This window comes from Dicentrarchus labrax, unplaced genomic scaffold (genome assembly GCF_905237075.1).
Source record: "Dicentrarchus labrax unplaced genomic scaffold, dlabrax2021, whole genome shotgun sequence".
Lineage (NCBI taxonomy): Eukaryota > Metazoa > Chordata > Actinopteri > Moronidae > Dicentrarchus > Dicentrarchus labrax.
The window spans coordinates 5,735,402-5,979,194 of NW_026136704.1; the positions used below are offsets into that span (position 1 = coordinate 5,735,402).

General features: G+C 40.3%; 9 protein-coding genes across 24 annotated transcripts in view; 6 read left to right on the top strand and 3 right to left on the bottom strand.

Moving 5' to 3' along the window:
- ulk2 (unc-51 like autophagy activating kinase 2) overlaps nt 1-13,756 on the top strand; it is a 40,250-nt gene extending 26,494 nt beyond the window's left edge. Inside the window, exons 14-26 of the mRNA XM_051397076.1 lie at nt 45-102; nt 3,841-3,990; nt 5,929-6,074; nt 6,177-6,257; nt 6,976-7,241; nt 7,329-7,507; nt 8,382-8,491; nt 8,677-9,056; nt 9,160-9,338; nt 9,493-9,611; nt 9,832-9,989; nt 10,154-10,289; nt 10,726-13,756. Of these exons, the coding sequence (XP_051253036.1) occupies nt 45-102; nt 3,841-3,990; nt 5,929-6,074; nt 6,177-6,257; nt 6,976-7,241; nt 7,329-7,507; nt 8,382-8,491; nt 8,677-9,056; nt 9,160-9,338; nt 9,493-9,611; nt 9,832-9,989; nt 10,154-10,289; nt 10,726-10,790 (2,027 nt within the window). The 3' untranslated portion in view covers nt 10,791-13,756. The remainder of the gene's footprint in view (nt 1-44; nt 103-3,840; nt 3,991-5,928; nt 6,075-6,176; nt 6,258-6,975; nt 7,242-7,328; nt 7,508-8,381; nt 8,492-8,676; nt 9,057-9,159; nt 9,339-9,492; nt 9,612-9,831; nt 9,990-10,153; nt 10,290-10,725) is intronic.
- Nucleotides 13,757-14,866: 1,110 nt separating this feature from the next.
- Nucleotides 14,867-25,498, top strand: LOC127362230 (aldehyde dehydrogenase family 3 member A2). 2 transcript variants are annotated; one of them, XM_051397693.1, is made up of 11 exons: nt 14,868-15,149; nt 15,747-15,908; nt 18,594-18,825; nt 19,910-19,995; nt 20,087-20,295; nt 20,444-20,561; nt 20,787-20,928; nt 21,180-21,346; nt 21,469-21,568; nt 21,666-21,904; nt 24,826-25,498. In XM_051397693.1, the coding sequence occupies exons 2-11, from the start codon at nt 15,747-15,749 to the stop codon at nt 24,838-24,840; spliced, it is 1,470 nt and encodes a 489-aa protein (XP_051253653.1). In that variant the 5' UTR covers nt 14,868-15,149; the 3' UTR covers nt 24,841-25,498. The 2 variants fall into 2 exon arrangements, with proteins under 2 accessions (XP_051253652.1, XP_051253653.1); XM_051397692.1 differs by lacking the exon at nt 24,826-25,498 and having other exon boundaries at nt 14,867-15,149; nt 21,666-24,150.
- Nucleotides 25,499-25,839: 341 nt separating this feature from the next.
- Nucleotides 25,840-35,075, top strand: LOC127362231 (aldehyde dehydrogenase, dimeric NADP-preferring-like). Of its 4 annotated transcripts, none has more exons than XM_051397698.1 (11): nt 25,840-26,095; nt 27,567-27,760; nt 27,845-28,076; nt 29,653-29,738; nt 29,969-30,177; nt 32,229-32,346; nt 32,441-32,582; nt 33,006-33,172; nt 33,264-33,363; nt 34,391-34,679; nt 34,864-35,075. In XM_051397698.1, coding segments are annotated over exons 2-11 (1,500 nt in total). In that variant the 5' UTR covers nt 25,840-26,095; nt 27,567-27,604; the 3' UTR covers nt 34,865-35,075. The 4 variants fall into 4 exon arrangements, with proteins under 4 accessions (XP_051253658.1, XP_051253655.1, XP_051253654.1 ...); XM_051397695.1 differs by adding an exon at nt 26,132-26,215 and having other exon boundaries at nt 25,840-25,982; nt 34,391-35,075; XM_051397694.1 differs by having other exon boundaries at nt 34,391-35,075.
- Nucleotides 35,076-40,110: 5,035 nt separating this feature from the next.
- On the top strand, nt 40,111-40,835 carry LOC127362241 (zona pellucida sperm-binding protein 3-like). Its single transcript, XM_051397710.1, has 2 exons — nt 40,111-40,599; nt 40,681-40,835. The coding sequence occupies exons 1-2, from the start codon at nt 40,111-40,113 to the stop codon at nt 40,801-40,803; spliced, it is 612 nt and encodes a 203-aa protein (XP_051253670.1). The 3' UTR covers nt 40,804-40,835.
- Nucleotides 40,836-71,764: 30,929 nt separating this feature from the next.
- Nucleotides 71,765-122,313, top strand: tpst1 (tyrosylprotein sulfotransferase 1). 2 transcript variants are annotated; one of them, XM_051397622.1, is made up of 6 exons: nt 71,765-71,985; nt 86,373-87,408; nt 100,647-100,845; nt 118,457-118,507; nt 119,107-119,175; nt 121,834-122,313. In XM_051397622.1, the coding sequence occupies exons 2-5, from the start codon at nt 86,552-86,554 to the stop codon at nt 119,140-119,142; spliced, it is 1,143 nt and encodes a 380-aa protein (XP_051253582.1). In that variant the 5' UTR covers nt 71,765-71,985; nt 86,373-86,551; the 3' UTR covers nt 119,143-119,175; nt 121,834-122,313. The 2 variants fall into 2 exon arrangements, with proteins under 2 accessions (XP_051253582.1, XP_051253583.1); XM_051397623.1 differs by lacking the exon at nt 118,457-118,507 and having other exon boundaries at nt 71,766-71,985.
- A 2,794-nt stretch (nt 122,314-125,107) lies between these two features.
- Nucleotides 125,108-222,736, bottom strand: sgsm2 (small G protein signaling modulator 2). 4 transcript variants are annotated; one of them, XM_051397763.1, is made up of 24 exons: nt 222,433-222,732; nt 205,750-205,825; nt 163,154-163,322; nt 155,652-155,819; nt 154,220-154,287; nt 152,945-153,093; nt 152,665-152,799; nt 148,635-148,759; nt 148,390-148,457; nt 147,856-148,019; nt 145,956-146,088; nt 145,537-145,671; nt 138,858-139,032; nt 138,428-138,492; nt 137,100-137,245; nt 133,743-133,871; nt 133,451-133,633; nt 132,031-132,417; nt 131,826-131,950; nt 131,235-131,317; nt 130,604-130,713; nt 130,072-130,168; nt 129,457-129,624; nt 125,108-128,864 (listed from the first exon to the last, which is right to left on the bottom strand). In XM_051397763.1, exons 1-24 carry the CDS (start codon nt 222,490-222,492, stop codon nt 128,776-128,778), a joined length of 3,207 nt encoding a protein of 1,068 aa, XP_051253723.1. In that variant the 5' UTR covers nt 222,493-222,732; the 3' UTR covers nt 125,108-128,775. The 4 variants fall into 4 exon arrangements, 3 of the variants coding, with proteins under 3 accessions (XP_051253723.1, XP_051253722.1, XP_051253724.1); XM_051397762.1 differs by having other exon boundaries at nt 145,537-145,674; XM_051397764.1 differs by lacking the exon at nt 145,537-145,671 and having other exon boundaries at nt 222,433-222,731.
- Nucleotides 222,737-226,230: 3,494 nt separating this feature from the next.
- On the bottom strand, nt 226,231-234,860 carry tnfaip1 (tumor necrosis factor, alpha-induced protein 1 (endothelial)). Of its 2 annotated transcripts, none has more exons than XM_051397767.1 (7): nt 234,656-234,860; nt 233,097-233,452; nt 232,154-232,323; nt 229,264-229,347; nt 228,833-228,885; nt 228,452-228,647; nt 226,231-227,029 (listed from the first exon to the last, which is right to left on the bottom strand). In XM_051397767.1, exons 2-7 carry the CDS (start codon nt 233,341-233,343, stop codon nt 226,799-226,801), a joined length of 981 nt encoding a protein of 326 aa, XP_051253727.1. In that variant the 5' UTR covers nt 233,344-233,452; nt 234,656-234,860; the 3' UTR covers nt 226,231-226,798. The 2 variants fall into 2 exon arrangements, with proteins under 2 accessions (XP_051253727.1, XP_051253728.1); XM_051397768.1 differs by lacking the exon at nt 234,656-234,860 and adding an exon at nt 234,321-234,563.
- A 1,136-nt stretch (nt 234,861-235,996) lies between these two features.
- Nucleotides 235,997-238,940, top strand: ift20 (intraflagellar transport 20 homolog (Chlamydomonas)). The gene is made up of 5 exons (XM_051397776.1): nt 235,997-236,135; nt 236,985-237,122; nt 237,208-237,293; nt 237,473-237,576; nt 238,186-238,940. The coding sequence occupies exons 2-5, from the start codon at nt 236,996-236,998 to the stop codon at nt 238,265-238,267; spliced, it is 399 nt and encodes a 132-aa protein (XP_051253736.1). The 5' UTR covers nt 235,997-236,135; nt 236,985-236,995; the 3' UTR covers nt 238,268-238,940.
- A 922-nt stretch (nt 238,941-239,862) lies between these two features.
- Nucleotides 239,863-242,699, bottom strand: lyrm9 (LYR motif containing 9). 7 transcript variants are annotated; one of them, XM_051397780.1, is made up of 4 exons: nt 242,649-242,699; nt 241,789-241,937; nt 240,253-240,345; nt 239,863-240,169 (listed from the first exon to the last, which is right to left on the bottom strand). In XM_051397780.1, the coding sequence occupies exons 2-4, from the start codon at nt 241,912-241,914 to the stop codon at nt 240,152-240,154; spliced, it is 237 nt and encodes a 78-aa protein (XP_051253740.1). In that variant the 5' UTR covers nt 241,915-241,937; nt 242,649-242,699; the 3' UTR covers nt 239,863-240,151. The 7 variants fall into 7 exon arrangements, with proteins under 7 accessions (XP_051253740.1, XP_051253737.1, XP_051253738.1 ...); XM_051397777.1 differs by having other exon boundaries at nt 242,543-242,691; XM_051397778.1 differs by having other exon boundaries at nt 242,537-242,691.
- Between the last annotated feature and the right edge of the window lie 1,094 nt (nt 242,700-243,793).

Here is a 243,793-nt window from a genome sequence, read left to right on the forward strand (position 1 = left end):
TGCACCTTTATCATTCTTGTCTTTCTTTCTTTATTCCTCCTCAGATGACCAGCCAATGGGAGTTGGGCGCCGGCCCTCCAGCGAGTTCCTCATGTGTGGAGGGTGAGTACGATGTTATCGACCAGAGATATTAATCCAGAGATTAAAATAAAAAAGAATGAAAATGTGGTGTTATACTTTTCATATGATCATGTGAAATTAAAAGCCTCCACTGGACCTCAGGAAAGAGTTTTAACCCACCTAATAATTGTTTGTAGCAACACTACAGATGGGTTTGGAGATTAAAAAATACATTAGTTTTTGAAAACACCTGAGTCATCTCACATACTGTACTTGACAATCAGCATGACTCATTATGAACCTATGCTAAAAGCTATAAACAAAGACATTAAGTTCTAGGAACAAAAATGAAAACTCTACAGGAAATCTGGTTCAATCAGAAATAAATTATTGTATGCACAATAAATTAACAGACGTATAGGGAATTCTACAATCTGTGAAACATACTAATAAGATCTTGTTTGTTTAATCCGAACAAGTGCAAAAATGACTTTGTTTATTATGGCAGACTATTCCCCGTCTCAGAGCGGTGACTTCCTGAAGTCTTCTCCTCACCAAAAGTTGGTGTTGCCAGCTTTGATTGTTTATTTTGTTCTTATATAAAATTAAATTTTTTTCTTTGAATGCTGCAGATGCTGTATTAAATGTAACCCAGCATTGCTGTATCAGATACAGTTCATGGGGTATGAACTGGATGTCAGAGTAAAAAATAGACTGACTATTCAATTGAAGCATGACATGACGCTGTGAGTCAGATTCCATTTCACACACAGCCTTGAGTTCATGTGTTTGTGTCTAAGGTCATGTCTATTCTTCATGTGTTTTTGTGTCATTGAGGCTTCCTTTGTCTCACTATTTCTGTCTCTCTGACCACCCTCCTCTCAGCTTCACACCAGCTATCACACAAACTCACTGTCTGATTTGTCTTGAGTGAATTCGTCTGCCCACCTCCAGATCTGCACAATTAGTGACTTATGAATCAGAAGTTGAGCCAAACAACAAGGTGGTGATGTGCTAAATAAAGAACCTGACCCACCGAGGGCTGTGGGATAAGAATAGACTTGGCTGCAATAACTGACTGTGACTGTTATTACTGTGCCTCAGCTGTGTACTAAAAGATCAAAACACGCTCACATGTACTGCAGCTGCATTCTCTTAGCACTGCACCATTTACTGACCTCTTTATCTTCAGGTTTAACTCCTGTTAGTAGAATTTACCTCTACTATAATACTACTCACCATACACAGTTCAACCTCATGTCCAGCAGTTAGTTCAGAAACTTTAAATTGGCAGAACATGGCACGGCAGGCAAATGTCACTGTATTTAACCAGGCAAGGCCAATACCACTGTTATTGTTGTTGTTATTTGTTTGCCCTTTTGTGCCAGGGAAACAAAGAAATCTACAAATATAAGCATCTCTGTCTACTTGTAGCTCAGTCTATTTCTCTTCTCATCCAAGATTTGAGATGCAGAGTTGCAGAGGAAAACTGTGGTGATTATTTCTATTAATATCCACGTTGGAAATAACCAAAACAACATTCAACCAGTGAAAAATGTATGCAACACTACACTAATGCTTTAAACCCTGTTAATACTGTATTTTTAAATGCAACAATAGTCATCATACCTTCTGCACAATTCTAACTAGCTCTGTGTAATCCGTGTGGCCTGGACACCTTTGTTTCTAAATTGTAGATAATAAAAATAATGTATATAGGTCCTAATTTAACCCCTTCAGACCCGCCTTATGTTCCAAGGTTGTGAAAAATATAATAATGACTTTTTCCCATCCTTAATGCAACCAGAAATGAGAATCAATAAAAAAAATGTTTTTAATCAAAACCCTTTAATTGTTATTTTTCTTGTCCATTTCAATGGACATCGGGTCCAAACAATTCTTAAAATACCAACATCATATGACAACAACATACCTATTTTTTGTCTGTTAAATGTTGCAAAAAGTAAAAAAGAAGCCCCTGTCAAGTGACGTCCATTGTAATGGACACAGGGTCTGAAGGGGTTAAGTTAAGGGTAAAGTTTAAGTGTTGCATACATATATTTTTCTCTGTGAAAGGAGTCTTGCTGCTGTCTGTCAGTCACTCTGTTCTTGTTCCTTCTCCCCTCCCTTTAATAATTACCCACAGCCAGACGCTGCTTTACGCTTCTTCTACCTTCCTGCTTTCCTGTTTGCCTGTGTAAACGGCCTCAACCAAAACTGTCCTCTCCCCTCTCTGTTCCCTTTTCTGTGGCGCTCTCTCTGTTTTGTCTTTGTTGCTGTTCTGTCTCATCTTCCTCTAACCGACCATTCACTCTACCAGCTTTTTTACTCCCTCCCTCTGTCCTCTTAATGGCTTTCTCCATAGCGATAACTCTTTACTGCTTACATAAATTAGTTAACCATTGACACAGGAGAAACCAATTTTTTCTTCATTACAGGAGTTGTCCCTTGCAATTTAGTAACATCAGCCACACTCTCAACGAGCTCCTAAATCACAGCCCTGTTTATCCTCTGCACTCTGTGTGTTCTAAATTGATTGGAGTTGAGGAAAGAGATAGAGGGAGGACTTGGGGGGAGATGGAGAGAAGAGCAGGATGTCTGGAGAGATCATTGTAAAGAAAGCAGGGCAGCAAAGAGAGACAATATAAGGCAATGTGAGGAGACAAATGAGGAGAAACACAAGTGACAAATTATGAAAAAGAAAGGGGCTGGAATTGTTTGATCCCATCCCCCTCTCCGGGGCTGCTTGGTAAAAACCAGGTCAGTGGAGAGGCAACTGACTTGGAGAGTCAGTCTCTCCTCTCTCTCCTCTTTTCACTCTTGCCTCCTTTTAAAAAGCAGCTGTTCGCTGACCTACAAATTCTCATTCTCTTTAACAAGGGGACAACAACACATAGCTTTCCTCTCCATATTAAGCCTCGGTTGGGATCAATAAAGCTTTCAGCAACCTGGAGAAAAATAGAAAGCCTTCATCATGGGTCACTGTATCAAATGTCTTCTTGATGGTAAGTGTGTGGAGAACAGCACGTGCTCGCGTTTATATCTCAGAATTGCAGGAACCCAACAAAGCAGCTGCTCTCTGGTTCTTTGTCTGGACTAGTCTATTTCTCACGTGTCCCCCCTCTCTCCCTTCTAAACCCTCCCAGGCTTCACATTATTACATAATACTGGTTTCCAACTGGTACCGCTCTCGAACAGCCATTTCCTCATCTCCTCCTCTTTTTTTGCATTCTATATGTTGGCAAAGGCCCTCTGCAGGTGATTGGGTCATGACTTTATGTTCGAGAACATTTTGTCTCTTCTGGAATAACAAAAGAATGCAAATGAGCTGTGTCTCTTTGCACTTCCCCTCCTGTGTCTGCTGAACACAGAGGGCCTGCCTCACACGTGCCATTGGCCAGCCCAGCCTCCTGCCCTGCCCCCAGCAGACTGAGCTTAAAGCTGATTGGTTCTGTCTCTGTGTTTACATGGAAGCCTGGCCCCCTTTTTTTTCCCCCTCACCCACTGACTCCGCCCTCATGATCAGCCAGGCTAAACTTAAGTTTCTGAACCTGCCTCCACACCGAAGTAAACAAAGAACCCGAGGCTGTAGAAACAAAGTGCCTACATTTTAGAGTTTCACGCTTTATGTTCTCCTTATTACACAAGCAGTAGCCTTGTGGAGATTTCAGTTTTTATGGGTGTTGACACTCCTGAAGATGTCCTGTGGATATGGAAGCAGCAGCAGCAGCTTCCAGCGGACTTACTAACAGCCCTCGTCTCCCCGATCTTCCCCTACAGGCAGCCGCAGCCCACCTCGGGACAGACGCCCATGGTGTCCCCACGGGCTGAGACCACCCCGATCCCAGTTCCCACCCAGATCAGAAACTACCAGCGCATCAAGCAGAACCTCTCCAGCAGTCCGACCACCACGCTGTACAGCTCCCCCAGGTAAGAGCCACCTCTGCTGGGTCTGAGGGTGAAGGAAGTGCATTTGCTTGCTGGATGGTTCTGACTTAACTCTGCATAATTTATAGGTTTTTTTTTTTAAGTGATTAGTAATGAAACACCTGGAATGGACACCTGTTTGTCAATGTCAGCTTGTGATTCATGTTTTACTCACCTTTTTGGGAGTGAACCTTCAGGCAAGACATTGAAAATCCGGGCCGTTATTTCATCAGCCATAAAGTTTCACTGAAATTACATCAGCTAAGTGCCTGCTTGAGTTTGTGGCCTCCCAACCTGTTGCTGGGAGGGATTGTTGGCGGCATTATGTGAAGACAAAGCAGATTTGGAAGGCAGAGGAAGAAAGAAGGGTGGCACCTTGTTTCACAGGAAGGTTAGCTCTGTTGTTATATACAGTCTGAAAAAAAGGAGAACAGGGGAGGTACTCAGCTGTATTGTATTGCTAATGTGTTTATTATTTAAGAGGGTTACTGTGCTGGCTTCTGTGTTCATCTGGTGGTTGCTGGCTTTGTCATTTTTCATTAAATTCTTTCTGTGGTGACTGTAGCTCTAAAGATGAGGATTTGCTTAATGGTTCTCTAGTAGCAGCTTGTTCAAACGACCTCTGTGTACACCCATGGGAGTTTAGATTCTGGAGGACAGACAATGTCCCTCTCACCACCCTCTCACCCTAGCTGTGCTCCTTTGCTCAGCTGTCTCACTCTGCAGCCGTCCTGTCTCATCAGTCTGCTCAGGGAGGATTAGAGCTGTGACACTCTGTCCCTTTGACCTATCAGAAGCCCTTGTTAATGCGTTGGTATTGTTATTCTCACTTTTGGGAGCAAGGAATGTGACAGGTAGAACTTAATTTACTGTGTAATGTGTAATTTTGCTCCAATTTCACAAGATGACATCACCATAACGCTGGAAACCAGAAGAAGGACGTAATGTGATTTGTGTTGAGCTCTTAGTATGAGCTCTTAATATTACCTAGCATTTAGAGAGAGATTTGGCCTTTGTGCACCTGCAATATTTTTTACCTTCTAAATGTAACAGATAAGCGCAGTTTGCCTGCCACATGCAGGTGGGGACAACTTAAAGGTTCCCTGTGGAGTTTTTGACCATTAGTAGCACTATGGAGTAATGTTTTGATTAGTGGGTCCCCATTTTTAGATATGTTGCCAACATTCTTGCTGCTGGTTTCAGTTGTTTGACTGATTGAGGGGCAACACACTTAGAAACATAGCAATGTAGAAACAAAGGCAAGAAAGGAGAAAACTATTAGCTTCCGAACATGGATGTACATATTAAAAAAAAAATCTCCTTTGCAAGTATTTAAGGGGGAGGAGATGCATTTAGTGCGTTTGTTAGACCTCAGGGATAAACACTCCCTGTAAACCAATAAAAGTTATTTTTACATACAAACTCAACAGGTCATCTTTTAACAAAATCTGTACCTTCTGCTGTTGTATTCAGGACATTTGACTCTTCACATACCTCAGATAATGTAGTGTATCTCACGAGGTCCCACAAAATACTGCAACTCTGCAGTTGTTGCAAATATTTTGTGTGATAGCTTTGAAATGAGCAATCTGCACAGAAAATGCTCCCACACATGCTTCCGCTGCTGTGTTACTCAAAACTGTGCCGAGGTCTCGTACAGTACTTGCAGCGGTAATGGGTTGTCTCAGCAGCCAAACAAGTATTTACTAATTGGCAAAACTGGTTGAAATTAGCCAAAAGGGAGAAAAAATAAGTCATTTGGGAGAGGGAAGTGGAATAACTGAATCCTTGATGAAGCCAAGAATTTTATTTATTTATTTCTTAACTCTTTGGATTGGTTTAGTGTTAAATAAGGCATTTTTCTCATGGCCCTGAAAACTGAATGACTTATTATAGTATATGTATTTCATGTTTTTTCTGATCTGTGTTTGTGTCTTCTAGGTCTGGCACAGTGAGGCGCTCAAACACTAGTCCTATGGGGTTTCCCAAGGTGGGCTCAGGGTCCCCGAGCTCTGCAGACGTCCCTCAGACAGTAGGCAGGCGTCTCTCCACTGGCAGCTCCCGGCCCTACTCCCCCTCACCTCTTGGTAAGGACATGCCCCGACATGTCTCCAAGCACATCAGGCTCTTAATTACACCTCCAAGACATGAATTGGACTTGGTCACAAGTAACTTGTTTGTGTTTGTAGTGGGAACCATCCCTGAGCAGCTGGGTCACTGCTGCTGCCACCTGCAGAACCATGAGCCTCGCAGCCGCAGCTCCTCAGGAGGTCAGTTCAACTGCCCTTTACGTGGCCTGGTCACTGGGTTAACTTGCATCTTACTGTGCAAGCTTGTTCCTATGGGTTGTTGAAACAGCAACATGGTTATTGGTTAACATGAAAGAACAGCGAAGCATAAATTTGAATTTATCAAATGCACCCACAAATAACAATTACTAGGATGTACCATATGGATACAAAGAACCAAAGAATGGATTCCAATGTGCAAAAAAAAAAAAATTATACAACAATAACACCAATGTGTACAACCCCATTTAAAGTCGGCAGCATTTACTGCAGTTCAGAGTTGTTTTGATTCTCTCCTGTGTGTCATGACTTGATTATTGACATCAGTGTATGAGTCACCATGAGTCAAGGTCTTTTTAAAAGTATCTGACGCTGCTGTTATATTAACACTGCAGACATCTTACAACTTCTTCACTGTTTGTGTCAAGACGTTTGCTGTCATGGTGACAAAGAGGGAAGTTACAGTTCATGGTCTGAAATGAGGCCTCAGCCAGACAGAGAGCAGCACTTTGTCCCCTATTTGGAAAGTGACACAAACAAGCAGAATTTATGACCAATGGATAGTCTCTCTGGAAAGTCTCTCTGGAAAGTCTCAGGGCTGTTTTACTTTTGCTGGATGGGTAGAAATTGTCACGTGCAGCATCACTCCCTGCTGCAATTTTTTAAACTAATTTGAATCCATTCCCTCTACCCTGTCTAGGTTCTCCCGTCCCATCCTCTCAGCTCCTGGGGGCTCGGCTCCAGAGTGCCCCAACCCTTACCGAGGTCTACCAGACCAGGCAGAAACTCCACAAGCAGTTTTCAGACCCTGTTCAGCCCTCCTCCTCCTCCTGCAGCCACTCCCCTCAGCTTGGCCGACCAGCCAACCTCGGCTCCTCCCCCACCAAGCTCCTGGGCTCCTCCCCCCGCACGTCTGACTGGCTGCAGAAGTCTCCACTGCCCACCATCATCGGCTCCCCTACTAAGGTCAGTGCAGGTGTTAGTCGTGCAGATGGTCAATACCAAATCAACTAAAATATAATTTGTTAAAGTGTTTTATTTATTTCCATTCAGACCATTTCGGCACCGTTCAAAATCCCCAAAACGCAGGCGTCCTGTAACTTGATGGCGCTGGCAGACAGCCCTGTGCCCACCAAGACATTGGCAGATGCTCGGGATATCTGTGCCCACCACTGCAGTCCGTACCTGACCGGGCGCCCAGCTGCCCCCGAGGCCAGCAGGACGTTTGGCAGGTAGGACTCACTGAAAGACCCATGTACTCTTTCACAGAACTAGATCACTTTTCTTTTGGTTTCATCTCAGCTTGTTAGACTGATGAATTAATCTGTTCTGTTCTGGTCTAGTCGTTCTCTAAATAAGATGTGACATGGTGCTCTTCAGGTTTTTACATACAGAATGTATTGTACAGTTAATCAGTAGTACACTCATAGCTAGATAGCCCATCAACTGAATGAAATCTAATGTGACACGTTGGACTCAACGCAAATGTCATTTTATCATCTTTATTCATTTTGCTGGGTTTAAATAGAGCACTGGCTACATTTTGTTTCAGATCAAGGTTGTTATAGTAAACTGAAACTAGGTTTGGAAAAACATTTTAGTTAGCTGAAACAAACTGAAAAAAAACTCCAAAACCTACCCCGAACAATATTGTGTACTTACAAAACTAACTACATCAAAAATACAAAGGAAATGTCTGTTGGGTAAAATTTGCACGAGGAAGCATTGTTGCATATGTTTATTGAGAATGGGATGTCTACATGACTGGGACTAATAAAAACTCAATTAAACTTAACTGAAACTAAACTGAATTGAGAACAGAAATTAAAAATAAAATATTTTTTCAGATGCATTTCTGTGCACAGTTCTGGGTCCAACATTAAATACTTCTAAATTGACCCTTGATATCTAACTCCCTTCATGCATATTTACATGGTAGTTTTTGGAGGAAAGGGCACCAGCCTCATCAAACGGGAACATTGTCAGAATAATGTAAAAGGTGAACTGTCAAGGATCTGTGTGTTAACCCCCCCCTTCCCTTTCCCTCTACAATGTGACATCACATTGTCTGCTCTTTGACATTGCGTTATCTGTGGTTCCCTCCAGGTCTGTTAGTACGGGTCGTCTGTCTGAGCAGCCAATCAGAATCACTCTGGGTGGACAGGCCTATCAGGGCAGCACTGACAGCTTAAACACAGAGCGACCCATGGACACAGGTATGGGTACACTGCTGCAAACACAATAGACAGTGTTAATTACCACAGGTTGTCTTAGTTCACTCATTTAGTCAGACAGGTGCTGTTCCTGCATGCAGTGTACTTGCTATTTTTTATAGCTATGATGCTTCATTTAAACTTGTGTATGACAGAGAAATAATCAGTTACATTTCCTCTTCCCAAAGCCCCTGCAGGTCCATGTGGGCTGGCTCAGGGCGGGTCAGCGAGTCCCCGTACTGTCCTTTTCACCGTGGGCTCACCTCCTAACAGCAGCACTCCTCCTACCTGCAGCCATTTGGGCACACGACCACGCACCACCTCAGTGGGCTCCAACAGCTCAGCTGGCTCCCTGTGCTCCACCAGCGGTCGCGTCTATGTCGGATCTCCACCAGGCATGGCCATGGGCTGCTCTCCTCCAGGAGGTTTCGCTGGTGGGCAGATTGTCCCCGGGTCGGACGGGGCACCCAGCAGCCTGCGCTACGTCCCCTATGGGACCTCTCCTCCCAGCTTGGAGGGATTCATCACATTCGAAGCCCCTGAGCTGCCTGAGGAGACCCTCATGGAGGTGAGGGGGAGTTTGATGTCTATTTCTCATCTTTTAAGAGGTAAATTGGTCAATTCAGGAATAACTGGTGTTCTCTTTTAACCTTCCTTTGTGTTTCCTCCAGCGTGAGCACACAGACACCCTGATGCACCTACGGATGATGCTTTCATTTACCGACTGCGTCCTGGAGATGGCGGCGGTTCGGGCCGGAGGGACGGAGCTTGGCGTGTCGGCCGCCTCCCTCTACCCTCCCCAGGACAGCGTGGTTGTAGACCAGATCAGTCAACTCAGCAAAGAGTGGGGGTAAGTAATGACTCAGGTCTAGTCTGACTTTATAATAATGTCATGCAGTTAATAATAGCACATAGTCTGAGGAGGCCCTTTGTTTAGTGGAGTTGCTGCAGTGCTGAAGCTTTTCCATCTGTCTGATATACTGTGGTTGTGTTGCCCTCTACAGGCAGGTGGAGCAGTTGGTGCTCTACATGAAGGCAGCACAGCTCCTGGCTTCCTCCCTCCATCTGGCCAAGGCTCAGATTAAATCAGCCAAGCTCAATCCATCCACTGCCGTCAAACAGGGTAAGGACATTTCAGTCATCATCTCCCAGTAATGACCAGTGCATTAAACTGGAAACTGTAGGTGAGAAAATGAGCAATTCTGCCGTTCACCCTCTTTATCAGCAGGAGAAAGATGCTGGCGTTATGTAGTAGTATGTGTACTTAATAGGGAGAGAAATATGTCTGAAATACAAGCCTGCTTCTGCAAAAAATACTAATCCCTCTTCCCTTCTTCTCTCAGTGGTCAAGAATTTGAATGAGCGTTACAAAAGCTGCATCTCCCTCTGCCGGCGGCTGACTGACAAACTCAACCACTTCTTCTCTGACAAGCAGCGCTTTGTGGATGAGATCAACAGCGTCACCGCGGAGAAGCTCATCTACAATCACGCTGTGGAGATGGTGAGTCTCACATACACAGCACTGAAACACAAAACATCTTCTGGGTTTAAAGGGACAAAGGGAATTTAATCTGGCATAGATTCTCATCATTTCCACCAGGTTTTTCAAAGCAAAATCTATACTGGTCAGCCTGATGCAATGCTGTGTGTGTGTGTGTGTGTTAGGTTCAGTCAGCAGCTCTGGATGAGATGTTCAAGCAGACAGAGGACATAGCCTACCGCTACAGCAAGGCCGCCATGCTGCTGGACGGCCTGTCCAAGATCCTGCAGGACCCCACTGACATTGAGAATGTGGTTAAGTGTAAGTACTATCTCATGAGACACATGCACACTCTCAGTGTTACACAATGGGCCTCATGCATGTAATTTTATTGTATTATGATATCTGCTGTGTATTTTGTGATGTACATGTTAAAGCCCGCGGGGCAAGGGTTCAACATGAGCAACAGCTATAAAATCTGTTACATTGCATTGTCCCTATCAATAATTCAAATCATTCAATGGCGGGAACAAGTGATTTACAAAGACTGTCCAGTTAAGAGAGTTTGCTGAATCTGACTGGTAACACTCTGAGCAAACCTCAGACAAAAGTAAGACAGGTTTAGGATAAGAATATATGAAAATGTTTGTGCATGAGGCCCAGCAGAGCTGTGGTCTGTCTAAAACTATATTTTATCGAAGTGTTTGCTTTATCAACTTCTACTAATATATTGTTGTTTTGTGTATTTTTCCTGCAGACAAGGCCAGCGTGGACCGCAGGATCTCAGCCCTCTGCTACTGCACTGTCACACTGTACGAGTAGCAGCCCTTACACACACGCACACACACAGAGGGACCACGTCCTCAGACTGTTGACTACCATCCTCACAAAGCCGCTGTTCCCTCCTGTAGCAGTTCAAGCACTTTTCATTTGATAGGTTTCATCTGTATTTATCGTCGGTTAGTTTTACTGGCTGCATCACGGACTGAACTGTGACAAGCGACTGATGCACGAATTTACAACCAAAGATGACAACGGATCCAGAAACAAAAGGCTGAAACCGGATGTGGACATAATGCATGCACTTTCAAGTGCATCCTTTTTTTTCATACGCTATAATGGTGGAAACCCACCTGATCAATATATATATATATATATATATATATATATATAGAAAACTAATGTCCATCTTTCAGGATATCATTTGTTTTTTTACCAGAAGAAGAAGAGGATGGACAGGGCTATGAGATTGTGCGGGCTTCAAGAGACTCAAGCTCCCCATGACACAGTTCATCTTTTTAAAATCCTGCTTACTATGTGATATCAGTGGTTATTTACTCTGTGTTTTAAGTTGTTATTGTTCTTATTTATTGGTTCAGAAGAACACGGATGTTTGAGTCTCCTGCCTGTCTTGAAAACCTCAAGTATCGGAGTGGAAGGAAACAAGTAATTAGCAAAAGGCTTACCGCCGATCACTGTAACAGATGAGACTCAGAAACAACATGAACTTTTACAAGACACACAAACTCCTGTTACAGAAAGCAGACAGCCATGTGAACAAAGGAACCTGTAGATCTGTAATTGCTTTTGTTTTTATTTCTCATGTGTTGTTAGCTCAAGCACTTTATTGTGGATTGAGAGGAGGAGACGTATATCTGTACAAGTTCTGAAGGAAGAAATGTGAAGGCTGGGGAAGGGTTAACTAATCACCTCCCATCTTCGAAACTTTCCCGCTCTGTGTGCATGATCAATAAGTCTACAGACTGCATACGTTTCCCATAAGGCCGAGCAACCTGGGGAACTTGGGACAGCCAAGACAAACTGCTGACAGCTCAGCTAGATCTGTTCTCTTGTTAGCTGATTTAATTCATACGTTTAAAGGGCCACACCTCCACATTTTCCACCTGGAAACCTGAGATTGTAAACCAGATGACATCATAAGTGCTATAATCTCCTCGATAATTTATGATGATGATTTTTAATTTAATTGGTCTTTCGCATGTTCTGCAACTTTATGGAAGTGTAATGCTACATGGTGGAATATCCCTTTAATTCCAGATACAGTAGTTGTGTCTGGCATATGGACAAATGGGCTACAGTTAGAATGTAGCCATTTAAAGCAGATGCCATCAAACCGTCATTTATCGAGCTGTGAAGCTTTGATCGGCTTGTACTAACTTCATTTTGCACTTAGGAACAGAAGAATCGGACAGACATTTGTCCCATTGTTTTCCTTGTTGTTTAGTTTTACAGGAACGTAACAGCTGCGGTGACTTGTTGATTTTGCCGCTCAGAGTGAGGAGGGGTTTAGGTGGGTTTAGGTTGGTGTGTAGGCTTGGATATTCCGAAGAAAAGCAGAACTTGAGATCCTCTGCAGTGGTGGTGGGCCCTTCTCCGGCCTCCACTGCAGTGCTGAACAACCAATCAGGAGTCCTCTTTAAACCCTGATGGAGTTAATTGTGAATGGTCATATTACTTGACATGTTACCTTAATAATAAGTTTCATTTTACTAAAATACTACAGCTTTTTATGTTTGTCAGTATCTGTAGCTAATTTTTTTTAACAAAACTTGATGTTTGCAAACTTGTATATATTTGTATGTGGTGCATGTGATGATTCCTTTCCCCTCTTTTTTGGGAGGGGAGTGAGTGCGTGTGAGATCACAGTTTGAGTTTTTAGGGGGCGTTGATGATACCATCAGATGGCCCTGCCTGTCAGTCAAAGAGCACAATTCTTTATATGTACATAGATGAATTTGATACGTTTTATTCATGTCTGCCAAGGGTTTGATAAGGAAACCTATTTTGGCACAACAGGGGTGTGCCAAAGAATAAAATAAAACTCGTGGCAGCTCCAAAACTTTCCAGAAAACTCTTTCTACCAGGACTGTTCATTGTTGAGATCAAGACACACACATTTGTTCAGTGAGTCTTATAAAATTTTCTGAAATGAGTGTGATGTCTTCAGATTTCATTCTCATTTTCCAAAATTTTGTGATACTTGATTTTGTCACAATCTGCACTGCCTAGCATCTACTCAGTCCCTCTGCCTCCCTTCAAGTCTTCTGCTGTGCTCCCAATGGTGTATGTACTGTATGTATGTTTGAGTGTATATATACACACGTGCACTTGCCAGGTGTGCATTAAGGCCAGTAATATACAGGTTACGATGGAAAAGGAGGTGCCTTCTTCTTGTGAAAGCAGACGTAGGCCTACTCCTCTGTACAGGTGTGAATACATTCTTTCTCTGTGTAAAAATGTGTATAAATGCATTCACAGGCACCCAGCCGACTGTGGGCCTGTCTCTCTGATGTACTGTTCTTTTTCCTTGACATATCTGGGTGCCAGCTCCCCCTTGTCTTTGTCATGAGCACTCTGAACCACACAAAGCCTTTTACTGCACACAGAGTGAAGAGGGACAAATAAAGCTGATGGAAAGAAACCCACCTGAATCTTTGCTCTGTTCCATTTTATCCACAGACTGTAACTGAAGACTGACTGTTTTAGATAAAGCATGGGTACCAAGTCTGCATTTTACCCCATAGAACCTCTAGAATCTTGAATGTATGTACCCTGTTGTTTTTGCGCCTCTCCAGCTTGATCTGAATGCATTTTAAGGAACTCCTGCTGTCAGTCACCACCCTGAAAATGCAACACTTTCCAAGCACCGATTTTTCAAAGAGAAATGTTAATGTTATACTTGTGTCTCTCACCAAGGGGTGTCTCTCTTTGTTCTTTATGGAACACAAATATGGTCTTTGTTATTAAAAAGAGAAAAAAAGAAAGAATTCTTGCTGTGTCTTATTTTTACAAGCTTGGTTCTGTGTTGATTTCCCAGATGTTGAGACTTTGGACGAGTTCAATGGAGGTTAATGTTTTATTGTGCTACCTTAAACAGATTCATTGGAAGCCTTAGATCATCTGTTCCCAGCCTTTCCCCTTAAAGGAGCCTTTTTCTATCATTGAGTAAACTAACTGACATTTTATGGATATTTTATGTTATATTCAATGCACAACAATAACAGTAGAGAACAGCTGATTAACTGTATTTAAAGCAGATTATTTCCTGTGAATATTGCATCAGAGAGGAGTTTTCCTGATCATTTTTGGAACTTTTTATATATTTTGAATTTTTTGTAATTCCTAACAATCATACATACTTAATAGGCCTTTCGTTTCCTTCTCATTGTTCTATTAGCTCATTGGGTTGTTTTAACTGTACTTTCCTAATGCATGAGGAGACTGTTTATCAGAAGAGTGAAGGCTTTTTTTTCTTATTTGTTTTCTTATTATGTTTAAATCTTAAATAATAATATAACTTTAAAAATAAGATATACGCCTACTGTATTTATTTTTAAAAACATTTTCTTACATCCCTTTCAGGACCAGTGTGTAGGATTTCAACTCCCTCACCAATTACATGCCTTTTACATTCAGCAACCTTCTCTCCCAATCCCATTATCTGGAGCATCAGGGAACATGTGCTTTAATCTATCGTGAAATAAATTCTAACCATTCTACTGTGATAACTACATTTTTAGTATGGCACTCCCCAGTCTGGCTAACATATACGCTCCTTCATGTCTACTGTTACGTCGGTAATTTGACTTCCCCTTAATTTTCCAGTATGGGAAGGACTTCATTGTTGAATCTGAACCCTGATGAGTGACATCGACATACACTCATATGTATATGTGTGATATCTTACTGCTGGCTTTTCTCCTTTTTTGGTCGCTCCAAGCAGCTGTACCGTAACAGCGCGAAAAGACGCGAATCAAAATCCGACCTACCCCTTTCTATCTGTGACCTGTCAGATTCAGTGATTTCATTCTTAACCCGCCCTAACCACACCCCCCTCCTCGTGCCTAAACCTAACCAACAGAACCTGATGGGTGACATATTTCAGTGTCACACCGGTTGTAGGACTCAGCGCAGCTATCAGCAGCTATCTGCAGCTTGCTGTTGTTGTTATTGCTGTGGAGGGAGGAGCTCAGCTGGTTGTGTTTTGTAGCTGATTGGTTATTTTCTTTGATTGACACACCTACAGACCAATCGCTAACACCGTTCGGCTGGAGGCTAGCTAACCTCACGACGTTATAACTTTGTACGCTAACCAGTTAGCCACTAGCCTTAATAGTTGACAGTACAACTGGTTACAGCTGGAAGTGGTGACTCTGAAAGGTAAACGTTGCTATGTTTGTGCTATATGTGTTCGTACATTTGCTATAGCTCGCTATTTAACAACATTTCCCAATGCTATCACTGCCCGTTAGCAACCAAGCTAAGCCACTGGGCTGCCAGGGTGAATGTGTTCGTGAATACAGCTAACTTTTATACTGACTGTATTATTAACTTGCTGCTAACGTTAGTTGATTAGAACTGTCATGGTCTCCTTTACAGTACAGTTAGTGTGTGCTAAAATGTGTACGACAGCATAGTCACATTACATGCACAATAACTTTATCTAAAGTCCCAATTCGAATAATATGAACACCACATCTCCTCAGACAATGTTTGAAAGGTTTCCCTGTTTTATTGCTTCTCGGTAAAATGAATTTATCTGAACAACGTGTGGTTAATGTCACTCACAAATGAGTGTTATGCTCTTTCCTTCGCTTCTCATAGCGTTGACAGTGTTATTCATAGCTCATTCACTGACTGACCTGTGGTATGATTTACTTATGTAGCCATCTTAACTATAACTGACGTTACAGTGTCATTAATTAAACCAGAAAGGTACAGTTGGCCCTCATACTGTCTGTTCATGTCCTATTCAAGATGTCCCGAGAGCAGCTGGTTGTACAAAGGGCCAGGAAGTCCTTCCACACAGGGAAAACCAAACCGCTGGAGTACAGGGTCCACCAGCTGAAGAGCCTGCTCCGCTTCATCTCAGACAGACGCAGAGACATTGCAGATGCTGTCAAAAGGGACCTGGGCAAGGTGGGTTAGTCTGAGCTACAGGCTTTCAGTAGGTCCTAGGATCCAGGAAGAGGTTGGGATTGTGTGAGGGCTTGGAAACTGGATACATTCACCTGACAGGAATGTATAATAGCAGGTAGAACAGTCACTGCCCTAAATCATTTTCAGTCTGTCTGGATCAGCAATGGTTAGATTTAAGCTCATTAGAGAAACAGCTATTAACACCCCAGACAGGGAGAACTGTAACTGGATTAGAAAATAAATGGAAGTTTGTAACTAAGGAAACTGATCACAGAGAAACATGCTGTTATGCCGGTCTTTTGCGCGCGGTTTTATTTGTTTCCAAAGTTGATCATCTAGTTTGCTTCTCCTGTTCGAACAACACGTGCAGTTAAATACTGCCATGTAGCTCTTGGCCTTTTGAGGATAAATTACACTTTTTAAACAAACACAGACTCCTACAGCAGGGGTCTCAACTCAGATTGTCTTGGGGCCACTACTGGTATTGTCATCCCATAGGATCCTGTGGGCCAGATTATATGGTTACCAGATTTTTTACTGGTTTGCCTTTTTTCCATTTGCATTCATTATGGAAGATACATTACATATCAGAATCAACAAACTGAAATACTTGCATAACATCTCTACATCTATTCACTATAGTGATCCAATATGCATTGTAAATACAATACATATAAATGTATATGCACTAGTGACATAAAATTAAATATAATAAAGAATAATGTGAGTCACACAGAAGAGATTATATGATATATTAATATCATGGTGTGGACTGGAGGGCTGAAAATGGCCCATGTGTATATTTGGTCAATTTCCAGCTCAGCACAGCAACGTGGTAGAGCTGGACAAAATATATAATATATATATATATATATATATATATATATTAAAGAAAAAGTAGCATTTCAGTCCTATTTAGCCTTCTGAGGTCCTTTATCAGCCAGCACAATAAAACAGAAATTTCACCAAACTGCCTTAAGTTTTGGTCTTAAAAACATAAAAAAAAACATCCTCCGATACGTTCATCAGTCTACTATAAACTGTATATAGTTAGAATGTGAATTTATTTTGTAGAGCTATGTGAGGAGAACAAAAAGAACAACGTACACATTTGCGAATAGAGCTATTGATATTATGACGCCATGGTGTATGGGCAGTCGTTATTGGTTGTTATCATTACGGGTCAAGAAAACATAATGTGTAAATGCCCACTCCTATAATATTCCAGACTGATAGGCCATTACCTTCATAGTGTGTTGACACCTACTTCATCAGTATTCGTTGTGTAATGTATACATGTGTAAAATGATTGATGAGTACAGTCATGTACCTAAGCATACCTGATTTGAAACCATATGCACACTAAAATCTGATATTGTTATTTTTAAGAAAAAATACTATTTAAAATGCAGATTTATAGAGTGTAGAGCTGTGTGGAAACCCAGTTCAGACCAAAGATTTGCATTGAGACGAGTTGAAACTTGTAACTGCTTGCAAAACATTCTGTAGCCCTGCCAGTTTACACTAAAGCGACTAGACCAGACGATGTATTGTCTCCATAACAATTTATTATAGATAACTAAAACTAGGCATGAAACATTTTAGTGAATTGAAATAAAAATAAAAACTAGACTTTGAGCCCACATGAGGAGGCATTGTTTATTGAGCTTAGGATGTCTACATGACTGCGAGTCAATGTGTTTGTATTGTAATACCTATTCTGAACTTCTTAACTCTTGCCCCTGACAAATATGTCCCATATTATAATAAAAAACTAAAACTATTACAAACTAAACTTTTTAAACAATAGAAAATAAACTGAAACAAGCAAACTACCTGAAACTAAATTGAATTGAAAACAAAAGTTAAAGACAAAACAAAAAAACAAATTAAAAATGATAACTATAATAACTCTGGTCCATAGCAACTAATCTCTAACATCTAATTGCTAACTTGTCAGGCTCTTTTTGTAGCCGAACATAATTTGAAGCATCTTAAGATATGAATGAACCTCTCTTTCCTCCATCCAAAACTCTACCAGTTCACCAGCTGACTTTGTTACAAGGTGACCTGCCTTATGTCTAAAACCCGCCACTGGAGATTTGACAAGCTGAGTTGTTAGGCAACATCATCAGCCAGCTTGAGTAGAGCTGAGACAACAACGATTTTGTCTCATCGTGAATCTTTGGTCTAAAATGGTCATTAATCATTAAAATGAGTTGTTATTGATCAGAACATGGATCTTCAATCTTGGTGGTATTTTTCCTGCTTCCTCTTAAACATTTGTAGGATCATTCTAATGTTCCCTCATTTCTGAAAGAGAACACACTGATATTAACTAGAACCACTTATGTAGTTAATGTCTTTAGACAAGTGTTTGACATGGGTTAAATATAATTTGTCCTTAAAGATAAATAAGTGGCCATTACTACAATATTGACAACAAAGCATATCTGCCTGATTTTGTATCTCTGCCCATTTATCACATCAATCGTGACAGAGAAACTCTGTAGATGAATTAAATGATAAATGATTTGCTCTGTACTCTGGAGATCTTCTAATTTCTGGCCAGGGACTGCAGATGATGATTAGACTTTGATCTGCTGAACAGATCAATAAACATGAATTAACAAATGAATAAATCAGAGCATGGTCAATGGATTTTGTCCCTCCTTTGGCTTTTAGAGCGAACACGGGACCGAGCTGTTTGAGACACTGGGGCTGGAGGGAGAGATCAAGCTGGCTATAGAGAAGCTGTCAGAGTGGGCGGCTCCTCGGCCAGTGGAGAAGAACCTCCTCACCATAACAGATGAGGTTTATGTGCAGCCCGAGCCTCTGGGAGTTGTGCTCATCATAGGGGCCTGGAACTACCCCTGGGCCGTCACCCTCCAGCCGCTGGTTGGAGCTATCGCTGCCGGTACCACATATACTCATACACAACCTTATGTACTGGTGCTATTAAAGCAGCCCAACATCAAAGCAACACCAGAGAGTCAGAAACAATTATAAGCCCCTTTCAGACATGTCTGTGAAAGTGCCCTAGTCACCTGGATGGATAAATCACGACGGCAGTCTTCCTGTAAAGACCTGTAACCTTTCTCTTCCAATACAGCAGAAGACTAGACTGAATGCTGTCAGATTAAAGAGACAGTTCACCCCAAAATCCAGAATACATATGTTTCCTCCTACCTGTAGTGCTGTTTATTCAACCAGATTGTTTTGATGTAAGTTGATGCGTTTGAGACACGTCTGCCATCTCTCTTATATAATGGAACCAGATGGCACTCGGCTCATGGTGCTCAAAGCGCCAAAGAATCGAGAAATCATGACCCGGTCACTCAAGGTAATCCACAGACCTTGTTGGGGCCAGTTTCATGTAGTAATTATTTTCTTTTTACCGAACTACACCTGCGAACCGTAGCTGAATGTTAGCTATCTCAGTGGTGCTAGGTGTGCTAGGTGAGCTAGCTAACGTTCAGTCAAGGAAGATGCTGATAAAGGTCCAGTGTGTAACATTTAGGAGGATCTATTGTCAGAAATGGAATATGATATTCATAGGTATGTTTGCATTAATGTATAATCAGCTGAATATACGAATCGTTGTGGGGTTTTTTTGCCTTAGAATAAGACAATTTTATCTACAGAGATATTCTACGAAGTCTGCCATGTTGATTCGCCGCCATGTTGATTCGCCGCCATGTTTCTACAGCCCAGAACGGACAAAACAAACATTGGCCTTTCTTGTTTTTCCCAAGTTTTGCTCCCACCACTCCCTCACCTTCTCCTACACACTTCATAGGAATGCAGCATGCAGATAGTTGCAATCTGCAGTTTCGCCACTAGATGTCACTAAATCCTACATCTTAGCTAAATTAGATTTAGGTGGAAAAACAAACAAAATAATTACTGACCATTACAGATTGATAACAGTGTCAGGGATTTCACCCACATTGGCACATTTTTTGAGTGGTTAAGGATTGTGCCTCTCATTCAACTTTCAGGTAATGCAGCAGTAATAAAGCCATCGGAGGTCAGCTCTCACTCTGCCAAGGTCATGGAGGAACTTCTCCCTCAGTATCTAGACAAGGTGAGCCTCCCACTGTGTTCCATGTGCTACCTTCATCTACATTCAGTGTGGATGTACAGTGAGTTTTAATGACTGCGTCTACTCTCTGCAGGATCTGTACCCAGTGGTGACAGGTGGAGTGTCCGAGACCCAGGAGCTGCTGAAGCAAAGATTTGACCACATTTTCTACACAGGAAGCAGCGTAGTGGGTAAACTGGTGATGGAGGCTGCAGCTCGCCACCTCACCCCAGTGACCCTGGAACTGGGCGGGAAGAGCCCCTGCTACATCGACAAGAACTGTGACATCACTGTCGCGTGTCGGTCAGTCCGAACTGTAAAGTGTAGCAGAGTGTAACGTTCTGCCATTATGTGAACTCCACTGAAGCCTCAGATAACCACCAAAAACACAGCAGTTGTTATCAAATACAACACAGTATGCTGGAAAAATGATTGTTTTCTCCCAATACAGTCGCATCACATGGGGAAAGTTTGTCAACTGTGGTCAGACGTGCATCGCTCCAGACTATGTCCTGTGTGAACCCTCCGTCCAGAGCCGAGTAGTAGAAGAGATCAACAAGAGCATCAAGGTGGGTCTAAAGTGAAGATTTATTTTACTATGTCAGTTACTGCTTACGCACTAGAACAATAATGTATTCATGATATTATTTGGTGTATTTCCCATATTTGAACAATAGCAACCATAGCTTGATACATAGTAACTATTCTATACGTTCATTAGGAGAGAAATGTTTCTGAGTTTTCCCTCTAATGATGAGACCACAATCATTTCTCTTTTATTTCACACATTGCAGGAGTTTTACACAGATAATCCCAAAACCTTTGAGGACTACGGACGCATCATTAACCAGCGGCACTTTAAGAGGGTCATGTCTCTCATGGAGGGGAGCACAGTCGCTGTTGGTGGAGACAGTGATGAGTCCCAGTGCTACATAGGTACGTGGTGTGTTTGAGCAGTTGGTCGCTAAAAAGTATTTGTACATTATGTTCGTGTATGCAATTGTGTGACGAAGAAAGCAGTTACAGGCAATTACAATATAGTTGAATACAAATACTTTATTTCTTGCCAGAATCCTTACAACTGTCCAACCAAAATAAATTCTTATATCGTGTGTTCCACTGTATATAAATCAGGATCATCTTGGCCTATACTCTCAGAATGAGCCCCTTCTTCTGTCTACTTGCAGGCCCCACTGTGTTAAAGGATGTGACGGGGGAATCCAAAGTGATGAAGGAGGAGATCTTCGGGCCTCTGCTGCCCATCATCACAGTGAGCGGCGTAGAGGAGGCCATCCAGTTTATAAATGAGAGAGAAAAACCTCTGGTTGTGTACGTCTTCTCCAATGACAACAAGGTAAACAATGACCAGCAGACATGTTTGCTTCCCATTATTCAAGTGGCTTTGATTTTAAAATGCGGTGATGCTGATTAGATGTTCTGTTTGATTATCTCACCCTGTTCCTGTCTGGTAAACAGCTGATCAAAAGGGTGATAGCTGAGACGTCCAGTGGAGCTCTGCTGGCTAATGACTGTTTGGTACACTTCACTGTCAGTGCTCTGCCCTTCGGAGGAGTGGGTGAGTGTAACAGTTCAACCGAACTGCAGCTATTAAGCCTGGAAGAAGAACGTTGACACACATTTACAGCTGACTTATCCTCCCACCTCTTTCTCAGGTAACAGTGGTATGGGCTGCTACCACGGCCGGCACAGCTTTGACCAACTCAGCCACCTGCGCAGCTGTCTGATCAAGCAGCTGAAGATGGAGGGAATAAACAGCATGCGTTACCCCCCTCACACCGCCAAAAAGCTGGGATGGGCTCGATTCTTTTTGCTCAAGCATGTCAACGTATGCAGGCTACGGCGCATGGCACTGCTGGCCATGTTCACTGGCTTGGCAGCATTTGTGGTGCAGGTAAAGGGAGTAAAATATAGCAGTCCAGTCCAAATTGGAATAAAAAGTTTTGTTTTGGTGTCAGGAATGCTTTATTTTACAGGTATTTAGTTTCCTAGAAAGTTTCCTGGAAAGGACTATTCAATTTGGTACTAATAAAATGGAGATATTTATGTGAGTTTAGTTAGTTGTGTTCAGTATATTTGCTGTTTTCCAGAGGAATTTCCTTGGAAGAACCACTGCATTTATGCACTATGCTCTGTATTTGTTGAAATTCTATGCTTCTCTGCAGACTAATTTCACTTTCCTGCATGTTCAGATAAACTGCTGTGAAACGACTAAAAGATCTCTCTAGATTATTCTAGCATTTAAAGGTCCAGTGTGTAACATTTAGGAGGATCTATAGTCAGAAATGGAATATAATATTAAGCTATATGTCCACATTCCTCTGAGCTGATTAGAGGGTTATTGAGATCACCTGTTGCACAGGGTGTGGGGACTGAATCTGCAAGGATTGAGCTGGGTGCTGTCCCCTCTTGGCCAATCAGGGTGTGACAATGCCCATTCTTTATTGCATTCTGATCCCTCCTCAAGTTAGTACAGACCTCACTTTATCAGATAGTGTCAGCGAGAAGTGTATTTGAGCATTTTGAAACTGAATCCTAGCAGTCAGGAACTGGTTCTCAGGCTTCTTCCCATCAGCAGACATCTGTAGAATCAGTACCAAGGAGTGTACCAGTTGATGTTCTTCATAATTAGTCCCAAATTATGAATTTACGGATACAAACTAGTTCCTTTCCAGGAAATTATGAGCCATAAGTGTCACCATTATTAATTTGTAGAAAAGTTTGGTTAAGTGCCACCTCCATTATTAGTGTCAGTCAGATTACTTCACCTTTAATTCTGTTCCCATATGATTTTTGAACAAGCCTCTCACACAGCTGTCCAAGAAACAAGACAAAATCTGCCTTGAGACAAACAACAGCAACAGTACCATAAAGCCTTGTTGACAACATTGCCAGTGGCAGCTGATGTTGCTACTAGTAACACTACTGTTGCCTTCAATTGCCACCATGCAATTACCTTTATTAAAGCATAAATCTGGCATTATTCTGAATCTCAATCAATTAATAAATCCCATAAAAAGACCATGACCAGCAGTGTGTTTGTCAATCTCTCAATACCATGTCTGTCACTTTCAAGTATATTGTTTCATTTGTTTAAAAGACTCCGTAAGGATGCATTTGCTGGGGACTGTTTCCATCCATCAATAGGTTCTGGACAAGAGTGGAGCTCTATGGCACAGAGGAATACGATATATCAGGCTCTGATTCACACAATACTTGTTAGTATCATCAATTCATTGTTGGTTTTGGTCTTTTTATGGGATTGGTTGACAATAAGAGAATTATAGAATGTGACCAGATTTATCCTTTAAGCTGTTCTCATTCAAGGAGGATTATCTGCAGTGTTCTTGTGTGCTGGACCTGTTGCAACGTCAGTGTATTTCACTGCATTGCCACATTTAGTAGTAAGTCATTTAAGTTCCAATACCAAGTCTGGTTGTTTCTTAGTCAAGACCAGGATCAGTTGGGACCAGTGTACTGGTTTCAGAGCAGATGTTACTGCCACTGTTCTCACTGATGTGTAAACATGAACTGATGTGTCTTACAGTAAAATAATGAGAACAACATAATTCAGGTCAGTGGTGTTGACCTTAATGGCAAGATTGTTCTATATAATACTGTCTATTCAAGTATGTTGTATCTTTAAAATAAGGGTTTTCCAGTTATTATATTTTTGGGGAAATGGGAAATGGTTTGGATGTGTGTTCCTGTTTGGTGGGATTAAACCCTGTTGTCCACCCCTGCCGTAGACCACATAAGCCATTAAATGTCACGAATGACTTGTCTTACGGAACAGGTTGTTGATCTGTAAGCAGGGTGGGAACTACAGGGGAGCCAGGGGGAGCTGGGCTCCCATTAATGAGACACGAGCTCCCCTGAAAACATGATTTGTGAAATAGTGGGGGGTCTGACAATATGCTATTTTTGCCATGCCTGTCTTTTTTTCTATATCTTCATCATCATGAATTATGCGTACATTTAGGCTACTATTGATGATGATTTGTGCATGGGGGTGATTCTTTGCTAATTCACATTAATAAAGACACTGATATTCTGGCCATCACCATGCAAGCGTGGCAGCACGATATCATTAAAAATAAATATTAGAATATTTACAATAAACTTTCCTAGTCCTACACAGTCTGCATGCTGAATCTCCATTATTCATTTCTCTGTTTTATGGTCACTGTGCGTCACGGTCAGTCCACCCCCCTGCTAATTCTAGGTAATAATTGACACTTTGTTGTCCCATTGTCTCTCCCAAGGTTATTCAGCTATAAATTATTACTAAATAGAGCCTTTATTACTAATAATCAGTACTGGTGTGTCAAGAGGATGGCTGAAGGGCAAGATTCACCTGAACAGCAGGAAGCGTGTGTGTTTTACGCAACAGTTACGTCTTACATAACAACCGAAAAGTGTTTTTTGTCAGTGGAGTGTTTGTGCGCTGACTGTTTACAGCCTTTTAAATAATGACAAATACAGTTTCCCAAGATAACCAGATATGAGTACTCCTCCCCCCCACATACCCACAGTCCTACAGGCCTGTACCCTCATACAACAATGGCTTTGTCTCCGGCAGACAATGCGCAGTGTTGTGCAGGAAATCTAACCGCACAATGCCCCCTCATCTACCCTCCTTTTAATTACCCAGCATGCATCACTCCCCTCTGCTAAATGCCCCCTTTTGTTTTGGTCCACCCCACCACCTTTGTTGACATCCACACTCTGCGAACAGTTAAACTGTCTGTTACCTCTACTATTTCAAACAGTTTGGATCCCGTCTCTTCACACTGACTTTGTGTTTTGTTGCAGAGATTCCTGCGGTGAGGATGAGGAGCACAGACTGGTGGCCTGAGTTCAACCCTGCGCAGGTGCAGGTGGACTCCTGGCCTACAGCACTCCTCATTCACTGGTCCATTTCATTTCTCACTCATATAGGCATATTTGACTGATTTGTGATCTTTATAAATTTTCACAATAGACCCTTTTCACTGCAGCCATTTTGAGATGAAATAGTAGGGTAAACACAGGTGTTACCAGTGATACCAGTTTAGGTTGCGCTCCATTTATTGTGGCAGAGTCTTTCTGGTGAGCCAACATGCACAATAGCAGCACCCTGGCTTTGTTTGACCAAAATTGATAACGCCTGTGTTTACCCTACTGTTTCATGTCAAAATGGCTGCTGTGAAAAAGGTCTGCTACACTCTAAGCTGCTATTGTAGTATTTATGGTTTTACATTATTTATCTAGCAATATAATGTGTAGTATTTTAATTTAACCTGGTAAATTGAGATTCTAGTGATAGATTTTTAATTAACGGATCATTCCATCAGTGCTAATAAAGCAATAATAATAATAAATAATAAATGCAGTGATTCACTCACATACAGTATCAACACACACACACACAAATGACTAACATGGCATGTCTGCTTTGAATAGTGCCAGTTTTGTGGTTTGTGGCAATTAAACATCAACAATATGATCCATTGTTTTGCTGTTGACTTTTTGTTTTTCACTTTGTACAAAGCTGATTTATGATGTTGAACAAAATGAGTATGTTTACAGTCAGTGGCGTATTTATTATTAACAAGATCCCAAGGTTATTGTAATTTATGACATAGCTACTATAAGCTGTTATTAGGGTACATTGACCTCCATGATGACTGAGTAAAAAATTAGCTCAACTCAGGGCTGCAAAAGAAGGAACACTAGTGACAGGCTTGTGTACAAAGTAAGGTATGATTATTTCATTAAAAGTAGTGCATTGAATGAAAGTGTGTGTGTGTGTGTGTGTGTGTGTGTGTGTGTGTGTGGGGGGTGGGCGGGTGGGGGTTTCTGATGTTATCAAGGGTCTGTGTGTTTGAGGCGGTCAGATGGAGCTGGTGGTCACAGTGAGCAGCTTCTCGGTAAACTGATCCTGGAGCAGCCTGACTTGTGAGCAGTGTACAATGAGAGTCAGTCAGTCAGTGAGTGCGGCTGCAGCGACATCTGAACCGCTTTCAGATCAGATCAGTGGCGGATTATTGAAGTCAGATTTTTAATACAGTCCACTGGATGTGTATTTGAGCTGATCCTATAGGTAAGTCTTCATACTCTTTCTTTCTTTTTTTTTCAGAATGAAAACAAGTGATAATGTGATCACGTGATATTCGGTGTAGCCCTGTTTAGACAGGAGATGTAAAAACAAAGCAGCACTGCGGTGAGTTATTTATTATGCACGAAATTCACTTATCATGACTACGCAGACATTATAAAGTAAGAATTCAGAAGAATTCATTTTAAAGCTCAACACGGACATCCAGGACGGAAGAAGAGTTCTGACTGCAGATAATATCAAATACTAAAACCACCATTCAACCAGAAAGACTTACCAAGGTGATTAAACAAACACTAGGAAAGTCATTGTAGACAGCAAGAGCCTTAAATAGAAAATAATAGCTACATTTATAGCCTTTTCATAGACCTAATAGCTTTTGCTTTTTAATGACTTGACAAAATAAGAGCATTTTTGATAAGGAGCATGAATATTATAAATCCAATAGCCATATTCACATTCAATCAAAAGAAAAAGGTATTTTGATGTTAATAGTCTAGTCAAAGTCTAGCACTTACATGAGGTAGGACTAAGGAGAAAAAGAAAACATAAATCTAGATTAAATAGGAAAAAACATATTTTTCTTACTGTTTCATGTGACTTTTACCTCTTCTTTTTCATATTTTGCACATTACAGCATTATAGCAATTGAACAGCTGCTTTGTAGGAAATATTTAATGTTGTCTCATAGCTAGTAATTTGTGAACTGTCACTTGTGTTATCTTTTGGCATTGCTATTTATGAGCTTGAATAAGACATTGCATTTATGTTCTCCTGGACGTTTTTATAGATGACTTGCTGTGTGACATTTATAGTTTGTTAGATAAGCATATCATAAGACATATGTTTATACCAGGACATTTTGACAGTAAATAGTTAAGGAGCCCCCTCCAGGACATGCTTTAATATGCAAATAGTCTGCTTGGAACAATAATGTGTGTCTGGTATACAATCTGATAATTTCCACATTAAAATCTTTTAAAAGTAATCGCCTCCTTCTACCCCAAATTCCAGAATCTCTGAATATTCAAATGTTGTTCATTTCTTAAGTTTTGCTGCTGGACACAAGATGTCTCCTCCTTCACTGTAAAGTCCATTCTCAGTGGATGTGCACTGGTGGCTTCAAGTTTCTACATCACACTGTACAAGTTGTATACTGGACCAGGACTGACTTCCTAACTATTTATGATGTCACAAATCATGCTGGTAGGCCCCGCCCCTTACAATCTGATGTTCAATGAGCACAGAGAAACTTTCCACTTTCAGCAGATGAATGTGAAAACATCCTTCTAGAGTCAAACTCTGCACAGACAGCATTCAGACAGCACACTGTAGGGACAAAGAGAAAAACTGGCTTTAAATATGAGCAGAGCATGACTGCATGACGCTGGCTTGTCACTGTTGTTACTGCATATTCCTAACAGACAGGCCTGCTGCCTTCTGTGTGTGTCTCCAGTTCCAGAAGAAGCTCCTTGCTGTCCTCAAGCAGTCTGAATGGAGAGGCAGGCGCTGCAGCGGGCCAAGGAGGCCTTCCTGAGCGGCAGGACCCGGCCTGTGGAGTTCAGACTGCAGCAGCTCCATGCCCTGCAGAGGATGATCACTGAGAAAGAGACTGAGATCTCCACTGCTCTCAAACAGGACATCAACAGGGTGAGTGGAAACAGACACAGCACACTGCTGCATGTATCATATACTGTATGTCTGTGTATGTTGAGTATGTTGTGTTTCCCACAGAGCCAGTACGACACACCGCTCCTGGAGCTGATTGGCATTGAGAATGAGATCAAGCTGGCTATAGAGAAGCTGGCAGAGTGGGCGGCTCCACGGCCAGTGGAGAAGAACCTCCTCACCATATCAGATGAGGTTTATATCCAGCCAGAGCCCCTGGGAGTGGTGCTCATCATAGGGGCCTGGAACTACCCCTGGGCCGTCACCCTCCAGCCCCTGGTTGGAGCTATCGCTGCCGGTAGGGAACCTTTCTGTCTCCAGTCCCTCAGCACCTCCTTAGAACCCCTCCATTGCCTGTTTTCAGTCATTGCTGATTAGACCTCTGCTCAGGTTGGAGATGGGTGGAGCAGCTATACTGGGGATTAAGTGAAGTCACCAAAGTCCAGGCCCAAATAAAATGATAAAGGTGTAATTGTCACATGTTAACCCGTGCAATATAAAAAGGGACTGTACAGAAATGATTAGAGGGAGGTCAGGGAGGGACAGGGTTTTTTTGCTTGCTTCATAACTTTCTTCTGCATTATAACAAAAAGTGAAACAATTCAGTCTAGTTTACAATTCATGTTCAGCCTTTTGTTGGTTTTGTGTAAATTAGAAACATTTCACTTCTGTTTACACAAATTAAGCCCTCTTGAAATATTCATGCATAATTTTTATGCCTGATGCCTTTTTTGTTATAATAGTGGAAACCCAGCACTAGATTTTGTTATTTTGGGGGAGGGAAGTCAAAGGTAGGATCCAAATAAAATACACTTTCAAAAACCCCAGTCACTTTCCTATAGTGCCTAACAGGAGAGTGACAGATAAATCATCCAATCACAGTCTGCAAACACCCACACAGCCCTGAAAAGAGGTCTCAGACAGGAACAGCTAATCCAAAAAAAACAACTGTAAATTAAATTCCAAATTCTCAGACTCCCTCCAACAATGCTCAAACATGTATGCAAAGAAAGTAAAAACTAACATATAAGACATAAGATAGAGCAAAAGTTAAAATATAGAAATATAGTATAATATATGTCAAATAAAATCTTTCTTCTTCCTTTCTAAAAATATTGTTGTTTTTTGCAGTTTAGCCAGGGCAGTATTTCATTTACCTTCACCTAAACTTCACGTACATTGTTTAATATGTTATTTTATTCTCAAAGACACATTTTTATTCTTTACACTAAACTGTAGAAATAAACTGTGCAACAATTAGCCCAATCACACTGAAAATGAGTGAGTGAATAACCCTAACCCTCCACTCACTCAGTCAATGGTCGATTTGATTGACAGAAACCACCCAGCATGCACCTATGAACTCGCAGCCTCCCACCACTTTGTTATCCTGATCAGCTGCTTCAGATCTATGATGTGGGAAACTAGCAGAGCTCATCTTTTCAAAATATGGGGGTTATGTTCAGACACATATTGATATTACTTGTATTTTAATTCATTTTCTCATATCAGTATTTTGTGTTTTATGTCAACACATTTGAAGCAGTAAAACTTAAAATTTTGCCTAATATTGTTGATTTAGAGTTTTGATCCTTGAACTTAAGACAGCTTTTAGCTCTTTTCACTCTTTTCTGGGTAAATAATGTAATACCCAAAGATATGTCCCTCTAATAAAGATATTAGTTAATGGCTTTAAATATGCATGTTGGTCAACTTGTATTTTGCAGCCCAAGTCTGATAAAAACTGAGAGAGAAATATCCCAGAGTGAACTTGACAGCATCCCCCGCCCTGCATTCTCATCCTCCTACTTGTCTGCTCTCCGTCACTCAGTGATCTCACTCCATTCACAGAAACCTGTGTTCTCTCTCCGCAGGCAACGCAGCTGTGGTGAAGCCGTCCGAGCTCAGCGAGTACTCATCCCTCCTCCTCCGGGCTCTGCTGCCTCGCTATCTGGACAAGGTCTGAACACCAGCTGCTATTGTTGATGGCTGCAGTAATGTCAAAGCCTCGTGCCAGCACAGTACAATACATCACAGATATGTTATATGTGGGGACTCCCTCCATCAGCAGTGACTCATTCTTCCCAAGTTCTAACGTCATCTTGAATGAGTCAGGAACTTGTCAGACAGCTTGATATTTTTGATAAGTGCGTAGCTGACATTATTAAATCATTTTCTGTTTATTTCCAGGAGCTGTACCCAGTAGTGACAGGTGGAGTGTCAGAGACCCAGGAGCTTCTGAAGCTCAGATTTGATCATGTCTTCTACACGGGTGGCAGCACAGTGGGCAAACTGGTGATGGAAGCTGCAGCTCGCCATCTCACCCCAGTGACCCTGGAGCTGGGCGGGAAGAGCCCCTGCTACATCGACAAAGACTGTGACGTCAGAATCGCCTGCCGGTAACATGTCACTCATCAGAGTAGCCCATATCACCAGCAGTCACACACAGCTGAGTAAACTGTCACATGCCATCAGTGGTGTAGTGGTGCCAGGAGAAGTGGGTATACTTAATTTATGCTCTAGTGTTTTTTCTAAAGCGGTCATCCAGCAAAGGATAAACATCCTGTGTTATAAACAGTGACATTTGAGACTACTCTTGCATATTTAGCTCAAGCAAAATAGGCCAGTAATTGCTTATTAGCTGTGTACTTGATGGCTTTGGTGGCCTGTGTAGGTTGAGCACTTTAGCCAGAGAGGGGACACAGAGGCAATTTTGGTATCAATAGTTCTAAGCACCTAAAGGACCATGCTGATGTGTTTTTTTTGCATATTTCAGTCAAATACTATACTTGACTTTACATCACTCAATTAATTTCCTACCTTATTGGCTGTCTCCATTTCTTTCAGTATCGCATATCAAATAGTGATGTCGAACGTACAGTGCTTACTGCTCATGAAAGACATGAATCCCTGACTTTTCCCACTCATAAGCCACATGTCCACCGCATGGTACGGCTCACCTCTACTCTCCTACCTAGTACTTAGAACCTGGAACTTTTTTTGATACCACTACCATCAGCTAATACTAAAAGGTGACGTTAAACATTGCAGACCACTGACTGGCTGATTGGCAACCCGCAAAACCACACCGTAGTCATCTGACGAAGTGCAGACGTATCAAGAACACCTTCCTTCCGAGCCCTCGATATCCTCCTTTATAAGAGTGGCAGCTCCTTTTTATGTGTGTAATTACTATGTGGATAAGTGAAAGAGAGAGAGCGGTGCAGAGGTAAACAGATCAGTGAAGTTAAGCTGTGTTGATCTGACAGTCAGCCCTGCCTATGTCGATGGGGTACTATTCAATGTATCTGCAATGGAATAGATACCCAAAGCGAGTAGAGTAGAGACAAGTCAAGCTTTACCATGTAGTGGGAACACTGCTGTTATCATAGGGTACTGCTAACGCTGCCTGCTACGGTTGTGCAGTCGCTCAAAGGCATAGAAAGTGGGACAATCACTGAATGAGTGGGAAACACTGTCTTGAATGAGGATGTCAGTGTGTACCTTGAGTTGAGTCCAGCACTCAGTCCAGAGCCTGGCAGCTCCACTCACCCACACTGAATGAGACCGAATGAACCGCTCACTGGAACTGGCAGTGGGACGTCTGCTACTCGACCAGGAAGAGTCATAAATTGATGCAGTCAAATTACATTTGTGTAACATGGTGTGTTGCACAACTTACCTACATACAAGTGGGATGCTCAATCAATGCATTAAATACAATGAATATTTTATCTTTATTAATGTAAACTTGTACATGATGATTGGGAGCAGGGAGTGCTAGCTGTCGTAGAACAACTGACACCACATTTTGAAAAAGTATTAAAACTCAAAAAGTTTGATTCATTGACATGTATCAACTTGGAGGAACAAATTGGTCATCACTAGTGACAGAGACATGAAACCTGCTTAATAATTTGTCACAGTGAATAATAGTTGCATCAACTCCTACATCTAAAATTAGAAGAAATACCTTGATTAAAAAAACTAAACATGTTATATCACACAATCCTCTTCATCAAATTCATCTTTTTTATTGTATTTGCAATGATTTTTGGGGACCAAATAACAAGATGTCAGAGTCTCTTGGAATGCAACACCAAGAACAGCCCTACTGTATCTCAAGACATTTCAAGCCTCTCCAGGTTATTTATATCACACGGAAACAAATGGCTGCAAGGTAGAAAATAAACTGTAAAACGTTCATAGTGGTCTGGAAAAGGGTTGAAAACAATGTAAATGTAAGCACATTGGTGGTTTAAGAAGCTAAGAAGCGTGTTGTTCCCTCTTCCCCCCCCCTTCCTGTCACTCTTCAGCTGTCACTATTGATTGAAGGTAATAAAAGCTAGAAATTGGTATACTCTTTTGGTAGAGCTACACATACATACATGTACCTGAATGTGACTTCCTCAAAAGCTTTAAAACACTGAAATACCTGATCTGTGTGCAGTCGTATCACGTGGGGAAAGTTCGTCAACTGCGGCCAGACGTGCATCGCCCCAGACTACATCCTGTGCGAGCCCTGCATCCAGGGCCGAGTGGTGGAATGCATCCGACAAACTCTACTGGTACCGTCATTTAAACCCTAACCCTAGCTAACATCCTAATGTAAATGAGACAGCACAGTCTGGAGGTTCATCACAACCTTTTGATCCGTCCCAGGAATTTTATGGCGCCGATCCCAAATGCTCACCAGACTACAGCCGAATCATCAACCAGCGTCATTTCAACAGAGTCATGGGTCTGATGGAGGGGTACACTCCTGTGGTGGGTGGACAGAGTGACGCCTCGCAGCGCTATATTGGTAGGAATATAGAGTGGTAGAGAACAGAGGTGTGGACTGGAGTCAAAAATTTGATGACTTTAGACTCAACTTGACAAAATTGAAAAATACTTGCAACTTGAAAAGGACTTCACCAATGACTTGTGACTTCACTTGGACTTGAAAATACTTGATGAAGAATATTGAGAACTAATGTTATGTTACTCGGCTGAGATACCAAAGATCATTTTGTTTACATATGAAAACTAAACAGTGGTCATACATTTGGTGAAGAGCATATTATGACTTGTTGAGGACTCGAAACTCTTGACTTGGGACTTGTTAGTCTTGACTTGGGTGCAAAGACTTGAGACTTTGAGCTGACTCGGTCCCATCTCTGCGGAAACGTCGGAGCATTGTGTTGATTGTGCTGTTGTTTAATGAACGTTGATGTTGTACATGCAGCCCCAACAGTGCTGAAGGACGTGCCCCCTCACTCCAGGATGATGCAGGAGGAGATCTTCGGCCCCCTGCTGCCCATCGTGACCGTTAGTGACATGGACGATGCCATCCGCTTCATCAACGAGAGAGAGAAACCTCTGGCCCTCTACATCTTCTGCTCTGATAAAAAGGTGAAGGGAAACAACAGGAGATTTAAACCATGTTTTAATGCTTTAAAGAAACTCTTCTTTATATTCCTTCTCCCCCTTCTGTCTCTTTCAGGCAGTAAAAAGGATGATTGAGGAGACCTCGAGTGGAGGAGTGACGGTCAATGACGTTATGATGCACTACACACTCAGTTCGCTCCCGTTTGGTGGTGTTGGTAAGAACCATCACAGAGCTTTTAATACATTATTGTGTGTATGTTGACTTAGGTGGACTTCATCATGGGGGCATGGTCGGATTAACCTGTTAAAGGGCCCTCACGGTAAACTTTGTTGGGCCCCTGTTTCCCCTCTAGTACTTTTATCCTGATTAGGCCAAAGAGGTACACTCTGAACAAGGTGACATTAAAGGTCCATCCACCACTTTTTACACATCTTCACCCACACACACACACACACACACACACACACACACACACACACACACACACACACACACACACACACACACACACAATTTCACAATAGGACCTAGCAGAGATAAAGTCAGTTCTCAGGAAATTAATCAACAGCCCTTTAATATTTAAGTCATTTCTCAATTAAAAATGCAGACATTTGGTGGTTCCAGCTTAAAAATAGAATTGACTGATAATAGCAATTACTTGCAGCCCCATTGAATAAAAAAAATATACTAACATACTAATAAATGTGCAAAAGGGTGATAAATGATGACACTGTCAGACCCGTTTCCACTTTGTCTCCATCACTTGGTAATGCTGATACAGCCAACTGGCTGCAAAAAGCCCCAAAAATGGAAACAATATTGGTTGTGAACGAGACTGATGATATAACTTGATATAAACATTGAATAGATCCAGTGTGATTTCACCCTGTGGTTTGTGGAGAACCGTTTTGAAGCCTCAAGTTTGGCATTAAAGTCAAATCACCAGGCCAACAGTGCAGTTAGCTTTGATAAGGACTGTAGTACAGAGGACCAGATGAAACTTCTGCTGTCAAGTTGGGTCACAAATCCACAGTTGAGTCCTGAGCAGTTCTTTTAGATCTTTCTTCTCCCTTTGCAGTCTTCTGGTATGAAGCAACATACACTGCTTGGGCTGGTAGTGTGTGTGTGAAGTGCACTGACACCCACCTCATCTTCACACAGTAACCTCATATAGTAGAACTTTAAAATGCAGTTTTTAATTTCAATAGAGATGACTGTAGACTTGTTTGTGACCCCTCCAGGTCAGAGTGGTATGGGCCGCTACCACGGGAAACACACTTTTGACCAGCTGAGCCACCAGAGGGCGTGTCTGGTCCGCTCTCTGGGCATGGAGCGTGTCAACCTTGCCCGATACCCTCCACAGGACCGCCGCCGGGCTCGCAGGGCACGTATGGCTCTCAAGTCACCCCTCATCGACACGTCCAAGAGGACGTTCATCTGGGCCGTCGCTGCCACTGTCATTGGCTTCGGGCTGTTTGTCACCCTGCTGGTCATCCTGCTCATAGCTTCAGGCCTCAACTGCACCTGCTGGTACTGGAGAGGCTTTTATAATTAGAGACACTGCAGCTTCCCTTTGTACATCCTATCTAAAGAAGTGTCTGCTGTTAAGAACACACCTGAGCACACTTTGACTGTTTTATATTCAGATATTTTACAGAAAATATGATAACCATTTGATCTAACTTGTATTTGCTGTGTGTCTATTTTGTATCAGATGCCCCTCAGCGACGAGACAAACAAGGTTAAACACTGACCAAACACACACCGGATTGCTGTCCTGCATATTATTGAAGGTTAACATTCACTATCTGAGGAAATATCAGTGTAAATACAAATCTGATGATGAACTGAAAACCCAGTGTTCAACAGATACAACATGTGTGTATTTTGCTAGAGTTGTTCCAGAATAAAAGATTTGATATATTATCATCTTCCATTTTTATGTTTCGCCATTTATAATAATAATAATAATAATAATAATAATAATACTGTAAGAAGAAATATACAAAAAAATTCTTTCTTATTTTTGCTCTTCTCTTTGGTCAGAGAACATTTAACGAGTGGTCGAGAGCACTCTTACCAAGATAAGAACAAAACACAGTCTGCAGATTGTTTGTCCAACACAAAGAAACATATGTTTTAAATGCTGAAGTTAAGATATTTTTACCTATGCTACATATGCTAATAACATTAGCCACACACCTCCATGGTTAAGAACCTTTTGTGCATCTGGAGCTGACTTGCTGCATGAGGCCCAATTTTATAAGCTCATCAGATATTTTTATGTCAACATTTCTATGGTACACTGGTGCAAACGTTTAGCTGTGCAGGAGTGTACCTGTAGTAACATTACATTACATCTATGTAGCTGATTACTGTTGAGGTCTGTGTGGCCCTCAGAATGGGTTTCAGTCAGACATACAAACATCAGATAGATATCTGTTTCTGATATTATGGAAGGCCCCTTGGACTTAATGGAGGAAACAGCCTGTAAACAAATGTAAATGTACCAGTGTTGTAAACAGATTCTTTCTTAAAAAAGAACTAAAACGTGAAAAGAAAAAGATTGATTAGACTTAGACTTTAAGGATTTTCATTTCAAAGTCACAGTGGTGTTGCATTAGATCTTTAGTCTACAGCTATAGTTAATAAGAGTTATAGAAGGTAAACTGATGATCTAGGAGGAGAAATTACAACAACGTCCAGGTAGTAATAAAGACTCTGACATTGTGAAACCTTTAACCTCCTGATGCTAAATGGTACGATATGATACACTCACATACATAGTGCAAATGGTTCCCTACAGTTATATTATCACACTGTGTGGCCACCAGGTGGCAGCAGAGAGCTAGAGAACAGTGTTTAGGGACCGACTGAGGCAAGGAAGGAAGCCAACACAAGACATGTTTATTGGCTTTTCTATTAAGTTACAAAGAGAAATTTCAAAGAACATTCTCATCAACACTAAATTACACTGAAATTAAGAGAAGACTGTGTACAACTTGTTCTGTTACTGTAACAGATCTATATCTGTGATAGTAAAAAGTCAAATTATCAACCACTGACTCACTATACAAACTATAGCATCTGAAATAACAGTTATACCATATCATGACATGGATCTAGTTAGTCTCATTGTATTTTGTGTAAAGTGCCCTGTTGAGTCATTATATGAGCGCCCTATTAGCAACAGGCTCTCCCTGTTCCTCTGAGATGCTCTGCTAAGCTCTGAATTGACAGCTTTATTGCTTAATAGGTCTGTGGATATCCAGGCATTCAGCTTGTAAAGCAGCAACAGGAAACAGCTGCCATCTCAGCACCCTGCTTCAACTCTAACGGACTCACTGTAGTTGCACTGAGTTCCCGGAGGCCTAAATAACTGTTGCATAACCGTATCAGTATCAGAATGTTGACTCAGCCTGGACTTTCAGTCTGTCAGAGACATCAGTCCAGGACTTCTGCAGGAAAACAATGGACTGCTCAGTCAGTAAAGAGTTAAACTGTCTGGTAGCACAAAGTGACATCACTATGGGTTGATAGGTTTGATAATCACCAGCAAATAAGCTAGTGCCACATTTCAACTCCAAGACCTAAAAATGCTTATTCCTAAGCAAAAAAATGTCTCTCAAAGCATTTATTTCATTCCAGTAATTTGCATGGACACATTATTACCTCAGCGTCAGACATTTCTGACTGGATCTGCTCTAATCAACTAGCTGTGTGAACGGCACTTTATTTGTGTCAATTACAGGCCTCTGTAGCTCAAGGCAGATTGGCACTGGCAGTGCTGCTGCACTCCTACAGGCTGCTGAACATCAGGGAAATGTCATACTGTAGGTCAGTGAACATCCCTTTAATGTACACTCTTGGGTCGGAGCAACCTGTGCTTTCAGGACAGCCTCAGCAGGTCATGATGTAAGGAATGTACAGGAGAAACTATGGTGGCACGAAACTCACAAAAAATGCGAAAGGCCCCATCTACAGCCAGTTTTTGTTTGTCTGTTCTGGGCTACTATAGAAACATGGCGGCTCAACATTTCTGTTACTGGTGTCAAAACTGAGGTCTGTGGCCGCAGTTGACAGGAAGCGCAGTTGTCACCGTTTTACTGCTGTGTGTCATCTTCCTGTTGTCCAGATTAAGGTTGCTGTTATTTGAATACTTGTGTCTTTCCTGTTAGCTCATGTATGTGCCTGGCCATTCATCCTAATGGTTAGTCAGCAGAAACCGTGCCAACTGACTCTATGTGCTTCATGTATTTTGCTGTTGTTTGTATTAATAAGAGGTTGTGGTTGTTAAACGGGCCACTGAGTGTGAAAGAGTTTCAGGATGCTATAGGAGGTGCACAGGTATATAATCTGGCTTCATAATACAGATACAGTTTCACTTCCCGCCAAAACTAAAAAGCTAATTGCTAAAAAAGCTAATTGACGCTCTTTTGTGTTTGGTCTTTAGTGCTGAAATCAGATACTGAGTGTTTGAGGAGCGGGGCAGCTGATCTAAAAATGGACTGCTGCCATTAAAGTACAGTAAAACTCACTTTTATTAAAGTTCAGTTACGGGCCAATAAAAAAAAAAGCTTTAGATCTGCTATTTGGACACTTGGCCATTTATTATGTAGCCCTAGTGGTCCAGTTTAATTTTCAATTGATAGATGAACTTGGTTGATGGAGGACTTTTAGTTTGACATCTACAATAGCAGGTCTGACAGGTCTCCAGCTTTCTGACCTCCTGTTGTGACACGTTCCGTTTGCAGATGACTCATGCGCTGCAGGAGATATACTTCTGAAGACTGTACTGTAGTTTCAGGGCTTTGTTTCTGCTGGACTGTAAAGTTTACTTTTGCATATATTTGTCCTCATTTGCCCTCTATGCATAAAAACACAGCCTGCCAAAGACCCTTCAGCCCAGCAGCTGCCTGACTGAACTCTGCTGGCAGAGAGCCTCACACTACTTCTCAGTCACACTGCTGCTCTGGAAGGAAGGATATACGCCACTTACACACATATCTCATTCAAAGCATTTGGCTTTAAGGTACTACATGTGAGGTACAGTATTTATCATGTCTCCTGTCTCGTCTCCCTCCTGTTTTAGTGCTCACAGCTCATGAATAATACATCATTTTGATTAGGAAGTGTGAAGGTGAACATATGTTTGCATACATTAATGGATTTGGAAGTCAGAAGTTGATTAGAGGGAGATTTATTTTCCTTTTGTGCTTTGACTTTTTGGTCAAAGCAATGCACAATCACTCCTGAGCTCCATTATTGACTCTGAACATTCTTTAAATGTGTTTATTATACCAACAAATATGGTTGAAAGTGGAGAGGGGCCGATTTAGTTTGGCCACTGTCTGGAATGGCTTTTGCTGTCTACTTTCTTGTTCCCGTGGTGACCCTGATGCTCTCTGTTCATCAATAGGCTCAATGGCTCGTTCAGGGACAGGCATGGCAAACCCCCGGGGCAGCGGTGTTAAATGTAGGCTACACACTGTAAGGCAGCTGTTAGACAGATGTAATGTCAGAGTAAAGCTTGGTTCCCCCCATCCCGATGAAAAATTTAAAAAAAGCAGGTTTAGCATTTTAGCAGGTTAATATCCAGGTAGAAAGCAACGCAGAGCTGGGCAGACACACAATGATGGGCAGATTGATATATGAACATGTAGCACATGCTTTAAAGCTACAGGTAAGAAAAAAAGCCACAAAAACACAATAATAATTAGTGTGATCAGTAATGTTAAATGCTCATATGAAATAAATATGAGTAAATCATATAATTAATAATTAGTAAAACTGTCAAATGCTACATTTTATTTTATTAATTGATTATTATTTTGTCTTTCTTCTTTTCATAGTTGGAGTATATTATTATAAACAACAATTTCTATTTCAAAATCACTTTGTCATATGATTGGCTGAAAAGTGAGTGGGCAGGGATTGGTGACAACAAGTCTGTGATGCCATCAGATATAAAAGGGCATTTGAAATTTGTTTTGTAATGTCTCATTTATTCATAATATATTGATCATTTTGGAGTTCCATATGGACAGCACTCATTGCTTATGCTCTAACGACAAAGAAACTTTGGGTATAAAAGATACGATGTATGAAAATGTTCTAAAAAAGTATTGATTCTTTTCCACCTTTACATAATACATTTCACCCTCCAGTAAATCGCAGCATCCTGCAATCCATGAGTGACATGCATTTTTCATTACTTAGGTACTGTTGCTATGGTAACCACTCACACCCCCCGACCTTGAGATGTGGTGTTATTTCAGGCGTCCTACGCAAACGTGCCATTTGCAAAGATAAATGAAGGAAACAAGAGAGCAACCTGCCTTCCGCTCTGTACAGTGTGAACGGAGACACAGCAGCAGGATGGAGGACGTCCAAGGTCCACACTGACATCAGTGGACATCATTATAATGAGGCTTAATGTCTGTTAGCCAACTTACATTCACTTGTTATTGTATCATTCTTTCCAAATCTTTCACCTGTCCAAACCCCACATTTCTGTCTTTTTCTAATGAGTCACAGAAAGTCAAATAAAGTAATATTATTGAAATACATTATAACTTTATTTATTGGCCTTATTGTTTACTGGAGTAAAGCTGAATTTCCTGAAGGAAATAGCTAAGAGTTTTACCAAATAAATAAGGGTTTGCATGAATGAATGTCCACTAAACAGCTGGACATATTAATTACACTCAGTTTGCCCTCTAGATTCTTCCAAAGCACCTTTTGAAACAAATCTAACACTGTCTGCAATGTGTGGAGCACCTGTGGACTAACACTGGTGGATTGAGTCTCCTACAGTGCACAGACTCACCAATTAGTGTGGGATGTGCAGCTGTGAGATCCACACGTGTGGAAAGGGATCCAGCTAATCAGGTAGAGGGAGGAGTCACTTCCTTTGTCTGCCTCAGTGGTCATGCTGCACAGAAACTGTCTGTTTGCAACAATGAGGTCCAAGCAGCTCTTTGTTATCAGCTTTATGCTTGCATGCGTCAGGCTTAGTAATGCTGGACTTAGTAGGAGAGTGACAACCTACTTGGGGCAGAAGCCTTCAGAGGTGGAAGCCGAGCCAGTGGCGGGACCTGAAAGAGAGTACTTCAGAGGGTATGCTCAACAAGCTGGCAGGCTCCAGGCAGAGCAGCGCCAGCCAGTGGGCGGACCAATCCTCTGGAAGTATCCAGAAGATCCGGTGGACCTGGTGAAAAAGCCCCCTGTTGGGTTCAAGCTGCGGCAGCCGGTGATGACCAACCCAGTTGCTGTGAGGTGTGGGGAGAGTAGGATCCAGGTGGAAGTGAGCCAGGACCTGCTGGGGCTCGGCAAGCTGATAAAGCCGGAGGAAGTCACACTTGGTGGTTGTCCAGCCACTGAGATAGACAACTTGTCTCATGTGCTCATCTTCGAATGTGAGCTGCACCACTGTGGCAGCACACTTGTGGTATGGGGTTTTTATTTATAGAATGCATTGATGTTACTTTCAGTCAATCAGATTTTTAAACTGTAATTCTCTTCTCCTCAGATGACAGAGAAAGCCTTCATTTATACCTTCGCACTGGTCTACGACCCCAAAGTGTCCAGCAGGAGCCACATCATAAGGAGCCAGGGTGCTGTCATTGGAGTGCAGTGCCACTACCCAAAGTGAATGAAAGAATAATAAAGGGTTTAAAGTCTCAACACACTGGTTCTACCTTAACCTTCCAGAATCCTAAGTAGTTCACACTGTCGTGGAGAAAAACAAATCTGTCACATACGAGCAAAAAACGTATGCCTGACTGAAGACTCCACCTCCCTGAATCCCATATACCCAAAAGTATAAACATTTTTTACATTCTTTTATTTACTGTTGTGACAGAAACAATGGGAAGGTTTGCTTTGTGTAGATAACAACTGAAAATGATTCTTTCCAAGCAGTCATTAATGGTCCAGATGCATTTACTAGATAAAACACTGCTGGTGTTAAGGTTACTGACCCCGTTTTCAATGAAAACGATCTCTACCAGCATCTGAAACTTGGAGGAAGACCCCTGCAGCACACCTGACCAAACACAAGCTGTGTCCCAAATCCATACTACAATTCTACGCAGGTAGTATGTTAAAACTGCACAAGTGATAAAATGAAGTCTGGTTAAACCAGCTGCTAAATACAGCTATAGTTAGTGTGGTCTTGGAGGACAGTATTTTACCACAATGCAATGCAATGCACTTAAAGCAACCGGAGGAGCTGTTCACAGCTGGAAATAAATAAATTGTAGGTGGCGGTGAAATGGCTCCGATAGATCTTGGAAGACAAAACAAAGTATTAAATCACTGGAAAAACATTTTGCTGTATTTGTGAAGTCTTTCACAACGTGGCGGTCACTACAGTGGACAGCTATTCAAAAACAGTTTTCTGTATATGCATGGGTTTGATGGTATAGTTGACAAATTCAGTGTTTCCTTCTCATTTTTCCATTAGCTCTCGGGTTGTTTTAACTACGTACTTGCTGAGATATGAGGGGTATTGCACAAAAGTAGAATAAAGAAATCCAGGATAATTGAGGGAGCGCGGCTTGACCTAGCCTGCTCGGCGCATTCTGGCTTTATTGGTTGCACGTTTGCCGAGCCAGGATGAAAAGGCGCGGCCATGTTAAGCCAAGTGTAGATAGTCGGGATAAGTTTGTGTTCACGGCATACTGAAATAGACCTCGCAATCGCTCACAGAATCACGGATGGGAACATGGATAAGAGCCGCGCTTCATATTTCACGGCCGCTGAACAACAGCTCCTGATGGAGTTCTATGAAGAGGTGAAAGATATGAAAAAAAGGCAAAACCAATACCATAATTAAAGAAAGAGAGAAAGCCTGGCAGACAATAGCGGACCGGCTTAATGCTTAAGTAGTCCAAAACTGTACAATGAATAAACAGTGCTCCACTGGAACTGTCATCATTAGGCTACAATTAAAGGACTAAAGGAGTTACTTTAAGTCCACTAATCAACTGTTGTACACTTTGCTTTAAATGTGGCAAGTAGAGGTGGATGTTACTTAAATGTAGAGTATGATTAAGTGCAAACAATTCATAAAGAACAAACTTGTCTGGCCATAAAAAGACCTGGCAGCAAGTTACATTAAAAATGTTAAAAAAAGTTAAATACAAGAACATTTTGCAGGCTGGGAAGTGACTGTAAAGTAGATAACAGTGAACAAATGAGGTGAATAGATTAGGTGTCTGCTGATATGTTGAATGTCTGTATGATTTTAGCGGTTAAAAAAAAAAAAAAAGCCCATAGAACTGGCACAGGTGGCGGCCCACCAAGCCAGGATATGTGCAGCAAATGGTTCCTTTATTGAGGTTCTCTGCATCCCCAACAGAATAAAGGAAGCTCCCACTTGCAAAACATCTCAATGTACCACAGACCATCTGTGGTACAGCGAGAGCATGGCTTCCTGCCGTCTGGTGCTGTGTTTTTGGACCCAGCAGCCTACATAAATATCTCAGTCCATCACCTGAGAATCTGTATCTCTCAATGAGATAGTCATCTCCAACGGCCAATGGGTCTGACCTGTCCCAGAAGACTCTTTCATGACTAAATGCTCGTCTGAGGATTAGGGCTTCCTCATCCAGTACATCCTCCAAGAAAGGGCAAGCCATGATGAAGAGGGAACAGGTGAATGGGAGTTGGATAGATAGATAGATAGATAGATAGATAGATAGATAGATAGATAGATAGATAGATAGATAGATAGATAGATAGATAGATAGATAGATAGATAGATATTCCTTTATTTGTCCCACAATGGGGAGATTCCAATGTAACAGCAGCAAAGTGGATGGAGAGAAAACAGTATAAATAAACAGTAAGAGTAGGGAAATAATAAAAAACACTATGTACTAGATGTGTATATATACATATATATATGTATATATAGCTTACTATATTGCCCTTGTCACAGATTTCATTGAAAACAGCTTTGCAACTTCATCAGCTGTGTTTTGTAATCTCAATTACTGCAATAAAACCCATATTTATGAAACCTCTGACGGCATTTTGACAAGCAGTCTTCATTAGCATAGCAACACTTGTCCTGAGTAATAATACTAGCACTTGAATTAATATAAAAAGACTGTTGCAATCACAAACAGCCAACAGATTTAAATGAAATGAGAAATGACAATATATATGTAATATTTTAATGCAGGATAATTAAAATGATGCAACATACTTAGAAAGACCATGGACATGCTGTAAAACACATTAATTCCTCACAGGATTGACGGTGGAAATACAGGTGAATCACTAGGATTAATCTTAGCCTGGCTGTTAGCCTGGTCTGGAGCAGGCTAGCTGCAGAGAATAAATCACCATAGTAACTTGACCGGGATAAGTTTGACCTGCTTTCATGCAACCGACTTGAGGCTAAATTCAGCCAGGATAACCAACATATCCCGGCTTAATCCCTTATCTTGGTTTTGTGCAATACCCCTCTGGGCCTAATGGTTTTAGTTTACCTACACCCTTTAAAAACACAAAGGCCTCACAACCCCCCTTAAAGCTTTGGCAACCCCTAGTGGGGGTCCTGACCCCCAGGTTTGGATCCACTAACATATTAAACATATATATCTATATATTTAATGATTTCACATTGCATTGAAGAATAAAATATGTATGTAAGTATTAAAAATATATTTGAACATAATATAATTTCATTAACTGGTTTTTAAGATACAGTTGAGCATGTGCAGTCCACCTGAATGAACATGTTAAATTCATTTAAAGTACACCAACTCCTAAAACGTTCAGAATTATTAATGTAGTATGGATTTGGGACACAGCCTGTTGATTACAGCATAGCTAGCTAGGTAGCTTACATTGTAGTGCAGAGTGTAGGCTCTGTCACTATTCTGTTACCCCTACATGCACAAGTATAAATCCATCTTTTACTTTATTTTATGGACTTGTTTAGTCTCAGACAGTGGTGCTAGCTGTAGCATATATAGCCACACTGACTAGAGAACAGCACATCCTCTGCTTTGATAAAACCAGTGCAGAAAGCAGTTACTGTTCTTTTCCCAGCTTGTGTCAGATTAACTATAGTATTTTGCTCACTTTTAAGGTTTAAATATCCAACAAAAGGGGAGGACATGGTTCCTCCAACTGTTCTTGGTACTATGAAAAAGTTGTTGTGGTCTGAAAATTCTTCATGTCACAGCATATTTAGTTTTTATCTCTGGTACTAACTGAATCTGTCTGTTCTTTAGAGGAGCAGTAGCAAGCTGAAGGGACCTTGGGCCCCATTGTTTATGAGCAAGATCAAACTTTTTTTAAAAGGTCCAGTGTGTAGGATTTAGCGGTGACGCTGTAGCTTGCAAATATTTGAATACAGCTCATCCTTCCAAGGGTGTAAGAGAAACTAAGGTGGCCACGAAACTCATGAAAAACACGAAAGGCCTTGTCTAGGGCGAGTGTTTGGTTTATCTGTTTTGGGCTATTGTAGAAACATGGAGGTTTAACATGAATATTATATTCCATTTAAAAGGTCCTTCTAAATGTTACAAACTGGACCTTTAAAGTGTTTTTTTTTTAAAAGAAGAATAATAATAATAATACATTTTATTTGTAAAGCACTTTTCATAAAAGAATCTCAAAGTGCTACAGAAACCAAGAGCCCCCCCGATGATGGATCAATTGTGTAAGATATGCGGTTGAGCTGCTTTTCCAAGAAGCACTTCTCATAATTGATGATGCAAATTGTGGTCCATGGTTAGAAATCTGAAAATGGCTGCCTGGCCCACACTGGGGAGAAACTGTGCAGAAGGTGAGCAACAATTACATATAAAATTCTTGAGATTGTGAATTAGTGTGTTCAACAACACAAGACACTTCCTAACGATTTAGTTTGAGCTGTTTCCAATGTCACAACAATGTTAGACTGGGTCCTGCAGGGCTCCTACAAGACTTGCATGTTCATGCATGGGTTGCAACATGGTGTCTGTGACAAGTGAAACATGTCAAAATGTGTGAAAGAGGAAATGTTTCTTATTGCAATTCACAGCTTGCATGTTGTAAATCTGGTGAAACAATCCCCTGGCTGACAGAGACAGGACAGTCTCAGACTTGCTCTTAGTAAGTTAGAAAGCAACTCAAACCTAAAGACTAATTTTAAGCCTAAAAAGTTCAGTGCCCTACCCCTAGGATATCTTGTTTTTCGAGCTGTGTTTTAATGTGAAATCACTGTGGTGCAGCACCACAGTGCCCATGGCAGCGTGCCAGTCATTACAAACCCATGCCAAACATTGTTCAAACCCACTGCTGATATTTAATTCAAATGAAGACCAAATGTTCCGTAAGATCCCAAATATGTCAGACAGAAATGGAATGGTGCACCCATGAACACAAAATCTTGGGTTTGAATATTTTGCTCACTGTAAGCATCATATAACTTCAATTGGATAAAAGTGGATACTGTGGATTTTTTGTATATAACCTTTAAAGCGTTTGCAACCAACCCCAGTATGCTGAGTTTAAACAGTTTTCTTTTTCATATCCATCTCCCACTAATGTTAGTCCAGACATGATGACTATCTACTGTAGGTGTAGACAATCCCACAGTCAGTCCTGGCTTCAGGCTGGAGTGGAAATCCCTCTCCCTGCCTGCTGAGGACAGTAAATACTAAGATCCAGCAGGAATGAATGATAACAATAGTTCTGAGTGGGCCAAGCTGTGATTGCAGTTTATCCTGTATTTATCCTTCTCAATTCTTCCTGGAATATTCCCTGCCTACCGCCTGATGATGTTTTATCGTTCGTACCTTATCAAACGGTTTCAGGATTTATGGAAAATCTCATTCATCTGAAGCCCATGTTGTTGACAGAACTTGTCACGACAACACATTTGGACTCTGTTTGTGTTACATAGGAGTTTTTCCTGGAAACCCTACACTGTAAATCATCCAGCAGCTGTTTTGTGTCGTGCGAGTGCTGCTCAGAATATCACTTTTGCCTCAGTGATAATATTGGAAAGCTTTGCTGTAACTCATTCCAGTGACCTCACAATTGCATCTCTCATCAGCACTTCCCTCCCTGTGGTTCACCACGTGTGTCAGTTTTCCAGTTAAAATGAATATATTGATTTTAAACAGTAACAACACTCAGAGTTTGATACTAAATACTGATACTAAATAAACATGCATTTCAGAGTGTGTATAGCAACATCTGTTGAGTGCATGTGTGTGTGCTGTCTCTTTCATCTCCCCCATTGGGCTTCATCTCCCCTCCTCCTCACTGCTGAAGAGGCTTATTCACAGAAGCATATGTGGCTCTGGACCTGCTCTGATAAGTTCCGGTGTCTTATCCGTTTTTATATATGTGCAGATTTTACAGTATAGTCTCCCAGATATACACTGTGTATGTGGCTATTTAAAGGACCAGTGTGTAGGATTTAGTGGCATCTAGGGATAAAGTTGCAGAATGCAGCCAACTGAATACAGCTGGCCTTCTAAGCATGTAGGAGAAACTATAGTTGCCAGGAAGTTTGCGAAAGGCTCTATCTAGAGCTGGTATGTGGTTTGTTCTGGTTTGTCTATTGTAGAAACATTCTGGTTAAACTTGGTGGACTCCGTAGAACACATGGATGTATCAGTGTGTACCGTTTAGGAGGATCTATAGTCAGAAATGGAATATAGTATTCATAGGTATGTTTTCATGAGTGTATAATCACCTGAAAATAAGAATCCTTGTGTTTTTTTATATTAGAAAGAACTGTATTTAACAAATACATATTAATATACAAACTGTAATTCGTCTTTTGCTCATTTTGTGGCTACCATAGTTTCTCCTTTGTGTTTCAAAGGGATGGTGAGGGAGGGAGTTGCAATCTGCAACTACAGTAACCACCAACCTAAGATGCAGTATTGTGCATTAACAGTGACTCAGGATCAAGACCTGTTTTTCCTTTAATTTCCTGGACTATTTAGATTAAATATCAGAAAGACAAATCCTCTGGCTGTTGTTTGGAAGTTTATCTTGTTCAGTGAAACACTCATTAAACAGCTAATACTATGCAGCTGAAACATTTTTACACCGAAATACTCTTGTCTAGGGTCATGAGCTTGTCCCATCATGCACCGGGTGTCAGATAGACAGGTTCGATAGGTCAACATTGCTAACAAACACATAGGGACAACCTGACTTGCAGGAAGTATCCTTGAGTGAACATGCAAACGTGGACAGAAGCTCGACACAGAAAGGACTGGAAATCAAACCCACAACCTTCTCCTGGTGCTGGTAAGTGACAGGGATAATCACTGACACACAGAGTTGCCAGTGAAACAGTCTGCAGTAATCCTTATGGATTAGTGTTGTGAACAGGATGCTGCTATCTAAAACAAACATCTTGACTCTGATGTCACTGTGACTCCTGATGTAAATGTGACCTTAGCAGCAGCCTGCTGTTTCATCAAACAAGTCCTTGTGATGTGGTTAGCAACTGATTTATAGGAAGGTTATGGTATCATTATAGTAGCGGGCAATCGAATGACATATGGCCTTATTTGTTATTCAGAGTACTAGGTTGTATTGGGTAAGGTGTCTCACAGTGAAGCAGAATCACTTTCTACTGCCACTGTATTTCTTTAGCAAAGACATGAGACATAAAAGACAGTATACTGTGAGCTATATCGAGTGGTTTTGTCTCAGATTCCTTTAAATGGGACATGAGGAATGGCAGCATCAAAGTCAAGGTTTTGCAATGTTTTCTTACCAACCATCTGCCTGCCACACAATGTAAATCAATGTTTGTGGTGCTCAAAGCATCAAAAAGTCACATTTGAAAAACTCAACAGGAATAACTGGGACACTGCTCTAAGAAACAAGCATTATTGTTTTTTTCAAATGTCAGTTTTTTATGCTTCAAGGATCAAAACAAAACGTCATTCAACTCCATTTTACTGGGACAGCAATATAAATCTGAACAGTTGGTGTATTAAAATCTGGGGATATAAAATAAACTATACTGTCTGTATGGCTAGATACAGTTAAGAGTTACTTATGGTACTTTTTTTTTGGATATGAGGGGTTGCTTCCCAGCATTGGACACTAATCATATTGACCAACAAAACCTCCTACAACCGCGCAAACACTTCCAGGCAGCAATTTATTGGATGGACGTCCTCTGCTCCGAGATTTCAAACTGGACTAACATGGTGTCTGCTTTTACATTTTAAATCTTCATATAGAACCGGTGGAATCTAGGTGTTATATGTCCTGAAAATGACTCCCCTTTTAGGTGATAAACTACAAGGGTGCTTTTTATATAGGATTACCAGTCAATAAAACAATGTATCCTGAACTGCCAAACTGCAAAAGGCCACCCATATGATCCGTTTAGCATTGGGTACCAATTTGATAATTTGCTAACACTGTCTTTGTGTGCACATTTGTGGGTATTGTTGTAGGATTACGTATATTCCGATCATTTGTCAAGTCCCCATATTAAAAATGTGCTTCGTGTATAGGACGTGCGTTTCAGCCTGGAATATTGATTTGGTTTGGAGGTTCACCATTGTTTAGCATCTGTCAAGGCTGTAAGCCATTACAAGCTATGTAAACGAATGGTGCCTCTGTTAGTCATCTGTACTCATTAGTGCATCGATCTGCTGAGATTAAGGTTGCTGGGCAAACAACTTAACGTCCATGATTTCCTGGGGCAGGAATTTTCCATGATTCCATTTGCTCTGGTGTCAGATGGTATCAGTGTAAATATATCTGTCAATTTGTGTTTACTAAGAAATATTTACAATACTCAGGGGTAAGAAGAATTCCATTTTCTATAGCATCATAATAAGGGACAGGAAGAGGTAAAGCCACCCACACTCGAGCTTCATGTGTTTCTTATTTTCAGACTAAAACCTTTGTTGGTTCATATAAATTAGTTTCCCACATATTATAATCAAAAAATCAAGTGTCCGTATGTTATAATGTTGTTTTTGAGGTTTGAACAGCAGAAACATCCTCAAGGTCCATTTAGTTGCTGTTCTGGAGCTTTTGATCATATCTCACCATCTTCATCAGAGCATGCAGTTCGAACCTCAGTTACCGTACAAGCAAAAAAGGCACCAAATGGACCTTGTGGTGAGTTTACCTCCCCTTACATCTACCACTAAAAGACTAAGGCAACATGTTTTATATTAAAAGTAGGCAACTGCCTCAGAGACCGAGCACTCCTGGGGCCCCAAAAGCTCCAAGCTTAATGTACTGCACACTGGCTGTGGTAATATGCATCACTAAATCAAACTAACAGCTGACCTGATTAAGGCCTTAAAGTGAGTCCTGCTTGTGGCCTGGCTCTAGGGATGGCTAGTTTGGTTAGTCGATCTGTCCACCACTTTGCTCCAGACTGAGATATCTTGAGAACAATAAGAAAAACTGGCATGGAGTTTGGTACAAACATTCAATGGTTCCCAGAGGATCAATCCTGCTGATTTTGGTGACTTTATCTCTAGCGTCACCAGCAGGTTGACATCCCTTTTTGAAATATCTAAACAACTATTTGGTGGATTTCCCAATGACTTTTTTATCTACTGTCATCATCTAGATAATCATCAGCTTTGTTTATGACCTAATTAATATTCCCACCAGGCCCAGCTCTGCTCTACTCTTTAGTGCTAATTAGCAAATATTAGCAGGCTAATATGCTAAATGAATGCGGTGATTGTGTAAACATTTCCTGGCTTGCCTGGTCACACACAATCTTGTATTATAGACAAACAGTACAGTAAAATATGTTTGTGAAATGATTGGTGAGAAATAGGTAACACAATAACAGAATCTTGCTCTGTAAACTGCCTAGTTTGACAGTTTGATCGGAGTTTGGTGTGTTGAGCTGAACAGACTCACTGGGAATGACCTGTCAATCACAAGGTAGCCACACCCTAAAGCATACCCTGCTTTATGGTCTTTTTCATTTACTAAATGAACATCATGCTGTATGGAAGAAGACTGAAACTAGAGATTGAGACTATAAGCTCATTTAGAAACTGTTTACTGAGCTCATAAATCAAGTGAGAAGTTGGATCATTTCTCCATAACACTGAAATGTATCAGTTTTTATTGCAGCCAATGGAGCTGCCCCCTGCTGGCCATTACATAGTATATATAGTGGACAGAGCTTCCAGGTATGTGAAGCCAAGTCCAAAGTGTCTTAATGCATTCTGTCAATGGTGCAGCCTCACAGAGCTGCTAGCATGGCTGTAGACTCTTAGTCTTGGGCCCTGTCTAGAAGAGAATTCCTTTTCTCAAAATCTTATTTTAGACCTTGTGTTATTTCAGGTGTTAAACAACCAATATGTAATATTTCAGCACAGTACACATTGCGCACGTGGAAAAAACAGGGGCCCCGCAGATATTTTTTCACAGCAGCTTAATATATTCAAAATGTAAAAAGAAACCGTAATTACCATATTTTAGAATTTTGAGTGTATAATTTTTTGGTTTCATCTATGAGTTTATATTGAGGAAGGAAACTTTCCAAGAAATGGATCAGCACACAGTGGCTAAATAGTTACAGTGGAGAAACAGGTTAATTTGAATTCTTCATTAAAACAACAATCTCTATGGAATGACTGATGTTACACTGGCTGGTAACTGCCAGGAACAGCTTCTGTAGGTGATGACGATGAGGCAATACTTACTGCTACTTACATTGTCATGGCAACCAGCACAACAAGGTGAGAGTGACAGATTTACAAGCTCATAATTCTGTTATGCTTTCTATGCCGGGGAGTCAGTGGTTGGTTCGTGTGTGGGTTGGACTGTGTGGGATACATTTAAAAATATTACTGCTCTTAAATTTTTGGAGGATTGGCAGCTAAAATCAGGACATATGCAGAACATCTCAGGGATGAATCAGGACACTGTGTGTTCTGTTATAAACCGGAACGTCTGGTCACCCTGCAATACACTCCACACACAATCAGGTGCATGCCATATGTACTGTCCTGGAGTTGAGAACTTTATCACCTGGCTAATGTTCATTCATCTGCTTTTTATGGGTAACAAAACAACCACAGATGCGATGAAATACAATCCATATTTCTATATAATTCTATATCTGTTTTAGCCATAATTAGAGAGCTTACATTAATAACCTACCCGCATGTCAACTGTGAAAGAAAAACCATAAAAAGATTCATCAATATTTAAAAATGACTGGCTGAGCTATCCATAGATGGCAGGCTGTTGGAAAGCAATAACACCAACAAAAAGTGATTTACGACCCTTTATCACAAAATATTTCATGCGTTAACCCTCACCAGTGAGGTTCAATGCAGAGATCATGAGGGTTTTAAGGTGAATTTCTCTTTCAAAATTAATAATCTAAAACTGTTATTTTCACCAGGTACCACCTGAGAAAATATATGGCTCTACCACCATTATGACTAACGTTAAATTACAGTAGGCCGACTCAGCTACGATAGTTCAGTCAGGAGGCAGGTTTATTACTCATAGGAAGATTATTTATTGTTGACTTTTGTTGAGTCCTGAATGGAACTGGTTCAAGAACCTGAGCTTGTCACCCATGTGGTAAGGCTGGGTCCTTGCTGCAGTGGCTCAGGGTTCGAATCCGACCTGTGGCCCCTTTCTGTGTGTCATCCCCCCTCTCTTGTAACCTGTAACTCTTCAGCTGTCACTATCGATGTAACGGGTAACTGAAAACTCAAATCCACGCTAAAAACCTTCAGAAACCTGAAGTTTCAGAACCTGAATTGTACACTGATTGTTTTTACCCACTGATGTTGTGTATAACATCATATCATTTTAGAGATACTATATGTCAGGCCAACTAGCCTCAGTGGTTGTTCAGCGGGCAGAGTTGGGATGCGAGTTATAATTGGAGCAGGTTTACAGAGCAGAGTAGTGGAATACTACTTTGAATATTCCCCCACTTGTCTGAATGTACGTGGCAGTACAGGGGTTATTTTTGTACCTCGTTTGTTATCTGCTATCACTGCATACCCACAGGCAGTGACTCACACAGCAACATTACACACTTTATTCATTTCTTTGTATAACGTACTCTAGACGTTTGTGAGTCTGCAGAGGCTCGATTTCCGAGACCTCTGGCCCGCGCCGCGCTCTCACTGCTCTGAATCACGCTGTTGTCATATTTCGCCAGCTCTCTGTCTGTCTTTTCGCCTCACTTGTTTCCTGTCAGGCCACAGTTATGACAGTTAATAAAGCCTCTGCACCGTTTGTAATCCCTCGCTCTTTCTCTTTCTCAATGGGAGTTCAGTCGAAGTTCAGATGAGTGGAGAGCTAAAATGTCTCCCCACACTGCTCATCACATTCTTCCATTCCTATCTCCTGATACAACAGTTCCTATGGTTGACTACAATATCTTAGTAACTTATTGATGCAGATGGCTGTTGAAACTCCAGTGTGTCATGGTAGAAGCTGTGTTGACAGCTTTCTGAGTCCAACAGAGGTAAAGCATGTTCTCTGCACCAAAACACAAAATATTTATCACAAAGTTTAGTGAGGTGCAGTCCCGTGTTTGCACTTGTTTGCACATGAGTGTAATATTTCAACATGCTGCCTCTTGTGCACCAGCCTTGTGTGCTTTGCTGCGGGGCTGGGCAATGGAAAGATTCAGATTTGGCAGGGGCTGGCTCCGTGTCACTAAATATCTGACTCACTTTTGCCGCTTGTAGTATTTTGCTTCTCTTTTCAGCTTCCCCAAAGTTAATTTTATAGTTTTTATAGTTTAAGAGGAAGTTGAATGAGTGAGCACTCACAGTTGAGTCCTTTTTTTGTTGTTGCTGTTGGGAGGTTGAGGTTCATTGAGTATGACATGGTGACAACATTTGGCAGCATATTAGTGAGATACCAAAGATTCTCAAAAGTGGCCTTTATTGACCCCAATGGCAGATGTGTCTTGCCTCAATGTTTACCTGCTTTGATAAATTCAGCATAATGTAGGATACATTTCGACAGTACTACTTCCATCTTTACAACAACAGAGTCATGCCATACTCACCACTTTGTTGCATGGAAATTCTGTGTTCGTTCACTCATTGGTGTGTTCATTCACATCAGTGAAACAATATTTCATGAAGAGGTATTTCACAATAAAAGTCAGTGGGATCCAAAAACCTGAAAAGAGATAAGAAGTAATCAGTGAATATTATTATAAATAATAAACCCCTGTGCATCTCTCCCATCGAAGACGATCCGATTCGTATCTAGATACAAGGGCTACGATACAGTTGAGAGATGATGGATTTGAAATGATATTGTGCCATACAATGCAATCTGACATTCATTTTCCATTCTTAATTAAAATAAGCCAATTCAATAAAAGTGCCTGGCTAGACTTTTGTCCAGGTTTCCTTCCTTCTTATTGAATCGAACTGTCTTCCAAACTTTAGATTTTAGATCTGATGGTGCACTGTAAATTGTGTCGGCGTTGTCAGACATATTTATGTACCGACCTTATAAGCCAAGCTGTGCTAATGTTACTCTACGTGTCACATTGAGAGCTGTTACTGGGGGTTTGAATTAAACCCATAACCTTAAATGAGTTCTAACAGAATATGCAAAAAACCAAAGCTTTAACATGTGATGCAGTCACAGATGATTGATGACAAAGACAGAGCACCTACTAGCAGGACTATTACTTACTAATTATAATATCACACAAGTGTAATTTTGTCAGGATGCCAGAACATGAAAAATATATTAAAAAACAGCTCTGACCTTGTGACAAGAACATGCAGGGTGACTTACTATATAAAATATTCAGAAATCACTTTGGCTATCATTGAGTGTAAGGTCAGTACATGCCTCTGCAGAATATTAATCTACACTACCCAGTTAGTTGTCTACATTTACACAAAGAACAGCAATTAAGTCTAGACATACAATATCAAAGCACCATTGAGGAAAATCTCCTAGCAGCAGTAAATCACCTCTATCTGAGCTTTAACTTCCATCGGCCTGGCTATCAGTTACTGCAGCGTCAACCGAAGACGTGATTAGTGGTGGCCCTGTCAAACTTAATGAGCACGTCTGGACGACATATTCGACTTTGTGAGGCTATCTCCCCCACTCAGAAATTTGACTTGGAGGCAGAATCTCTGACACGGCACAATCAGGAGGTCCTTATTGGAGGAGTCTATCGTCTTGATTGAGCTCAAGTTTCGCCAATGAGGCACCAGCCAGGGCCAGAGCTCCCTTGGGCATTAGCAAAGTGGGAAGGAAATACAATAAAGTGTCAGGGCCAATTAAACTATAAATGCATTAGGTCCAGCTCACCCAGTTGCTAGCTTATTGGCAGCAAAAGGATGCTAGGAAAGTTGCTGCCACCCATTTTACATAATGTGAAAATGCTGAGAGTTTGCTGCCTGGGTCAACATGCAGAACATAAATTCTGGTGCAGCAGACTCCACCCTGGCCATTATGGCCATTAACCCACCTCTCTGTGGAAGGCCCAAGACATGGAAAAGATGAGTGATGTTTTAATGGAGTGCAGAACCGTCTCGATTTGCCAACATGCATCATCACTCCCACCAGCCATTAGCCATTACTGTAAGATTTAAAAATTTTAACACGTAAGTAATCATACAGGCACATCATAAATGAGGCAAAAGAAGTGAACATAAAAATGACTTGCTGGCTTCTATACTCTCAAATGACAATGGATCAATGATTGGCCTGTGTCTGTGCTGGCTGACTTTGTTAGCAGCCTGCTATAGTCACAGTTCAAGGATATGAAAGCAAACTTCCTGATATTGTGAACAGTTCCATAATGTTCCATTATACCGATACTTTCTGTACAAAACATGACTGATCACTGAGCAGAGGAACTGGACATCTGTATCTACAATGAGTAATCATTCATGTCAGAATGCACTCAACCTACAGCGAACAAACTTATTTTAGCTTTCTATTAGCCCTTCCATACATCTTCCATGAAAGGCTGAGAAAACATCTTAAATGCTGCTTCCTTGATGCAACTTCAAAACTGGTAATAACAGCAGGGACTAGGGCTAAGCTTATTTACAACAACCTTGTTTTTGTTTGAATGCATATGCAGTTGTTTCATGTCCCTTCGTGAGCGACACATTTTTGTGACTTTCCATAACAAACAATTCATGCAGTGAATGATTCATAATCCATCTGCCAACCCCTTTGTTCTCTATAAAGGCAGGGTGGAAAGCCACATTTGACCATTCAGAACAGCTCTACTAATCCCCTTTGCCTTAGATTAGTGGTTCCTAATTTTCTTGGTGACCCCTCATCATGAATTTTGTCTTCCAGTTGCGACCAGTTCAACCACAGTGTTTCGTTTTGTGACCACTAATTTTTATCTTGTTGACCCTTGCTGATCCTGACCCCCTTGAGCCAGTATTTGGGTTGTCCGATCTGGGCTAGAAACATGGCGGTTCAACAGTAGAAGAGGATCAGCTCCTAAAATCAGCTCATTCTAAGGTAACAAACACAAAACGATTCTTATTTTTAGGTGATTATACACTAATGAAAACATACATGTGAATGTTATAATCCTCCTCCTGGACCTTTACGTTTGTCAATCAGAACATTTCTATTTGAGAGAGTTTTGGGGGGTCTGGTATCCAGCATGCATCAATGACACCTGTCCAAGGCCAACTAACTCCGTGTTGTTGGTTCTTTGGTTTGTCTGTCTGCTGTTTGGTGCTGGGCGGGTAGTGTACAGTGGGTACAGAGCTTTTTTTTTTCTTGAAACAGCTGCCTCTTGCGGGTGGAAATGATGCTGAACAGAGCGATGAGAACCTACACATTTATGTTTTGCATTTGCATGTTGACAGCTGGACTGAAAAAGATCATAATGTCACAGATCATAAAATCACATTAGCAATATGTATTCTATACTACGTGACCTAAAGACACTTAAGCAGAACAATATTTTCCAACCACGTTACTTCTGACAGCTGAGTTTGACAAGTTGTTATGGTCATCTGTTGTCTTAAGCCTTATACACATTTATAGACATTTCAGCAGCTTTTATTTATTATTTTTTATTTATTTCAGCCTTGTATTCAAACCTGGTTACTGTCCATTATAGATCATACTTTAACATTGTTTGCTTTTGCTTGTTATTTCATCCTTCTCTGTCATAAGGCTTACATATTTAGCAGTGATGGCCATTCCTCGGATTATGAACATGTGCATCATTATGATATCCTTTGCTGGCACCGACTGGCCAGTTCAATTTTACTCAGATAATAAATCAAAAATCTCCATCAATCACATTCATTTCCTGCTTCCTGGAGTCCTTGCTGCTCAGCCAAGGGTAACTTTATAGGTCAAATAATTTCTTCCACAACACTAGAAGACGACGAGTACTATGATTACATACCAATGTGTTCCCTTAGAAATAGAAATTTTCCCAAACCTCATCCTTCCAAATCAACCTTTTAAATCATTTATCCTTCAAACTAAATGCCAAAATATGACATTTCTCAATACCTCTGATAACAACCATTGACAAACCCAGGATGTAGTTTGAAAGGTCTTGACCAAGGTAGAAATATATGCAACACCTCAAAAACAATATACAGCTTCTAAAGCCATTCTACACTGTGTTTAATTTGGAAGTAAAGTGCTGATTAAATTCAACTCAGTTTAGTCTACAAACAAGTAGACATATTCAGCTTTTTCAGACAACAACACCAAGAAGACCAAATGTAGATAACATCTTTTAGTTTTACTTTGTGGACTAACCTTACCTTGTGTCAGTGCAACTTTATGATTCATGGAAATTGAGAAATCTACCAATTTAAACATGTAAGAGGATGTATTGGCAGAAATGATATATTATAATCATAGTTATGTTTTCACCAGAATATAGGAATTGTTGTGTTTTTTGTTACCTTAGAATGAGCAACTTTTAGCTACAGACACAGGTTGACCTCAATGGACTTGGACTTCCATCCCTACTTCTACAGTAGCCCAGAACGGACAAACCAAACAAACCAGTGCTGCTTTTGGAGGTAAAATTAGTTTGGAAGACACCTTTTCAACCTTACACAATGGAAGGTAGATACTGGATTTTGGAGCCTATTATACTTGAAAGTTATATTATAAAATGTGTAAGTTCCAAATTCAATATGCAGCCCCACATATTGATTTTAGAAATTACACAATAAAATCTTTTAACTTCCAAATAGTATCCTGACTACCAAAACCTATACGTCAACTTCGTACTTCATTAGTTGCTCAGAAGTTATTTCTTTGTGTTGCACACTGGAAATGGAACCACTGTGTCCAACTTACTTATTTCTTATGGAAGTCATCCATAGCCTTGCGAGGCAGTTGGACTAATGAGATCACAAAATCACGCAAGAGCCAGGTTTTAAGCTATGTGCTTGTGTCTGAACGCATTGGTTCAGTCCAATCAGCATCCTTTACTGGCAGCTACAGCACAAGCTACAGGTGCGGTTTAATGCTAGGCATATGTGACAATGTGTATAAGAAGTGACTCTTTGCTTGAAAAACAACAATTGCGGCTGTTAGCGTAGATGCTGCTAGTATCAGTTCTATCAGATCTTGAGAGTATTAGAAAGGATGGCACACCTTCTCCAGAATTCCCAGATCCTTTTCTGTTACCAATCACCTGGAGCAGTCAGGTTAATACTTGCAGGTCTTTCACATTCTACATTTAGTATGCTGACCTCCAAGACCAACATATCAATAGCCAATCAACTGTACTGCAATCAGTACTTTTTAGTAATGTTAATACAGTTTGTGTTCATCTTCAGTACAGATATCCATTAGTTTTAATTTAACATGTAACCCCTTTAGCAAGGAAACATTTATTACAAGCAGATGTATCTGTTTCTTATTGCAAGACTCACATTGTCCAAAATGTTGACATACAGTATATCCATAAAAAATGAATGGAGGTTTTTATCCTTCTCACTAAATCAGCTGTTCCACTGTCTGACACTCCAGGCTTATTTTTGAACTTTTTCAGGTCTCATATCAATCCCATTGCCTTGATACTGGATCATTCTGCCAATCCCTGGATTATGTTCAGTGATGACAGATTTAAATGTTCAATGCCAACATTTTTTGGCAGGTATTGGGGAGTACTGTTGCATATGTGAAAAAAGTTGTACTAAGCCTGAGTTCTTCCAATTTTGAGTCTTTTCTAACTGTTCGTTGTTAGGCTTGATCATGGTGGGAACTGTTGGGTCTCTGTAATTAATGCTATAAAGAGTTCGGTCTAGACCTGCTCTATTTGAAAAGTGTCCTGAGATAACTTCTGTTATGAATTGGCGCTATACAAATAAAATTGAATTGAATTGAATTGAATTGAATTGAATTGAATAGTCCATCAGTGTGCAAAGTTAAATCGGAGTGCAATGTTAAATTGGTGGAATACGGGAATACTCTTTTAAGGTTAGGCAACTAAAACTTGGATGAGATAATAAGACTGTACTTATGGTTAAAAAAAGAAACACAGAAATAATTGTTGGTCTGAGACAGCATCCAAATTCTGGCCTGAAAGTCGGACATACTACACACCCACATGAAGGGCCTACTGCTTCTTGAACTGGTCGAGAATGTTGGCGGATGTGCTTCAAAATCATTAAATATGAACATACTGGACTATTTCATACACATAGCAATTTAATAACTTAAGTCTTCCTATTGCTGTATCCGCTGTACTGAGCAAAAAGTCTGTGCTTGTGGTATATTTTACTTGTTTTATAATTGATATGCTAACAGTGTTGCCTTTTTAGACTTGGTAGAGTTTGAAACCAGGCAGTTTTACACCCTGCCACAATACCCAAAGAACTGCTGTAAACTAGCTAAAGTTGCACAAGGACATGATCTACATCTGCCAAGGGTTGGGCAAACCCTAATGTTTGTTGAGCTGCCAACAGCTTCGAGAGTTTAAAAGCTTTCTGGAAGAGCACAGAGGCTTGATGTCCAAGATGGAGACGGAAGAGCTTCTGTGTGACGTAAGGTTAATGTGTGACAGACACATTAGAGGGAATTGTGCTCTTATCGCAGTCATTGCCAGTGAGAGGAGTATCACTAGGCTAATGAGAAGAAGCATTAGGGTGCTTTCTACAGTGATGGCCAGTACTGTTGAGAGGAGACTAGAAGCCCTTCTAACAGCATCAACTTAACAAGCAGTGCTAGAAAGACTCACTCTCTGGTGTTTTCTCGGGCATTCATTAAGAAGACATGCTGTTTAGTGCAGGATCAAATAGCACCTCAGCTGCTCTGTGTATGGACTTGCTTGAACTCCATAAAGTGATTGAAATTGACCTTGGTCTATGCACAGTGATTATGTGAGAGCGTCCATCAAAGATCTGGCAGAGCAGTTCAGACTGAGCTTTAGGGTTCAGGGACTACAACAAGGATGGCGCTGTTGTGATTGAATGTGTCAGCCCCAGCCAGTTATATAATATTGCTCATTAATAATGCATCACAAGGGGCTGCTTTACACCCACATCCCACCGTACAAATCAGCAGCATCCAAACAAGTGGACAATCAGGCCCTCTTGGCAGTGAGTGGTCAGAACTGGCAGCTCACTGACAATGAATGGTGATGAGACATTGACAAATAATTTAGAGACACTGGTTTATTTTAAGACCTTTTTTTTTTTTTTTAAGATCCCCTCCAGACATGTATTCAGACATATACAAATATACGAAAAATAATCCTGTAAGCACTGCCCTATCATACTGTCCTTTTTTGTTATCTTGATTTCAGATGTCCGACAGAGTCTGTTTTATTGCACACTTAACCTACCAAGTCACTAGCTTAGAGTTAGCTTGTAGCAGGAGCATTCCATGGTGAGGAGAAAAAAAGCAGGTGCAGCTGTAGCACAGGTATGTAGTTAGCTCATTAATCCCAAACAAACACACAAAACGCAAAAATTAGCAGTGCAAAACCCGCTGCCACCAGAGTAAGGCTGGTTACTCTTAGCGTTAACTATCAGCTTATACATATAAGTACACAGTATGTACATATAACTCTTATTCTATCTTATTCTGTTTTTGCTGTTGTACATATCTAACGCTTCTATTTTGTGTTTTTTAGTATGTGTTTTTCTGTTCTGTTTTCTTTTAATGTGTATTTTCTTATCTGTTGTGTTGTATCTGGAATTGCTGTAGCAAGTAAACCTACCCAGCGTGGGATCAATTAAGTTTATCTTATCTCTTATCTTAAACTCCATTGTTACTGAATTAAAACTACTTCGAGCCGTGGGTAAAGCAAGAGCACGGGACAGCTTCATTTCATACAATTATATTCATTTTATAAGGATTGCACGATAATTTTCATTAATATTAGTTGATATTAATAATTTATTTTGAATTCTTATGAAAAATGGTTGACTTTACTAGAAAAAATAAATCAAATTTAAAGACAACTGTTTTTGTTGAGTTAACAGCAGTGATCATCCATCTTTGCTCACTACATCTTAGACCTTCTTACCTTCAGGTGTGCAAAAACAACAGGTTATAAACTTTGAACTTGAAGAAATTGGTATCGACCATGAGAAGCAGTTAATTATGGAAGCCCATTTCTGCAAAAAAAAAAAAGTTCGAAGTCATTATGAGATAATCAAAATATTGACTTAGCATCACAAAATAATGACTTAGTATCTAAAGGTCATTATTTTGATATTTCTAATCTTTTATTTTTGTCACATTGGTGGAAATGGGTTAACATAGGTAATTATTGGTTATTGTATTGGCTGAAAAAACTCCAGTATATATGTACATATAGTTACAATTAATTCAATTCTTCTCCCAAAGTCTCAATACATTTACAATAAATCTCATCTTACAATACTATAGGAAGCTATTGTTGACTTATTGTATACTGCAGCTCTGTAATGTGTACATTATTTTGTTGTTGTGTTGTTCATTTTTAAAATCTGTTCTGTGCCTTTATATCTTTAATGCATCATGAATGTCCACAAAGTATTTAATGAGGTAAACTTGCTTTTTAGAAGTAAAAATAGCTTTAAAAAATAAGGTTATATTATTTTGTATTACAATAATATTGTTGCCCTTTCCTTTATTTGAAACACCCATTTATTTATAAACCTGAAAAACGTGTAGTCATTGTTTCTGATGATTGTGTCAACTGTATTACTTTGCTGTGTCATCAGAGATATATGGATTTAATAACTGGGATACTGTCGGCTTAGGGAATAACATTGAGTCATTATTCATCACTCATCCATGTCTTTTACCATGGTCTCACCCTCCTACTGCACCCAACCCTTCACCCCCCCTCCACCATCTGCCCAAACAACAGACAGACCCCTGACCGTCAGCTTACAGTGGGATAAAACCTGACCAGACTCACAAGCCTGGCACTTAACCCGCCAAGACAGCCTGCTAATTCACAGTCTGTGTGTGTGTGTGTGTGTGTGTGTGTGTGTGTGTGTGTGTGTGTGTAAGAACTGGTCCCACAGAGAGAAACACATTTTATACACAGGGCAATTAGAGGTTACAGTCTTAGCTCCAATGGAGATTTGTATTAATTCTGTTTCTGTTCTATCATTATTATTAAAGAGGATCATCAGACTGACAGTTTGTCTGGGAAACAGAAATAACTAATTACAGTAAAGGCTGCTCCTGCAACTGATAACTACTTACTGCATAGTTTGAATTTTACTGAAATAGATTTTTTACATCTTCACATCAGTTATATAACGTTAAAGTTTAAATCTTGATAATTATGACCTTATGAAAAATGTCCAGCTGTAGTGAAAACTGTGAAGCAGTGAAGTACGGAGTCCCGGATAGGCCAAATATAGTTTTACTACATTGAACACTCAAAATGCAATGGCATGTGAGATAATATAAGAGTCAGCACAAAGCTCTCTCCCCAAAGCATGAAGTGCGGTTAACTTCCTTCAAGCATAATGCGAGACACTTATACGCGGATGGAGTTAGCTACCAAGTGCACTAACTGTACACTGACAATTAGGGACTAAACTATACAATTGACCTCAACTTGGCATACATTTCTTGACCATAATAAAGCCTACATTGAACACATTGATTGGCTATCAACATGCAAGAAGGCTATGGTACGTCTAAATCATACTGATGCACAGAACAACAGCATTTCGAGTGCTCAGTGTGAGAAGACATGGTCTCTCTATGGCCACTCAACCTGAAAGTTCTAGGTGGATGGATAAAATGTTCCAATATATTACTCTCCCCACAATCACAAAATTCTGTTCATGTAGGACTTAAACAATATGTAAATAAGACCGCTTTAAAGGTGTTGTTAAGCATATTTTTGTTATCTGCAGACAGAGCCAAGCTAGCTGTTCCCTTGTCTTCATGTTAAGCTAGGGGAGTGGTTCCCAACATTTTTCCTTCAGGGACCCCTGTATTTAACAATCATACATACTTAATAGGGTTAGGGTTAAGGTTAGAGGGTTAGGGTTAGGGTTGTTCGATTAGAAAATGTCCTTTTTGTTTTTATTTGACCTTTTTTTTTTTTTTACCAGGAATATTCCCATTGAGATTCAAAATCTCTTTTACAAGGTAGTGCTCGCCAATACAATTGACTTCACTTTACATTTACTTTACATTCACTTTTCTTCACAGAAGTGAATCAAATGCTGAGATATAGGCCTACTGTGTATATTTTCTTAGCACGCCTCTAAAATCAAGAAGGCCTTGCGACACCTCATGAAGCCTTGGTGACCCCTAGTGGGGGTCCTGATACCCAGGCTGGGAACCACTATCATGTCCTGTGGTTCCTAGCTTTATATTTAATGGGCTCAATCTTCCCAACTGACTCTCAGAAAGGATGCTAATAAGCGTATTTCCTAACTGATGCTTTCAATAAATACAGCCGTTTGATGGGCACAAATTTTATCTAAGTGACAGTTCTTCTTCTTGAGTAATATTTATTGGTTTTCTTTCACATTGGAAATCAAACAGCTTGTAGTAGCCCAAATCAAATCCCACCTGTTAGTAAATTCAGTCTTTTTGTCTCTCAGCTGAATGAGAGTGGAAGTAGTGCAGATTGACTCTTTGTCTTCCTCACTCATCCCTCGGAAGGCAAATTTCCAAGGGCTTGGCGACACAGACTGCTTTCCTCTTTGAATTGAATTCATGCCACTTCACCTTGTTAGACTTTGAATAGTTAGGTATCTAGGCCAAGAGCTCCGTCTCCCCTTTTTGTTTTTTGGCTTCCTTTGCTGGCAGGGGTTGAAAAGCTGTTGACTAATCAGCACAGATGCAGTGCTGCTAATTGGGACAGAAAAGCCTCAGGGGCTCTGAGAGAAAAGCAGCACAACTTTAGACATGCAACTTTGGTCAAACAGCTCAGACTGTACACGGCCCCTCTCTCTGTGTTTCTTTCTTTACATTGTCTTCATTTGATTCATGTCAATTAATTCAATCTTTGCCTGCCAGCCACCAAAATCTATCACACAATTCATGATTCATGGCAATATGGCATCAGTTTGACATTACAGGAAGCAGATAAACTGGCACCTACTGATCCCAAATTAGTCAGAACTGTAATGACAAATCACAGTCACTTTTGCCTGTGGTCATCGCAACATGGTTGTTGTGTGGTTGAGTTGTGGATGGATAGATGTGGTATCTGCTGCATTTTTGTGGGAGTTCCTCAACTGTTCAGTTTCTGGACAAGCAAAAGAGGATGTACTTTGTCCCCAAGGATTACCTAACGGTACATGGCAGCCATAGAGGCCCGTTTCACAGCTATTTTCACATCTAATTCGATTAATAAAGTGTCCGAACCAGCGTTGGTCATTTTGGTCTGAGATGCTGGTGATTCTTCATGTTCATCATCATTATCACCATCAGTCACTACTATTAGTGTAGTTGTTGCCACTGTTATTGCTGTGCACCTTTGTCTCTGTCTCTGTCCTTCTGTCATTCTGTCGTGCTTTAGACAGGGTGAAATATACAGACCCAACATATGCACTGAAGAGTTGGGGGAAAATCCTGAGTAAATTAGTGGACAAACAATGCAGATGCTTCCTTATAGTACAGTCTTCACAGATCTTAACCCAACTTATCATCTATGGCTTGGTGAGGTCATGGTCCTTTAACTGCAGCTGAGACAATAAAAGATGAGCCAGGAAGTCCAATCTGAGTAACATATCTATGGTAAACTACCAGGAATATGCACTTGCACGTTTGATTGGCCAACATAGATGACATTCCACTGTGTTCCCACAACATTTGAGCCTGGTTAAACTTTGTGGCCAGATTCCTCTGAGTTGGCACCATGCTGCTTCAACGGAGTGGTTTCATTCAAATGAATGAGAAGGCTGCATATTTTCACACATGGTACAATAGGTCTGAACACAGCCAGTTCTCTCCACCACTATCATCAAAACACTGGAGGAGGGAATATCTTTTGATGGAATGCTGTTCAACCCTCCAGTAGAGTAGAATCTATGATAAGGAGTACTGAAGCTGTTCCTGAGGCTTGTGTTGGAACTACACCTTACTAAGACACTTGGTCTTGGTGTTGGTTGCTCCTTCAATTACTCACGGTTAAAAACAACATGTTTTACTTTTGCCTATTTTCAGTACATGGCAACAAACTTAAAAATGAGACCATGTTCTGCTAATCATTTACTTGCTAACTTGGTAGCAACATTAATATATAGCCAGATGTTACTGTTGAAGAAAGTCAGATCCCTGTCTGCAATAGGGTCCTGTTCAGCACATCACGGCTGCTATAGAAGGTCCTGACCGATCACAAAGAGATGCACCGCTGCATGGTCAGCCACTTCAAAAGCCCCAGAGCGGCAAAGAGCTTCTGGGGAAAAAACTGCTGGTGCACCTATGTGCGATCGTATATTATCACTGAAAAAAAGTGGACTCAAGCAGACCTATTTACTGGCATCGTAAACGGCATCAATACAGGAAGAAAGTGTTAAAGTAGTAAAGCCCACCTCTTGCTAGATCTGATTGGGCCAAGGAGCAGTGCGACTCCATGCCTCGTGCTGAAAAATGGAAAATATTTTAACTTTTATGTGCGTCTAAAAACCGCTAGAAAAACCTTTGGTGGAGAGAGAGTAGTGCACACCAGGATGCCAGGAGGGCACATGGAGACAGATGATACCACTGATACCAGAGGAACTACAGAATCAAAGACTCTGTGCATGTGGGAGCCTCTCCCACTGTTCAGTTTCATTCTTGTGTTTTTCTGCAGGATTTATAGTAATCCATACTGTAGACGCTCAGTGATGATATTTCCCTACAGTTTCTGACTTCATTAACCTCTAAATAAAAGGTCCAGTGTGTAACATTTAGGAGGATCGGTCAGAAATGGAATATAATATTTGGTATGTTTTCATTACAACACACAGTTGAAAAAAAGATTTGCTGAGTTTTGGTTACCTTAGGATGAGCTGTTTTTATCTCCAGAGGGAGTGGGTCCTGTTTGACGGAGTCCGCCATGTTGAACTACAGTGTTTCTACAGTAGCCCAGAATGGGCAAACCAAATGCTGGCTCTAGATAGGACTGTAGTTTCTCCTACACACTTGGAAGGAGAACTGTATTCAGTTGGTTGCAAATAGCAATTTCACTGCTAGATGCCACTGAACCCTACACACTGGTCCATTGATAGTGGTGGATGTAACTAAGTAAGTACATTTACTCAGGATTTGTACATATGTATAGTTTTGAGGCAGTTGTAGTTTCGCATTTCTAATTCATGCTACTTCGCTGGATTTCAGAGAAATATTGCACATTTTACTGCACTACATTTATTTGACAGCTTTAGTTGCTATTCATATTACAATTTTACATAAAAACACATAACTTCATAATAAAGATTGCTTTCCAACCTTTTTGACTTGTTACCTCTTCAAAGAAATCAGTGTGTAGTTGGGGCCTGTTGTCATGCTTTAAATGTCTGAGTTGTTGTCAGTTTCCCTCTTCTCCGATAGCTTCATTTAAACAACTCTTTTGAGGCCCAAATAAGTAAAACACTCCTATATCTCATAAAAAGGCAAAAAACAACAACAAAACAAAAAACAGGCAAAAACTAGAGTCCAAAAAATGGATTTTCCTTTTTTATTAAAGCCCCTCAAACTTACCTCTAATAGGGTCATTTTACATTGTGGAGTAAAGGAGTTAAATTCCTCTACCATCCCTGCACACTGGTGCCTTTATCAGGGAGTCTCATGCTTGTTGCTTGGCCTCAGACTTTTGTTATATTTTATTTCCCAAATGTTTTCTGTATCTGTCTAGTATATTATACTTCTGTGGTTCTATTCTACTAATACTAATTTGTTTTCTTAGTCTTCAGGACCTCAGTGTGAGTAAACTGACATGAGATTGAACTTAAATGATTCCTGCTTACATAAAAGACAGGAAGAGCTAACTGAGTCAAGTCACGTCAAGGTCTAGTGATAAGAGCAACCGCATCAAATGGGCAAAGAAGAACATTTTAGATCGTTTTTCATGACAGAGAGGAGAAGTGGTTAACATAGCAAAAATTATTTTGTGAGATACTTTGAAAAGAGATTAGCTCGCCATCTGAAGGAAATAAATAAAAACATGACTCATTAGATCCTAATCAGGTCCAGATGGAAAGAAAAAAGACTTTTATCTGATAGCTGATATCCTACTTTGGCACAAAAGAATCCTGAACCGAACAAGTACTTGCATGTCTGACTAGTTCCAGTCTCAGTATTGTTGTGTTGTTGCAACTGTGGTGCAACTGATTTAAAAATAAATTTGTATTTGGAGAGCTTTTATGTGCAGATTAAAGTGTGTGGCAATAGAATAGTTCACTCTGGCTGCAGTAAACTTCATTTAATCACAAAGTCACAAAGGAGAAAAAAAAGACACATTTGTCTTCCATTTAGAGAAGTGCAGTGTGTGTTGCATGCTCGAAGAGAAATCTGGACTGCAAACAGCACACTGACACAGATACACTCAGGGTGAGGCCAGTAAATTACTCTGTCAATCAGGGCTGCATTCTTTCTAGAAAACACAAAGTGATTCTCCTCTGTGTCTAAAGCTTTGACTTTGCAACTCATCGTGCCACATTACCTACTGTCTGCTATCCAAACCACCTGTCAGAAAAGTAGACTGAGGTGTCAGAGCCAAATAATCTCTGTGCATGTTACAAATTTCTATATATCAGTCAGCCGACTGTTGTGGTATTAGCAGCTATAAGGAGAAAGACAGATGTCTAACACTCAGCTGCCTAGAGGTGATAAGATCTATTTCAAATTGATCTCTATACATCAAGTGCAGAGAAATGTCAGGGTTATGTTTAACCCATTCACAGTATATATAACGGACAGAGCTTCCGGGTCTTAAACCTGCATATATATAATTATATATAAAATATATAACTCTCATTACATCACTCCACCATCTCTCTCCATGTTGCATGTCCACAAGTGCATGAAGTGTGTATTTCAGCCTGTGTGTGCGTGTATAAAAAGAGTGAAAAGAACAATTTCCCCTAGGATTAATAAAAGTTCATCTTCTTCTTCTTCTTCTCCTTACTTGATTGTGGGTAAAACAGTATCCACTGCAGGATAGGTACTAAACTGCATTTTATTCCCTCTTTGGGTAGTGGTGGCCATTTCCCCCACTTTTGATGAGTCTGAGCTAATAAAGCTAACGTTTAGTTCAGCTAACTTTTTATCTCGTTACACATGTAAAACTTTTACAGATGAAACCAATTTTCTAATCAGACTCTTTGTTTGATTGCAGAAAAAGGAGCACCGGACTGTTTCTTCTATATATTTAGATTTTTTTTTACCAGTAATCTAGCTCCCATTTTCTACATAGTTTAGGCCAAACTACGCGGCTAATGGTGTTCACTTTTCTGTTCTATAAGTAATTTTTACCTCATCACGTTGAACTTTGCACCTCCTCCCAGAGGAGATGGGCATTGTTGGACACCACACATTTCCTCTCATTTTCTCATGACTCCCATCCGTTCTCACACTCCAGCAGACCCTTGAGTAAAAGCCTACAGGGAGTGCATTGTGGCAGTAGCTATTTTTGCCATCATCTACCTCTATAGGCCTTCAGTGGATGATGAGCTATGCCACCTTGAATGAGGGAGGGGAATATCACATTCAGGAGAAGAAATCAGCGGTGGTGTAATGGTCTGCTGTGCTGCTCAGATCTCAAAGGACTGCAGTCAGCACTCATTTCCACACTGTGCATTGTTACCGCTCTGCTGCAAATGAGCCTTGTGGGAAATATGAGCATTGGCCAAACCATATCATCAGATCAAACCACTTGATGTTGTTGCAATCAACACTGTATGACACTTATTTAGTGGCCTAAAGGTGTCAACTGTCCATTAACTGTCCAGATATTTGGTCGGGATGGATCAATACATGTTTAAATATTTAAATAAATATCAAATATCCAGTCATCCGATATGCTGCTTGACCACAGCTGCAAGTTCCTTTTTTGTTTTATTGCACTGTTCTCTTGGTCAACAATGTTTTGCATTATTTTATATATAAAAGTGATTGTAAATCCAACAATTGGAGCATGGAAATTAAGATTTAGTGTCCCATAATGATCCAAATTCTACTGTGACAGATATAATGTGGAGTGCTAAACATTTTTGGGGAACTAAAACTTCTGCAAGTTTATTTCAAGTATCAGTATCAGCCTTCAAAACCCCCACATTGTTAAAACCTTAATATTTGCTCTCCGTTTTCTCTGTGCCTGCTCATATCAGTTTACATACACTTTTGAACTCTGATGGAGATGCTGAGTGCTGGTCTCTGCTGACCGTTCACTGTGACTGAAATCAGAGCATCCACAATAATGGTATCATTGATCACTGCCCATCTTTTTTCTGTCGCTGTCCTCGAAGCTTCCACTGCCACAAGAAATATTTCTGAAACACAAAAGCAATCCTTAGCTTGGTGAGAGGCTTGATCTGCCCTTATACCCTTTGAGGCCTGACATGCTTTTAGATCCTGCTGCCTCAGTCTTTCTCTGACCTTCAGGCATAGATAATGAGTTTGCTTGCTCAGGGGCTTCTGTCTCCTCTGTGGGGCACAGCAGCTGCTTCACGCACCAATATGAATTAAGAGAAACATCAACTCATGTAATGAACGGGCACAGCTCCTTCACGGAGCGCTGTTAATCTTCTATACAGTGTTTTTATGAGTCTGTTTTCCATTAAGGAGTATGAAAGACTTTTACTGTATATGTGCCAGTGTGGGAATTAAAGGTCATATGAGATTTAAAGCATTAATATAGCAGCAAACAACTATTGGCTAGATATAGGGAAGTCATGGTGTCCTTAGCATAGAATGATGTCTCCCTCTGCCTGTGTTGCTATCACATCCTCTCTGTGGTTTGTTTACAAAGCCGATCTGCTCCGCATGCAGCTGAGTAGAGTGACAGTTTTTCTCGTCTGCGTCTGTGAATTAAGGATTTATTTCAACCAAAGCAGAGCTGCTGAATGTTGGAACAGCTGAAAGATTGACTAAATAATGTTTTGGTGAGTTGTTTCTGACCATTCAGTGTAGTTATGATGTTACGATAATATGCAAGGTAAAATTACCTTTTTTGTTTTATGCAGTCTGGTGGGGAGCAAACACTACATAATAACACATAGAATAACAATCTGAGTGGCACATTCAGACTCAGTGGCAAAAACAGGCACTGTTAGTGGATGTACTATGATGGGCACATTTGTCCCCAAGGATTAACATTAGCTAACACTGTGGCCATTACTGCCCTTCTCATGAATATTTTCACATCTAACTCTGTGAACTCTTTTCAACCAGATCAGAGTTGGTGATTGTTGGAGCAGTGTAAAGACAGTTTTGGTGAGTTTCATTTTGTGTCATGTTCACTTTGAATGAAGTAATGATGTTACAATGATATGTGAGGTAAAATGACCTTTTCTGTCAACAAAGTCTGGTGGCGAGTAATGGCAATGAAATGATCTGCTGCACTCACTGTTGCTAAAGCTACCGGGCTAGTCGCACAAGAATAGCAGAGTAAGAGCAGCCATTTACAGTTACACCTGATTTTTTAATCAATAGTGACAGTTGAAGAGTGACAGAAAAGTGGAGAGAGAGAGAGAGAGAGAGGGGGGATGACATGCAGCAAAGGCCCACAGGTCAGAGTCCTGTGGCTGCTGCAGTCACGCCTGCGCTCAGCCTTGGTACATTGGCTGCCAGCTCAACCAGGTGAGCTACCCGGGCGCCCCTATAGTTCCACCTTTACCTACAACAGTTTGCACTGCTAAACAAAACAAGTCTGGTTAAGCAACAGGTCAAACCAGAGTCAACATCGGTGTGGATTTCCAGGGAGACATCTGGTTTATTTTGTTCTGAGGGGGAAGTTATTTTCCTGAAGTATGTGAAACTATGTATGAATGAGACATGAGGTAGCTGGATATGATTAGCGAAGACAACAATGCACTGTCCTCCTCTCACGTACTGTGTGTTCGTGTGTTGGGGGACTGGCTTTTGAGGTAGACCTGAAGGGAAGGGGTAGAATTCTTCTTTTAAAATCTAGCCATCTCTTGCTAGTTTCTCCAATGTACCTACCCTAGCTTTAATCGATAATTGATAGTGTTTGACTCTGATTTTGTCTCTGCTGATATTTTCTGACGCGTTATTATCTGTATTTGGAAGTGGCAGAGCTATGCTGGATTGCATAGACAGTGCGAGGAATAAGGGCCCAGCATGTTTCATATGACCATGATTGGAACTGTTTTATTAATTTACATAGTATGGCAATGATTCCCAAAACCCTAACAAAAGTCTCTCCTAGTCTCTACCTACCATGTACAACTACAGAACTGCAGCAACATAACACTACTTGTCGACAAATTCAGAGTTTTGTTAAACTACTGAAGCTCACAAAGTTCGCATGAGTTTTGTGGCTATGGTAGCTATTTAAGTGGGGAAAAGCACCTGAGGCTAACCTCAGACTTGCAAAACTCAAATCATTCTATTTTGATCACTTTCAACACTGTTTTGAGAACACAAAAGTCAAACAAAAATAAAAACATTGTTTGCATCCAGATTTCACCAAAAGTTAGCATTAGATAATGCCTCATTTGCATATTTACACATAACATTTCAGAAAACTTGTAATGCAAAAAATAATTTGTAAAGTATCATGGTGATATCTATTATTCTACCATACTACCCTATTCACCTGTAGTGTCTTGCAAAATGTATAGAATTTTACAAAACACATCTTTAAAGGCTGTTTCCTTAAAGACATTTTTATTTTCTCACACTCCACTTCAGTAGCTCTTACATACACCAAACCTTCCAGTTTTATGCCTATCTATCTATATCTGAGTAAGTTTCATGGTGATATCTATTAGTTAAAAACTTTCATCCTATTCACCTGTAGTGTCTTATCTTAAAGTATTTTAAAATGAATAAATACACAAGTGATTCATTAAGTTAAATTGCCCATTGCCTTCTTGCTGAACCTGAAATTGGTCATGATGAGTGGTCTGTGCTTTTAAATCTACTGTCGTTCCGCCCTCTGTCGTATTGGCCAATCAGCAGCTCTGGCACACAACCCCTCTATGCATTACAGACCAATCACAGCTCGCCTTTCATCGCCAGTGGAGGAGTCCAGTTGTAGCAGTCTGGTTGGGTCTCACCGCCTCCAGTCTACTACCAGCGCAACAAGCCTGTCCACCGTGCGACTGACGCGGTCTATGTACACAGAAAATGCCCGGAAAGTGACTCCAGAGGCCGGCAGGACTGTCCGGACATTGGCACTGGATTCTGTGAAGGTTTTCCGACGGACAAACCCGAGACTCCTGCGCCGTCTCGGCAGCATTAGGTAGGTTTTTTGGCGCTGTGGTGTTGTTGTAATGTCCCTCTGCTCTCCTTCCCTCTAGCCCAGGAGCTGCGACAATTAAACACACATTTTTGGCAGGGGTTTTTTTTAATAACCCCAATACGTCGTTTCTTCACCTTAACATAGCTGCTCTTCCTTTTTAAATGGGGGTTACATAATAGCTAGTGTTTGGCATGTTACCGATCAAGACTGGAGAAATGACCTCAGCTGATATAATCACGTACAAATGAAGCCCATGTCAAACAAATGCATTTAGCCGAGGATGTATGTTGACAGATAGCACCGTTACGTGCCGCCCTCAGGGGGGAACGCCGCGCTGAACTGTACGTCTAATGTGCCGTGATTATCGACAAACGTAGTTAGGTTACACACCTTGAAGATCACCGAAGACATTTTATGAATCTTAAGAGGCAACTCTTCCACTCGGCGTACGGCTGGGCCACCGGGCAGCACGTATTTCAATTGGATTCAACTTGAAACATGTCCTTGGTGCTATTCGTACTGCCCTTTCATATCCAAAACGGAAAGGAGCACTTTGAACGGAATCTAAAGTTCAGCTTTGATGTACATTTGTAGCATCAGTGGTTTACATATATATGCCGAATTAACCAGAAGACCATAACATTGAAGGAAGCATAAATTGACTTTGTATAAGCTATACTTCTTTGCTGATGAACGAGACATCATTTAATTGCAGTATTTTTTAATAGGGTTTGGTTTGAGCTTACATATAACAATAATAGGTAATGGTATGTGCTGGGGTTATGTTAAGTGTTTTGGCCTGTGAGTGCAGCAAGGGTCGTAAAACAAATATCCTGTCTCACTTAATCACGTTGGTTAAGCTCATGCAAAGTAGCCTGCACCATAGATTAGGATGAGAATGTATTGCTGACATGTTACACTTCCTCACATAGAGAAAACAGTTATTTTCTCTTCCAGAATCTTTCAGACACCTCACAACTCATGCACTTCATCCTGCTGTGGACCACACAGACCTGAATATTCACATGGAGCTTTTCCACCATTTTCAGACATTACATTAACATTACATAGTAAAATGATCTTGCACATAACAGATATTCTTTATACTTAACACTGTGATTTTGCACAGTCCTACACAAACGGAACAGCTTTTCATATTAATATTCTGTCGTTTGTTTTTATAATCATGTTATTGCCAGTTTTTTATTTGACTTGCAGATCTTTGCTTTCATCTTTATTTATAGTTTTCTCCAACTATGTTTATTGTAATGCGCCAATATACCAAGGCAAATTCCTTGTATGGTAAAGCCTACTTGGCAGTAAACCAGATCTGATTCTGAGACAGCAGCGTTGTTGTTTACCACAGCTATGTCCCATGCTGCTGAGTGAAATGATCACCACTGATAGCTTCATATTCCCCTCCATTGCTAATTGAAAATATAGGAAATGCTTGGCTCCTGTGTCAGAGAAAATATTTACTTGATTTAAAGATTTGTTTATAGAAGTGTTTGAAAGCTGCAAAAACAGTTTCCAGTGACCAGCGAGGGGCATAGACTACCAGTGTCTTGGTAGCCAGGAGCACATCTGCTGTGTGCAGGTGGTCCTGGGGGGGTGGGGGTGGGGGGGTAAAAAGACTGAAGTCCAGTTGAATTCATAGTATTTGTCAGAGCTGGCTGCTCTCAGTGGGTCGCTTCCACAGCTGCAGAGCTGGATCCGTTGGACTCCGGCTCACTTATACTCTCATTTCCTTGTCTGAAAAGAACACCCACTGCTGCATCACAATTATTACATTCAGTCAAGCAGCTGTCTGACCGCCGAGGCCAGCCAGGGTTTCAACTGCAGAGCGGTGCCCATATTTATGAAGTTCCTCCAAGGAGCGCTTGCTGCTCAAGGACTTACTGATGTGGGGGCCCACATTCATCAAACCTCCTAGAATAGTAGCACTGATGGCCGGAGACGTCAGCAGATCTCCTGCACAGCTTGTTCTCGCCCTGAAACACTTGATTGACGGATCACAGTTTGACTGATTGTGAGTGAGGACAGAGCCTTCAGTTGTGCTTATGTAGCTGTTTCTGTGGCTACAAAATGTACTTTTTTGGGTGGTTCTTTACTGCCTTTCATAGTGTTTGCCATTTTTGTGAGTTTAAGCTACCAAGCACCCGGGAAGTAGGATTAAAATCACATTGATGGAGAACAAGACATAGCAACATATGTTCAGGAACAGCTCTGGGCCACCAGGTTTGGTGACCACCCACACATTGGTCAGGTTTCCCTGGTGACTCGCTGTAGATCAGTGGGAAATGAATTAATCTATTATTGTGCCTTGTAGTGTAGATGTGGTCTAACGGCATGCAAAGAAATACTAAAGTTTGGGACGGACAGACTAGGCAGACTAGGCCAGATTTAGATTCAAATAACCAAATGTATTGATGCAACAAGCTGTCTGTGAGCCTGCCAATAGCTTTCCATTACTTTAAAACTGACATAAAAGGTTAATAGATATCAGTTTTGTAATCATTTAATTTCCTGTTGATGTACCAACTGATCTTTAGCAGTTTCACCACTAATGTTCAGCATGCTAATTTCCTGTGGAAGGTGGAAGCGTTGCCAACACAAATGGAAACACTGAAACCTAAAAGATGTCATGTCTGAGTGAGAGTCTGGCCTCTAACACTCAGATATGGTGATGAAATAATTAATTATTTATTGATTGACAAATTGTGACTGTAAGTTTGCATAACGTGCATTGCAAAAATACAATCTTATTTACTTTAATTTGTTAATTGGTCTTTATATTTTAAAGCAGCTACAATGACCTTTCATTTTGTTTTGAATCTGGCACTCCCTGTGGACAAAGGTGGTAGTGTTTCTACTGCCTTCTTTCATCGACATAAAGTAGAATCTGACCGAATCCGACACGGTGAGTTTCACACGAATTGTTTTGGTTGTTTAAGTAGGTCATATAGAGGCATCAGTATTAAATATAGACTGTTTCATAACCAGTTAAAACTCCTTGTAGTAAGTTTTAAGATTATTATTGTATGCAGAAAAATTAGTTTGTAGTTGCAAAGCTCGAAGCTGGATATTGTTCATAAAAACATCTCATATTATCCACAGTGTTAAAAGAGCATACCATTGTAAGCTACATTTCTACAAATCCATCTGCTGACCACTATCCAAAGCCGACAGTAGAGTCACATATGTGTTGTCCTGCCCTCCAAAGTTCCAAAGATGCAATAGTTGCTTGATGTAGGAAATATTTCAGCGTAAATACAGTGGCACACCTGCCTTTGTTTCTCTATATTTTTGTTTAATGGTAATACAGTGCCAATGTTGTAAAACCAGCCACTTTCATGTCCCAGAAAGTTGATAGTAGTAGCAGAGTATAATGACAGCATGTACTGCCTCCTTGGACAACTACAAAACATTTAAATATAATCAGCAGTAAAGTATGTGGGATTTGCTGTAAATACCGTAGCCTAAAAACTAGGGATGCACGATACATATCTGGGCTCATAAATGATATTCGATAATGGGACATTTATATTATTCTGTATTATTCCAATAATTAAATTATAGCTGATAAATTATAGGTTAATTAAATAATAAATATTGAATTGAATTCTTATCCAAATGTTGGAGGGGCTTTAATGTTTTATGAAAGATGAAAGTATTTTGATGCAGTTTACTCGAGAAAATAAAAAACATTTGAAGAGTCAGAATTGTTCTTTGTTCTTGTTGTGTTAACAATAGTGATGTTTGTCAGTTAGACCAGACACAGAGAACATTAAATCATCCATCTCAGCTTCTCTTACCCTCAGGCATGCATAGACTACAGGTTATGACCTAAAATACAAAAATGTGAAATGATCTTTATTGGTATGAAAAAAATCATATTGTGCATCCCTGCTAAAAACATGCAAACCATTAGTATTGTCCTGGAAGAACCCAAATAAAAACGGTCTCCAGAGCAACACTCCTACACTAACAGTCTCACGGTCTTACAAATTGTATTCATACTAGTTGAACCCCCCCCTCCCACCACAACGCACATACACTCGCTCTCTGGTCACTGGCAGATTTACTCCCCCCTGTTTCACTGCCAGTCACTTTACTGATTAGTGATGTGTCATTCACTGTTTATAACCCCTGCATCGTGGTAGTGAGTATGCATCTGCCGGGTTGTCAGCTGCACCGCCAAGGTGAAGTTGATTTACGCGTGTGTTGCATTGCTTTAACGTGGGATATTGAAATTGATTATGCTAGATGCACTGACGGAGCCTCGAAGATATTCCGATGCATGCAGGCATCACTCTTGTGGTTTGAGCTGAGACAATTTCCGGCGTGAAACTGCATGTGCACTCTAGTGAGACATGGGCTGAGATTGGGAGTTTATTGAATGTGAGTGGTCGGGGAGTGACGATTCATTGTGGAGGAAGCTGGACAGTTACAACCTTGTACTGTCAGGAAGAAATCAAGCAGCAACGTTTCAGTGTACTCAGCCTTTACTCGGATCTGCCATCAGCAGTGATCTAAAACTAGATGACAAATAAAGAAACCAACAAAGGGTTTTAGTAAGGTGTTGTTCCATTCTTGTCAGAGCGAGTGTGTTAGTGGGTTTATTATGAAAGCATTCCCAGGTGTGTAGTACAATAGTTACTGAAAGGTGGTGGGCTGTGTTTGTTGCAACAGAAAATAATTATTAGTCTCTGTTTAACGCAAATGTTACTGTCTCTTCTTGTACTGTTCATAGCTGAGTTGGTCCAGACTGTGGTCAGATAGTGAGCTAGCTAGCAGCTACAAATCAGGTCAAAAGCAGTAATGTGAACTAGAGGTAATGCATTTTGGAGGTGTGGAGCTGGAAGCTGCACGTATCAGATGGTTGATCGCGTTTTGTCTTGTGATGCTGTACTAGGTTTGAGGTCATTTGGAAACAGTGCCGTGTTTACATAGTTTGTCTTCCACAGACCACTGACAAGTTTATTTTTACAGTGTAAAATGTCCTGCTCAGGGTGTATCATAGTTACAATTCAAAAAAGAATAATAACCTAAGGGATATGTACCAAGAAGTTTGTTTATGTTAAAGAAGCTGCTGTCTGCTGATATATTTATCATATATTGATATCAGCATCTGCCTCAAAAATGCAGTTTTGGTCAGGCTATGCTTCCCCATACATAGTTAGTCATGCTGGCAGATTGAAAAGTTTGTCTGGATGGTGCATTCATGTGTAAAATCATCAGCTAGTTTGTGAATTCTTTGCTGTTTTGATGCTTAATGCTGCCACAGGGTCTTCTACTACAAATACACCCACAGCTGGTGGGAAACCTGAATAACCAGATCAAGGTAATAGCTGGATTAAAGCATTCCCATGATTCACAGTAAACTGATTTTTCTCAAGGCTGGACCATGCTCCTCCATCTACACGTGAACAAACGTGCACAGCTGTCGTTCGGAGGTGTTCATGTGTCTGTTCTCTTTTATACCTGCCTGCATTTTGAGTCTAACATTAACATGTTGGGTTCCATTGTTCAGACCTGTCTCCTGACCGGAAGTTAGATCAGATTGTTTTGTGCAGTACCCCACAATGCCTTATTGAGTTTTTGGAGGTGTGTGCGTCAGTTGCTCTATGAGCCTCTGTTAGCTACGGTTACCCACAACACCCTTCTCTGTGTAGATCCAGAGAGACGTTCATGCGCGCTTTCAAGTCCCACCCTAATCTGAGCTAGATTCTTTTTATTTTTATTCATTTATTTTGTATCGATTGACTTTTAATTGATGTGTCTGAAAAGCTCTTGCCTGATATTGTGATATTCTGTTCATATTCGAAGGAGGAGACACACAATGAGCCAATGAAGATTCCAACCTGAAGTCTTCAGGTCCACTCGCTGCCAGTTGTTCTCATAACAATTTTTACTTTTTTCTTTTTTTTTATATTTGCAACTGACACTGGTGACCAATGCAGCACTTACATACTGGTGAATAAACAACTGGATGGAACCAATTTTCCAACCAATTTTCCTTCATAACCTTCATACCTTTTTTGCCAGTATGGATGTCCAGGTTTCTATTTTCTTCATTCAGTAAATTTGTGTGGAGTCAAGTTTAAAAGACTAATGTCAGCAGCCTGTTTCTGCTGCTCCTGTCGTGTTCACGGACAGTTCAGTATCAGTCATGTGAGTGAATGAAATGGATCATATTTTGTGTTTTCATTTGGATCCTTTGCAGCTTGCTACATAATAAGGGATTTCCTTGTCAGAGCAGCCTTTATTGTCCTCGGTTGGTTCTGAACAAGGTAATCCAATGCTCTTAGCAAATCACAATAAAGCAACCACTCCCTGTGTTATTCACTTATTATCACTTCATTTATTTGATTTTGTGTGTGTGTGTGTGTGTGTGTGTGTGTGTGTGTGTGTGTGTGTGTGTGTGTGTGTGTGTGTCATGAATGTGGTTAAAGATTTAGGTTGACTGTGAATTTAATACAATTCAAAAGAAGACGTAACAATATAATAATGTTTTCCTGTCGCTACAGGCCCAGTGTTTAAACAAACATTAGAGGAGATGACTGTTGCCAGGGGGCTGGGTTTTTCCTGTCTGAAGAAATGTCAGATTGTCTCAGCTTTAATTGCACACCATCCACTCTGAGCACACAGACCAGGTCCCTGCAGGTCATAAACTGTGTGACAGGTGCGTAAGCAAATGAAATCCCCCGGGAACCCAAGGTTGACTCAAGGTTTGTACGAATAACGTGGTTTGCCCCATCCCTTGTTTATTTGCCCTGTAATCCTTGCAGATAATGCCTGGATGCAGAGGAACAGTAGCTGTGTATTAAGAAACAGAAAGTAACATCACTGGATTAGTTTGCACATGCCGCTTCATCACTTTACTCCAACTGGAATCAGTCTCTCTGGCCTGGAGAGAGACATCTCTTCTCTCATACAGCGTTCTAGCTAGAGGTTTATTGGGTTTGTTCATCGCATGTGATTTATGACAGAGCCTAAGGGGCAGAGGTTGTGGACAGGGTAATGGCCACAGTCCTGCTGATTGATCCTGCAGGAATGTGCCAGATCACAGATCTGATTGGAAACTTAATAAAGGCTGGATCATTTGTCAGTAAGAGGATGACAGTTGGAAACCGGGGCTGCACAAGCATGGCCACTTTAATGACCTCTGCCTCTCTATAACAGTGTCATTTAGCTTCATATTATTAGTCCAAATTATATTCAAATGTGGTGAGATTCTGTATGATGTGAGTTTCTGAAAGAGTAGCAGCAAACAACGTTTGCCATGTAAAGATATAGTTGAGTCATAGTATCCTGATCGGAGTCTGACATTGCACTCTTTTTCTTATGTTGCTATCACAGCCTCTCTGTGGTTTGTTTACATAGCCTGTTTGCTGTGCGTGCAGCGGAGTAGAGCGACTGAAACTTCCTGTTTTTCTCATCTAAGTCGGTGAATTAAGGATTTATTCTGACCAAACCAGAGTTGGTGATTGTTGGGATAGTGGAAAGACTAACATGGAATATTCGGGTGTGCTTTATTTCCATTGTGAAGGAAGTTATCGTAATAGTACGATGATTTGTCTATGGAGTCTGGTGGAGAGCATTAGCAGCTGTTTCTGGTTAAACAAAAGGTCTATCTTTGTAGGGATCCTTTCCATACTTTCAGGCACTTAGAATAACAATCTGAGCCTGTCAGTGCCAAAAACAAGCACTGTTAGTGGACGTATTTTGACAGCACATTTGTCCCCAAGGATTACCTATGGTTACGCCATAGAAGCCCATTTTGCAGCTATTCTCTCATCTAACTCAGTGAATTAATGGTTTATTTTGACCAAACCAGAGTTGGTGCTTGTTGGACAGTCTGTGGAAAGACTAACAAAGACAGCTGTTAGACAAAGTTTTATTTTAATTAATTAATGCCATAGTGCGACATCTAGTGGCAAGTGAATTTTGTGTCTATAACCTTTTAATGCCTGTGCAGATGTTTTTGAAAGGACGCTACTTATACTTTTAAAAATAGTCAGTGTTCCTTCCTCTCTCATGGGTTTCATTTTGAACCAGGACAACTGGACTGAACACTTTTTTCCAGTTGACAGTGTGGTCATGAACAAGAACACAGTGTCAGACCCATCCAGTATCATCTCATGCGGCGCTGCAGCAGTGGTTTCAGACCTGCAGTTCCAGTTAAGTGTGAGCCACCTCTAGGCAAGGAAAGGAACAGCATCAGCGAGTGCAGATGTAGATGCTGATGTGCGCCATCACAGACAAAGAAAAGCTTGATATTCTTTTATGAAGCTGCTCTTGCCTGCTAAACATCAAATTGTGAGTAAGTTAAAAGTTAACATGAGATGTTTTTTAAAAAAATGAGTCAATGCAGGAAAAGTGATAGCCAGCTGACAAAGAGTTGTCGTCTTTGTACACATCTCCTACTTTTGACATGGAAGCCTGGTTGAAACAAAATGATTTTACAGTACCGTGTTGAACAGAAGCTGAACTGTAAACGTTACATTTACATCGATAATCAATTAGTCTTTTAAGTCATTTTTCAAACCAAAATCCCTAACATTTGTGCTTTACAAATTCTCAGATGTGAGGATTTTCTGCTTTCTTGTGAATTGAATATCTTCATTGCATCATTACAAGCCTTCCTTATCACGTAAATGACTACACTATAAGACATAATGTGGAGCCTTTATCCCAGCTCTACCTGAGCTGTATTTTCCACCAGCCTTGACACAGATCAAAAATATTATCTTTAAAATTGTCCTTCCACAGCTTGTGCCCTTTCATCCTGCCTTTCTGATGTCATGTATCATCAAATAGAGGGGAATGGAAATGAATTCTCTGTGTGCTGCAGATGGCTGCGTTTGGTCACAGTGCTTGTTTTAAATATTGAAGGACTGTTAATGAGAGCTTTTCGTATGCACATTGGACAAATTGAATGATTGTTTTATTGCACAGGATTAGTATTGGAATGCAAAACTGAATTAGAGCTGAAACAATTAGATCAATCAATGGTACGATCGACATAATAATTATCGTAAACTATTTTGTTGTGAAAATAGTGAAAAACGAGAATCATTCTCTGGTTGCAGCTTCTCCAGTGTGGGGATTTGCTGCTTTTCGCTGTGTCTGTCATTGTGAACTGAAATCTTTGGACTGTTGGTCAGTTACTTGATTAATCCAAGAAATAATGGGCAGGTAATCAAAATAATCCTTAATTGCTGCCCGAATGTAGAATTTTGTTATATCTATTAGATATGCACAATGCAGTTTTCAGTTCTGATCCCAAAACGATACTCTACGTTTCCTGAATATATCTGCTGATACCAATACTGATACTGCTTACTTAAATTGGTGGTATTGTACAATGCAGCACAGCTTCCACCCCCTCGGAATATTGGCTTTACACACTCTTGCTTTTCTGTGTTTGGAGACTACAATATCTTCAAACTAAGGATGTGTTGAGTCAGCTGTTACTAGCTCACTCAGTCGCAGACTCATGTTATCTTATAGCAGGTTCATAGTTCAGCACAGCTCTGCCTGTACCTCTAACTAAAAGACCACTGGGTATCTTTGTAGAACGGTTAAATTAATAATACATGATTCATTTGTGCTACTACATTTTGACTATGGGCTTGAAATATGAGCATTACATCATTCATAAAACCATCAGGCTAGGGTTAGGTTTAATATTTGAATTGGGTCAATATCTGTGCCTGATGTTGGTCCCAAATACTTCTTATTTAAGACTTTGAGTCTTGCTTATTAGAGAAAATGGGAAGAAAAAAAGTTCTACAGTGGGACGAGTGACTTCAATGAGCTTGGTTATGTTGTAAAATGAGGTTGGAAGTGGCCCATGAGAGGTGACAACACTGTGAGGTTCAGCTCCTCACAGTGTTCTACAGATTGCTCAGGCCAGCTGATTTTCCCCCCACCTATGACAGACAGAGTGATCATTCATCCACTAATCACTGCAACATTTAATCGAAGAAACCTTTTAACCTGGCTGGCATTCTTATCAAGCAATTAATTTCAGAGCAGAAACAGTTGAGAAGTGAGAGGAACATTCGTAAATCTGGTTTCCTGCTGTTATTTTCATTTCCTCTCCTTCATTCCTCCTCTCTCACCCTGAGGTGCAAAGTCACCCTCGTTATTAAGTGTCTGTGTGGTTTGGTTTCACCGTTGCTCCGTGGAGAGCAGCCTCAGCCTCCAATACTTCCCCTAACAGATCAATGGGAAAAATATCCTGTGAGGAGGATACAATATCAGTAACAGGAGAGAAGAGCCTCAATTAATTTAACACAAACACATTTCAGCCCCGGTGCAACCTGTAACACGACACTGCTCTGAATCTCAACCGCAGTTTGTTATCAGTCGGGCATTTATGATGCTTCACCTCTGATGGGACCAGCTTAGAGCAGCCTCACATTGATAAGTTAGTTAACAGTTTAGCAAAACATGTCTAAATTATGTTTCAGTATTGCTGGGTATCAAATATCGATTCTTCTTTGTGGATTAAAATGATTTATCATGTGTCCAAAACTGTGAAGTTGTGGAAGTTGGAATTTGATCACTACTAGTTTTGGCCAAATTAATATTATGCTTAGTTAAGGTGTAGTCAATTGGCCGGAGACCGCAGCAGTGAGACCAGCCAGGCATGCAGTGTCTTATAAACGCTTTTATCATGAACCCTGCATCATTATAGAAGGAGGAATAAAACTGGGGTTAAATGTGTCATTACTAGGCCTACATGTAAATTATAGACAATAGCCAGGCATACATTTCAGTTTTGGTGTCACACCAAAAAGAAGAGTGCTGTATAGTTTGCTCTACCTTGACTGGCCTGTGACTCATCGGTTTCTCGTTCTCACCTTTCATCTTTCTTTCTCACCATCTTTCACTTACCTGCTTTGCTTCCTTCCACTTCCTGCAATACTCTCCTGCAAAAGGTCTGTTCACTGTTATAGATTATTGTAGTCTATAGTGCTGGTTATTGTTAAAAAATTGTTGATACCAGTACTTTGACTTTGATACCGGTTCCTGAACAATACGTTTTTTAGATACCAATTAATTTTAAGAAATTCTTTTTTATATACATGGTACAATTATTCACTGATGAGCAGATAAAGGTAGCGGCACTGGCTAGCTAACAAGCAGTACAAAGTTAATTTAGTTGTCTGTGCAGTTTCATAGCAATCCCTGTCTCTGTGGATAAACATAGGGTTTTTTCTTTACACCTATACGTGTGAAGGCAGCCAGCTGCATGCTTATTGGCACCCTGAGGGTGATGAGTTTTACTCTCTTGGTATCAAAATTTGGTATGGAATGACATTCTCAGTACTCTGTAGCCTAACACACTTTGGCTCAGTGCCCAGCCCTAATAGTTCAGTTATTGAGTATTAGGGCAGTGTATTGTAGTGATGTGTCGGTCACGTATGAGCCGGTTTAAGGCTCTTTTAAGTGAATTTCATGTCACAATTATCTTGGCCAAAATTATTGCAATACACAATATTATCACGATAAGGGGGCAGTATATGACAGGGGTTTAAAAGCAAAACTCAATACAGTGTTTGAGACAATTAATACAATCTTACAAAACAAAAATATTGCGATATTCAAGTGTATAGATATTTTCTTACAACCCTGTTTAGTATACTGTGTCATTTTTTGGTTGTGTGTCTGTCTGTATCTTTCTGTGCAGCTGCGGTTTGGTAAGGTCTTCCTAGAAAACATGATGTTAAATCTCAGTGAGACATACCTAGAGTGCACTCAACCTCCCAGACTGATATCAGCCAACTGCAAAAGTGAATCAGAAGGCAGACTTTCCCTTATAGGCCAGTTGCAGCAGCCTTGGGGAAACAGCAGGCCCCTCTTGTACTACCACTAATAAACTAAAGGTGTTGGCAGCCTGGCACGCTTTGTGACTTCCCCCTCCCTGTAACACTGAATCACCAAGGAGAAGACACAGAGATGCGAGATTGTGTGGGTGGGCTGAAAGAAAAGACAAAAAGCCGACGACAGGAAAACAAAGAAATGTAGAAACATTGTCAGATGCTGCACTGTAAGAACCTTTTTATACAGTATTTACACATTTTCTACATTCAGCAGTCACAGGGCAGAGGGAACACTTGAAGCATTTATCTGCAGCTTAGTCTTGCATGAGCTCCCTCTCACAGGGAGGCTAATGCAAGGAATTAGCTGTAATGTTTTGTTGTGAAATGCTCTTCACTTTGTATAACTACGAGTTAACAGCCAAGGACGTTTGCTTAAAAGCAACAACAACCACTTGGCTCATTAGGCAGGAGTAACCCACTGAGAAGAAGTTGGCAACATGGTGTCAGAGGGGAAACAGATGGTAGAGTGATGCATCCGCCATTCCCTGATCTGTCTCAAACAGGCTAAACAGACAGTCAAATACAGTACTCCAGAATATATGGACTTATTTCAGTTAGTCGTCATCTTGTCGAGCACACACTGACTCAGTGATACTCAGTACATTACTTATCTTTTTGCATAAATTCGTTTCAAAGTAGCATCAGCTAACTATGATAGCCTATCATTGTGGTACTTGCTTACAATGTTTAAACAATACATACATGCTGTATATTTTGTTAGATTACAACATTTAAAAACCAGATAATGAGATAAACAGCATCATTTACGAAATGTTGATTGAATGTGTCTGACATATTGAATTAACAGGTGTAGCACACTTTTACTCCTTATATCTCACAAGCAATTTGCGTTTGTGTTGGGGAGCCATGCAATGAGCTAGAGCCAGTGAGAGCAATCTCTCTCCAGCACCAGACAGGAAGCAGCAAACCAGTTTGGTAATGGCTGAAAGAACACGCACATAATAGACAAATTAACAGTGAGTCTGTTTTTCAATTTGGCGCGTATCTGATCCACTAACCAGCACTTCATAGTTATATACATTTTTGAAACTGTCCGCTTCTCTTCGCCATGGTCTTCTCCCACTGAAAGAGTACAGCTACAACAGAGGTTGAACGAGTTGATCAGACACAATGAGGAGACTGTTGAGATATGACGCACTTTAGTGTTTCTCGAGTTATTTCAATTCAAGTCAATTTTATTTGTATAGCACCAATTCATAACAAAAGTTATCTCAGGACACTTTTCAAATAAAGCAGACCGCGCTCCTTATAAAAGTTGATTTTACGCACACGTTAGGAATTGTTAAAATGTAAAATTTCTTAAAGGGAGTTTGGCACAGGGAGCTTTTAGTCTAATTCCAGCTGTGAATATGTATAATTTTTACATTAATTTTAAACACTAGGTAACAGACATTATGATATATTTTGAAAGTTAGCCTTCTAAATTTCAATTTATCATACCCATGTGTTTAAGATTTGTGTTTTAGCCAGTGTGTGGTTTTGTCAGGGCTGGGCACAGATGGAAATTGTTGATTTCCGCCTTTGTCAGCAGTTGACGTTGCCTGCCAAACATGTACTCGGAAAAGGATTTCTAAACATAGGGGTATGTGAAAACCTTGGGATATCCATGTATCTTCAGACTTTACATAGTCGTGGACATTAAGGGCCACTCAGCAGTTATGTATTTACTGGGAAGGAACAAAGTCGATAATTAAAACATGAGTTAGAACAAAGAAGATGACAGTGTCTTGCGTCATTCTGTTGTGCTCTCCCCAGACTGAGATGCAGCCAAGTCTCTCAGATACCAAAGGGGGAGTCAGCTGCACTGGGTTCATTGCTTTCACGTTGTTGCGCGACAGGTCGGCAACGGCGAGTATACCGAGTGCTTAAGTGAGGCACTGCTGTGCACTGGCCTGCCGATGCGATCTATAGAAAAGTTTGTGTGTGTACCTATGTCAAACTTAGAGCCTAAGGCTAAGTGTCACAGATAATGCACTACCAAAGAGTCAAAGTGATGTAAGATGTAAGGAGCAATCCTTGGTTAAATACATAGATTTTCTGTTCGACATTCTCCATGTCTTGTCAGCAGAGAGTCATTTATCTTTCAATTCTCTCTACTTACCCTCCATAAAATGTCTGTGGGACAGAGTTAATTTAGTTTTTCTGGTGGCAACTGCATTGTCATAATTGTGTTTGAAGCATTTCTGTGTCAACTTTGTGCTTTAAGCCTCAAGTAAAATTGCACAGTAATATCGGCCTGAGATCAAAAGGCCTGTCAAATAAAGGGAATGTGGTGATCACTCTTACTGACAATTTCCTAGATGCTTTTTATATGTATGCAATGAATACAGTGGAGTGTCCTGATGCCTGACATCTGTCACATGATTATTTTAAAATCTTTTTTTTGATTAGGTTTTGTTACTTGATGAATGTTGCCCTGGTGTATTATCAGAACTAACTGTGCCTTTTGTGTTTTGTGCCACAATCCAGGCCTCATGGAGCTGGGGACTCGACGCCTGCTGTGCACTAGGGAGCTTGATCCATGCCCGGTTCCCAGCAAACAACCATAAAGGGTGGGAACCTTAATTACCCTTCAGTTCCTTTTTCCCATCCCTCCCCTTAAATTGCCCCTGTGGTGATATTGTCTTCTCCCGTCTGTGGCCTACAATATGATTGGCAAGCTGAAACAGAACTTGCTGGTGGCCTGCCTGGTCATCAGCTCGGTCACAGTCTTCTACCTGGGCCGCCATGCCATGGAGTGCCACCATCGCATAGAGGAGCGCAGCCAGCCAGGCGGGATCATGCCTCTGTCAGCCCTGGGAGGCAGCATGCGGACCACCTTGCGGACAGGCCAGAATCTCAGCACTCCTTTTGTTTACAACAAAGACATGCCACTCATCTTCATTGGTGGAGTGCCCCGCAGTGGGACCACGCTAATGCGAGCCATGCTGGACGCCCACCCCGAGGTGCGCTGTGGCGAAGAAACCCGTGTCATCCCGCGAATCCTGGCCATGAAGCAGATGTGGAGCCGCTCAGGCCGGGAGAAGATGCGCTTGGACGAGGCTGGTGTGACTGATGAGGTGCTGGACGCCGCCATGCAGGCCTTCCTGCTGGAAATCATCGTCAAACACGGAGAGCCCGCCAACTTTCTCTGCAACAAGGACCCTTTTGCACTGAAGTCGCTATCCTACCTGGCCAAGATCTTTCCCCGTGCCAAGTTTATACTCATGATTCGTGATGGCCGGGCTTCAGTCCACTCCATGATCTCACGGAAGGTGACCATTGCCGGCTTTGACCTGGGCAGCTACCGGGACTGCCTGACCAAGTGGAATCGGGCCATAGAGACCATGTACACTCAGTGCCTGGAAGCAGCGGACAAATGCCTACCCGTGCACTATGAACAGTTGGTTCTTCATCCTGAGAAATGGATGAGGACACTTCTGAAATTCCTTGACATTCCTTGGAATGATGCCGTCCTCCACCATGAGGAGCTCATTGGGAAAGCTGGAGGAGTGTCTCTCTCCAAGTAAGTAAGGCTGACAGCTCCTACAAATATTTCCTTATTCCTTTCCGTAGCCCAGACGCTAAGCCCTGATATCTTGTTCTGTACTCTTACTTTGAAAGGTACAAGTTGCAGTAAGGTTGCCAATGGACCATCACCATGTCTTGATGATAGTTTGAATCCTATAGGGAAAAATAGGTTGTAGATTAAAGCTAGTGAGTCATTAGTGGTCCTGATTAATTAGATGGAATCTGTACACTAACTTGGTCAAGTTTGGGCGAACTTTATGCACTGTAATTGTAGTAATTGTTGCCACAGAGTAAAGCATAATTCTAGCTATTGTCACCGTGTCTTTGATCTCTCTTGTTTGTAGCTCTGGGAGAGACTTGCCCATGTTGTTACATCCAGACAGAAGTCTTTAATTTCAGAATAATTAGAATATAGGCCGTGGCATTGCCGTTCAAGAATATATTTTATCTTTAAGACATTCCCTCAAACTGAAATAGCTCCATTGTCTTCTAGTTGTTTCTTGTTTTTTCTATTAAGGTTGAGTGCATTGCCTTGTAAAATGGGGGTCAATGGCCTCCTCTGTGTGTTTACTTCCAGAACTCTAAAATGGTCACTACCAGTAAGGACACAGTAAATCACCATCCATCAGTGTCATGCTGTGACTCATTTTCAGTTCTTTTTTTGTCAGAGGTTCCTTCCATTTTGGACACTTAACCCATTTGGAATGCAGTGTCAGGAAGCTGTCTACTATCTTTGTGATAGCAAATGTATCTGTGTTGATCCTGATAATGAGCAGCAATTTCTGCACAAGCTTCATATGTAGGTCACTACATGTTTCCTCTACAGCTGTAGGTTCAAGAACTAGCTCATTTCTAATGTAACAGGGGTTAAATAAATCTGTGCCAGCCACACAAGCTCCACATTGTGGATGGGGCCTGCCATACATCACATTTCCCAGTGCAGTAGAAATGGGCTTGGACATTACTATGTCTACTTAGCCTTTCACTACTTAATTAGAAAATATGTACTGGCTATTAACCTGGCGAAAAATGACATGTAGGAAGCAGTATGTCAAGTCGTAGGTATCATTTTCTATTTACTAACTTCATGCAGGCCATGAAAATAAGCATGTGCCTCTGGCCTTGAAATGTATCCTTCGTATGTTTTCACAAAGCCTCCAGACTTTCCATCATTACATCTATTTGAAAATTCAACATCCTGCTGCTGTGCACAGGGAGGAACCTACTCATTAGTGACTTAAAACACACGAGATTATGTCTACACTACTGTACTGTAAGAAGGTTTCCTAATGGCCCTGCCCGGTGTCAGAGATGTTTTGGTTTCAGTGATTTGGGAGGTTGGACTCTGGAAGTCATTGAGGAAACACTGAAGGGGTGCAACCTCATTCCTCGCCTCTGTCTGCCGACCCCCCCGGGCTACCACCCTCTTCCTGCCACGTAGCACCAGAACACACACTATATCCTCTGGAGACATTTAGGCCACGTTTTGTTATTGTCTGCATATGAGAACACTCATGGTTTTTATTCAAAAAGCTATGCATTCATTGAGCAATTTTCCCTCTAAATGCCTTTTGCCTTTACTGCACTTTTAAATGAAAGCATTCTACTTCCTCTGTAGTAAAACGTCAAGCTAGATTTCTGTCCTCCAGTTGGACATTTCTAATTGACTACATATTTCGATTATCTTTTCCTTCTGTTTCCCTTCTTGCGTTCCATGACTTTGTGTTGTGTGTTTGACTTTGAGGAGAAAACAAAAGGGCAGCAGCGATGACAATGTCGTGCAGGGGTCAGCAATTATTTCAGTTATTTTTTTCAGCAGTGTTCAACAGGAGGGCCAGTGTTTTACAGGCATGGTGTAAAACTTATGTAATATATATATATATATATATTTATTTATTAAGTGAGGGTTAATAGCAGCTTATGTTTGTATTTATTTTGCTGAAAGAGACTCACATACACAAAGGTATGTTCTGTTGTACAGTACAAGACAAGAGATGTAAATGACCACACACAACACAGTGTCCTGTTTCAGTAATGTTTGAATGCAACAGAAAATGACTGATGAGGTGTTTTTTCTGTTTTATATCATTGTAAACTGACTATCTTGAGGTTTTGGGCTGTTGGTTAGACAAAACGGTACATTCAATATGTCAACAAGGACTGTTTTCTGACACATTTTAGACCAAACAATTCATCGATTAGTTGAAGAAATTGTCTGCAGAGAAATCGATAATAACAGTAATCATTAGCTGCAGCCCTAAATGCATGTACTACCCTACGCAGTGTCTCACCCATGTTTAGAGTGTATTTTTACCTTTCCTTTTCACTACAGTGATTGTGTTTTGGGCTCTGAGAGCTGCCAAAACATGGCTGACCTACACTCAGCACTGTGCCTGAACACATCCTGTGTAGACACAGATGGAGCACTGAAACTGCTGCTGCTTCCAATACCTGAATTATCCAATAATATTGAGTGAATTACGTCAGTATCAGCACCTGATACTGATATTGGATCTCTTCTGTCCCAACTCTAATGTATACACAAACTTGGTTTTGGTCAGGGTAAACCTGTGGAATTAAACTGTTACCTGTTTCTTTCATATAAAGTGATTTTATATTTTTTATTTGTGTTATTAATCGTCATAAGTTTATTTTACTTTGTTTTAGCACTATGCACTGTTCAAACAGCACACTTCCGAACGAGGCACTGTAGCCTTGTTTTGCATGCCTCTCTTAATGGGATGTTAGTAGAGCATTAACTTGATCCTTGTATTTATAGTTTTATATAAATATAGTTTATCTTCAGTAGATTTATGAAAATAGAAGATCAACTTTCATCAGGGGGTGATATATTTTTGTTGGAGTGTGGGATTTGGCCCATGGGACAAAGGCATCAAACAAACAAGTCATTTGACAAAAGCTAACATCCATACACAGCTACAATGATAAATAATTCAAGCCTATAGAGGAATGCTATTTTTTCTGGCCTCTCTTCAGTGATGTCAAACATTGGAGACTCTCCCAAGGACTCTTCAGCAGTGCTGATATTTGCTGACACATGAGCTTGAACCTACTTGTTGTGCTTGAAGTACCACCCCCTTGTTAACCATAAAGTCCATACTACATTAAGAAGAAATCATGTGATAAACCTGTTCATAATACCAACATCTAGACAATATGACTTAAGCACATTTGATCATTTGAACTGTTGAAGTGATTTAAAATGTTGTACCCAATAAGGATACAACTACCAAAATGCTTATCTCTTTAGAATTTTCTTTGACTTTATATGTTGCCCTATGACCTGGAAACAATTGCCATGTTCTACTTTTGTGGTTGTAGATGAGGTCATGGGAAAAGAAGGGAGCCAAAGAATGAGTAAGACAAGGCAGCTGTAGCCAGATCCACTTTCACCACAAATCTAGTAAAACCGTGGAGTTACAGAGATGTCTATCCAACTGAGTGTGCTCGGCTCCTTTCACTTTATGACTTCATCCCTTTTCATCACTGTATTTGAGATCAGTTAAGTCTTTGAGTCCGTTTCTTTCTTGTTGCAGCCCAACTTACACCAAATGTTTCAACAGTCAGACTAAAGAAACATTCTGTTCCACATTTATAACATCATAACCTGATAGACAACCAATATATAGTGTCGACTTTTGGGTGAAGCCTAGATAAACCTGCAGACACTGTACTTGAGTCTTTGTGTTTGGTGATTACTTGTTGTTTGATGTTGCTAGTGACGGCTATATCTATTTTTTGTTTAATATCTGATCAGATTACAGAGCTTATCTAAGCACAATACACAGTGTTGTTAACTAACCAGTAGAGACAGTCATCCTTCTTTGTTTGGTAAGAGGTGCATGTAAATCATTAGCAGTGACTGGTCCATTGTGCTAAAGATTTAAATAATAGGTCAAGGTGTACAAAAGCTGTAGTCTGGCACATTGAATTTTTCCAGCCAGTCTTTGGAATGCACTGTTGTGTACTGCAGTTCTTAACAATTCTTAAAAATAAAAACCAATCTAACTCTGCAACTAAAAGGCTTTTTCATTTGTATCAACTTCAATAGAGATTTCCCAAACTGATCCTAAGTATCAGTATCGGAGGCTGATCCAGGCAGATTTTAATGGATCGGTATCGTATTTACTGTACTGTTTTATTCACGCCATGCTCTACAGTGTGAGCATTTCGGTGTGCAAAATATTATATATTGAATATTTTTATGTGCACCGGTGCAAGGGATTCAATTCTGACCTCCTGGTAAAATACATGGATTTACTAAGCTCAGACTCTAACTCTTTATCATTAGCAAAGAGAAATGTACGAAAAGTTGTTTTTGCCAGGTCTAACCCTCGGCATTGCAAGTTAAAATGAGAAACGTCGCCTATATAAATTAATGTTGCCAATTTAAGTTTTATTCATGCGTCAATAATAACATTTTATCAATGTAATAGTTAATAGAACAGAATTTAATAGAACTTAATAGAACTAGGACATCCTGCAATTGGATCTGGTTTCTCATGAAAAGTAAGGTGTGCCAACTTTGAGCTACAGCTCGTATGTTCTTACAAGTGTAATAGCCTACATTTATTTTATTATTGTAAAATTTTAAATAAGAATTTCAGATCAGATTTTAGAGGGAAGATGAATCCTGTAAACCAAGCTGAAAAACTCAAAGGCACATCTTAAGATGCTGTCAGGCGTGTTGTGGTTCAAGTCGAGATAACCATGGAGACCCTCGAGTGCTTTCTGAGCCATGCTGCTACAACAGTGGACCACTACAATTCAGTGGTAAGGACTCTTGAGTTTCAGAGAAAGACCACAATGTCCTTGTCTCTGATAACACTCTTTCATCATCAGTTGTGTCCAGACATGGGGAAATAATCTTCAGAGGTCATGTTTGAATAAAGCAGGGATTGTGTGTTTAACCTCTTTCCTAGCGCAACTATAGAATGCTGTGCTTCTTGAAACAGAAAAACAAACGTGAGGCCAAAATGTACTAGGGAGTGGGAGTGATAAAGCTCTTTGGGATCCAGATGCAGATCTGTGGTCATTTAGTGCACACGTCACCCCTCCACAAATTGATTCCTATCAAATATTAATGAATGCAGACCTTAACCAGAGCCCTCTGAGTTGAGCTTAAGATAGACATGGAGACACTGCCTTGTCCTGCATGTCTTCATCAAACTCCACTGTTAACAAGCACAACCAGGGACAAAGTCCAGGACCCTTTCAGATACAACACTGATTTCTAGGCAGAATCACAGTCGGACTGACCTCGCATAGTTCCTCCATACCACTGAATTTCAATCAAAATACCCTCTTTGGCACATTATTTAAAGCCACGGCTCCATACTATGGGCCTGTTACTTACATTTCCAATTGGCTTTCACCTCATTTTTCCTGACATTGTCTTCCAGAGACTGACATCCGTGTCACTTCTGCACCATTTTCGCTTAACACAAAGTGTCACATTGATCAGAGAAATAACGCCAGTGTAAGAGCTGTGTTTTGTGTGGACTTAGAAGTGTGTACAGCTGTGTCAATCTTATCAACACATCATACGATTTTTTTTTTTATTTGGTCACAGGAAGAATACTTCGTCATTCTTAAGCCTGAAATGTTCACCAACCAATGAAAAGAATTGTGAAAAAAGGCCCATAGCTGGAGCCCACTGTGGCGTATTCAGATTGTGTGTTGAGTCCAAAACTTCAACTTACAGCGATATAAAACACAGAAAAGCAGCAAATACCAATATTTAAGGAGCTGGAATCAGCAACTGTTTCACAATTTTGAAACTGCTTATCAAAATAGTCTGCAATTTATTTTCCGTTGAAACAACTAATGGAATTTTGGACAAATCTCTTCAGCTCTGCATTAAACACTATTTGATTTGCTGAAAAAATGTATTAAGATTTTAAGGTCTGGAACCGGACTACTATACTGCATTGCGTTTATACCAGGACAGAAAAAGAATTACTATTAAGTATAGTTGGGCGATATATGGATATTTTCCAACTGGCCAGCGTCACTCCACCAACCAGCGAGTGCCGATATATTCAACTTTGCTATTGAGAACCCTTTGGTGCCAGCATTGCATTTCACAAATCATTGTTACTCCCAAATTGCAGATACATTTTAGTGTTTTACTGTCCTCTCACTTGCTCATCCATTGGTTAAACATGTGAAAGTTAACATGAGATTAACATGTTTCAAAATTGGTGAAACGGGCCACTGAATAGAACATTTTTCTGTGTGAGAGAGGTTATTTTCTTGAAGACTTATGATTCCATGATGAGAATTCTTGACAAGCTTGTTTAAGTTAGAACTTAATGCATGAATGTATCTGTGCTTTATGTGTATAATAAGTCTTTCAGGGTTTACTCTGAATGCGTTCTACAGTAGTTTTTATTCAGCATACAGTCTGCTATTACAGGCTTTGGCTTAACATCATACCTTTCCTGTAAATGGGTCCTGATACAATTTGATGTTAGAGGAGGCCAGCCACAAGTAGCCTTCAGGGCAGCACAACTACCTTTTAACATCATAAACATTTTGCCCCACCTCCTCTCAAGTACTTTACCCACAGTGCATTAAAGTCAACCCCCATGACACCTGGCAGAAAATGCCTCTTGCCCTCTACAACCACGAGCACTCTTCGCTCTCCACAATCCCGCAGCGTTGGGTCTCTATCTACATGAAAATCTCAATCAGTGGGCAACCAGGCCCCAGAGCGGGACCTTGTCTTAGCATTAACATCAATTACTAGGCCTTGATTTAGTGGAGGCCCTGCCTAGCTGAGCTGCTTGCTCCATTACTTATCCCAGAACAGGGAGCCATTCCATCCCTCCTCCCTAACTCTCCATCCTATTTGTGATCTTGATGTCTCTATCCGATTCTCTCTTATCAGCCATTGGTGATACAGAACACCACCTTGGGTAAAGGAGGCCCAGCAATGAATAATTGACAAGCTGGAGGCCATTAAGAGCATCAGCCTGAAGGGAAGTGGTCATGTGACGGGCGGAAAGGTTTTTTGTCACATCACATTTAAAGCAGAGAAGAGGAGTGCTTGTGCGTCACTGGATGAGCAGTGTGGGTGCAAATGATTTTAGATTGATGACAGCAAACAAACAGATGGGATATTTATACCCGTGGATTGTTTGCCTAATTTTATTGTACTGAGTATCTGTGTCTGGCCTTCAGTCCTAGTACTGCTCCAAACACACCCTGTTTTGCACCCCTTCAGTGACATTGATGTCAAACACTATTATGGCTCAACAATTAATCACAAATATTGTGATTTCAATAAGTGCAAATTTCCAATGGCAAAAACTGCAATTTCAGTTATAACTTAGGTTATCCATATGTTAACAAGCTGTAACCACTGTGAACACTGAGCAACTGATGGTGTTGTGAGTTGGACATACAGTAAATTAAAGTACTGGTTAATGTTAATATTCTCTATGTATGCCAGTGTCTGTACTATTATACTTAGCCAAAGATAGTGTCTTTGATAAAGAACCGCCACTACAGTGTATTTGCCAGCCAGTTGAGCCCCATTGTGAACCTGGAAATGTTGAGTGCCCCAAAATGTTCTGTTAGAAATGTAAAATATGCCGCAATGCAGGAAAGAAGAAGACCGCTAGCAAATAAATACGGATGTAAACAATTCTGGATTTAAAATACTAAGAAAATCATCTTTGCAAAGGAAACACATAGCTAGTGGTAATTCCAGAACCAGACGTTCCCAACATTTTTGTCTTGTGACCTTATAAAATGAAGCATAGTCTATTGTCTACTACTATCCTGTACAGTATAGCATCGCAAAAGTCTCGAAACACGGAATAAATAACTCCCAACTTCACGTTAACCGTTGCATACAAATGGACCTGCTCCAAACTCGCTGTCTGGCTCTCCTTTCGCTTCCTGAACCCACCGTATTTTCCTCCCCAGAGTCATAATAGTTCTATTCGGAGCTGCTGTAAATCAGCTGGCCTCTGTTGGTCCGTTCCAGTTCTGTCGCACATTCCTGCCCCGCACCATGGCAGAATTCCCCCCTGGTTCCTCCAGCTCCTATGCTAGTAACTCCCCTGTCCTTGGAGCTCCCAGGCCGGGTACAGTCAATTAATAGGGCCGCTAACTAGCTAGTGGCAGCAGCTAGTACAGTTAGCATCTGCAACAGTGCACCGGTAACACGGTAGCTCCCTATGTGTTTCAAGATAAAAGTCCATCTTGCAACAATCTCCTCATACTTTTGTTCCAGTGACAAGGTGTAGATCCTGAACGGAGTTTGACATTTTTTTCTGTGACTTATCCGACTAATGCTAAAGTTGACTAGTTGCGGGGGGGGTCATTTTATAACAAAAAATAAGCAGGTCACAGATGATGCAACTCCTAAAACAGTTTACAGCTGTTTTCAGAAAGCTCAGAGGTTTTTGTATGATATAGATTTTATTTATGGCTAAATTAAATGTGTGTATGTGTGTTGCTGTGTAGAGGGGATTCTCTGTTCTTTTGTCAATAAGATTGCCTATGTCTAACACGATGGTCAAGCTGAGCCACGTTCGCTACACTCAGTCTTTGTCTTTATCAGTTTATGTTCCACGTCAACACTTAGCAGCCTCTTGGGTCTTGATGGAGTTACCTAAAGTGATTCCCTGCCCATTTGTTGCAGAGTGGATCTTTGGATCATGGCCCGTCTCTCAGAAACCATCTCCACCATCCTCCTGAGATGACAAAACCAGCTCACTCTATTAATCATGCAGGAGACTATACTCGTACAGTGTAAAGATTCAATTGCAAAGTAAATGGATTATAAGGAAAGTGAATTGCCATATTGAGGTATAGAGTCAGACAGGAAACATAGGGACGGAGAAGCTGGACTGCAGACAGTAAATAGACAGAAAAAAATAGATAGAAATTTGGTTTCAGTACACCATAGGACTTTTATTTCAGCAAGAATGAAATGTTCTTCGTACAATTTTAAAATTCCAACTCTTTGTGAATGTCACGTTTTAATGAATAGTAAAAATTGAAAGCACACAGTTTTCCTCTGTCGCCTGTGCACAGTCTGGCTGAAAAGTAGGAGATGCTGTTAATTTATTTGTGTAAAAGAATTTTGGAAAACTAACTACTATTGCACAGACTAATGGTAAATGGTAAATGGACCTGTACTTGTATAGCGCCTTTCTAGTCTTCCGACCACTCAAAGCCCTTTTACACTACGTGCCACATTCACCCTTTCACACACATTCACACAGATGATGCCAAAGTCTATCAAACAGAAACTAACATTCATACACATTCACTCACCGATGCATGGCATCGGGAGTAATTTGGGTTTCAGTATCTTGCTCAAGGATACTTCGACATGTGGCACCAGGAGCCGGGGATCAAACCCACAACCTTCCGATTAAGGAACGACCCGCTCTGCCTCTGATGCAGTGGTTCTCAAACTTTTTCGGTCATTCCCCACTTTGGCCAAGGGGGAATTTTCAAGCCCCACCTGCTCCCATCACCCCAACACAATGCTAATGAAATATGCAACAAGCTTAAAATGTTCCAATTTATTGAAGTAACAAGTAGTATCAGTATAGTAACAAGTTGTATCTAAATACAAACTAACTATCTACATCAAATAACAAAAATAAAGAAAATAAAAGTGCAGCTGTGTCAAAATTTGTATCAAGTTCAAAAATAGATTATAATACATACATACATTTTTTTTTAAATTTAGACTGCATGTAGGCTAGTAATGATTACTTTGTGTCATGTCAAGAAAGGCATTGATAAAGCAGACATCCCAACCTGCAAAAAGAACTCCTGTTACACTTGGTGTCCCCGGGGGTGATCGGTCTAATAAGCGGCAACACACAGCTATAAGGACGGTTTCCTCTCACACGCGCTGCATTTATAGTCACACACACACACACACACACACACACACACACACGCGAGCAGTCACTCTCTAGTCTAGTGCGCGGTCTTGCTCCAGATTCCGGGAGATTGGATCTCATTTGCGGGCATCAAGGAGCCGCTGTCAATATGCGGGAGACTCCCGGAACTTCCGGGACAGTTGGGATGTCTGGATAAAGATATAAAGGCATAAAAAGGAAAATTTCCTCCCGTTTGGTGTGCCCCACCTGTCACGTCTCTATTCCCCACCAGTGGGGCGCACCCAACACTTTGAGAACCGCGGCTCTAATGCCACTAATCCACAGAGAAGATTAGGATTACCTTTCAGGAATGTAAATGTGTCACTTTTTTGTCACTTGGATAGTAGAAAAAGTGTGTAAAATGTGCATTTCCCCAGCTGACTTAACATTGATTATACAGGTTAGGAATCCCTTTTACCAATGTTCCAGTTCACTGTTCCACTTTCACTGGTTTCATATGGTTGCATTCACTTTCTGTGTGCCTGAATACATTTCTGTCTAGGATAGTTCAAGAATTCATGTAGTCTTAATCTTTAACATGCACTGTAAACTGTGACCTTAAAAATAAATCACTACCTTTCTACATTATGTCCAGTCCATATTTGCCATGGGTGAACTCCACCCATGAGTCCCCAAGTCACAATTTATCATCCATTACAGCTGTTAGTGAACAATTAGTGAATTGACAAATAAATGGCACAAACATACTATTTCAGCTACTGTGCTGTGATAGGATTATTTCACTGTTTTCTGGCATTTTAGCAACAAAGCTGATGTTTGTCCTCCAGATCCAAGTCAGTTACAGAGGTTTACTGCACTAATAGAATCTACTTATAGGATTCTGTAAGTGTATGCTTTGGTTTAACATGTTTCTTGTGCTGTAAACTAAATTATATGACTGTACTGTAATAAAATGCATCAATGCTGGTGTTAGTTAGCCTACTATTTCTCTAGATAGCCTCGTCAAACTACGGTGGTGCAAAATAGTGACTTCTCACAAAATAAACCATAGCCTACTCATTTGACTTATTTAAGGGCACGAACATAATCGTGTTATCTTTCACATACTAACCTGTCGGTCTTTAAACTCCTTGTACAACTCGGCATGCTTGTTGGCCAAGTGTTTCTCCAGGTTCGAGGTGTTTGCTCCCTTTGTTTGCATTTGTTTGTTTCACTGACGACAAACCGGTCTTGACTCATCGGTAGCTTTGCCCTCGCTGTCAGCAAGGTAGGCAAAGTACTTCCATATTTCACTCCTCGCGTCATCTTTTTCTACCAGTCGTGGACCGGCGGCCACGGTATCACTTGTGCTCGCACATGCAGCCATCTCGCTATAATGTTTGTCACATGACCGCTGCAGCTTCTTTGCTGCGTGCGTGAGGAGAAAAAACACAGACGTCCATAGGGAGGCACTGGAAGCATGCGTTGCACACACCAATATGAAATACGTCTCTTACAAATCTGGAATGCAACTGGTGCACCGTGCAACACTAGTACCTTGTAAGTCCAATGCTGAGATAGTCAACCGTATAAAAAACAGTGTTACGCCATCTATTCAGAGGACTGCCCACCTCCCCCAGCCTCCTGGCATCATTCACAGGAGTTTTTGCTAACCCTAAGTACTTTTCTATTTTGGGGCAATAGTTCGGACTTTAAATGCACAAACCAGACAGTCTGAGCCGTTATCTTAGCTACAACACATCTGCTAGCTTAGCTACAACACGGGTACCGCACAGAAACTTTTACAAATGTCTGTGAATGTTCTTCTTGTGACTATGAAAGCTCTCCGTGATTCCAGTGTAGACACGGAACGTCTCATAGCAGCTTGCTCATAGCTCGCTGTTTCTATTATACTGCTGTGGTCAGTCTGTCAATCACTCCAGTCAGTGTTGAGGGCACTAATGACAGTAAATATAAGGGACAGAGCTTCCAGGTCTGTGAAGTAAAGACAATGCAGAAGTGTCTTAAAACCTGCATTATTTGTGAAGGCCAGTAGGGGGAGCTCCACTGGCTGCAATTTAAAAGAAATAATACCAACCATTAGATACTATCTTATGGAAAAATGAGCTGACTTCTCAGGTGATTTATTAGCTCAGTAAACAGTTTCCTACTGAGTTTATAGTCTCAATCTCTAGTTTCAGTCTTTTTCCACACAGCATGCTGTCCATTTAGTAAATGATGGTCCCATTTAAAGTAAAATAGACGATGGCTCTGTCTAACTGTCGCCGCGTATGCTTTTGGTCGATTGAAAAGTAATTCTCAGTGAGTCTGTCCAGTGCACCGCACAAAACTCAGAGCAAGCTAGGCATTGCTGATCAAATACTGTTACTGCGTTGACTATTTCTCAGATAAACTCCTTTCGGAAATATATTTTAGTGTACTGTTTATCTGGAATACAGGAAAATATGTGACCAGGTGAACCGCCATTGTTTCCTGCTACGGATGAGTCGAAACTGCACTGAGAGAGCAGCTCAACTTGCAGTACGCCACCTTCACTGGCTCCATCTAACAATCATGACGAAGGCCAAAATGCCAGTCTTGAGGCTTCAAAACACTACTCACAAACCAATGTGTGACGTTGCAATAGCTTCACATTTGGTGCATACTTACACTTCAAAGAGTGCAGTCATAATCATAAACATCTACTGCTGGTCAGTGGTGGTAAACTTTCCTCATTGCAGAAAATAAAAGCTGTAGTCCAGCAGCTCCAAAATGTTGAATGTGTAATTGCCGGTGATTAATAATTTAAGTCTGATTTTCTTTTTTTAAATGGGGTGGATGTTTTCCAGAAAACAGCATATGGAACATTGTAGATGATGTTTGTTACAAGTCACTTTGACTGTAGCTTTGTCTGAAAACTTAAAGACCTTGCACAGTTCTCAACATTATTTTCACTTTATACATTGTTTATGAGATAAACCTGATAAACTGAGCTCAAGGAAACTATGTTTAGCCCATATTTTGAGTTAGAGCTGAGCACAGATGGTAAATCATATGAAATGTGATGCATGTTAACGAGGGAATGCACTGAGACAGTGAGAGGCCATTTATTCTAAATGTTTAACAGGGACCTGCTGAGGGACAGAGGCCAGGAAGCCATCTTTAATAGTCTCTCATGATCCAATTACAGCCAATTAGGTGTTTACAGTGAACAGAGCTGAGAGATGGACTGGTCTGTTGTGAACTGGGCCATTTGGGGACAAGCTGCGCTAGCAGTGCTAACTACACTGATGAAACATGACTAACTTTCTATTCCAGATCACAGCTTAAACCAACTTGTTTCTTCTGCTGTTAGGGTGGAGAGGTCCACAGACCAGGTCATCAAGCCTGTCAATGTGGAGGCCTTGTCCAAATGGGTGGGGAAGATCCCAGCTGACGTGGTGAGGGACATGGCTGTCGTCGCCCCCATGCTGTCCAGACTGGGCTACGACCCCCACGCCAACCCCCCCAACTATGGCCGGCCTGACCCCAAAGTCCTGGACAACACCAGAAGGGTGAGTACTGTCAAGGACATGATCATAGCTATTTTCTACGCTCATGATTTTGTTCTTAATCAGCCTTAAAGAGACTATTTAGAGTTTTTAACGACTAGAACCTTCAATAATTTATCCTGATGGAAGTATAGTTTTGCAAGAGAATATTTTCAAGGGATACTTCAATATACTGGGAAATACGCTTATTTGCTTTTTTAGTGAGAGCTGGGTGCGAAGATTGATACCACTAGAGCGACCTAGATCTTCCCATCTAACTCTCTGCAAGAAAGTGAACAACCGCATTTGCTAAAGTGCCAAACTATTCCTTTAAAGAGTCCATACTGCTGCTGTTTTGATTTTCCAAAGTACAGTATTATTCAGTCAGTATTAAAACTGTTCCCTCCATTATCTGCATGCTGCCCTGAAATAGACGGAAACTAGCATCTCTGTGGAATCATCAACACTGTAATTACAGGAGTGTTGAGCAGAATGCAACGTTTTCCTGACTTTTGCATAATAAAGTCCTGCAGGAACAATGTCTAATCAAAGACCCCTTAACCTCCATCAATTTCACATGTCAAAGTCTATGTACAGTATTTGTCATGAGTACTACTCAGTCTGTGAGTTGTATAATGTGCGTAACCCTGATGATGTCATTGTGATGTTATTAGGGTTATCTCAGCTTGGGCTGGGGAATTTATAACAAAGCTTGTTATAAACTGGGGTTGCAGAGTTTAAAAGACTTCAATCATGCCAATAAGTTGCATAATGCGAAATGTAGGCTCTAGTATTTTTGGAACTTGACTCAAATTGAGGATTAAAAGTCAGGATATCTCGGCCTGTGATGCATAAATTTTTACAATTCAGAGCTCAGCTATAAGGATTTCCCGCTTGCTCAGTGCAGGTAAATCTAGTAACCGAACTCTCTGTGAAGGTGAGTAAAGTCAAAGTTTATTAGCTTAAGTGCAAGCAAGCATTTCAGTTATCCTGGAATCAAGAGCTTAGTTGGGTGGCGTTAGAGGATGTGGGTGAAACTCTATTCTCCAACTATGTATTACGCAGTTTGTCACAAGTTTGAGAGCAAGGCGGATAAAACTGGGTCATTTTTCAGTGGCATGTCAAGTCTCCAGAAAACATTGCTGGAGTGCCATAACAAGAGCTGACAGCATCTCGCTCGCATGGCAACTAAAATAGTCTTTGTTATTTGATAACCACTAATAAATGTAAAAATTGATTGACTGGACAACTTAAAAAAACATTAAAGCTGAACCCTGACATTCTTCTTTTAATCTACTTCTGAGTCCCCCAACTTCAGAAAGTATATTATACTAAATACTTTATCCCCAGAGTGCCCCTTTTAAATCTAATCACAGACAGAAAGTCTGTTTTGTGTACATTGTATTTCATAAGGCCTTGAATATGGGATGTCGTAGATTGCAACAGCAGGAGACATTACAGTTAGCATTTCTTATTGTCAAACACGTTTTTTTCTGTGAAGTGACTTTCATTTCCCCATACACATACATGTGGTTTCCAGTCTCTTTGCTTAAAGACAATTTGACATGTGGGCAGGAGAAAGATTCAGAGATGAAACCACCGCCGTTACAATTAATTGATGAACCGCTCTTAACATTACATAAACTTTGTGCGTGTGTGTGAGCACAGTCTCTGCTTCGGCAGTGATGTCCTTGCCAAACGTCAAACCCTTCTCATATCTTGGGAAGGCATCTGCTATTTTTGGAGCAGAATATGTTTTATTAAATCCTTTTCCTCAAGCTGAGCTATCAGGTGACATGCTCTGCAGCTCCTCTCTTTGGGTTGCATAGCGTATGTCTGAGCTAGGGGACACAATTTCTCTGTTTTATTTTTATCTCTCAAAGTCTGCGGAGGCGTGGTCTCAAGGTCCTCCTGGTGCTTAGATGCCCAATTTCTCAATGTGTTAAATAGCGCAATAAAAGAGGTACTAACATCAATAAGTCATGATAGCACTAATTTTGAGACATTGGTAAATTACTCAGACCACTGAGAAGAAAATGAGTTTACATTGCACACCATCCCTAGAGACCTTAGCTGAGGATCTAAGAAAGGAGCGGCTGTAGTTTCCATTAGGTTGAAACTCCCTCCTGTGATGATTTCTTTGGTGGTAAATGTTTAGCTGTCCACTGCTGGTAGAAATGGTACAGTATTATAGTCAACGTCGATATGAAAACAGGGTTGGAAAATGGTGAACTGTATCTCAGTTCAGTGGTGATACAGACTCAAGAATGTCTGTCCATTGACTGTTAGAAGTTTGACCTCTCCTCCGTTGGACTGCTGTCCAAACATTTCTGGCTGATTTGTTGCTCCCAAGCACAAAGCCTGGAACTCTTTAGGTATCTGGGTATTTTCCTAAAACATCTTGTCCGCTCAGCCACAGGGCCTATTATTGTCCGCACCAAATACCTATTCATGGTATTTATATTTCCAAGAAAACCTGAGAAAAACCAGTAGTGGTATCTAAACCAGCAAGTTTAGCAAGAAGTTCTGCTGTTGTGTGTGTATGTAACATTAATTGCTTCATGGTTGCTCTACACAGTTGAAATCTCCCTACATTATGTTGCCAATGGTTTGGGCTCAGCATTTAATTCCAATGAAAGATTCAGTGTGTAACATTTAGGAGGATCTATTGTCAGAAATGGAATGTAATATTCATAGCCATGTTTTCATTAGTGTATAATCACATGAATATCAGAATCTGTTAGTGTTAGAAAGAGCTGTTTAACTACAGACGCCGCGGTTCGCCTTCCATGGAGTCCCCCATGTTGAACTACCAGCTTCTACAGTAGCCCAGACGAGACAAACCAAACGGTGACTGGATAGGGGCGATTTTGCTTTTTGCACATTTCGTGGCCACTGTAGTTTCTCCTTCTCGCTTGTAAGGGAAGGGTGAAGCAACAGAATTGCAATCTGCTACTACACCGCTAGATGCCACTAAATCCTACACACTGGTCCTTTTGAGGAAAATCTTATTTCTACAGTAATATTTTAGACAATATTTTTAGACATTCTTGTTTCAACATTACTATATGTGCAAAACAAACAGTTTAGCCTTACTGATACTGGATTTCTGAGGCTGATATTGACCTTCGAAGGTTAGAAAAGACTAAGAGTCTACAGTCATGCTAGGCTTTGCAAAAGCGGTATTAGGCACATTGGTGCTTTGAGCTAAAGGTCAGCATGCTAACATGCTTACAATGATAATGCTTACAATCTGATGCATATTTCACATTTACCATGTTCACCAGGAACCTGGTTCACATAGGGCCTTTAGCATTTTACAACCACTGTAGTTTTTCATACATGCTTGGAAAGGGAGGATACACCACTACACCACTGGAGTCCACTAAATCCAACACACTCCATTTTGCTATTAACATTCTCTGCTATTAACTCACATGCAGTCTCACACACACACACACACACACACACACACACACACACACACACACACACACACACACACACACACACACACACACACACACACACACACACACACACACACACACACACGACAATATGAAAGTACTGTTACACTAATGAGCGGGTCTGTGTCTTGTTAAATCTAGCATTACTCTGTCTCAACTGAATTGCATCAGTGTCACGGCGTAAGTCACAGTCTTATCAGCAGAGCTGGTTTCGTGTGTGTTTAGTGGTGTGTGTTTCTGTGTTGCAGACAGGAGGTCCTCTCTTAGCCTGCAATTTATCACGCAGCAGTGATGTTTCAGCAAAGCATCAACACTATTTCCTGCCATTTCCCAGTCCAGCAGGAAGTGTCTCCCCGGTCACAAAAAGCAGGGACTTGTGCTGTACATCAGCACAACAACACAACACCCAAGGGGGCAAGAATATGCAAACTCAGTGAAACAGAAATATCCAATGCAGACTGTCAACTGTGAGGGTACGGGGTATAGCAGAATACAGCTTACTGTGTAAAGGAGCACCTGCCATACAAGAATAACTTATAGAAATCTGTCTAATTTGAACAATATGAGTTTGACTGTGTGATGCTTCTGCACTAGATGTTGCTCAATGGGTTGTGTGGTTTGATTTTCTCTTTGTGGAAAAGTTGAGTGCCATTCCAATAGTGCTTGGTGGGTTTGTCTGTAACCCAGTTTGGAGTGTTAGCCAATATACGCTTCTGAAGCATTTGGATTGCTTTTCCATTTATTTGAGGGGAGGCACAAAAGGGGGATGAGGACGCAAAGAAAGAATGATTTTTGTGCAATTTGTCATGTTGTCAAGACTGTTATGACTCAAACGGAAAACATTTGCGGTGTAAGAGGTGAAGGGAGAGAGCACCTGTTTGTTTATTTCCTTTGGGTATCGTTAGAAAAATTGGTCTGACCACAATCAGAGATGGAAACTGCAGACAAGGTCGCAGGGTTGCAAAACACCTCTTCTATGCTCTCTATAATATTTAAAGTAGAACTTGTTCTTATAATGGCTGATGTAGCTGAGTTTACTGTTCATACTGACTTAATAAGATGTTGCCCTTTTAATTCAAAGCTACCAGTCCCATCATAACTTCCTTTGACAAGGACTGAATTATAGCATATTAATTATCATACTCAATATATTGCACCCTCCTTAAATAATATTGTTGCATCCCGTTTGAAATGTATTGTAGGCGTTGCAATATTTTGTTATCCATCATGATAGGATTTTTGGATGCAGTGTGTGTCTTCATGCCTCTTTCAGGTTATGTGTTTTCAGAATACCTTGCATCGACTTTGGAAAAATGGGTGTGAGCATGATCCTTTTAGTCCATGAGCCAGGGCCCCAAATTTTGGCCATCGGTATCATCTGGGGGGACAAAGTCTCGTAGTGATTTTTGGCAAGGTATACAGCCCTAGTACTAGAAAAATCATGATAGCAGTGCAGGGGTGGTAGCGAAAACACTTTTTTCAGCTCATGAAGTTACTAACCCCCTAAGATAAATACCGTTTTTGAATTCTGGTGTATATCTGGTTTAGGCTCATGGTAGGGATATTGTCAATATTCTATAATATGGTGCTTGGTATCGTTGGAAAGGGGACCTTTTAGGCTTTCATTTAAGCCCAGTACTGAATCTGTCTGACAAACACAGAGGTCACATGACTTCTTTAAACCAGAAATAATACACATTTTCTCACAATTTCCACCTAAACTGTATGCTTTCTTTTATCTCTGGGGCATGAAAGAACACCAGGGACACAAAACTCAACAACTTCAATACTCAAGGCACTAGAATAGAGCGAATAGAATGGACAAATAGGAAGGAGCCCTATTAGTTGTAAAAGTCAATAAAGAAACAGGTTGTAAAGTCAATATATTTATATATTTGTATGTTGATGTCCATTATTTTATTATCTAATCATCATCATTCTCCATGTTGTCCTCGTCTTAATCTCAACTTTCTACACAGGTCGCCTGGTTTTCACACTTTGTCAGTTTACACATGTCTGTGCACCTGAGGCCATTTGCAAGACACATACATCGAGTGAACATTTTTTTGTGCAGTTGCAGGCGAGTAGATCCAGGAGAGCTTCAGGTGCTGGCCGGCCTTCCATCCAGTGCAGCACCAACTGTTCACCTTCCTCCTCTGTCTCCATCTTCCATCCTCTGCCAACAGGGCTTGGTACTTGTGGGGCCTTTTCTAAACATCTTCTCCAAATACCAGCCTGATAGTTAGCTCGCAGTGTGTGTTGCCTCCAGTGTTGGGCAAGTTACTTTTAAAAAGTAATTAATTACAGTTACTAGTTACAAAGTGTGAAAACCAGGCGACCTGTGTAGAAAGTTGAGATTAAGACGAGGACGACATGGAGAATGATGATGATTAGAGAATAAAATAATGGATATCAACATACAAACCAGTCCTTGATTAAATATATTGACTTTACAACCTGTTTCTTTATTGACTTTTATAACTAGTAGGGCTCCATCCTATTTGTCCATTCTATTCGCTCTATTCTATTTTGAAGACTTGTGCTGGCTGCACAAGTCTAATTTAAGGCTCTCACAAATAAATAGTATGGGTATATTATACATTTTCTGAATCATCAGAGTGCCTTGAGTATTGAAGTTGTTGAGTTTTGTGTCCCTGGTGTTCTTTCATGCCCCAGAGATAAAAGAAAGCATACAGTTTAGGCGGAAATTGTGAGAAAATGTGTATTATTTCTGGTTTAAAGAAGTCATGTGACCTCTGTGTTTGTCAGACAGATTCAGTACTGGGCTTAAAGGAAAGCCTAAAAGGTCCCCTTTCCAACGATACCAAGCACCATATTATAGAATATTGACAATATCCCTACCATGAGCCTAAACCAGATATACACCAGATTTCAAAAACGGAATTTATCTTAGGGGGTTAGTAACTTCATGAGCTGAAAAAAGTGATTTCACTACCACCCCTGCACTGCTATCGTGATTTTTCTAGTACTAGGGCTGTATACCTTGCCAAAAAACAATGATAGCATTTGTCCCCCCGATGATACCGATCAACCCCCCTGGCTCATGGACTATTTAGGTAAAATCTGGATTGTTGAATGTTGAATTGTAAACATTGTGCTAATGAGGTACACACATAAAAACCTCCACTAGATTGCACCAGCTATGTCTAAGTTCTCTCCAAAATTGGGGTGTAAAGTCGACACTAGAGGCTCAGCAACTACTAGTTAGTGTGTAACTAAATCAGTTACTAAAATCTGTTGATAATTTGGGGGCATACTCTAACAAGTTTGGACATAAAGTCATAACTAAGGCAAGTGGCCAATCAATGATGAAAGAAAGAGTTCCATAGGCATGGTTAACATACACATTAGCTTTCTGGCTGGTGTGAGCAACCTGAGCATCGTAGCTTAGATCTCTTACTGAAAAAAATATGGCGTACAAATATTTACAAAATATTGTGTGGCAGAAAAACTGTTGTTTTTACCAACATTTTATGATTTAGACAACTCTTAGAGCATGTGTAAGTATTTATTTTTTACTTGGAATTGTGTTGTAATGTAACGGTGTGATGCAGCCACTTACAGCAACTTACACACAGCTGGTGCAACGGGCTGCTGTTTGCCATTGCCATTTGCATTTTTTGCTTTTAGAGCTAAAATTTTTTTCGATCCAAAACTTAAGTGTATTTTCAAAACAGCTTGAGCGGTGACAGACTTCTAGAAGTATCAGAGAAACGGGCTAGGCTTTTTTAGACTGCTTAGACTGAATAGTCTAACATTTTAGGAACATTTGTTGACTTGTTTACCTTCAAATTTAGAATCACATGAGGATATTGGTTTGATCTGTGTGCATAGGTCATGGGCATGTTTAGCCCATAAATCTGACTTACATTAACATGCTAGCATGCTTGTCACAGTTATATGCAAGAGTCACCTGGGTTGTGTTTACAGAAGAGTAATGACCAGGCCAGATGCATAAACAATGCCATTTCCCAAAAATAAAGCACTATTCAAAAACAGAACATGCTGTGAGATGTCACGCATACTTCAGGCCATGCACAGACTCAGTTTTCCAGAGCTAAAATATCTGCTCTGCTGTGACACATTTGGTGAAATTGCACTACTATGCCATTCTTTTCATGGATGGGTCTGTAGACTGCAAACAGGTGAACAGTGAGTGTAAATCAATCATTGTGTCCCCGAGTTCTGAACAGAACCGTGTGAAAACAACTTTGAAAAGAATTACACATATTTGTCTTTGTGTGCACACACAGATTTAGTTGTGGATCTGCGTAGAGCTTTATCCATCTGGCCCCTATGACTTTTGAGATACTGCTTGCAGTCATTGCCGACATCTGTTGTTGATCACTTGTGTTAAAGTCAACTTTTCCTAAAACCACAATGTCTCATTGTAAGATGAGTACAAAGAAACAAATTTCTCTAAATGTTGGACTGTGGCTTTAAAGCTGAGTCGCCGTACTCTACGTAACAAATTTTCTATCAAGGCTGCCAGATATCAAGTCCTCATGCTGTTCAATCCGTGTTATCACCATGTTGTGCATGTTAATGCTTCTCAAATGTGCCTGTGGTCCTGTTGACATGTTTTGAAAGCAGTAAATATCCATGTCTCTGTGTGCTCCGTCTTCCTCCGCCCCCGCTCCCTGAAATGGTTAACACTCCTCACAACAGACGTACGTGTTTCGATGACAACATGTGTGTGTTGAAGCTCATTCGCTCAGATTTATACTGTGTACATCTGCAGGTTATTAGTGCGATTCCACTGCATCAAGCCCAGCTGCAGGGTTTATTGTTTGCTTGGCCTCCCCCTCATCTCCCTCCCGGGCTGGAGTTCCTGCATGCAGAGGAGGATCTCCTACCAGCCAGTTCCAAGTGAACAAAAAGTTTCTCACACTGCGCCGTGGTCAGTTTGCTTATACGTGTTAGAATGCTAAAGGACAACATGCTCGGAATTTGTAATCGTGTTTAACGCCGTAAAACGTTGTTTTAGTGAGCTTCATGTGGTCAGTTACCTCTAGGCCTAGTTTTCCCAAAATGTGTCTGTAACATCAAGTATTGAACTTAAGAGTATCAAGTTGGCACATAATTCTTTGTTCAGATATTTCCGGATTTTATTTCTGTTTTGGCCATTTGGGGGCAGCAGAACCAGCTGAAAACACAACATGAACATAAATATATAATAATATAAAAAATTGTTATGGTGAATGTGTTGTTTACACATCGAGCAGACGTGTATCAGCGTTAGCATTTAATAACTGTCTAATAACAAGAAACAACATTAAAGTTGGTCTAAATAACTCTACCACAGGATAGTGGTAAACATAGTGGGACAGTCATAAAGAAGAATCATAAAGTTAGTAATGACATTAACCACTAGTAAGATTGTAGCAGCAGCATACCCTAGAGTGTATTGAATTGAGTAAAGATATGTTTTATTGTTTAATAATGATATATGTCTTCTTTTTAAAGGTTACATAGTCTCACAAACTCTTTTCAAACAAGTTTGGCTTGTTTTTTTAAATTAACAAAAAAAAGTGGGTTTTTTTTTATTCCTCAAAGGTAGCTATCTATTAAAAGTATTGTTTTGCTATCTGTACCAAATAGAGATTAGAGAGATTTCAAGTCTGTGTGCATGGCATACATAGGTTATTCACTGTGCTGAATGTGGACAAACAGGTACGGATATGGCTGTTTTCCTCTGTTAGTGTCGCTGGATGAATTTCTAGGAAAATGTTACATAACAGATAAAGTCGTAAAAAGAGATGGCGATGTTTTCACTCCATCACTGTAAACTCTGTTCTCTTTTCACTTTTTGTTACTATTTGTTAACCAAGGTCATTCCAGTTCATTTTTTCCTTTGACAGTGGTTCCCAACCTTTTTTCTTAAGGGACCCCTTTTTCTACCATTTAGTAAACTGACAACCCCTGACTAAGAGATATATTTTATGGATATTTCATATTAGATTTAACACTATACAGTTTTCTTTCACGCCTTAAAATCAAGAAGGCCTTACAATCCCCATGAACCTTTGGCGCCTAGGTTGAGAACCAGTGTTCTAAGAAGCATTAGCTGAGAAAAAAAGGTTTAATTTGAATTCTGTTTCTCTAAATTACTCAAGGAAATTGACTACCGAGGAGCTGATCTTACTAAATTCCAGGCCACCCTCCATTAGTATGGTAGCAACCCCCCAAAATTGTGTGTTGTATTGCTTAAGACATCTGGCAAACAGCCCTGAACTAAACCACTGAATGACGAAGCCACATGTGGAAATGCTCTCTCTGCTGTCTTGAATTTTCACCCAGCCCAATCCAAATATTTACCCTCTGTCTCATCTCTTCTTCAGCTCCGACTTCACCACACAGTATGCAGCCTGGATCTCGCTGCTCATCAGAGAAATAGTTTGGAAGCAGCCATTGAACACAATGTTTGTTTGTATTGTGGAGACTGAGCGATGCAGATGATTGAGAAAGCTTGACCTGTTGAGAGCAGCCTTATCTCTGTTTCGCCTTGTTGTTTTTACTGTGACTGAGGACCTGTCTTAAAGGTAATCCTTCCGAGCAGCGTCTGCCCTGTGGTCAAAGCAGCAAACACAGTCGATGCATATCTCCTTAAAACCTCTGTGTTTCTATTGATTTTACCCTGAAAGCTTCCAGGGCTTCATTTTTAGACATGACAAATGTTGAGAGGAGGCCTAGAGCTTGTAGTTTGTGTGTGTTAGTTATCAGTAGCCTTCATTATGTGGCTACATCACAATAGTAGTGAACTAAAATGAACTATCTGTAGTCAAAGAGTAGAGTTCTTGTACCTACCAGAGGAGTCCCAACTAAGCATTGGGTTTCACATAGTTTTGGGCCATTTTGTTGTTTAAACTGTGGTAAATATCTAATTGTAATTTTTCTGACCAGTATTGTGATTGTGGTATCTCAGGACTGCATTTGTGGTCTACACAGTGTTAAAGAAGATATAATTTTACCAAGCATCATCACAAACACGTTTACATTATTACCATCAGATAAAAGTCTTTTGTTGCTGTGGTCTTTCTAGGGTTCCTTTTTTCATTATCATTCATTTGTCATTTAAATGGTCTCTGAAGTAAGATGGCCTAGTGCTCTAAAAAAAAAATTACCAATTTAACCCATATTTAATAAGATTTTACATTAGTGAAAAAAATAACTATAATATAAATAATAAAAATATAAAAAAACATATTTGAAGAATATTTGATACATAATATTTATCAGTTGACATTCCATTTATGAACAGTTACAAAGTTGGAGTGGCCTGCCTCTTTTAGTATAGGCTCAGTTCACTTGGAGCCTCAGCAGAAGGGTAACAAAAAACAAAAAACAGGATGGAATGGAGTGGTTCTGTTGGTACCATCCTCAACTCTTTGCCAATGAAAACATAAAAATAAAGATTCTAATGTACTGCTTGGTGGAAAGGCAGCCAAAGATGCAGGTACCCTGCCTCAATTTTAGAACTGTCTCATAGAATTTGAGCTAAGAAAATGATAAAAGAACACATGGCATGTTTCCTCAATTGGACCCAAGCGTCCTTATCTATCCTGCACTGAGCACCTGGACTCCTGCTGGTTGTCCAGACTTCACCTCTGACTGCTGGGCAGTGGCGGTTGTTCCAGCTCGCTGTAAATGAAGCTCGTCAGTCCAGGCCCTCAAAGCCGCAATCAATAGCTTTTAAGTGGCTTTGCAGTTTTGCTTATCCCTGGTGAGAAATAGATATTGGATCAATAAGTTCTCAGTTTCTTCACAGTAACAATAATAAGATGAGTTAGTGGAGAGATGAGAAAAGAATGTCTGTAGAGGTCCTCGTATAGCGCTTTGTGCTTTGGGTCTGTGGCTGGACCTTTTCCTTCATACTGATGCGAGGACAGTTAATGATGTGCAGCCTAATCATATCTTATTGATTCGGGACCATTGTCAGTGCTTGACCATCGTGTCGCTCTTTGGCTTTTAGACCTCAGCAGAGACTCGTATTCATGAAACCACTGGCTGGACCAGCATGGAAGGAAGAAAGTGGCTAAAAGATTTATTAATGAGGACCTCACATGAAGTGTTTATTGATCGATGCATCTTACTCATTTAACTCCGATCAAGAATTCAGCAGGGTTTGTGTTTGCCAGATCTACTCCGTGTAAGAGTGGAGAATCCGTTCTGATAATGTTCAAATATCTTATTTAAGACTTTTTGGGATTCAAATCAGGCACATATGGCTGCGGTCAAATAGTTCTTCTGTAGTTTATAGAGGAGGCTCAAGACCTCAGTATGCTGTTGTCCAACAGTGTCGGAAACCTGCTGGGACCAGGGGATCTGGGTACAACAATTGTTGTAACTTTCAGATTGGGCAAGTGTGTTGAGGTTTTAAAGCAAAGCAGGGTTTGAACTTCACTATTAACCTTCCTTTTTCCATTCTTCACACAGCTACTCGTCACCATTTGTGTGTACAACAGAGTGCAACACCATGAACAAGGACAGGCTGTTCTAAAGGTTGCTCTGTCATCCCCATTTGTACAAGTCATTGTGTAGAGACTACAAAGACACAAAAGACACAGATTTCTTGCAAAGAGATTGGGGAAGCAGTGAGATGTTGACAATTGGATGATGTATTTTAAGAACACCCAACTCTTGAGCAAATGGTACGGTGCTGTGTACCGATGGCTGCCTTTAGTCACCAGAAACCCCTCTATTGTCAGTCCAGTTATAAATACCTGATTAAAGCTAGGTACAATGCTAGTGCCGATAGCTTGGTACAAACAGCAACAACCCTTTGATACCTTACTTTGAGGAGTAGAAGCATGTTTTTCTATCCAACCTTTGTTGTCATGTAGCAGCAGAAGCAGCTCTCTCAAAAGAGGCTTCTCTTTGTTAAAAGTTAAAAGCCAATCTGATAGTTGCTGTCCTTAACCCAGTTTGGAGTTTAGCCAGTATACTTTAGTAAAGAATTTGGATTGCTTTCCCATTAGTTTGTCTCTCTCAAATGTTAACTGTAGTCTGAAAGAAAGCAGCCGTACAAGAACCTAAATGAGAATTTTATTTTAAATCAAACTATAAGATCAAAGAAATAAGTAAGCAAGATTTTCAGTCTGACTAGACATTCAGTACTCTGCAGTTTTCTCTACTTGTTACCTGCAGTTACATTTCTGTCCAAAAAGTATTGAGATCTACTATTCTTGACCAGATTTAAGGTCAGCACTCTGAGTTTACATGGTTTGACTGTGTGTGTGATTGAGTGTATTTCGGCCCCTTGGCAATAATTGTCCAGAAGGAGAATAAGAAATCTGAGGTTTTCCTCTCTCAGAAAAAATCTTCACACACTGACGTATGAAAATGGTACAATATGACTGTGTATCATGAGTTTTGTTCTTTCAGCTAACTGTAGCCTTGGTAGTAGTACCCCCGACCTACACAAAGAGCAGTGCATGCACACACACTCAGTCTCCTGAGGAGTGTCAGTGTGCAGTTCAGATTTTGTCTGAGGTAACAATATCTACAGAAAGTTTCCACCCAGAGAAGGGTAAAAGTAGCTGAAACATTCTCCCCTGCTGATCTAGGCTCGACACTGGCAGCTTTTCAAACACACTGGGCTGTTACCAGATTTAACCCCCTGGAACTGGGGCTTAGTCACAGGGAACTCCAGCCATAATACTGAGGCGGAACCACTGCAGGGTTTAGTTTGGTGCTACCACACTGGACCAACCTGCTGCTTGTACCAGCAGGCACCTTGGCTGACCCGACTGTGCCGGTCCCTCCCTGACGGGCCCTGCTGTGGCAGGCTTTCAGGGTTTCTGCTAACCCACACTGTTGTCCTGTGAATGTTTGAACCTTATACTTCAGTGCTTAGTGTTAGGGGTCTGTGGTTGTGGCAGACATTTTATTCCAGGGTTTCTGGAAAAACTGTGATACAGTTGGGAGTTTAAGGTAATTTAAGAGAGAAATGGAATGAAAATTAAAAACCCAAACTCATTAAGTTCCTGAATGGATACCAAATGAGCAGTGGTCGACTGATATGGGTTGTTCAGTGGCCGATGGAAATATTTAGGGAGCAGGGCTGCTGATGGCTGATATATAATGCTGATATCTAAACAAAGAAAAGTCATGTATAATTACATTATTGCATGCACATTACAATGTAATATATATGGTTATCTTAGCCGGTAGGCAAATGTTTACAGCAGGATGAGAGTTATAGTACAGGGCTCCAAACCAACTTTTTCACTGCCTTTCCCAAAACTCGTTCATCGTTCCCCAGCAGCCACACTGCCGAGGCTGCCTGCAGACACTGTTTTTTTAATGTTTTTTTTTTATCTCAAAAGCTAATAAACTGATGATGATGATTCCTATATTAAGGTGATTACACACTAATGAAAACATACCTATGAATATTATATTCCATTTCTGACAACAGATCCTCCTAAATGTTACACACTGGACTTTATTCAGGCCTTCCAGGATTCTGCAGGCTTTTTTTGGGGATTGTTGCAGCCTAAAATGCCTGGTTTCATGGCAGAAAAAAATTGCAATCCATGCTTTTAGGCATTTTTAAAAAAATGAAATTGCAAACAAAGTGAGCCTGTGAGAATAAAATGAGTAGTTTGGTGAGGTATTGCTCAATGTTTTGCTCAAAGGACTGCTATATTAGAATTGTGTCCTTGATTAAACATGCAGTTAAACCAGAAGTGCTGACTTCCTATAGTTGTGAATAGCAACCAACTCTTTTGGAGGAAAGAGTCTAATGAAGAGCAGTGTGCTGCTCTAAAAGAGGTCAGTTTGACATCTTTAACTCTGGGAAGAGACAGGAACACAGCAAAGTATGAATTCTGTCAGTCAGCTGATTGGGGACTGAGCCCTGTATTGGCGGGCAGAGGTCTCTTTTGTTACTGCTGAGCACTGTTGTATGTGTTTTATCTGACTCAGTAGAGAGACTGTAAACCTCCCACCATATGAGTCTTCCTCCTTTCATGAGCATTTTAGCAGATCCTTCAGAGGTAATAGACCTTGAGGTCAGCGTCTGCTGGACAAGAGCAGGCTGGCTTCATGTTACTGCAGTGATCCCATCACACAGACATGAAGTCTGGCCTTTCCCAGAGGCAGCCCTTCATCTCTGTCTGTCTTCCCTCTGAAGGACGGATTGATCTGTAGCATGCAAAGAAGACAGCTCAGTCTCCTCTTTACATTTCCCAATAATACACCACATGGATTTATTACCCTGAGTGTGTGACCCAGTGCACAGGCACAGGGCATTCTGCTCCACTGCTCCTTTTTCGTGCTCTCCCTTGTCTTTCTGAGCAGGAGGTTTGGACAGGCTCGGAGCAGTCTGGACCAGAGCCTCTGTACACTGAGGAAAGCTGCAAAATGGCACCCAGGAGGAAATCAGAAACATGCGCTCGCCTTGCTGTCTCTGGTGTTGGAAATAATTTAAGATTACGTTCAGTTTCTGGCCCTGTCGACTTCAGGCAAACACGCAAGCATGCATGAAGGCACGCAGGGGGATTAAGGAATGAGTTTTGTGTTTTGGGGGAGGTTTAATCCCTCGAGCCCAGGAGAGGGGCACAGGACTTTTGACCCACTCCTCCCTCAGTGTGGAGGTCTCTTCATTGATTATCTGATTGCAGTAACTCAGCACTGTCTATTGGCTCTATGATGGAAACGCACAGTCCACAGAAGAAGGATGAAAATAAAACATCTAAAACTGGATTTTGCAACTTTTTAGAAATTAAAATGATAAGTACATACAAACCCTGTATTTCAGGTGATCTTTGCCCCTTGTGTTCTGCCTAAATCCGCCTGCGGTTGACTTTGTTGTTGGTGATGTTTTGGGTGCAGTTGAGGTTGGTGGTGACAAAGGGGAAGTTAGAACATCAGCAGAAGTGCAAAATGAGTTAGAAACCACATAAGAACACAGAGCACACAGTACTTAACCTGCTATTAACTCAGGTTTCCTCTGCCTCAAGCTAGATAACATTTCAAGGTAGACTTTATTATGAGTGTTGAGGGAGAAGAGAGAAATAACATCCAGGTTGTACTTAAAGCATCTATAGACTTGTTAAACATATTTGTCCATCACCCCCGTTACTCTTGATCAAATAATAGTGTATAGGTGTTGTGTGTCCTTCACCCCAGTGAACCAGAGCACACAATACCAGGATGAAGAACAGAGAGCAGTCAGATTTCAAATTCACATTTACTCCTGCCAATGGTGTGGCACTATTCCACTGATCTGCAGATGGGCCTAACACACCAAGATATGGCCAAAAAAGACAAGGAGGAAGACTGTAAGATGGTAAACAAGGATGTAAACAATGCAAGATAAATTTATGAGCATGGAGTTTTTATAGTTTTGTTTTTTCATTTCATTTAATTTTTGTTCAGTTCAGGTTAGTTAGAGTTAGTTTCCAGAGTGGGTTTGCTCATTTCAATGTATGTTTTGTTTAAAAAGGTTAAGTTTTTAGTAGTTTCAGTATTTAGTTTTTTGGAAGTATTTGTCAGTGGTAAGAGTTAAAAAGTTCAGAATAGATATTAAAATACAAAGACACTGACATAGACAGACATTCCATTCTCAAGAAACATGCACCAGTGCTTCCTTGTGCCTGTTATGCCTGATAAGTTGACCAAATGAACTAAAACTAAATACATGTCTTGTATATCCTTTTTTCCCCAAAGTCTTTCTTCCATTAACTAAAATGTGTTAACACACCTAATTTTTAGTTAAGTTTTAGATAACTATAATAACCTTAGAAGGAAATATCTAAATGCCTAGCACAGTCAGTTGAGCTCCAGGATACACACAGGGTGTTTTTGTGGGTAACAGTGAATGTAAACACAACTGTTGTTTCCAGGAAGCACTCCACAGGGCACCTTTAAATAAAGTCTGCAGGGTGGGGACCTATGGAAGGTGTTCATATAGGGCCCTTTGCTGATCTCACAGTTGGCCCTCACAGACTTAGCAGGGGTGCCACAATGTGTCAGTCCTGACCATTGCTTTTTCTGAGGTAGCCTGTAACCCCACTACATACCATAGGTAACCAGTGACATGCTCTCTGGCCTCGGAAGTAGCGTCAGGTTACTACTGTAGGACCTAAGCTAGTTAGCAAGGTGCTAACGACTGCAGCTTAAACGCAATCTATTTATTATGATTTAAAAAAAACACAGACGCCAACCTCTAAACCTCTCCTCTATGGCTCTTCAGATCCGTAGATCGCACTTGTCCTGTAACAAGTCCACTATTGTCAGAGCCTGTTGTACCAGTTTTTAATGGAATTCAAACAATTCAGCATGTGAGAAAAGAGTACTTATGGTTAACACATTACTATATATATATCTATATACACTTCACAGTATATATATATGTTATGGAAGATCACCCAGTGATATCTGATAGAACTATGAACAGTTAACAGCGTCTCTCTCTGCTGCCCCCTGGTGGACTGCAGTAACACCATACTGCTGCAGTCTCTGTTTCATGTCTTTATCTGTTCCATTCCTCTGACATTCAGCTTCTCTCAGTCTCACACTGTTGTTAGTCATAGCCCAAGCTTCCCTCCACATTCCTGTGGTTGACAGAGCGACCTGCTGCTACACTGTTGTTTCCATTCCACATGAAGGAGGTGACTCTTCCTGTGTAGATATCGTATGTGTCTGTGGATATGAGACACGTGTTAGTAATAATCCTGAAAGATCCAGGAGTCGTCCATTCATGTGTTGACTGTGGCTGAGGCCAGCAAGGGAGGCAGAGCCAGACTTTCTTTTCCTGGAAAGAAACACACACCCCACCCTGTTCTGTGTGTCTTTTCATCTCTGTGTCCCCCCCCCGTGTGGGGGAAACTATACGACACCAGGAGCAGAGCACGAAATTCCTTGGCATGCGTCCAGCAGCCTTCACCTTTTTAGGACGGAAATGTTCACCTTGCATGACACAATGTCACAACAGATGAACAGTGAGGTGGAGATCATCTGTCAGCAGTGATAATCATGCTTTAGTACATGCAGAATGATGCTCTAATCTCATTTAAGTGATATAATAAGTCATTTTCATAAAGGTGAACTGATGCTCACTATGGTAATCCAGCTGATGAATTCATGCAGATTCAATGAATTTGTGGAGCTCTAAACCAGGTCCTTTGTTTTTCCAGGTCTTTAAAGGTGAATTTCAGCTACCAGATTTCCTAAAAGAACAATCACAGGTACAGTAACATTTCTGCCTGTCGTTGAGCTTTTTTCTTTTTATTTCCAAATTCAGCCTTTTTTTTTAGTGTCTGATTTGAGTTCAACCATCTGCAGCTCTGTGGAAGATCTCGTTACAGATTTCCATCTGCTCACAGTTACTCATCTCTTGTTTTTGACTTGAGTTTCTCGCCATGTAATGCAGCCTTTTGTTGATTTCTGGTCTCAGCTTCATGACTGTCTTCATCTTTTTGGTCTTCAGTTGGTATTCTGTTAGTCTCTTTGTCTTGTGTTAGTCTCTCGGTGTAGAAGCCTGATGTTTGCTGAAGAGCTCTTCTGCCCTCTTCTGGTAGTTTGACAGATCTACACCTAGTTTCTACATGTTTTAGAAACATTTTAGATGAGCGTTTCTGCTTTTGATTTCCTAATAATGCACTTTATCAACACAATCAGCCTCTGTTCGTGAGTAAGGGGCAAAGAAGATGAATATGTTAAAGTCAGCTGACTGTGTCCATCTTCATGGTGGTTCAGGTTGCACATTGTGGTTCTTCCTGTCATCCTGAGAGCAGATAGTGTAACTGCTGCCTGTCTGTTGTCTGCCTTTTGTTCCTCCACACAGATTCAGAAGTCTGCAGAGAGGCCTAACCCCAGTTAGGAGCAGAGGACGTGCCATCACCACAACACACAGGTAGAGCTGCACACAACAGCTATAAAACACACAATGAACTTAGGAACTGTCATAGTTATAAATTAAATGCAGTCAAGACTGATTAATAAATGATTAATTCATGATTAATGACATTTTCTTTTTACTTTTGATACTTTAAGTATGTTTTGCTGATAATACTTTAACTTAAACACTTTGAAAACAAGACCTTTTACGGTGTGTGTTTTTTTTCTACCCTGAAGGGTCTAAATACTGAACAATGATTTTTATCTGTATGTAGAGTCCATGTACGCTGTATATATTGGCCCCCAAAACCCTTAACAACTCATTTGGTGGTTTGCCTTTTCAGTCAGTGTATGGTGTCATATAAATGACAGTTAAAGGTCAGTTAAGATGTATGGTATTGCATGGATTGATGAGTGGCTCAGTTATATTACAGTAAATGTGCATGAAATACATGATCTGATATTTCCCTAAAAACACAACTGAAACAATTTTGTCTAGGTATGCACGCACGATATTGATTGATTTTCAGCTGATACAACAACCGATAATTACCCTCTTCTCATGGCCGATGAGATAACATTTTTCTGTTAATCTCATAATCTGTAGAGACTGTGCACACATGGTGGTAAGAAAGGTCAAGCTTTCGTGAACAAAGAAGATGACTTCATATTCCATAGCTCTAATTTAACCAAATGTAATCAACATCACTGTTGTTTACAGCAACAAACAAACATTTGTGACCAATTGATTAAAAAACTTCACAAACTTTTTTGGAGACTATCAAATGTTTTTTGTATAAGAACTAAATAAATCAATTATTATAATGAACCTATAATGTATCTGCTGTAATTGAATTATCTGAATTAAACATAATGATAGCCGTTTCCCATTATCAGCCATCTCTTTTTAAAATCACAGTAGGTGGTTGCAAATGGTGAAAAAACATGCCATACAGTGATAGTAGTATTCAAGGTATTATCCACAGAATATACTCTCACTATTAAAAGTGAAGGTACTCAATATATACATTGTATCAATATACGGGTAGTTTCAGATGCTGTCAGTGTTCTGTATGTCTAAGTTAAGACATCAGGAAAAATAAAGGACCAGTGTGTACGAGAAACTATGGTGGCTGTGAAACTTGTGAAAGGCCCCTATCCACATTCAGTATTTGGTTTGTCCATTCAGGGCTACTGTAGAGACATCTTATATTCCATTTCTGCCAGTAGGTCCTCTTAAATCTATTTTAACATTTTAAACATAAAATGATCAAATGTTTTGTGTGAAAGTAACTGTAGCTGTCAGACAAATGTAGTGGAATAAGCATCAAAGGAGCATATACATGTTCAAAAGTAGTTCTGTAGTTCTTTTTTAATGAGTTTCAAAGTAATTATACTGTCACTGGTGCAGCATCCACAAAAAAACAATGCACCATTTATTATCAACAAGGCTCTGAATACCTCTACCCTAGAAAAAAACCTGACCACTGCAGATATTAATAATGACTGTTAAACATACACCAAACAACAATTTTATAAAGCCTTCAATTTAGTTCTTGAAGAGTTGTGATCAATATGTGTACTGAGAACATTTTACAGTGTGAAAATCAACTCGTCCCTCTAGTGGACAAACCATGTAACAGAGACACTGTTTACACGAGCTCAGACACACTGTGTCTGTGGCTTTTCTGTGATCAACTCATCAGTCAGGTTCTGATGAGGAGGATGACATATGGCACGAGAAACCCAGCCAGTTTAGTGGCTCATGTACATGTTTGTTGGTCATATTCTACCTGTAAATGGTAAATGGACCTGTACTTGTATAGCGCCTTTCTGGTCTTCCGACCACTCAAAGCGCTTTTACACTACGTTCACACACCTTCACCATTCACTCAGTGATGGCAAATCCATCCTGGCATAATGAAGTGATGTACTACACACTGGTACATTTGTCATTTGAATAGAATATGGAAAAATGACTTAAAAGGTCCAGTGTTCAACAATTAGGAGAAACATGGCAGGCAGGAAAGTGACCCACAGCGTGTGTAATTCTAAAAGGTTTATTCTAAGGTAATGCAAACATACCTGAATATTAGAACAATATAATAATTAACATAATACTCCATTTCTGCCAATAGCTCCTAAATGTTACACACTGGAAGCACTTGGTTCGTCATATAACCACGTTCACAGTTTTTGTGACTGCTGTAGTTTCTACTAAATAGTTCACAGCCCATTCTCATTCCTAGGTTATCACATACAGACGCGAGTGGTGTTCAATTAGTTACAATTTGAAGCTTCATCACAACAGTCGAAACTTTAAAGATTCAGTTAGCTTTTATTAAAAAAAAAGAAAAAGCAAATCCTCACATTTCAGCTGAGGCCAGAGATTGTTAAAGGAATAGTTCACCATTTTGGGAAATACCCTTATTCCTTCTTATTGCAAGTTAGATGAGAAGATCCAAGGACTATCACTCTAACTCTCAGCAAGAAAGTGAATTTCCCAAAGTGTCAAACTAGTCCTTCAACTGTCACAGTGGGCATTAACAAATCCAACAAATAATGTTTTCAGCTCATAGAGAGATATCTCTGAGTCATCAAATGAAAAGATGAGTGAAAGGTTTTGTCAGAGTCAAAGCGGGAACACTAATCAGCTCTGCTCTGATTGGAACAGGACCCGGAGCAGGGGAACAGAAAATCATGGACATCGTCTCACCCATCTCACTATCTGTGTTGGGCCTTGGCACCTTTCAAAGGTCACATGACCACAGCAGGACAGTCTCCTCACCAGAGGCAGCCACTCCTCGTCTGCGGAGAACTCTTGGCCTTCGATGTTGTACTGTACAAAAAAAAAAAGATACTAATAACTTCTCACACCCACAGAATGTCTGCTGATTGTTATTTTTCGTGTCACATCACGCTCATCAATTTTTAGAAAATGATTTCTGGCTATTTAGTAAAAATCTCTGTGATTCTGTTGTAAGAAACTGCAGTGAACTGAAATCGCAACAAGTATTTATGAATGGAAAATTAGCTTTTGGAAGATGCAATACCTATTTTAATGTTACATTTTTTTCATGCCTTTGTATTGTGCAATGTCATGGGTACTGATCAGTTTGAAGTATCAACCGTGATAAACAATGCTTTTTTAAAACCTGTTGTCAGTCTGCTTCTTTTCTCTTTTAAGAAGAATTGATGTCACCACTCAACTCAGTTTCCCTTCTCTATATCTGGTTGTACTAACTCAACATTAAAATGAACTTTAAAATGTTTCAATAGCAGGATGTTCTGGTAGGCCACGGGTTTGAGTCTGACCTGTGGCCCTTTGCGGATCCTGTCAAATAAAGGGAGAAAAGGCTCAAAATATGTGTTCTAAAAAATGTCCATAAACACTTATATATACATTATTATTATATATATTGTGTCACACTAGAGCACCAGCATCTCAGACCAAAATGAAACTCCCAAAAATTCTTTGTCAAAAATACAAAAATAATTGTTGTGACACATTCAGAATCAATACTGCTATTTCCATGTTTATATATATATATATATATATATAGTTGGGGGCAGCCCTAGTGTACTGAACACGTGACCTGCAGTTCAGATTGTTTGTACCATATTAACACAAAATTATCTCCAAAATAAGATAATAATTAGGGACACATGATAATTATTGGGACAGATAAAACATCAGGATGCTTGAATTACAGCTGGTAAAATATTGGTTGATATTAATTTATTCTGAATTCTTATTCATATGAATTGATAAGTTGTTTTTTGTTTTTTTTACCAGAAAAATATAAATGAACATTTGAAACGTCAGAAATAAATCTAACTGACATCACTATTGTTTACAACAACAGTAGATGTTTACGGTTGAGCTCATTTTAACTACTTTATATTCTGTTGGGTAGTTTAATCTACAGCAATGCGTACTAATGCATATGGTGATCATATGTTTGTACTATTTGAGAATTTACTCTGTGTTAATTAATTAATCACATCAATCCGCTAGTTAACTACTGAGAGACGCACAGATAACTACAAAATCCTCTGTTACTCTTTAATTCTGAACTAATTTTCATGAAAATTGGTTTGTTATAAGTGTAAGAATTTGAACTTGGTACTGGTTACTAAATTCAGTTACTAATCAGCTCATGTCAAAAAATTTACCTTCGAATAGCCAAAACTTCCAACATAAAGCGTAAACTAGAGAATACAATTTCTGAAGATAATTTTTTAGAGATTGCAGCTCACCCACTAACTTTTACCTGTTTAAATACCTTTAAAAGTGGCAATACAACCAATGAAATGCAGTTTTGCATTAGCCAAAAAGTTATTACAGCTCCTACCTTGTCACTAAAAGTTTTCTTTGCCAAAATGACTTCATTTCACTGGTGAGTTATATTTTAGGGATTAAAGCTCATCCAGTCTTTTGTATCAGTTGAAATACTTTTAAAAAGGGGTGATACAACTCATAAAATGCACTTTTGCACTGCCTGAAAAAAAGGTGTTGTGCCAGGGTAGTTGCCCCCAGTAAGAGGTGTGTCCCTGTGAGTGAAGGTGAACCTGCATTAAAATGCTTTGATGATATCAATATGTGTATTGTTGAATTCATCGTTTTAATGTTATTGTTCTAACTATAGGGTTTTGGGAAGTACCACATGGCTCATGTATCTAAACAAACTCTTTTATTCTTCTGTACGTGTTAGTTAATGCATTTAAATACCAATGTACTGATAAAACCAAGGCAATCACATCTTTGTTCCATTGGGACGGACATGCAGCCTGCCAAAATATGTATCCCCCTCCATAATGCTCAGTCTATGCACTACCATCAAGATATATTTCACAAACTGTATCCCCTTTCTAAAAGAGACAAGGTCTTACATTTGACAAAAGGTTCAAAATACAAATATATATGCAGGAGGTTTATTTTCAGATTTTTTTTTAAGTCAGTCATCAGTTCACAGTTTTGGACTTGTGGGGGAAACCCAAAAGGCATTCATATTTTTGCCTATGTCATGTGCCTCTATTGGATGTGGAAAGATGTGTTCTGGAGGTAGGCACTGAACAGTTTCACTAAACGCTGGTGTTGACTGCGTATGTAACCTGGATTTGGTTAGAGTCCTCCTACTTCTTCTTCTTTAGTGTCGCTGGGGGGGTTCTCCTTGGAGAATTCAGCCTCATCCAGTGGTTGCATGGTAGGTTCTTTTGAGATAGACCTTTTATTAATGATTACTTCCGAACCGCAAAGTGCAGAGGCTTCCCACGGGACAGCAGAGTTGAATTCAAACGTCCATGAGAGATTTCAGTCTGAGCAAAGCAGTAATAATAGGAAGTTTAGCAGATTATTTCCTGTGAATATTGAACATTTGAACTACAATTCTGTCTGTATTTTTTTTTATTTTTAACACTACATACTTAATAGGTTTCTCTTTTAGACAAATTCAGTGTGTTCTTTACATCTATTAGCTCTGGTTGTTGATTTCTAATGCAGGAAGAGGCTGTTTATCAGAGAGTGGAGGCTCGTGTTCAGCAGAGGTAAAATGAATGGTTCAAAAACACTGACTCCAAATGGGAACTATTTGGAAGAGAATTGTGGACCAGGAGGACCCCCTTTGCCCCCAGCCTAGCTCTGGCTCCTGAACCGGTTTTGTCAAGAGTCAACAGTCAGCAATAAATAATCTTATTAGGAATAGAGCTGCCTCCTGTGTGAACTGTCTGTAGCTGAACAGGGTCAGCCTACTCTGCTGTATTTTAACGTCGGTCATAATGGTGGTACCTGGAGGCCTAATATTTTCTGAGGGCGGTACGCAGTGTACAAATGTTTGAGCAAAAACTTTTTAGAGGAACAATTATAAACAGAGAAGGAACCCACAGAACTTATAAGTCAAGAACATCTTCTCTGTAGCATTAACAGATAAAATAAGAGATTAGGCCACTAATGAACAACCTCTTATTTAATAATACATTACATTCAAGGCAAATGATACATCCTTACCAATACATATTCAGCAATGCAATCATTGGCTCTCTAAATAAATAGAAATTTGAAATCTTGAAGTCAGTGCACAACATTGAGAAAGAACACTTAACAGTCAACGTGTAACATAGTCTGCACACATTCTGCATTTCTGCACAGTATACACCTTCGACTAGTGCTGCTAAAACCAACATAAAAAATAGATCTCAAAATAAGTTATATATATGTTCTGACTGTCTTCATAGAAATATTGGGCTTTCAGTTCGTATTTACAGCAATATAGACTTTGATGGATTTTCTCAAACGACAGAAATTGCACAGTAGTTAAAGAATCCAAGATCACCATTTTCAAAAATATTTTACACACATAATAAACAGTCAGTCTTCAAGATGCAGTATGACATTGCACATTGTCGTCATGCCACAGAGGGGGCTGTTTCAAGGCTTTGGTACACAACGTCCTGATTGGAAGAAAAAGCTCTGCTATGGGCCCTGGATTCCCCTGGCAACCCTCCCTGGGGGAGGGGGAGAGGCCGTAGCGAGGTACATCCACACCACTGCCCGTTCCTGGCATCAAACTAGTGAAATCAGAGAGCCGGATGACTACAGTACACTTCAGGATTGGGGAAGACTCTTGGCACTTGAATCACAGGTGCAGGTCCGAGCTGGATGACCAATCATATGCAGCCGCGTTGGACATTATAAGGAGGATGGAGATAAAAGGTCACACTGATGAGGGGGATTGGAAACAGTATCAAAAAATGTCCCCGATTCTCTTCAGATACAAACATGAATGTATTCTGTGCTGTTACTGTGAAGCCTCAACCAACCTAATACTGACTCACTGAACACTAGAGAAAGTTTGGCATTAAAAGCAGCTTCTTCTCAGGTATTTCTTTTTTAAAACCCTGGGACCACATGTGTTATTCAGACCAACCCAGTCCGAGCAAGTTTTATTTCTAGAGGTTGGACTTCAGGCAGGAGGAGAATCGGGTTCAACGTGGACATATGCAACCACTTTTCCTGACAGTGCTGCTGAATGCAACAGTCAGTGAGCGTGTTTGACTCCAGTTCCAAAGGAAAACATGGATTCATTTAAAGGATGAAGCTGGAAATATTCTTTAATACTCTTATTGTCAACCAATCCCGTGCTCAGACCCTAACCAGCAATCAATGTATCTACTAACAAGTATTGTGTTGGCATCCAAATCCTGTTTTATGTTATGCCTGTGTGCCATAGAGCTCCACTGTCATCTAAAAGCTGATAAAAACACTCTTGCACGTACTGAAACAACGTACTGTTGCTCAGACAAAACAAGACTTTGCAAGAGCTGGAGCTTCGGGATACTGTGAGGTGTTTTCTGACATTGTTTAAGACTAAATATTAAAGGTCCAGTGTGTAGATTTAGTGGCATCAAGCGGAGCAGTTGCAGATTGCCACTCCCTCGTTTCACCCTCCCTTTTCCAAGTGCAAATGACAAACTATGGTGGCTACAAAAAACACAAAAGTCCCTATCTAGAGCCTGTGTTTGGTTTGTCTGTTTTTAAAATCAAACATAATTTAAAGCAGTGAAAAGCTTCAACTTGTTAACTCCTCCTGTAAATAAAGCACCAAATGTGCATTAATCCATCTCTGAAAATAGTCCCCAACTAATGCACCATTTACTCTTGTTTGCATTAAGTTTGTTAAAAACAACAGCACCCATCTGTTCCAGTGAATTACTGAGCCTTTTTGTAAAAATGAAACTCATTTTTATAGATTTACGTCTTCAGTAAGAATCAGTGAGTGAGGTTGAGTGCCAAAGACAGGTTAGGGAAGTGGTTTTGGTCTTTTCATGGAAATTGTTGACAATAACAAAAATATACAATATTTCCAGCTTTATTCTTAAAAGGAATACTGGTATATATAATCAATCTGTTACTTTATTTTCATTCTCTTGATTTCTTGATCATGTTTCATTTTCTTCTGCCCCCTTTCTCTCAGCCCGTCATGTCTACTTCTTCTAACCAGCCACGAATCTATAATACTCCATTTATTCATCTTTTCAAGTCTTCTTCTATCACTGTGTGTGTTTCTCAGCTTAATGTCCTTTGAAACTTCAGCCAACCCTGCAGAAAGTAACTCAAGCAGGGCCGTAGCCAGGGTTTAGAAATACTGAGGTCATGAGTCCAAATTCCCATCCAGGGCAACTCAACCCATCTAACATATTTCTGACTATTGAAATTGTGGATTTTTATCTCCCAATATAATGGTCTAAAATGTACAGAAGCCCATTTCTGCCAATGTGACAGGAAAAAAAGATTATGTAAGTCATTCTAAATATATACCTATATATAATAAACTTTTTCATAATATTGACAAAGTTTGTCGTTATAATGATTTAGAGAATCCTTTTTCCCTGTCGCGTTGGAAGAAATGGGCTTCCATTAAAATGTGTTGGATAATACTAAATCCCCTTTATTTTTGGCTTTAAAATCACAATTTATTATAAATAATATCAGAATCAGATTAAAAACCACAACATGTGTAATTTGTGTGTAATCATTGAATATCAATTCCTCCTTTGGTTATTAAGCGCCCCAGTTCCCTGAAATATTACCACAGACATGACCTCAGTGGAGATACGGCCCTGAACTAAACTCAGTACTACAAAACAGCGACGCCCACGTTTTATATTAAAGTATGGAGGAAGGCCTGTGTGCTTTTGTCTTAACTGTTGTGCTCTGCTGCTGTGTTTCCTCTGTCTTGGAACAAGGATTAAACATGCTTTAAACACTGACTTGAATGCTCAGGAAAGTTGGCTGCAATTCAACAGTTTGGCCTCTTGTGGTGCCTCCGGCCCCCACCGACTCTGGTGAGGCCTTCACAGGCACCATGAAGGAAACCCTCACAAAAAAGTGCAACTAAGTACCTTGGGCTGTTACTGATAAAGGCAACATTTGTGTGATAATGAACACTTGGACAAAAAGAAAAAAGGGAGGGGTAAAAACACACATGCTTGTTGTAGAAAACACTCATGAAAAGGTAGTTGGCACAGTCCATTTGGTCACTAATGAAAACTTCTTCGTGGCTAAGTCTTCTGCTCCTCTGACAATGTTGTATGTAAATCCTGCACTCTAGTGTTCTCCGCCGGCATTGCATGGAGGAACACATCTGATCAACCTTCCTGACAGGCACCCAACATGTTCTGGTTCAGTCAGGAAAAGGGTGACACACTGGAGTATTGACAGAGCCAATGTTGTTTCGGAATGTGTGTGTGTATGTGTGTGTGTGAGTGTTGTCATGCACGCACACAAGCTTTGTAGGAGTGGGGAGACTCAAGAATGCGTTCACAGTGTGATCAAACTCACAAGCATGCAGACAAATCCACATGTCTGAACAGACACCATGGGCATTCCATGTGAAGGTAAATGTAAACAGGTTGAGGCCGAGCTCCAGAGCCAGGCCGCCTCAGCAGCACTCCTGCCCCTACTCCCAGGGCCTTCATCTGGGCAGGGAGGAGACCTGGACTCCCTGGACCTGCTCGGGATAGGTGGAGGCCTGGAAATACTCTGTCTCTCTGAGGGATGAGAGGAAGAGTTGAGTGTCCTGTAGGGTCAGACACTCCTCCTCCTCTTCCTCTATAGTCACTTGTTGTCCATAAGAGACTGGACTTTGTGCACCAGCTCACGCGCTATCTTCAGGATATGCTGGACATCATGGCGCTCAGCCATCTCTGTGGATCAGACACACAGTTAGAGACACAGCTACAGAAACATTACATTACGTATTACACATGACCTGCATGAACAGCTACTTCCTCATTAATAATGACGATATGTAGCATAGACTTGGTTGTGGAGTATGCTCTTCTCTTTTGTGGGGTCCCACAGGGATCTATTCTGGGTCCCCTTTTATTTATTTTTTGGTTTTTTTTTATTTGGTTAAATACAGCTAAAAAAACAAAACTTGTAAGCTTGTAAGCAAATGGTTTCTAATGTTTTTAGTATGACGTACACTCAGAACTGAGCTCAAGTACCCCGTCACACCAACCCTCATGTTCCTATCAGGATTGGTCTCTTTTTTGAGTAGCTTTGGTCAGGTTTGTATTGTTACAACTACAATCCATTACTTTCAGCTAACTCTTTCAACCATCTCCTTCTTGAAAATACACTTGAATTTTGCTACACTAAACAAACACAGTTTTGTTAAATCATAACACACGTCATTACACAATGGTTACATCTCAAAATGTCTGCTGTCCACTGATGGCAACCGTAACAAGATAGCGAGAAATAAGAAATCCATAAAATGTGGATGTCTCTTACCATTGAAGAACTTGATAATGTCAGTGAAGTCCATGTTGTTGTCGATGATGATCTCACGGTAAACTGTTACCAGGGCCAAGGCCAGAAAGAGGCCAAAGTGCTTTGAGGAGATCCTGGGAGCCACCCAGATCACCTCCCAAACCGCAAACACGTCCTCGTACAGGAGCTCTGCACGCACACACACACACACACACACACACACATAGACAATACGCATTTTTTTAGTCAGTCTCCAACAAAATGGTATTTTTATAAAAATTACCCACTGCAGCTTTAAGAGACCTGTCACAATGGTGTTGAATCTGTGAGCACTTATACAGCATGTACTGTTAGGACACCATGTTGCTATCACTTCCTAAAATGTAATGAGCTTCACAAGAACTGTGTAGCACGCCAGAGGTTTACATCACCCCCGCCAGTTTTGCCCCCCACCGTGCTGATGCCTCAGCTTACCACAAACAGCTGCCAGCTTCCCATCAGCAAAGACTGCTGATGGGAAGCACTGCTAACTGTGTGAGTGTGATCTGAAGTCTTTCAGGCCCCCCAGTAATCAAAATTACTTGATGCAGCTTTGAAGCAGACAAATCAGTGAGGTTAGTGAGAATGTGTGTTCACCTCTCTTGAAGTCCAGCAGGAACCAGCGGTAACAGAAGTAAAAGTGAGTGTAATCCCCATTCTGCTGCATCAGTTCAAACAGCTCTGAGTCCAGGATCTGACATCAAAGTGAGAGAAGAGAGAACATCAGTGTGTTTTTTTTAGAAGTGACAGTCTCTATCTCTCTTACTGACACTCACACAGACACACACAGACACACACATGGCTGTGGCTCAGAGGCAGGAGGGTCGTCCACTAATTGGGAGGTTGTTGGTTTGATCCCCGGCTCCTCTTGCCACATGTCAAAGTACCCTTGAGCAATACTGAACCCTGAATTGCTCCCGATGCTGTGTCATCGGTGTGTGAATTTGTATGAGTGAGTTAGTTTCTGTTTGATAGACTTTGCCATCACCGAGTGAATGTGTGTGAAAGGGTGAATGTGGCATGTAGTGTAAAAGCGCTTTGAGTGGTTGGAAGACTAGAAATGCGCTATACAAGTACAGGTCCATTTACCATTTACACACACACACTCACAGTAAGAGTTATCCATCACCTGGATCAGTGACCTCATGTTGGCAAAGTGTGTGTCCATGGCTCCGCCATTAGGGAAGTTTTGACTCATCCTCTTCATTAGCTGAGTGAAACAGCTGTATGCCAGGCACTCTGACACACACACACACACACACACACAGGAGGAAGAACAGGGTCATGTAGTGAGCACAGCACTAAAACTGTCCCTCGCACAAACACCCATCACATTAACAAACTGAATATTTTTTTCAGCAACAAATAACAACCCAGTTTAATTTCAAACATGGATGAACTTGTAAAGTGAGTGTCTATTTGCTGTACATGCAGGGTTGGCTGACACAACCTTATAAACAGTTTAATGTCACAGTAATATGAATTATGAAGGAAATCTACCTCACCAGCCCACTGTAACTGCTGTGTATGTAGCTCAAACAGTCCTCCTTGTGTTTGATTACTGTATAACTAAACTTCACGTTTGTCCATAGAACCGCACATTGCTGCTATTACATTTTTAATGCATAAGGGAAGTTTATTTATTATTCATTTTAAAAGAGGTGTATTAGTCTCAGTTCTGTAATAGCTACTGGGTTTATGTTTCATCTGTGCTATCTACAATAATTATATATAGTTGTATAATGATTCTTTCTTCTCACCATCATCCAGGATGACCATGAGCGGAGCGAGGAGGTCACACATGCCCTGAACATAGCCCATCTCTAAATGCTCCCACACGTAGCTGCAGGCAAGAAGGAGACAAACAAGATAAACAAATCCCATTCAACTCTACAGATTTAATGTACATGTTAGACTGTGGGTGGGAGGCTTCCAGTGGTGGAATAGCACACAATATCTTTACTTTTTCAAATTTAAAACACTGCATGCATCAATAAGATACGATAATAAAAGGACCACTTTTTGCTTGTAGTAGACTGTATGTTTACATAAAGCCCCTACAAGCAACTATCATTTTGTATTGATTCCCGTGGCCCCTGTTGACAAAAGCGGCAGTGTCTCTACTGCCTTGTTTAATTGATTTCAAGGGTAAATACGACCTGGTGACAGGCATTAAGAATAACTATACAGAAACAGCCAATATACTCCCTGATGGTCTTGTATGTCTATGTAGGTAATGTACTCTCTTTTAGCTCGATTTTGCTGTACACCAACAGCTGAGACAAATATCTCTCGCACCGTTGCTGCTAAATGCTCCACTATGTTCACCACCAGTATGTCACATACAGTACCTGCACATGATGTTTCGTAGTTTCTCCAGGTTGGCTGGGGTGAAGTAATAATAGTTGCGGTCACAGCGCTGCACATCTTTGTCTATCCTGTGGAGGTTGAGGGCAACTGTGTCCAACAGCTCGATCTGGACAAAGGAAACACTTTTCTCAACATTGGAGAGTCAGAATGTGAAAATCAAAGTGTTCTTTCACATACTATACATACCGTGTATGAGGAAAGTGAAGGTGATATCCCCTCTGCAGCTCCTCCATTGGTCACCAGTTTGTCCAGTTGGCTGCACAGCCTGTCCTCAGTCAGAGAGTCCTGACGCCCGCCCAGCACACCCGGAGTCCTGCCCTCCTCCCCGCCCCCCCCTTCCTCCTCCGTACTCTGTCCGTCGTCTATGCTGGACAGGATCTGGGAATGAGCAGAGGTCACTGAGTAGTTTCTGGAGGAGGGCAGGCCCGAGTCGGGAGAGTCAAACTCCACCAGGGGGCGCTCCTCTGGCGGGAGGGCTGCAGGGGGAACCAGGGTGGTCATGGTGGGGGTACTGTCCTCTCCACTGGGGGTTTCCTGGCTCCCTGCATCCGGCTCGTCCACCGACATAAACACCTGAAGATGGATGGAACTTTAGAAGTGATAGAGGAGGGGCAATGATGCAGGGTTTGGCATCATAAATCATATGGTTTATGATTTTACCATTGAAATCATGAAGTATAATTTCTAGATCGACCCCTTCCGTTTTTGCTCTGTGCACCAATAACAACTGAGCAAGCTGTTGCCGTAAGAACCTTACGGAAGAAGTTAACTTTCTCCTTTCCTGTACATAGATATGCTATGTGTTATCTATGTTGAAAAGACAACTACATAAAAGCAACACACACACACATATATATATATATATATATATATATAGTCACATCTTAGTTAATATTAGCAAAACATTAGCTAATAGTCAACTAAGGAATTATGTAGATTAGTTTTGTAGTTTAGTAGCATTTTGCTACAGAGCAAAACACTAGCTAAGTAGCTAGCTAATCTACATCAGTTGTTAGCTAGCTGGTTACATCTGAAAGCTACTGTTAGCAAAATGCTAGCTACTTTATATCAATCGTTAGTTAGCTAATGTTTTGCTAACATTAGCCAACTTAAGATATGAATATATATGATGCTTTTTATCTTTTAACCATTCTCAAAATGTGGTCTTTTAAAAATAGATGAGTACAGGAAAGGGAGAAAGGAGAAGTTGACCGAGGTTCTGTCCGAGCCTGCTGAACTATTATTGGAGAGGAGAGCAAAAACAGGGGAGGGTCTAAGGAAGGGCCGAACAGTGTTTCTGTCATCTGCCTCCATCTAACCTTCTATTAGCTCCCCCTCATTAACGGTTTTCACTGGCTAAGTAGAACTCAGTAGAACAGATTTTAATGTATAAAACTGATTTCACCTTTAAGTGTATAAGATTGTGAAGTTGTACTGATGTAGTATTGTTATACTTTATCGGCTGGTTATTGACCATGTTCCCATTGCTGAAGGAATAAAATCTAAGGCACAGTGTGTAATAATGAAATATAGCAATCTAAATACTAGCTATATAAATAAAACTGAACTGAAAAGATGGATGTCACATTGTGTTGGGTTTCTTCACCTCGTTGCTGAGTGTGGAGTCTCTGTGAACGAGTCGCAGGACGTGGCTGTCGATACTGCTACCCGAGGAGAGCTTGGCAAAGATGGCCGACTGCATCTCTTTCTCCCTCTGCTTGACAATCACCTCACAGGCCTTCCACTCCCGCATCACCTGCTGGTAGCGTTCGCTGATCTTCGCGTCAATCTTCACAGGAGAAAAATTAGGCAATTGCTTTTCAAATTAAGCGACAAATTAAAACAGTGTGTGTGTGTGTGTGTGTGTGTGTATGTATGTGTGTGTGTTTATGCTGTACCTGGCTCATGTCCTTTTTGCCCATGCCGAACTTGTAGTGCCCCAGCAGGAAAGGCCAGACCTCCTTCCTGATGTCATGCTGCACTCCGCCATAATAAACCAACCTTAGCAGCTCCAGCTCCTTATAGTTCTACACACACACACACTGTACACACACACACACATGTACACACACACACACACACACACACACACACACACACACACACACACACACACACACACACACACACACACACAGAGAGAGAGAAAGGTTTATAGGAATAGAAACTAAAAGAAGAAGAAAGATGACAGGAAGAAGAAGCCTGGTGTGAGTGGTGAGAGGAGCAAGAAGAAGTGCATCAATAATGGAAGAAGAGAAAGAGTGATTGTGATCCATACACAGGGAGACACAGATGAGTGCAGAAGATAAAGGACAAAGATATGAATAGAGTGTAAATTAGTAATGATGACTTTGTTGGAGCTAATAATGATTACAGTGGCTGCTTTAATAGCTGCGATGGTATCATACTGCACTCTGTAATGAGACTTAATTTCACTGAAACTCATTAAATTTTCATTAGAGTGAAGGAGAGAGTGGAGAGGGGTGTAGACTGCAAGAGGAGTGTGTGATCCCTGACTTACAATTAACATACAGCAAAGCAGGATATGCTGTATACGAGAGGGGGACGGAATAATAGAAACACATAAGACTAAAAACTAACTAAGAGGTAACTGAAGCTCAATTATAAAGTTAAATAAAAGTGTTGGCATTGTGAATAGACTTTTAATGAACTCCGACAATTAAAGCAAGAATAGGGAAGTAAAACAGAATATTACATATGGATGTATGGACTTGCAGTGCTCCATACAGTGGAGGAAAGTTAGACTGCTTGAGTATTTCCATCAACCTTTTATGTCTAACATTGCATTTCAAAGGGTAATATTGCATTTTTTACACCACAGACAGCTATAGTTATTAGTTACATTCCAGATTTCAGACAATCTTATATCAAAATATGAAGAATAACTATGCATTAATCCAGTTTTTATCAAGATGTTTCATTTGTATACCGCCCTTGATTCAATCTTTTTTGTCTTTATGCAGTAACACTAAGACAGAGTAGCAATGAACTGTGTCTTTTTGATGTTGTACTTTTTTTGTAAGAAACATGGGCTTGTGCTTCATTGAAGATCTTTGTCAAACTCTGTGGCAGCGAGACAACTGTAGCTGACAGTTTACAGCAGTTGATGTTGTATTAAAAACAGGAATACTGAATAGAAAATGTGGTTTGTAAAACTTATACTATTATACTATAAAAATTATCCATGACTGATGTTTTTTAAATAAACATAAAAGTACACATATCCCCATTTGTGAAATACTGCATTAATCTACCCAAAGGACTGATGCAACACGGATCCAATAATAAAATAAATATTATAACATAACACTCGGTGCAGAGTACACGTATCACATTTTCCTGATAATATGTTTGCACCTATGTAAACATTAAAGTATTGCTTCTTTTGCTTTAGAAAATTATCTAAATACTTCTGTCACCTCTGTCGAAACAGGGGTGCATAAATTGCAGCAGCAAGCCCACAGATTTGCAATTAATGTAAATGTAAATAAATAAAAACAATGATAGCTTCATTTTCTAAAAAAAACAAACTAAATTCCTAAACCAGCTGTACAGGGTAATATTTAATGAACCGTACTCTAACAGAGCGACTATTTTCAGTGGCAGATTAATCCACATTTGATGCTCTACTGAATATTTCTGGCAGCGAGCTCGTGTGTGTGGGATTGTGTGTGAACATGTCACCTAGTGCAACAGTGTGGCTCATTGATGTGTTTTTAATAGTTTTTGGACAAGAATGGATCTCTATCGCAGAGAGGAAGACATATCAGGCTGTACTACAGACACAATACTTGTTAGTAGATACACTGATTGTTAGATTGGGTTTGGACATGGGATTGGTTAACAAATTGTTAAATATCATCAGTTTTATTTTTTAAGTGTGGCAGGGAGAGAAGATTTATAAAAGGATAAACTGCCAGCAAAGAGGATCAGAGTTGCTAGTCGAAACAACGGTGACAGGCAGTAATAATAATAATGATATAAACATTATTATAGCAGCAAACAGTAAACAGCGACGTCACATGCCTGTGTTGTTATCCCAGTCTGTCTGTGTTACAAACCGGTCTGTCCATGTGTGCATGGTAGTCTCCGTGTCGGCTGAGTAGAGCGACTGAAACTGCTGTTTTGCTCATCTGTGTCGGTGAATTAGGGATTTATTTCGACCAGACTACAGCTGATGATTGTTGGAACAGTGGAAAGACTAACAAAGACTGTTTTGATGGGTTTTATTTTGCTTGTGTCCACTTTCAGTGAAGTTACGACGTTACATTGTGTTGATATATGAGGTAAAATTAGCTAACATTTATCTATGGATTCTGGTGGCAAGCAATAGCAATATAATGACAGTGTCTGACAAGAACAGAAACAGAGAATAATCAGTTGCAAAAACAAGCACTTTTAGTGGATGTGCTATGCAGGCACATTTGTAACTTACGTTGCAGCCATAGCACTCCATTTCACAAATATTTTCACATCCAACTCTGTGAATTATGGGTTAAACCAGAGTGGGTGATTGTTGGTTTTTTGTGTCAATTTTGAAGTGGGTTTTATGATTATTTGCTAGGTAAAAGTTCTGGTTTTGTCAATGGAGTGTGGCTGGCTGCAGCACCTAGTTGTGTTGGTGTGAGATGCTGGTTAGGGTTAGCACAATTAACCCCAACTCTACCCCTTAAGGGTATCATTTCTAAAAAGTTTACTGTATTTTTGTTGTAGGCCACAGTACACCAAACTGTCACTTTCACACATGTGACATTTGTAACAGTGTTGGCATTCAGAAACCACTTGTAAGATGAATCTCTATATGGCAAAACATAGAGACACACCTGTGAGCCCTATAATATAGAGAATAGTGCATTCTGAAAAAATTCTGTTTAACATATGACTGCGGTTCCCGACCAAGGGGTCTCCTCATAATTCTGTCAAGGAACACTGCTCAAAGGTTGCATCAGCTTCTCTTACTTTATAAAATATTACTGTAAATAAGACTTGCACAGCACAAAATGACCATGGTTTATCTCCGGGGCTCAATCAATACCAATGACTCAATGATGACTTGGCAATCTGCAGTGATTTCTGACTTTTAACTCCACTGGCTTGTAGGTGAAGGGGTGGAGGGGTGTTAGATGATGCAGGAAGAAGATTAAGACTCTTGCCATGTTGCTGTAATTCCTGCTTGCAGGAGAGCTCAATCACGCTCCTATACATTACTCTTTCAGCCTCACCGCTGTACCCACCTTGCAGTCTTTCTGGTATTTGCTCCACACCTCTTTGCTGAGGCCACCGGACGCCTCGCAGGGTCTGTCTGGAGGGACGATGTTGTGGTTGACCAGAGCTGACAGGTGAGTCCGCACAGTGGACAGGTGTCGACAGTAGGCCAGCCCTGATGGACGAGTGAGACAGGGACAGACACACAGCTGAGACAAAGCATTGGTAAAGTCACACATTTTATTATATTGTCACAGATTTGTCTCAGATTTGAGGATTCAGCACCATCTACACACATCAGTGTTGATTTATTTTCAGTTGAGAAACCTGTTTCACACAGGTTGGACAAGGAAGATGTTGCACCAGGTCATGCACCACCTGAACGTCTGTGGTTGTGGTATGTGTTACATACAGAAATAACAACAAGCACATATATGTCCTCAAACTCAACAGATTCATGTCAAAGTTAAGTACAATTTAAATGATCTTTAAACACTAATTATGTTGACCACAAGCCTAAAATGTTGAAACCCTACCATGCTATTTTATTGAAATGCTGTATTGTATTTGGGATATTGTGTGAACCTGCTTTTATTAAATAACTACAGTTTGTATTGTTATATGCTGAGGATCATAAATGGACTAACTTTTACTGATACAATAAGCTCTTCAGACTGATGCTGTAATTAAAAACAACTCTCCTTTGAAAAGAATATTTTAATAACACTATAAATGCATTATGTTACGCCGCAATTTATAACAAGTTTGACATTCAGAGGGATATTTCATTACAAACTGCAAACGTATTGCTGTATCGAGCAGCTGTTGCATTAAGCCATAAATCATTTTTTAATCAATTTGAAACACAACTGGAAAATAAAACATAAAATAAACTGGAAGCCACATTACAGATTCCAGCCATACCTCACTCTCTTCTCGTCAGAACAACAAGCGGTGTAAAGGTTCCTAGTGGCACCATGCCTAAAAGCTGCTGCGTCGCATGTTGCACATGAAACAATTAAAAACCAGAGTTCGCAATTTTCTTTCCTTCCCAAAAGAGCGAAGGAAAGTAAAAGAAGAGATCTGTGGCTTCAGGCCATCAGCAGAGAGGATAGAAATGGTAAACTGTGGGACCCAGACAATCTGTATGGGTCCGTCAGTGGAAAACACATTACAATATCCATAAGATATGTCACTTAGTTTACTCAATGAGAGAAAAGGGCTTCCTTAAGGAAAAAGGTTTGGAACCAGTCAGTTAATATGTGTTGTATACCACCAATAATGTCACAATTAGAATATTCTGAAAACAACTAGAAATTAATGTATGAAGACTGCAGAGGTAACATGCTGTACTCACATCCATAAAAGGCTCTGGAGACTATCTGCCTCTTCATGTTCTGGCAGAGCATCTTAAGAGGAATACTGGTTGAAAGAACAAAAGTTAGCCATTATCACCAACGCCAACCCACTGTCTGTATGTACAAACGGATTTTGAAAAAAGATTTGCTTTTAATGAAGAACCACTGCCATGGCTACAGCTGAAGCAATAACTGAAGTGCCTTAATGCATTTTTTCTAATGGATAGATGAATTAGATGCTGCCTCCATTTAAAAATCCCAATTACTATCTTAATGGACAAAGTCAATAATTACTGCAACATCGTGGGAACACCCACACCAGTCTCCACAGCTACGTTATTTCACTCTACCAAGATGTTCTGAGTTGGATTTGATTCACTGACAAGAATCACTTCTTTGGAGTCATAAAATCTCATTCTCTGGACGTACGTGTGGATGTCTGATGGGTCGTGTATGCAGGTACAGCCGGCCGGGTAGTCGAACGCCACGTTGCTACCGGCAGTGGAGCAGGACTGGCACAGCGACTCGTGAGTGGTTACTTCGGCCTGTTGCCACGACGACGGGCTGCCTCCGAAACCCTGCATCTCCATCATCTCCCCGTGGTCTAAACCAGAAAGAGTGGAAGTGAGAAGACAGAGAGGTCTCAGAGACAAAATGGACGCTGTTGTTTTCATGTACTACACTCTTTGTTAGTTGAAAGCCTCAATGCTATGCTCTATGCCTTACATATTATGACATAGGTCCCTCAGCTCAACCATAAATACATCTTTCCATGTATTGTTCTTGTTATGGTATCAAGAGATGAGTAGATTAATGAAAAGTTTTACACTCATGTTACATGTGAGAGCTGGAAAAACAAGCGCAGAGAGGAAACCAAAAGTGGAGGGGGACGGTTTAGGAAGCAGGAACGGTGCTGTGGGAGAGACAGGCAGAGAGGATGCAGGGGGGCCATGCTGGTTCAGCTCATTCAGAGGGGAGACAGCAGAGCTCAGGGACGCTCCGGACAAACAGCAGAGAGAAGGAAGAAGCAGCAGAGGAAGAAGAGAGGATGTAAAGGAGTGGATAGAAGAGGAGAAGGCAGGGACGAGGCTGACGCTCAGGCCATGCAGGATGCATAAAGCCAGAACAAGACAAGAGACATCAAAAGAAATTATCTCATAAACAACAAAAACAAATGGACACTAATAAAAGGGCACACAAAAGGGAAGAAAAAAATCATAAAAACTTCAACATTAAATAAATGCTCTTCACCTTAATTCTTCAGGTTGGAGCTGATGACCTGTCATAAATATGAAGCTGCGCTTTGGTTGTTCAATAACCCCAAAAAACAAATAATATTAAGAACGGAAAAGAAACGAACAGAAAAAATGCTGGAGCGAGACCGACATTGGGCCTCCCCCCTCTTTACTTTAGGACTAGACGTGATCAACAGCTGTTTTTGGGATCAGTAATGCAACCCTGCTCACACAAGGACTCCACATCTCTACTACTGCGGAACCCCACAGGACCGTAATGAGAGGGGTGGAGGAGGGGGCGAGGGGGAGAGGGAGGGCGGGGTGGCGGGGGGGTTAGTGAAGAATTACAGTGAACAGCATCGCAGCAAACGACTGCACAAACAGAGGAGAAACAACTGAGGAAGTCAGAGAAGAGAAAGACAAATCAAAAGGAACAGAGGAGGAAGACTGTGAGAAAGGATTGTCCATCACAAATACGCAGAAACACATAGTCGTTCTTTAAAAAAACAACGAAACGGGTGCATATTTCCCATGCAAAAATTGTCAAGCATGTTGCAAGTGAGAAATGAAAGGACAAAAAGAAGGAAACAGAATTAAGTCAAATTAAAGGAGTGCAAAAAATAAAACTAAGCAAATTATCAAAGCGATTCTTGGCCACGACAGTTTAAACCCAACAGTGCTGAGGCATTCTTCAAGAGCTATACCATTTCGTAATTGTAAGGCACTGCAAATCCCAGAATGCAAAGCAGCCTGAAAGGCTTTGACCTAGACGAGGAGACCAGGGGAAGTTTGAATCTGCGTACCAGTGATGACACCAGCTGACAGTCCAGTCACTGCGTTTGGCAGCACTCTCTATAAAACAGTGTTCATTTGAAAGTGTGTGTTTCCAGTGCGCGTTTCACAGGCTTGCGTAAGGATCCCTGCCAAGCAAGTGGATTAAACTGTCTCTGAGCAGTGGGAGGAAAGAGAAGCGACAGAGAGATAGAGTGAAATTAAGTAGGAAGGGCGTAGGGGGGAGGCAGTCAGACAGCGACTGCTGTGGCATTAACTGGATGTCTGACAATATCTGTGACAAAGCCACCATTTTCTAAAGACAAGATGTTATTGTGCCAGATTACAGTGTGCAGGGACTCTTAACTTCCAGCTGCCATTTATGAGGCAGCAAAAAGGGGACCTACATAGAGAATTCCGCCAACAAAAAAGCTGAAAATGCATTTTATTGTAGAGTAAATGCTCTGGGATGGTTGGATGAGGCTGCCAGTGGCTGAGACTGTGTGGTATTTGGCTCTAGAGATACTCCTAAATTAAAAGGATTCACCCGGCTGCTATTTGGAACTGTTGAATCAAGATGGTGTGCAATAAAGACTTGTTCATTCCCTTTTTCTCTCTTTTTGCTTGTGCTCCTCTTCTTCCTGTCCTCCTCCACTGACACTTGGCAACTGTAGCTTCACCTACCCTTCCCAAGTCCCACCCCTTTTTGCTCTGTGCTCCAATAACAGTTGAGCAGGCCTTGGTCAGATCCTCAGTCGACTTTATCCTTTTTTACAAAAAAACAAACAAAAATTGTGCTAGGCTCATCCATGTTAAAAAGACAACCATATTTATATAAAGGTGATTAAAAGATAAAAACAACATATATATTTATAGTCACATCTTAAGTTAGCTAGCTAATGTTAGCAAAATGCTAGCTAACTAGCTGGCTTATCTACATCAATTGTTATTTAGCTAGTTAGTTAACATTTTGGTAACATTAGCTTCATATATATATATATATATATATATATATATATATATATATATATAATTGTAGTGTGCAGCTATGAAGGACAATGAGTGAAACATGTTGTGTACTTTAAAGCCTGTTTTACCCCTGACACAAAACAATACAAATGCAATGGTATGTGGCTATGAAGTAACATAGCAAGCAGGAATTCTGCATGTTGTTTAATAGAATGCTGCAGGGATAAGGCCTTTTGTAGGCCAACCTGGAAGTTCGAATCGCACTGGTTCCTTTGTCAAAAAGGACAAAAAGGATTTTGGATTGCTCTGTGGTAAACAAAGGTTTATGATGTGTTGTTCAGCAAAATAATCTTCACAAATGAACACAATTTTTTATGATTTTTATGATCGCAAGTAAAAAGCTAAAGTTAGGCTATAAACAAACTACATCACGGTCACGACTTCAACGTCACTACCATTAAACTTCAAACTTGTAATTAAATTGTTTAATTAAAATGTACAAGTTGGAAAGTTGGAGTTAAAACAGTTTGCAAGAGCATGAGTATAAAGACAACAAGGCTGTGAAGGCGGACTAGTGAGCAGGTAAGTCTCAGTGTTTGGTGTTCTTTTGTTTAATGTCACCAACTACCTCTGTACTTTATGGCGACCATTTTAAAGTCACGCGCAAGCTTCAAAATTCAAAATGGAGTATGACGTATTTTATGAACAAAACGTGAAATTAAGTCAATGGGTTGTTTGCACCATCATTTCCAGGTTTTCCTGCAGCACTTTATGGCATTAACAAATGAAATGTTGTACATTAGTATAACATGGACTTGTTTGGCTGCTTGGGGCACAGGAACTAGCTGAAAACACAATGTCCTTTTCACCTTTCACCACACAGCATATTATACACGTTAGCAAACAGTTGGCTAACACAACAGACACAGAGCCACATTAACATTAAATTGGTATGGCTCTTTAGCAGCTACATGCTCGACTTTCTTCTCCAGCTAACTTCGTCTGTCTGCTGTTTGGTGAACAGTGGATTTAACTTATCTGAACTTGTTTGATGGAAACTGCTGCAGCTGTAGTTAGGGTGGCCATTCCTCTCAAAAAGCTGTGTCAAAATAAGTAATTTCATTGGTTACATTTTCGTGTGGTGACCTATCAACACATGGCTAATTTTAATATTCAAATGAGCCATGTGTTGATCGCCACCCATCACCAGTTGCTACCACCAGGCTCAAACTCTCAGACAGAGAACATAACGTCGGTTGTTGGACTGAAATTCTGAAAATGCTCATACTCATATGTAGATAGGCAAAGCCTATACATCTGAAACAGAAGGTGCTGTATTTGTTTTCCCCTTTATCTATCCAGATAAAAACACTAAGAACAGTTTCTGTATGATGTTTATTAGACCTATGTAATCTGAATTGGAAGGCCACGTTGTCATGAGCTGTATCTTGTATATTTATTATTAGCTATGTGGTATGTGTATGCACCTTTATGTAATCTGGTGGAAAAACATTAAAATTTAAAACCGGATCATACCAAACAAATATCTGCTTGCGTGTCCCTGTGTATGTAAAGTGTCCTCCTTTTTGATGTGAAGGAAATGGCCACCCTAGCTGTAGTTGGAAACAAAGCTGATGAGAGCAGAATTAAGTGTATCTTAATAAACTAAACAATTAGCTAAAAGAGTCTAAAAAGCTATGTGCGGCTGCTAATTGCTAATTCTGTGGTTATTCTCTGTGTTGGTCACTTTCATTCCACACAGTCCTTCGATCCAATAAATATTGATTAGTGGAGCAATTACACAATTCCAATTCAGGCCCTGTTGCTTCCTGTCCAATCACTTTCATTACAGCAGTCAAACAAACAGGAGACAACTATTTCCATCCATTTTTTATTCTGTGTAACAGAAATGTGTCTGTTTCATTTAAAGAAGAGCTACCTTTGCTGTTTTTTCGCCCTAAAGCATCTCCCTTTGTGCTGGAAAATAATCTAGCAGATTTCTTACAGCCCCCTCCAGTCAGAAATCAGTTGTTCTTCTCATTCCTACAGTGTGCTGTCTGAATGCTGTCTGTACAGAGTTTGACACTAGAAGGATGTTTTCACATTCATCTGCTGAAAGTGGAAAGTTTCTCTGAGCTCATTGAACATCTGATTGTAAGGGGCGGGGCCTACCAGCATGATTTGTGACATCATAAATAGTTAGGAAGTCAGTCCTGGTCCAGTATACAACTTGTACAGTGTGATGTAGAAACTTGAAGCCACCAGTGCACATCCACTGAGAATGGACTTTACAGTGAAGGAGGAGACATCTTGTGTCCAGCAGCAAAACTTTAGAAATGAACAACATTTGCATATTCAGAGATTGTGGAACTTATAATGAGGTAGAAGGAGTAGATTATTTCTTATGGATTTTAATTTAGAAATTACACTTTTTCTGTGGAAAAAACACATCAGACACACATTACTGTTTAAAGCAGACTATTTGTATATATGTCGCAATATATGTCTGGAGAGGACATTTGAACTAAATCATACTTGTTAGCAGTGATGGGAATAACGGCGTTATAAATACATCTTAATAACGCTGTTACTGCCAAAAAATGCAGCGCATTACTATAATTGAAGCAGTTTTTTTTTAATCAGACCAACTAGATCTCTGAGCCGAGAGGCAAATACTTTTTTTTTTACTGTTCTTCCTTGGTTAGTGGGCAGTGCACGAGACAAGCACATAAATGCTGACGATTGGCTGTGTTGAGTAAAATTTCATGGTAAGCCAATCAGAGGTAGAGTTGGGCGGGTGTTCGAAAGCACGCATAGTCGGTCAGTCAACGAGAGATGAGGTATGGCGAGTTGTGTTGCATCTTATTACATTTGCACTAAAAAGAGTGTATATATTGTTTGAATACATTTTTGGTACATTGCTTAAAGAGCATAATTTTATTTAGATTTATTTGTTGGCTGGCTGCAGCCTATTGAAGTGAGATTGTCAATGACCAGAGAAAGAGATTTATTTTTATGGAGATGTATTTTTTATTTCTTATGTATTACCTGTTTATATTTGGATTCCTTAGTTTTGCTATACATTGTTCTTTTCAGTTAGATTGAAAGCACCTCATATTGTTACACTGTTCTACTTTTTCGAGGAAGAAAATACTTGGAGTACAGTATATCTACCAATTGTCTGAAGTTTTTTTTTGTTTTATTTGCACTACAAAGAGTGTATATATTTGTTATTTATTTTTGGTATAGTGCTTAACAAGCATAATAATAATAATTTTGCCCAGTTGTGGCCTGTTGAGGGGCAATAAATATCAAAAGTTCCAAAACATCTATTGTGTTATTTGTATGGATCCACTATATAAATATAATATCTACATACATGGCATTTGATTGAAGGCAAGTCTCACTTTGTCCCACAGCAACATTAAAATAGTTTAGACTTGTGTACATTGTTTCTGTTAATAATGTATTGTATTAAGTGTCCATTTCATTATAATATTCAGATTTATCATAAATAATTGAACATGGCAGTATTCTGAGTTCCGTTAAAGAGGGGTGGAGGTGGGGTCACATTTGAGCATTTAAAAATGTACTCGAAAGTAACGCAATAGTTACTTTCTGAAGTAACTAGTTGCTTTTATTATTTGTGAGTAACTAATTTAGTTACTTTTTGGAAGAAGTAACTAGTAACTGATTACTTTTTAAAAGTAACTTGCCCAACACTGCTTGTTAGTACAAAGTTAGAGGCTGTCAATCATCTCAGCTCTTTTGTATCTACTATTGCCTCAGATTGAATGTGTTGGTATTTCATGGTTGTTGGTTGTTTTATTACTATTGTATAATTTCTTAATTTTCAACATGGCTAATATATGAAACGCAACCTGAACTTCCCCATGTCCTAGCTAACACAGCCAACCCCAGCCTACTCCACACTGTTGGGCTCGGCCTGAGGCAGCACACACACAGGCAGACGAAGCTGGGGGTGGGGTGGGGTTGGGAGGGGGAGGAGGGAGGAGAGACTGAGGGGGCATGACGGGGTGGGAGGCGGGAGAAACGTCTGAAGCCGGGGTGAGGTCTTAGAAGTGGGAGGTGGGGGCGGTGGGGTTGGGTGGGTGTGTTAAGGTGATAAAAACCTTTCATGACATTAGGGTCTGTGAGGTTCCGCGAGCAGATCATTGAGATCATAGCATGGAGCCTATCTTCCTCTTCCTCGTCATCGTCCAGCGACGGAGCGCGGCTGCCCGTGGTGTGGTGGTAGTTTATGGTGACTGCTTGCACCAGTGGGACAACAGAGAACACAGTTAGAACAGTGCCACCCTACAGACCTCGGGAAGAGCATTGTGGGAGAGACACCACACTACACCCGTACTTTGTAATCACATCATGGGAAGACAAAATTTAAGCAGATATACAGTATTATTCAAAAGGCAAAAGCAATTACACAGATTAGTGTTAACCATAGAGGGAAGATTATATTTTTGTTTTGTGCAGCCACTACTTCCTTGGGGATACTTTGTACCAGTGTGCATTACAATGTAAAAGTGTTACTTACTAGCGTCGTAGCGGTATCCAGGGTAGACGATGCGAAACACATAGTCAGCAGCTGTCTCCTCCTCACCGTTCCTGTCCTGGTCGATGAGCCTGGCTGCACTGCTCCTCTTCCTCAGTTTAGGGAACACTTTTCCCTGCAGAACATACACAAATGTATTGGAATGTACAAAAGGCTTTTTCCAAAACAGGAACTTAGGTTTTTATCAAAACAACTGTTGTGAGATTTGGAGTTTAACCACCTGAAAACTTGCTTTCAAACCTTAAAAAAATAGCTGGGAACATGTTGCTCATTAGCTTTCTTTCCAAGAACTAGGTAAAAAGATCAATATCACTGTCGTGTCTATGCGTTAAGTTTGGGGCTAGAGCGAGGAGATGATTTGCCTAGCTTAGCATAACAATTGGAAGCAGGGGCACAGTTTCTGGTTTGTTTAATTTATACAATTATAAATGGAAGAAAGTCTATTTTAAGGAGAGTTACATTGCTATAATGACCTTGACTCTTGATGAACTGTTTCCCCTGCTTCCAGTCTTTATGCTACGCTAGGCTAATAGCATCTCAATTTTTTCCCTGCAGAACACACATAAATGTATTAAAGTGTACAAAAGGCTTTTTCCGAGACAGGTGCTTCTGGTGTTTTTTACAAACCAGAACCATTGGGAGTTATTGAAAGGGCTTCGTATAAACTTATTTTTATGTGCTGTCCACAGCAATGGAAAGAATAGAAGAATATAGATTTTCTTTCACACTGAAAGAAAAAAAGATGGCCAAATAGCTGTTGAATTGCTGTTGAATTAGTAACATGGGTCTCCCAGTCCCTCCTTTCTGCAGTAAACTGAAAATATATTTTCTGGTATCCCTTTCCCACTTTATCTAATCAGGAGAGAGAACTTAACAATGAGGCAGTCCTCAAGGGCAGGCAGGAAGGAGGGGCTGCTAATAAGTTAGCCACAATGTCAATTTCACTTACAGCACCTTTAAAGAGACCAAACATTAAGGCTGCACTCCTAAAGGCAACAAAAAGTAACTCTTTTAGTGGTCTTCTGACACAGATCCAAGACAAAGCGACCCCAACAGCAACTACTGTATATCTGAGCTCGTACAGACAAAAAGCAGAGGGGGGCTTTTAACACGGTTTTGCACATGTTGCATTTCACAGCCACAGCTTTAATTGTTTACATTGAAATCACAGTGCTTATGGTCCTTCTCTATTATATTGGAGTTCACATTTTCATTTCATCCTTCCATTCCATCCCTTCTTCAAGTTAGAAAATATGAGTGCAACAGGGCAATTTGCAAATACAAAGAAATGAAGCCACAATCTTGACTGAATGATAACTGGAACTGTTAACATCAGCCCAGGAGATCCAGACAATGTGCTTTTTATTATATAATAAATATAAAGCCAAATTGTATCTATCACAGCAAACATCATTGAATCCCCCAGAAAAATAGGACTGTAGACATTGAGTCAGGTCCGGTCCTCAGGAAATTTAGGCACTGTGTGTGGGGAAGGTTTCATGAATACTGATGCCAAAATTTAATTTATGTCAAAATGGCTTCACCATTAGGGAAGTGAACGCAGTCCTTTATGTTACAAACCCCCTTTTGTAATTTAGTAATGGGTATTTACATTTTTAGTGCAGTCTCCATGTTGTCTACAAGTATCCAGGTCATACCGTTTATCTGTACCAAGTGTCTGGGAAGTGAAACCACTTCCCAAACGTGATTTAATTTAAAGACAGGAGTGATTTCATTTGTGTGAAAGGTTGCTAATTCTGACAGTTTGATATGTGCACTCACTCCTTTGTGTATTTTCTTACCTGCAGTATCAACACTGGCCAGGCCTTCAAATAAGTGTAGAGGCTTTAAGATTGAAAACAGTGCTAATGATGTGACACACCTTGCCTTTCTGGGACCAGAGGGGGGGCTCCAGCTGACCCCGTGGTAAAAGCCCTGTTTCCAGACAGGAGAGAAAGGCCAGGAGGTGACCACCAGGGGGGAAGTGGAGGGGCGGCCGCTGGATCCCATCCTGACTGACCAGAACCAGGGTACCACCACAGTCAGCTGGAATATAGGGAAAGAAATATTATATGCAAGGATGAGTGGGGAGAAGAAAAATAGGACAGACTGAAACATGTAATACATCTTTTGATTAATTTAAGCCATGTTTTTCTTTTTCTTTTGAGATATAGACATATAAACTGTGGTGTACATGCGCACAGACGCAGAGAGGCAATATAAAGTTGAAGAAGCGGTCACCAAGATACATGATGGGCTCTAGCATGAAAACAGTGATATGTTCTGCACATTTACACTTTATCAACACAAACAATCAATATTTTGATATGACATGACACCCTTATATATATTGTATATAGGTGCTGGGTGCAGTGTGATATGAGGACATATTGTGGGAAAGTAGCAGTTTACTTACGGCGTTGGTGACAGTGGATACAGACTATCTGGCGCAGAGGGACAGTCAATGCATAGTCCCAGTAGATACTAACAGAGAGGGAAAGGTTTTGGATTAGTAAAGAAATTCAAATGCAAAATAGAGCTTGTTGCATTTCAAATCATCATTAGCGTCATTAAATGCACATTTTTCACAAGGAGTGGTCACATCAAGTATATATCATCTAAAATTGTACAGCAGGTGTGTTGGCTGGGTTTTGTGGATACCTCTTCTCCAGGTCACAGTCTCCCAGCGTGCCATTGATAAGCTGGTTGGGTGTCCACTTCAGGGTGAGGTTATCCCCAGCCTGATGGAGGGACAAGTAGCCCCGCAACACCTCCATGTCCTTCTTCTATCATGAGAAAAGGAAGAAGGAAGGACATGATATGAGATTTTGAAAGTGTCAACACCACCAGTGGTTAGTGGCTAATTGCCTCTGGACTCCAGCATCGTTCTTAACGCACAGAAATTAGATTGATTTCAGTCTTTCCACCAACTCCCAGAAGCTACTGAATAAGCATATTTCCCAAAATTTTGAAACAGCATTCAAAGTTGAAAAGTCGCAAATAACAATGGCGGCTGCTGAAGAGATTATGGTAGCGCCAACTATGTAGTATTTCTTCAGTTAAAGAAGAGCAAAGAATGACACTCAAGGCTTCTCTCGATGGATAAGATGTTTTTGCTCTTCTCTCGACTGGCATTGTTAAGAGTTTGACTATATTGTATGGTTCAGTAATAAATCAGTTCATCCAATCACCTGCCAAGTATTTTTTGAAAGTGCCTGCCCTTTTCCAAACTGATTCCAGTGACTATTTTCCATATGGTGCTTTGTAACAAACCATCTGGCAAGGTCAGGTGATCAAAGTGACACTCAAAAACTCAGCTCATCTGCTTCATAAGGAATATTTGATCAGATTTAAGTGACAATGGTAAATGGACAAAGTCTCCATGGCAGAACAAGCAAAAAACCTTGAAATCAGGTTATAAGTGGGTTTGTAGTCTACTATGATCTTATATAGGACTATCCTATTCATACAGATGCAGTTAAATACTGTATATGTATTTGTATTGCTTTATTAGGGACCGAGCACTAACAAGTGCAAGGACCCTATTGTTCCTCTAGGAATTATTATTATACCTCTGGGACTTCGACCGCATATTTGGCCCCCTCAACATCCTCAAAATGGCATGAAAATTTGCACAAAATTCAAACATAGCAAAAATACCGATATGACACTGCCAAACGTCTAAGCCACGCCCCCCAGAATCAGCCCCCAGGACACGTAAGGCCCACATGTACGAAAATTGCTACACATGTGTATCATGATAAAAGAAGCAGAAAAGCCTCTTGGACCCATGCTCCAAAACCCACAGGAAGTCTGATATTTCAATTTTTAATCTTCATCATTTTGTGGTCATTTTGACTTTTTGGGCTTGTATTTGAACGAACTCCTCCTAGGGAATTTATTGGATCTGCTTCAGTACAGTCAAAACATGGTGCTGAATGAACGCTGTTCATTTTGTAACTGTACGCTGAAGGGCGTGTCCGTGGCGTGCCGTCAAATTTGGCCATTTTGAAGTCTGTGATCTTGTATTTGAACGAACTCCTCCTAGGGAATTTATCGGATCTGCTTCAAAATTGGTCAGTACAGTCAAAACATGGTGCTGAATGAACGCTGTTCAATTTGTAACTGTACGTTGAAGGGCGTGTCCGTGGCGTGCCGTCAAAGTTGGCCATTTTTAAGTCCGTGGTCATTTTCGGTGAATTTTCGCCTTGCATTTGAACGAACTCGTCCTAGGGAATTTCTGGGATCTGCTTCAAAATTGGTCAGTACAGTCACAAAATGGTGCTGAATGAACGCTGTTAATTTTTTCACTGCACGTTGAAGGGCGCGTCCGTGGCGTGCCGTCAAAGTTGGCCATTTTGAACGAATGTCACACTGTGATGACATTTTTGGCATTTCAGGGTTTCTATTTTAACTAACTCCTCCTACAGGTTCTATTGGATCTACTTCAGAATTGGTCAGTGCTGTCAGTTTTTTTCGTCCAACATTTTGCCCGTGGCGTGGCGTCCCGTGGCATCCAATTTCTAACCTTCGCCATGAAAGAGGGATTCGTCATAACTTCTGCGTACATGATCCGACTGCAACGAAACTTCACAGGTTCGATAAGAGTCCCGCCCTGAACATGTCTATGTGATAATATTCGGTAATAGTCAGAGCGCCACCTAGTGGCAACAGGAAGTATCACGTTTTATACTTTCATGTTCTACTCCTAGCAGGATGATCAGACCCAGCTGAAATTTACTTATAAAATGCAAAACACATTGCTGATTATATGTGATGACTGCGGTGAGGGGGCGTGTCTGTAGCGTGGTGGGAAATTTTTATGTACCGCCACAAAACACGAATTTGCTATAACTTGAGTGTACATTGTCCAATCGGCTCCAAACGTCACATGTCTGATAAGAGTCCCGCCCTGAACACGTCCATGTGATAATATTCAGTAAAAGTGAGAGCGCCACCTAGTGGTGAAAGGAAATGTCATTTTTTTATACTTCCATGTTCTACTCCTAGTAGGATGGTCAGATCAAGCTGAAATCTAGTCAGAAAATGGAAAACATGTTCTTGATGATATTTCTTGATTGTGGTGAGTTTTTGTTACAGGGCGTGTCCGTGGTGTGGCATCAAACTTTGATGTACCGCCAGAACACACAAAGTTGCTATAACTTGAGTGTACATTGTCCAATCGGCTCCAAACTTCACATGTCTGATAAGAGTCCCGCCCTGAACGCATAGTGATAGCGCCACCTAGTGGCAACAGGAAGTAAGTGCTGCGTGGCGATTTTGAGCTGATTTACGTGAGATTTTCATGTCGTCGTCCGCACGTGTTACGACGGCACGTGACGCGGCCGCAGCACGCCCCGAGTTGCGTGGAGTGCGAGGTCCCGTCCATCGCTGCTTGCAGCTTTAATTTTATTATTACTCTGTATATAGACAAAAACTATGTTATAAATTAGGAAGCAGAATAAGAAGCATATACTGTACTATTTAACATGCGTGCTGTGCAGTGAGTGCTGGATTCATGTGTATGTGCACTCAGCCATGTGTGTTAGCTCTGTCAAAGGCTGAGCGATGTGGGAGGCAAATATGTGCTCATTATGCATTCCCAGGGCCAAACATGCTGGAGTTACTTGGCAGCGCAGAGCACATTACAGGCAGGAGAAAGACAGCTTTCATTTCAAAGATCACACATACAAAACACTGTGTGTCTATGTGTGTGTAGCACAATAATAGATGAAAATAACCATCATTTGCAATTTATCTGTACACAAGCTGAGTGGGTGCAAAGTGCTGTCTGTGTGTACTGCATGTATGTAGGCTTCCCAGTTGGATTTCTGCCTTTATCCCAGAGCAACAGTAGCCTCAGGGCCTCCACAGCACCACAAAGACCTGTCATATCTGAATAAAGTTTCTATCAAAACATTTATGCCAAGGATTGACATGAAGTCAATACTGAGAGCTAGGAGCTAGAGGCACACAGTGTAGCTGTAACACTGATATTATGTCTGATTAATCTAAAGTGTACATTTAGCACAATGTTCACTTCAGATCAACTTACAGATCAGTGTAATCTGTGCCACAGTACATATTTTATATGATCATTTGACAGATAGCTATCATCTGATATGTAAATGTCTGCTTTAAGAAACAGACTAAACAGACTGGCTCAATAACAACTACAATGTTAAGTTAGGAGTTTAGCTTTCATAGTCTCTTGTCCAATATTTTCCCTTGAGTATCCTCATTAACATGCATTTAAGTGTTGGTTAAACCGAATTACAGAACCCTTTGATCTGGTGTTTGTCTGTAGGTACTTAGGTATTCCCTTATGCATTGCTAAAAGGTCCTTAGGAACCATTTTCTCAGAAAACTTAAAGGGATCCATAGCAGTCCTTAAAGTGAAATAATGTGTGTAAGAGACAGTCAGTGACTGAAATGATGGTGACTGAAGCCCACTGGACACTATAAGTGATGCACAACTTGTACGCCTTTGTCTAAACACTCAGGTAAAAGGACAACCTAAGATGCTTTATGCAACGCTCCTAAATAAACATATTTTGCATAAGGGACAAATTTAGATCGGAAACTAAAACAACACTGGTTCCGTAGGATTATGGAGGAAATCCAACTTGAAACCCATTGTTCAGGTATTGTTCAGAAAGACTGGTCACAAAGTGAGAATGTGCAGTCATACCGGTTGCACCAGGACGTTGTTTTTGCCGTAGAGAAGGTGTGTTCTGGAGTTTTGGTGAAGAGATTCCACATACTCCCTAGCTGATGCAGCAAACCTGTCTTCTGACATGCTGCCACTGGACTGCCTCTTGCGGATCTAAAAACAGAAAAGATCCTGAACAGCTGTCTTACACAACCGCTTACTTTTACAACAACTCCCATCCCACACATTGTCAGTGAGCACTCCTACCCACCACCGTCCACCAGTATCTCCTAAGGACTGAGGCAGCCTCCACACTCACCCCCAGAGCAGGCCGGCGGCCGGCTGAGGTGTCTTGGCCCCGGTGGGCCCCATGGATACGGTGGCGCTGTACCAACTCGTTGGCTGAGGGGTCTGTCCAGAAATGATCCGACGTCTTCAGTTTGGTGTACTCCAGAGCACAGGGCCCCACTGAGAACACAGCACAGACAGTAAATAAAATAAAAAATATCAGTGTAATTCCTCAATTTATAAATTCAGTGTGTAACATTAAGGAGGATCTATTGTCAGAAATGGAATCTAATATTCATAGGTATATTTTCATTAGTGGATTATCACCTGAATATAAGATTACCTTAGAATGACCTGTGTTTATTTACAGAGGGAGTGGCTACTCTTCTCGAAGTCCACTGTCTCTAGATAGAGAATTTAAAATTTTTTGAAAGTTTCGCAGCAACCACAGGTTCTCCTACATGCTTGGTTGAGTCAAGGGGTTTCAGTTGGCTGCAATCTCACCTCAAGATGCTACTAAATCCTACACACTGGACCTTTAAGTAGTTTTGAGTACATGAAGTAAGCTAAAATTAAAAATAGCAGCATGCAGATTAAAATTCATTTAACTCATTCATCCACATTCATAGAAATTTGGGGTTCAGTATCTTGCTTAAGGACACTTCGACATGCAACGGGAGGAGCCGGAGATCAAACCGCCAACCTTCTGATTAGTGGATGACCTGCTTTACCTCTGAGCCACAGCCAGTACAAAATAGTGTTAGTAGTTATATATAACTTTTGGACACAGTAATACATGTTTCTGTCCCAACGGTTCCTCAGTTGTCCACCAGGTGTCCTCAGTGTGGTGCTGTTCCAAACACATAATGCTGATTTCTTCATCAGCCCCCCTTACAGCCGCTATCTGCCTCATCTGCACAACGTTACCTAGTTAGTCAGTGTGGATAGAGTGCTTCAGCCAGCTGTCACACTGTTCAGCTCGTCTCCTCTGGTTTAGTCTGCTGAGCTGTTTGTTTTGTGCTCCTGCCTGTTTTTCTGCTTATTAAACTTTGTGTCTGGGCTCTCTGCCTTCAGTCTCCTGCTGCCACACTGTCTGTGGAGGTGGCTCTAAATTGTACAACACAGTTCTGAGAGTGGTTGAATTTGTGGACATTTTTATGGTCGCAATTCCCAGAACAACTTTCTGCTTTGTTTACCGAAGAATTGATTTTACATGAATATAGGGACATTTGTCCTGTAGTTTGGTACTTTTTGTTACTCCTCTCTGGTAATTTTTGGCAGTTAAAGCACAGTGTAATATACTCACCCAGCAGTGCTGCCAAGATGGGCCCGAAGACTGAGTCATGCATCAGAGCTTCCCTCTCATAGTATTTACTGCAGAGATAAACACACAGAAATACATGATTCAAAGGAAAACCTTATTAAATCTGTTGTCTAATGTGGAGTCCTCCTGGGCTATATGTGGTAGACTAAGTATTGTCATGTGCACACACTCCAATTATTATGAATTTCGGGTTAACTTTTGAATGTGTAGATCAACGTTGTAATTCATTGAGCAAATTTAGATTTCAAACAGAAGAAGCTATTTTTACCACACTAACAGCCTAAATAATGACTATCATCAGCTTGACTGACTCACAGATTTGCACGATTAAAGCTGCAGTAGGTACAAAAATAACTTTTTGTCATATATTCTGAAACATAATGATATCTTGACAGTAGTGAATGAGACACATAATCTGAAAAATCTGGTTCCTCTTGCTCCTCCTAGTGCTCTCTTGGCATTTGCAAGAATCCACTGAGCCTGAACGAAAACAACCAAACAGAGCCATGAAATCACGCGAGAATACATCTTGCCTGGCTTTAACTATGCGCTACTTTCAAAAATCACAGTGGTTCGGACCAATCAGCGTCCTTCAAGGAACTGCTGAAGCTATGGCATAGAATTAGAGGCGTAGATGCTAGCATCAGTTCTATCAGATCTGGAGAGTATGTCTTCATTAAAAGAAGAGCAAAGAACGGCACTGAAGGCTTTTCCCGATGGAAAAAAAGTTTTCGCTCTTCTCCCAACTGGCTTCAGTAAGAGTTTGACTACATTATATAATCTGTTGATCATCCAATTCATTGCAAAGTATTTTTTTGAAAGTGTCTGCCCTTTCAACACAGCTTCAAATGGAGACTTACAAGGTGGTTCTGTGTACCAAACCATCGGGCACAGTCAAATTATGTTGAGGTTGCGGTATCTGTGATAGATTTCCTACTGTGTGACTGGTGACATTTACCACAGATGCCTGGGTCAGATTAGATTAACTACACTGCAGTCGTCTGTACATGATGTTACATTTTCTATATTATCTATGTTATTAACAGGAACAGTAACATCACACAATGCTACTCAAGTTTTAAGGTGGATTTTTCTCCATTCAATAAGTGTGATTCACATTGTCATATGTCTGTGAATCCTGTTAGTCCACTTCATGTTTGAGGCTTTGATCAGTGAAGTGGTAGTGCATAATTTCACTGACACACCGAGTGCGGACAGCTTGTTGAAGCACACAGTGGTTGTTAGCCAGACAGAGCACAGAACAAAGCAACCACAGAGCGAACACAGGAGGAGAAGGGAGCACTAAATAGGTAATTCAAGGGACTGTTCATCATTCAGCTACAACAAAGCCTGCAGTGGAGTGCTGTGAGTCACTGCTGTGCAACGACACGGAGCAGAGAATAAAACGCATCACCTGGAGTTGTCCACAATGTACTGCACTATCTTGTCCAGAACTTTCTCAAACAGAGCTGTTCGGACCCAGATGTGTTTGATGGCCTGGGCAGAAAGAGGCTGAGGGGGGCGGCTGGTGGTGGAGGATCCCTGTCTCCTCAAGGGTTCATGGCCCACGCTTTGGGTTCTCCTGCAGGGCACAAGCAGAAGACGGTTAGCAACCGCTACTACAGCGAAGAGTTCATGTTTGTATCTAACACAGGACTTTTGAGTCTGACACTGATATGAATATTTAACAATAAACACAATAGTATATGAACTGTTATTTATTAGACAACACACAGTAGAGAGTTGACAGGAAATAATACATGTACATGTTAAGATGGTCAGCATTATAAAACCCTTGGTCACCCCAGATATTTGTTTTTTAACATATATAGGAGTTTAGTAGAATCTACTGCCGATGATACACAGATCTACTTCTCTGAGAAACTCAATAACCTGAATCAACTGTCCAAATTTTATTTGGCCCTGAAAACTTTGTCACTGCAGTTGATCAGTTTATTGGACCATTACGCACTAATATCAAACCCACTGCTAAGAATCTGGGTATCATCTTCGACCAGTGTATGACATTTGACCTTCATGTTACAAAACTTGTCCAGTCCTGTTTCCTGCAGCTAATTTTGCAAAAATCTGAAGCTTCTTGTCCTCCAATGATCTTGAACAATTAATTCACAGCTTCATTTTGTCCTGTCTAGATTACTGTAACTCCCTCTACACCTGCCTCAGTCAAGCTTCGTTAAATCGTTTACAGTTAGTACAAAATGCAGCCGCCAGACTTTTAACCAGAACCAGTCGCCAGCCCCACATTACTCCTGTTCTCGCATCCCTTCATTGGCTTCCTGTAAAATTCAGAATCAATTATAAGATCTTACTGATTACATATGATGTACTTCATGACCTTGCCCCCAGTTACATTTCAGATCTCCTTGTTCTTCATTCCGCTCCTCGGCCACTCCGTTCCTCAAATCTCGGCCTTTTATCCATTCCACGCTCTAACTGTAAATCTAAAGGTGACTGCGCCTTCGCTGTTTTAGCGCCAACATTGTGGAATAGTCTTCTCCAATCACTTAGATTCACTGAATCTGTGGACTGTTTTAAGCGGCTGCTCAAAACCCTCCTCTACAGGCAAACCTTTTATAGATCTCCTTGTTTGTTTCCTCATCTGTTGTCTCTCTTTAAATTCATCCTTCCCTCTTGTTTTATCTTCCTTATGTTTGTATTTACATGCTCCTTATGTTTGTTTGATTGGGTATGTTTATATATATATATATAGACCCATATGTATGTTTGTGTTTTTTATTTTTGTTTTTTGTAAAGCACTTTGTAACTCTGTGTTATAAAAGTGCTATATAAATAAAGCTTTACTTACTAACCTTTTCTTATTAAATTAACATAAACATACAAGTTTCATTTTTTTTGTTAAAGTTAATTAATCTCAAAATGTATAGCTGACTGATTTCTGAGTTGACAATACAGAGTTCAATCTACTTATTAAGGTCATGTTACTTTAGAATCAAGTTTAATTAAAATAAAAAATAAAAATTACCATGACCAGTATATTAGCAGTGTGGCTGTGCTGTGGCTCAGAGACAGAGCGGGTCGTCCACTAATTGGCTATTAGATAGTTACTATCCTTGAGCATGATACTGAACCCCAAATTGCTCCTGATGTGCATGAATGAGTTAGGTTCCATCAATGGACTGAGTGAATGTGTGTGAAAGGGGCGAATGTGGCATGTAGTGGAAAAGCACTTTGAGTGTCATACAAGTACAGGTCCATTCAACATTTACTTTCCAGCATGCACCATGTTTGTGAGGTAAGTCACCCTTAAATCCCCTGGGAGCAGTTTCACATTTCTGATGAAGGCCACAAGGCTGAAACGTTAGCATGTTTGTTTGACATGGCCAGTATAAATTGTGATTAGTCAACTTTGTTCTAAAAATCTGTGTTTGCTACCTTTTTGCCTTTGGGTATTCAACACCAGAACTTAAATAACTTTGGTTTAGCACCACAAACATCCTTTCAAAGATCTAACAGTTTCACATATTGAATTTGTGCCAATGATGGAACAATGTAGCTCCAACAGGAGCTGTAAGTTCTTTGTGTGTAATGAAGAAGTGAGAAAATGTTAAAGGAAATAAAATTTGCTCATAATAGTAAGAAATGTGAAGGTTAATAAATGACAAAAGGGCGCCCGGTTAGCTCAGTGGGTAGAGCTGGCAACCCATGTATCAAGGCTGAGTCCTTGCTGCAGCGGCCAGGGTTCAAATCCGACCTGCGGCCCTTTGCTGTGTGTCATCCCCTCTCTCTCTGCCCCCCTTTCCTGTATGTCTTAAGCTGTCTTTATCATAAAGGCAATAAAAGCCCCAAAAAATACTTTTAAAAAAATGAATAAATGAAAAGAAATGGTGTCTTTGACCATCGGGAGGCAGCGTTTAACAGCATAATGAGTTGTTACATTTCAACTCATCATTATTTCTAATAGCTGATCACTGGTTTGTTTCCAATCAATCTGTACCATGTTAGATAAAAGGTGCCATTTTATGTTAGTAATCAGCTGGCTCAAGCATTTCGCACAACGAGGAGCACTTTCATCCCAGACTGAGTTTGATCTCTGGCACTTCTACAGAAAAATCAGACAAAACCCCTCAAACACACCCACTTCGACAAGCTAATGAGTGTGTGTTTGCATGTCCGTGCTGAGGGGGGTTCGGCTGCCACAGTCACGATGTTAGCATGTTTGTGTGAAAGGGGGTTTCAGCTAAGTCACGATTTTTGCAGTCCCCTACCATTTTGTGTAAGTGAGAGTATGTGTGTGTGTGTGTGTGTGTGTGTGTGTGTGTGTGTGTGTGTGTGTGTGTGTGTGTGTGTGCGCACGCAGTGACAGTACTCCAGGGGATGGGGGAGCATCAGGATGATGTCAGACATAAGACAGAAGAAGAGACTGGATCTTCCTTGTCTCAATAAAACCTGCAGTGTGTTGTTATGTAGTTCTGACATGAAACATGAGCATCTCCTCCTATATACTTAATAACTTGAGCTATAAGTTGCTTTTTTTGTTACTTGGACTGTAATTCATTTCTAAACATCGTCTTTTCCACACCACCAACAGGGCCAAAGGATGATACGATCAGTCTGTGTGTTGGTCTGGTGACCTCCTGATCTGGACCATTATGCCTTCACCACGTCAAAAGTCAACTGTGCAAACAAGATGTCTCATTATCTCACAGGCAGGCAGATTGCTACGGCACAGGCTAAACACATGCTCCCACACATGTTTCTTCAATATCAGATAGTCCTGGTTATCTGGAGAGAGTACAGGTTCGATACATCTATTTTTGAAGCTAATAAGAGAACAGATAAATGGGTCTGTGCATCACAGTTTTATTCAATTATTTCATCCAGTCTGAAAAACAATAATCAAATGAATGGACACAGACATCAATGGAATCTCAAAAATATAACTTTTGGTCTGGGAATGAAGAGGTTAAATTGTGGGGTGTACAGAAGCAAGCACCTTTAGACTCTTTGTCTTCTTTAGAATATAGCATTTATTCCTCACTATACAAACACACATATGATGCAATGTTGGTGCCACCGCTCTGAGAAAAAGGTCAATAAGTAATAGAACTGTCTTGGGTGAGCTGCTTGCATACAGTACATAACATACCCACAGGCCCACACGAGGGGCCCCGTTTTTCCACATTGACTTTACTGTAATTGCATTGGTCACAAGGAGACCTTTTCCTTCCTGTACCTGTTTGCTTCTTTTGTGGCTTAGCAGTACTTGGCTTGGGCAAACCCTAAGCACACACACTATTTTTTACACATTTTCTTCTTTCTAGACTTTATAGTATGTATACTGTATTAGGGCAAAGAAGTATTTGTGCAAGGCAGTTTCTCTCCATTCTCTCTTTATTACGGAGATGATGGATAACGTACTTTGACAGAGATTCTAAGGATCATTTATAGAAGCTAGGTTCTGAGCTAATGCTTGCTATATACACAGGACTGATAATCTCAAGTTTATAAAATTGATGCCTGCAGTTACACGCCAAAAAGGGCATCGCTGCTGCTATTAGCTGAATTGGCACAATGAATACATTAATATAAAAAATGAAAATGCTTGGAGATAAAAACCAAAAGGTTTAATAAAGAAACAACCTTTATGGTCAGTCTTGGCTACTTTGAGGAGTATTTTGATTCTGGATTGATCTTTGAAGTTTTATAAAACAAATGTGAATATAACATTACATTATTGTGCACACTGAAGGAAATAATTCATTCTGTGTATTGCCTCTAAGCATCTGTTCACATAAGTGTATAATCTCTTTGTAATTATCGAAGGTTTGATCAAATGTGTAGATCTCCTCTATGGAAACATCCCTTCCTCCAGTGTGCCGTCTGTCCTCCTCCGCGCTGCGCTCTGTCATCGGTCTTTTCAAAATGTCAACAAATGTCAACATGTAGCTAACTGCATTGATTACAGTGATTACATTTTGAGCTGACAAATGGATATGAATGTGAAAAGAAATATGTCAGGGTGATTTATTAGGCTCTGGATTTGCATGATGTGGATTTCAGTTCTTGTGCAAGGCCTGACGATGCGTTACATCTGTTCACATGGAGGGACCCACTGACATTTGCAATCAATTAGGTTGAGTCGATCGACTGATCGTTTCAGCCCAACTGTCATTTTCTGTTCAATTCCTACTGAAATGTATCCATTCTAACATTTATATAACATGAAACACACAGTAGTCTAATAGTACCTGACACAGCAAATACTAGTCAGTAATAAACATGCTCGCAGATTAGCTTGCTAGAAGTAGTGCTAGCTCATCTACTGTCACGTAGTCAGTCTGCCAGTCTGTGCACTGATCCCGAATATTAGGCAGCACTGGAAGCATTTCTGATATTTAGAGACAGTGTGTGGTTAGTCCGTTAAGAGATACTAGAGAAACAGGGCGGTTCAACATGGCGAACTCCCACACTGGACCTTTAATGTTTTACTGTTTTAAGTTTAACATTTTTTCTTTCATCTGAAACGTCATGCTGGTTTCTTGGCCAGGACTCCCTTGTAAAAGAAATTTTAAATCTCAGTGGGAATATTCCCAGTAAAATAAAGCTTAAATAAAAACTAAAAATTCTTGTTTGGGTGATCAATTTACCCTCATGTTTCTTGCCCCACTGGACTGCTTACACAATGTCGCCAGATCAGAGATCCTAACTTTTACTTTACAGAATACGTAACTATGAAAATAAGACCGCAGTTGTTATAAAGTGGAATTATCCTTTAATGTGTATGAGAGCCGTTGCTACAGCAGGTCTGCTGTAAGCACTGCAGGATAGGAAATGGATGCATATGATATGCTAGTTTTGCTCTTTACCCCTGTGTGTCAGGAAGAGAAGGAGAGGGATGGAGAGAGTGAAAGAGGGCGGTGTGTTGCTAATTTATCACTTTCTCAATATCTCTTTTAGTAAGATTAAAAAAGGAGTTTGAGACGGAAGGTTATTAAGGAATACATCACAGAGAGACAAGGAGCCACGGCAGGGTGTCCACTGGCAGCCTTTGGCAAACACAGGCTAAAACACAACCTCTTCACCACACACACACACACACACACACACACACACACACACACACACACACACACACACACACACACACACACACACACACACACACACACACAGAGAGAGATCCAGACAATCCAGCCCTGCTCTGCTGTAATAACTCTTTATTCCACTGTTGATGTCTGCTCATATTCTCTCTCCCTGTCTCTTGTTTCCCATCATGCTCTCTGCCTCTTTTGCTGGCAGTGGCGCAAACCACATTGTCATGGTAACCGGGGTACATGAGAAATGGAGCCCTGAGGTGGGATGACAGGGAGAAGGGGGGTGGGGGTGGGAACATGCCTGTGTGAGTGTGCATTAATGCATGTATGCATTCTGGTGGAGGGGTTGGACTTGTGCAAACCAGATTCATGTACAATAATAGGCTTTATTGTTGTGTGCAGTCTGTCTGGGGAAATAAAGGCCAATGGGATATGACAGATGAACGAGAGACGGCGGCTGATATGTAGACGGAGAGCTGAGCGCCCAGCATACCCAAACACATTTAACTCCACACTGATTTACATCACATAATGCAGCCATGTTGCAGTGATGTCTCGCTACACATTCTGTCTGTGTTTTATTGTTTGTGCATCATTTATGCATACATGGAGGTGTGTGTGTGTGTGTGTGTGTGTGTGTGTGTGTGTGCGCTTGTTGCCCAAAGCGCTCTCTCCTCCATTTGGAAAAAACTGTCCCTGTAGCCTGGGAGAGACATGTGGTAGCCATGTGGCTCAAGCTAATGGACAATTAATGGGCTTGCAAACAGCTCAGCTAGTACCTAAGTGCCTGCAGATAAAGCAGTTTATCATACTCTGTGTGTACACACATACACGCAGAAATACATATGAGCAAGCACACGTACGCAAGTATACATACTGACCCCCCTTTGCGCACACACACACACACACACACACACACACACACACACACACACACACACACACACACACACATAGAAACGGGCCTGAGGCTTATCACAGTGTGTACACAGATTGCTGAGCTTTAGTAAACACTCAACTGACCAGGGATTGTGTCCGCTGGTGATGGAGTGTGTCTGTAGCTGTGTGTTTTACATGGACATAATGACCTGGTGTACAAGGAATGACAGCTGACAATGTTGAAATAAATCTGTCTATGTACATACTACAAATGGCAGAAAATAAATGTAACTGTAGAGGCAGATTCAACCCTTGAAATTCTCAAAAATTTGATTTAAAATTGAATTAAGCCAATTATTTCCTATCTATCCATACTGAAAAGTTTATTGCATGTTGAAATGTTCAATGTTGAGGAACAGCACAGAAAATGTGTGCTGGAAAACTCTGCCTAGAGAGTTGGGTGATCATGTCAGGTTCTATCTCTCAAAGACTTGCAACACTATAGAACGAGCCCTTTCAAAAATCTGAAAAAAAAATGTGAATCTAACCTTTTCAGAGATGTATTACAGGGTGTTCCTGTTATTGTGTCCACCCTGTTAAAAAACTGCCTCTGATAGTAAATTTATTGTAGCTGATGTTAATTAGTTGATGTTCCAGTGCATAATTAAAGCTACACTAGGATTCTTATTATCCTCTATCACAAAGTGGGCTGTAATGGAGAAGAGTGTCTCTTCCCCTCTCATTACGACGGCAGATTCACTCAATTTGCACAAATTAAATTCTGATTGTGGTGTCAGGTATGTTCCCTCTCCAATCAGGAAATTATGAATTGAAACTTAAATGTGAAATCAAAACTGTCTCTTAAATGGCATTTAATGAGTACTCGCTCAATGTTGCATAGGTGAAGTTTTGTATGAAATCAGTTCAGTAGGAAGTGAAAACAAAGGGAGAGGTGACCAACCTGGTGAGATCAGCCTGCTGCTGGAGTTGCTCTTGCACTTTGCGGCAGACCTCGCCGGCTGTGTCGTAGACTTTGCCGACTTTGGTGAAGAGGGCGGCGATCTTGTCGCTGCGGAGAAAGCCGGCTGCCCGTCTCTTCAGCAGGTGACCCAGGCAGGCCTCGATGGCAGCTGAGGAGAGAAGAGGACAAGAGTTGGGAGCGTTAACATTGACAAGAGAGGATGACAGGGGAAGGGAGTAAAAGTAGAAAGTAGTGAAATGTCCAATGTCAGGAAGGCAGCAGGTATGAGAGTTTATTGGCTAAATGAAAAGATGGAGGACAAGAAATAACTGGTTAAATTAAAATAAATAAGTCTGAAACAACAAAGGAAAGAGGAGAATTTTGGTTTAATTTACCAGTATGAACCAGATAAAGCCCACAATTGGCCCCTAAAGGCAGCAATGTTCATCACATGCCATGATATGAAACACAATATGAGGCTCAAGAGGAAGGGCCATCGGGTCAGCAAAATCAAATATAAGGATACTGTGTTCCAAGATGGATCCCCATTCATTCTTATGAAATTTGCTCCAAACATGCTCCGAGCTTCGACAGTTTTGGGTTCATAGAGCATGCACACTAGAGTCCTAGAAACTTCCTCCAGGGTTGACTGACTTCCTGCACAGCTGAATGGCTTGAAATAATTTACTGATGTGGTTCTCCAAGCAGTTCCTTTTGTATTTATTGTAGGGATGCAACGATACCACTTTTTTTCAAACCGATACGATACCGATACTTGGATCTGAGTACTTGCCGATACAGAGTACCGATGCCGATACTTCTACCACAAAAAAAAAATGCACTACATTAGGTTTTGACCACAAAATGAATGTAGAGTAACCTAACAAGAAACAGAATAGGCTATAACCTATAACTTTCCTTAAATGTAAATGTCAATTTTATATTTCCATTGAGTAGTGATTACTTTTGTACAGTAGGCTATATTGATGTCTTGACTTCAACCTTTTCTGACAAAATTGTTAGGTTAAAAATACAAGGCAATGCAGATTTAAGCTTAGGCCTAGTGATAGTTTTAGTTTTATCCTATAGTTTAGTTTATCCTATTTTATCCTACAGCAAGACCAGAAGGGATTTTGAAAATGAGATAAACGGGTCCAAAACGGACTCGGGCCAGATTGAGCCAGGATTTTTATGAGTCCATTGCTGGTCCGCGGCGGGTCCGTTTAGGAAATTCATGCGGACCCGGAGTTAAGGTTTTAATAGTGGATGCAGCACGGAGCCACGCCGGGTCCGCAATCCGCCTTCGTAGCGGATCCGTCACTGAGAGCAAGTGGACACCGATACGGGTCCGTTTCGCGGGTCCGTTCCGGAAGCCGCCATACCTCGCCACGGAGTCCTTTTGCTGTGTGGGGACCTCTCTCCTAGCCGCCAATGATGACAAGCCACCCTCTGATCGCGGTCTTCATGCAAAGCAATTGCATGTAATAAATTGGTATCGGTTCATGGTATCGATTAACTTTAACGAGTACGAGTATATAAGACTAGTATCGGCCCGATACCAGTATCGGTATCGGTGCATCCCTAATTTATTGAGTATGGGAAAAGATCTTTTTAGTGTGTCAAATGATCCACCAACAGGCACCTAGTTTTGAACCGTTCGGAACATTTTAACCAAAACTAAAGTTGTTTGGAATCTGAAAAGTTGGTTCCCCACTGGAGCCAAAAAATAGCAGTTTAGATAGATAGATAGATAGATAGATAGATAGATAGATAGATAGATAGATAGATAGATAGATAGATAGATAGATAGATAGATAGATAGATAGATAGATAGATAGATAGATAGATAAAGATGATAATAGACAGAACACACCAGATAGACTTTATTAACCCCCGATGGGAAATTGGGTCATCATAGCAGCCAGTTACATTTAAAAACAATAAAATACAATAGAATAAAATACAACAATAGAATAAAATACTTAGGTAGAAAAGATAAAAAAGATAAATAGGTAGATAAGGTGCAAAGAAGTTGATAATGCATGCTGATTACAATTGTTCCACTCAAAACTGGTGGAAATGCAGGCTGGTTTGCTAGATAACAACAAGATTCCAGGAATCATGAACGGAACAGGTTCAAGAACAAAAGCTAATTTGGTGGCATGAATGTGGCCACTTTGCTTCACAGTCTACAGCTGTTCTTCGGAGCTTGGTTAATATCTTCTTAGTGCGAGTGTACCAACACCAGCTGTTAGGCAATGGCAGTTTAGGCAAATGTTAGGGGCAGTGATAACACACAAACTGCATGTGATCAATAGATTATGTTTACTTGCCTCTGCAGTCTCATCTAGCCATTTTAATGTCTACAGCCAGTTTTGTGGCAATCGGTCCAGTCATTGTTGAGCTACAATATCTTCCTTTGAACCAAATGTTTGGTAGGTGATAGATTTGCATATTAGTAGAAGCACAATGTTTGCAGTATGAAATATCTAATTTCTGTGCAATTGAGCTGAACATCAGTATAAAGAGAACAATTATGTGAATTTACAGTATACATTGTCCTCTGCATCTACACAAATGTCAATACTTCATTCCAACTCCAGGCTTTGTCAGAGTTTTGCTAATGGACTGTGTGGAGATGATGTTATTAGTGAACACTTTGCTCAGTATCTTTTGTTCTAGGGGATAGATGACGGCCACTTATTAAATCAGAAGCAACACAGTCACCTGAAATGTCATTTTCAGAAGTAAGCTCCAATTGCTGGCCGCCTACAACACCTTTAAATATTTAGAGGGCTGGAAGCAGTAACGTGTGTGCAGCTGCTACCTGAGCGTGCCCTTTACACTGCGGGTGCTTGTGTTGTCCGTTCATTACCGATAAAGATAAGATCATATAAACTTTAATGATTGCTGTGGGGGGAGATAAGCTCTCGGCAGCAAAAAAGTTGTGATAGACATCTGCAAGAAAAATGGTAGGTTGTAAAAGAAGAAACAACTTCGTTCAAAAAAGAATGTAACAGAGACAAGGAGTACACTTGAGGAGATTGCACAGAATGATCAAATGATTTGTAGTTTGTGCAAGATATGCAAAAAATATAAAGAAAAAGATACTAACTTTACTTACATATATAGTTTACAATACATTAAGTGTTTAAAACAGAGGAAGTCTTTTGGTTAAATCCAAGTCAAAATACAAGTCTTTCAGGTCCATCAGTTCTTAGTATAACCTTTACTATAGCACAATAACAAAGCCATTGTATTGAATGTTCAGTTTTTATACCTTTGTATTAAATTGAGTGACATGGTATTTCTGTCGATTAAAATGAAGTAATCAAAAAATGCAATCCACACAATACAATTAAATATTTCTTAAAAACAAGGGTGGTTAGAACCATGGTAACAGTGGCTACTATTAGTTCATTAAAAACTGTGATGATCAGACAGTGAGGCTTGTAACTGCTTTATTATGAATCTTTACTGGATATCGAGCCAGGCAGCTCTTGTTGAAATAATTTAGCAGCTGTTAGCTGAACTAAACTAAACTGCTTATGTCTAGCTAACTCATTTAAGTTCAGTTAAGTTGACTCTACACGTTTTAATCAAAGTATTTAGTAGCAGGGACCACAGAACCCTGACCACAGTTTTTTATGTTGAAACAACAATGTTTTTATCAGTTAGTATTATTAATATAATGCATGGCTTTTTTTTGAATGACTGACTTTGATGACTTATTTACATTAAAAAGATAACTTCAAACGGATAGCCACATAGGTAAGTCCATTCATTGCAGAAAAAAATGTTATGCTCGGGGGACACATGGCCTAACATAAAGTAGTTTCAAGATCATGTATCATTAAGCTCTGTAAGCATTTATAGATAAATACGATCTGACACCCTCTGTTGTCAATCAAAACAGTACTAATAATTACTACCAAAGACAAGCAAAAATAAACTAATAATAATAATCTTCAATATTTTACATAACTTTTAATACCTAAAAGCTGGTACTTGCATATAAATAAGGGAAACCGATGACATGATATACAGTGGGTACGGAAAGTAGTCAGACCCCTTTAAATTTTTCACTCTTTGTTTCATTGCAGCCATTTGCTAAAATCAAAAAAGTTCATTTTATTTCTCATTAATGTACACTCAGCACCCCATCTTGACAGAAAAAAACAGAAATGTAGAAATTTTTGCAAATTTATTAAAAAAGAAAAACTGAAATATCACATGGTCATAAGTATTCAGACCCTTTGCTGTGACACTCATATTTAACTCACATGCTGTCCATTTCTTCTGATCCTCCTTGAGATGGTCCTGCTCCTTCATTGGAGTCTAGCTGTGTTTAATTAAACTGATAGGACTTGATTAGGAAAGGCACACACCTGTCTATATAAGACCTTACAGCTCACAGTGCATGTCAGAGCAAATGAGAATCATGAGGTCGAAGGAACTGCCCAAGGAGCTCAGAGACAGAATTGTGGCAAGGCACAGATCTGGCCAAGGTTACAAAAGAATTTCTGCAGCACTCAAGGTTCCTAAGAGCACAGTGGCCTCCATAATCCTTAAATGGAAGAAGTTTGGGACGACCAGAACTCTTCCTAGACCTGGCCGTCCAGCCAATTTGAGCAACTGTGGGAGAAGAGCCTTGGTGAGAGAGGTAAAGAAGAACCCAAAGATCACTGTGGCTGAGCTCCAGAGATGCAGTAGGGAGATGGGAGAAAGTTCCACAAAGTCAACTATCACTGCAGCCCTGCACCAGTCGGGGCTTTATGGCAGAGTGGCCCGACGGAAGCCTCTCCTCAGTGCAAGACATATGAAAGCCCGCATAGAGTTTGCCAAAAAACACATGAAGGACTCCCAGACTATGAGAAAGAAGATTCTCTGGTCGGATGAGACCAAGATTGAACTTTTTGGCGTTAATTCTAAGCGGTATGTGTGGAGAAAACCAGGCACTGCTCATCACCTGCCCAATACAATCCCAACAGTGAAACATGGTGGTGGCAGCATCAGGCTATGGGGATGTTTTTCAGCTGCAGGGACAGGACGACTGGTTGCAATTGAAGGAAAGATGAATGCGGCCAAGTACAGAGATATCCTGGAAGAAAACCTCTTCCAGAGTGCTCAGGACCTCAGACTGGGCCAAAGGTTCACCTTCCAACAAGACAATGACCCTAAGCACACAGTTAAAATAACAAAGGAGTGGCTTCGGAACAACTCTGTGACCATTCTTGACTGGCCCAGCCAGAGCCCTGACCTAAACCCAATTGAGCATCTCTGGAGAGATCTGAAAATGGCTGTCCACCAACGTTCACCATCCAACCTGACAGAACTGGAGAGGATCTGCAAGGAAGAATGGCAGAGGATCCCCAAATCCAGGTGTGAAAAACTTGTTGCATCATTCCCAAGAAGACTCATGGCTGTAGTAGCTCAAAAGGGTGCTTCTACTCAATACTGAGCAAAGGGTCTGAATACTTATGACCATGTGATATTTCAGTTTTTCTTTTTTAATAAATTTGCAAAAATTTCTACATTTCTGTCTTTTTCTGTCAAGATGGGGTGCTGAGTGTACATTAATGAGAAATAAATTGAACTTTTTTGATTCTAGCAAATGGCTGCAATGAAACAAAGAGTGAAAAATTTAAAGGGGTCTGAATACTTTCCGTACCCACTGTAGAAAGGGAAAGCTATTAAGGTATTGTTTATGTGCAGGCCTTTGGGTGAAATCATTTTAAGATGAAAGGATAGTTTTTCTGCATTTCATTCTTGTGCCCCCGGCTGCAACTAATTTGTGTTTATTTGGTCAATGGTTCCCAAAGTCAGTGCCGCAGCACTCTGGGGCAACTTAAGGACCGGCAACAGGTGCCCACGAGATTCATTCATTTCCAATGTTTTATTGTACATTTTAGTTAAGTTTCACCACATTACAGACACAAGGCAACATTTACTTTAACTACATTTTTATATTACCTTTCTGAAATAAAGTTCTGGTGTATGACATAACAGCTTTTTCTTCCTGCTATAGGAAAATGTATTTAATTTGAACTGAGGTAGTGGTGATACTTTCCCGTTTCCTTTTAGGAGGGAAGCAGGAAGTGCATCACTAATTAGCACCTGCTGCTCCTCAGCTATATAAGCTGGATGAGTCAGTCAGTTTCTCACTCTCTTCCTAGGCATATGGTTTGTTGTTTGGGTTAGACTCTTCTTGGTGTTAATTTTCTTAGTTCATTACAATTTCACTGTCACTCACACAAACACGCCAGACACTACTAATGTACAGATTGACATACATTATATTATCACTGTTTCACCTATACCTTGTTAAATAAATGTTTAGTTAAAAAGTGTGTCCTCTCCTCTTTGTCCTACTCTCTAGCCGGGCTGTGACACAGCTCACATTAGCTGGTTGTCATAGTAACACACTTTTTGGCTTGTGAGATTTCAAGGTGCAAAGCATTAATTGTTTATATGAATAAGTTCAATATCTAGCTGTAAATCCCCACAGCAACATAACCTAAAACTGCTGGCTATTTTTGAGTAAAATTACCTATATTAATTTATTTTATACAGATGTTCATCCGTCACGTGCACCATATACACACAAAAAAAGCACAAATGCACTGTTGTTTACCAACAGGACATTAGTATATTACATGTGGAGAAATGGAGGTAAACAGTCTCTTTCTAGCTGTGACCCGTCCTTTAGCTGTCTCTCTCTCTCTCTGTAATTGTTGCATTAATGTTCAGCCTTAATGAGCTTTGTAGGGCTGGTGGTAAAAGCAACACTGTGACACAATTATTCAAGCAAACACAAACAGAGAATTTGCCTCGTACTCATCTTGATGTATGTTGTTTGTGGTTTAATGAGTTTTAATAATGTGGCTACTCATTGGAAAACAAAAATTACATAAAAGGGTCTCTGAAAAACTACTACATTCATGCAAATGGGTCTCTATGTAAACATCCCACAGGGGATATCTTCTTTAATTTTAGAGAAAAAGTCCATCTGCAGTATGAATTCATATTAGCTCTGAGCTTTTGTGGCTGCCTGCTTGTGTTTTTCCTCTGTGAGGTGAATCTAGTGGATATTACAGTGGAATATAATGACCAACAACAACATAATTCTCTGTGATGCTGGGAAAAACTACTGCTTTATGGGTGTAATAGTCTGCTTTTATTGCTGCTCCCAGAGCCTTAGAGGAAGCTGAGAGGCTTGAGGTTTTTAGCCCAAAAAGCTCTCTGTGCTGTGTATTCACAGCAGCTTTATTCTGCAAGATAAACATGTTAACCTATGGAGAAGTACTGTTGGTATCCAAAAATGCTGGGGGGGACCTAAATGCACGACTCTGGCACAGACGAAGTTTAAAAAATAAAGATATTTATTTTTTCACAAAAGGCGCTCTCTAGGAGGATTTCAAGAATACAAACAAAAGTCTAACTTTGATTGGTACATGGAATAAGTTGGACTCTGAACTACAACACTTGACAATACTCACTGACTTACAGAACAAGACAAACTGACAAAGACAAAAGGGAGACAAGGACTATTTATACCACGTGAGAGCGGAAACAGGTGAAAGCAATCAGGGGTGGGGCAGACAATTACAAAGGCGGGAAAACACACAAAGGGAGGAAGTCAGGGTTGAACAGTGAGGGAAAAGGTGAGTACAAAATAAAACAGGAAGGACTAACAAGAAAACACTTAACATGAACATGACTCAACTTAACAAACGTGACGAGACACAACCAAGTGGGGGTTTACAGGGAGCGTGTAACCGTCTTGGAGGGAACATTATTGCACGGTTGTTTCTGTGGAAACACGAAAATCAGCAGAGGATGCGAGCAGCTCTCCCATGAGAGAAACCGCGCCCCGCTCCTCCTCGTTCTGCTGCTTTCCCTCTCGACCGGCCTGCTAGTTCATGTTTCGGGTGTCTGTGGCACTGATGAATCATCAAATCCTTTCTATTATGTGTATAACTGCCTCCATATTGGGATTGAGGATAAAACATGTATAAATAAACGCTTTTATTTTGACATACCAAAAGAGCAGAGGGATCCCAGCACTGTTACAACACACACAATGCAGAAAGTATTCATTTTTGCGTCGCAGATTTGGCTAATATCCCACCTATCATCCATCTATCCACTAACCAATAATAAACAATTATACACTGCACACTTATGCTTGGGCAGGACTATACTCAGAATAATCTGACTCAATGACCGCTTACTGTACAGTATATGACCATCTCTGCTTAAAAAAAAAAAAAGCAATTGACTTGACTGAGTCCTCCTCCGGAAATGTCCCCCATAAGTTCAACACTGACAGCTGCATTCATAGATTTTTGGCCACTAGGGGACAGAAGATCATCAAACAGATACACCGCTACCACATACAGTATCAATGGTATACATTTTGATGGCAAAAACTTCCCACATGCAGTCCAGAAATGTTCAGGCACATAAAAGGACCGTAAAGGATTACATCTGTCTGACAAAAGAAGCTTTAACATGGCGCAAGCAAACCAATCTCAAGGCTCTGCTGACGGGATATATTTCAATCTGTGACTTTTATGTTGTTGCCTTCCTTGGCTACAAGATGTTCTTTGGTAAGCAATTAAGCTACGTTTTTCAAGAATGTCTGGAAACTGGACGGATTCAGAAAGAAGGTAGCTCATGTACACGTACATCCGGCCTTCTTCTTATGTTGAGTTTTACGGCGGTTGGAATCAGTCAGTGTGCTGGACTGTCTCTTGCCCCATCTATTCCCGCATTGCATGTGCGTGAATACTGAAAATCACTACTGGTGCCTGAAAGGTTACTCTAGTAATTTACTGGGAACTATGTGTGAAAAAGGAAACATGCTAATTTAACATGCTTGACTCCCCAGTCTGTAGAGTCTGTAGATACAAACGTCTCATTCTTAGGTAACAAAAACACAAGGATTCTTATTTTCAGGTGATTATACACTAATGAAAACATACCTATGAATATTATATTCCATTTCTGACAATAGAGCCTCCTAAAAGCCAAAAAGGCCATGTCAGTTCACATAGACTCGTATATGTAGTGCACATATATCTGGATGCACTTGATATCCCATCGCATTTCAATACAAAAGCCCCTCTGTATTTGTATAATTTGGATGATTGTGCTTGAAAGCATTTATGCTGACATGAAAAAAGTGTTTTAGAGGTAGTGGCAGTTGGATCTGGAGCTCTCCACTGAGATCATTAGGAGATCTAATGAAGACAAAGCTACTTAGGCAGTAGAGCTTGTCTCCCATCCTGTCTATCTGACAAACTCTATCTCAGGTTTCCTGTGTGTCTGCTGCTGTCAGTACCTCGGACCGTCTCCCTGTTTCTGCAACAAAGTCCTTGTCTCATGCATCACTGCAGATAGCCTGCTTGTATGTCAGGCTCTACAACGCTCTGATCTGACTGACGATGTATAGCAGACAAAAGGTTAGGCCAAAACCCCACAGCTCCCCGAAGTACCTGGTCAAATGGAAAAAAACTGGCTACACTTTCTGTACGTACAAGGGAAATTCTGACTAAACTAGACCAGAGAAGAAACAGGGTGCCAGTCATTGTGAATTTAACCTCAATACACATGCTGGCACAGGCCACCAAGACAGAGAGGCTCCAAAGCCTTTAACCTTACGCAAAATGTCCTTAAACATGCAGGAGCAACAACCGGTAAAGCTTGTTTTTTTTATTCTTCAGGAAATAGAACCATAAAGTTTATTGCTCCATTACATAACGCACTTCAAAGCTATTTTGTTTAATTTTTGCATACGACAGACAGACAACATACAACAAAATGAAACATCAGACAACATAGCAAAAACCAACACGGAGCATAAGATGATACTGGATCTTTAGGTAGATCTAGTATTAATTGCATATGAGACAAGAAGCTTTGTGTACTTTATTACTTTTATAGTTAGCCCCACCACAGAGAAGGCAAAAATAAATAAGTAAATTATAAAAAATAAAGCAAAAATAATGATAATTGAAATTTGATTGAGGGCAGGTTTCAAACTAAATTAGGCATAGAGGTCGGTTGCTTACTTTAGTGAGGTACTGGGATTTGAAAAAGAATGAATACACACAACAGATGGCTCAGGAAATTAATGACTTCATCATGCAGCAGTATAGTAGCAAAGTCAGAAAATCAGAGTGGAGTGTGTGAAGTACATACTCAATACTAACATGTCTGAAAGCGTGTTCAGCTTTGAGGACGCGTGGGAACCTGTGTCTTAACTAGGACGCCCCAGCAGCCTGCTACAGTTGAATCTGTGTGTGTTCACAGTGCATAAAAACTTGCCGCAATTTAGCTTCCTGCCACCACTTATAGGACCAGTGTGTAGGATTTAGTGCAGATTGCATTAAGGAGAAACTATGGCCGCAAAACATGAGAAAACAACGTAAAAGTCCCTAGCAGAGCTAAGTTAGTCCGTTCTGGGCTACTGTAGAAACATGGTGGTTAAAAATGGCAGACTGTAATAGAGGATCCACTCCGCCTGAAGATAAAAATGGCTGATTCTAAGGTAAGGTCGGGTGGTTATGCACTAACTAGGGTTGGGCGAGTACTTCGATGAAACGAGTATTCTGTTCTTTTTACGAGTACGAGTATCAAGCAAGTTAAATGTGTCAACATCCATACTTGTAAATATACCAACTTTTATTCAAAAACTTGTTGTTGTTAATAGTTCTATTTTTGCGATAAAAAACATTTATCAGTTCTCAATTCATCATCTCAATTCTCATTCATTTTTAAATACAACCCAGCCCCACATATTCAGAGTACTGATATTAATACAGATAAGGGTGTACTTAATCATCCCTAATGAAAACATACCTATGAATATTATATTGCATTTCTGCCCACAGATCATAAATGTTACACACCGGACCTTTAAATTGTTGAGTGTGGAAGAAATTCTGGGCCATTTTTCATTTCATATTGGTTTGTTTTGACTTTAATGGAAGGAACCTGTCTTGCTCAGAGTAAATTGAGATTTTTTTGTTACTCTGCATCTGCCTGACGTAATTTCTGGAAGGTCGTCAAGAAGACTGGTTACTTAACCAAGCTTGGAGAGTAACAGATTACATGTCACTGAGTTATGTAATCAGGTCACAAAAAAGGTACCATTAATCCATAACAGTTATGTAAAAAAGATGCAATCAGATTACAGTTTCATTTAATAAAAATGGGGATTAATTAGCAGGATTAAAGTTTAAAATATACCAGTTTTTCGTCAAATATACACTGTGCAGAGGACACTTTGGTTAAAAACTTTGGTTTCCAGATTGTTCTGTTGTCTTATAGAATTACAAATCAATACTTATTTTCTCTTATTATTTGCATAGAAATTTTTTTAAGTAATCAAGTTTCGATCCTTTAATATTGTGATACTTGTATTAGGTTACTGACAGTATTTTTCAACAAGTAATTGGTAATTGTATTGGATTACATTTTTAAAGTGATCGTCCCAACCCTGCCTGTGAACTTGATTTAGATGCCTGCAACCTGTTGCAACAGTTCAAACGTAGCTGAGTTTGAACATAGTGTTGATAGAGTTTGGATTTCTGCAAGTGAAGATGCATCCATATACTGCTGTGTTGTTGTTGTATAGATTATTACAGAATAAGAATCCATTATGACAATTGTCACTACCTTCACTCTGTGAGCAGACAAAGGCTCAGATACATCATCTGATAGCAACAAAAACATGACACGGTATCTCTCTATGCATACACAGTAATACTATCCAGCAGGATGTATGTGCAAGCTGTGATTGATGACTTTAATAATCCAGGCCCTACAAATGAACAGACACAAAGAGTGAATGTGTGTGTCTCTGCAGTATTAGTGACATAATTGTGCATTACTGTTTAAATGCATATCAAAGGTTATGTGTGTGTTTGTAGGTGATTAAGTGGGTGTTCAAGGGCCTGCGCACTGTGAACATTTATTTCTGTGTAAAATAACTGGTGGATTTGTAGTTCTCATACATTCATACCTTAAAAGGAAAAATCCACCATAAATCCATCTATCAGTAGTGAAGGTGTAAAGATTAACCAATCAAGTCGGAAATCGGTCTTAACATCATAGATGCGACTACATCGGTACACAGACCCCTGAATCGATCTAAATGTACCATGAACCGATCGATGGTCCGATTCTAGCACACGAAAGAACACGCACCACTTGATATTAAACACTTTCCAGCCAAACAGGGCGAGGTCTAAGGTAATCACGGCAGAAAGTCTTTTTTGGAAAAGCAATAAACACGTGATTTGATGTAATTCTGAAATTAGACATTCATTATATAATAGTTGGAATTCCCTGGTATTTTACAAAATATATGTATTTGAAGGTGAGCAATGTCACTTTTGTAGAATTGTCTTATTTTAATTTAGAGTGGAAAATAAATAAATAGAAATGAACTGTTTCAGATTGCATCGTATCAAATCGCACTGAATTGTTCCATATTAAAATGCATTGTCCATGAATCGTATCGTAGCCCATATATCTACATATGCATCGGCTTGTCATAGAAGGGAGGGGTGCACACCCCTAATAAAAAAGTTATCAGTGATGTAGCTCATACTTCTGGAGTATGTTTTTTGCTTGTAAATCTTACTTGTTCTGGTGGCTAACTGTCCAAAGGTAAAAAAAAATCAGGGGATCACATCACAAGTATTTCCAGCACAGATAGAAAGAAATCCACAGTCAAGAGTTAGCTTTTAACATAATGTGCTGTACACACCCTTCCACACAGCTATAGTATAGACCTCAGAATCACAGGAGCTTTGAATAGAGGGCAATCTTTTCAAAGCCTTGAAGGAAATACTTCTGGATGTGATTACTGCTCTGATTCTCCCCACTGAACTGCAGAATCTCTTCGAGTTGTGAAACAGTTGGATTTGGGCTTAGAGCAGCTAAAGCCGGATAGCTTTCATTTGAGTGAGTTCAGGCGGCTCCTCAGCCCCTACAGCTAGACAACCTTACACCAGACAATATACCCCTCAAAGTTCAACACGCCAAACCACAAATAATACAAATGTTTAAAATTGATACATCTATTTTTTGGAGTCTCATATTTAGTCTGGCAATAAATCTTCAGTTAAGAAATATTCAAATATAGATCCATCACATATATTTTCTAGCACCATGTCTGATGTACTCTGGACTATTTTTATTCTACCTGTCTGCCTTTATGAGTCATGCTGCCGTTCCTAAACCAGGTGCAGACAGAAATAGAAAAAGAGACATGGTGGGGGGATACTGGCAGAACAACGGCAAGAGTCCTGAGACAGATGGAGGAGATTGCAAGGGAGAAAAATAACGTAGAGGAGAGATGAAAAACGGCAGAGATGATATTGATTTTAGCAGAGAAGATGGGAAACACTCACTCTTTCCTCCCACTTTCTCCTCGAGCTGCCCAACTCCCACAAGGAAATCACAAAGTCTGCTGCCAAACAGGTGACAAAGCAGTGTTTGTGCAGCGATTCCTGCAGCCGTTCTGTTGTACTAAGTGTTTGTGGCAGCTAAAGTATCTCAAATAAAAATGCCTGAAAAAAACAGTTCTGGACAATCTGGCACGGGGCGAGAACACTTTGAGTCAGTTGTTGTTGAGCTGTTGTTCAACTCAAATATGTAATTTTTACAAGAGGACATAATCCAATCTTCTTACAAATAAAAAAAAATGAATACATAAACAATGAAACACAAGTTTCATTCAATACACTGAGGGATTTTTATGCTACAACTTTACTTCGTTTGGTATGACCAGTAGCTTATGGTGGGGGGGTGCTGTGGCCCTTTGCTGAGTGTCATCCCCTCTCCCCGCTCTTTCCTGTCACTAATCAGCTGTCACTCTTTAGCTGTCACTAGCAATTAAAGGCAATAAAGCTAAACTGACTCTAGCTGCTAAATGCTGCATTATCTTCAACAGCTAGTTGCTACCTTTGTCTGTCTGCTATTAGGTGCTGAGCAGGTAGTGTACAGTGGATTTATCAGATTAATGCAGCTTTAAACTTAAATGACATCGAATTGCTTATGTGCACTACAGTGAAAGCGCGTCAGTTTTGCTAAAAACTGGTGAGAAAAATAATAATTATTTATTTTGTATTGGCATCGAGTAAATAAAATATGATAAATACAAAACTAAACATACCAAATAAAGCAAAACCTGAAACAAACTGACAAGGCAAGCCGCTCTTGGCAACTTTTTATATCAGTGACTCCAAACTGCAGGGAGAGGAAAAAGAAAAATGTGAGTTTCATACATAGAAATCCCATGAGGTGAAATCAATCAGCCACAGAGAGCAGACTCACATTTACCAGCCTCCCAGATTTCTATTTAATTTCTGTCTCTGGGCACAGATTTCATCAGTGATCACACCTGACACCATAAATCACATTAGGAAAACAGGGAAAATTTGGGCATTTCAATTATGGGAATTGTCTTGCTCTTTATTATACCAGCTCCCTCTTTGTGATTTCTTTCATAAATACCCAGTGCAGCTTTAATTATTAACAATCTTACCTGAGTTATAAAATGTGTCAGTGATTCTTATTAATAGCAGCTTTCAAGGAGGACAGCTTCCAGTAGCCACTGGCTACAATTTATCAAGAAGGATGATGGCTGAAAATCCTTCTGGTGGGAAGCTGCTGTGTTATTTATTCTCCAAGCATTGAGTTCAAGGAAATACACGGCAAGCCAAGACAGCATGGGTGGAACACTGGTATTTGCTTTGTGAGGACCAGAGTGTCCCAGCAAGACAAAGATATCAACAGGAGTGTTGACAGTGGCAGGCAGAGGCAGCTCTCTCCAGTATCTGCTTCATGCAGGAGTGGATGGAGTGTGTGTGTTGGCAAACCTGCGAGGAGGATCAGGGTCCTCTGAATCGGCTCGGGTAGATTTAGTGTAAATTGACTCGGCCTCTCGGGGCTTCTGCACTCTCACGCCTTTCTCAGCTCTCTTGCGTGAGATGGGAGGATAGGGGGAGGGTGTGAGGGAGAAGAGATGGTCAAGGGGTCAGCCAGGTTGGCATGGTGACCGATCTTCATCTGCTTTTGGTTGCCATTGGAAATGAACTGTTGCGGCAGCTGCTGTGTGCAGAGCTTCAGCCGTAGCAGTACCAATTTAGCCTCGCCTTTCTGCACCTTGCCGAGCTGCAACCTTGGCTGTTTTAGTAGGAGCTGCGGTTGAAGCTTTTCAGAGCGAGCGGTGCAGCGTCTGCTATGACTAAGACTGCAGCCCTAGTCAAATGATACAGCGGATATTGGAGGGATTGGTGGGTTCAGGGCAGGACTTAGTAAAGTGTAATTATAACTGAGGTGAGTCAGAATGGAAATAAAGGTGCAGGGAACACAGGCAAAGAAAAAAAGTCAAGCAGGATATAAAATGGAGGAAAAGGGAGGGAGACACGTGCAGAGGGTGGGTGTGCAGAGATACCTGTGCTGATGTCTGGGATAAAGGATTGATTTACCAAGTTCAGGGTTTGGTGTATTTGCTGAGCTCAGCATCACTCATTCATAACAGTCAGTTCAGATACATAAAGATACAAACAGAGAGAGCTGATAGGATTCATTCTATCTCTTACAGATGTGACAAACCCATCCACTGTCCATTTTCCTTTCATCTCTCAGACACTTTCTCAAACATGTATACACATATTTATCTGTTTTTAATGGATATCCTCTGTTTCCACGGGAAAGACAAACTCTCATTTCATCTTCAGGCCTTTAATCTCATACACACACACACACACACAGACACACTCTAGTGTGTGTGTTTCAACATTATCGCCTTGTGATTCACACCTTATCTTTGCACCTCTTCCTCCACTCTCTCACGCTTCCTCTGTTCACCTTGTGACTTCCAACACCTTCTTTCTGTCCGCGCATTCTCTTTTCTTGTTTTCACACAGTGCGTTTCAATTATTACCGTTTATTATACACTGTAAGTACACAGAGCAATGAAAAAACAAATCCCTTTAAACTGTACACATCCTGCCATACAGTCACGTCCAGGCTGTGAAGTGATGAACTGTGAGTGGTGTTTATGTTCTGTAAGTGGTTTTGGATGAAAGATAAAGGGTACCATACAGCATGCTTTAATTCTGCACTTGGTAAGAATTGGCACCACATTCTAAAAAGGGGCCTTTTATGAATGGATTATACATCATGACTAATGGCTTTATTAGTGCTTGGTAAATCATTTAAGTCTAATCCTTTTCTAGATCGGTTAATATGAATGGGATATAATATGAAATATCCCCTTTTCTTTTTAGCCATGGTTGCTCTTCAGGAAGGCCACAATGGACAGTGCAAACCGGAGTTATTATAGCTTTTAATTTTTAATTAGTTTTTGATTTTTAATTAAGTTAAGTTTCAGTTAGTTTCCAGAGTGGGTTTGCTAGTTTTGGTTTGTATTGCTTAAAAGTATTTGGTTTTAGTTTAGGTAAAAAAAAAACAACAATAATACTGGGGGTATTTGTCAGATTTAAGACATTCAGAATAGGTTTTACAATGCTTGTTGTTTTGACAAATGTCTCCAAAGACTAAAGCTAAAGACATTTGCTGTTTATTTCTATATTATTGGAGTTAGGGAGTTTTGTAAGTACACAGTATCATTACAGTTAAGTCAAATGTAGTTTTTATTTCTATTTCAGTTAAGTAAAATGTTTTTCACACCTGGTTTTAGTTTAGTTTAGTTTTAGGTACTGTAATAACCTTGGTGCAGACTTGGTGATTTATTTAAGAAAACATTTTTTATATAATAGCATTTATAATTGCAGATTGACTGATCTTGACTCATTAGAAAATTGACTCTAGCTAGCTTTAAGCGGTAACAAGGAGTGGGTTATGGAGCTGGTGAGCTCACTTATTTTAACTCCACACCCCCAGATTTGTTCCATTTCCTAACTAGCAGGATTAAGCCCCAACTGATGCCAACTCCAGTAACATGACTGAGGGACATTTATCAGACAAAAGGCTTTATACAACTTGTTACATATATTCAACACCTGATAACAGGCTTTTATGTGTAAAATCGGTGGGGTTCAACCTTAAATTAAAAAGCCACGGTATTCTTAACGTTAAGTTTTAGATTCAAGTTTTTAAATTGTACCGTTGTAAGCACTCAGCAACTGGTTGGAAACTGAAGAAATAGCCTACCAGATGCATATAATAGTCCATACATTTGAAAACCTATTCCATGACACGATTCTGGTAAGTCATTAATATACAAACTGAAGAAAAGTGGACCCAGGGCAGAACCCTGTGGAGTTCCTGTTTTTCTAACTATTCTCCAACAAGTCTGACCTTGCAAATGTTAATATGTTATGTTATGTTGTCAATAAATGGATTGTGGTTCTGATGAAGCAGCACTTTCCTGTAACGATTTTGTCAAATGTTCCACTGGAGGGTTCTTCTTGGCAAACTAAATCAGTGGTTTTGTGGGGTGTCCCTAGCAAAAGGAGGAATATTTTGACTAGAGTATCTTCATACCTTAAAATAAATAAAACATACCTTAAAACAAAATCCTCTCAAATTTGGAGTCTGTGGTCTAATGTGCATCTATTGCTAGATCGCTTCAACCTCACCTTTCAAGAGCGAAGAAAAAACTACAGTGACCAGAAAACACGTGAATGCCCCTATCTAGAGCCAGTGTTTGGTTTGTCCATTCTGGGTTACTGTAGAAATATGGCAGCTCAACATGGCAGACTCCATGAAAGGCAACCCGCAGCATCTATAGATAAAAACAGCTCATTTTAAAGTAGCAAAAACCCAATGATTCCTATGTTCAGGTTATTATACACAAATGAAAACATACCTATGAATATTATATCCCATTTCTGCCAATAGATCCTTCTAAATAGTACACACTGGACCTTTAACAAAGCTATTACTTTATAATTTACAAACTCTATAAATGGTGTCTTATTAGAACGTTCTACCCAAGAGTAAGTTTAAAACCTAGTGCCATATCAACCCTATATGGAGGCATCATTACGTATGAAACAAAGTTGTACTACTTACTGTGATGATGTATAAATTTATTTCATGAAACATGACTAATAGTAAATGTAAAAAGATGCCTCCTGTGAAACTGCTGTAATCTATCAGTTGTCATATGATTCTCCACTGTACATGCACCATGAATAGCTTCCAGTGGTGGCACCGCAGCAGCAGACTGGCATTTTTCAGAGCAGTCCTCCCCTTAACTGGCATCGTGTCACATTACAGAGAATCAATGCTTTCCCTGCCAGAAGACAGATGTGCTCATTATGAGTGGAGTGGAGCACTAATCACGATGATTGTCAGAGAGAGTTGGGGCTGTTTCTGCTCTGGTGTTGTAGGGAGGCTGCTGTGTCTGTTTGCATGTGTCTTCACACCGGGGAGTACAGTGTAACAAAAACACCCAACAATACATGAATATCAAGTTTCCTCTGAGGATACTTGATATTCTGCTGGAGCTGCTGCCACACTGCATCCTGAACGGAGTGTTTGTGATGTTGGAGATCTGATGGTCGGGACTGTTTGACGTCACACTGCTGTTCATTGAAGCAGCTGTGTTGTGCAGAGTGATCATTGCGCAGGTTGTCGCAGTGAGATAGTTTTCACACAAGTTCTTCCAGGAAACAACCAAAACTGCCTTAAACAGAGTAACTTAAAATGAAAAAAATACCAACTCTTAAATTTACATTTTTCTTTGATCATTTGACACAACATAAAGCAAAGTGCTTCTGGCAACCATCACTTCCTGTCAACTGAAAATGATATTGGCCAGAAGGATTGGTTTGGGAAAAACAAAACACAATAACCTCCATCTACAAACATAAATCAGCTAACATGAACATGATTTCTGGTTGAAGGAAGTAAAACATGATGGTGATTGGCGTGCTAGCAATGTTGACAACAAATGATAAAATGTACCAAAAATCTGTGACATTGTCAAGTACTCTGCAGCCCTTAAGCTCAAGGTAACCACATTCACTCTATGGAACATAAAGGCATATAAAATTAAATATTACCTCTGATATTGTTGGTGTGAGGAGTTCTATTCAATTGTTCCTGACCAGCACAGAAGAAGGAAATCCAGGTATAACATACTATCTCTGGCAATCATCAAGAACTTTTATTTCGAGTTGTACTTGAAAAGAAATTAAGAGCAAGCAACTGACGGTGGCTGGGTTGCAACTACAACGAAACATCTCACCAGGTAGTCAGGACATCATTGTTCCAGTCTGCCTACCACCATGGCTCTGAATAGAACCTGAATCTTACCCTGAAATTCCACTGGATATGCCTTTATGATATTGTGTCTGCGGTTTGCCTCTATGATTTGCGCATCTTCTAATCCCAACTAGAGATGTTCAAAAGCATAACATCTTCAGAACGTCCTAGCTGCCCAACATTCTTGATTTGTGTATTTTGTCCTTAAAAGGGATAGAAAACAGTGTCACAATACCAGAATTTCAAACTTTGATTATAACTCAGATGAAAGTGCATTCCCATGGCCCAGTTGATGCATAACACGTAACTGCAACATATCTACACTGTCACCTCCCAAACAAAACAAAAGAAAGAAAATGTGTCTGAAATGTGTGGTGTAGACAGGGGGAATGCTGGAGTAATGATGTGACAGAGCTTTGAGTGGGATTGATTGTGCTGGGGTGCGGTGCTCCGGATGATAACGCATTCAGTCATATGTGAATGTGTTTCAGCTAAACAGGCTGTTAAATAAAATCAAAAAATACTGACTACAAAATAGGCAAATGCAAATGTTCTATTACCATAGTATGTAAGCCAGATGTCCTTGTAGATATTGAACACACAGTTGCCTCTGAAACGAAGCTGTCTTACCTCTTAACTGCTGCGTTTCTTTTCTCCACCATAAATTAGTAAAATCACATCTCTGCTCCAACAGTCACAATTTTCACAGTTGTGTCACTAATCAGAAATAGTGCTGCACGACTGCAGTGAAGCTCAGTGAAAACAGCTAAATGATGGTTGAGAAAAGGAGAAATTTGCACTGTGTAGTCTCGTAAACCATACACCACCGTTGTCACTGCCAACCACCAAAAACCTCACCTTGGAATATGAGCTGCTAACAGCAGGTTATGCTTCTGTGTGCACTGCCTCTCATCGGTGTATAATCGTGCTTTCAGAATGGCCGCACTGCCATAAATACCAACTTTTTTTAAAGCTGAGTTTGTTGAGCATCTGTCAATCTGTGCCAACCAGCTCTGCTTGTTGCCCCTGCAGACTGCCTCTGTTTGACATATGCTGTCAGGATTTCTGAAAATGTGACTCAACCACATATAATCTAGTTCCCTCATATTACTTTGAAATCATATAAACACATGGTGGCTGCAAGATCTCTTTCAAATACTGAAATACCCTGATCTTAATGCACTGTAATTGTTCTATAGCTACTTCAACATCTAATCCTATCTCGTTGGGTGTTTCCTGTACTGTGTCCATACACTGTGGAAGGTAGAAAGTCCATGTTGTTTGCGTGGGAGTGAGAGAGGTTGCAACCGGCTGCCAACAGCGAGGAAGAAAAGAGGAGAGCGGGATGATGGGATTAAAACCAGCTAGGGAGAGGTGAGAGTGGGTATCAGTTCTCACAACCCCTCCCTCTCCCTGGGCCTTCAGGCCTCCTCCCCAATGCCTGCTGCATCTCACCAGGCGGTCAGGACTACTATTGCCGGTCTGCCTGGCACCAAAACTCTGAATAAAGCCTGAGCTGCGGAACAGGAAGAAAAGGGCAAGAAGACTGGGTCGGAAGGTTGTCACGATACCAGAATTTTTAACTTTGATACAATAGTATTAAAAAAACATGCACAAGACCTCTTTTGGTACCACAGCAAAAAGTCTTAGGCACACAAACTAGCAATAATAATACCTGCACAGAGGCTTGGGCGACTGTAATAGAACCATTGCCTGTTGAGTTTTTGTCCTTTTATTTTGCTAATTTAATGGTCTGCCTCCGAAGATCGAGAGCCACAGCTCAGTGAGACGTACAGTGGCGCAGTACTCCCACTGAGCCAAAGAACAAGTGAGAGGAAAACCAGCTGTAGAACCAGTGTATTTTCACATCTAACTCAGTGAATTAAGGGTTTATTTCTACCAGTTTGACAACAAGGAATACAGTACCGAGGAGATTCACAGCGGCTCTGGACAAGACTCTGGGGACGATGTAAACATGGCGGGGACAGGCCGGGTCAAGCAGTAAAGGAGTGAGCATCAGAGAGGCAGTGATAGCATGTAGAGCCAGAATATTTTCATTTCAAACACGGTTTGACCTCAGAGTTGGTGATTGTTGAAATAATAGAAAGACTAACCAAGAGAGTTGTGGCATGTAAGGGAATATAGGTTATTGGGCTGACATTGGCCAGTTGGAAAATTTAAAACACATTGCTCAACCTTACTACACACAGTACTGGTACAGAAAAAAACAACAAATATTGAGGATTAGTTGATTTTGTCACCAGTTGTTTGCAGCCTTGAGTTAAAAAATTGGATTTCAAATCTGTATTTTTTTTTATACTTTAAATACCATCAAATGTATAACTAACAGAGATTGTAGATTTTTAATGTGGAATAATCGGGGGAAAAAAAGTAAATTAAGTTGTGGCCAAATGGTTAGCGGTAGTGTCTATAATTTAAATCTATTACACTCAGTAATAGTCAATGGTAGAGTTTACTATTTTGAAAGAGCAACAGTCAGTGGGGAGGCTCCAACAGTACACTGACCAATGGTGTAACTTCATTATGTTTATAGGGTTGGCTCTGCTATGGTGCAGTCCAACCAAAAAGAACACATGAAATACACAGTTTAAGTACAGAATTGGGGCATTATCAGTGACGTTGACAGATGATTTTCTTTTAAATGAATAGTCACACACGCTCACACATGAAGGGAATTGCCTTTCACCCACAGAATGAGGTGCTCTGCCTAGAATGCGTCATCTGTGCTCTGTTCCAGGAAATGCTGTCTGTGCTCAATTGGTGCTCCGCTGGGCAGAGAGCGTGACTGAACGCTGGCGAGATGAGAGGGGAGACGGAGTGGAACAGACTATTTTCTTAACAGTACAGAGGACGCTGAACTGAACACCTTGTCACTGAATTTAAACGATATCTGATGTTAGTCATTGTCCCACAAGCACAGAGACATATTGGCGTTATTATACTTTTCTTTGACTGCACTCACCATAGCTTAAACCTATGTCATTTAAGTCCTTCAACCAAATGCTAACTTTAAAACTATTTTAAATACAGGAACAAATACATACAAATGGAAAGGGAATTTAAGGAAACTTTGTCGATTTGAATTTCCTTAACAGATCAGACTGCAGCAGTAGAAGGTAAAGCTTTTGGTGAGACTTTAGGACCTCCACAGTGATTTCCATCACTAGATACGACACTACAAATGATTGTAATGACTGGACCATGCACTTCACTTGGAGGCAAATCCCAAAGTTTGTGTTGAGAAGGACTCCTCCAAGCAAAAGAAAACTTGGAGGACCAAAAATGACCTGGGTACTGTTGTGTGACAGATAAGCTCAACTGGGGGTAACGCTCCTCGTACTGAAGAGGGTAGGGAACAATGGAATGAGCTCATTGTGGCCTTATGTACCAATGGATCAAAGGTCATTGTTTCCAAGCTTGTCTTAAACACGCACTACTGAAAGAGTTATTGGTGGCTCTTTCAATGTACACTTGGGTGTTGTAATATATTGTATATGTAAATCTGTCCTCTAAGTGAGTTAAGTATTCAACTGATTTTTCTACAGGCAAGTCAAAACATTTCAGCAATGCTTAAAAGCCTTTTTTTTCAAACAAGAACAAATAATGACACATTACTTTAGTAATTCAATTATTCTCTTAATGTGATATTTCTTTAACAATTATTTCTATTGGAAATATTTCTACTGACTTAACTAGCTATTGTGCTAAGTGACTTATTTGTCATGTCTGTTGCGATTGGATGTAGGGCTGTTGTGGTGAAGGAATTTCCCTTGCAGTGATTCAGGGTGGCTCAACAGTGCGATACGCAATATTATCGCTATTTTTGTGTTTTTTGCTAATAACTTTGTAAAGGGGTATAGCGGGACAATGTTTAATCTCAGCACCTGCGTGTACTAATCACCTGCACTTCTGGGTCTGTGACTGTTAACTGGTGTCCCAACTGAAACACCGGCGAGCCGGGGGACACAAACAGCTGTGGCGAACTGGGATAATTAGCGGACCAGTTGCCATTTTGTTTTCAGTCAGGAGTTTTTCCAGAGCAAGTGGAGCTGAGACGATGTGACTTTCTCCTGTGTGGTATTGTAACACTGGGCTGTGAACTGAGGAATATTGAGTAGCACTGCATTTCAGACAGCACTTCTGCTGTGTCGAGTCTCTTTAGCTCTGGGATACTTGCCAAAACAAATACAGAACATGATGTGATGATGTGTGGTTGGCTTATCAATAGCGCAATATTTAATTATTGTGATTACTGCAATAGCCCTAACTGGATATTGATTATTAAATACATAACAATAACAGGGAACAGCTGATAAACCGTACAATGAACCTAAACAGTGAACACAATAACTGGAGGAAGTTTGTGTAAAACCAGAGATTTGGATGAATTTTGAGCAGATTATTTCCTGTCAATATTGATCAGAGATGAGTTTTCCTGATATTTTTGAGAATTTTTTTATACAATTTTCTGTCAGTATTATGTTATTCAAAAATGTTTAAAAACCATACATACCTTCATTTTTTTTTGTTCTGTGTTTTCCTCTTCTGACAGTACTACGGTACTTTAATGTACTCTAATGCTGGATGAGGAACAAAATGCAGCGATACAGATCTATTGTGTATATTTTTAAAGTTTTCTAACACCCCTTAAAATCAGCATGGCCTCACGATCCCTTGTGAAGCTTTGGTGACCCCTAGTGAGGGCCCAAACTAGGTCTGTAGCGTCAAAATTACGTCAACGTCATATTTTTGCGTCGATGCTTCACCACAGCTCGCCACACACACGTGGGAGACCAAAACATTGCAGAATGGAGGACGAAACAGCAACCTCCTCACAGAATTCCCAACAAAGCCCCGCAAAAAGCCCCAATAAAAGAAAAAGTCTTAAAAACAGCTCGCCCTAAATCATCGAAGGTATAGGAATACTTCAAATTTAGTCCCAAACGTAAAGGTGTCGTTATTTGCGCTCGTTGCCAAATGGAGTTGGCATACCACACCACACACCAGCACAACAGCAATGTGGGAGCATCTGAAACGGAGGCAGCCCATTGTCACTCGTGAAGGAGACAATAACAATTAAGTACTAACGTTGGCTAAATTAATTTCATGTTTGTGTAGTGTGTTGTGTAGCTTGAGCTCTGCGCACTTCAGTGGTGCTAGCTAACTATCTTAGCTCTCCGTGCAGCTTGTTCGTGCTGGGTTAGTAGCTAACGTTAACGTTAGCTAGCTACTGGCGCCTAGACAGCTGTATTTAGCTAACGTTAGTTATCATCTAATGTTGGCTTGAATGGTAGCTGGCTTACCGCTGCAGAACACAGCTATCTATAGTAGCTAACGTTAGCTAACATGAACTTTAGCTACTAACCTAGCACGAACAAACTGCACAGAGAGCTAAGATGCGTTGGTTAGCCTAGCACCACCAAAGTGCATAGCTGCTAGATCTAGCTAATGGTAGCAATTAGATTGCAGTAGCTTTTAACGTTATCTGTCTAACAGAAAAATAATAGTTAGATTAATCGTCCAATTAGTCGTTAGATTAGTCGACTAATCGCTAAAATAATCGCCCGATTAATCATTTAATAATCGTTTACCCCCAGCCCTAGCCCCAACCCCCTGGGAACCACTGATCTAAAGCACTGACCTGATAAGCTATCTAGAAAATACAATCCAAAGGACAATCAGACAACCAAATAAAAACATGGGTTTACTTAATAGACATAATGTAATAATTTGCCAGAATCCTTGAACAAACCAAAAGAAGAGTTTTAGAACACTTGAACCTGCTTGACCGTGTCTTGACCATGAGTTCCTTTTTTACAGTCACAACTCATGTCAAAGTGATTTACACATTGATTGGATTTTTTTCACTGACAGGATGAAAACTGCCTGTGTAAATATATCAAAAATGCCCCCACATAACTGTAGTTTACAAGCCCAATGTAACAACCGCAACTGTTACTGCTACAGGTGGCTATAGATAACTAGCTAACTAGTAGGGTTGGGTACCGAAACGTGGTACCAATAGGGCACCGGTTCCAATGTAAACGGTAGTAACCAGACCGAATAAAAACGAACATTTCGGTGCCTGACTTTTTTTTTTTTTACCGCCCCCCGGTGTTCCGGTGTCAACTTGCGTGACGTCAACCGCAAATCATGCATGTCAAGTAGGCTAGCAAACACCGTTGCCATTCAACAGCGTGAGTGACAACGTGTGCTATGTCATTAACTTAATATTGTGTTCAATTTGGCCCTGGAAATAAAAGGGTATTGTTTTTTAACAAAGTGTGTGTGGTTTCGTTTTTTTTAAGTACCGGTTCGAGAACCGTTTAAGCACCGGAACCATTTAAAAAATACAGAGTAGGCACCGGTATCGGATAAAGCCCAACCGATATCCTACTAACTAGCCACCAAAATGTAATTAGCAAGTCATGTTTGCTAGGTTGTTAAACAAGTCAAGGTACAAAATGCATAATATTTGGTCCATGCTTGCAGATAAGTAGATGTTACAGCTAGAAGGAACGCGTGTGTGTGTGTGAGACACTCTGTGACAGTGAGATAAAGTTCTCCTATACCTGATCAGTGCTCAGCCATTGATTTCCTTTGGCACAGGTTGTTTTAGCCCCTGAAGTCCCATCAGCGAAAGGCGATAAAGCTGAACATTGTTTTTTCCCCCAGCTTTCCCTTATATATTTGATGAGCAGTTGAAGAGGTGATGGGTGGACTGACTGAATCAATATTTAATCACCCTGTGTGCGGTGCTGACCGGAGAGAGCGGACATTACAGGAGAGGACCAAAAGGGGGAAGGAGGCTGAGTTAGGAGAAGGAAGAAACACTGTTCTGTCTTCTTGTTTTGAGACTGAAAAAATCGTATGACATTTTAAAAAGAATCTCTTGCCATTATGCTCCTGAATTTGTGAGTGATTTTCAATTTCAGAGACACAAAAATAATCTTCTTGTCTCCACAAATGTTGTGCAACCTTTTTCATGAGGAAAATCAAGGAAAAAAACACTCACACAAACTGCTGCTTTAGTCCCTGAAACACAGATTGTTTCTGGTGCTGGAACAAAGCCCTTAAACCATTATTACACTACAACACATAAACCTGATTAAATCTGCTTTAAAGCCCACAGATCAATAAAATAGAGACGAGCACTGATATTGTGAGAAGTGTTCTTCATTAAGACTGTAATAAATATAAGCCTCACAGTCACCCGTGGCACAAAGCTAATAACAAACTAGTTAAAATCTAAAGGCATGACTGCTAATGTACTATTTCCCTTTGTTAATTCAAGTCTTTTTTCAATACATCTTGAGGCTGTTTCAGTAGAGAGTGGGAGGTTGGTTGCCTTTCAGTAGAATCAAGCACTGCACCAATGGTATCATGCACAATTCTCTGTTTTATTGCAAGTGGGGGGAAGATTTATAAGACTATGGGAAAATATCAAACAATAGGGAAAATATTAGTTTGCAAATGTGTTCCCCTCTTTATTCAACTGTAATCTGGGATCCTTGAAGAGGTTGCAAACCTCCCACAGGTTATGGCTCAACAATAGAAATGTTGAAAGATGACTTATAATGAAGCAAATGACACTCCAGATAAGTTAGCTTAACTCAAATTGTTTTTGGAAACTTAATTAATTAATTAATTACCCTAAACCGTTTAAGTTACTTAAATTACTTCCAACAATTTGAGCAGGAAAAAATATTTCTTTTCTATTTATTGTAAAGGTAACTTGGGTAAATCAAGTTAACTGTACCAATTTCCTTTAGTTAATTGAACTATTGTATTGTATGAGTATGTATATGGCACTCATACGCATTTCTCCAAACTCATTTAAAGGTTTGGAGATGTGCAAACTACTACTGACAATTATCAAAATGGTAGCCAATTAATTTTGAGTCTTTGGGAGTCAACTTGATGAAAATGAATCAATGGAACAAAGTGGAATTATATCACCAATGCTTAAAATACTGCACCAATTAGTTATTACTATATTACTATAACAATTCATTTTTGAGTTGGGTTTAATTCATGGAAATGAAAGAGGATTAAGTGATATTAGCTTACTTATTTTACTAAGATGTGTTGTTAGGATTTACAGTGTAGTAAATGGTCATTTATTATTAGGTTTGACGGAATGGGGCCAAAAAGGCACTTAGTAAGTCAGGAACAGACTTTCGCATTTATAGGGATCTGTAGGGAAAATGAGAGTACTTTCAACCAGCACCATTGCTGGACAACGCACACACATTATATACATTTATTTTATATTTGATATAATATTTCAATAATAAATTTAGGGCTGCGCGATATGGTAAAAACATCATAATGGCATTTTAACAGATATTGCGAGATGATTTGCGGGGGGATGATCATTTCACAAATCAAATTTGATTCTCAGGAAAAAGCATCTCTGAATCTCTGCAGAATTACAGTACTTTATTATAATGCTGTATATTCTACATTTTTAAAATAATTGCAGCTTCTGCAAATTGCATATTGCGATTTTAATAAAATTTCGATTAATTGTGCTGCCCTCAACTAGTTTTTCTTCTACTTCCGTATACAATAAATGAATACACACCTTTTTGTACTATGAGACATAGTACAAAAAGGTGACCCAGGTATTAGTCCAATGAGACATTGGACAAATAAGGAAAAAGAAGAATGAGACAGCCAACAAAGAGATGAATGAATTTATCACCTCCAGCATTGTCGTGTGCAAGCACACAGAGTGCAACCACTTACAGTTTCAAACACCAGCAATTAAAAACCCATCAACAAGCAGTCAGGCTCTCAGACAAACCCCCCAGCAACAAACCATAATGTTACTACTGGTTAGAAATTAGATGTACATGATGAAATGATAAAAGGACATAAGGACATAAAATGTTAGCAGACATAAGATACAAGATAATAATAATCATAATCTACCACTGGAGCAATAACGGACATATGACAGGAAATGATCGAGAGAGAGAGAGAGAGAGAGATGGAACAAAGGTCCCTGGCTGGATTTTAACCAGGGACATTGCAGCTCATGGTCAGCATCTTTGCCACTAAGCCCTTGGCTGGCAATTTTAATCTGAAGAAAAACTTTAAGCCCAGAAGAACTTTTTTAAACTATTTCTTTTGCCAAAACACCCACTCTTACCAAGAGACATGTATTGTTAACTATATGTTGATGACACAGTGATTTACAAATAAAGAACATAAAATGAGCCATTAAAGGTCCAGTCCGTAACATTTAGGGAGATCTACTGACAGAAATGGAATACAATATTAAGCAGTATTAACTTAGGTACCGTTTGCAAAAGAAATCAAAACAAAAAGGTTGCAGGCATCTAAACCAAGCTTCCCATTATTTGTAGGTAAACTTAACCAAATAATTCTAACCCAGTATGCCAAGTACCAGATGGTGGGCATTCTTCTTGACAACCTTCCAGGAGGGAAGGAAAGGCACGTCAGCGGATGTTAAGTAACAAAATAAGGATTTACTCCGACTAAGACAGGTTTCTTCCATTAAAGTACAAAAATTAAAAATAGCACACAAATCTTCCATACTCATCAACTTAAAAGGTCCAGTGTGTATCATTTAGGAGGATCTATTATCAGAAATGGAATATTATATCCATAGGTATGTTTTCATTAGTGTATAATCACCTGAATATAGGAATCGTTACCCACCCAGGAGTAGTGTTGCTGCTACTTTGTCCCAGTATCCAACTGCAAATACAGCAACCCAAAAAATAATTTAAAAAAACCCTGCAACCCCAAAATCTTTTGGGACTGCAACTGTAACACAAGTCTTCATATTTACTACTTTTAAACCCAAAAGATTTAATTTTGAAAAACGTTCTCAAATCCTAGAGAAGCCATCTCAGAGTAAAGGCTACACGAGCTGTAGGGGCCAGCAAACCAGGAAAGGAAACTTTTTTTGGCATATACGCTGGGTAAATAACTTTCATTTGAATGACTGGCTGCCATCTTGGAACATGGTATCCAGTTCTCATAACACATTCAAGGCTGGAACTCACCCATGCACCCACTCAAACCTAATTGAATCATTTCAGATTCAGTATCAGTTTGTTGCTGTCAGGAGTCTGTATGGTTTCACCAAATGATTGTTTATTGCCTATTGAATAGTTTTTTTGCAGAAACTCACCATTAAACATGTGAACGTAATTTCAATTATTCAGATCGCACTTCAAAATGACAGAGACCAACTGCATAAACCAAAGTCTCACTGGCAGAAAGAAAGCGTCTGTCATTGTCACACACTGGAACGTTGTGTATTTGCACTGCTTATTCATGGCTCTAAATATCAAGTTGTTAATTCTGCATTTAAATGGTGCTGTGATGCATGACCCTTTCCACTGCAAACAGGGGAGGCTGCTGAGTTGTGAGCTACACATTCTGACAATGACACACATTTATCTTTAAGAAAAAGTAGACACATTTTTGGCCTTCAGATCACAACGCCTCTTATTTATACTGAAGACAATTATGAAACCAATTACAGCCCATACAATTTATTTTATTTTATTTTATTTTATAGCCATTACACCCCCTGCTTGGTACTCTCTGTGGTATGGCTGTGTTTGACAAGCACTGTGGTGTTTAGTTTCGGTAAGTATATGTGAAAAATGAACAAAAGGGTGCCATTGCATGCATCAAAAGCCGCAGCAAGTCTCTGTGACCTTTTCCTCCTAGATCCTTGACAGCAATAGGAGTGTATGATTGACAGTGCGTCAGTCCAACCTGCAGTGGAGCACATGGTAGCTCCTGCCTGAATGTGGCAAAAGCACTGGTTGGTTTAAACCTGGATAATAATGGTGATAGAAAAGAAATAGTCTATTGGTGTTATCCCTTAAGGCTGTTATATTCAATGTTTACAGCTAATGTTTGGCAGTGCAGACAGAGTTATATCACAGCCCCATCCGCCTGTGTGTCAGTGCCACAGCAGACGTCTCTTTGAATGAACATCACAAAGACCGCAAGCAGAGACAAGACTCCAGCTCCACGTATGCAGCTGTGAGTGTGTGTCTAAATTTGCTCACATTTCTGAGAGTTGTATTTTCTGTCACAAGGTACAAACATACATCTGAGGGCAGCAGAGTTGCCATGGAGACCGGTTCTAATCAGTGGAACACCTGACGCTTCACTACAGTCTCTCGTGACTTCCGATTCCTGTCATTCTCAATTAACTCGGGGGGAGAGTGTGAAGGAGAGATGAGCGGAGAGAGAAAGATCTGAACAGATGGAAATAGTAAACGTAAAGGCATCTTCTGTTCTGTTGATTCAAAGCTTTCATTCACGTCGAGCAGGTTGGATTGTTGGTACGAGACATTTCAGAGACACAAACTTGCCGCTGCCTCAAATGTTAACATATTTGAGGCAGCGGCTGTGACACAGAGGAGATTAAACGCACTTTAATCTGCGTTCACACATACAGATAAATTAAGTAGTAGGCAGTCTCTGGCCTCTCAAGAAGCTTTAGCTGTGTGTGTGTGTGTGTGTGTGTGTGTGTGTGTGTGTGTGTGTGTGTGTGTGTGTGTGTGTGTGTGTGCATGCGCGCCCACCTGTATGTTGGATTGAGCACGTAATTTATGTAGTTTGTCATCCTGGGGGGAAAATAAAGGGAGGATGCTGAGAAGTAGCACAGTTGCATGTCTAGGCTAATAAATGAAGTGGTATCGGATCAGTGTACAGACCCGATCTCACATTTTAAGCTATTGGAGGTCTTTCTGATACTGGAATCGGTAACTACTGATTTGTGATTCAGGTTGTTGTTGAAATTAATGGTGGTGCAACTATGGTAACAAGATTGTTTGCAGTGGTTCTAACCAATGGGAACGGTAGAAGCAGGTGGTCGAAAATCAATCCATAATGCCTGCTTGTGAGTTTAGCAGAGTCATGAGGACTGAGAAGTGAGCGTGGTATTTAGTTTGGAACATAGTGGGCATACGGATGGACAACACGGGTGGATTTTGCTTTGAGAAGTTTTCATGGACGTTTTGCAGAATGTTTCCACTGTTAAAACCTAGCCTCTGTTCTCTGTGGGAAGGAGAAAACGAAGTTTTACAGCCACCTTTCAAGTCTACAGGGGTGAGCGATAGGTAGTGGGTGAAGTAACACTGTGAGACTAATGCGTCTCAAGCTGGGTAATATATCTCCTCTGCTCAGGTTTCTGCATTTCTTTTCCTGTTTTTGTTCTCACTTACATAATCCATAAGTATTTCCTTTACACAAATACAAGCAAACCACCATTCACATTGCATTGTGATGTGAGTGGAGCTAAAAGCGCCGCGCAGAGCGAGGTTTCTCCAGTCACGACTCTGCTGTGGCTCTGATGTGCTGTCTGGACGGCCCTTATGGCCTTTTGGCTTACTGCTCTGCATCAGTCCCCAGCACTCGAGGTTCTCACCCACCTAAGCTGTTGTTTTCTTTGGCCATGTGTCAGCTGCTGTGCTGTTACACTCCTCAAAATGCACACAGTGAGAAACGTCGGTGAGTTGGACATTTCCACAATTTATCTTGTTTTGGGAATCATTGATAACATAATCAAGTTGACATATTTAAATTCCTTTTTTCTGTCTGACAGTCAAAAACCCGAAAGAGCTTCAGTTTACTGACAAGGAAAAACATAGAAAAGCAGGAAAATATTCACATTTGAGAACAACAGCTAGAGGAGCTGCTCCCCCTGTAAAAAAACAATAACACTAAATATTTTTAGTTCTTTGTATTATACACTAATGGAAACATACACTGTAAATCTTTACAGGATATGTTGCTCCATTGACTAATTTTCTTTAAATTTACTTTATATTATTACAAAAATGTAAGCCCCAAAGCCCCAAAATTAATTGGCTACCATTTTCATAAGGTAGTAATTACAAACATTTAAAGAAAAAAAACGTATGTCAGCTGTTTTGACAGCTTGTCTTTAGTGGAAGAAAACTGAGTAAATTCAACTTAACGTGGTAACGTTTATGAAGAAGAGGCATTAAAAGTACTTTATTCAGATGAATCAAAACATATTTTAGAAAAATCTGTATGATATACATACTAGCTTTAAGCAGAGTTAACTTTATTGACCTTGCCAATAAATGAGTTGCTTGCACTCAAATCAAATATTTCTTCATAAATTGTTGGCGTTACATTTAACATTTAAACTGTTTAAGGCAGTTTCCTCAAAAAGTTTGAGTTGAACTAATTCATCAGGTTTTACAGTGGACTTTTGAATGTTATATTCCATTTCTGCCAATAGATCCTCCTAAATGTTACATCTTACATGCAACAATGTTGATCTGATTAACAGTATTTTTACTTTTGGTTCACGATACATATCCAATTAAATCTGTCTGAAAACTAAATGGGATGAAGTGCACACACTTATTATATGTCCCTTCATTATTTCCACTGGTTAAATATATCTCTCTCTTCTTTCTTCTAGGTTACTGTCTTCCGCTATTTCTTTTCTTTCTATTTCTGTCCGTTCATCTGTCTGTGGCGCGTGGAGCCCCAGATGTCCATTCTGTGGCAGGTCATTACATCACCACGAGTTTCCTAATGAGCCCATTAGCTGCTTCAGGCCATCCCTGCCTCTCTTACTCACCAACTTTTGCCTTTCTTCTCCTCCACACTCTCCCAGTTAATCAAATCATATCCTTCTTCTAACCCCCAATCACCAAGATCAATTATCACCTCTTTTTTCATCTCCTCTCAGTCCTGTTATGTAGAAATGCAGAGTTTTACCCAAAGGATGTAACAGCCACAGTGACTTCGATCTGTCATTTGTGCTGTTTTGTAGTTACTGGATTCATTTTCCCATACGTATGATGTAAAATTATCTTAATGATGCCAAAATGTGATTGTTTACTAAACACTGTAACAAGTAAAAAAGTGACAAAAGGGCCTTGATCATGCCCACACAGAGGACGGCTGTCTCTGCAACACTCACAGGAAATCATTCAGAGCTGAGACAGTGGGGCCATAAGGTAAGGTCACACTAATGCTGGTAAATCTGACAGCCTCACTTATTTGTTGAAAGTCTGCCATCCACTTTAGCACTGGTACTGTTTGTCCTTTCTAAAAGTTTCCTGTCCAAAATACTAAAACAGCCGCAACTCTCTCTTTCTCTTGCCCTAATGGAGTTTGGTAGGGCTGTTGTGGCAAAGGAATTTTCCTTGCGCTCATTCAGGGTGGCTCAACAGCGCGGTCTTTCGGCCAGTTATCTTGATATGAAAATTCATGTCACCATTATCTTATCTAATCCAAAATTGTTGCAATACACGATATTATCATGTTAATCATGAGAATATACTTCATACATTTAAAATGGCACTAAAACGTACTGGACTTTACCTTACAGACTGTAAGAAACAGATAGACACCTCATCTCTTCACCACAATACATTCATCTCAGTTGTTTTTTTTGAATCGCAATATGTGATAATATTGTATATTGTCCCATCCCTAGTAAAATGGATGCTTTTCTTTTGTTTTGTTTTAAAATGTCTTCTATCACTAGATTTATAATTTAATAAATAATAAAAGCAAGTGCTTTAGCTTGAAGTATCTACATGCAAATATCATTCTAAATAGTAGATAGTCAAACAGAAACTCATCTTCCTCAAATTCTTGCCTTCATCATATGCCCATGCTGTAGAAGCAGTCTGTATGTAGACAAAAAAAAATACTTTTGTTTTACTCATCAAAGCAGTGTTATGGTCACAGAAAAGGTCAATATTCGTTAAAGAAACTGCTAGATAATTTGTTGAAAATAAAGCAGCTATTTCCTTTTCATATATTTCCTTTCTTATGTTTCTTGTTTAAGGTGCAGCCTTTTCTTAAGATGGAAGCTGGTAGAAGGTCTGATTTAATCGCTCCAGACTACTCTAATTCTATGAGCTAATGAGAAATTAATAGGCTTAGGCGTCATCTATAATTACCTGTTAGTCTTTTAATTACTGACAGTATAGTTAATTGAAGACCATGTATATTTTAAGGGCAGCCTTTCTTTGCAATAAAGAGTGGGTGTGAAATGACATATTCTACAGATGACTACCTGAATATTTGAGCGTTTCTGTTTTCAGCAGGGGAAGTGAACATTGGAGTTGAGGTGAAGATAAAAAATGGAGCCAGTGATGGTGATGGCGGCTCTTTAATAGCAGTATTTCGGGGGACTCTATTAATAACACATGCACAGTGTTCATTTCATTTTGGGATACAGTTTTTTTTACACACACACACACACACACACACACACACACACACACACACACACACACACACACACACACACACAAAAAAAATAAATAAATAAATAAATAAATAACATAATATGATACCATGACATACAAAAAAAGAGAAATCACACTCCCCCATCTGTGAGGCTAATGAGGGTGAGTTATGTGATCGGTTTAAATTTTGTGGAGAAGTTTTTGGACTCCTACACATAGACACAGTTATACAACAGTTAAGTCCAACCACGCACAGAGACCGGCCAACAAACATCCTGCAGGTTCCTATCTATAACTGCAGTAAATACCAGGGGTGCCACCAGCTCCCACTGAAATTTCCTTGGCCAGCGAACTTGTTATTATTAATGGAAGGACAGGAAGAACAAGAAGAAACCATAATGTGCACAAGCAAAGCTTATGAACGTAGGAAAGTGGTAAAGATGCATGAAACACTTTTAGTTAATGAATTTAGTTGATTCCATCCTGAAGACTAAATGAAACAGCACACACCACAGATGCCTGCTGGCTAATGAAAGAGTAGAATTCATTTGGCCTTCATTAGCAGACGTAGCACCATGAACAGGTATCGGGAGGGACACTCAGGAAGAGTGGGCCAGCAGTGACTCATACCCACACTGACATCATTGGTTATCATTAGCATCTGACCTTTTACCTTCCACCTTTCCCAGGAGTGACCGAGTTCAAGAGGCTTAGCCTGCGTTACAGTGACGTAATTGTTGGGTTAGCCTGCAGGCACCGAGTGCAAGGAGCCCACAATATGGTGTGTCACATGTAGTCAAAATAAGATGTAATAAGATAAAACTACACATGATAAACAGCACATAAAAATGTAATTTTAATATAAGCTGTACTGATGGTTGGATCAAATATCTGTTACTTGCATACGCTGTGTGTCCTGTTTGATTACTATCTTTTGGTCTGCAACCTCTTTCTTAATGGCTGTGGTGGATGATTCATGTCTTACTCGATATCAGTGCCTTGATTAAATCTTGCACAGCCAATATTAGGCAAGTATTCAAGTGAAGGGGCTCCCGGTTAGCTCAGTGGGTAGAGCTGGCGACCCATGTACCGAGGCTGAGTCCTTGCTGCAGCGGACCTGCGGCCCTTTGCTGCGTGTCATCCCCTCTCTCTGTACCCCCCTTTCCTGTCTATCTTCAGCTGTCACTATCAAATAAAGGCAATAAAATTAAAAAAAAGGTATTCAAGTGAAGGTGAGTTTGGTTAAGAAGCAGGAGTTCACACAGTTTCAAGTTTTATACTGATCATATTGGTATAGAAGCATAATCAGTGATATCCTCCAGTACTGATATCACTGGATAGACATTACAGAATAATAGTGAATTGAATTTGCAATCAGTAACAATCCAGCATTTTGGGAAATATGTTTTTTTGTCTCTTACCAACAGTAAGATGAGAAAATTGATTGAACTATTAACTTCAACTTCCGATTTCTGCACTGGGCTCAGTAAACGAGCATATACAGGTAAAAAGCTTTTCATGGAATAATTGCTATAATTGTTGTATGGCCTGGTTTAGGGTAAACCCTTTGTAAACATGAACAAATACATACAGACAATGAAAGCCATAGATCTTGCTTTTATTACCTAGTGTGAAAGTCAGTCAAATTGCTGACATTTAGGCTAGCTCTGGCTAACGTTACACTACCGGAAATCAACTCTTCCTCCCTGCTCTAAGTGGCCAGGGACAGCACAGCACGCATGACCCGCCCTACTCTGACTCAGATTGGCTAGTACTTATTGCCTTTGGTGGTTTGGGTTGGTTAGGTTCAGGCATTAGGAGTGAGACTGGTATGGGTTAAGGCATGGACTGTTATTAAAAATGGATACTGAAGAGCCATTTTGAAGCTCAGTGTGGTTGGCTCTGGCCGTCGCCATCTTGGCAACGGGCATATACGTGGAGTGGGGGCGGAACTGAAGCAGGCAGAGGGAAGCCTGGTTGCTGAAAACAGCCACCTGTGATGGCACCCACCTGTCACTCCCTTAATTCTGCATAACTTTAAGCCTTGATATACAGTTGTCATGAATAGGGAAATGAGCAATAGAGACCAAAAACCTTTTTGTACTCAGCGACGGTGGAACATGCAAAAAATAGAGCCAGTTTTTGGTTTGATGGTCTGGGCTACTGTAGAAACATGGCAGTTCAACAAGGCGGAAGCATCTGTAGATAAAAAACAGCTCATTCTAAGGTAACAAAAATACAACAATTCTTATATTCAGCTGATTATACACTAATGAAAACATACCTATGAATATTATATTCTATTACTGACAGTAGATCCTCCTAAATGATGCACACCGGACCTTTAAGTAAGAAGAGATGTTTGAGGTAGTTCAGACACCATTACATAGTTTGCCCTGCAGAGATACTGTATCTTGGTCACAATTTCCACAGATTTTGGCAATGTAGTGCTATTTCTCCTCATTTTTTAGCTGACACAGTGATTTGTTAACCTCCTAAATTTAACCACCAAAATGGAGTCTGTCGCTCTTTTGAGTGTAGACATGAAATTATTTTCCAGATGACAACGGGTACAAATCAGGTGAATTTCCAATTTTGCAAGTGAATGACCTGAAGCAGACAACACAGCAGGCACTCTATGCTTTCTCTCTCTCTCTTTCTTTCTCTCGCTCACATACACACATTCACACACTGTCCAATTTGCACATGCAAGCAAAGCACACAATAAAGGTTCAGGAGGGCCGCATTGTAATTTCCTTGAGGGGGTCATGTGGGCATCCAGCAGGATTTGTACGATGACTCACAGCTATTTGTCTCATGAAAGTAACCTAATACAAACATCAGAGAGGAAACTGAAATGTCCACTTCAATTGCTATAATTAGAAAAGAGCTTCAGAGTCTGGGTGTGTGGATCCTGGATTAGCAAGAGATTTGTGATACTGATTAGTATTGAGTTTGGATTTGAAAAAAAGACAATAAAACCCCGATTATAAAGGTTTGAAATACTGTATGTGTCACAATTTAGTTTTAGAACTAAACACTGTAATAATATGGTAGAACGTGTTTTGCCATGAGATATGATGGTGTTTTACTGTTACAGAAACTGTTTAACAGTCTCTTACTGTCATAGTTTTCACCGTAAAATCTACAGACATTTTTTACAGTGTATGATAAAAGTTTACATTTTACAAACACTGTGTGTAAACGTGTTAATATCTGAGCATGTCAGCTGAATCAGACGCCCTCGGGTCATGCCCTCAGACCCTCTAAACTCTTGGAGCAAGACTAGTACCACAGCCCAAGAGGGACCACGGAGAGGGACCAACAGAGGAGGCAGGCCAGCAGCGAAAAGCAAAGAAATATCTGCGACACCAAGGCCACTCCCAAATCCTTTTTCAATCAAAATATTCAAGTGGTGGACAATGTTTTCATCATGTTAATCCTTACCATGTTCACCCAGGGGCAACCTGCTCCTATATGATTTCAAATGTCTTCCAACATTTTCATATAGGATCAAACCGTCCAATGACTAATTTAAGCAATAGCATTGTGTGGTTTTAGAGTGAAACCCCCAAAGCCTTCTAGGATATCCATCATTAGGGAGGACTGAGCAGAGGATTCACCTCTGTCAGTCTGCAGGCTGGAAAACATTGCTCTGGATATTCTCTCTTACATTTGTAAATGGAAGATTATTGGAAATATGATTTTTTTCCCCCTCAATCAGCACTTTCCCTACATGCAGCACAATATACATACTGCATGTATGTATATTATGAATATAATAAATGCATAAATGCGCATTAACAGGTTTAACAGGTCTTCATATTATTTTCTAATTATATTATTATTGAAAAAGAATTCCTAATTCTCATAAATATGGGCACTGGTGTGAGACTGTGGCTCCACTCATCTCCACCATGGTCTTATGTGTATACTTAGCTCAGGGTTTCTTTCAGGGTTTTATAGAGTGCCTTCACTAGACACAACTAATTATTACACTTTTATGTAATAATACAATATTAGGCGTATTAAAGGGGAAATGAGTAGGGGTGCTACAACAATTTGATTGGACACTGTTTGTTTAAAAAGGCAACTTTAAGGGGTGTTACAGTACAGTATTCTTCTGGGACCTTGCGGTACAGGACATTCGGTACGTAACTTCCCCTGTGACCCAAACAATTACTCTCAAAATAGTCTATTCATGGGGCACCATGGTAGCTCACCCGGTAGGCATGTACAGAGTCCTTGGGCTCAAATCTGACCTGTGGCCCTTTGCTGTGTGTCATCCTACCTCTCTCTCTCCCCCTTTCCTGTCTAATAAAGGGGAAAAAGCCCCCCAATTTTTTTTTTTTTTTTTTTAAATAGTCTGTTTATGTCTACTACTCACATGTGTGGAACAGAAATTCAAGAGCTCAAGTTTTACCCAGAAAGCTTTGGCACTGCACCAGTTGTAGTCTATCAGCTGTAGCATGCTAGTCAGCTTAGCCCTGTTAGCCAGGCTAACTCAAGCTAGCCCAAGCCCATGTAGTATTGAGAGTATGCCAGTATTTGAGTGCATAGCTGTTAGAGTAAGAATGATGGCCAATGACCCCCTGCTGAATGGTAATCTTTCAAAATAAAAAGACAAAAATGTTACAGAAAATAGCGAACCACGACCCCAAAACCAAGGTACCCAACTGTGATATGTGATCTATTGATAACTAGATAGAGATGAGTCAGGATCTGTCTAATTCAGCTTAGTGTGTCGTTTATTGAACATCTCAATGTCGTGGAAAAAGGAGATGGGTAAAGATTTGCCAATATGTTCCAGAAAAGAGATTCAAAAGTCTGGCTTCAAAAGGATTTGGCTACATTGAAGGGTCTGTCCTAGGTTTCTGCCTTTTAACAGGCAGTTTTTCCTTGCCCCCGTCGCCAAGGTCTTGCTCATGGTGGTACTGTTGGGTCTCTGTAAATAATGTTATAAGGAGTTCGGTCTAGACCTGCTCTATTTGAAAAGTGTCCTGAGATAACTTCTGTTATGAATTGGCGCTATACAAACAAAATTGAATTGAATTGATACACCACAAATCCATCCCAAATTCTTCACAAGATTTTTTTAAATTAAATTAAATTTGAAAAAAAAAAGCTGTCTCAGCAACCCTTTCTTTCTCCTCTATCCTTCCTGTTCCTCTAGCGTGTGTCTGTGTGTACTACCTGCCTATCTCCTGCTAGCTCGCTACATTCCCCAATCACACACCTGCTTCCACAGGGATCAATCAAGTTTTATTTTCAGTCTCGTGTGTTAACAACAACAACAAACCGGCAGTGCTGAAATCACATCCCATACTCAGGGTTAGAAAGCCTCAGCTCTACAGCAGCAGCGTGAGGGATGAGAAAGCTCGCCTCTGGATGTCATAACCAACCGCTATAATTAAAACTAAGACTGACAGTTTAATTTCCATGCTGCCCTGTTCCCAGGTCAGCCATTAGGAGGGCACTTTTCCACTACTTGAACAGGGATGGCTGTGGTCCTAGCTCTTCTGGAAAGAGATGTTTGATCTAGTGATGATGATGGATAATGAACTCTGCTCTCACAGCAGTCACTCTTTATTGCATCGAATCACAGCAGGGTCAATTCAATTTACATGGTCCTGTCTGTGCATGAAAGAACTGGCTATTCTAATCTTTGAATTTCAGCCTATCTTTGGGAAAACGAACTAGCTCCAAAAGTTCTCATATTTTTCCTCCTGCACAATACGTGCTAGAATAGCTCAAGCAAAAGGGACAGGCCAGAATAGTATATGGGGAATAATATTTCCTTTTTAATTTTTTTATTTTTTTAAAAAAAAAAATAAATTTATTTTTTATTTTTTTTTTTTTTTTTAAATTTTTTTTATTTTTTTTTTTTTTTTTTTTTTTTTTTTTTTTTTTTTTTTTTTTTATTTTATTTTTTTTTTTTTTTTTTTTTTTTTTTTTTTTTTTTTTTTTTTTTTTTTTTTTTTTTTTTTTTTTTTTTTTTTTTTTTTTTTTTTTTTATTTTTTCATTTTACCCTCATTTTTTATTTTTTTTTTTTCCATTTTAAACTATTTTTTTTTTTTTTTAATTTTTTTTTAATAACAACGAAAATACAGTAGCCAGTATTTGGAGCGGTGGATTAAGATTCAATTTGCTGTAATTTAGGAGAAACACGTTAAAATTTAGGAAAGATGATGGTGACTGAGGAAATATAGGCAAACGTTTACAGCGGGAGGCATGAGAGATATAGTACAGGGCCGGAAACTTCCAGAACAACCTTCACCTTTTCTTTATTAGCCTTGTGAGCGCAGGTATCGGCCGATGCTAATTATCTGAAAATGACAGATAATTTGCCAAATGAATCGGCCTATCACTATACTCCTCTCATGGCTTAGCTTGCCACCCTACCGTACCATATCTTACCATCATGTACAAAACTGTACCATACCATACCATGTTCCATCAACAGCTTTAATATCAATCATGGACAAGAAGAAGATAGTAAGATAATGTTGATCCACATTGGATTGACCTTACTTTAATCTTTGCAGTAATACTTACAAAGTATGGGTCTTCTATCACACTATGTAATCTCATATAGTGATATAGTACATTTCCTGGAAGCTTGGCTGAGAAAAAATTACAGATAAAGTAATTACATGGGAACATTTGTTTTTGGCTAATCTATTGAATTCAAATAAAGCTACTTAATCACCGATTGTGTGAATCCAAACTCCAAACTGACAGTTCATTCAATTCATTTTGTCTCAATGGGGCAGTTTACATCAGCATGTCACCAAACACTACTAACAAGCTAGAGGGCTCATTTCCAATGCTCTCTTCAAAACCCCTGGTACTCCCCAGTCAATAGTAATCCTGTGTAAATAGGGCTTAATGCAGACTAATAATATGAAGAAGAGGGAGAAGAAGAAGAAAGCAATAGTGCCAAGGTGACTAAAGGCTCAACAACAGATATGTACAGACAGAGACTCTCTCTTTTACACAATTATCTGTTTGACCTCTGACATGTAAGACTGATTGCATACATATATTACTGATGAGTCAAGTTTCACTATAGATACTTTTTCATATTATTAATTGATCTTGGTCCGATTATATATGGTCCTCGGAGTAACCTATGTATTCTGGATGACGCAAGGCATAAATAAGAAAAGTCATATGGCCCAGCTCAGTTTTTAAACCAAACCACCATATTTATTGTATAGAAATTTGTAAAAACAAAACAAGACAAGAAGCTTCTAGTGTGTCATCAGCCAGTTGGCAGATCTGAGGCTACGGGCAGAGTCAGCTTTCTGACCAGCGTGGAAGCTGTGACTCACACCGCACTGCAAGCTTAACCATCCGGTCAGGAGGGGCAACCCCTCTATCTTTGGCCAACACACACACACACACACACACACACACACACACACACACACACACACACACACACACACACACACACACACAACACACACACACACACACACAGACACACAGACACACACAGACACACACAGACACAGACACACACAGACACACACACACAGACACACACACACACACACAGACACACACACACAGACACAGACACACACAGACACAGACACAGACACAGACACACACACAGACACGCACACACACACACACACACAGACACACACACACACAACACGCACACACACACACACACACAGACACACACACACACAGACACACACACACACACACACACACACACACACACACACACACACACACACACACACACACACACACACACACACACACACACACACACACACACGTGTCTAGGGCTTAGAAAGCCTGGGTTTTGTACAGCCCGTCTCTGAAATTGGTTTCCATTAGCTCCACTGTGATTATTAACTTTCCATTGATGCAGCAGCATAGTCAGAGGCACAGTGACGTCAAGCAGTGTCCTTGACGGAGAAGCAGCACCCGATCACCTGCTGAGGAGTTCAACAAGTGTGTGTGTGCAAGACAGACAGAGGAAGAGAAGGAGACAATGCCTGTGTGTGTGTGTCAGGAGAAAAAGAGAAGAGCGTACTTACTGCACAGAGCAATGATGTGGCTGCTGTCTTCGTGGACAAATTTCTTAGTCACTGCTTCCTCCATAATCTGCTTCACCTGCACATGAAAGAACCACAATTTGTTACTGTGTCTGGAATCACTGTCATTGTCTTTACTTCAGTGACGCTGCCATTATTGCAGCAGTCCGCACCATTATCACAGTCAAGGTAACCTGCATCAGTTATACATCAGCCATCAGATATAAAAGATATCATCACAGGACATCATAAAACACAACTCATAAACTCTGTATGATCTCTGCAGTGAGAATCTGCAGTGTTTTCATACAAATAAATGTGCTGTTTGTTCCTCTCTTGAGCTGATATAAGGAGACTGCACTGACAGAAAATCCAAGGAGACATCATAGTGTTGCCCACACAGTTTAACTGACAAGTCATTTCTGGGAAGTGCAGTGCAGAAACACCACAGCAATTAGCACTTTGCATCAAAGATAGGGAAAAAAAGGTTGAAAAACAGACATTGCAGAGCCCACACCAAACGCCTTCAGCCCCTCTACTGGACAGCAGCACTGCAGTGTTCATTACTTCCCACGATATGAAGGTGTCGGATGATTTAACTATTTAAAAGAAAATTACAAGTAATAGGGACAAGAACTAAAAAGGGTTTACGCTTGAGAAAAAGTCACACTGTCCTCAAAATCAAAGGGGTTCAAGTAAGCATTAATGTGCTCAGCAAATTCATGGTCATCTGCCAAGACATTTTTGCCTGTGGCTCTGAAGACAGCTCAGAGTGTATAAAATGGAAAGGGTTCATCCTCGGGGGATTATGAATGTGCTCAGTAAGTCTTATGACAACCCCAATGTCAGATTTTGATTCTTATTTGTGTACAAGTAAACATTTTGGACTGATAAAGGTGCTAGGAAAGGTGGCCGGACATTACAGCTTGATTCCACCGGTCATGTCTGCGTCACATTTCAGCCACTGTAGCTGATCGCGGTCAGACTAGACAATGCTTTTGCAGCGCCTGGTTAGCTCAGTTGGTAGAGCTGGCGTCCCATGTACCGAGGCCGAGTCCTTGCTGCAGTGGCCCAGGGTTCATATTGGAACCTTCATGTGTGTCATCCCCTATCTCTGCCCCCCTTTCCTGTCTGTCTTCAGCTGGCACTATCATAAAGGCAATAAAAAGGCCAAACTAACAAGAAACAATTAAACTACATAGCCTACTTACCAATGGTAGAATCACAAAAATCAAGAAAAAATGACAAAATCAACTAAATCTGAGCAAGTCAACAAAACTGGGAGAGCAAAATGCTTCTGAAGCGCTGTGCTGAGAATGGAACAGAACAGCGCTGCTGAGTTGCTGAGGCGGTGGCAGGGTGTGACCATCTTTATAGCACTGGCAAGATTATGATGAGGGACATTCTACCTAAGCAGTCCTTTTGATGATATTTAGGTTGTTTTAAGGCACAACAGCATTGGGCTGCAACGATTCCTCGAGTACCTCGAGTACCTCGATTACAAAGAATGATCGAGGAATTTCGTCTGCCTCGAAGCCTCGTAAAGCTCACATTGTGCACGGATTCTTTTTAGTGTGACACAACGTGCTTACGTCACAACGCGGAAGAAGACGCAAGCGGGCTCTGTAACGTGTGTGGACAGTTTTGCTGTACAGAACGGCAGACGCCGGGACTGAAAACTGAAAACAGTGATCTGTCTTGTTTTCTATTGTGTATTTATAATTGGGCTTTAATTAAGCAAAAGTATGTTTCATCCGATTACTTGATGAATCGATGGAATATTCTATAGAATACTCGATTACCAAAATATCGATAGCTGTAGCCCTAAACAGCATTGCTGTTAGACATATATTAACATAAGGCCTATCTTATCCACTCCATGCTCCAGCTGTTGAATGCCACTCTGCTCTCTGGTGTGCGAATAGAGCCTCGGTCCTGCAGCTTTGATTATGCTGCAGCGGTTACATTTCCATTTGGAGCACTTTGCTTCAAACCTGGCACCTATACTGCCCACAATGCCACTTGACTGCTGTCAGTTCAGTCTGAAATTCGGGTGTGTAATGCTAGTAGCAGCTAATGTAGCTGTTAGCTTGCAGCAGAGTTGATGACGGGGCTACAGAGGTCTGGTAAGCTCACTTCTTTCCCAAATGTTTCATTTTCAAACCCAACTGGTGCTGACTCACTTGAGGACATTTATCAGACTTCAAAACGGCTCCCTCAGGAGACACAAAAGGCTTTATACAACTTAGTCCTCAACAATGGGAAACAATTCTCCATTAAGATATGACTGTAATGATCCCAATGACGTAGAAGTGCACATACTGAATATACTAAAACTATGCCAAAGTCACAGCTGAACTGTTCTCCAACTGATTTCTAATTGTAATGACATTGTCATCGTCATCACAGCATCTATTACAGTTATAATTAGAATGCCAGTTGTATTTAACCCCTGCAACTCTACCATCAGCAACAGATCAGTGGGTTTAAGAGGGAAGTCATTTTGTTTTTTTTGCTCAGCCTTTTCTTGAAAAAAATGTATATAGCACCTAAAAATGTGGATATATTTAATTCAGATTCCCTTTGTTATTACTGCCAGCCTATAACTGTTTGTACTTGGTTATCAATATGGAAACTTTCTTGCCAAAGTGTGTTACAAAAACATAAATATAAAAGAATTATTCAGTCCCCTCTTAACATTGTGACAGCTACTAATAACAGCTCTGACAGGCCCTCCCAAACATCCGCATCACTGACTTCCAATTAATATCATGGCATCCCGAAAACATTCAAATGAGTCTTTCTGCTGCTATCTATTGTGTCTCTGGGGAGGAGAGCCTGAGTGAGTTCAACAACACTGAGTCAGTCTGGTGTTCGCTTGTCTAAGTTCGCTCTCTCCGTAGAATTAATTGTCGTCGGTAATTAATCCGGGACCTGTCTGACACCTCTGCCTTGTTTGGGTCTAATTGATAAACAGGACGATTTTAATTGCTCGGTTGTGTGATAATAAAGCTCTCACTGCGGTATCACTCGGTTCAAACTTTTTCCCCGTATTACAGAGGTGTGGGAGGTTGTAGAGTTGTCATGTCTGTGACAGAGTGATGGAGCTTCATCATCCTCATCACCAAGAAGAGGTTCAGCTATCATCAAGTTTGCTAATTAAAATTTTGTGAGGGGTGGGCAGCTACTGAAAGCACTGGCAAAGTCGATGACAATTACAGACAAGCATTTTGTCATGAGGAACACTGGTGTCCACCTTGGTGGTGGCCAGGAAATCAATTACATAACTTGGTTTTTTTTATATCAGTTAACGTTACAACAAATGTCTACCTATCTAGATATGAAAAAACGCATGTAAATGCACACAGAACGCATTGTGATTAGAAATAGTGCCCCCTTCCCCTGGGGGAAATGTGGAATATTTCTATTGATTTAATTAAACAGAAATGGAAAATAACATTCATAGGTATGTTTTCATTAGTGTATAATCACCTGAAAATAAGAATCGTGGCAGCCACCAGTGGTACATGTACATGTAAACTATGTACCATAGTTTGAGAACCAGTGAGTTGGAGAATAAATGCTCTAAGTGGTTATGAGACCATTCAAAGGGTCCTCTGGGACAGTCTGTAATTGAGAACTAGCAGGAGTACTCAATAGAGCAACTCAATGAACCATTTCAAGTTGGTATGAGGCTAAAAGGTCACTCTGTCTTTGTAAATCTATATTATTTCTCTCCATGCACATGTATTTTAGGACATGTATCTAGAACAGTATTCCACATGACCCAGGACAATGAAAATTACACTCATCAATATCCTACTTTATAAAACTGTTTGAAAATGTAAACTATATCATTATACTATATGTTGAACTTATTGTCCAGTTGGGCAAGTGCCATTAGCCCACAGATCTGGTCACACTGGCTTTTAACCATTCCTGTCTTAACATACCAGACTCCCACAAGCACCAACAGCTATCTTTGCATGGTTAAAGAAAAGCTTTGGTAAGGAAATGGCAGGCCATTTATAGGTTAGTGTAAATTCCTGTGATAACAAATACAATATATAAATAAAATATTACAGGTGTGTGATTACACCAACTGTACCTTTAACCAAATAACCTGGATATCAAACTACCACACACCAACCAACGTTGCTCTAGTATTATCTAGTTGAACCTTTGACCAATATGGCAATATCCCCCAACTAATACAAAGGTTTAATTAATGGAAGATCCCATACTAAACATCCACTGGACGAGCAGACACTCTCAGGTCTGAGTGAACTCTGGTGAACTACTGCTTTTCATTCTGTCTTTTAATGCTCTCCTACAGGGCCTCTGACTGACCTCAGCCTCTACAGAGATGTGCAAATAGATCCATATATTTACCTACAGCTATAACTCTACCCAATGAATCAGAGCAAAGTGATACACAGCGGTCGGCCAGAGGGGTCGATACCTTCACCTGGGTGTGAGTGACTGTGAGATTGAATTGATTGTGTTTGGGAATGAACCAGTTTAATTAGTGCCGGCTGTCAGGGATTTAATTGGGATTGGAGTTTGGCATGCTCCTCAGTGCTTGATTAAGTATATTAAGAGGAATTAGCATTACAATATGTGTTTATCAGTGTGATGTACACAGAAAGCAGCAGATACTTAAATCATCATCATGTCATTTACTTGGATTTATACTATTCTCACCTGGATGTGTTGTTACAAGGATAGTAACGCTGTGTTCAAGTACAAGTGTTCTGGAGATGAAAACCTTGTAAATATCAGTGGACAGAAAATCCCACAGTCTGGAAGAACTATTGCATACTAAATGGAACCAAATGCTTAATTGACAGAGCATATTAGGTTAGAGATGTTATGTAGCTACATACTTAGCGGTCCTACCACCTAACACTACCAGGACTGGGAGCTCGAAGGAACTAACAAGGACTAGTAGACAAGGAAAATCTTAAGTCGGTGACAAATAAAATATAACACAAATAAGAATTCAAAGTAATTTATATTTTGAGTAGAATTTCTAATTTGCCTTTTTGGCTGCTGCCCCCAAGATTGAACTCAACCTGGTAGGATTATGCAAGCTTCCAGGGGGTTGCTAAAACTCCAAAATGCTGATATACAAATGTGTGTTACCGTGTACATTAATGTGTGTGTAGTTTTTAGTTCTTCACACAATGACATGTACTAATTGATAATTCAGGCAGGGGGGAAACAACACAGTGGCCGCCACACACATACACTTGCATTTGTTTACTTAAACTAAAAGAGGACTTTCATTAACAATTTATCCTGCAGCAAACCAAGCATGGTTCCAGGGATGACACTAAAATAACAAGATATAGTTGGTATGTGTCAAACGGCTGACTGGAGCTGGCTAACTTTGAAACACTTCTGAGAATCCTGAAGCTAATGGTTTCTGGGAGGAACAGAGGGAAGAGCTCATTAGCCAGCTGACAGTTACATAAGGACACATTTGCTTTTCCCTTCATCTCATGTTCATGACTGGGGCAAACAACAGAACATCAACAGTGGCCACAAAGGAGGACACTTTTCCTATCACTAATAAGATCTCCCTGGGAAAAAAATACTGAAAATATGGCAAATACAGGAAATGTGCAACAGACCGTTCACTAATTCAAACTGTGTGGTGCTCGTTGGCCAGTACTCACAATTAAGGATTATGTGAGATTGTAATCAGGGCAGAAAATCTGGCTCGCCCACTTGCCTGAGGTGAGTGATTTAATCTGAGAAAGTTCAGAGAAAGGAGCGCTAGTCTGTTTGGTCTGTGATACATAAAAGTGGATAAAAAGCTACCAAGTCAAACTAATAAAGAAACAAAATGCTGAGCTACAGCTCTACAGTGTAGTATTTTGAAGTTTTCGTCCACCCCTTTAAATCAAGAAGACCTCGCAACCCCCTATGAAGCTTTGGCAACACCTAGTGGGGGTCCCGACCCCCAGATTGGGAACCATTGTACTAGACCATTTAGAGTTTTCCCTCAATAACCTCCTAATTACGCTTATTGACAGTAAGTAAGTAACATTGTACATAAATTATGATTTATTCTTCTTCTCAGTATGGGCCTTATAAAGTGGTAGTGCCACAACAATCCTTAGTCTCTCTTAATAAAACTCAATACATGTGGTCTATTCTTATGTATTAGAGGAAATTATTGTTATGTGTTAATACTGTAATAACTCCATTGTATTCCCAATTCTTGTCGTCCCCTTGCTTAGTTATGAGCAAGGTAACATTTCAACTGTGATAATTGAAAAAAAAGTTTGAAATCTTGTACCTTTGTCCCTTACTGAGCAAATCATATTAGTTATGATTAGTGAAATCATAACTGGGGAATGGGGAACATATTCTGAGTTAGAAAGATATATTTTATAGTTATTAGAAAAGAATATAAGGATCATAATTAAATGTACCTTACCTTCCTTACCTACAATCATTAAGCAATAATAAGGAGGTTATTGAGGTAAAAGTCTCAGTTAAAGGTAGTAGTTGCAGAATATGGTCATGCAAATAAGGCATTAAGGGCTTTAGAATGACTAATAAAGAGCCAATATGCTACTAATATGCATGCTAGTCAACAACTAGTTAATGGTGAATATCTTAATTTAATTCAATTCAATTCAATTCAATTTTATTTGTATAGCCCAATTCATAACAGAAGTTTCAGGACACTTTTCAAATAGAGCAGGTCTAGACCGAACTCTTTAACATTAATTTAAAATGTTACCGTGATTTTTCAGTACAGTACAGTCCTAGCATTTTTGAAAGCATGGCGCATACTCTTATTTATCGGAAAAGTACACACAAATATACAGAACATATATGCTATGGCTACAGATTTTGAATTCTGAGCTGCACACTTGTTTGTTTTCCAGTTTGCCTCATTAAAGGCCCTTTCACAGCCACACAGGTGTTTGCAGTTATTGCTGATTAGACCTCTGTTCAGGCTGAGAGTGGGCAGAGCTGTAATGGGGATTATGTGACGACAGCGCACTCCATGTATTAATAAGGACACACTGTGGGCATTTTTCACAGCAGGCATTTTGGCATTTCATAGCAGGAAGAGCACAGGACTTACTAATAACATTAATGGCTTCAATGCCTGAAACTGCAGCAGCTAAATGGACTTCATCATTATTTTTTACCAATTACAAGTTTTTCCTACTACATGTTAAAATGTCTATGACAAAGATATCATTTTTCCAACCCTAACAGGTGCAACAAAGCTAGCAAGTGCAGGGGAATCTCAATCAAGGTACTGCATCTGTATCTTTGAATCACCTGTGTGGGTTTCCCATGGGTGCATGGCCTTTAAATCGGAACAATGCATGTACTCATCAAGCCGTAATATCGTAATGAACATAGAAAAGAAAAAAGTTCCACTAATTATCTGACTCAATACAACTGAATAAAACGTTATCATCACTGGGCTGATAGCTGCTGCCAATAAAATCCTTAAAAAGGACCATAACAACATTCACAAATTTTAGCTCAAATTATTTAGACTTCACATTTTAATTTCCATTTATGGTCCATATTGTATAAGATACCTTTTTCACAGCAGCCATTTTGACATGAAATAGTAGGGTAAAAACAGGTGTTACCAATGATACTAATTAGGGTTCTGTTCCATTCAGGTCAAACAGAGTCACGGTGCTGCGATTGGGCATCTTAGCTCACTGGAAAGGCTCTGCTACACTAAATGGAACCGAACCTAATTAGTATCACTGGTCAAAATGGCTGCTGTGAAAAAAGTTTATTAGCAGACTTTTTAATCTTACTTGATCTGTGTAACATCAAGTCTGTGTGACTGCAGTAATACTGACCAAAATGAATGCAGAAGGGATTTTCACTGTGGTGGATTACACAACTCCAGCAGGTCACTACTCATTTATCATCATACTGAAAGGAAATGAATGGAAACTAATGGCTGCCTGAAATGGTAGAAATATATTATATATACATATATTCACATTTTTAAAACACAGCAAATTAGTCAGCAAAATGATTACCAGTGAATGTTACGTAGATGTGATCAATAGTAGGGCTGCAATTAATAATTATTTTGATTTTTTTTTTTAATTAATCAAATAATCATTTGTCATACAGAATATTAGAAATTAGAGAAATATCTTCACCAAAACTTCCAAAGTCCCAAGGTGGTGATGTTTTGTATGACAGCCCAATGCCTAGAGATAATCAGGTAACTATCACAAGAAACAACAAAACAAAACATCATTGGTAACACCTACCCTACAATTTCATGTGAAAAATGGCTGCTGTGAAAAAGGTCTGATATCACAAATGAGAAGGTGGAACAATGTTTTGCATTTCAGCATAAAAAATGATAATCACAGTTAAGGTAGAAATATGCATTGTTAAATGTCCCAAAACTGTGTGTATTATCTTAAGCATATTGTGTATGTTTGTGTGCTGCCTTCCCTTCCCCTTAGTCTGAGGAGCCGCAGTATAATATGGTTCCATCCTAATCAGCTATTGTCAGGCCACAACAGACACAGTCATTAATGAGGTAATTATTCATGCCCTAGTAGGGTTGGCAGATGAGGAGGGGGAGGGCTGCAGTGCTGCTGTAGTGACAGCAGACTCTGAAGGACGAGTTACTGGAATCAATGTCTTTACTTGTACTCTACCTTACACACTTGTTGACCTGCTGCAGCTTTCACATAAACACAAAAAATGGAACTCCTAACATTTGCTGGTGCTGAATACCTGCAATCATTTCCTCTCCTTATAAGTGCCATATCCTGTGTCAAATCAATTTCTCTACTTTTCCTGTCAAGAAAATAGAGCGGAAATTAACATTTAACCTCATAGTACAAAATATCAAGTGGATATCAATGCAGTTTAGAGGGCTGGCTCTTGCAGAATCATAAAATAAGACTGTGGCAGGAAGAAATGATTATGTCCTGGAGGAGGTGTCAGTGTGAGGGAGAAGTTACCAACACAATGCTGCATAATGATAGAGTATTTCTTCAGGGAAGAGGAAACTTAATGGTGTTCAGCTGCAAGCTGCAATATGGCAACCAAGGCAGTTCGCTTTAGTAAACAAAGGAAATGGTATTAGAAAAATGGAAGCCTAGGGCGGCGACTACCACCACACTGGAGAGAGTATTGATGCTGACTGGACCAGAATAGGTTTACTGAGCTTCAAGTCTTACTTTCTATTTCTTAGACCAGCTGTAAAATGGTTACCTTAGGTGTCTGTAGAAAAACATGTGCAGATGTAAGTTAACTCCTCAAATAACAAGGCTACAATCAGCTATCTTTCTCCAGAATGACTGACCCCAGCTTTAAATATGCATTATTACACAACATAAAGTGTACTGATCCATTCCTTAGAAAACTACCTGCAAGAATGCTTCTAACTACTTGCTTGTTGTATCGTCTAACAGTTGTTTCTGAATAAAACAATCTCACAATCAAGCCCACGAAACGCAACAATTGGCCATCTGTGTCAAGGTGTGAAAGAAGGCAGGGTCTGAACGTTTACAACCAAATGCAACTCCATGTATGTCTTCGCTGAGACCATGAACACCTAAAATATTGCACACTAAAAGATAATTACAAAAAAATAAAATATTGGACACAGACAATTGACAGTATATATAAAATGGACAGAGCTTGTGGGTCAGAAAAGTTAAGCCACTGTGGAAATGCCTTAAACCTGCATTCTTTCTAATGGCTGGTGGGGTGGTCCATTGGATTAGATACCAGGCACTCCAATGGAGGAATGAGCTGACTTCTCAGGTGATTTATTATCTCAGTAAACAGTTTCCTAATGAGTTTATGGTCTCAATCTCTAGTTTCAGTCTTCTTCCACACTGGATGCAGTTCATTTAGTAAATGATGGTCCCATTTAGAGTAAAATGGACTATAAAGCAGGGTATGCTTTAGGGTGTGGCTTCATGGTGACTGACAAGTTATTCTCAGGGCCTGTCCTCACAAATACGTTTTTCTCGAATCTCTGCCTGGCGTCCAAACGGATACAGCGTTTTCGGGGTGTGAAAACGGTATTTTTTGGAAACGGGTCCCAGAGTGGGAAAACCCGAAAACACTGGATTGCCCGGAGTCGTCAGGACGGCGAAACAGATTATTTCCGAAACGATGACGTATTAGCCCCGCCTCTCTAGCCTTTAACCTCAGCCGCCGCCGCTAGATGCATCATAACAACAATGGCGGACTACTACTACTTGTTCGTAAACAGCGCATGCTTCATGGCTTCTTTTCCGGTTTTAGTGTATTGGTGTGGCAGCGCCACATACAGGCCTGGCATATGTACTACAGCGTTTTGGGTAGTTGTCAGTGAATCCGTGTGAACGCAGATATGGAAACGACGCCGTGTTTATGGAGATTTTTTTCAAAGCAACATCGTATTGGGTGAGGCCGTGTATTCGTGAGGACAGGCCCTCAGTGAGTCCGTCCAGCGTAATGCAGGCTCTTAAAACCCAGATCAAATTGTAAAACCAGGCAGTGCTGATCAAATATGAATCATGATTCACATATTTCCTTCTGTGTGCTCGTCATTGTTTACAGTCCAATTAGCCACTTGAGAAGCAAGAATTGTAATCTCGATACACAGATATCTGCATATGAATGCTGGATTGTCGTCACATGATAGCCGATGGATTCCAAGATTGCATTTTGGCCAATGTGTTCTACCTTTTTTGCTCTTCACACAGACCTTTGGTTGCCTGCAGTTTACCTGCTCAAACTTACTCATTACTACTCAGAATATTCTGCATTTGTATGCAAATATCTGTTTATAGAGATTAAGTGCCAATTAGCAAATGTTCCCATGCTAACAGGCTGAACTGATATAGTTAAGATGGTTTACTTCACCACAACTGCTAAGGATCAAAAACAAGACACATTTTTTTAGACATAAGACACATGATAGAAATAATCAGATCTGCATTACAAAATCCCATAGGGTAGGAAATCAGCCCCTCTGGAGAAGAGACTGCATCCACAGTCACCGTGGATGTATGTGGATGTATTTTAATTAAACATGTATGTTTGCCAAAGTTTGTATATCCTTTATCAGCGTAGTGATTCTGTGGATGGATTATTTTGAGTCATTCCACGGAGAGCAGTTAACACAACATTCACTATATCTTACATCGTGCTCTTCATCTTCACAGTCACTCATTTGCTTCCCACTATGTCTCTACCACCATTCTAAATAAATAGGATAGTCATTTTCAGGTACTGTGAGCTTATCCTTGCATCCTGTCACTTCCACTCCATCCTACAGTTCTACATACTGTAGCTCGGGGACCAGGATCACAGCGGTCCCTGCACTCACAATCATCCGTCATTATCACGTTTGTCATAGAGCTTTGGGCATATGACACCTCATACTCGCTAAAACACAGACCTGAATAAAAAAGGTGCTTTGTTTTACACCCTCCTGCAAATGAAAAATCAATTGTAGTGCATTAAAGTCAGAACAACTGAGGCACTGGGATCCACACTGATGAATGATGAATTTGCAATAAAGAAAACAGGATAAAAGACAACATGGTAAAACAGGCAATGCCCCCAGACTATTTTCATATCTTTAAAACTAAAAGTAATAACTCTTCAGGTGGATAGAGAATGTGCTCGCTGCCTGTTGGGGAAACTGTATGACCACCTACCACACCATTCTTTGAGGAAATAAACTGATTCTGAGAATTCTCAATATGTGGGAATGGTAACTGTTATTTGTTGCAGGTTTTTACAATGAAACACCTTTTACAGCTTGAGTCTCTTGAACAGAAGGTAAACTTCATGTACTTATTACTAAATGTTAACTTTCATCTTTATCTTATGTATTGCAGTTTTAGCTGTCTTCTCAATAGAGCCCATTCACACACATCACAAAAACAAAAGGATCCTGATGGCAGCAGGTGTATACAGAAGTGCACTTTTTCTTTCAGTACAAGAGACCACCTGACAGGGCCACCTCACTGCTGGGATATTAATCGCCAACTGATGCAATTTAACTTCTTAGGGAGCTGCTAAAGCTTTCTGTTGCCAAGCAATACTGAGATAGCTGAGCGCCGCTTAAAGAGACAGGGAGCTTTAAACCAGGAACCAGTGGGCTTTGTTCAAACCAGTCTCTCACAGCCCAGTTTGCTGCGCTTTAAAATGTCAGAAGGCATTGACTAGCATCTCATGGATGAACTGTAGCCAGTCACACCATTGATTTTTATACTGGATACACACAAACACTACAGTTATTATCAGCTATGTGAACAAAGTGGGCAAAATGCTGCATTTTTGGACAACATACTACATTTTCAAAACAACAGATCAATATGGTTCAATATGGAGCAACAGCAATTCCTTCCTTCATTAGCTACACTGGTTCTGGGCATATTCAGAAGAGATGGTATCCTTTTATTGATAGCAATATAAATACTGCATCAATATGATACCTATCGATAATAATAATATTGAAACTATTGCAAAAATGCAGTGCACGACATTACATGAAAAGATGTGAAAAGATTTTTTTGCAGAAATAAGTTAAACCATTCCATGAGTTATTGCATTTTGCTGCATCTTCAAGAAAGGTAGTAATGTGAGCCCACACTTTAGAACGTTTATATAACGATAGCAGTATTGTAGGAGCTTATGGGCATTTCAGTCAGGAACCGGTACCAGTTTAGTACCTATTCTCGATACCCATCCCTTTGGTCCAGCATCTCCAAAAACCTCTATCTGAGCTTACCCAATGCCGTTCTGAAAAGAAGAATGCAAGGTATCACAACATATACTAGGAAAAACTGGCCATAACCGCTAAGTTACCAATTGGGAGAACTGCACCACACATGACAACAAGGAGAATTTGCATGCAACTTGAATAATCCAAAAGTCAAACACACAAGCTGCGGAGACCTTACAAAACATCCCGCTGACACGCAAAGCGGTTTTCTTTAAATGTTAACAACCAGGAAGCATTAAGAATTTATGCAATCAGTGCACAAGTCACAATGACTGGAGGTGTGTTTAAGAATACAGCTCAGAGCGTCAACACACAGCTCCGTATGGCCCAGTGACCCAAGAATGCAATGTTCCTCCTTATTTCCCTGATGCTCTGTGTTTAGGAGACACATATCCCCGGCGCCTGCAGACATCCTGAGAACTGAAGCTATTTTCAGCCTTACAGACGTTGGGACGATTTAGTTATTTAAGACTCAAACCTGTCGGTGACTGTGGCATTGCTGGAGGAGGACAGCAAAGTCCTTAGCCTAGATATTCATACTGGATCGTCCCAGCGGGGTATGCATTCTGCAGTTCTTGTAAATGAATATAGTGTTGGCTCTAAACAGTCCAGAAATGAATGAAAATCTTACTTAAGATGCTTTGACTACCAGATTTGGAAAGTGCTATGGCAGTCAGGTGTCCAATTATATATTCTGGACTTTTGACAACTGCTGCACAGCTCTGAGGCATTAAATATCTCTGGTATAATCTGTGGTCTGCTACAGCAAGTAAAAGAGCAGTCTTTGTCTCATGACATTTTTTTTTATATTATGTCAGACTTGTCTCCGTCATGTGGATGTTTTGACTTGGACTTGTCTGGTGGTCGTGTTTGGATTCTGACCTGTGTCTGGGATATTTGCCAATTAGCAATTCAATTCAATTCAATTTTATCATTATTATGTATAGCGCCAATTCATAACAGAAGTTATCTCAGGACAAATTTCACATAGAGCAGGTCTAGACCGAACTCTTTATAACATTATTTACAGAGACCCAACAGTACCACCATGAGCAAGCACTTGGCGACGAGGGCAAGGAAAAACTTCCTTTAAAGAGGCAGAAACCTCGGACAGACCCCGGCTCTAGGTGGGTGGTCGTCTGCCTCGACCAGTTTTCAGCTATGACAGAAGCCTAATGTTCACTTTGAGTGAATTTTCCAAGTAATATTAAGGCTGCAAAGATCAAACTGCAGCCACCTTTGTAGTTGTGATTACAGGAGCAATTTTTAGCTTCGAGTGCACTTTTAAACTAGCGTTGTTGTCTACCTTCAGATAAAACTTTTTACATCAGCTGCAGTAGAATCAGTACAAGCTGCGGAGAATGCATCTAATATCATTCACCAACATGAATTCCTGATTACATTAAGTCAATTCTGTGGTTAAGTGAAGCAATGAGTGAGAACTAATGAGGTATTGTTGGGTAAATGTGATGCTTTGAATCTAACAAAGCACAGAGAACACTCATTATACAAAAACATTTTTTTTTCCTGTTCAACTGCCAGATACTTTTGACTTGATATTTTTAGCCTGACCTTTCCTCTCCATTAGAACGATGAAAACTACACACTCACATTTACACTCACTCAGACTGAGGTAGAGTCAGTGTGAGCCACACCTTGCCACATTCAGTCTCACAATCAGCTGCCTTTGATTTACACTGACATCTCAGTGCGGGGAAATCTCTCCAGTTGTGGCTTTCGGTAAACGCAGGCGGCGTAAGGACTACAATGGGAGTGGGTAGGGAGGTTAAAGGAGTAATGATTTATTCCCCACAGGAGAGATGTGAGGCATTCATCACCAGGAACAAAAAAGCCTGTAGCACTGTTTGAGCTGTGGATGTTAGCACGGCTGCTAGACACAGACAGCAATACAACCTGCACTGAAAAGATGCCTTGCTATAACACTTCAGACAGAGGCTTTAACCAAGGATTTCTGTCAGCAGGGCTGTCTTATTATTGGATGCTTGGACCTTATTTTTTTAGCTATTTAATAAATTGAATTTTATATGCAAATAGCACAGCAAACACGCATCAGATACAGATACACACAGTGCATTTCAGGTCAAATGTACTCAATTTCAACGTTTGTATTGTATGATAGGGATAATACAGCAATATCAAAGCAGTGTTCAAGCCCATACAGTAGGTAGACTTATTACCGTGCCTTTCCTGTGTCTGCTCCTAAATTATGGAATGATCTGCCTCTGCACATTAAACAGGCCTCTTCTCTGTCTGTTTTTAAAACCGGTCTTAAAACCCATCTCTTCTCTGTGGCCTTTGACACCTAGTAAGATGTCGACTTTATTTACTTGATTTATTTTTTGTATTTGTTATTTTTACTTTTTGATTGCTTGTTATTGCATGGTTATTATTTTTATTTATGTCTTTTCATTTTATTGTTGTATTATATGTTATTTTGCGCCTCATGTGAGCTGTTATGTCTTTTATTTATGATGTCTTATTTATTCTCCTGTACAGCACTTTGGTCAACTTTGGTTGTTTTAAAGTGCTTAACAAATAAAGTTGGATTGGATTGGATTGGATTACTATAGTATATTTTTTTTACCTGAATAAAAACATAGAAATGATAGCCAAACACTAAAAAGTCTGTACAAAGGAAGACAGGGATGTTACCACTAATACCGGAGTAATTGCAGTAGGAATTAGGGCTGCATCATATTGTGATTATATTGACAGTTATGGCGATTGCGATATGATTGAGGCGATTAGTGTGGGACTGATCATTTCTGCATCATAAATTACATTTTCAGTGAAAAAACTACTTAAATCGTGATTTTGGCAGTCTCTACCAAACAAACATCAGTTTCTGAAAATCTGGAGAGCAAGATTTGTAGGCCAGGGCAGTACTTCATTATAATGCGGTTCTGTCACACATTTGAACTTTATTTGCATATTGCACTCGGTCATATTGTGATTTCAAATGATATGGCGATTTATTGTGCAGCCCTAGTAGGAATGTAAAGATATATGGTGAGACCAGGGTTGGGAGGGTCACTTTAAAAATGGAATCTGAAACAATTATTAGTTACCTGTTGACCAAAAAATGAAGTCAGTAACGTGATTACTTTTCATACTTGTGGATTACCTCAACACTGAATATGCAAATAAAAACAAGAAAAAAGCAATATCAATAAGAAGCACTGTTATAAGCGTATTCTATAAAGACAACAGAATAATGTAGGCTAACCTTTGAAAGGAAAATGGGAAAAAATGAAACGCTTTTTTAGTTCCAGCAATGACTGACTATTTCTAAATTAAAACCGATGCATTTTAAAATCGCAATCTTGCTAAATAATCCCAATTTTTCTAAGTGTAACTGTAATCTCATTACATCTTTTTATCCTGTACCTGTAATGGATTAGTTTCCTGTTTTTGTATCCTGATTACGTATTGCCGTTCCATGTAATCTGTTACTCCCCAAGCTTGCATGAGCCAGTTATCGTGATATCAATCGTTGTATCAGTTTCACTTCACATACAGGACGCTTTGTTTAAAAAAAGATTATAATTTGATAAAGAAAATATATTAGAAAATCTTTTTCAGTCATAATTTTGTCATTGTATTAAAAATAAAACGTATGGTGAAGTGTATGGAACCGTGAGCGGAGTGCACCGTTACCGTAAGGTGCAGTGTAGCTAGCTTCATTCATTCAGCAGCAGTTTGTTAAACTTGCCTTTCAAACTGAATTAACGTTATCCCAACGCAACACCCAGGTGAACCCCAGCAACACACCCGCGAAAAACAAGCCCCGTATGAAGCAACACTTCCGAATCCTCCTGTCGTGATTTCGGAGTGAAAAGCCATGAAATAAAACAATAAATATGTAAATGTGAAGCTCGACGCGCCGTCCAACAGCAGCCTACCTCTCGTTTGACGTTCCATAATAATTTCTCTTTGTGGTCTTCCACCGTGGAGCCCTCCATGTCTGCCTGTCCTGTCCTGTCCGTCCGCGGTGTGTGTGCACGACCCAGGTCTGTCTGTCTCTCTGACACCGTGTCTCCGGCGCTGTCAGTCCGCTCTCCCCGGCCTTTTCAGGGAGCTCTCTTTGCTTTTTATTCCTCGTTTCCTTCTTCCTTCGCTCAGCTGGACTCTGACGCAGCCGAGCAGCTTGGCGGCGACGTCAGAGGATCCGCCTTCCCCGCGATACTGATCAATGGAGGAGGGAGAGCATCCAGCCCCGCCCTGACCTGCAGCCTCCCAGCATCCCACACACCAACCTGTAGAGCCTCCAAGTTATTTATAGCACCTCCTTTCTCCTCCTCTCCCGGCCGGGGGAGAGTTAGAGCAGGGGAGCCGCTGTCTTGTGAGAAGGTGTGAAACGCTGGTACGGAGAGGTTTGTGTGCTGGTTGTAATAATTCATTTATATGTTAATGCGTTTGATGAGCTCATTGTAAGGCTTGTTCATTCACAAGCCCGGGACTCTATTATCCGCATTACCTGTAAACTATTCTTTTATTTTATTTTCAAAACATTAATACTGTCATTCAAACACATTTAGGCATGCTGTGCATATTGTAGCCTATATGCTGTCATATCTACCTACCTCATGTACACACAAATATCTGCACAGAAATATTCATTCCAGCATCCTTTGCACTCAGCACTATTGTCAACAAATGTTATTGCCTTTGTTTATGTCTTTATATATAACTGTACACTGTACATTTTGTACCACTGTAATATTCCAGCAGCTGGGGCACCAATTAAATACTGGAAAACAACAGAAAATAACTGACTTGTAAAAATACAGTAATTTTATTTGGTTTAATTAAAAATATTTTCACATGTAAAAACGTTTTACCTAAATGACCTATAACTACAGGCACTACACTGCTGTAACACAAATAATCAGGCTTACATTTGAAGAAGAGTGCTGTTATTATATGATCTTTCTTATTTTAATCTGAATTTTAAAAGTAATATTACTTATTTATTAAGTATTAAATACATTTACAATTACATTAATAATTAAAAATTATATTTGAACCGTCTTTCTACTTGAAAAGAGGAAACTTTCTTTAAATAAGCAGTCATTTTATGATTATTTACAGTTACAGATTATTTTACATTATACATGTAAATTCACAGACTATTTCTGTAATTTTATTATATATCCATGTATTTTTAAAAAAATACAGAAAACAAAATCTGTAAAATAAACGTGAAGAACCCTGTAAACTTACAGATTTTGTTTTACAGTGTAACTGTTGTCCTGTTTATTTATGCTTATTCTGTGTATAAAAACCGGAGTGAAATTCCTTGTGTGTGTGTATAGCTGGCCAATTAAAGTGATTCTGAAGCTCGGCACAAAAGGAGACTGCATCTGAATCACAGGGATTCTAAAAATAGTGCTCTGTGAAGCACACGTTGACCACTCTCAGTGCTGGTGCCAGGTTGGCCTGCTGCAAAATAAATGACGTCACAGCAGCGTGATATAGAATAACCCCTCTGTTGGAGTCCCTGTCATTAAAGCTCCTGCTTGTGCCTCCATGTGGGCTGAGGGTGCACCTGCAGCCGTCAGAAGCCACGCTATCATACAGCTCTGCCTAACATTTCTGTGCTATGTTCAGCTTTAAAGAATGGATTTTTTCCAATCAGCTTCTTATTATAAATGATGTATTCCTACACGAGCACAGCATTCTCTGCCAGTGCTGGAACACTTCTGGTTATTTCACAGGAGAGATTTCTTTCTGAATTGTTTTGCCTGTGCTCCTCTCGCTGGTCGAGCCCTGCCCTCTTCAAACCAGTGACATAAAAGAAAAAAGAAATACAGAAATTCCTCATGTTAAATAACCCAACCTGGCAGAAAATACAGTGTTCATGTAGGATCCCATCACCTATAGTAAGAAGCTAATTGAGAAAAATATGTTTCAGGACCTTTAATAAATAATACAGAAGGATTTTCTCCAGAACTTTAAAGGGCTAGTGTGTAGGATTTAGTGACACCACTCACGTGTGTATTTAACAACCTGGGAATAAGAACCGGCTGTGTGTAGGAGAAACTATGGTGGCTGTGAAACTTGCAAAAAAAACACTTTTTGCATTGTGGCTACGAGTATGCAACTATCTTTCTCCACAGCTGTACTTTAGGCGTCACCTCTCCAACAGTGGTGTGCCTTCCTCCTCCCTCTCATCCTTTTCTTTCATCCATGGAGCCAACATGAGCAGTTCTGGTTTTCAGGTATATAACACTTAACCCAATTTTAGGAGTACAGATTAAAGTTATGGCTTCAATAGTGAGTAAGAAATCAGGAGCTGGTATCAACAAGTGACACCTCAGTCAGACTCTCTCTAAGTTACAGCGGTCCTGGGTGTAATTCAGCTATAGCTGAGCATCCAGCTAGGAATCACCTGCAGCAACAAATCAAGAGTCTGCTGCTGCTCCTGGTAAACCTGCTCAAGAACAGGTTTACCAACATACTGTAGGTAACCATGGTGATCTACCCTGGTTTACAGTGATGGCACAGAGCCCAAATGCTGATAAACCTTTACATTACAGCTCAGAAATCATGTTTCTTATTTAAAAGTAAACCTAGTCGAAGTCTAGAGATAAAGCAAACACACAAGTGACACTGATTCTGGCATATCTGAAGTCATTTAGATGGTAAAAATGGAGATTTTCCTTACCTGGATTGGGGGTCTGAGGACAGAGGTTGTTGTACAGATTCTAAAGCCCTCCTAAGGCAAATTGTGATTTATGATTTTGGGATATACAAATAAAAATTGACTTGACTTGAGTTGACTTGACTAGTTATGTGCTGTGTGTGTGTGTGTGTGTGTGTGTGTGTGTGTTTAGATGGTTTAACTGCAAGATGGGCCAAAGACAATATCCAATGCCTACATTTATGGGTGATGAATTAGTATGGAAATAGTGGAGAAAACAAGGTGCAATTTATCAAACCTTAGACCAGATCTATTATCTTTGTTGTATTCTCTCCAATATCCAAATGTCTCTCAGCATGTAGACAACTGTGTGAAGCCAAACCTGAAACAACACATTATTTATTTTGTTTAGTTTTTTTTTTTATCTCACTGCCTAGCTGAAAGGGGCATGTAAACAGCATATTCTGTTTGGATATTCCCTATTAGGCCTTATTCCAAATGGAGCATTTTCCGATTAAGACGTGGGCTATGCCAATATTAATCAGGTTTTAGGAGCATATTCGGAATATGCGTCTCATCTGGGGTCTTCACTGCAGTTTGCCTGTTTACAGTCAGCTCTGTGCATCAGAAACAAACCAACTAGCCATCAGTTTGCAAGGTTGGAGAAGACCACAAAGGTCACAACGACCAATATTTTCAATTATTTTCAGAGTATGTTAGTCAAAGTTCCTTCTCTTAAAGTTACTGCTAATGCTAACATTTCCTGCTGCTGCTACTCCACATTAAGAGTCAACTAGCATTTATTATAAAGAAGCCAGAGCAGATGCAATGTAATTGTCACAGTGGTTAGTGTTAACCACAGTCCATCAATAATGCGTCTAAAAAACAAGACGCGGTCGAGACTGCCATTTTGAAACTGATTCTTTGAAGTGAGCCAACAATAAGCAGAATATTATTTCATTAAGTAAGAGCATTACTGTCTCCTGATAGTTGAAACTGAACTGCAGAGTTTCTTATTATGCCTACCTTCTAAAAGCACAACACAGGAAAAAAGGAGTTGAATTACAATAACTTTTATCTTCACAGCTGGAAAAAAGGCATTATGGTAAACTGCATTAAAACATGTTAGAGGCACACTCATTCTGAAAAACAAGAGGTTCATCTTTGGCAAACAACAGGCTGTTGTAAATGCGTATATGAAAAATACAATCTATAAATATGAAACATGCTCTCTTGCTGATTCGGAGTGCTAAGTGCTAGGATTGTAACAATATTTCTTCTAGGAAATAGTGCATATTAGTGATTTTTCCTCCATTATTAATCTACATTTCATAAAAAAAAAAAACCTACAGTTCTCTGGATATTTGAAGTAGTTGCTTTGAATCCTCTGATAATAATTCATAAATTATGATGGACAGAGCAGACAACACCACAACTATCTAGAGTAAAAAGTCAAATGCAATTACATCAAGGCCACAATTTGGACTTCTTAGATAGTGGTAAAGAAAGTAAGATAGTAAAACAATTCAAAAGAGAAATGTTATGAGCATCAACAGACTTCATGTTTGAGTGTTCATCATCAACATGAAAATCTGAAATGTGTCCAGCGGTTGGTGGTTTCAGTCTCAGTGTCCCAGCGGCCGGTCGTCGTACGTGCTGTACCTCTTGACGTGGATTCGACGGACTCGCTCGCGAAGCTCGGCTCCTCCGGGCCCCTCCTCTTCCTCGCTGTGGGAGCCACAGTTGCTGTAGCTCCGCCGCGTGGCTTCCAGCAGGGAGTTGTCGGGCAGCGGCATCGTCTCGTAAAGCAAGGTGTTCAGAGTCTCCTCGTATATTCGAGCTTCAGGAAATTCCACCTGTGGTAGGAAGAGACAGATAGCTACTTTTTTTCCTAGATTTTGAATAAATCTGTTGAATATGCACAACAATTAAAAAGGTCAAAATTGTTCCAGGTTTCACTCATGCCTGCAGGTCGAGCCAACAAAAACACTAAAAACAATAAAACACACACATAAAACCCACACTGTCTGTCAGGGTTAAGTTAGTACAAATAACTGCACACAGCCTAAGATCCAGCTTTAAACAAGAGACCTTCAGACTCTTTAGGGTTGCTGAGAGGAATTTCTGTGCCTGAAGTGTGCAATTATTGTAAGTGTTGTCAGTCATAACACTTCAGTGGTTTGGTCACTCCAGTGCCAGTGCTTCGACATTTGCTGTCTTTTTTAAAAGGGATTTTTTTTTTCCATTTAAAAAGAAAACTGTTGGTTAGTTATTGAAAAGTCTGGCTCAGTTTTCCTCAGTACTGAATATCCAGATCCCATCAACCACACGAGCTAACTGATCCATCACTTATAGGAATCTAAGAAGAAATAAAATAACTGTTCTATTAGACTAGTGCATTGGTATATATATATATATATATATATATATATATATAAAAAAGTATTTTGAAATTACTTTTCAAATCATTTTTTGAGGAAACCCACCCACATACACACCTTCACCTCCTGCACTCATCGACTGTAACAATGACAGAAACACCTTTATGCTGCATTTTGGAGTTCAATACAGTGTTCATTGCTAAATGTTGAGTAATGGCAGCAGTCATGTATGTGTTAATGTAGAATATGTTAAACAAATATGATGATGCGGCTCCTCTTTGCCTCTATCTCAATGTTTGACTGCCTCATTACTTTTGGGCTTATGCTCATTTTACATGTGAACTTTGGGTATGGGCCCTACATACAGTTATATAAATGAGATTCCAGGTGGCTGTACATTTGTGTATACATGCAGCACAGTATGCATTTGTTTTTAACTAAAATGTACTTAAAATACTTGTTTTTACAAGTATGTACTTGTTTATGACAAGTATTTACCTATTAATAACATATAACAAGTACATACTTACAGGTACATGCTTGTTTATGAGTATGAGTATTTAGTAAGTATGTATATGTTTATAACACAGACTTCTGTATAACAATGACATACCTAGTAATAAGTAAGTATTTGTTTATGACCTGTACATACATACATTATTTTGAGTGTGTGTGTGTGTGTGTGTGTGTGTGTGTGTGTCAAAGGTTGTGTCAGAAGGTAATATAGAACAATACAGACTTTTAGTAGCTACTTTGTCCTAGTTTTAGTTTTTAGTCCGACTTTGGATCAAATCACTGTGACTACCAAGGAGTATTGATACCTTTAATGACCTTTCCTTTCATCGTGTTCTACTCTACTGCTGAACTCGGTCTGAACGCAGCCTAACTCATCCTCACCTTGGTCTGCTTCTTCTCTGTGGCGTAGACGATGGAGGTGCAGCAGACCTCAGCCAGCTTGCGACCCTGACCATAAAAGGACCAGCAGCAGATCTCATCCCCAATCACGTCTTTGATGAAGAGGACGCGGCCGTTGAAGCTGAGAGACAGCCTGTCGAACAGCTCTATGTTCTTCAGCAGGTTGTCGTCCGAGTTGCTATCAAGACAAAAGCAAGCTGATGTGGAGTGCTTCATCATTTACTCCACTCTGTGGCCTGTAGCTCATTACTTTATTAGCTCGAAAAATCAGTGCTTCCCTCAGCGAGCACTCTGAGAAAGAAAGAAATCAATTATCTTTGTAATGATGAAGGCAGTCGGGCCTCTGGAGGAAGGCTTCCTTACCTGGTGTAGGAGTACTTGTTATTGCTTCTGTTGTACACCAGCTTCACCACAGGCTAACAGCGGGAAGAAAACTGATTACATCATTGCTTCAGTATCAAAATGCACAAACAATGAATTCACTTCAAGTAGACGTAATCCATTTGGCAGGAATACTATGACAAGAGAGAGGAAATTCATATTCCTATGAAAGTGCCTTCACATGTTTGAATAGCTGCTAAATGAGATTAAAGGATACGACTAATGTTATTATACCTTTTAATTATCAACAACAAATCCCATGAAAAGGGGATCAAGAGCATATTGATGCCGTTTAAGTTGTATATTTCTGGTTGCCACATAGCACAGGAATAGGATCTAACTTGGGGAATGCTATTTTTGCTAATTCAAGTTCCATAAGAAAGAAAGAAATTCCAGCCATGGTGTGTGTTTACCTTGCTGGAAGACTGGATGAGCCTCTCCTCTTCCTTACTGGATGTGACCACGGGTATAACACACAGGGGTTGCTCCTTATTGCCCTGTCAATCACAAACCAACAAACCCTGGGAGTTAAAAGTATCATGGATAGATATAGTGTCTTAAAGGCCAGGTGTAATGTTTTAAAATGGCTAAAAGTCACATTTAAATGAGTCTATAAACAGATTTTAATCATTATTTTTGCTCACAAAATGACCAAAATGTGCATTCATCGGTGAGGTAGGTTTACACCAGACAAATGCAGAGTAGCATGCATCATTACAGCCCTTGGTACAGCTTGGTTCACCCTGCTACCTACGTATGGAATTTTGAGACAAGCTAGGTTGGAGAAACGGATTATTATATCATAATATTGTATTGATATAGATGATATTTTTCAATATGGACCTCTAATCCACCATGGAGGATGTGTGCTTTTACACACAGATGTTAACATGAGATGCATAATATGGTAGGAGGTGTTATAGTGTGATCTCTGCCTGCTGCTTACACAGAGCATGTAGTGGACGTCAGAGCTGTTCATTCATAAACTACTGGACATGATGGAGAACGAGTTCCAGTCGGTGAGCTTAGAATTCAGTGTGTTTCTGCTGTCCCCCTGGAAACCGAAGGATGTGTAAACCTAGTCAGCCCGGCAGACGTCCCTGTGAACCTGTCAGTATGATGCATACCCACAGACACTGTACTGCTGCCACAGCCTACAGACATAAATATACACTACGGTCCACAGCAAATCACATGTGCACCTAAGAGGCTCTGTGGTAGAGGTGACTAGAACTCACTACTGCAGCAAGCACACCAAAGCACTGACAACCATGAACTGCAGACTGAAGGGATTCTTAGATATTATATCAAGTAGGGATACAATATGGATGAACTCATCTGTCATTGTACGTTGGATTTTATTTGGGATCAAATATATTTTTTGATCAATCGCCTAATAAAACATTTTTTGTATCACTCCAGCCATGCCAGCAGCTCTGTGGGGGGTTTTATTGAGGCACAGCTGGGCTTTGAGCTGAATGCTAACATCAGCATACTAACACGCTCACAATGACAATGCTAACATGCTGATGTTTAGCAGACATCTGACCTTAGCAGGCTAGCAGGCTAACTAGGGTTGGGTATCGTTCACATTAGAACTGATACCGGTACCAGGGATTAGATAACCCAATGGTACTTTTCAGCTTGTGGTGTTTCTTCAGCTTGTACGAGTTGCCCTGACCAGCTTTACATTTTGCATTCCACGGTCTGTGTGCCCTGACACACTGTGACTTGAACGAGCTTGGCGCTTTCTCTCTATACTCTACCTCTCACCCACGTAGAAAAATTCGGCGCAGATTGATTTAACGTGAATCGGTACTCAGTAGTACCAACGTAATTCAGTTAGTACCCTTAAAAGTACCAAGTTTGGTACCCAACCCTAATGCTAACATTAGCTAATTAACACTACAACAAATGAAACGTCTGGGAATCTAAGTTGTTTGGACAAACTGTCAGGGAAGAGTGAAGGTCGGTACCACAGTTTGCATCTATCTTATAGCTGTTGAGTTATTTAACTGGATAAGCCAAACATCTAACCTCCTGGTGGCATCAAAGGGAAACATTAGAGATCACCTAAGTCTGGTGAATCATGAATGAAACATGATCTTTGTTCAGTGAATTAAATACCTGGCATGGCACTTCATCATGCTGAGGAAAATATCCTGTAAATCCTCTGCCTGAAAGCAGTTCCAGTGATACTGCCACCAATGGCTTCAAAGAACCAGAGTTGTGAATATGTACTGTATAACAGAAGTGAAAATGTTTCCTGGTTGATAAAATCTCTAACCTCTCACTGTAAAATATCTTGTCATATGTCACAAACCTGTTTAGGAGCTGACAGTTTTAAATGCTGACAATCACTGACTAGTCAAACCCAAGCCTGCTACAGCATGATTACAGCATTTATAAAGACAAAAGTAAACACTGGCTGTCACAGGTACCAGGAAGTCATGGGGTTTTTGTTTTGGATGTTGATATTTGAACAAAGTTATGTGACCAACTTCTTAATCAGCCGACAACAGAACAAATGAGAAGATAAGAAAAGGGGGAAATAAGATAATGAACAAGTGGAAAAAAAGTAGGAAAAGTAGATACATCCAGTACTAAAAACAGAACCGATGATAATACTCAGCAGATCAGTGTCTCCATTCCAACATCCTTTCAAATGTCAAACAGCTGCACAGCAGTAAACTACAGAAGACAACTCACTGACTGTGTTGTGGTCTTATCATGGGTAAATATTGTATCTTAACCAACTTTTCCTCAGATGCAGTGGGAATGCTAAGAAATACAGAAAAGGGGCTTAACTCTTGATCTAGATCCTTATTTAGGTTCCTGGAACTCCTTACTCTCTTGGACTATTCGTTTGAAAAGAGCCACTTAACATCAAGGGTGTACTGAAGTTTTGCTTTCATCTCCCAATTAGTTTTGAAATGCTGCACCAACGTCCACTCTGCTTTGGAAGTATTCTTTGTCACTGACCTTTAAGGCCTGCAGAGACTTTCTTGCAAAACAGGTTTCATTTGTGCCAAAGTATTGCCTACATTGAGTTGGCAGTGAATTGCTTTTATTATATACTTATTTTGAAGAATGTTACGAATAAATGAATGCACTACAATAAAGTAACTTATGGCCTGAATCACTGGATGCTTGTGATCTGAAATCACATACAAAGTTATTTTCTTTTTGATTGAACTTTTGATTTTATGTTTAATTAGTGTGATTAAACTAAACGTATCTCTTACTATCTAGTGTCTGGTATTTCGTCTTTTTTTTCCATGTTTCAGTGTCTGTGTGACTGACCTGCAGGGTGTTTTGACAAAGCTCCACCAAGCCCTGGATGAGGTAATACTTTGCCTCAGCCAGCAGCTCCTGGACAGCCTGACGACCTTTGGGTAAGGCGACTGTACCGTCACGCAGGTAGCACAGGATACTGCCAAAGTGTTTCCCATTGCGGTCGATCAGGATCCAACCTGAATGGACAGTATAGAACATGTTGAAAATACATACATCTAAACCATTGGTGAAAAACACTGTGGTGGCGCACACGCTCGCTCCTGTGAGGAGGACCCGCAGGCCTTACAAGAGCTCGCCGATGCATCGCCAATGCCAGACAAATATCTAGCAGGTTAAATATCTGGTCATGTCGGAGAAAACTGGGAGAGCCATGCAACGAGCTACAGCCAATGAAAGCAGACACTGGTAGCTTCTCTCTCCGGCACCAGACAGGAAAGAGTGAACTAGGTGGTTACTTTACAGCTGAAAAATCTCCTCAGATACTGACACACACATAATAGACAGTGAATTAAAGGTGTTCTGAGTCTGTTCAGTTTGGCGTGTTTATCTGATCCACCAAACAGCATTTATTTTAGTGCGAAATGTTCATTATTGAATCGGTCTGCCTCTCATTCCCACACTCTTTTCCCAGTGAAAGAGTGCAGCTAGAACAGAGGCTGAGCGTGCTGAGCTGACCAAATGTTTGTACTGAGTACAGTTTACCTTTATGGATTATACTGTTGCTATATGACGCTCTTTAGCTCGTGTTGTTACGCACATGTTAGGAATTGTTAATATGTGATATTTCTTAAAAGAAGTTTGGTGCATACTTTTTAATTAAGTATACAGATAGTCATCAGGCATCAGCCATGACACTCTGAACAGTCACTGTTAAAGGTTGCTGTGTTGAATTTGAACCTGTGATGGTAATAATGCTAGTTTCACAGATTGGTGTTCAGAGACGGCTTACCTTCTTTATCAGTGAACACTTCCTTCTTTCCACTGAACATGGCTTTCAGCATGGAGTTCTGCCTGGTCAGCACTTGCAGTGTGGTGTAAAAGAGGTTCCCGCCCACGTTGAGTCGGACATACTTGTTGCCCAGGCCCACCGCTCCTCGATAACTGCAGGTCTTGGTCTTGGGACAGGCCAGAGGAGGGGTTGGGGAGGTGCAGTCAGACTGGGTGTGATGTTGGGGCAGGCAGCTGTCCCCGGACATGTCCCTTTGGAGGTAGATGACCACCCTGCAGACGGAGGTCCGAAGGTCCCCCGCCGTGGTGACAGCTACTGATGAGGCCGCCACAACCTCTCACTGCTCCAAATCATTCCTGGCAAAACACATCAGGAGCTAAAAATTCATATGGAGCTACTACAACGCTGATAAAAGACTGTTTCACAGGTACAGCAGGACGCCCAGTGGCCGAAGGCGAGTATCACAACAGTGGAAGCCATCTACCCCACTGTTATCTTTCCCTCAGCTCCCCTTCCCATTAAATGGAATGTGGCTGGGCAGAAACTAGAGGGGCAGGGAGGGGGCAGGGAGGGGGCACATATCAATGAGTAAAAGGACAAATTATGACCATATCTATAACGGCAGGAAGCTCATTTATCTTGAAATATAAATTTCGCAGATGCAATCTCTACCAGATTTCCATAGCTCAGTTGAACAGAATGAGTGTGACAGCGTTAAGTACCACATTAAATGCTTAAATTGTGTTAATATATGATGTACAGCGGTGGTAGCAAACGAAGATTAGGGTTATAACTTTCTGTCTGCTAACTGTCTTAAACTCTTAGCTACACGCCAAATCTCTATAAAGTATCCATAGAAAGAGACCTGACCGGTGAATAATAGATAACCGAACACATTAGCTATAGTAAGTGAACTCGCTGTTACTTAAATGAACAGCTATCTTAGTTAGCTAACTATTACTGAGTCAACAGCAAGCTCGCAAGTAGCTCTCGTGTGCTGTTAGGTCGCATGTAGACCGAACTCCCTTTAAAATATTGCCCGTTTTAATATTTTCTTGTTAGCAGGCAAAAGCACTAACACTGTATAACACTACTTTAGTAAGTGATAATATATATGGTCTTCTGGTCAGTTCGTCGAATAGACACTCCACCACTCTGCTGTATTACAACAAAATAATACTGTAATTATGTTATATTCGCTTTGCGTCACTCTGTTAACCTTACCGCTACTTCCTGCGTGGGTGTGTTTTGCTAATTGCTAGCTAATGTTGAATAGGGTGGTCAAACTTTCACTACGAACGCAGAACAACCAGACACACTGGCCTCTTCTACAAGTCCAACATGTATCGAACTCTGAGTTGTTGTTTTCGTATTGAACAAAAACCGCCTTTGTTATAACGTAAAATCTTTAAGTTCTTCAGCTGTGTAAAGAAAAGCCACATTAAATTGCCAGATTTTTTCAATGGAGTACGTGACGTTATCGTCCCCAGCTAACGTTACATACCCCAGTGAACAACACGTAGCGGGGCATCAGTTTACGGACTTTGACGTTTACTTACCGACCTATCCGTGCTGTCGTTACGTGTTGTCAGATAACCGGACACCGTATGGCTAGTTAACTTTGCCTTTATCGCCGCGAGACAGAAATCCACAAGAGTATCAAAGGTTTGATTTGAAAAAAAAAAAAAGTATGTAAAGTTGAACTCTCTCCTTCGTCTTCTTCTTCCAATGAGTTTACGGCAGGCTCTACGTTGTGAAACACAATGCTGCCCTCACCAGTCAGTGACAGGCATTGCGGGTTACATTGGGAATCACTCTGGATTCACAGGAGAGCTTCTTTTGGACTTCACTCTATGGAGAAATGAATTTCCAGAATTGATTACTGGGGGAAATGTTTTAGTAATAAAGTCAAAGAGGTTATCATGCATCTAATATATCCAGAAAAAAATCAGACATTCAAATTTTATATTGAATATTCTTGTATTTTTTGTGAACTAGAAGAAACTGGCTGTCATTTATTTTATCACTATATGTATACCAGAATATTTTAGTGCAACATTATATGATTATTTTTTTTAAAAAAAGGTAAGGAAAAGGCTATTATTTTTTGAACCATTAATTTTAATTTTGGGAAAATTCCTCATTCACAAGAAGGGATGGGCAGACTCTAAGAGAATAAAATAATTTGAACCTTTTCGTATCCTTTTGCATCCGTGTAGTTTTCCTGGGGAAAACATTTGGACACTTTCCACTTTCACTTGGTTCCTCCCGGGCTAACGATGGAGCCTCTTAATGGAATAAAGCTACGGTCAGGACAGAGGTCCATTCCAAGAAGCAACTTTACTGAGTTATCAGGATCATGTTGCTGACGCTGCTGGAGTAAAAAGAACTGTTGCAGGTTTTACTTATGGAAAACGAAAAAGAAGGGTGAAAATCAAAATGAGACAATATGTAAATCAAAACAGAACAATTGTTCCCTGCCAGTATTTTCATCAATAAAAAGATTATTATAAAAAACATAAAGAAAACCATTGGGGCACAGCTTATAAATCATATGAATTAAAAGGACAGACAACACAGAAGCTTACATGCTTCTAAGTTCTGACACATAATGTCTGTAGAGTTTATGGCCAAACAGGTTGTCTTTTCATGCTTTGAGTCCACCACCAGTCTTGAGCAGTAACTAATTACTACTACTATAATAATACAGTAATAATATTTTTATATTTATTTATTACTTTTGAGTAACTAGCCCAACACTGTCCACTACAGACTATCATCACTGCAGCTTGAATATTTTACTTAGTTTACTTAGTTTTATGCAGTCGTTATATTGTCTACATTACGGTAAAAATGTTTCCGGTTTATTTTCAAAGTAAAAGCACCTCAAATTAAACTGATACGTACAAACACGGGCCGCAGCATTCGGTTTCCCTGGCAGCGGGCGGAGGAGGAGCTCTGGCGGATGGTTGACTTGCTATGCCACATAGACACACAACACAGAGCCATCTGCGTTAACTCCGATAGCGGTTGAAACAGGTAAAATATACAGTTTTCTGTCTCTACAGCAGCTGGATATGGTTTAATGTAGCGTTGGCTATCTGCGGAACCTGATTAGCCTTAACGTGGGTAGTGTGTGTGTTAAAGTCGGTGTCCAACTAACGTTAGGTTTTGGCGAAATGCCGCTAACGTTAGCTAACTAGCTCCTAGCTGAGTTAATTGAAGTCATTTTAGGTAACGTTAAGGTCAGACAGGAAAAACACCTGAAAGTATGTGAACCGTTTTAACTATTCGATACTGTTTCAAGCTTTTTAGACTACCGTTTACAGTGCTATTCATTTGGTGAAGTTAGGTCATTATCTTAACGGTAACATAACGTTACTTTATAAGCTAGCTAATGTTCAAATAAAGCAGATATCTTTTGAGGACACCTAACGTTAGTTGTTAAAGCTGTGTGTCTCACTAACGCTTAACTAGCTAATGCTACGTTTTACTTACAGCTCTATTGAATACAGGTACAAGCCATAACGAAGCACTGGCTTGTCTTGCCATATGGTGGCCTCCTCTATCGAGGTCAGAGTTCAATGAAATGTTTATTTTGCATCAGCAAGTTGGCCGTATGTTAACATTACTGGCAGCCACCAGACTGGAGCTACAGACACACTGTCCGCAGAACGTACTGTCACTGTGTGGGAGTCTGATAGCAAACCACTTGTCAGCATTAAGTTATCAAGCTGTAAAGCCTGTTGATTTCAGTGTAAACTTATCTAACAGACATTTCTCCTGTCTTCTCACTGGGTAGCAAGCAAGTCCAAGCTATATTTTAATTCTGTTAGTTTTCTCTCTTCTGTTCTTCATCCCTCATCCTCTATGTCTCCTCTGTGACAGGCCCTGTGGCCATGGCTAAAGACCCATTAGCCGAGGCAGGCTTTTATTTTGATGAGCTCAACAAGCTTCGGGTACTGGAGCCTGACGTCAGCCAGAAGACCTCAGAGCTCAAGGAGGAGTGTAAAGAATTTGTGGACAGTAAGCACTGGGTAGTTTGTCAAGTCCATTAAGTCCAACATCAACAGCCCCAACAGGAGGTACAAATATGTGTTATCCTTTGCAGAAATTGGCCAGTTTCAGAAGATAGTGGGAGGTCTGATTGAGCTGGTGGATGTGTTGGCAAAAGAAGCGGAGACTGAAAAGATGAAGGTAAGCTTGGCATTTGTAGCTGCTTGTCAAATAGTTGTCAAAATGCTAAAGCTGCTTGAAACCCCTGTATGTGGTTGAACTCTTGAACCCATCCACCTTAGTTGTCACACAGGTATACTGTATAGTATCACAAGAGCAGCACCGTGTTGCAGTAATAATCCTGTGTTCTTCTTCATCAGGCAATTGGAGCCAGGAACCTGCTGAAGTCGGTGGCAAAGCAAAGAGAGGCTCAGCAGCAGCAGCTTCAGGCTCTCATAGCCGAGAAGAAGATGCAGCTTGAGAGGTGAAAGTGCGAGGGTGGAGGTCATGGTTTCCTGTCCATTTAAATTCAGCACACAAAATAAGTAAATTTCACTCCTGAATTAATGGCTCGTACAGCAAGTAAACAAAAAGTTCCACATGTACCAACAGCACTATTACAGCAGTAACAGTATTATACTGTCTGAGCCAACAATTAAAAGCTGTCCAAAGGTCAATTAAAAGTTTGGCTTGAATGATGGTTGTGTAAACCCTAACGGTCAATGGTTTAAGATGTTTATAATGTTGCCCTAGGTAATACATGCCTGTTTCAGTCCACTTAAACTTATCTCGACAAGAACTGTTACATCAGCAGCTGCCATTATTTGATTATCAGGTGATAGAGTTTCAGCTTCACACCTACTGTGTGCACTCTATTTAAGCAGGTTTCCCCATCCTTGCCACTGTGCCATATCTGGCACAACAGCACAGCTAAATGGAGCACAGCTTTGGTTAGCAAAAGTAATGGATAAACTAGAACTAGATCGCTGAAAGTAATGGATAAATGGTTGGAACATCCAGCTTTTGCCACTCCGATCTTTTTTTTGCTATTTTGCTTGCTTACAGCTGGCTTTGTTACGTTTCCTTGTTTCAGATATCGCATTGAGTATGAAGCCTTGTCCAAAGTGGAGTCAGAGCAGAACGAGTTCATCGACCAGTTTATTCTGCAGAAGTGAGGACGTACCCAAGACAGCGGAAAATGTACGACGTCTGCGACCATGTTTCCAGAGTGCCTGTCCTGTTTTCTCTGGGCGATGACCCCTTCAGAGAATTACTCTGCTGCAACTCTTTCTTTCTGAAGCAATCCCAAAAGCTCCAACATCATCCTAAAACATCCACACCTCCTCTTTACACCTTCTTTCTGACCTACAGCCGGCTGACCACCGTAGTGGTCCCCACCCCGGTCAGCTGGTGTGACAGTTTACAGTGTTGTGAGCTTGAATACATTTGGAACGTGACGTTGGCTTCACACCAAATGTCTCAACATCTCAGACCAACATTAAAGAAGATGGAGCTATTTATACAAATGAATATTATTTATACTATTTATACTGAAGAATTACTCTGTATATCTAGTTTTACTACATTTTGTATCAATTGAAATACTGCACGTGCATGCACCTGTACATACATTGTGGTTTTAGAAAATAGAAAAAACGTTGACATCCTGATTTGATTTCCATTCTTCTGATACAGCCAGTTAGAGGGCAAAGCACACGAGGAATACATTATCTTCTTTTCAAATACCTTTCCTCTTTCTATCAGTTATGTGTATCATTGTCTTTGATGTATTAATTTAGATAACAAAGGGTTATACTTGAATAAACACTATTATATTGCACAATAAAATGTGTCATTTTTGCTGTCAACATGTTGGAGGGGTGGGTGAGCAGATTTGAACATTGTTCTATTAACATTTCAAAACAGATTAGTTGATATCTGTAAGCTTTGATACTGTTGGGTGGTCCTCATGCACACACAGGTAATTAAACGTTCAGCAAGTCATGGACTGAAAAAGTCTCTCCATGTCGATGTTTTACAGAGCTGACAGTAGCTAAACAAGCCTATTTACACAAAGTAGGTCCACGGTTTAAAAAAAATGTCATGTTTCAGTACCATTTCTTTTTGTTTCTTCCAAACTGTGGTGGCCGAATGTGAAAGGCCCTATCTACAGCCAGTGTTTGGTTTGTCCATTGTGGGCTGCTGTAGAAACATGGAGGTTCAACACGGTGGACTCCTGTAACAGGCAAAAAACCCCCCAATGTTTTCAATGCCTCCCTGTAACTTTTATACATCTGCTTGTTCTTTCCCTCATTTCCCCATCGTTCTTTCTGTTATTGTCATCATTAGCAGTCATATTGGTATTATTATTAGTAGTTTTTCTTTGCTTTTGTTTACACATACCCCCACCCACACAAACAGCTAAAACACAGAAACCAATATATATTACCCCATGCCTGTCCCTTACTTTTGCCTTTCTGAGAGTTGATGTAATGTAAGGTTTATCCCATTGTTTCATCATTGGTTTTGTATCGTCTTTCTGTGTTAAATCACCCGTTTTTCATCACACTTTACCAATAAAATTAAATAAGAATTCTTACTTTCTTATTTTCCTTTCACAGGACGGACCGGACGCCTCACCATTTGTTACTCTGAAGGGTGGTGATTTCGAAAAACTGAAGGGTGGTCTCATGAGTATCAGTTCATGTCTAAAATGTAACTAAAGTTGAGGATACGACAATAAGATATGAATAAGACAACTAGGCTATAATTACTGATAAATAATTTATCTAAAAAGAAAAGCAGTACATATCTCAGTCAATGAGAAGTAGGTAGACTTGAACATTACAGTGAACTGTCATTGTACACAGTGCAGTCCATACAGTCCATGAGTCGTGAGGCCTCTCGTCAGACGTTGCTTCATCATGGCTGTTCACACACAGGGCTCACGTCCCCACAACAATGAGAACTCAGACAGTACATCCATTACCACTTCAGTCAGGGGCTGCAGTGTCGTACAGTGCCAAACCCAGGGAGGACACATTCATGGTTTGTGGACGTCACTTCTTCTTGCTATACTGTGAATCAAAAAGAGAAGTCAAAATTGCAGCGTGTATTTATTTGTGCATCAACTGGAAGTTCAGAAGGCCCTCATCCTTACTTTATCAAGAATCCAGTCAGCGTCTGCAATAGCTCTTTGGATCATCATCTGTATCCTCTCTGGGTTGTCTTCATCTGAGTGGCTGTTGTAACCCTGGAAGGCAAAAGCAAAGTGTCAGGGTAATAAATGTAGTGTTGATGCTCATAATGGAGCATCAACAGCATTCGGCAGAGGTTTTCTAAATATTTCCCAGCTAGGAAAAGCACATGCAGCAGGTTTAATGATGACACATTAACGGTGTGTGATTTATTGCTCTTGGTTGTTATGAAGTTCATAAAATGTCAGAAATATCCAGAAAAAACACCCAGTGCATTGAGAGTTTGGTATGGTTATGGAAGAAAGGTCAAAGGTCACTGCCAGTATGTCTACTGAGGAGAAGGGATGGACATTTCCATCTCTTAGGCACTTTGGTTGTTAATAGTTTCAGAGATTTTTAAAAAGCCTTTTAAAAACTGAATTGTTCACGAGCTTGCAGTCTTCTTCTTCCCTGCCCTTTTTGGCACATTGCTCCACATCTTTCACCTGTTGATCACTGGGATATTGTGCAATCATTAGTAGGAAAGTGCATCAAGACCCTGCACAGGAAACACCTGCTCCATAGTGCCAACAGAGGTCCCTCCACAGGGAACCTTTAACTGTGCCATCACAGTTTACGCAGGTTTCCCTCTCTTTTTAACAAATCCTTTTCCAGGACAGCACAAATCGACTACAGTTTACTAGTTTCCCTCTAATTGTAACATTAAAAAGAAAACTTTGCATCTGGTGAGCCTTTGAAGTGAACAGTCGAGTTTCAAACTAAATACGCACCTAGGTTTACACAGGCGACGGGTGATGGGTATTTCTCCCTATTTTCCAGACAAAGACCAAACAATGTATCCATTAATGAAGAAAAGAATTGCCAGAATAACTGACTGAAAATAATCCATTCGCCTATCCTCCCTATCAGAAATAATAACATTACACTCAAAGTCAGTAGCAGATTTCCTGATGCAGACCTTGCTGTAGCAATGTGTTGATCTCAGCAATGACATCGGAGAGTTCAGTGTTATTATAAATGTTAGAGGATGGACAAATCTACCAAACTGACATTCAAGTTGTAATCAACCGGAATTATTCTTACACTGGATAATTAGGTCTCATTACACTTTGTGGAGAGCAGGGCAGAGCGCAACATGCAATTACTATTAGTACTGTTTGGGAGAGCAGGTAACAGCAGCCAAAACTCTCGATCTTCTGTCAGTGCCTCAGGGACAATGGCAGAAACACTGCATGTCTACAGCATGCCATAAATACAGAAAACTGCACAGAAAGAAAAGAACATTAACCACACTGACTGTAGGACTGACTGTCTAACAGATCAGACTGTTCTATCTATTGTCCACCAACTGTCCTTGTTTACAGCCATCTCAAAAACTGTCCCTGGTCAGTAGCTCAGTCTCTTGTTTGTAAGTTTTGAAATGACTTGTTTGTGAGCAATATTCTACACAATACAATGTCATTTTGCTCGTCAACAGTTGACGCATGTGATGCCCTCACCTGTCTTATAGCATGTCGATAATGCAGCTGCATTGCTGTGGATGGTAACTGCCTGCAACATCTGAGGAGATATCGGTAGAGCTGCACTGGCGTCTGGACCAACTCTGCTCCAACTAAAGGCGGCATCCCCTCCTCCTTCGGTTTAACTGCTGCGTGGAAATAGAGATGAAGTGCTCATTCAGGTTAGTGGCAATAATTCTGGATTAACCATAAAACAATATATTCCCTCTCTGGAAGTTGCAGGGATTCTTTCCAGGATTTACTCATTTGTATTATATTCTGCCTCACAGTCAAATAGAAGTGATAGAAGAATAGTAGAAAGATGTCGGGTTTGGATTTATTATACCATGGTAGTTAAACGTCACACATCTGTGGTACAAACAACAACAAATCTAAACAAACAATATATAACGTTACATTTATCTCCAAAGAAAGGAGTTCAGAAACCTAACACCACTTTATGTCGACAGGACATTAAGTGTTTTAAATATACCGTCACTGTAACTTCATGTTCACACGCTGTGGTGTTTCCTGTCTCTATCCTCAGGTGACCTACGCTGTTAGCTAATTATTATTATTATTATTATTATTATTATTATTATTATTATATAAGCTGTCAGTGGCTAGCTTGACAGAACGTTAACACTGCGCAGACAAACGGTAGCTAAGTTAGTAAGCTAGCTAACCAAGCTAGTTGCTGTTCACGTCACAGTTCCTACATTACAACACCAAACCGACTAACGCTTACTGGAGCTGTGAGCTGTGAACTGTGAGCTGTGAACGTGAAGGCTGTCAGAAGTCACCCAGCAACTCAGAACCCACTGCCCACTACCAGAGAACGTCTGATACCCACTACCCACTGTACACGGACGTGGTGGTCTTCTTCCTCTTCGGGTTTTAATGGCGGTGGCCAAACCAGCTTATAAGTGTTTTACCGCCACCTACTGGAATGGAGCGTAGACCAGTAGATTGGCAGGGGGAAAAAAACAACAACAAACAAAAACATAAATAAAACAACAACAGAATCCTCTCAATAATTGCCGTTATTCTTAAATAATTCATCAGTACTTTCAATGCCTCTATGTTACTGATACTGTAGGTATTACAGGTTTTGCATGTATGATCCTTTATGATATTTTTAACTTCTGCTTTACTTTGTGGTACTTGTATATAAATGTGCTGTTGTTTTATTGATTGTTTTGCTAATATAGATTTATCTACCTGCTCATTTCCTTCCACCCCCACATGAGCAGAAACCCAAAGATCCAGTCCTCTATAATGTAGCCCATATAGTTTGAATTGAAGATGAATATATCCTGCCTGCAGGATGACTTTCCTGATTTGATTCTTGAAAGTGCTGATAAGCTTTCAGAAGCCATTACTATATTAGGATGATTCAGATTCAGATTGATGCTAACAGTGTTCCTATTAACTCGACTGTGTATACTGACAGATGTTCACAGTTGTGCTCATTCTTCTTCTTCTCTCTGTTTTATGGAAAATTGCAATCATTGACTGAAGGTGCCCACTGTGCTGGAGTACGCAGGCATGGGTTTTACATTACTAACAAACAAACAAACAAAAAAAAATGTATTAAATCACTCCGACTTATAGACCCTGCCTTGTATCTTTAAAAAAAAATCTATTACAGCTTTCTGGGAATCCTTTACCTGTTCTCCAGTTGTCCCCAGTATTCCCTCCATGTTCCATGATTCTCTACCTGTTCCTCATATTTATGGTATTTTATGATCCACTTTTTCTGTTGTTTTGCAATAGGAGCATTTTGTTAAGACCTGTGTCATCAAACCTTAAATGACTTCCTCCCTCCTATTTCCTCTCTTTACCCTGTGCATGTATTGATTTTCAATTTTCTTTTCAACATTTTCATTTTCTTAATTCTGCCTCCTCTCCCTCCCTCACCCACCCTGCTCCCACTTCACAACTCCCCTGGCCAGCTCCCCCTGCCCCTCCACTCCTCTGCCTGCCATCTTCAACACCTGGGTGG

What these genes read in the sequence shown, in the direction of transcription:
- LOC127362241 (XM_051397710.1), top strand. Translation starts at nt 40,111, where the DNA reads ATGAGGTCCAAGCAGCTCTTTGTTATCAGCTTTATGCTTGCATGCGTC. An exon ending in ACTGTGGCAGCACACTTGTG is followed by an intron (nt 40,600 to 40,680) that starts GTATGGGGTTTT and finishes TCTTCTCCTCAG; the next exon opens with ATGACAGAGAAAGCCTTCAT.
- tpst1 (XM_051397622.1), top strand. Translation starts at nt 86,552, where the DNA reads ATGATTGGCAAGCTGAAACAGAACTTGCTGGTGGCCTGCCTGGTCATC. An exon ending in GGAGGAGTGTCTCTCTCCAA is followed by an intron (nt 87,409 to 100,646) that starts GTAAGTAAGGCT and finishes TTCTGCTGTTAG; the next exon opens with GGTGGAGAGGTCCACAGACC. An exon ending in TCCTAAAAGAACAATCACAG is followed by an intron (nt 118,508 to 119,106) that starts GTACAGTAACAT and finishes TCCTCCACACAG; the next exon opens with ATTCAGAAGTCTGCAGAGAG.
- tnfaip1 (XM_051397767.1), bottom strand. Translation starts at nt 233,343, where the DNA reads ATGTCCGGGGACAGCTGCCTGCCCCAACATCACACCCAGTCTGACTGC. An exon ending in AGTGTTCACTGATAAAGAAG is followed by an intron (nt 232,324 to 233,096) that starts GTAAGCCGTCTC and finishes CTGTCCATTCAG; the next exon opens with GTTGGATCCTGATCGACCGC. An exon ending in TCATCCAGTCTTCCAGCAAG is followed by an intron (nt 228,886 to 229,263) that starts GTAAACACACAC and finishes TCCCGCTGTTAG; the next exon opens with CCTGTGGTGAAGCTGGTGTA.
- LOC127362230 (XM_051397692.1), top strand. Translation starts at nt 15,747, where the DNA reads ATGTCCCGAGAGCAGCTGGTTGTACAAAGGGCCAGGAAGTCCTTCCAC. An exon ending in TCAAAAGGGACCTGGGCAAG is followed by an intron (nt 15,909 to 18,593) that starts GTGGGTTAGTCT and finishes TTTGGCTTTTAG; the next exon opens with AGCGAACACGGGACCGAGCT. An exon ending in GACATCACTGTCGCGTGTCG is followed by an intron (nt 20,296 to 20,443) that starts GTCAGTCCGAAC and finishes CTCCCAATACAG; the next exon opens with TCGCATCACATGGGGAAAGT.
- sgsm2 (XM_051397762.1), bottom strand. Translation starts at nt 222,492, where the DNA reads ATGGAGGGCTCCACGGTGGAAGACCACAAAGAGAAATTATTATGGAAC. An exon ending in AGACCCTAATGTCATGAAAG is followed by an intron (nt 139,033 to 145,536) that starts GTTTTTATCACC and finishes TTTCTGGTTTAG; the next exon opens with ACCACGGGGAGATGATGGAG. An exon ending in GCAAAAAGGACATGAGCCAG is followed by an intron (nt 133,634 to 133,742) that starts GTACAGCATAAA and finishes TCTCCTGTGAAG; the next exon opens with ATTGACGCGAAGATCAGCGA.
- LOC127362231 (XM_051397694.1), top strand. Translation starts at nt 27,605, where the DNA reads ATGGAGAGGCAGGCGCTGCAGCGGGCCAAGGAGGCCTTCCTGAGCGGC. An exon ending in GACGTCAGAATCGCCTGCCG is followed by an intron (nt 30,178 to 32,228) that starts GTAACATGTCAC and finishes ATCTGTGTGCAG; the next exon opens with TCGTATCACGTGGGGAAAGT. An exon ending in GCTCCCGTTTGGTGGTGTTG is followed by an intron (nt 33,364 to 34,390) that starts GTAAGAACCATC and finishes TGACCCCTCCAG; the next exon opens with GTCAGAGTGGTATGGGCCGC.
- lyrm9 (XM_051397780.1), bottom strand. Translation starts at nt 241,914, where the DNA reads ATGCCGCCTTTAGTTGGAGCAGAGTTGGTCCAGACGCCAGTGCAGCTC. An exon ending in ATCGACATGCTATAAGACAG is followed by an intron (nt 240,346 to 241,788) that starts GTGAGGGCATCA and finishes TTTGCCTTCCAG; the next exon opens with GGTTACAACAGCCACTCAGA.
- ift20 (XM_051397776.1), top strand. Translation starts at nt 236,996, where the DNA reads ATGGCTAAAGACCCATTAGCCGAGGCAGGCTTTTATTTTGATGAGCTC. An exon ending in CGGAGACTGAAAAGATGAAG is followed by an intron (nt 237,294 to 237,472) that starts GTAAGCTTGGCA and finishes CTTCTTCATCAG; the next exon opens with GCAATTGGAGCCAGGAACCT. An exon ending in AAGAAGATGCAGCTTGAGAG is followed by an intron (nt 237,577 to 238,185) that starts GTGAAAGTGCGA and finishes TCCTTGTTTCAG; the next exon opens with ATATCGCATTGAGTATGAAG.